Source organism: Myotis myotis, unplaced genomic scaffold (genome assembly GCF_014108235.1).
Source record: "Myotis myotis isolate mMyoMyo1 unplaced genomic scaffold, mMyoMyo1.p scaffold_m19_p_12, whole genome shotgun sequence".
Classification (NCBI taxonomy): domain Eukaryota; kingdom Metazoa; phylum Chordata; class Mammalia; order Chiroptera; family Vespertilionidae; genus Myotis; species Myotis myotis.
The window spans coordinates 39,701,325-39,975,227 of record NW_023416316.1 but is presented as its reverse complement, the minus strand read 5'-3'; the positions used below and the strand labels follow the sequence as shown (position 1 = coordinate 39,975,227).

General features: G+C 39.9%; 1 protein-coding gene and 1 long non-coding RNA gene across 2 annotated transcripts; one reads left to right on the top strand and one right to left on the bottom strand.

Annotated features, from left to right (window-relative positions):
* Positions 1 to 113,581: 113,581 nt before the first annotated feature.
* On the bottom strand, positions 113,582 to 146,920 carry LOC118666794. The gene is made up of 3 exons (XR_004971083.1): positions 146,715 to 146,920; positions 146,333 to 146,419; positions 113,582 to 115,823 (listed from the first exon to the last, which is right to left on the bottom strand). It is a non-coding gene; the product is annotated as an uncharacterized LOC118666794 (long non-coding RNA).
* Positions 146,921 to 149,456: 2,536 nt separating this feature from the next.
* On the top strand, positions 149,457 to 271,868 carry TMC1 (transmembrane channel like 1). Its single transcript, XM_036329113.1, has 20 exons — positions 149,457 to 149,598; positions 179,193 to 179,240; positions 182,898 to 183,069; positions 188,720 to 188,848; positions 205,916 to 206,006; positions 207,706 to 207,787; positions 218,236 to 218,342; positions 221,405 to 221,503; positions 232,523 to 232,665; positions 237,064 to 237,208; positions 238,005 to 238,199; positions 242,144 to 242,323; positions 242,442 to 242,603; positions 243,451 to 243,579; positions 251,838 to 251,905; positions 258,068 to 258,307; positions 263,105 to 263,230; positions 267,443 to 267,521; positions 267,626 to 267,677; positions 271,171 to 271,868. The coding sequence occupies exons 1-20, from the start codon at positions 149,487 to 149,489 to the stop codon at positions 271,191 to 271,193; spliced, it is 2,382 nt and encodes a 793-aa protein (XP_036185006.1). The 5' UTR covers positions 149,457 to 149,486; the 3' UTR covers positions 271,194 to 271,868.
* Positions 271,869 to 273,903: the final 2,035 nt, after the last annotated feature.

Sequence of the window (273,903 nt, the reverse complement as noted above, 5' to 3'; positions counted from 1 at the left end):
ATAGAACCTAGAAAATCTCCATTTTGCTTTGAAGTTGACTGAGCTCTAATCATATACCAAAGATATACACCATGCCCCAAATGTAACTGTCTTTCTCCTTTCTCAACTAAATTCAGAACAAAGATAATCTTTATGACTAATCCCTTTGTTTTCACATCTAAATAAGCCTCCAGAGAAGAGCAGCCAAACAAATTTATTATGGGTTGTAAATTAGCAATTTTAACACTGGTATTAAGCTGCTTTCTCTTAAAGTGTTGGGAGGGTGAGGTTCGGTGGGAGTCCTTTTTTTCCCAGTAGGGTTCTCAGTTAAAAGAGATGAAGTTATTAATAATTAACTTTATCAATGGTACTCATTTATGCAGCATCAGTCCTCCATCGCCAAACATATTTGGCTGAATATTGATTATGTGGCTCACCATTTTTAGACAAATGCTTTTGCTTTGGTGTATGATAACTTAAATTAAAACTGCCTGCTTGCCTCTTTTTCTAAAAATATATATATTTTTAGTGATTTCAGAGAAGAAGGGAGAGGGAGAGAGAGATAGAAACATCAATGATGAGAGAAAGTCATTGATTGGCTGCTCCCTGCACGCCCCCCACTGGGGATTGAGCACAGGCATATGCCCTTGACTGGAATCTAACCCGGGACCCTTCGGTCCGCAGGCCGACCCTCTAGTCACTGAGCCAAACCAGGTAGGGTCCTACTTGCCTCTTATAAAATGTCGCTTCCCACATGGTTTATATATAATTTGTTCAAGTGGTAACAAAATGCTGGCTGATCAAAGAAGGAGGTTTTAGTCCTGGCTCTACTATTTCCAATGTAGAAGACTTTTGCCTAATCTTCCCAGCTTCCCCAATGTTCTGACTTCCCATTTACAAAACTGAGTTGACCTCACTCATCCTGGTTGATTAATTAATAATGGTGATAAAACCTACTCATGTTGAAGTGAGGATAAAATGAGTTAATGATGAATAAATCCTGTTAGATCCCTTTAGTTTATAAAGTATTATATCAATATAAAGAAATACTATTTTAATATTTTTAAACACTATGTTAAAGTGAGACCTATTGGACTAAAAAATTTAGTGAGGGCAATATACTTTTATTTTTTAAAATATATTTTTAGTGTTGAAAGTATTACAAATATCTCCCATTTAGGACAATATACTTTTAAAAATTGGCAGGGACAAGGACTTCTGAATCCCTTCCCTCTTGAGTAGTTTATGGATTAGAAGCAACACACTGAGTAGATCTCTTGCACACCCCAGTTCTCCTTCTAATTAGTCTGGCTTAGCTTTTGCTCTTGACCGAAGAACAGGAATGGCTGAGATCTTGACCTAATGTAGGCTCCAATCTTTCAAAGCTCCCTGTATTTCACCTGGTTTCTCTCTTGACCCAAAGTTCAATGTTAGTCCCAAGAGCTCATTGCTCATCTCTGAAATTATTTCACAAACAGTAAGTAAACTTAAGTTGATGAGGTTTGTCTGTCTAAGCATTCAATGCGCTCAGTGGGGCCAGCATTTTTTTCTTACAGAATTCTCTATAATGTCAAGAGCTCTGTCATTTTAACCGTGCCATTCATTGCTTTTCAGGGGAAAACCCAACTCTGTCTTTTAATTGCCTGCTCTGGACTTGGATCCTGACATTGAAAAGGTTTAACACATACTATCAGTGACAGTCCATTGGAAGATAGACAGACACAAAGCCATTCTCAAGGATTTCTGCCTTTATTTCTAAAATACCTTTTGACCACTGAAAAGGGGGTTGATCCTTCCCTTTTGTTTCTTTTAGTATGTTCACAGTGACAGATAAAAGGAGAGAGAGCTCTGAACCCAGGGAGTTTTCTTTCCTTTTTTTTCTTCTACATGAAAGACTTCATTGTCCTACCTCCACAGTTGACTGCAGGCCCACGAGAAAGTAGCAAAAGATCAAGAAAGAGAGAAGGATTACTGACATATTTTCAGAGTGCAGGCTCTGGCTGAATAGAAATACATTGATATGCGAAAGGGGATCCTTGTTATATTCCAAAAGTCTGGGGGGCTTTATCATTAGTGCCTTTAGTTCGGCTTTACTTGATTTGATCGGGAATGAAGCCTTTAAACTGACTTTAGAAACCTCCAACACAATAGTTCGTTGTCAGCTGTGATAAGATTTAATTAGTGTAAATGGGAAATGTACCAGTATTTTTTCACCTCCTTTTCCTACTTGATCCTCTCGATACCTTTTTATTTTTGGAACTTTTTCCCAGGGAAGTATTTTTGCTTCCCCTTTCCCAATTCTTGGTTCTGGAGAACAAAAATGATAAATTTACATATGAAAAAAGAATATTTACCTAGCTACTCAGTAGTTTGTTTTCTGTATTCTTAAATAAAGCACATGCAATCTGAGGTGCTGGCTGCTTTTGTGTATATTGACAAGATTACCCAAATTAGGAATTTTCAGAGAATGATTATGACAATGAGTCTGAAAAGAGCCTTAGTAGGGGGAAAAAACAACAAAGTATGAGAGAGCCAGAGATGGTGGTGGTTGTGTAGTGCCTAGGAAAAGCTATTCGGTAGATTAATTCATTAGTGTCCTTTTGGTTGTACTATTGTGAAGTATAATAATTTATTAATTTAAATAAGACTAGCATCATTTTAAGATTCTAATTATCACATAGTAAAAATCCAAATTCAATGGTCAAAATCCAATTGAAGAATTATTGCTGAATATTTTCTCAGGAGTTTCTGGATTGGGTAATTGGCTGTTCTAGGTGAGAGAAAAAACACGCGAAGCAGAGCAGGTTTGGAAGGAAAGGAGATCAGTTGTTCAGTTTTGGATAAAATGTATCTGACGCATCCAAGGGCCATTGGATAGAGTTATTCCATGGGATTTGACCTGGCTGTCATTTGCTGGTGACTGGATTCATCTGGGAGACCCTAATACGTGATGGTCAAGACTCGGAGAGAGCCCAGCCAGTGTTGCTTAGTGGTTGAGCACTGACCCATGAACCAAGCGGTCACGGTTTGATTCCTGGTCAGGACATATGCTGGGGTTGCGGGCTCGATCCACAGTGTGGGGCGTGCAGGAGGCAGCCAATCAATGATCCTCTTTCATCATTATGTTTCTATCTCTCTCTCCCTCTCTGAAATCAATAAAAAATATGTTTTAAAAAAAGACTCAGAGAGAGAATGAATCATGAAGAGTAGGTGACTAAGAAGAACCATGGGCCAAGGTGAAACCCTGAGGAATCCCAATATTTAATGATAAAATAAAGGAAAAACATCTGTGAAGAAACAGAAAAAAATCAGAGAGGTTGGCAAAGAACCAGTAGACTGCAGCATCATGGACGCTTTGGAATAAATATTTTAAAAGTTCACTTAAAACAATTACCGACATGACCCTGAAGATAGTGCCAGTCTGATCCTTGCCAGGTGGGCGAGGTTTCCAGCAGGAAGGGAGCAGCAGTGCTCCCTGACATGTGACCGTAAGCACCACCGTTTCTCTTCCAGGAAAGTAATCATGAGACAGGTCATTATTACCAGAAAGTTGGGGCCCAACTTAAAGGTGGAGTTAATAAGCATACACATTAATTTATGCCAAATACATTTTTAGTAGACATTTTTCTAGCAGAAAGAAAACAAATAGGAGAATATGGAATCTGGTTCTAATCCCTCAGTTCCTTTTTGACTTTTATTACATTATAAGTTTGACCCATTTTTATAAATATATATGAGCACACATCGCACAAGCCTTGTACTTTTTGCAAAGTAAATATGACAGTTTCTGATCTATTTCTGTGGTAGATATTTTTGATAGTATTACATGAGAACTGAGTATTTACAAATGTCCTTAGGACTTCTTGGCAAAATGCATGGAAAAGCCAAGCCAGCTGCAAGGTTGGTTTCTTGTTTCTTTGTTCAGTCTTTCTAGTGTCTTGGTCGCTTATTTTTTTCTCTCAAGCTGTTTTCTAGTTCTTGACCAATGAACAAATGTGAGTCCTTGTAAATTCAGTGGGTTTTATATATAAAGAAAAAAACTGATCCTGAGTTTCCATGTTCTGGAAGAGACAAATACTAATTTTATGTAATTGACACTGAAATTTTAAAAAAGAAGTCTATTTTTTAATTTAAAACTTCAAGGTAAAACATCTCTAATTTTTCAGATAATAACACTGTTGGTCTCAGTTGAGAGAATTCCTTCTTTCACTTTGTTTAAAAACAAAATGATTAGAGAAAAAAAGGATATTTAATCTCAGTAACTTTATCAAGTAGTGACAAAATGGAACCCTCTAGTGTGGGAAGAGACACTGAACAGTAACATCCAATCTGTTTCTTTCTTACCAATTAATGCATATGCTTATTAACTCTGACTCTCAAGGTCTGGATTTTCTCATCTGTTAAATAATTGGATTTTTTTTTGTTTGTTTTTGTTCCTTCCAGTTCCTATGTTCTTCATTTCCCAATAAGATTTCATTACTTGGCATCAATAATCTATACCATAGATGTACATTAATCAAAGTCCATTTCACTAGAGTAACAATGATGTTCATTCCCTTAGTGAAAACCTGCCAGACCATCACAGAAGAATATGGGCAGCCAGAGACTATTCTAGTACATCCATGCATTTCTGGCTCCATTGCTTGACCTTTATGTTTATCAAGAGTCAGCTAATTTTGTTCCCAAATCTGTTTATGCCAATTGCATTTGTTATTGAAATTTCATAATTTATTAAATAGTAGGAAAAATAAAGAGATATGAGTGTGAAAAGAGAGAATTATTTCCACAAAATCAAAACTAAATTTTGAATAGAGTCTGTGCAGAGGGGAGTTGTGTAATAAATTAAGACATTATAAAATACTAGAGGCCTGGTACACGAAATTTGTGCACTGTGGGGCGGGGGTGGGGGGGGTTGTCCCTTAGCCCAGCCTGCACCCTCTCCAATCTAGGACCCCTCGGGGGATGTCCGACTGCTGGTTTAGGCTGCTGGACATCCCTCTCACAATCTGGGACTGCTAGTTTTCAACTGCTTGCCTGCCTGCCTGCCTGATTGCCTCTAACCGCTTCTGCCTGCCAGTCTGATCACCCCCTAACCGGTCCCCTGCCAGCCTGATTGACACCTAACTGCTCCCCTGCCAGCCCGATTGCCCCCAACTGCCCTCCCCTGCCAGCCTGGTAGCCCCTAACTGCCCTCCCCTGCTGGCCATCTTGTGGCAGCCATCTTTGACCACATAGGGATGGCCATCTTGTGCAAGGGTGTGATTTCTTTGAGAGAGAGAGAGAGAGAGAGAGAGAGAGAGAGAGAGAGAGAGAGAAGGAGATAGAGAAACATCAATCAGTTGCCTCCTGCACACACCCCAGCTGAGATTAAACCCCAAACCTGGATATGTGACCTGTCTGGGAATTGAACCTGCCACTTTTTAGTGTATGGGATGATGCTCCAACCAACCTACACTGGCTAGAGCTACTTTCTTGATTTTATTGCCTTAATTTCAGGTTTATTCAGGCAAAGAGAGTCAGAAAACTGTGGCTAAGACCCCAGTGATCCAAATAATAAAAATTGTCTTTGCTTCAATTTTATGTCATATGGGCAAATAGCCATTAAGGCCTTTTCCCTCCTTTCCTTCATTACTTGTTTCTAGTTTGGTTTAATGATTACCAAATGATTCAGGTAATTGTTCATTTATGACCTTTCTTTTTAACTCTTGCAGTTTCTGACTCTCTCATATTGTATCCATTTTTGATGTCTTTCTTCCCTTTTCAGCTAATTGCAGTTTAAATACTTTCAGTTTTCAGAGCTCTTTTTATGTATAAAATAATAAGTTTACCATAATAATAATGATAAAAATGATTTAGCTCTATTGAACATGTATTATCTGCCAAGTTCTGACTTGGGAACTTCAGATATATTTTCACTAATCTTCACACCAGATGGGGGATTTTGAACTCACCAAATTTACTTTGTGTTTTTGGTATGTATGTTTTCTTCTGATTTTTTCTTACAAGTCACCAGAAGCTCTTGGTGACAGATTACTGGATGCTACTCCAGAAAACCTACAGTAATCAGTATTTTAACCAACTTCCAAGGTGAAACTGCTAGACGCTCAAGTTTGAGCACCTTTGGGTAGGCACTGAGGTAGGACCCATCTTAGAGTATGCTGAGAAGTGAGCTCTAATTTGCCAGTAACACACTGTATTAGTCATCACTAGGCAACTTTTTAGTTACTACAATGGAAGTTAACCCTCTTCCTGGCAAACCATCCTTTGCTTTCCTGCCACCTTAGCATTTGGCATATATGTTATCACACAAATGAAAACAAACAAGATCCATCTTGAAAGTTCCAGCCAGCAGATACTGCTCAAGGAGACCTTGGTTCTTTCATAGGCCAGATTGTGCCTTTTGACTCTTATGTCAAATTAATTCTACTTTGAAAGCCATAAGGGACCAACTCACTTGCATCTGGGAACAAGTAAAGCAGATATCTGAAAAAGTAAAGACAAGTATCTGAATATACATCAAGAAAATGACTAGCTTTCCCTAATTTTCTTACTTATTCAAGTAAAAGGAAAGAGCATCACTCAAAAGGTAGATATGTATAATTGTAGACTCATATCACTATAGTCAAAGCAGATACAGAGACTGAAGCAATTTTTTAGATGTGGATTTAGCATTCTATGATTCACAAGCCAAATCTTTCCTTCTACCTATTTTTGTTATTATCTTTTTAAAAAAACAATATATATTTCAGAGCGGAAGGGAGAGGGAGAGAGAGAGAAACATTAATGATAAGAGAGAATCATTGATTGGCTGCCTCCTGCACACCCCACACTGGGGATTGAGTCTGCAACCTGGGCATGTGCCCTTGACCAGCATTGAATCCAAAACTCTTCAGTCCGTGGGCTGATGCCCTATCCACTGGGCCAAACCGGCTAGGGAATCCTGCTACTTACTTTTATAAGTAAAGTTTTGTTGGATTACAGAAGAATCATGTACATTCTTCTGCTTATTTGTCTAGGGCTGCTTTCATGCTACAGTGGCAGAGTAATTGCAGAAACAGCTATCGGTATGGGCAATAAAACAAAAAAATATTTAGTATCTGGTCCTTCATAGAAAAAGCTTCTGCTGTCTGGTCTTGTGATTCATTAGAGATTATTCATTTTGGTTCTAAATTATTTAAGTTTTTATATGGAATTTGAATGTGATAAGATAATAGAATTGCAATAAATCAATAAAAAATTGAATGGTAATATTTTTTGGTTAAACTCTCCACAAAAGAAGAAATAAACTCAGCCATCCAAAGTCACTAAAAGTGTTAGGCAATTGTTAACCTGTAACCCCACTACTCCATGGAGCATTACTCCATGGGTCATAACACACACTCTGTAGGAAGAGAGGAGATAAGTCTTTATTGGGAGACATTCATTTCAAGTGGAGGACATGCTCACCAGGGTGTGAACAAGACTATTCACTGGTGTGTGGGAAAAGATTACAACTTATGACTTTACATTAAAATGCAGAGAAAGGAAATTAAGATTTACTAATATTTAATATACAGATTGGAACTCGTCCCTGCACAAATGAACTATTAAACAGGCATTTGAGGTTTCTTAAGGAAAGAGTAGAAGTTACTCAAACCCAAGGACTGGCTGTGGGGTTCTCTCTTGTTTGATTTCAGTGGATTGACACAGAAAGAAGTTTGCATGTACCTGGTTAGATGGATTTGAGGATTTCATTATCTACTTCACAGAATGGTCAAATAGGTAAAAAGATTCCTGAAAAAATATCTGAGATCACTGCTTAATAGTGGGGAAAAAAATGGCAGAATTGACATTTCTCTTAATCCTATAGCAGCAGTTCTTCAGCAGCCAAAGAGATAAAAGATGAATCATGAATTCTGATGAATTTTGAAGTGATTAAAAGAATATATGAAATATGGATCTACTTCCCCTATCTGTATAGATCTAGTTGAATACTGTGTCAAATGTAAGCATTTTTTTTTTTTTGTATAATTGGTGGATTGGATTAAATAATGAGTAGCATGATTTAGTAGTCAAGATAATGAGGTCCTTTTTCTCTTCCCATTCATGTATCATTAGAAATTAACTTTTCAGCTATGATAATCATGAAAATCAGTTACAGAAATAATGAACATAAAGTTGAAGTCAATCATAATATTAAGTCAACATTTTAAAATATCAAATATATTAAATTATATCATTTACATACATTTCAATAATATTTAAAGAACAGAAAGACTTAATATAAATTAATAAATAAAATAAACCACTATGTCATCTTTTTCTCATACTTTTACAATTTCTATTTTGTATATGTTGCACTGCATATATAAAATGTTAGTACAATAGTACATGCATAGAATCTTTATAAACTTAAGCATACATCTTCAATGCATATATACACATATGTTTGTTTTATTTATAGATGTTGGGATTAAAAAGTTTAAAAGCCACTGATTTAGACAATGATGCATTGGCTTGGCCTGCCTAATGAAGTATTTCAGATTTTATCTGCCTGACATTTCCTTTGACTGAACTTCCTTCAACCTGCTGAAGTCTTGTGCAGTGACATGAATAGCAATAACTCCTCTGCATATGCCTTTGTGTAAATATTTACTGTCACATACTTGTTTGTATATTTTATATCTGTCCACAGTGGTATTGTTTATCATTAATCCTGGATATTTAAATACTACAGATAGTACTGATTACATTTGCTTTTTGTTGTGCAGAATGCCCCTTACCTAAGGGGGATATGTTCCAAGATCCCCAGTGGATGCCTGAAATACCAGATAGTACTGAACCCTATACATATGATATTCTTTCCTATATATACATACTTAGATAAAACTCAATTTATAAATAGGCACAGTAAGAGATTAATAAGACTACTAATAAAATAGAACAGTTACAACAGTATACTGTAATGAAGATTATGTGAGTATGGTGTCTCCCACTGTCTCTCAAAATATCTTATTGTACTCTACCCAGTCTTCTTGTAATGGTGTGAGATAATAAAATGCCTATGTGAAGAGATGAAGTGAGGTGAATGACATAGGCCAGTGGTCAGCAAACTGCGGCTCGCGAGTCACATGCGGCTCTTTGGCCCTTGAGTGTGGCTCTTCCACAAAATACCACATGTGGGTGTGCATGTACAGTGCGATTGAAACTTCGTGGCCCATGTGCAGAAGTTGGTATTTTGTGGAAGAGCCACACTCAAGGGGCCAAAGAGCCACATGTGGCTCGCGAGCCGCAGTTTGCCGACCACTGGCATAGGCATTGTGATGCAGTGTTAGGCTACTACTGACCTTCTGGCAAGATACAAAGAGAATCATTTGGCCCTAGCCAGTTTGGCTCAGTGGATAGAGCATTTGGCCTGTGGACTGAAGGGTCCTGGGATCAATTCTGATCTGGGTTGTAGGCTCGATCCCCAGTGGAAGGCATGCAGGAGGCAGCGATCAATAATTTTCTTTCATCATTGATGTTTCAATCTCTCTCTTCCTCTTTGAAATCAATCTATATATATATATATATATATATATATATAAAGCCCATGGCCCTAATGCCGTAAGGACCAAAGACTGGCGCGGGTGGGCAGGGCTGCGAGCATGGTGAGGCCGCATGTGTAGGCGGGACCGTGCGATTTCATGTGCTGGGCTTCTAGTAAAAATATATTTAAAGAAAAAAGAGAATCATTTGCTTTGGGTGATTCTGGATTATCGAACTATGACAGTGTTGGTGGTTGGATGTGAAGAGAAAATGATGTGGAAGGTTGGGAAATTTTTTATTTGTGTACCTCTATTGACCATGAGTAATTGGAAACGTGGAAAGCAAAACCACAGATAGGGGGTGACTACTGTATCTTTTATAGGCAGTTAGCTGGCACCCTTGTTACTGTTTGCTTTTGTTCCTGAAGAAATTATTGTATGATCATATATTTCATTGATTCTTATTTATTTTTTTAAATGTTTTTATTGATTTATTTTATTTTTTAAATTTATCTTTATTGTTAAAAGTATTACAGATGTCACCTTTCCCTGCTATTGACCCTCTTCACCCCACTTCTGCCCCCTCCCCACACCTCTGAGGAGGCCTCATTATTATCTGTGTCCTCCCACATTATTATCTGTGTCCATGGGTTATGCATATATGCATATAAGTTCTTTGGTTAATTCCTGCCCCCCCCCCCCCCCGCCTTCCCTCTGAGAGTTGTCAGTCTGTTCCATGCTTCTATGTCTCTGGATCTATTTTGTTCATCAGTTTATTTTGTTCATTGAATTTCATATATGTGTGAGATCATGTGATACTTTTCTTTCTTTTATTTTGCTTAGCATAATAGTCTCCAGGTCCCTCCAAGCTGTCTCAAAGGGTAAGAGATCCTTCTTTTTTATAGTTGCATAGTATTCCATGGCGTAAATGTATCACAGCTTTTTTATCCACTCATCTACTAATGTCACTGAATCTTATTGATTCTCATATAATTAATGGGAACCCTTTTAGATTTATGGGTATGTTTGGAGATGACAATTTTCCTGGGGTCAAGCAGCTTTCTATGATATTGACTTTGTTTACATTTTGTCAAAACAATAAATCACTTTCCTTAGGAAAAAACTCTGCCCCAATGACTTAATTTTATTTGGTATTTGTTGAGATACAAAGAGCCCACTTTCATACCACAAATCGTGCTAAATGAGATACCCCCTTTATGTTTTTTCTGGCCAACACAGAGGTATAATTTCACATCTCAGTGTCATCTTCATTCAGACTTTTCCCCATTTGGAAACAATCATGGTCTCCAACAGTACCATTGACATTGGCCAAAGTTCTCCTTAATTCTTCTTTATTAAATGGAAGTACTTCTCCTATTGAGCAAGTTAGTATGTTGACTCCAGTAATTCTCTTATTCTTCTTTCAATTTTAGCCTAACTGCACAAGTCCTGCCTTTTGTATTTGGCCATGGAGAAAACCTCAGAACTTGATGTCTGCTATTAGACTGGCCAGAAAGTCTGGTTCCTCATTTGCTTCTTCCTACATTCTGGAAGCCAGTCTCCAGTGCAAATGTCATAGCTTTTATGGAGTCTGACAGATATCAAAATCCCCTCCATTACTTCCCACTCCAAGTCTTTTTCCCAACAACTCTGTGGTGCTAATTATAATGGAAATTCATGAAAACAGGCTGGCATTTTAGACATGGATGGAAACAATTTGTGGGGGAGGCATAAAATAGCAGGGCTATACTTCTCATGTTTACAGTCTCTGATCCTCTAAGGATTTCATTTTTTAGTGAAACCAGTTTGAATTCCATATATGCTCAGTTTGAATATTTTAGGGAGGAATTCACAGTAACTACCTTTGATGTGGATTGAGCTCTAGTCTCATGGCTGAAGAAGTTTATTTCTTCTCTAAGCAAATGGCTAATCATGGCAGGTTCATATTGAAAATTAAAGCTTGGGGGAATTTAGAATAAAAATAGAGAAAAAGTACATTTTTAAAATGTAGTTTAAGAAATGAGAAATGATTAATTGGTATTTTAGTAAATTTTTAAAAAATATATTTTTATTGATTTCAGAGAAGAAGGGAGAGGGAGAGAGATAGAAACATCAATGATAAGGGAATCATTGATTGGCTGCCTCCTGCATGCCCCCCACTGGGGGAGCCTGCAACCCAGGCATGTGCCCATGACTGGAATTGAACCTGGGACCCTTCAGTCTGCAGGCTGATGCTCCACTAAGCCAGACCAGCTAGGGCTCAGTTTATAGGTGTTTTTGTTATAGCAGCGTGAGCAGACTAAGCACCTCCCAACCCCTTCTATCAGAATTCCACTTGCAAGTGACATGGGGCCCTGATGAATCTCTGTCCACTGCTACTTTCACTGTTTAGATTCTGCTGTGACCACCAATTTTCCATGGACCTCTGGCCCTGCTGCTTTAGGCATTAGCAATGCATCAGTGTATACAGTTTTCTTTTGTTCAGCATGGGCCTTTGAAGAAGGGTAGTACCAAAGAATAACACAGCGTGCTTTCTGATCATTTAGGACCCCTTGCTCAGGCCCCAAGACTACTAATGAATGCTCATCTTTCTCAGGAGCCTGCACAGCCATCTCCTACAAGGCTCTTCACCCCACCCAACCATGCCTAGGTATCTCCCTGTCTCAGAAATGACAATTACTATCCCTTATTTGAATTCTGGAATCCTCTCAGGTGAAGGCTTCTTTCTTTCTTCATCTTCCTAAAATTTAAATGGTACTTTCCCCTCTTTCTTTCCATAAAGAAGTTTAAAGGACCCCGAAGAAGGACTTGGGCCCCAGTAACACAAGAATCCGTCCTCGTGCCCTTTCTTGGAGAATGGGAGGTGGAATATTTTTTTTTCTTCTGGACAAATTTTCCATTCCATGGATATAGAATAAAAATTTCAGTACACCTACATTATCACGTGTAGGTCATTCTGCTATATCAGAGATGTTTAGGACAAGAATGTGTGCTTTTGGTAATTCCTCTCTTATATAATAAAACATGTTTTCTCTTTAGTTATGACCTAAACATAAAAATCTATGTCATGCCCTAGCCGGTTTAGCTCAGTGGATAGAGCATCTGCCTGCAGACTGAAGGGTCCCAGGTTCGATTCCAGTCAAGGTCACCTACCTTGGTTGCAGGTTTGATCCCTGGCCCTAGTTGGGGTGCATACAAGAGGCAACCAATCGATGTGTCTCTCTCACGTTGATATTTCTCTCTCTCTCTCTCTCTCTCTCTCTCTCTCTCTCTCTCTCTCTCTCTCTCTCTCTCTCTCTCTTTCTCTGTCTCCTCCACATCTCTTCCACGCTTCCTAAAAAAATCAATGGAAAAATATCCTTGGGTGAGGATTAACAACAAAAAGTTATGTCATAATGTTTTGACCTTTGTTTAGTTTTTAGCTATTGCAGAAGTTTATCCTGGTAGATAATCTAGGAACCGCTGCCGAGCTTGCTGCCATGGGCCTCACAGAAAGGGAACCGAAGAAGTCAATCTCACAGGGCTCTGCTGAAAACAGGCAGCCTTTTATGGTCACCCTATAGCCTCACTGTGATGGTTTGGCAGTAACTTCTCAGGACCAGCGGGCAGGCCGGAGGTAGAGAAGTCTCCCTGCAGTGTTATACTTGGCTATGATTGTGTCATTTTATGCCTGGTAACCCAATGGGATTGCTTACCACTATATTAATAGGCAAAGCTACTCATAAAAAGCATACCCATAGTACAGGAGGATCTAGGCCAGGAGAGATGATCTCAGTTGTACACTGTGTCCAGAACTCTCCTGAGAGTTATTTAGGAAATGGTATTGAGACCAGACCACTGGCCCATTGTTCCCTGTCTTAGGGCGAGTTCCTAATTTTCCTCCTTTGGGAGAATATACTTGGGGCCTTCTCTGCCCATTGATCTCAGGATGGTTGAATAATGGTGAAACTCATTAGTGTTTGGGATTTGACTATTTTCTTTCCCTGGAGACTCCTTGGCCTCTAGATAAATGCATTTATTTTCTACTTAGCATTCTTTGAGTTTGAATATACAAAGATGATAGGGTTGTGGGATACCTGGTCAAGCCACAAACATAACCTGCTTTATAATAATACCCTTCCACATTGTTATCTTGCTTTGATACAGTATATGGTTCAAGTCCTAATCCTATTCCCATAATACTAAAAGTGGTTTCACTCTGTTGAAGTAATTTGAAACCCATTAAAGCATCTGCATGTCACATGGACTAGCCCAACGCAAAGCTCCTAATCTGAAGTTGATCTTTTTAAAAAACACAGCTCAGAATTTGACCTGATCACTTCAGGAAATTGGGCTTAATATCTCTCTCTACAGTGTGTCATTGTGTGTGTGTTTTCACTCCAAGCTCTTTTGAATTTTCCTTGGATGTCAAAGATGTTATTCACTTACCCAAACAATCCAAAACATCTCTCTCTCTCTCATATATATATATATATATATATATATATATATATATATATATATATATACACACACACATTCATATACATATATATCTCCTGTTCTTTCTTCCTCATTATTGTTTTATTGTTTTTATTAAACACTTGTTTTGGAAGGAGCTCAATGTGAGTAATAACATGGGTATGGGCCTCCACATACCAAGGCCCCAAAGAATTCACTTACAGCATGTTTAAGTCTCAGCTGAGGCCTCTGAATTCCACCCAGTACAGGTGGTAATGTGTACAGAGCACATGTGATTGGTACTGAGCAGTAAGAGGTTCAGTCTTGGGTTAAGAAGGAAGGAAGAAAGAGAGAATATAAACAACCTAGAAACCTGTTTGATCATGACAGGTGGCTGTTGATTAGGACAGGCATATAACCTACCTGGGTGCCTTAGTGGAAATGTCATCTCTTATTTTAGAAGGAAATTAGACTGAGTGATAGGAGATACACTCTAGGGCAGTGGTTCTCAACCTTCTGGCCCTTTAAATACAGTTCCTCATGTTGTGACCCACCATAAAATTATTTTCGTTGCTACTTCCTAACTGTAATGTTGCTACTGTTATGAATCATAATGTAAATATCTGATATGCAGGATAGTCTCAGGCGACCCTTGTGAAAGGGTCGTTTGACCACCGAAGGGGTCGCGACCCACAAGTTGAGAACCGCTGCTCTAGGGACTAAATAAAATTCTAATAACATATTTTAAGTGTGCCACTTACCAACAAGATTGGTTTTTCAAATTTGCTTTTTTCCCTTTTAATTTATTTATTTATTTATATTATTGAATTTATTGGGGTGACATTGATTAATAAAATTATATAGATTTTAGGTGTACAGTTCTATAACACATCATCTATACATTGTATTGTGTGTTCACTACCCCAAGTCAAGTCTCCTTCCATCACCCTTTATCCCCTATACTGAAATTTGCTTTTGACATTTAAAATTAAAATAAAATGATAGCAAAAAGGTAAATCATTGAAGAGAAATTTATAAAAAAACATAGAGAGTGTGATGAAGGATAATGTGAGATACTTCCCCCCCTGCCCAATTTCTATGAAATGCTAGTTTTTAAAAAGATTATGTGAAAATAACTTTGAAAATTTAGTTAGGTACAAGCAAATATATAGAGACAGAAAGCAAATCAGTGGTTGTCTGGGGCTAGGATTAGGCATTGACTGTAAACTGGCACAAAGGATGTTTTTGCAGTAATGAATCATTTCAAAACTGGATTGTGGTGATGGTTGCACAACTGTGTAAATTTAATAAAGATCATTGAACTGCACAGTTAGGATGAGTGAATTTTATGGTATATAAATTATACCTTATAAACTTAAAAACAATTGATGAGGTGCAGCTTTATGACCTTGGATTTGGCAATGATTTCTTGGATATGACACCAAAAGCACAGGCAACAACAGAAAGATAAATTGGATTACATCAAAATTAAACTTACATCCAGACCATTCATAGTTAATCCTATCCCATCTACTCAAAGTAATCTCTATTACCAAGGTTAATTCTCTACTTCTCCTAGGGTGATCTACTTAATGCCCTCATTTTTATTTCAATGTGTTTTTATACTCTTCCTTCCTCTATACAATGACCTTCTCCTTCTTTCCACTTAATGATCTCTTCCCATCCATCTCCTCTCAACCAGGAACCTTTCCTGATTACTGCATTCTGTGCTTATCCCCACTTTCTCTGAATGGCTGCCTTGATGCTTAGTATCTCCTCTGGGTCACACAGTGGAGTGTGGGCTCTAGGAGCTGTCAGCACCAAACAAGAATAACAAAAGCAAACCGGGATTGGCCCGGAGTCAGATGACAGGAGAGTGTTGACAGGAGGCCATGAGTTGAAATGGGCTTGTGGTCTGGGTCAGATAGTGAATTAGCCCAATAGAAGATACAAAGGTGAATCAAAGGAGCATGAGAGTCGAAGTCTTTGGAAGAGACTGAGGAACTGTGGGACAAAGAATTGAAGTAAATTCCAAATATGTTCCAACTTCTAATAAGTGCACAAGCAGCAGGACAATGCAGGGGAAATGGTTCCTGACAGACATGGATCCTAATCTCAGTCCCCTATTTACTATCTGTGTGATCTTGGGCAGTTACTTAACTTCCCTAGCCTTGTTGTGCTAACCTCTGAGACAGGAATAATCACATCAAAATTATAGGGCTGTTGTGATGATTAGTAAAATTAAATAATGTAGATAAAGCTCCTGGTAGATGCTCAGTGATAGTAGCTATTAAACCTGTTATTCTGGCTGAAGTCAATTTATCTATAGGTATTGATTGAAAACTATCACTATGCAAATAAAGTGTAGTGTTGATAAATGTCAGCCAACATCTTAAGTATATAAGAAATATTGCTCTCCTTTCTTCCTTTCTTTTTTTCCTTTCTTTTAATTTTGACTCTTACATAGACTGGTGAAAAATTCAATCTCAGTGATTTTTGGGATTCCCCACCTTCAGTTTTGGGCTAAGAGTTTAGAGGAGCGGTTCTCAACCTGTGGATCGCGACCCCTTTGGCGGTCGAATGACCCTTTCACAGGGGTCGCCTAAGACCATCCTGCATATCAGATATTTACATTACGATTCATAACAGCAGCAACATTACAGTTATGAAGTAGCAACGAAAATGACTTTATGGTTGGGTCACAACATGAGGAACTGTATTTAAAGGGCCAGAAGGTTGAGAACCACTGGTTTAGAGTCTTTCACTAACATTAGGAGAGTCTTGCTACGGATTGGTCTCTGTCTATCCTGAGTACTGTTATGATGTTCACCATGCCCAGGACTCCTTCAGATCTTTGGCATACGTGGATTCCAGCGTCAATCTAAGAACACTGGGTCAAAGTCCAGTGTCATAAGAGGCCAGGTGGAAAGAAAGAAGGGAGGAAGGAAGAAAGAAAACATTAGCTTAGGAATACCTGGGATTGCTTGTCAGACAATAAATCATCAGAAGAAAGTCCTGTATTCTCATCAAAAATCAAAATGTCTGTAGAAGAAAGAATAGTAGAAAAGAAGGACTAAGGCCAAAGAAAAGCCTAAGGTCCAAAGTATTGTAGAGATTTTTCATTTGCAGTTTAAATGTTCTCTTCCTTTCTTAGAAGAGACATGCAATGTTCAGAGAGTATTTCCGGTTGACTCAGACAAAGAGAACTTACCTGTTGTGTGAGGCAGGAGAAACACAATAGGTGACTTCTTGTTTTGATCCTACTCAAACTTGGTTACTTGGCTTCATCTTTGGGGACCCAAGTTTCTTCATCTATAAAATAGAGATGTAACTACAACTCTTAAAAATATAGTTGAATATTAAAATTCTCTAGAATAATCTGACTGAGCAAGATGATTTTAGAGGGTGGGTGGGCTTTGTGGTAGGTTGTGTTTTTTTTTAAATATATTTTTATTCATTTCAGAGAGGAAGGGAGAGGGAGAGAGAGAGAAACATCAATGATGAGAGAGAATCATTGAGCGGCTGCCTCCTGCATGCCCCACACTGGGGATCAAGCTGGCAACCTGGGCATGTGCCCTGACCAGGAATTGAACGTGATCTGGTTCATAGGTCGACGCTCAACCACTGAGCTATGCTGGCCGGGCTGTGGTAGGTTTTAAAAGCTATAAAAGAAAACAATGCAGACGCAAACTAACTTCTCCCAAACTGATATTCCTGTTTAGGTCACCTCTAATACAGCCTGGATGACTTTCTTTTTCTTTTTAAATATATTTTTATTGATTTTAGAGAGGAAGGGAGATGGAGAGATAGAAATATCAATAATGAGAAAGAATCATTGGTCGGCTGCCTCCTGCACGCCCCCTACTGGGGATTGAGCCCGCAACCCGGGCATGTGCCCTTGATCGGAATCGAACCCAGGACTCTTCAGTCCACAGGCTGATGGTCGCCTGCATATCCATGGAGCCAAACCAGTTAGAGCCAGTCAGGATGACTTTCTGATTTGACTTATAGTCATTTGCTGGCAAGTCTTATCTCCTTGTTTACGACCAGAATTAAAATTCTTGCCCAGCCCGTGTTGTTCAGTGGTTTGATTCCCAGTAGGTGACGTACAGGAGGCAGCCAATCAATGTTTCTATCTCCCTCTCCTTCTTTCTCTAAAAACGAATAAAAACATATTTAAAAAATTATGTAAGGAACTGGTTCAGCTATCCAGACCCTTTCTTTTGTTCTCCCTTTACTTGAACACAGTAAGCCCTAACAAGTATTATTTACAAGTGAATGAAAATAACCAACTTTAAAGAACTCAAGAATTTCCTCTGAAGGTTATTTATTGACCTCTTTAAATGTTTCTGTCACTCACATTCTAACAACTTAAAACTTCTTTTGTCTTAAAATATTTATTTTTTGCTATTGTAGTAACTCTTTACAAGCATGCTCTCTTTAATCTCCCAACAAACTTGAAAAGTACATATTAATATCATTTTTCAGGTGGGTGGAGGGATTGAGCCAAAAAGGGGAAAAAAAATAGAAAGAACTCATGGACACAAACAACAGTGTGGTGATTGTGAGCGCGGGTGGAGGGGGTGTGGGCTGAGGGGGATGAGGGAAGGTGGAAGGGGGATGAGGGGAGGTGGAAGAGGCTATGGGGGGATAAATGGTGATGGAACAAAAGAATAAAGAAAAAATATATATCAGTTTCCAGATAGAGAAACAAAGGTTCATGGGGGTTAAGGGGTTTGCCCAAGAGCACTGGCTACTAAGGGCAAAAGCAGGACTGGATTCCAAATCTTTTCAGATTCCAAAGCCCACCTTCATGAAGAAGATACTTAGATACTTAGAATCTAAATTCTTTAAACAGAGGTAGTAATTGCCTCACAATTGAGGCAAACTGGTTTATCGTATCCACTGAAGAACAGCAACAATGGTGTATTTGTAAACAAACTTCCTCCTCCCAGTTCAGTCCAAACAGTCTCTAGTTTTAAGCAACTATTTCATGACATGCAGCATTGAAGTCTAGCCTTGAGTTTGTAATCATGCCACTCACACAGGTCCACCAGGAGTTTGCAAACGTAATCACTCTGCTCTTAAGCAACAGACATTTTAGTGAGAGAAAAGGAAAACATTTTTAATAAAGATCTAGGAAAGAAACTGACCCAATCCCATTAGGACAATTTAGACTGGAAATAATAGCCCTTTGCTTTTAGCTTAATCTGAGTAAGCAACTGCGTTTTTTCAGTAAGCATCTCATAATGACTCCCAATTCTCAGAACATTGAAAACCCTTTCAACAATCTCTACAGGAAAATGAAGTCTGCTATTTGTGAGAGGAGAGAGAAAATAGCAGCATTGCATACTGACTGTGCAAGTCTATAATAAACACTCCATGGAATGTGTCTTGTGTGTATGTTACACTTAATCCAATGAATACATTAGACTAATCTTTTTTTCCGAAGAACAATTTTCTGTAGATATTTGTGTCTCATTAAAAATCAAAACAGAACTTACTTGTCTGTCTTTGAAAGTCATTTTGCCTTAAGAATGCCTTCTTTATATTCTGGATCTGTAAGGGCTTTATTGATTATTGAAGCCTTCTTTTAGCTTGACAGTTTTAATATAACATAATAGGGAAGTTTTAATATGACATACAATACGAAAGTCAACTCATCCACTCTTCCCCCACTTATACCTTTAAAAAAATCATTGTGGAATAACACACGTTAGAAGTTTGTCATAGACACACCTAGCAATTTTCTGCTGCTGACTAACTGCTTACCTCACACAGGTGAGGACACTGACCTCTCACACAGCTGAGGACACTGACCTCTCTCAGTGTTATTTTGGGCTCTCTGATTCAAATTCAATGGGTCTAGTAATTATGGAGAATAAACAAAATTTTGGATGAGAGACATTAATATTTTTTGTTGAATTTATGCAACTTATCTGTACATATATAATTTTATTTACTTATAGATAAATGTATATATAATGTATAATTTTATTTTCATACCAAGTATTTAACTAGAATTTTCTTATTGGAGTTTATAGTTTAACTAGAGGCCCAATGCACGAAATTTATGCAAGAGTAGGCCTTCCTTCCCCTGGCTGCCCTCTGGCACCCGGGACCCAGGCTTCCCTGGCAGCCCTGGCTTCATCCGGAAGGTTGTCTGGTCTAATTAGCATATTATGCTTTTATTATTATAGATAAAAGAATGAAAACCTCATTTAAAAATCTATGTCCTGCTCTAGCTGGTTTGGCTCGTTGGTTGGCGCTTCTGCCTTCAGACTGAAGGGTCCCGGGTTTGATTCCAGTCAAGGGCACCTACCTCAATTTCAGGCTCCATCCCTGGGCTGGTGGGGGCGCGTGTGAGAGGCCTGTCTCACATCACTGTTTCTCTCTGTTTCTCCCCCTCCCTTCCGCTCTGTCTAGAAATCAATGGGAAAAATATCCTCGGGTGAGTATTAACAACAACAAAAATCTATGTCCTTATTGTATCTATGTTGAGTGGATTTTCAGAAATTATAATAAAATCTTTTTACTGGCAAATACCTACAAAATAATAAATTGATAAATATATTAAGGAATATTACACAATTTCAAGCTGTGTCCAAGCATGATTAAAGTTTGACAAATTTAACTCCCAGGATCCATCACTTTTGCGGCTGAGGGCTGTTTGTGGATGGTTGGGTCTGCACACATGTGCCCAGGTATGCAAAAGATGACCCTATAAACCACAGATCACAACCTGGTGATTCTATCACAAATGTATTTTGAAAGATGAATTTGTTGCAAATATTTATAAATCAGCAAATATCAGTGACAGCAGGTTACCTCTGGGAGGGAATTTTCTGGCTGTAAATTTAGCCTTAGAAAACGCATGTTTATTAATACAGGGGTATATGTATGTATAGTGCATGTAAACCATTACATGAAATGGCACAAAATTAAGGGGGAGGTTTGGCAATTATCCTGGTGATTAGCTTGATAAAAACAGCAGATCTATTTCTGTTCCATGATGGATATTTTGGTTTTAAATTAATTCTATTACTACAAGACCTGAATTAATTAACCAGGTAATTTTGCAAACTGGCAAAATCTCCTTCAAACTGAAATAGGTATTTCCTGCTTATGCCTCTGTTGCTATGTAGCTTTTAGATGGATTAATTTTAAAAAGTTGAGCTTTCAAGGTTCCTTACTGACAGTCCTATAAACTTGACTTTAGATCTGAAAGGGATGTTACTATTTCCAAAAACTGTAATCCACTTTGAGCCACTCTTCTCACCCCCAGGAGAGTGTATGTGTGTGAGAGAAAGGAAGCCAGGCACTGTGAGTTCAAAGAGCAATAAATGATACAAATAAAGCTGTCTCTTCTTTTTAAAAAATAATTGAGGTAACATTGGTTGATTACATTATATAACTGTCAGGTGTACATTATAATTCAATATCTGTATACACTATAGTGTGTTCATCACCAAAGTCTAGTTTCCATCCACCACTATATATTTGATGCCCTTTACTCATTCATTTCATCCTCCTCCCTTTCTTTCCCCTCTGATAACCACCAATCTGTTGTTTGTATCTGTGAGTCTGTTTTTGTTTTATTGTTTGTTTCTTTTTGTTGGTATTCCACTTATGAGTGAAATCATACAGAGCTGTGTTTCTTTAATGACCCTCCTCGGCTCCCCTACAGCCTTCTGCCTAGGTTTGGGTTCTAGGTTTCTTGGATGGAGAGGAAGGCCTTATAGGAGGTGCAAGTCCCACTTGCAGATATTGTTGCTCTAATTCTGTCTAAGTTGTAGTTTCTGGCCTTGGGTCATGACCCCAAACAGGAAGTGCCTCTGAATTCCTCCAAACATGGTATGTGGAGGAGGAGGCAGAGTTTAGTACATAAATACCCAGCTACTAGCTTTTCATATTTGCAAGAGATCAAGAATGGGCCACTTAGGGTCAAGAATATATCCTTTCTTCTCCCTTCAAAGGAACAAATAGTGTTGTCTCACACTCTAGGTGAAATACAGACTTCAACTCCAGAGCTATATTTGGCTTGGAGTGTTTCTTTGATGCTACCCATGTTCACTCTACCTTAAAGAATTGCATGAATAAAGTAACTTAAACTTAATTTGTATTGATGTCTGATCAGTTTCCTGGGGGAAAGTTTAAAGCCAAAACATTGAGGAATGGGGAGGAGGAGTGAGGACATATTGATTGTTTTAGAGGTGCAATTAATATTTCAATATAAAATAGAGTTTTGGTAGAATGGCAGAAAAACACAAAACAGGGTTGAAAGGTGTCTAGAGGTCATACCCACCCTCTTCCTGAGGATGCATGAATCACTGCCTATTCTGATTCCTTCTCTCTGAACTGCTCTATTTTTTTTTTCTTTCAAGTTTTTGCTACTTCAGGAAACCACAGTTTTTGGCTGATAGAAAATTTGCAGCAGCAGTATACAACGAGAGAGCTATTTCTGCCCCGTTGTCAGTGAAGTATTGACATTATCTAGTATGTAATAGACTTTGCCCTCTAAGAAAATGCTGTTCTTAGCTGGCTATTGAGAAATGTTTCAGAAAGACCCGTGTCTGTGGTTTTTGAACTTTCAGCTATCAGGTTTTCTGTATATATCGGAATAGCAATAATGTTCCTCTGGTGAATAGGCTTGGGAACACAGTAATATACTTTCTTTACAACGTTATCATTTCCATTATTTTGAGCAAGTGTGGATCAGTATAAATTATTTAGGTGAGCATGGAGGGCCATCTCGCTAGATGCAAGGCAATCTGTTAAAGATTTGCTATCATGCCAGAGAATGAGGTGGGTGGGTGGAGAAATACATTTTATGAGTCATATGGCTTTAGAAACATGCTTGCATTTGGAAAGGAACTCTTGGTGAAATGCACTGTAAAACGACAACAACAATAACACCATGGAAACCCAAATTCACTAACAGCATATATCAAAAGAATGAAGAAGAAAAAGAGCACACCAAGCCCTGTTAATATGCCAAGGATGATGATCAAACAGGAGTTTAGAAATGGTTCTTAAGGCAGAGAAAGCAAACGGTAGAATCGGCTGGCTCCGGACTTAATCTGATTTCTAACAAACATGTTTATTTGCCACAGCTTCTCTGAGGGGCAAGGGAAAGTGAGGAAAGAAAAGAGGGTGGACGGAGAACTAGCACTTAATGTCTTCTTCCTATACTTATTGGTATCACTGAATCATGCTGAGTTTTACAGCGTGGCCTGAAATTCACCTGCATCAGACTTTCCTAAGGTGCTCCTTAAGTTTCAGAATCTCTGGGACTTGGGCCTATGAATTTGTGTTTAAGAACTCTTTTGCACACTAAAGTTTGAGCATCATTGATCTGGGGAGTGGGGAAGGGAGAGGGGAAAGGAGAGGGAGAACAATTCCTTTTGGTCTTTGGGGCCCAGAAGGACACATTATTAAACTCTCCAGATTTTGTATGTAAGAATGTGTCATCTGCAAATAGAGAGAGTTTTCCTTCTTCCTTTCCAATCTGGATGCCTTTTACTTCTTTTTCTTACCTAATAGCTCTGGCAAAAACCTCCAGCACAATGCAGAATAGAAGTAGTGAGCATAAACATCTTTATCTTGTACCCAGCTCTCCATATTTTGAAGGGAAGAATTGGCGGACTAATGGCAATATATTAGAAATACACTTTTGAAGGTTGTAGTTTGGTATCTTCCATTTAAGACCTGGATTCCATCAGGAGAAGCTTACACAGTGGAAATATCTAATGGATTCTAATTCATTCCTAGAATGGGAGTGTGGTCTTCCTCTCAGGTCCTCAGGCAGCAGAGCTGGGTACGTAGAGATTCTTAGGGAACTCCTAATGAGAATGGGTGAATGTCTTCAGCTATTGCTCTCTAAACTGAGGGTGGGGGACTTGGTATACCAGTGGTCCCTTCTTGTGGAGATTTGTTGAAGTTAAATAAGGAACATTGCCAAGTTACATATAAGTAAGTCCCATATCCTCTGGTCAGCATGTGTGGTATAGAACTTGGATTATGCATTTTTAAAATAAAGCTCCTAGACCATTTTCATCTACCTCCTGGTTAAGAAAAACTCCAGTGTAGAAGCCAAGCTTTAGAGATAATCTAATATCCCCCAGATTCCTGTGACGATCCCCACGAATAGTGCAGTCAGAGAGATAAAGAAATAAAAGGCCTGTTCTACTTACTATGGCTACATAAATTACCTCTTAAGTGGTATAAGCCAAACAGTAATGATGCTCATAGATTCTGTGGAATTCAAACAAGGCTTGAGTGGATTACTTACTCTGAACCATGATGTCTGGGACCTTGAGTGGAAGACTTGAAAGTTGAATACTTGGATTAGCTGAGGTTTATTTACTAATATATCTGGTGGTTATTCTGGTTGTTGACTGAGACCTCAGCTCAGGCTGTCTGCTGGAATATCTCTGCGAGGCCTTTCCATGGGTCCTGGGATTCCTCACAGCAAGATGGCTGAGTTCTGAGGGCAGGAATCCCAACAAAGCAGAGACTCTTATTGCCTTCCCCCACCTAGCCTGGAGATCATGCAGCATCACTTTTGTTGCATTCTACCTATTAGAAGCAAGTCACTTAGGTGGACCATATTTAAAGGAGAAGAATTAGACTCCATCCTTTGTGGGAAAAGTGTCAAAGAATTCGATTTTGTTTTAAAAAACAATTACAGGTGCTATGGAAAAATATGACAATAATCACAATATCTAAATTATTGAACACTTACTAGTGCATGTCAGAGTCTCTTCTAAGCATTCTATGCAAATTACCCCAGTCCTCCCACAAGACAGGTGATATTATGCTCTTGATGTTAAAAATAGGGAATCTGAGGTTGCCTAACTTTCCTTAAGCATAACGGGCTAGAAAGTAAGAGTAAGGGGATTAAGTCCCAGATAGCCTGACTCCAGAAATAGTTTCCTATTCACCACTGGATACTACGATAGAACTGAGGAGACGCTGGATCTAGTCCAAAGTACTAATTGGGGAGGAACCTATTATGCTTTAAGTGTTTTCCATGCCTAAAGCCCCATTCTGAGGAAAGATGACCGTTGAACTTTGTCTCTCTCTATCCCAACCTGATTGACCAGAGAAGGACATCTTCCTATTGTCATCTTCTGTAATAGCCCTGAGGCCTGGTGGGAGAGCTCTGCGGAACTATGGCAGAGTTCCTAATTGAGCCCATTGGATCCTCCTCCGTGGAGCTTGAATGTAAGTCTATTTGAGGGTAGTGAACTGCAGAGAGGAGCAGAAGGCAGGAGACACACAATAATAAGTCAGAAAGGTCCCACAGGAAGTAGAAACCCTGGGAAGCAGGAATTAAGCACAGAGGAGAATAGAGATATGTGTCCCTATGAACAAAAGCAGTAAAAAGCAAAGGCAAGCAAAGGCCAAGAGTAGTTATTGTCCATAATAGAAGACTGAGCATATACAGTTGACCCTTGAACCAAGTGCGTGGTTAGGGGGCCATGGGCTGGTATATCGCGTGTAACTTTTGACTCCTCCAAAATCTAAGGTTGGCCCCTTGCATTGGTGGATTCAATCAACAGCTATGGAAAACAATCTGTGGGTTTGACCTGTAGTTGGGAATGCTAAAATACTGTTTCTGATCGTGCTTAGTTGAATCTGCAAATGCAGAATCTGCGGATGCGAAACCTCAGGATAAATAGAGCCGGCCCCATTTTTGAAAGAAATCCGTGTGTAAGTGGAGCCGCGCAACCCATTTACTAGAGCTACCCTTTTGCACCCGCAGTGTTCAGTGCTCAGCTGGCTATGCTGCCATGGAAAGTGCTCACCCTGTGCATCCTAAAGCAAGTCTTCACGATCTGAGGTAACATGAGCTTCTCTCTTTCTGTTCCTATACCTTGAAATGCCCTCACCCGCTGACTGCCACTCATGAGTCCTGTGGCCTTTGACAGGTCACTTCCCTGTTTGCCTGTTTAAAAACATCGCTAAGGTGTGAGTTGAGCAAGATGATATATAAATTCATACCCGGCTCCATAGTTTATTTATTATTCTGAACGTTGGTGTGGAGGGGTTGGCTACTGGGCTGATTGCAAAATCACGGCAATTCCTCCACCTTCTTTATTCCCGGCCCCCTCTCCAAGTACCACGTTATTTAAACTTGAGACTTCGGTCGCATAAGAAATCCAATGGGCGGTATCTGCTTGCAAATTAGCTGTGAGGCCTCTGGGTACCGGGTACCGCTCCCCACACGCCCGCCCCTTTGCAGGCGTCCCGGGTTTGTGCAGTGTTTCCTTTCTAGGCAGCAGGTGAGTGAGTGTACTGACCCTGTCTTCTCTCATTTCACAAGAGGCCTTGTTTGCGAGGGAGAGATGAAAATAAACTGTGGGAAGTTGCAAGCCTGCTGCTGGGAACTGAGATAAAATGTGGAAAGGCTGCTTCTGGGTTTGGTGTGGTCAGAGGTGACTGTAACTACTGTCCAGGGAGGAAATTTGGAAGGGATGGTTTTACAGATTCTATTAAAAATTCTGTTTAACCTCAAGCAGGGTTTACAGTGGAACAGGTCAGCATTTGCACTTCAGAGAAATGGAAGGGGTGGGTGGTGGAGGGGGTGAGAGACATAGAATTTTGGACCTGGAAGGGCCCATGGGACTCTTATGTTAACCTCTGCCCTCTCACACACTTTCATCTGCCCCTTCCCTACATGAGTTGGAATTTAGAGGAAACCATAGGCGGAGCTCCAGATGGAACATTGGGAGACCTGGAAACAGTTTTGGCTCTGAAACCAGTTCATTGCGTGACTGTGGGCAAAACCTTCTTGGGCTTCTTAGTTTTTCTGTTTGTATACGAAAGATACTATTATCTGTTTTTGCTTATGTCACCATAATTTTGTGCCAGTTAATGTGATATTGGGCTCTATTCTCTCCAGTAAATTCCTAGCATTAAGCCAAATGTTGGGCGAGTAATATGGGGTTAACTCTTTCAAGACTTCTGTGTTATATATCACTAGTGTACTGAACTAAATAGCATTGTATAGTCTACTTATAGAATAGAGTGCCAAAAGTGCACTAAGTGATGTGAATGGTACCCTAGAGGCCTAAAAGAGTTCATGCGCTTGCCTCTGGTAGGGTCGATTGGATACCAAGACATGACATAAGACATAGTAGAAAGAGATGGCTAAAAAGTCTCTCAATGGGGCAAAAGTTAGCAATCCCCTAAAAATAATGGAATTGTACTTCCTTTTCACTCCCTTTCCCCCTGCCCAATCACACACACACACACACACACACACACACACACACACACACATCTTGATATTACACTACTTACTGGAAATCAAATTGAGCTGTGCTTAAAAGGTGCTTTGCATTCTTGGTGAAAGAAATAAATATACATCATCTTCAACTGCCCATTTATATTCTAAAATGGGGTAATTTTTTCCCTTTTTCTTTTCTCTACCTACTCACAGAAGCCGGGTTACTCACCTGAGGGGTAATGGTTGATTTATTTCAGCCCTGGAATCCAATGAAAAGACAGGTTTCTGTGATTATACTAACACACCTAGAATAACAGGCCACAGAACTCTAGTGATTGCCCTGCTATAATAAACAATGTGGAAAAAGTCTTAGCTCCAAGGAAACTTCCATTCTATTGGTAGCAAACATATTGGAAGCAGACCAAGAAGTTCCTTGAATTTCAACCTCCAGAATTTGGCGTTATCCTCCTACTAAGGGTAATGGGCAATCACTGGAGTTTTTCATTTTGTACTTAGTTGACTCCTTTACTCTTTTAGTATGAAGATAAACTTACTGAATTAAGTAAATTAACTGATGTGAGGTAGTATAATGGTTAAGGGTTTTGGCGGGCGAGGGGGGGGGGTAGTGAGGGGGGCGCCAGAATGCTTGCATTTAAATCCCTGGGCTGCTGAGGTCATTGGCTTCTGGACTTGAAAATTGGGCATGATAACACACATGTATATATATAAATAATTATATAAATACTAGAGGCCCGATGTATGAAATTTGTGCAAGAGTAGGCCTTCCTTCCCTCCAGCCGCCGGCACCCAGGACCCGGGCTTCCCTCACAGCCCTGGCTTCGTCTGGAAGGTCGTCCGGTCTAATTAGCCTATTACACTTTTATTATAGATTACTAATATAATATATTAATGACATTAATAATTAATCATGTTTTATATATTTATAAAATGTCAGAAGGATTACTATAAATAAATAAAGCCTTATACTCGTGTCTGGCAAACGAAGTGCACTATGTAAATGTTAGTAATTTTTATTGTTTAGCTGGACAGAAGAAAAAGTTGGCATTTTTGTTTTGTCTGCCCCTCCCATTTTTTTTTCCCCTCCGGAAAAGTTATTGGCCCCTGAAATTCAAAAGACTCAAACACATTCAGTTAGGTTGTGTGGTCTGGGAGGGCATGATCCATGCCTTATATTTCTCTTAACCATATAATATATGAGTATAGTAAAAGTTCCTCTTTATAGTTGCAATTTCTTCTAAACCTGTTGGTGTGCCTCTATGATAAAAATGCAATAACATATATTTCTGTATACATATTTACTTAATACTATTAGTAAATGTTAATTATCATTCTCAAAATCTAAAATGTTTACTGTAAATTTTGCCTTCTATTTAAGATACTTCCTTCAACAAATGACCATGAGTAATGCTCTAAGAATAACAGCAAAAATGCAAACTGAGGAATAATCCCCCCTGAGGTTCAGACAATCTGCTATCTTTTGGTATAATTAACTTTGGGATAAGGAGAGCTTAGAAAAACACACAATGAACAGACACCAAACACTCAGCAAATACTCTGATTGACTTTAATTAGCAGTGATCTTCATGACACTAAAGTGATTGTTTTTTAAACATAGCTGTCACTGATAATTGGCTGGATGAAGGAGGCCACAGTAATTGTTTAAAAGATAAGCATTATAGATTCAAGGCAACAACACAGTGGACACTAACTTTTATCCCAGTGTTTTATCAATGTTGAAACTGTCCTAGATAAAATTTGGAGACTAGGAGTGAGCAGGAGGGAACTGAAAGAAGAAATCAAGGTTGTAAGTCTAGAAGGGTACATTTGGAGAGAAGGAAATTTCCTCTCTCTTTTCCATCCTTATAATTCTTAATTTAAAAAAGAAGTGCCTGCTTTCTATACACAATTTATACCTAAGTCTCCCTGGGGCTATATTTTTTCAAGGCTAATGGAAAGGAGTAAACCTAATTTATTTAGACAGATTTCTATTTAAGCCACTATATTAATCACAGGATGACTTATTGGCAGATTAGAAATTTTTTAGGAATACTCCAAATGGCAGACTCTTGAGTGTGTAATCCTTGCTCGAGTCACAAAGCTTTTTTAAAAAAATTTCCTTTATAAGAAATTAAATTTTCCTGAGTAGGATGGTGGGGAAAATGGGGGCTGTCTTTTGGAAATTTTATTAGGGTGGCATAGAGGCACAGGTGCATAACATAATGATTCCATTTACACTCAATTTCATTGCCAAGTGGGGCCAGTTGGTGCTTCTAAGGATTCCACCTGAGTGACAGATCACAGAAACTTGAGCACTGAGGCATGAGGCATAATTACAGCGACTGCTCATACTTCCAAAATTTGAAGAAAGCCTTAAATTTCAAGGGAGGGGTGTGTTACTGAATTAACATTACTAGGGAGGTGCACAACCCCCTAATAAAATCGTTGTCAAGGCTCTTCCATTGACTCTCAACCTCAGATCTGTGCCATAACCTATAACCATTATCATTCTATCAATAGGCTTTATTCATACTTCGTCTTAAGAAGAAGAAAGTAGAAAAAGCCAATTATGGCAACTTCAGCATGAGTTCACTATTAAAAGCTGCTTTTCAAGAAGAGGAAATAACACTGCTGCCTATCAGAATTATTTTGGTTATATGGTGCTTATGTGTGGTGCACAACATGTGGGTTTTGATCAAATGCATCTCTATGTTTCCTACTTTCCCTTTATTTTTATTCGTGGGGGCAGGGTAATCTTCATCTGACCCTAGGTAAAGGTCTGGGCTCCTCCCACGTCTTTTTTGTTCAGTCAGGTAAACAATAGTCCTGTGGTCATTTTAAATCATAAGTATAGCTTTAATTTAGTCTTGACAATATCCAGGGCCATGCAAAGTCAAAACTCCAAATATCAAAGCTCTCCAGCCTGAAGCCTACAGTAGGAGAGGGACCAAGCTTGTTTCCTCTTCCTCCTTCATGCTCCCTGCTCACCTCCTTTCTAGGGTCAAATGTGTGTGGGAGGGCAGAGAGATAAAAGGATAAGAGCATGGTTTCCTGGCCAGGTGGCTTTCGCTCTCTGACTTGGCAGATGGTTAAAGCTGGCCTCCCTTGGAAATTCTAGCTAGCATGGGCTTGGAACAGAAATAGACTCTTTCTCTTTGCGTCAATCTCATGGACTTGTCCCTTGCTGAGTGCCTCTCTCCCATAGTTCATTTTACCTCCATGGATGCAACTGTAACCCAGGGATTCAGTAGCAATGCCTTGCTCAGTCCTTGGGTATCTGAGGCATGCCTTCCTCGGTAGGACTTGAGGTGAGAAGGAGATGGGGAAGATTGGCATGTGGAGGCGGGACATTTAGATCATGCCAGCACTTCTCTCTTCTTGCCTCTTAGATTCCTTTTTTGTATCGTCCATCTGCTTGAAGAGACCGATTGACATGCCCAGGCTCTTCTAGTATATTTTACTCCTGTTGCATAGTTTGAAAAGTGTGCAATCTAATTGATTCAGCTGTTTCTCACTTTTGCTGGTGAAAAAGAGTTTGGAAAAGTTAAAATGACATGCGCACATGGCTTTTACTGAAACTATTATTTGAATCCTCCCTGGTTGGACTCCTTAAAGGATATTGTATTCATGTATCCCTAGCACTTAGCACACAGTAGGCAATACAGAGGTATTTATTTATGGAACCAATATAGCCAGGACTTCTAATGCCTAGTGAAGAGGTTCAGAATATGCCAACTCAAAACATAACACTTTGGCATGTTGATGGAGGTGCTTGAGAAACAGCAGATTCAGGAAGGGCTCTTTGACCTCCCCCTTTCTACCTAAAAGCAAGCCATAAAATGTCCTGTGATAAAGGTGCCCTCCCTGTACCACGAAGAGATGAACATTCTTATCGCCAGACATTGGGAGTCAGCACTGAAATGGACCTGTACAAACAAACCTACTAAAATAAACCCTTATCTCCCATTAGCTTCTCCCACCTATTTCCTGATCTCTGTCCCACAATTTACTGTCCTTAACCCAGGCCCCTTTGTCTTGTCACATCCTCACAATTCTTTGTTTTAAAAGGTATATAAGCTTTTGGGCTTATGGCTTCTTCAATGTTTTATTTTCCTTTTAATGACTCCCATGTGCACAGAAAATTATTAAATACAATTTGTATGTTTCTCTTCTTCTGTTAGTTTAATTCTTAGGCCCAGCCCAGAACCTAGGAGGGTAGAGGGAAGTTACCCCCTCTGCACCAGGCAAGTCCTTTTTCCTACACCCATTTACCCCCCATTGTGCAGGTTGTCTGGTTTCTGGCCTTCATGTCAACACAGCCCCTGTGATCCCCTGTCAATCCAGGACTATTTCAATTTAAGGCTAACACGGGATCCATGGGTTTAGATTTGAGTAAACTGAATATGTTCAAAGCTCTGTGAAGGTTATTATGATGCATTTACTGAGTGAGAGGAAGGGAGAGAGAGAGCGAGAGAGAGAGAGAGCGAGAAACATCAATGATAAGAGAGAATCATCGATTGGCTGCCTTCTGTACACCCCCTACTAGGGATTGAGCCCAAAACTCAGGCAGGTGCCCTTACTGGGAATCAAACCGTGACTTCCTGGTTCATAGGTCCACGCTCAACCACTGAGCCATGCAGGCCAGGCCTGAGTGCCTTTTATATGATAGGTACTATGTGGACTATGAGAGAGCCAAATATAAATAAGGCAAGGTTCCATGCCTGGCAGCCAACCCTAAAGCAGACCTGAAACTCAGAAGAGCTCTGGAACTTATAGAATCTTTTATGAATGCATAAAATTCCAGACAGTTTTGTCTGGAGCTTTTAGGAGATATATGAATACAGTGTGGTACATCCTTATGCCCAGAGGGACCAGCAGGTAACACACACAAATAAAGTGGCTCTGGTGACAGACGATAGGGAGAGATAAGGATTGTGGTAAACTAGAGAACACCTGCCCCATCTAAAGGTAGCAAGAACTACTCAGCTAGCTGCAGTGAGCATATGAACTCAGAGATCCCAGACTTTCTGTTTTTTCCAAAAATGCTGGAAATCTGGATTTATTTTAAATGTAAATTTTCTCCATTTGAAAACACAGTGTTTGCTAAACAACATATCTATCTATAGGTTGCCAGGATCAACCTGCCTCAGGTTGATTCTGGAGCCATTCTCCTTTTCTTTTTTTTTCCCAGCTTCCTTGGGACATGGCATGGGGCTGAAATGGACTCAAGATTAGAATTTGAGGTGAGGACTGCTGCTCAGCCTTAGTTCCTTCCTTCACTCTACCAAAAGAAGAGAGATGCGCCCCATTTTCAGGTTTCCTCCTCAGAGAATAGGAGAACTGGTATTTAGAACTATGTGTATTGCTTATTTAATTGAAGGGTGAAATTCTTCCTTTAAGTGAAACTGCCAAGGGTCCCCACCACAGTCTTACCTTTATTATATATACATATCCACGCATTATTATTGTTCATGCAAATCTGAGAGGTACTCATTTTCTGAGCCAGCAGTACTAGCTGGTTGCTATGATAATGGCCATTAAATGAGAACATGCTAGAAGCCCTGGTGATAAGCAATTCACAACACAGATTCCTATTTCCACGCTGATCTTATAGGTGTCAGGGGCTCTCGACATGAATTTATCTGCTGCAGATTGTGTGATCCTCCCACTTACCCAGTTGCTTGTTGTAGAGCTGTCATGAGTCTCGATGCAAATGCTCAGTAACTTTAACCTACATTTAATCTCAGCCTGCACTGGGGAAGGAATAGATTTCCCAGAGCACTGAGGAGTGAACAGTTTTTTGTTTGATTTTTAATTATTAGGGCTATAGCTTTGAGACTCCAGGAACTTTTGATGTCAGATATTAACAATTAACAAACACCAGACTCTGTGTGTGTGTGTGTGTGTGTGTGTGTGTGTGTGTGTGTGTGTGTGTGTGTGTGTGTGTGTGGCATTGTTATTATTACAGGCTTAAATTAATTTGGTAAATATGTCAGTGTATATTACTTATGTGGCATGAATACACATATATCTTTTTATTATAAATAAAAGACACAGCAGTTTAAAGGATCAACATTAACTGGCTAATGTATTCCAGAGATTGTAAAGAAATAAAGCTTTCATTAACTGCTTGCATTTACGATTCAGTTGGTGTGGAGTGGTTTTAATTTCTGACCTAGATACTTCAAGTAGCTTGCTTCTGGGAAAAATTATAGGTAGTTAGACGCCAACAACAAAAACCCAGGTCCTAATTAAAATCCCTAAGATGTTTCATTTTCATATCCACTGTCTTGAAATTATATCACTAGGTTAAGAAAATAGTTTTCTGGGTTCAATTAGAGTTTAATCGCTAGTTAGGAAATGTCTGGTACACATGTATTGCATTTCACCTTAACCAAAATATTTTATGTCCTATTGAAAATCTAATAAATTAGGGACCCCCAGGGTTTCAGTCTCTGAAGAGTGTAGCATTTAAGAAGCACAGTTCAATAGGCAATCTGGTCTCTTCCCCCAAATTAAAAAGGAAATCTGTTCTTTCCTTGTACCTCTCAGAGGTCATGATGGAGATCCAAATGATAACCATCATATCTTTTCCATTTCTTTCACATTTTCCCATTTCTTTCACATTTTCTTTTTCACAACTAACTGCCCCCTTTCCCATTCTCATCCACCGCCACTGAAACTCTCTCTTCTCAGACTCTACAGGTTTTACTCTTTATCCCCCCTCTCTCACAGCTCTTTTTTGTGAGTCCTCTTTCACTGATTCTTTTCCCTCCTTCTTTCATGTCAGTTCAAGAGATGAAGGGGAACAAGGTGGGGTGAATCGGTCTTGTAATTACCAAATAGCGGCCTGGGGGGTTATGTATATATTCCCCTGTAATATTTTTTTTCTTCTTGCATATGGCATTAAAAATTTTTAAACCATACTTGCTTTAGTAATATTGATTAAAATACAAAGAAATTGGCATATAACTGTTCATAACCAAACCCTCTGGAGAGGCTGAGATTGTGCTTTTTATCATTGAAATGGTGTTATTCCCTGAAGTGTGGTAGTGCTGTCAGACGACTCCATTCGGTGCCTATTAGGGTAATAAGGCTGTCTAGGCTTCGTGTCTCCATATCTTTTCAACCTTTAGGAATGGCAACAGTAGAATTTATCAGGGGTGATTAGGGTAGTGCTCAGCCTTCAAACTGCTCCATAATCTAACACCCATTTCAGTTCCTGCTGGTCCCAGTCCTGGTCCCCAGGCCCAGTACATGATTTATATCTCTCATAGAGCAAATTGCTTTGAATTATGTATATTCATGTGCACACATTCTGCCTTAATGGATGGTAAGCTCTGTAGTATCTGACACATAGAAAAGGCTGAATAATGACTGTTGGGCTGACTTGAACTGTTTATTGTGTTACGGACTCAAATTTCAGGGTAAGCCTACATTGTGGCCTTGATTTGTTTGATCGCTAGCAGGGTGGCTAAACATGGTAGATATTTTTGAATGAGAGAGATCCACAGTAGACCTACCATCGTCAGAATTTTAAGTCTTCTTTTAACTAAACTCAGCAAATGTTTTTGAACAAAGATGATGTAAACGACACTGAATGAGGCACAAGGGGAGACACAAACTTAAGCATGACTCGGTGTTCATCTTTGGGAATCTTATTATCTTTGTGTGCACAATTTAGCTCATATGGAATATAAGATGAAACAGAGAAAACCTGTTCTTTTCCTTGTCTGCTAAAACATCTGTGAGGTATGAATGTACATGTGTTTTTGGAGTATTTTCCACTTGGATTCACCACCTACTCCTTCATTGACAATAATTCTCAATTATTTCTTAGGGATTACATTGAATTGATAAATACAATTATATTATTAATACATTTAAGAAAAATAAAGGGAAAACATTCCTTCAGTTCTTACTACTGAGAAAACTGGATCAGCCATTCAAGTGATAAACCCCATGGCCTCTACCAAACAAACAATCGCCATGGAGTCATTAGTGCCAGATGTTTGGGCTCCCCCAGCAGGGTCACTCTCCTGTTGAGGAGCACTAACAGGTCCAAGCTTCCCTGGGATGGGCTATCTTGGATTTTCCCATATTCTTAGACTAACTTCCTTAGACTTTGGCCAAAATTTTTGTATCCTTAAATATTTTCCAATAATTTTTGTATCAGATATTTTCCAATAGCCATCTAAAGTGTGTCCCATGAACTGATTCTGGCTGGACTAGTACGCAGTCTTGGTAGAAGCTCTGGTAGAGAGTTTCATGGTGCCATGTGTATATAATCTGCTTTATAGAAATGCAGGACATTGAAACTGGAGTAGTCTTTATGGAAGGGCTAATAATCGGAAGGAAGAGCAGTGCAGTGGTGGTAGTGGTGAGAGTGTAGTCAAGGGTAGCAGTAATCACAGTGTTATGGGCTGAATGAGTGCCCCTGTTCCATCCCCACCTGCAAATTCATTGGTCAAAGCCCTCTGAGGTACTGGAGAGTACCTCCGAATGTGACGGGTATTTGGAAATAAGGCCTTTAAAGAGGTGATTAAGTTAAAATAAGGCTGTTAGGGTGGGTCCTAATCCAATCTGACTGGTTTTATATGAAGAAATTTGGACACAGGGAGTCACTAGGGATGTAAACACAGAGGAAAGACCTCTGTGGTGATTAATCATGTGTATCAACCTGATTAGAACACGAAGTGCCCAGATATTTGATCAACATTATTCTGGATCCTTCTGTGAGAGTGTTTTTGGATGAGATTTATATTTAAATCTTTGAGTAAAGCAGATTGCTCTTTATAATATGGGTGGGCCTCATCTAATCAGGTGAAGGCCTGAATAGAACAAAAGACTGATGTCCCCCACGCCAGAGGGATTTCTGCCAGCAGACTTCCTTAAGATTTTATCTGTAACATTGGCACTTCCTAGTTCTTCAGAAGACTGCCTTTGGACTCAAACTGTAACTCTTTTCCTGGGTCTCCAGCCTGCTCACCTTCCCCATCAGATTTTAGACTTGCCAAGCCTCCACAATCGAGCCAAGTCCTTAAAATAAATATCTATCTTAAAATTTCATATATATATAATATACATGTTGCACATAACCTATTATAAATATATCTTAAAATCAATAGCATGCATTTCTTTTTTATCTTAAGTTAAAACAAACATTTGGCTCAGAATTGTTGTTTTATAGTAAAATGAAATGAGGGGATGCCATGCTAGGGAATAATACAGAAATGCCCACACAGTTGTAAAATCCAAGCTTATTGCAAATTTTCTTCCCCCCTTCACAGACACACACACACACATACACAAGAGCGCACGCACACACACAGAGGTTTATTACCAACTTATAATGATTGATAAATTAGAGACTTAGTTTAATCAACAAATGTTATGGTTGGAAATAAGATTGTGAACATAATAACTTTTGTTAGTGAATCTATTAAAAATAAACTGTAGAGAAACTAAGATGGCGGCATAGGTAAACACCGGGAAATTGTCGCCTCACACAACAATTGAAAATTACCGCAAAGGACTGAGCAAACATCATCCAGAACAACAGAAAGGCTGGCTGAGTGTAAATTCTACAACTAGAAGGAAAGAAAAGCACGCTGAGAGCCAGAGGCGCTGCGGAGGTGAAGTGCAGAGGTATGGCGGCTCGCGCGCGTGAGGAAAGGGGGTGGCACCTGAGGACGCGGCTGTCTTTTTGAATCACAAGCTCCCGACTGCTCTGAACTCCGGTTCCGGGAAGTCTCTGGGGACCCAGGACTCATACAGGGAGAAGCTGGTCTGTCCGGCAGTGGGCGAACTTGAAGGCGGCTTTCCCTCAGAGGTGCTTGCAGCAATTAGCGGGTCACTGAGACCCGCGACTCCGGGCGGAGAATCAGCCATAGCTCCTTGATCCGCCCTTGGATTCCCTGAGACCCCGCCCCACCCAGGCTGCGGCAGAGGCTTTTGCATGTGAATGTACCTAACTGCAGCCTAGCCAGGCAGACCCGGAACTTCCAAGAGAAGGCCCAAGGCCCCGCAGCGGCTTGCATTGCTTCACAGCTGAGCCTCTTCGTGGCTCCTGCTGTGTGGCCTCAGGCAGAGGCTGAATTAGCACCTCCTTAGATCCAGGAGCCACTGTACCCAGTGGTCAGAGGGGGACCATCCAGACTGCAACTCCTCAGATCCATAAGGGACACACTCAGGGAGCAGACTCAGTGAGCACCAAAGCCCCACTGAAGCAAGTCTTGCCCCAGAAGGGTGTCTTCAGCACAGAAGTTCTCCCACTTTAGACACAGCTGATTCTCACAACCAATTGGCCTGGAGGTCAATTCCTCCCAGTGATTCTACAACAACCAAGGCACCAAGAGTGCAACAAGAGTGTCCACCCCAGGTAACTGGGGAGGCTGAGCTACTGGGCCCTACAGGACACCTGGCGCGCAGGGCCACTCTATCAACACAGGGAAGCTGCCAAAATGCGGAGACAAAGAAACAGGTCACAAATGGCAGAAATGGAGGAAAGCAAACGATTGGATATAGAGTTCAAGGCCACGTTTATAAGGTTTTTCAAGAATTTTATGGAAACCGCCGATAAATTTAATGAATCCCTCAATAAGTATAGTGAGACCATGGAGGACATGAAAAAGGACCAACTAGAAATTAAGCATACACTGACTGAAATAAAGAATAATTTACAGAGATCCAGCAGCAGACAAGAGGATCCCAAGAATCAAGGCAAAGATTTGAAATACAAAGAAACAAAAAATACCCAACTGAAAAAGAAAAAAGAAAAGAGATTCCAAAAATATGAAGATAGTGTAAGGAACCTCTGGGACAACTTCAAGCGTACCAACATCAGAATTATAGGGGTACCAGAAGGAGAGAGAGGGCAAGATATTGAAAACCTTTTTGAAGAAATAATGACAGAAAACTTCCCCTACCTGGTGAAAGAAATGGACTTACAAGTCCAGGAAGCGCAGAGAACCCCAAACAAAAGGAATCCAAAGAGGACCACACCAAGACACATCATAATTAAAATGCCAAGAGCAAAAGATAAAGAGAGAATCTTAAAAGCAGCAAGAGAAAGACAGTCAGTTACCTACAAGGGAGTACCCATACGACTGTCAGCTGATTTCTCAACAGAAACCATGCAGGCCAGAAGAGAGTGGCAAGAAATATTCAAAGTGATGAATAGCAAGAACCTGCAACCAAGATTACTTTATCCAGCAAAGCTATCATTCAGAATAGAAGGTCAGATAAAGAGCTTCACGGATAAGAAAAAGCTAAAGGAGTTCATCACCACCAAACCAGCATTATATGAAATGCTAAAAGGTATTCTTTAAGAAGAGGAAGAAGAAAAAGGAACTCTTACCATTTGCCACAGCATGGATGGAACTGGAGAGCAGATAAATACCACATGATCTCACTCATTTGTGGAATATAATGAACAACATAAGCTGATGAACAAGGACTGATCCAGAGACGGAGAGGCATTGATTGGACTGTCGGGACTTGGAGGGAAGGTAGGGGAGGGTGGGGGTAAGGGGGAAAGATCAACCAAAGGACTTATATGCAAGCATATAGGCCTAATCAATGGACATGGACAACGGGGGGGGTGAGGGCATGAGCGGGGGGTGGGGGGGTGGGGGGGTAGAGGGTAACGTGGGGACAAGGACACATATGTAATATCTTAATAAAAAATATATTAAAAAAATAAATAAACTGTATCTATGTACCTATCAGAAACTACAGTGAAGTTTTGTTTAGTGTTCTGTTGAGACATGATTACTAGCCACTTTAAACCAGAACCTATGGTGGCTTTTAGGTACCTGTCAAGTGTTTTAACAACAAAACCAAATATTTACAGAATTATTATATTCAAGGCACTGTGCTTATCTGCAACAATACAAAGGCAAAAAAAGACCTGGGCTGAGACTCATGAAATGCAAAAACGTACAATCTAAACATACCTGCGGAAATACAAGCATATTTTCAATTAATCTTCAGCACCAATACCATCAATAAAAGTAAGAGTTTTATTGGCAGAGGTTCACCATAGAATCTAAGAAAAATTCCTTGGGCTACTCATTTTCCCTGCTCTAAACATTAATTGATACTTGAGTTTTTGGCTGCAAGATATACATGGTATTTCTTGTAAAGGCTACATGCAATCTTCATACAGATTTAAATGCTACTTATATTCAGAGCAACCTACCTATTTTGCTTATTGCTGTCTGACTTATGTTCAATGAGAAAAATACAAATGCCAAATATGCTGGAAACATGGTAGGTGGAAGGCCGCATTAGAGTTGGAAAGAGGCAAAATAGCGTAGTAAAAACCACACAGCCTTGGGAGTCAGGCACGCCAGCACTCCCACTTACTCGCTAGCTGGCTTTAGACATCTCTTGGCCTCTGAGAGGCGCAATTTTCTCCATGGTGTAATGGGAGTCATAACAGTTTCTCTTCTATCTACCTCACTGGGTTGTATCAGGCTCAAAGGAGAAAATATTGTAAGTCCTGAAGTACTACCCCAAAATGGGTCACAACAGTTAAATGATGTAACAGGTTAGATTCGTTTTACCACAAGGTTTTCAAAGTTGTTGTTAATACTCTACAAGTCTGAGTAGACAAAGAGAGCATTCATATATTTTTATCTTTCAGATGGGTGTGAGAGTAAAATGGAACAGAGGAGCTAGAGGAGCGTTCCAGGATGAGTATGTGAAATTTATAATACAAAATAAAATGCAGTGACTGAAGGATTTTGAAGGGACTGACTGCATTTTTTAAAATCCCATACTTCATGACCTGCTTGCAATAGATTTCCCCAAATTATCTCCAAAGCAAGAGAAGATGCTGAACGATCCAGGTGGATTTGAAAAATAATTTATAAAAAATGCTTTAATGGCTGGTCCCTGGAAATGAAATTCAATAATAAATAGACAACCACAGTATATCTTCTGTTGTTTAAAACAGAGATCTCAACCATACCATAACTTCCACTTTTATAGTAATCTTAGCTGAGAAGTAGGTTTAGAGAAAAACAAATAAACCAAGATGTATTGCTCTCCTGCCACTCTCCTAACAAGAACAGAAAGTCTGACTCATATAATAGAGGCCTTAGCTACCAGTTAGAATTTAAGATGTCATTTCTATGGAGTCAGTTCTTAACCATGACGTATAAAAAAAAATTTCTAGACATGTGATGCCCGATGTTTTAGAGGAGTGTGTGTGTGTGGTTACATGCGCCTGAGGCTGGGTTTTTTGTGGTTCCCAATCTTGAAACATTTTGGTCTTAACCAAAGTCACCCACTCACTCTACTATTTTCTGGCCTTGTTAAGAGAGGTAAAGCTAAAAGAAGTTATTTAGTTATTTAGTTGTTTTTGTGTCCTGTCCCAGTTCCTGTGTTTTCTACTTTATTAGCTAGTGGCTGGATTCTATTTACATGGCAAGGGCAGGTCAAAGATTATAAAAGTTTAATTAAAAGTTATTGGAGCAGATATTTACATTCTGAATTATAATGTAAATGTGGCCCTTTAACTAACGATGGGCATCTGAAGTACTTGACCTTATGTGTGAAACACTTGAGCTTTTGTATGAGTAACTCCCATAGAACTGATTAGTAAGATTTCTAATATTTATTTTAGTGACTCCCCTTCCCCAAATAGTATAAGCATCCCAGTTCAAAGTTGGTGATGGCGATGGCTATGCTGTTGTTAGGTCTGACCATATTGCTATTGCTTCTTGCTGCTACTTAATATCATGGGTGTAGATTGGCTCCACATAGTCTGATGGATGCTGCACTGTTGCTGGGATGGTCTGGTTGGTCTTGGTGTTTGACCAGGGCTCATGTTGGGTCCCAGAGTAAAAAGGTTCATTCCAATGTGTGTGTGTGTGTGTGTGTGTGTGTGTGTGTGTGTGTGTGTGTGTGTGTTTGGGGGGGTCCCTACATCACCAAGCAATTCTCTGACAACAATTGGGAGGTCTTATAATTCAGTTTGATTCTGATTCTACCTGGAAATAGCATAAGATTACACAAGGTAAGGGCTCAGTCCCACAAGACTGCCCCACCCTGCTTCAGATGCCAGTTACAAGTTCAAGTTGTCACCTGTGCTTCTGACCAACTAGCTATAGATCAGAGGTGCCCATGACCCCCTCCTTGGGTTCAATTAATTCGCTAGAGCGACTCACAGAACTCAGAGAAATGTACTTACTAGATGGTTTATTATAAAAGGACATAGCTTAGGGATATGCAGATGGAAGAGATTCATAGGAAAAGATATGAATGTTACCAGTATTAGGGTTCTTGGGTTCCCCAAGATAGAAATTAAGAGGAAACTCCAGAGAAATTTCCAGGCAGAGTTTATTAAGCTTATGCTCAAGCACAAGGGAGACAGCACAAAGGAAAGGAAGGCCCTCTGAACTGGTTTGGGGGGCTGGCCATGGGCTGCTGTTATAAGCTGAGAGCAAAGTGGGCTTAAAAGAAAAGGTGGGATTGTGAAGGGTTCAGGGAGTGGAATTTTCCATGGGTGGGGTTACTTCTTCCTTCTGTCAGGTTGCTTGGCAACTATCTTTTACTTGTGCTATGGGACAAGACTGTTATAGTCTCACTAGGCCATAGGAATTTTTCAGTTCCATTATAATCTTATGGGACCACTGTTATATATGTGGCTGGTCTGTTGTTGACCGAAATGCTGCACAGGATTATAAAGGGTTTGTTCTCCTGGCAACCAGTCACCAACCAGTCACCATCCTTTGGGCTATTCCCAAAGTCACATCATTCTCACCACTTAGGAAATGCCAAGGATTTTAGAAGTTCTATACTAGAAAAGCAGACAGAGACCAAATATCAATTTCTTATTATAAGTCACCATATCACCCAGGGAACCACACATTTTAATGCTCAGTGACTGTCTGCTGTGCTTGGGTGCCTAGATTGGAGGAACTTCCAACAGTAGCCATACGGCTCCAACTGCCCTCTCTCATAAGCGTTTAGACACTAATGTTGGCTCTGCGTCACCAGTCTCCACAGACATCTCCAAATCTCTGTTTTCTATAATTAGATATTTTCACTTTAAGTATTGGCTAGGGTTCAGGGCTGGGCTTCAGATACAGATTGGGCCACCTCCATCCCAAGTAAAACCTCTTCTTATCAGGATGCGGGCAGAATTACTCAGCTGCTGGAACAAAACCAAAGACCTCATACTCTTCTCCCAGGACACATGGATGGCTGCTTGTTGTATATCCTTATATTTTATTTATTGGTTTGTTTGTTTTACCCGAGAGGTTTACTTAAGTGATTCCATGCAGGTCAAAAAAGACCAAACAAACAACAAACTTCAACCAGCTCTCCCCCATTTGACTGTAACATCTGGAAGCATTTAAAGTGGAAAGATGAACACACATGCACCTAGGGCAACTGGCCTTCTGCTCTTATGTGTCATTTTGATCTGATCTATAATGTCAAAGTGTAGCCAATACAAAAATAAATGATTTTGTAAGTTCCATCATTGTATATACCCAGACAACATAATGAATAATACTTTAGATCCATTCACTAGGAAATTACTTTAGTGCTTTTTCCCATTCTGTAATCTGAAAGAGCTGACCTTTATCCAATGCTTTTTTCAAAGAGGAGCTACTGTTACATAGCAAGATCAAGAATTCAAAGCACAGTGGTAAATAGGCTCTTTCTAATTTGGGAATTGCACATACGTACTCTACTATTTCTTACCTATTGAGTTATACAAATCCATCAAACTATTTTTATCTTCAATGAAATCGCATTGATGTAAACCACATCAAAATTAGCTCTTGAATCTAAAACCTTAATTTATGGAGTATGTTGCATCTCTGTCAATATTTACGCATGGCACAGTGGCAGAAGGCAATTGTGCAAACGAATGCCATCCATCAAAAAAAGGGAGGTACCTGCAATTATATTATATCAATAAGATTTGCCAAGTAAAAGAAGAGAATGTGTTTTAGTATATGGAGAAAAACAAATGCATTTGGTTTCATTACTTTCCTATCACTTAATTTTTCAATGACTGTCTAATTCAAATTCCAGCCATTTATGGGCATCCTTTTCAGCAGTTTTTGCTCTATCAGTTTGAACTGAGTGAGGCTAGAAATGTCAGTAATGACATTTCTTATGTTGATAGTTGTTGCCTTGGAGGGAGTCATCTCAGAATCAAGGCTGAGTTTTGTATGCTTTGGTTGCATGGAATTAGATGATACTCCTCTTCCTGGAAGTATAATCTTTCTAACTGCTGATTCCAAGAGGGTGTTGAGAAACTTTCCTGAGAGAAAAAATAAACAACCGAAGTGAAGTTCACACTTGGGGGTCAGATGTCTGGTAAGCCTGGTAAATTTGAGGTTGGAGTGTGCATGTGTTGGAGGTAGGAGTACAAGGTGACAAATTATGTGAAGCCAGGTGGAGTCCCTCAAACCGAACTCAACTTAAGGAAAAGGTTAGTGGAACAAGTCAGGTTCAGGTATAGGCCAAAGGTCAGAAGAATGGTGAGGATGAAGGGGTGTTCAAGTGTGGTGGCTGATACTAAAAATCTATCCTAATAAAATCACCTTGTGTGTCAGTTCAGGGAGAAAGAAAACAACACTGTCTCACTATCTTTACAACCCTCGGTCCCAGGAATTTACTGTTGTTTACCTTCCCCTCCTGCTGCTCAATATTCCCGAGAGTCCTCAAGGAGGGCATAACAGGCGGGTGTTTTCTACCTGCCATTCTCTATGCATTACTGGCTGGGAAGAAACTTGGATCGATGAAAAACAGTGAGAGGAGTGTGGTCTGCAGAGTTCTGGCATGGCTAACAGTGCCACCAATGTTGGGGTCAGTGTGAAATGACCAGAAATAACTTGTAAGACCTTCCTGAGTGATTCTGACGTACTGGGCAATGGGGAGGGAGAAACACTCTGCAAGGGCCAGAATTCCTTCCGGAACAAGTCTGAATGTAACCAATGATTTGTACTCACAGTTGAAAAAGTGTAGCTGATAATTTGTACCCACAGGTAAAAACGTCAAGAGTCATTGGGTGATATTATCTATATATAAAAGGCTAATATGCAAAGTGTCCCCTCGGGAGTTCGACTGGCAGACTGGGAGTTCGATCGCTTGCTATGACGTGTGCTGATTACCAGGGGGTGGCGCGGAATGAAGGACAGCCCTGGCCGGCAGCTGGAAGACCCCGATTGGCCCTGATTGCCGGCCAGGCCTAGGGACCCTACCCGTGTATGAATTTCATGCACTGGGCCTCTAGTTTATTATAATTTTATTAGTAGTTTCCTGATAACCTTTGTAAGCTAGCTCTTGATAAACAAACAAATAAAATGATTGAAATGGAACTTCAGCTGGTGCCTCCATCCCAAATTATGTAATAGCAATTGTATCTCCCCCCCCCCCCCACACACATACACACACACACACACACACACACACACACACACACACACACACACTGGTTTTATAACTTTGGACAGCTTTAGTTCTTAAGAGGTGTGATGTTTCCATGGATTGTGTTCTTTTGCTAGCCATCATGTTGCTATACAATGAAGCCAGTTGAATACTTATAAAATAGGAGATAGACTATACCCAGTAGAAAAGCAAGGAGTTTTGATGTGAGGCAAAACATAATAGAAGGAAAATATACATAGGCTAGTGGCCCAGTGCACAAAATTCATGCACTGGGGGGGAGGGGGCGCCCAGCCTGGCCTGTGCCGTCACAGTGCGGGAGCCCCATGATCCATCGCCCAAAGAGGTAGGCCCCATCCACCCATCTGGGGCTCCTTGATGGATTGCCCCAAAGAGGTAGGCTGGAGCCGGCGGAGGCCTGTGGACCCCCGGTGCAGGCACACAGAGAGGCCTTTGCTGTGCCCCACCCCAGTCCTTGACACTGCAAGTCCCTGCCCACCCGTGCTTGCTATGCATGTAGTCTCCAGCTGATCGATCGTTACATGTGAGGGCGTCCTGACCATTTGCATATTAACTTTTTATTAGTATAGATATTGTTAGAAGGTCAGTTTTAATAAAACTTATATAGCTATTAAAATACAGGGATGATTTTCAAGTGTACATCATGAATCTACTTAGGATTCAACAATATCAATATAACATTTAACATTTATCAAACATCACTATATGCCTGAAACTGTCAGGGCCTGAGATACAAAGATAATTAAGACACAAACTGCCATGAAGGAATTCCCACTTAAAAGGGAACAAATAGTTGCAATAAATAGTATAATAGCAATGCTATGTGACAAAGGGGAAAGAGTGAGTAACTTGTGGGAAAGTGGTTTGGGATGGCTTCTCAGAGGAAGGCTCTCTTAGCCTGGGTTGGGCAGATGAGTCAGGTAAGGAATGCCATTTCAGTTAGGGGAAACTCTATGTGAAAAAACAAGGATTCATCAAACAGAATTTTATTCGCTGGATGGAAGTTTCTGCAGCTTTTCCTGTGGGTTATTCACAGAGCCACAAGAAAGCTAGTATAACAAGCATTTTGGGAGCATTTAGAGAGATGAGGGACAACACTGGAGAAGTGAGCTTTAACCCGGTTTTTGAAAGCTGTGGTAAGGGAGTTAGATTTTATACTGTGGGCAATGGGAAACAGTTGAGGTGTTTAAGTAGAGTGACATATTCAGATTCATGAATTAAAAATTAAAAAAACCAACACTACTTGGCACCCTTGTAAATGACTCCCTTTCCCACCTCAGTCCTATTTCTTTGTGGAACTCTTTCTCATAGGCTCATTTGCTTGGTATATGATAATTTTTTTTCTGAACTATGTGATCAACTTAGCCCTTTGATATGATAAATGTTGATTGTCGAAAAAATAGATTTCATTTCATGAGTCCATATTGTTATAATGATTTTTGCAAGATAATAATGTTTCAAAGTTGAGAAGTTATGCATAGATTCTAATTTCTAAGATCATTTATGAAACAGTGGAAATGTGGTTTGTTGGTAGAATCAAGTGTCTTAACATGTGTGGCAATAAATGTGATCTCATTGTTTTTCAGATGCAGTGAGGACTCTTTGAATGGGAGAAGGATTTTAGAGCTTTCCATTATGGAAGGAAGATTCTAGATCTTGGTGAGTTTACTGTGACATGGGAATCCATAGCCCATTTTGGTTTTAGTTATTTTTAAACACACTAAATTCAGGAAACCATGGTAAAGACTATGAAGAAGACATAGCTTGCTTTATATTTAAAATACGAAGTAGCAGAAATAAATAGGTACTTGATATAAATTAGCCTAGAATCACAAACTCCTATCCCAATTCAGAATGTTTCTAATTTAGAGAAAAGTAAGCTTATAAAATGTGGTTACACTCATTACCATTTTTATACTGACCACAATTTTGAATAGTTATGTAGGGATTTTTGCCAGTATTGTGAATAAATTAAGACTTTTAAATATCAATTGTGCAGTTTCTGCCTGTTAAGGGCACTCAATAAACATTTAGTTGAATTATGGCAGTTCTCACTGTAATAAATTGCTGTCTTCAGCTGGATACTTTTATTTAATATTCACAATATTTAGAAGACCATTGGAACTTTTTGATGATGGGGAAGTCCTGTGGGGAGTTACTGTTTACTATCATAAAGAAGTTATCCATATTTTCTTATAAACTCATTTTGCATCTAACACTGTTCATACCCATAATCAGATCCTCTTAATGCTTCTAGGACTCATTTGGCTCCACAGTTATTTCAACAAGCACCTACTGTTTGCAAAGCAATGAGACATATGTGAAGAACACATTTATTGGTACTGGTTTTAGTGTTTCTACATATAGGTTTCAGTTGTTTAATATGTAAGTCCAGAGTCTTACATTATCTGAGAACAGGGCTCACTTTTTTTTCTTCTTCCTTTTTGCCCCTGCTTCATTTAAAATAGAGTGTACCCCAATAAATTTTTAAAAATTCCAGTATATTGAATTCCAGTTTCATATAAAAAAATTGTAAGTTGCCTAGCTGGCATGGCTCAGTGGTTGAGCGTTGACCTATGAACTAGGAGGTCACAGTTTGATTCCTGGTTAGGGACATGCCTGGGTTGCGGTCCGAACTCCAGTGTGAGGCATGCAGGAGGCAGCCAATCAATGATTCTCTCTCATATTTATCTTTCTCTCTCTCAATTATATAGTATACAGTATTCAGTCATTAATTTAAGAGGTCAATTGGCATCAGCAGTTTATTTCTTGTGCTGTCTTTGTTTTCATAATGGTTGAACAATGTCTGTGAGAGTTTTCTTAGAGTTACCCATTAGCTCATGTTCTCAATAGAAATATTTCTTCAGTAAGGTCTCAATTTGCTTTGCTTTAATATATCCTTTTGTGAAGGAAGTTAATTATTATTCTTGGATGTGGGAGAAGGGACTAATATGCTTTCTGTAGGAGGAACTATTTTGTGTGTTTAAATACATTTCCCAAACATTTGGTAGGAATGACTAGCTCCACCAACAGACATACATATATGTCCAGTGATTATTTGAAACCACACCTATGAGCTTATAAGTGTTGACAGTAACAAGCCACAGACACAGAGAGGCTGTGTACACATAAATGCATGCACTTCCATGTGTTTTATTTAATCTCAAAATTAAGCTTAGCATATCTATAATATACAACATGAAACATACTATTTTGAACTTAATATTGTATATAATATATTCATAAGCATTATATTTTTTAGCATTTAGTTTCAGATGAAAGGTTAAAAGCTTTAAGATACACAAAAATGAAGTATGCAGTATGCAAAATGATTAAAGACATGCCCATGAGAGGCTGGAGGAGAAAGCAAATAGCCTAGGAGTCCAAACCAGAATTATAAGATGACAAAGAAATGAGAAAAAGGATAGATGGAATGTGCCCCCGGGGACAAAATCTCCTCCAGTTGAGAACCACTGGGATAGAGGAAGAAACAGACACAATACAGAAGTTTCTCACACACCGTGATAAGTGCCGTGACACCGGAGAGCTGATAGGAGTGCAGTGAAGGGGTGGCTCACAAAGACTGGGGGTGGCAGGGAATTCCAAAGACTTTGGGCAGGAAATACAGTGGAGTGGAATCTTCAAAAATGAGCAGCAGCCTGTGGGAGAAGTGAAGGAGAAGGGAGGAGGACCAAGGAGGGAGGAAGAGCGAGGAGTGATGGGGAATTACTTATTCCGGGCTGAGGGCACAGAATGAGAAAATGCACAGAGGTTTGAACCAGCATGCTATATAAAGGGATCTAGAAGCTGGTAAGAGCCATGCTACCCAAGCGTAAAGTGCAAAGTGGGGGATAGTGGGCTTTGCAGACCCAAGGCCACAGACACATTTTTCATAGCCCAAGGTCAGTCTTTTATTACCCTTTACAGTGAGGTTATAATTATCCATTTTTCTCTTGTCATTGCTGGGGAGTCCATTAAAAACTTGCCACTATCCTTGGTCCCAACAGTTAATAGATGGTAGCACCTTTTATTTCTTTGCCAAGCACTGAAATCAATTGAGCTTTTGCCAAATCTCAGGTATGTTTTTCTTCAGGTTTGAGGAAGGGACATTTAAAAATATGTGTAATACTTGAAAATAGAGAAGAAAATAGCTTTAGCAATTTTATCCTTTATTCAACTTCAAGCTTTTCATAAAGGTAAAAAAATATTTTTTAAAGGATATTGTTATCATTTTAACAGAGTTCCTTTGACTCCTTGTGAGCCCTGGGAAAACAGGATAGTGTCTTCTTAATGCCTGATATATAGAAGATGCTTGACCAACGTTTATTGGATAAAATGTATTTACATTTGTTATTAGTAATAGTAACAACATCTTATCTTAATCCATTTAAACTACTATAACAAAATATCACAGACTGAATGACTTATTTTCACAGTTCTGGAGGCTGGTGTTGGCGGATTTAGTGTCTTGTGATATCCCACTTTCTGGTTCACAGACAGCTGCCTTTTCACTGTAACTTCACATGGCACAGGGGGCTAGGAGTCTCAGGGTCTCTTCTTTAAGGACCCTAATCCCATTCATTAAGACCTGCCCTCATGACCTAAGCACCTTCTAAAGGCCCCATCTTCTAATATCATCACATTGGGGATTAGGTTTCAACATAAAATTTTGAAGAGACACAATCAGTCTATAGCATGTTTCTATAGAGCACAATTAATGATAAATTTCTCAAGGATGTGATCTCATATGATGATTACAACAGCCTAATGAGGTAAGTAAGGAATTGTTTTTAACTCAATTACAAGTTGTGTCTTATCCTTGACCCAGTATTACCCAACCCATACTCTTCTACCTCTTACACTGAAAGAAAACTGGTACGTGCTTACTCTTATGGCAGATAGCTAATAGAGAGGGTAGGCGCTATAGGTTTTTATTTTTAACACTGTAGAATCATAAAACAATAAAGGAGGTAGAAGCCTTTAGAGTCAAACCTTTTGATTTCACAGGTGAGGAAACTGAGGTCACAGCTACTCAGTAGAGCCAGGTTTATAACCTGAGTCTCTGGATGCCTATATTTGGGTGGACACATCAGGATTTATTAGTAGGTGTGCTTATCTGAAATCCCCATGTCTTTCAAGCAGCAGACCACCACACATCTGCACAGCAGGAGCCTGGGTTGCGGAGGTTTCTATTGTACAATGTGTCTTCTATAGACACATATGTTCCAGGAGAAGGCTGGTTTCAAAGACATAAGAAATAGCACATTAAAAATGATGTGAATGCCTATTCTTTTATACCAGTACCAAACAATACTATGTAGGTGTCTAAATATAATAAGCTGTTTTATTTTTCCCAGAAGAGGAAGTGAGGGTCCAGAAAAGTTAAATTTTGCAAAGGATTTTATTGGCCAAGTCAACATCTGTGTGCTTCCTAACAGTGAGTCATCTCTGTTCGTAATAAGTAGGGCAGGAGGGCAGCTGGAATTTCCCAGATCACTCCTAGGCCACTGCTTCCTCTCTGTGCTGCTCTTTATCCTCATGGCACAACTTCATTGGCAAAAAAAGGGAAACAGTTGTCCATACTGACTCAGATGCCTTCGGTTTTTGGTATGATACATTTAGGGCAAAACAAATGTCTAACTTTAATAACAGTATGAATAATTGGATCTCTTCCCAAGTTTTGTTGCTCAATATTGCACCCAGAAAGGAACACTGACTATTATCAACGACCAGCTGTGACTGACAAATGAAAAGCTTGTCATAGGTGATGAAGCTCAGTAGCTAGAGTATCACTGAAAGAAAGAAAAACCCCTTGAGCTGTTGTTCTCTCTCCTTGCTGACATGAAACAAACAAACAAACAATCCTGAAAACCAAAAACTAAGTAAATGTTGATGCACCAATTGTCACCCACTAGTCTTGCTTGTTCTTGAACCTTGAAAGCACTAGGCCTTTGTTTGGGAGGGGGTGTGAGTGTGTGCATTCTCTAGAAGGTGAAACCCTGAGAATAGAAGAAAAGGATCTTGTTGAAAATTCGTTAAATTCCTATTACAGTTAGTACATTTGAGGCACCCACTTTAGCTCTTAGAATAACATACTCCCTTGCACAGCTGTTATTTTTTCATTCCATGTGTATAACTTGAATTATCCAATGGCCTTGCTTTGAGGAGATTAATCCTATATTATTGATTCTCTCACTGGCAGGGACAATGGGAGCACAGGAAAAATGTGCAACAGGATACTACTGAAACTAAATGAATTCAAAGTTTTAGGGTGCCACTTAATCATGCAAGCTTTGTTTTTCAAGACTTCACCTGCCAAGGAAAAATCAAGAACTTGGAGAGTCACAGCAGGATTAAATTCTAGCATTCGTTCATTTTATAATTGGCATTTTTGACGCTAAGAGCTTTCTTTCCTTCTCTGTTTCTTAAAAACAAATTAAAACAAGACCAAAGAAAACCCAAACTAAATTAAATAAAACCCCTGTGACAAAAAAACCCCCCTCAAAAAACAGAGAAAAAAAATAACGAGTCTCTAGGCTAGGCTAGTATATCTGTGGGCCCATGGTGCCAGTGCAGATGGAAAGAGAGAAGGGGGAGGGTTTAATTGTTTTCCTACTCCTATTCTTGCCCTACTGTGAGCAGCGTGGAGAGCACAGTGATCAGCCCACCAGGCAAGTCTAGCCCCATGCTCACCGAGCCCCCTTGGAAAATACTTGGTTTTAGTCTATTCTCCCACTTGGTCCACCTGTGGGAAAATAGACTGAGAGAAGAGATCTATCTGGCCCCTGGAATTGGTCTTTTATGTCATTTGGACAGATAATCCAGGGTCTTGGGTACTAGGAGCATGGTCTGGGTGGGGAGGGCTTATGTATTAGGTGGGCATGAGGTCCTGTTGGGCATGTTCTCTTGACCCCTAGGACACTTTGCCCTGTGAGGACCATGGCTAGAAGAAGTTTCTCTAAAACTTAGGATCCGGGGCAAGATTCCCAGCTGCTCAGATCTATGGGCAGTACTGCTAAAAAAGGAAAATCACCCTAAAAACTTGTTTGAGTGTCAGATTCCTAGATCCTTCTTCCAGATACTCTGATGTAGCAATTCTGTAGGAACTGGCTGTGCAACCAGAGGTAGCTATGCTGGTGTTTCCTGGTTTGGCTCTGGTCCTGGTGGGGATGTTTACCATCAGGAGAGAGGCCTCTTTCCTCTGCCCTCCCCCAGGCCCTGAGTGACTCACCCTCCTCCTGTTGCTGGACTCTCTTTGTTGTGGTTGCCAGCACCCCTGCTGTGCCTTTTGCAGACCTCACCTGCTCCCTGTGTGCCCGCATTGGTTCTGTTTCCCTGCTGCCACAGCTGTGGTGGTTCTGCCCCTTGCGTTGTACGAGGACTTGTTATTGTTCTCACTGCCACTGTTATCAGCTGCAATCACTGGGCTGTTTCTGTTGCAAGAAGAAAGGGCTTCCACTTCTCAGATAGTCTCAGGAGCTCTTTCACTAAATGACAATAGTACTGAGGGACCCGCACCCCGTTCCCCCCACCCCCCCAATGGCCTCTTGGTTTCTACCCCTCTAGATAGTACTTGTACCTGTTCTCTGAGACCTGAGAGTGGGCTCATGTCCTTCAGTATTCCAATTTTCTTAGGACCTTTTCCCCCCAGAACTTAGGGCGGCCCTTCTATTCTCCTAAAGGTTCTGAATCTGAGGACCCAGATCTGGCTCTCCTTCTCTGTTACTTCAGGGAGTCTGTGTTATTAGCTAAATTTCCCGGATTCCTGAGGCAGGTAGGCCTGTAAACTGAACTTCACTATGACCTTTGTCACATTTACATGATAGATTTCTTAACAGAATTAGATGAATAATTGCAAAATCATTTCTTATTATTTTTATGTACTTGTAAAAGGTGTGAGAAGCATGAAGATAGGGCAAGGCCAAACATTATATAATTATGCATCTATTTAAAAGTATGATAAAACATGGGCCCAGAATATTAAAAAGTTAGTTAGGAGAAATTTAGGTATTGAGCAAAAATTCCTGTGACTTTGCAAATAATAAATTCTGCTTTGGTAGATCTATGCACATAAAATAATGTCTGTGCATTGTCTTTAGTACATGGATACATAAGTATAATATAATATAAAATATAATATAATATAATATAATATAATATAATATAATATAATATAATATATAATTGCATTTGTCAAAAATTTTGGCTTCATATATTCTAAAATAATATTTTGAGATGTTTTCAATGGCATTCATTGCTTCTGGGATGGAGTGACGCAGAACATTTAACAGAGAATCTAGTGTTTGTCCTTTCATTAATAAATCCACTGGTCTGGGCATCAGAGAGAAAAGTTATAATAAAACTATCATATTAAACCAGTTTTCCCCACCTGCAATTACATAAATATTTACAGAAGAAAGGAGAAAATCAGGAGAGAGTAAAGACTTGGATCTCTGATAAGGGCTTTGCCCAGTTCTGAGGAAAGAGGATAAAGCTACTCCTCTACCCCTCCCCACAATAGGTTTTGGGAATGAAGGTCAGAAAGTCTCATAATATAGGTTCTAGGGAACAAGGCAGAACTCAGAATTTCTCCATGATTTTCATGAATTAGGAATAAAGAACATATCATTGAGGTGTATTTGGACAGGGGTGTATGAGATAACTTCTTGGGTTTTTTCCCAAGCCCAGAGAAGTAGGAGAGCGGCAGAATATTTTATGTGGCTGCAAGCTGAATAGTCATAGAAAAGAGCTCCACAGCTAAATGATCTTGCAGTGAAAGAAAGGATACAGCAGGGACAGTTGATCTTGTGTGGACCAACACCTGAAGACCAGTTGGCAGAAGTAAGTTTTGATTAAGATGCTTAAAACCAAGTCATCTTGAGGCTATGGCCATGACTCGGGGGGGGGGGGGGTGGGGGGAAGGTGAGGCGAGATGAAGCCAACTCTCAGAAGCCATTCTGATTTTGGTGAAACCTTCAAAAGAGTACTGTAATGTGTTTTAATTTTCTTGGACAGATTCAAGTTAATCTTCAGAAAGACAAAATGCAAATGTAGTCTTGTAAGAGCTTGCTGATGAGACTAACTTTTCTGAGTGCCTGTGGGATGCCTAAGAAGGAAAAGGCATAGTAATCTATTTTTAATGACCCTATGGCTCACAATTCTTAAATGGAAGTCAGTCTACTAGTCTGGGCTTGGGCTTACTTGGCACAGAGGATCCTGTCATTGTGACAGACTGATTCACCCCTTAATCTGCATACATGCAGGAGTGCTGGTGGGGGTGAGGGGAAGGGGATGCTTTGTAGGAGGAAGTGACATTCTATAGTAAGGTCTGATTCTTCCCTCGCCTTGGAGAGGGATGCTTATGATATAGCTGCTCAAGTGCCCCTCTTCCTGCTTTGCCCATTGAAAGCTGAGCACTTTGTTGTGAAGTGTACTTATAAAGAGAATTCCCACAACTCATAATGCGTAACTTGAAACAGGCTTGTGAGATATGGAGGAACCCAAGAGAAATCCTTGGCTCTAGAAGGGCCTCTGGGCAGCCAGAATGATTTATTTTTTTTCCCCAAGCAGATAACTCTGCTCCAGAGATTGGGTGATAAATTAAAGGAAGGGACATGGCTTGGCAATCTAGGGGTGTGAGCTGCTGTTTTAAGCAGATTGCTTCTCCCCCTCTTTATTTCCTCCGGAACATACTCTACCAGCGATGTCTCCCAGCAACCACCAGAACTGTGGCTGAGAGCACCCGGGCAATGTGATGAGCCTGGGGAGATGCCAGCCACACTGCTCGTCATGTGCATGTTCTTGTTCTGGAGAGACAAATGACACACTCAGAGCAGAGACCCGTTTGAGGTAGCTTATGCAAACAACGAGAATTTATGAGATAGGACACTGGCAAAATTTAAGACGGAGAAATAAACTGACCAGAGACTTGAACACCTCTTTGTCTGTGTCTAACTTCATGCTTTTTTTTCTCTCTCTCTTTGTGGACTAGCTTTTTTTACTTTGTATGCATCAATGGAAAATACAGTTTCTGAAAGTTACCAGTGTTGTATGTTCCACCTCCAACTATCTGGAAGGAGACAGCTATCTCTCTTCTCTTTTCCAATTCCAGATTGTGGGCATGGGGTAGGGCCGTGAGACAGAAATGTGACATTAGGATTCATCCCTTTAACCTTTGAATGGACAGTAGTTCACAGGAAAGGTGGTGGAGATGTGGAGGGAGGTGCTGACAGATGTAAAAGGGCCCCATCAAAGAAAGCTTTTTGAGACGATCCAATTTTTTATATTTATAAACATTCTGGAAAAATTCTTCACTCATACAATCAAAAACTGGCAAACAGTTAATTAAGAGGTTGTATCCATGAAGAAATGATAAATAATTGGTTAATAGCTAATATAGCTGTGGATTATATAATTTTTTATAAGTACCGCGCGCTAACCGATTGCGCCACTGGAGCTCCGGCTATATAATTTTTTTAATTTGTAGTTAATATTTGAGTTTATATATATTTTTTGACATACAGAATATAAAAAATCCAAGCTATTTTGAAAAAAACATCATCAGAAAAACTTTTATGAAAACATTAATGGAATCACATATATTTCATTCCTATGACAATGTACAGTTCATCTTCCTTACTTTATTGATGAGAAGCAGAGCTCAGTTCACAAGATTGTAAATTGTTTTTTCTGCAGAAAGCTTTATTGTTTCCATGTGGTCTAATGCATGAAAGAGGGCTCCAGGGTGGCTAAAAGGATGCCTCGTGTTTTCTGGGAAAGGCTCAGGCAAAAGCCAGACACTGGGGCCGTGGTCGGCAAGCTGTGGCTCGGGAGCCACATGCGGCTCTTTGGCCCCTTGAGTGTGGCTCTTCCTAAGCCTTAGGAGTACCCTAATTAAGTTAATAACAATGTACCTACCTATATAGTTTAAGTTTAAAAAATTTGGCTCTCAAAAGAAATTTCAATCATTGTACTGTTGATATTTGGCTCTGTTGACTAATGAGTTTGCCGACCACTGATCTAGACGAGTCTTAACTGGGCTGACTGGGCACTTCAAGTCTCTGCCATGTATCTGTTCCATGCCAGTAGCTACCTCAGGACTGTCCTCATGGAGGTGACAGAAACACAAGAAAGAGCAAGGCCTCTCGAGTTGTAGACTTAGAAGCACCATACTTGCACTTCTGCTTCCCTCTATTACCCAAAGCCAGGCACATGGTCAAGTCCAGAGACAGAGGCAGAGGACACTTCAAAGTTAAATGCCCAAGGGGGTGGATGCAGATAGGGTAAAAGATCATTCAACGCATCAGCAAGACCTATCAATTCTACCTTAGAAATACTTTCCACACCTGTCCAATACTCCTTCTATCTTATTGCTACCACCCCTTCAGTTCACCATGATCTCTCTTACCTATCACCACCTGACTGCTCTTTCCAAATCTTTCTTGTCCATTCCTTCTCAGACCATTCTCAATGCAGCAGCAAGAATAAACTTAAAAGAAAACCTGCTCTGACCACTCATTTAATTAAGTCTGCCAAATAGTTTCCTATTGTTCTCAGGATAAAGGTGAAAATCCTGAGTAAGGCCTGAATTGTTTTCAATTTTCAATTGAGGGGTTATTTTAAAGCAAATAGGCGAACCTGGTAAAAGGGAGAAAGAGAGTGAAGAGGGAGTGTGGGAAAGAGAGGCTTTGTAATGACTTCCACGTGAGGACAGCCTGGGACCCCCCCTTTTTCCAACCTCATCTCCTTCTATCCTTTCTTTCACTTTATAGTTGAAACACATCATAATTCCCCAAGTTGTACCCTATTTCAAGCCTCTGGGGTCTTACTTGGGCTGCTCTGTGCCCATGTAGAGTTCTTTTTCCCTCCTTTTGGTACGGATTCAAAACCCTCTGCCTTTCTCCTTTCCTTCTTCTAGGAAAAAAAAAGAGGAGAAGAGCCCTGAGTGGTTTGGCTCAGTGGATAGGGCGTCAGCCTGCGGACTCAAGGGTCCCAGGTTCGATTCTGGTCAAGGGCATGTACTCCAGGAGAGTCTTTCTAATTGCCTTTTCCTGTCTGTGCCAGGTCCTCTCCCCCGGGGCCCAGTGCTAGCCTGTGCTTATCTCTGTCCTGGTTCTAGCCATATTGGATGGAAATAGTCACTCTGATCCTCTTTTCTAATTACAGTGCTTCTCAACCTGCCTAATGCCGTCGCCCTTTAATGCGGCTGCTCAGGCAATAACAGTTATTGTTATTGATCCGGGCCTGCCATCTGCGACCAGGGGAGACAGGGTAGACACTGCGGGATTGGGCGTGCCATCTGCCACCAGGGGAGTGGGCCTAAGCCAGCAGATGGTTATCTCCCGAGGGGTCCCAGACTGTGAGAGGGCACAGGTTGGGCTGAGGGATCCCCCCCTGCCAGTGCACAAATTTTTGTGCACTGGGCTTCTAGTTCCATTATAAAAGTCAAGAAGACAGGGTCAAGAAAGAGAATGGCTGCTTCCAGACAAATCACATGACTGCATTTTTGCTCTATGTGTAGGTGTGAGGGGAAGGTGGGGGAAAGAAAAAGGATTCCCCAGAGAAAGGGGCGAGTTATTAAGGGTATTTTCAACGAGAAGTTTACTGGGAACCAACAATCCACCTACTTATGTCCAGCAAAAAAGATTAATAAAATCAACATATATAATTCAACTTAGAACCTTTCTTTCCAAACTGTTCATCCACCCTGTTTCTGTTAAGAGAACCCCATATTCTCAGAATCTAAGGGCTGACTTTTTCACAAGAAGGACATAATGTCACCTTCCTCTCCCTTTCAACATGATTTCCCTCCCCTAATGGCAGGTCTAAGCAGTCTTCTCCCTCCCACCCCACCATCAGTGTTTCATAAAGTCTTAGTAGATTTCAGAAGGGAAGCTCGTTCTTACAGGTGAGAGAAGATCCCAGTTCCTTCTAATTCAACCAGTCACACTGGAGTTGCAACAGGTGGGTCATTCCAAAAAGAAAAAGGGAAAAGAACAAGAGAAAGAACCATTCTTTTAAGGTTTTGTTTCTCCAATTGCTACCCATTCCCACTGAACCTCCACCATCCATCTACCCTGTTGTTTGTCTTTGACCATCAGTGAGAGACTCCATCTAGAAGGAGTACCTTAGGGGAGGGGGCATTGCACTCTTTATTTCTATTAGTTACACTGTGCTTTTAACACATTACAGTCCCTGTAGAGTGGGTGCAGTCAATGGTGAAGTAAAGTGGCAGGGAAAACTTCAGAGAAAAGCACAGCAAAATACTAGTGTTCTGGAAGAACTGCAATAATAAATTAGAGATTAGGATGAGATAATAAGTAGTAAATATACCCATCTCTCTCCCAATATTCTCTCTTGATGTTCTCACCATCTTTTAATGTAAATAAACATGTACACATGGTTATGCTAGGGTGAGGTGAGAGTAGGATACAGGTGTGAGAACTCATCCGAGAGGTTTTTGAGCCTGAGTCTGAGATATAACTGTTAAATTGGCTTTGCGGAGAAGAAATCCAAGAGGATGAGGTCAGAGGAATGGGATGGAAAACATACACATGGTGCAACTTCTTCACTAAGTTAGGCAACCTGCTCTCTGGAAAAGGACTATTAAGCCAAGACTTTCTTCAAGACTGAGGCTAACCAGAGATGCCTTTTAGTCCACAGGGAGTTATCCTGTTATTCTTTCATAGTTTGAAAACGCTTATCAGGAGCTAGGCACACATAACCTTATTCCCTGTCTCTTCTCCCCAATTTTCTCTGGGGAATATTTCTGAATATTAGAGACATGGAAAAAAATGACATATTCTCCTTTTCTCTCTCCCCATGTAGGGATTTCACTATTTAACTACAGGGGCCCTGTAGACTTCTTTCTCTCTCAGTGATCAACAAGAGGCAAATATGAGGGCTTTAACCTCAACAAGTGGTCTTAGTTGAATCTACCAGAAAAAAAGGTGATTGAAAACCCTCTGCTTTAGGCCCTAAAAAAAAAGGGAGGAGATGAGCACAGATTGGTTTGGCTCAGTGGGTAGAGCATTGGCCTAGGGATTGAAGGGCCTGAGGTTCAAATCCAGTGAAGGATGAAGGAGAGAGGGGGACTTTTTTGGCGAGGAAGAGCGGCTCCTCAAAGGCCTCTTTGAAGAGATACTCGCTCAGCCCAGCCTGGAGGCCGACCAACCTGTGGAGGTGAGTCAGGTGTCGCCCATCTTCTTGATGAGTTTTGCCTCCTCATCAAGGAAGTGGTTCTTCAGGAAGCCACAGAGCTGAGGGTCTGTGCGCATAGAACAGAGGGCATGCAGATCCAAAAGGGCCTGGTTCAGGGTCCTCTTCAAGGCCATGGCAGCTTTCATGGCTGCCTGAGTTTTGCCCCCACTCACCTTGGGGAGGCTTCAGCATGACTTGGAAATGAATGTGACCACTGCACTGGTTTTGCATCTTTAAGAGACTCTCGGGCCCTTGCACTTCTCCTCGGCCAACTCAGGGAAGAAATGGCCCACGTCCTCCAGAGCCACATTGTCATGATCCAAATAGAAGCCCAGAGACAGGTAGGTGTAGGGATCCCATAGTTGCAGGTTGACCAGGTGGTTGACAGCAGTCTCCACCTTGATGGAATAATTCTGATGAATTTGGGAGCTCATGGTTGTTTGACAGTAAGGAGTTAAGATTTAAAAATGGTGTTGGAGCCTGAGGATGGCTGGGGTGTTCTGAAGGTGGCGGCTGGAAAAGGGGTTGAAGGGTGGTTGAAGCTGGAAGAAGGGGCATCTCTGGATCTGTTCTGTCCAAACGCTGTTGATGCAAGAGACAGATCCTGGGGACCATTGAGGATGACTGCTGATTGTAAAAATTTTTAAAGCTACTTTTAGGTTTTCATTCTGAATGCTTTTAAGTAAAATTCCCTGAAAATAGTGGTTAAGAAATAAAAAAAGACTGAAGACCAATAATATAGCTGACAGCCTGTGATAAAGATTTAGAGTACACAAAGATGTGGTGAAAGAAAAGGATTATTATTAATTTTTTTATACCAAGGTAGAAATGGTTTATTTTCAGTATTAGTACTCTTGCTTCAGGTATATATCAATTATTTGTTAAACCAATACTTGCGAATTGCCCCAATTCTTAAAGACAGATTCGTGAATCTTTTAGAAAAACTAGTTGAGTGTGTTACAGCCACATGAATCATGTGGGATATTGCTTAAGGCTGTATTTGTCATGAATGAAAGAATGTTTTCAAAGGAAACTATATGTCTACCTAAAATTACACGGTTCGCCTCTGTTCCAAGGAACTCATCTTTTCAGTATGTTGTCGAATGTGCTACAAAAGTGCCCTTGTCAACTGTTAGCGCTGCAGGAAGAAACCCTTCCAGACTTGCAAAACCTCATCCCTGAGAGTTTGTATTTCTCCTGGAAGCTCATATTTCCATCATTGTTTTAACTTACTTCTCAAATCTTCTTGATAACAAATAGCACGTCTTCTCACCTTGGCTGCATTTATACTTTGCTGCTTATCACCTTTCTTTTGCCTCTAATCCAACTATATAAACCACAGTCAAGTGAGGGTACTTGATGTGCTAAGTATGTCCTTTTACTTTCTGCTTCAAGATCCTTCAGTGGATCCATATTACCTCCGAAATTTAATTCTAGCCACTCATCCTGAATTTCAGAGTTCTACAATCCACCATATCTAGTTGACTTTGTTTCTTCATACATTTTAATATTTGTCCTTTACCTCATGAAGGAGATAGGGAGATGGGGTTCAGTGTGTGTCCTAAGCATCTCATGCTCAGTTTCCACTATCAGATTTTATTTCATTTATTTTCCTTTCAGAGGCTGACATGATTCTTCCTTAAGATACAAGGACAGAGGTAGTGAAGTCAGGGGTAGTCAGACTGGCTTTCTGCCAGGGATCTGCCTCAGCGAGGCATGCTTATCTTTGGCTGTGCTTGCCCTTGACTTTTTTACTTTTTTCTTTTAAATCCCACCCCTCTCCAAACCAGGAGCTATGTCTTTCTAGAACTTAACATTTATCTTCATCCTTACTATTTGGAAGCTAACACTTAGGCCTGCTTCTGTCCTTGCAATCTGACCATGTCTCTGCATGAACTAGTAGTCATTTCTTTTTGTCCGTAATCATTATTCCCAGACTTCATCATGGTCATTTTGATGCCTCTCCCTTTGTTGTTACAAACCACTAGTGCTCATGTGGGAGGCCATCTGCTGTAATGGTTAAAGCACAGTCTCTTAAGAAAATATCTGGGCTTGGAACCCAACACTGTGTGACTGAGGCAAGTTATAGAACCACTCCATGCGTCAGTTTTCTTATTGGTGAAATGAAACTAAATAGTACCTCCTCATAGAGTAGTTATAAGGCTTACCGGAGTTAAAACAAGCATAATGGTTAGTTATTCTTTTCAACTTAGTTGTTCTGCCTCTGTTATATACAATCACCAACATTACTGTTCTTTTTTTTTATATATATATAAACATATGTTTTTATTTATTTCAGAGAGGAATGGAGAGGGAGAGAGAGATAGAAACATTGATGATGAGAGAGAATCATTGGCTGGCTGCCTCCTGCATGCCCCACACTGGGGATCGAGCCCACAACCCAGGCATGTGGTTCATAGGTTGATGCTCAACCACTGAGCAACGCTGGCTGGGCAACACGACTGTTCTTTATTAAAACTCCTGACTCTTTTGGGAGCTTGGCCAGACCCTGAGCTGGATTGGTTTCTTTGAGTTAAAGTTTGCATCTTTCCTTCTTTTTAAAGCCAGATTGTTCTTTTTTCATCCATAGCCTCATAATCTTTGATTTCTCTCACCTTTTCTGAAATGTCATGGCCCTCACTGGGCTAGCCACCTATTTTGATGCTAAGTTTTACATTAGCCAACATTGTTCCTTAACCAGTTCTTACCTCTTTATCTTAATCTGTCCAACCAAATTTAAAACTTCCAGCTGGGAAGGATCAAAGACCATCCCTTTGAATCACTCATAGCCTATAGAACAGTGGATACTGAATAAGTATTTGTCTGAAAGAAGTGTGTGAGTAACCATACTTTCTTAAAGAGCCTAGTAGCCTTCCAGGATGGTTTTGAGGGTATTAACTTTAGAAGACAAAGCTTGATGAGTGAAAATGTCCTGATTGCCAGTGTTCCATGTGATCCTCTTGAATGCGGTATGGCTAGCCTGAGGGATCTGAAGGCAGGAAGAACCTTCTTGGCATCACCGTTTGTGACTTTAGGAAGAGATGAGTTCATAGGCTCTGTTAGCTGTCATAGCCTGAAACTGATAGAGGGGATAAAGGAAAAAGGTTTATAAAACAAACAAAACGTGAGTGAAGGATTTGGAGTGCGAGAGTCAAAGAATCTGACCTAGGACATGGCTTCTCTGGCTCATAGACAGGTCATCTTTTACCATTAGAACTCAGCTTTTTAATTTGTAAAATGAAAATCCAGGCTAGATCTCATCTTGGTGTTCACTAGATGATGATTTTTTTTTTTTTTTTAAATGAGGGTATCATGCTTTGGCCGGATGGCTCAGTTAGTTGGAGCATTGTCCCATACACCAAAAGGTTGTAGGTTTGCCCTGGCCTGGTAGCTCAGTTGGTTAGAGCATCATCCCAATATGCCAAGGTTCTGGGTTTGATCACCTGTCAGCGCACATACAAATATACAAGATTGAAACATGAATGCATAAATGAGAGGAACAACAAATCGATGCTTCATTCCCTCTCTCTCTCTCCCTCTCTTCCTCTTTTCCTCTCCCTCCCTCCCTTCCTCTCTCTCTACAGTTAATTTTTAGAAAAGGTGTGGATTTGATCCCCAGTTAGAGCACATCACATACCTAGGTTCTGGGTCTGAGGCAACTGATCTATGTTTCTCTTTCACATTGATGCTTCTCTCTCTCTCTCTCTCTCTCTCTCTCTCTCTCTCTCTCTCTCCCCTCTTTCCCTCTCAAAACCAATAAAAATATCCTCAGGTGAAGATTTAAAAAATGAGGGTATGGCTTTATATTTTATCTTTACTATTATGCTTGTTTTTGTGTGTGAGGTTGCCTTTGAGCCGTGGGAAAGGATTTTCCCCACTAAACCAGTTTCTCCCTCATTTCAACCAATGACCACCAACCACTAATTGTTTAAACCAAAAATGTGGGACTTCTTGATTCCACCTTTTGTTCACTTTTGCCATCTGTATCATGAACAAATTTGATCAGTTCTGCTTCAAATATAGATTCCAAATTTATCTGCTGGGCCTCAGGCCTATCCACTGCTTTTCATCTCCCCCGCCATCAACTTAATCCAATCCATAACAACTTTTCATTTAAATTGTCAAAATAATCTTCTTATTGGTCTCTACATTTTCACTCTTGCTTTCCTCCCATCTATTTTCAGCACTGCAGCCAGAGTTATCTTGTAAAAAAAAAAAAAAAAAAAAAAAAAAAAAAAAAAAATTGATCACAGTATTTTCCTGCTTAAAATACTTCAATATTTTCTTTTTGTGCTTAAAAAAAAATTTAAATTCATTTCCATAACCAATAGGGTTGATTTGGCTCCTGCTTACTTCTCCAAGGCATTCTCTATTTTACCTACTGTCTTCCAGCCACATTTATTTTCTTTTAATTCCTCAAACACACCCTGTTTTTGTTTTTGTTTTAAATATATCTTTATTGATTTCAGAGAGGAAGGGAGAGGGAAAGAGCGATAGAAACATCAATGATGAGAGAGAACCACCGATTGGCCGCCTCCTGCACGTCCCCTACAGAGGATCAAGCCCGCAACCCGGGCACGTGCCCTTGACCAGAACCGAACCCAGGACCCTTCAGTCCACAGGCCAACGCTCCATCCACTGAGCCAAACCAGCCAGGGCCGCATCCTGTTTTTTTAAATAATCCACAGTGTTTGCTCAGGTTGTTCCATCTACATGAAATGATCTTAGCCCTGCCCTTTGAATGGCCTGTTCCTTCTCATTCTTCAGTTTTAGTACTTTGTAAATACATTGATGTGTTTTTTATTTGTTTTTAATCCTCACCCAAGGATATTTTTCCATTGATTTTTAGAAATGAGAGATGGAAAGAAAAAGAGAAATATTGATGTGAGAGAAACACATCAATTGGTTGCCTCCTGCATGATCCCCGGCCAGGGCCTGGACCAGGGAATAGCCTGCAACTTGACTAGAATCGAACCTGGGACCCTTTGGTCTGCAGTACGTGCCCTTGACTAGAGTCGAACCTGGGACCCTTTGGTTTGCAGGCCAATGCTCTATCCACTGAGCCAAACCAGCTGGGGCTTGATGTTTTCTTTGAGAAAGAACGCCCCCCAAACCCTTATACCTATATATTGGTCTGTCAAAATAATGTATAATAAGTTTACAGTTTCTCTTTGTAAGCCTTAACATGGAAAATTTGCCAGTGACTTTATTAAAATTGATCTTGGGCTATTCAGGTTCAATAGGCAATATAACTAGACTTGTCAAACTGTCTTTACTCATAGTTAATCAAAGAAAATTTTTATCAAGTTTAATTCTGAAAGGTCTCTTTTACATAAAGCAACAGAAAATCTTCAAAGAATACTTTTGGCAGAATCATAACGATCCTATTGCACAATAATTTCCATAAATTTAAAATTGGCCATGTTACTGCTTCTTTGAGGTAGATTCTAGGGGCTTTCAAATGTCTCTTCACTCAAAAATGTGTCACTAAAGTATCTTCACTAAAAAATTTATCATAAATTTGTCATATTTGCTAAAAACCTCTGAAGTTCTCCTGCAAAAAATTAGAGAAAAATCACTAAATGATAGCAAACATTGACATTATAATTCATTGCTGTAGAACAAGTGCCCATTCCTGGTAAAAATCATCAATGTGCTCACACATCCTTTTGGTTTTATTGTTGCTGCTGGTCTTTTTCTTTAGAATTTAATTTTTCTCCATGTAAATGTCCATTTTCTTACATTTGTTGTTGTATATTTATTGACTTTTTCCACAGTTCTATGCACTGATCTTCAAGGAAAAATGTTAAAGCCTGGTGTTTCACACACATTGTCTAAAACTGATTCTGTCTCAGCAAATTTACTTGTCTGATTAACCTCAACTAAAACTTCACTCCAGAAAAAAGTTATCTCAGAAAAAAAAAATTAGCCTATACAAAGAGAAAAATCTGACCGATCTTGTGTACACATTTTTTCAGTATCTTATGGTACTTCACAGGCTGGGCTTAACTTCTTGAAATTTGTCCTTATTCTATGTACAGCTTCAGAATGAACACTCCATTGTGTCTGGGAAAGCCTTTTCACTCAAACCTACAATCTGTAGCACTTTCCACCAATTAATCTTTTCAAAATTGATAAAAAGGAGGACTATATTTTTTTAAAGTTTTCAAAAAACATCATACATGAAGAAAAACTTCCAAAATTGTGAACTCTTCAAAGATTTGAAGGATGATTTGTACAAGGCACAGATAACAATTTGGGATTAACCTCTTTGAATTTTTACCCAAACCCCACAGTGAGTAATGGCTGAAGCTGCAGCATTGTCATATACATACATATATTTTTACCACGTTAGAGTTTTATGTCCAGCCTTTTACTCTCTTATTGTGTTATGACTTTTATGTGAATTCAGTCTCAGTTATTCGAGATATAGAAAAGAAACCCAATAATGAGTCCTTTGTTTCAAATTTGCCATTCACAGTATGGACATAACTGAGCACTTCACGTGTGCTCAGGTTGTAAAACACAGAGAGGACTAAGAGCCAGTGTTCCCACTTCTAGGAATATATCCTAAGAAACCAGAAAGAATGTATGTACCCCTAAGTTCATAGCAGCACAATTTACAATAGTTAAGATTTGGACACAAATTAAGTGCCCACCAGCAGATGAGTAGATAAAAAATCTGTGGTACATTTACACCATGGAATAGTATGGCAGCTGTAAAAAACAAAGTACTCTTACCATTTGCAACAGCATGGATGGACCTGGAGAGCATTATGCTAAGCGAAATAAGCCAGTTGGAGAAAGACAAATATCACATGATCTCACTCATATGTGGAATCTAATGAACAAAATAAGTTAATGAACAAAAATAGATCCAGAGACATAGAAGCATGGAAAAGACTGTTGAACGTCAGGGGGAAGTCAGCAGAGAGTGGGTGGGTAGGAAGAGATCCACTAATGAACTTGTATGCATATATGCATAATCCAAGGACAAAGACAATAGGATGGTGCAGGCCTGGGGCAGGCTAGAAGAGGTCAATGGGGGAGGGGAGAAGGGGACATATGTAATTGATCAATGTTTCTCTCCCATCGATGTTTCTTAACTCTCTATCTCTCTCCCTTCCTCTCTGTGGAAAATCAATAAAATATATATTAAAAAAAAAAATAAAAAAAAAATAAAAATAAAAATAAAAAGAGCTATGAAAAAGAACCAGAGATTTGGAGACAGGAACAGAGGCCAAAGCTAACTCAAATTATTCTGCACCTCCTTCGACCTAAGGTAGGAATAAATGCATGTAGTTGAGTGTCTTAGTTCATGCTACTGTATACTGTAGAATACCATAGACTGGGTGGTTTAAATGACAAACATTTAGTTCTCATAGTCCGGAGCCTGGGAAGTCCAAGATTAAGGTGCAGCAGATCTGGTGTCCGGTGAAGCCCATTTCCTGGTTTGTAGATGGCCATTTTCTTCTTGTTTACTCACATGATGGAGAGCAGAGTGGAGAACAGATCATCTCTTTAATGTCTTTTCTTATAAGACACTAGAGGCCTGGCTGGCGATCAGGGCCAATCAGGGCCTTCCAGCTGCCAGCCACAGCCTTCCTTCGTGCCGCACCGCCTCCTGGTGGTCAGCGCACATCATAGCAAGCAATCGAACTCCCGGTCTCCCAGTCAAACTCCTGAGGGGACACTTTGCATATTAGCCTTTTATATATATAGCTAGATTATAAGAGTACTAATCCCATTATGAGGGCTCAACTCTCATGACCTGATTACCTCCCAAAGGCCCCACTTTCTAAATACCACCAAATTAGGGATTTCGGCATCGGCATATGAATTTGGCAGGAAGACACAAACGTTCAATTCATAGTATTGAGTTCATGTGTATTGGGGACTGACTGTATAAATGGGAGTTCTTCAAATTAACTCCCATTTGGAATTCAGTGTGCCTTAAAGGATAAGTAATAGAGAAGTGTTAATTTTTAGTTTACATTATTAAAACTCACTAGTAACTACAGTAACTGTTTAGAACTTAGATCAACAAAAGATTGTTTTCCCCCAGGAGAAGTGTTTTATCATTGACATTGTTTAGAATTGCAAGTGCATGGTGACAACAAAAAAGCAGACTGATTTTAGTCAGTTTTATCACTACTTCTAAGCTTTCTAAAGACATTGCGCTGTTCCAGTCCTGGGTACACACGCGCTTCTGATAGCAATTTCCCTAGATTGCCCTCTATTTAATCTTTTTTTTTTTTTGTCAGTACTTTCTTTTTCTATTTAATCTTAATCTCCAAATTCTCTTTACCTTCCATATAATGTTTATAACACTTTGAAGCTATATATTTATTTGTTTATGTGAGGTATCTGTTTCCTCCACTAGACTGTAGTTTGTATTCTCCATAAAGAAAGAAACTACATCCCTCATACCCACCTTTTAACTTATGCCTTCCATAGTGCCTTGCACACAGCGAGCAGGCAATAAGTATTTGCAGAATAAATGAATGAAGGAATATCTTAAAGTAGTTTATAAGAAGCAATAAGTGCCCAGAGTCTAATGTTTCAAAGAAACATTGTAGTTTTACTCACAAACATTGTCTCTGGGTTTTATTATTCACTAGAAGCATGTTGCAAGGCCTTATACACTCTATAGTCCCATCAACTAGACCTCTAAAATTCCTGTTATTGCTTAAATATTGGGTGAGGGGTGCTAGGATTATATTTGGGGGATGTATCACAATTCTTATTTGTATCCTGAACTGTGACCAGACACGGTTATACTACAACTTTGTTAACATGGAGCATAAGGCACCTGGAAAAGTAGTCTTTGTTAATCAGATTAAAATTAGCTAACTTTTACAGAATCAGAGAATACTTCACAAACAAAGAAATGACAGTTTCCTGGCCAGTGTGCTCAGTGGTTGAGCATCAACCTATGAAGCAAGAAAGAACTCACAGTTCGATTCCTAGTCAGGGCGCATGACCTGGTCAGAGGGCATGCAGAAAGCAGCTGATAAATGATTCTCTCTCATCATTGATATTTCTCTCTCTCCCTCTCCATTCCCCTCCCTGAAATCAATGAAAACATATTAAAAAAATAAAAGAAATGATGGTTATATTGAATTATTTGCTATTTGAAAAAACAGACAACTAACTATGTTGTTTATAGCAAGATAGGATAATTAGATTTTAGTATATTATGACTATTTCTGTTCTGATTTATATTGTTCTTCTATTTATTATATTAAAAAGGGGATGGTATCAGTGTCTCAATATTCTCCTTTTTCTATGTGATGATTTATTTTAAAATTTAAATATATGTGTAAATAACATATGTGTACATTTCCACATATATACATATACTTACATAATTCTTAACATTGTGTAAAATGTGGCTTTTAGGGTTCAATTCTGCATATTTTAAAATCTAAGTACAATGTTCCAAGATATAAAGCATAGTCACATACCAGTCGTCATACTATTATTATTATTTATTTGGGTATTTTGTTTTGTTTTTGGAATTTTAATCACCCCAGGATGAAGAAAACTGAATGTAGAGTTAAACATGCCACATAATCTTGACTCTATACTAAAAGAAATCCACTTATTTATGAAATAAATCAGTTACGATTCTCTAATCTTCTTTATTGCTAGATTTTGGAGGGACAAAAAAGGAATAAATTGAAGCATGAAATAGAGTAGAAAGTAGAATTTATATCATAATAGTGTGCTCATATTTTTATCAGAGCTTGCCTATACTTCTACTGATACATTTTCCTACCAGCTTGACATTTTAAAGGCTTATTTTAAATTGATCTCTCCTGTATTAACAGGTGAGGAATGGCTGATTCAATGTATAGAAATGACCATGGTTACTTTCATTTTGTATTTTCTTTTAAAGGTAGTTGAAATTCTGGTGCCCTAGATACCTAGTGATTAGAAATTATGTTGCCAGTTCTATATGGAGCCATCTCAATTTATCTTTTCAATACGTGTGTGTGTGTGTGTGTGTGTGTGTGTGTGTGTGTGTCTAAATACTGGTGTAGCTCTACAGCTATATGAAAACAAATTCAGTTTTTAAGCTAACTGAATTTTATGCTTGAATATTCCTGTTAACTTTTACAAATGGAAGTCCTTTAAAAAATTCGTTTACTATTGCTCCACATTCTTAAAAAGGGCAGAAAGCACCTAACTTAATACTTCTTCATGATGCAAAGCACACAGATTCTTGACTTTTGATTCTTTAAAGTCTTGATATTTTAAAAGCATGTAAGGAATGATACTACTGTATTGGATGTTGTCTTTTGGACTTTGGCTTTTCTTTGCCATGCTCATTTTTTGCTGAATAATTAAGGACAGTTCTTTCCTACCAAAAATACTTTTTAAATTAAAATATTTTTCTTAACTTTGGCCTCAGGCTACTTACTTCTGGATCCAGTGTTACTCCAGCCTGCTGAGCATTCCAGAGGGCTGCTGTCCAAGTTAGCCAGGGCTTGGAAATGTTGACCGTGTTGACCTGAATTCTTTCCAGATGCTTATTTGCATACTTTCAACAGGAGTGGTTATTTCTCGTCAAGAGACAAAACCTGGAAATATTATAACAAAACTATGCATTGTTTCTTGGTGAGATCTTGACCTTAGCATTTTACTCTCCCCTCTTGGTTTGAGCTTGACCTTTGAAAGTTAGAGAGTAATAGAGTAATGGTGCCTGAGGAGCAATAGGATATGACAGAACAATCCCTGGGGTGAAAGTGGGAGAAGCTGGCATTAGGCTGGCATCTCCTACTAACAAGCTTCAAGGACTTTGATATAGGACTTTGTGGCTGTGGCTTTCTCAGCATACTTAAAGAAAATCTCATTATAAAATAGGAGTTTGATCAGGTGATTTGATAAGGGGCCTTCTTGCTCTCTGACATTCTGTGGTCTGTGACAACAGTTAAATGCTTCAGAGTAAAGGAGGTAGAAGATTCCTGACATTTACTCAGCCTTTTTATTCCTAAACATTCTCAAATTCTGAGCTGGAATCTCTCAGGTAAATGTCTTAAACAATTAGATTTCCCTTAACTTATGAGAAATGCACAAAAGTTGACATACCTTCATATAATTATTCACAAAAGGCATATAAATGACACATTGAGTGTCAGAAAAATCAATAGCCTTATTTTTCATGTGTATGAATGTCTCATTAAGATTTAAGTGCTCCACAGATATTATCTCATATGTTCTCACAACATCCGGATGAGGTAGTGGTAGTAGTAATCCCATGCAAATATGCAGAATCCTCTTAGTAACTCTTAGTTCTTTTTGGTTTGGGGCCTACCTATTGGATGATGTTACCCAGGTAAATGAATTCATGACTAAGGTTAAAATAAAAAGCAGGACTGTTAGCGACATCTTATGTAATGGGGAAATTTTATAAAATCCAAGTGACTCATTCAGAGTCAGATAGGGCATGGGTTATTAAATCAGTGTCACCAAATGAACACTTCAATGCTGTGAGTATGACTGTTTGCTATATACTAGTATTGTGTAGCACAATGACGATGGAGCAGGAAGTGGAGAGTCGGTTTGAATAGGAGGGGTGGTGGTCATTAGAGAAGGATGCCAAGGATCCTAAATTCTGTTTGCATAAGTGTTCTGAAGTTTGTCATTCATTCATTCACTCATTCAAAAATGTTTATTTAGCCCTTTCGGTGTGGCTTAGTGTGAGCTTTGACCCATGCACCAAGAGGTCCCCGGGTTCAATTCCCAGTCAGAGCACATGCTGAGGTTGTGGGGCCCAATCCCCGGTGGGGGCTGTGTGGGAGGCAGTTGATCCATGATGATGCTTCTCTCTCATCAATGTTTCTATCTGTCTCCCTCTCCCTCCCTCTTTCTCCAAAATCAGTAAAAACATATTTTAGAAAACAAATGTTTATTGAGCACCTATGCACTATCTGCTGGGTTTTGTGGGAAATAGAGATGCAGTGGGGGAAAAAAGACATTCTGGTGAGGGATTGGGGAAATAAAGGTAATAAAAAGTAAATTAGTAAATATTATTATTTGGATTCCAATATAAAAATAAATATTATGAAGGCCATAAAACTGGGTAATATGCTCCAGAGTGATGGAGGTGCAGGCAGAGGTAGCTATGCTAATAAAGTGGAACCCTCTCTGAAGAACTGACTTTGGTGATGAAACCTAAATGATGAACAGGAGCCAGGCACAGGAACATGGAGGAAGCGCATTCCAGGCAGAGGAGAGGGCAAATGCAACGACCCTGAGGTGGGCCGAGTTTGGAATGTCTGAGAACAACCACAAGGCCAGTGATTGAAGCAGAGGGGGTGGGGGGCTGGCAAGACATAAGGCCTTGTAGGCCAGGGCAAGGAATTTGTGTTTGAAAGCGTAATGGGAAGCCATGGGAAGCGTTTAAGCAGAGGAATGGCTCGGTCTGATTTGCATGTTTGAAAGACAAGGCTGTGTGAGGAATGGATTGTGTATCGTAGAGGCACAAGAGCAGAAGCAAGGAGTGATTGCCCTTAGTCCAGATGGAGGATGTTGGGGGTTTGGGTCTGAAGAGAAGCAGGGGCTTTCCAGGAGAGAAATGTAGAGCTGATGTTTAGATTAATGGATCAGAACAAAGAAGGCAGAAATGTACCCTTGATCACTGGATTGTTGCCCTGTGAAGATAAAAAACTAACAAGGAGCAGGAAATAAAACGGCACTAGGTTCTGAAACATAAGAACTTCTGGGAATTTCTTGAGTGCCCCTTAGCAGAAGGACTGCACTGTTTAAAAAGCCAGATTTCCCTTCAGTAAAATAGACTCTGTTATCACCCGTGCAACTGGGATGAGTGTGAAGAGCAGGGAAGACTCACACCTGTTGAAATTCAAGAGCAGCAGCCGAAGACACTTCTGATTGTTTCCACATATGTGACTATCAAGTAAGAACATAAGAATTACACAAAGAGGAAAGTAAGATCAGTAGATCAGAAGCTAAGTGGATCTGACCACTGATCCACTGGGTGACGGCAGAAGTCACTTCTCTGTGGGCCTTCTCCCTTGTGAAATGAAAGCTTGGATTGAGTTCTCCCCAAGGAATTTCCTAAAACTTTCCCATATATAAATCTCTAATCGACATTTGCTTTCCAAAAATATACCGTCTAAAGCAGTTGTTCTTAATTGGGGCCCTTTTGCCCCCCTAGGTGACATTTGACCATGTCTGGGGACATGTTCGATCATCATAATTGGAGGTGGGGGATGGAATGCTACTGTCATCTAGGAGTAGAGGCCAGGGATGCTGCTGAACATCCCACAATGCACAGGAGAGACCCTCCCCGCTCCTCCCCCCCCGCCCCCCCCCCCCAACAATTTAAACAGTCTAACATGTCAACAGTGTTGAGGCTGAGAAACCCTGCTGTAAAAGAATGACAGAGTATGAACAGGTTGCTTCTGGAAGAGATTAAGGATGATGATTTTCCTGCTGTTTTAAAAAATGTTCTCTCCTTTCCAAATGTTTAATATTGAGCACTTTCTGGTTTTGTTCAATGTTGAACACTTTGTGTTTTTGTTCATTTGATACCTTACAAACATTCCAATGAACAAACACACACACACAAAACTTAAGAACTGTAAAGTGAAAAAATGCCACCACCAAACAAATGTCTCCCCAGACCTGGGCCCTGAGTCTCCTGAGCAGACCTCATTGGCAGCTTGCCTAATGGCGGGGGAGGAGGGGCCTGCGCTGTTTGATCTGGGATGCCATGCTGCAGAAGACCTTACTTAGCAAACATTCAAGATTTCCAATGAGTCATTTGCCTGTGGCCTTGCCCTGCTCACTCAGGTCCTCCTGTGTTTTGGCTCGAGAGAGGCCGGAGAGGACAAACAAGCTGTGTTGTTTCTTTCGCTTTAATTTGCACCGTCATTGAGCAATACCTAGAACTCTGGCTGGGCTTCTTGTTCCCTGGGCCTCCACAGCTGGGCCAGCGTGGAGTGTGTCAGAGCCCGGAAGAGGAGTCACTAGGAGTGATTATTTTAATACTAAATGTAATGTTAAAGTTCAAATATTAAATTATTTAAAAGCTAAACATTAAATAACATTTTCAGAGAGAGTATATTTAACTTAAGGAAGCCAGAAGTTAAATAAGAATGCTTCGTGAGGAGAATTGTCCAAACAGAAGGCATAGGAAAGAGAACTTGTGTGTCCTTTCTCTCTCTCTCTCTCTCTCTCTCTCTCTCTCTCTCTCTCTCATTCCTCTCTCTATCTCTCTCTCTCTCCTCCACACCCCCAACCCCCTCCTTCAGCAAAATTCCCATTCACTCTCATTACATCAGCCCAATCTAATGAGAATTAAATCTCTTCCCTTTCCTGTGGATCACTAGCGTGTTGGTGGCGCTCAGTAAAGCTAAACGTGAAGTCATACGTTTGTTAAATAACTCAGGTTACATTGTTTTTGAGATTCCGGGGACAAGGGAAATTCTGACCCGAATGATCTGGTAAACTGTCACAGTTGTGCACTGCTTTGTCTGTTCAAGTTTTCAAACGCTGAGAAGCACTCATCCAACCGGGAGACCTGGAGTCCAGCTCACACAGCAGAATAGGTTCAGGCTCCGTGATTCCTCATCTGTCAGCACCTGCCATTTTTCTATTGGAAGAAGGCAGATTGCCTCACTGATCTCTATTTCGATTTCATCTTTTGAAAATCAGGATGATAAAGGTGATCTGGCTTACATGCTTGTCAGGATGGGCTGTTTTAAAGCATGTTATAAATGTAAAAATGCTTGGCAAAGTCGCCGAGTCATCCAGATGCTGCACCACTTGTCTGCCTCCTTTGGGGAAATTCCTGAAAGTCCACACCTCCCAAACGGACTCTCCTGGTTCTCACATCTGATCTGTCTTTTGTCAAATGATATTTATTTATTTATTTTTATTTTTATTTTTTAATTTAAAATCTTTATTGTTTAAGGTATTACATAAGTCTCCTTTTTCCCCCATTGAACTCTCCCCGGCCACCCCCACCCCCAGCACATGCCCTCCTCTCCCCTCCCCCCTGTCTGTGTCCATTGGCTATGCTCATATGCGTGCATACAAGTCCTTTGGTTGATCTTTAGATCTCCATCTAAAATGTTTACTGTTTGTGTGTGATGCAAAAGAATTCTGTTAAAATATTAATATCTTGAAAATCGTGTTTATAAGTTAAACTTCTTACTATAAAAAGTTGTGTAGCCCCAGCAGGTTTGGCTCAGTGAATAGAGCATTGGCCTGCAGACTGAAGGTTCCCGGGTTCGAGTCTGGTCAAGGGCAGGTACCTCCGTTGCAGGCTCCTCCCTGGCCCGGATCCTGGTCGGGGTGCGTGCAGGAGGCAACCAGTCGATATCAATGTGTTCCTCTCAAATTGATGTTTCTCTCTGTCTTTCCCTTTCTCTTCCACTCTCTCTAAAAATAAATGGAAAAATATCCTCAGGTGAGGATTAAAAAAAAAAGGTGTGTAATTTTTGGTTTCAACATTTTTTTTTTAATATGAGAAGTACAAATAAAGTGCACTTTTCTCTCCAAATGGAAGAATCTACTCTGCAATCATAAGAATTTTTCTTTGAAAAAACTTATGGTCTAAGGAAGTCACATAACTTTTCAATTTGATGCCTTATTGACTTCAGATAAACACATTTTAATGCAAGGAATAAGTTGAGCATCTTTTTCTTTAAAATGAACTTCATTTAGATTTGAGATACTAGAATGAAAACTAACAAACTTCCTTCAGAGGAAATCATTTCTTTTATAAAGAGTAAGCTGGAATAGACCATAGGATAAGAGATATAATTTACACAAACACAACTTCAGTGTTATACTAGAAACTTCATAGGGTCCTCTTTTACCATATTTTTAAGGAAGCAACTCAAATACCACCTATCCCATAGTACCCCCTTTATAATGACTAGGTCCTATTTGAGCTCCTTTAGCCGTCTGTGGTTCTCATATGAAATCACATAATGTGTGATACTGCTCAGCAGCAGGGAGTCTAGAAAGCAAAGCACAGGGCCTAGGTGAGAAAACAAACAAAAACTATGGCATGGATGAACAAAAGAGAACCTCCAAAACAGCACCAAACCCATAAAAATATGATATGGCGGTCACCTAAAAAGAATCATTAAATTTTGGAAACTTGAGATGAAGAAAAAGAATTCATTTGTAATGCTTTCATGTAAATAACATATTTTTAAAAAGATTGGCTAAAGAAAGAGAGTAGTGGTCAACCATGTCAAATGCTGTGAGGATTAAGAAGTATTTAGATGGATTTAGCAACAAGAATGTTATTGATAATGGTGCAAAAACCAGACCTCAATGTGTTTAGGAGGCATGAATTATTTTGGAACATATTGATTTTAGATTGAATTTAGGGAAGAATTCCATTGTCTGGAAACTTTTATTTGGCTGAGGAATATCAAGGTATTCTTTTTTTTAAATTGTTTTATTGCTTAAAGTATTACAAAGGGTTTTACATATGTGTCCTTTTCCCCCCCGCCCTTGACAATCCCCTGGCCTCCCCTACCCGCCAGTGTCTTATGTCCATTGGTTATGCTTGTATGCATGCATACAAGTCCTTTGGTTGATCTCTTACCCCCCTCCCTCCTGCTCCCCAACCCTCCCTGACCTTCCCGCTGCAGTTTGACAATCAGTTTGAGGCAGCTCTGCCTCTGTATCTGTTATTGTTCATAAGTTTATAATGGTCTTTATTATCCATGAATGAGTGAGCTCACTCAAGGTATTCTTAAATAGGTACGTTAAAAGGAGCCACTGGGACTAGATGACCTTGATTACAAGAAAAATAAATAATAGTTGTTCTGTTAATCATGACACATCACCCTACAGTTGTTTCTTGCTTTCTACAGTTCAAAACATTGTTGAAAGCACTAATTATCACAATGTCCCCAAGAGGCAGGTGTTAATACCTACTATATGCAACTGTCAAACTCTGATGTTTGGATGAAAGCAATTATGTTATGAGTCATAAGTTACTGCTATTTACTTCCCAGGAGTCAAATTACATAAGTATCTGATTGTCAAAGCAAAGCATGGATGTACCACAGAATTCACATGCATATAACACTAGAGGTCTGGTGCATAAAATTTGTGCATGGGTGCAGTCCCTAGGCCTGGCTGGCAATTGAAGCACAACCTTCTGGCGTGGAAGGGCAGGTCCCAGCTGACCTCTGGGCCCTGGGCAGCACCTGAGCCCCCAGGTCCCCTTGCGCTCCCCTCCGCCTGAGTCATCAGGCCCCACCCAGCTCTCTTAGTGCCTGGGAGCCGGGTGGTGCCCCGCCCGTCCCCCCTCCCCCCCAAACCGCCACTGGTTGCCATCTGCAGGGTGATCGGCTGGCCCCGCTCACACCTGCCTTGGCCTGGCACCACCTGCTCACCTATTCTACCATCCCACTGCGGTCCCACTCTTATCCGGGCCCATCGGGGCTGGCAGCGCCTCCACTGTTGCCCGCTGCCAGCGCAGTGTCGCCAATGCCTGCCATGTTCTGCACTGCCCCCTGGTGGTCAGCACATGTCATAGAGAGCAGTCGAACTCCCCATCCAGGGGACAATTTGCATATTAGGCTTTTATTATATAGGATTTCCGGCCATTGATCTTTTTTAAAAAATATATTTTTATTGATTTCAGAGAGAAAGGGAGAGGGAGAGAAATAGAAATATCAATGATGAGAGAGAATCTTTGATTGGCTGCCTCCTGCATGCCCCCTACTGGGGATTGAGCCTGCAACCCGGGCATGTGCCCTAGACTAGAATTGAACCCTGGACCCTTTAGTCTGCAGGCTGACACTCTATACATTGAGCCAAATCAGCTAGGGCTTGGCCTTGATCTTTATTTAACTTTGGTCAGATAAATTAATGCTCTCATGTGTCCTTATATATCCTGTCAGCCTCATGCACCTAAACTTAGACCTAATCTATTCAACTTGTAGGTATCTTTGATAGAGTTGTCATTTTCTTCCCCTGTGTTTTTCTCCTGTCTGCTTCCCCAGGTAGTGTTTTGCAAGTTTCACCAGATGTCCTCAACTAAACTCTACTTTACCACTCAAACAAACATCATGATTATCACTTGATTTTTCTGTTTGCATCAGGCTTCTGTAGGGACACCTATTAGCCATAGATATTTAGATTTGATTTTTCCAGCAAATGTGTATTTTCAATCACATATAGGAGAATGACAATAGCAAGGCTGTGTTTTTTGGACTTTTGGAGAGAGAAGAAAAATGAACTCAGCTGAGTTTAGGTTTCTGTTCTTTTTCTCTGAACCATATAGAGGATTTTCATGGAAGTGGAGGAACCAAGAACTAGGTAAGTTAAACTATCAGTTTTAGGAGATCACAGCAGTGACAGGGACAGCTGACAAAATGAAGTTAGCTCATTAGTCTCACTATGGGCCATAATAATACAATAATGTCAACAAATAACAGCAGGTAACATTTAATAGGGGCTTACTCCAAGCCAGGCACTTTCAGCTTGATTAACTATTGCGATCTTCTGAAGTAGGTCCTGTCCTATCTTAGAGCAAAGGTTAAAGGGACTTGCCAAAGGTTAACAGAGGTAGTGAGTTCAGAGCTGGGATTTAAATCCAGGCTGTCAATTTCAAAATGACTTTCTGCAATTCTTCCTCAATTACTTCTCTACCTTTTAGGCATACTTTCAAATAGTGGCTGTTTTGGGAGCTTTTAACATCTCCAGATGGCTGCAGATATTAAAAGGCTCCAAACAAGATAGCGATAATTACAACATCTACTGTCTAACGCTATCTCACAGTGCTATAAAACACCCATGGTTACCATTCTATCCACTTGGTTGCCCTGGAACATTGACTCTTTCTTTGAGTTGAACTGTGTCCTTCCCTGACTATGTCCTCTTATATACTCCAAGGCAAAGATCTTGCAGGTTCTCATTTTTAAAAAAGCACTTTTGCTTTCTTTGGTCATTGGCTTTACATTACAGCGTTCTTTTTTAAGCTCTTGTATTTACCAAGTTTACTTTGTCCTGTGGTTATTACATGATCTGCTCAACCTACTGCCTGACAGATACATGGAAACAGTGATCTTATGTAATTTACATTTTATATATTTAGCAGTCATGGTATATTGCTTGATAACCAATCTGTTTTCTTATAGCTGGAAGTTTAAGTGAGATTATACATGAAAATTACTCATAATTATTATCACTACAGGAGGGATAATTAGTTTGAATCACAAACACTATTGTGTCGGACATTGTATTAGAAACTGGAGGTACAAGGAAGGTACAATCTAATGTATCAGAGTTTCTTAGTAAGAAAATAATCATAATATACTGGGATATTGGTATAACTACAGTTTATTAACTGTGGTATGGAAATACAAAGACTCAACTAGGTTGTTGGGGAATATCAATGGAAACTTGACTGAGATGTGGCATTTGAATTTGTCCTTCAGATTAAGGAGAAAGTTACCCAGGGGACAATGATGGGGTTCAAAGGTAGGACTTATGAGGAGAAGGTACAGTATAACAAGAAGTTTTGTTTTTTTTGGGTTTTTTTTGAGAACCTGAGTACTTTGGGGACAGTTGACACTTCAACTACATGGTCATAGTGATGAGGGAGGTTGGAAAGTGGATTGAGATTATACTGAGAAAAATCTTCCAGACCAGATGAAAAATTTGGCTTTATTTAGGCAACAGGGAGCTATAGAAAGATTTAAACCATCATTAGCTTTTTATATTACAATAGTAATTTGGCTTGCCATAACAAATATGGATTGGAGGTTTATAGGAGCAGATTCCAAGGGTACAATTCATCAAATCCAAGTGCCAAATAGTTTAAGAGACAATGACAATCAGAATGAACACAGTGGCAGTGGATTCCAGACTCACTTCAGGGATTTAAAAAATGGATTTAAGACATCGTTTGGGATGGGAAGAAGGTAGAAGATGGGGGAAAGAATAAGTTTATGTCTTCAGTGATTGGTGGTGCTTTTGCTGAGACTGGGAATACTGGAGGGAGAATAAGTTGTGGGAGGAGAGAAAGATATTGAATTTTAATTTGAATGTATTGAATTTGAGGTGGTGGTGAGACATCCAAGAGCCTAGGCCCTTTTTGGTTGTCATTTCCTAGGTGAGCATATCAAAGTCCTGGTGATAATCTCAATCCATGAATCAGCTGTGGATAAGGAAGAAACTTTGAGTCTTGCGTACCAATTCCTTGTTTACTCTGCTACTTAGAAAAACTGTACGTTTACCAATGCCAGGTGTTGTTTTGTGTGTTTTTTTGTTATTTGATGAGACCAGCTTAAAACTTTCCCTCCATTTTCCTAATTATAGTAAGCTAGGGAAAGCATTGAATTGTGTTGATAAAATCGCTGGCTACAGTCTGGCTCTAATGATAATAGCTTAGAATCATGAAGCAGCAATATTTTAGCCCAAGAGAAAACAAACTTTATCCTGAACACATGTGTACTTTTGCCTTTTTCATCTGCTGTTGCTTGAAATTTTTATTTTTCCACTTTGAATAGTGGATTCTGCCAACTGTTTTAAAAGCTTTTCTCCTTTTAGGGGAGGAGGGGGACAGCTTTCCCTCCCTTTTGTCTGGTAGCTGAGGAGTGAAGATTTAATCGGTGAGAAAAAATATACACACGACAAACCTCAGAATGTTCCCACTGCTTTTAATGTTTGATGTCCCTGACAGATTACTCTTTCAAAACAGAATAATAGGATAGGTGGTGCTGGAAAAAATCTTTTCCATCCAAGGCAAAGCCACACGGACATTGAAAAGAACTGGCATTAGCCTAGACATTTGGGGAAGGGGAACACGTCCTTGGGGCACAGATTCTGCAGTGAAAGGCTTCCACGCTTTAATCACACACTCCAGTCTCACCCCAGGAGGTGTAATGGAAAGAACATTGAGCAAGAATCAGGAGACTTGGCGTCTATTTCTGACTCTGCCACTTTGTGGGACTGGGTGAACCTTACACCTCTCTGTGCTTCAGCATTTTATTTACAAAAACTAATGGTTGTATCAGATGATTTCTAACTTTAACCAAGAATTAAAGATAGTATGTTTTGAACACTCACTCTATGTCAGCTACTTTCATATACTGTATATGCACTCAATATAAATTGTGAAAACAAACAAACAAACAAACAAACCCATGTTACCCATCAGTTACTGATAAGGAAACTGAGGTTCAGAGAAATGAAAAGACATACTCAGCATCAGGCAGTTAATGAACATTTTTAAAATGTTATTTTTTTTAATTTTTTTAATGAGCATTTTTGAGGCACAGTCTTTAATCAGTGTCCTTTCCACAATATTGCATTGTTACTAAACAGTTTCTATTAGTCAGCTAGAAGAATGCTACAGACAGATAGATATATCTGAAACAATAAAACTACCTACTATTCTTTCCCCTAGGCCAGTGGTCGGCAAACTCATTAGTCAACAGAGCCAAATATCAACAGTACAACGATTGAAATTTCTTTTGAGAGCCAAATTTTTTAAACTTAAACTATGTAGGTAGGTACATTGTTATTAACTTAATTAGGGTACTCCTAAGGCTTAGGAAGAACCACACTCAAGGGGCCAAAGAGACCCATGTGGCTCGTGAGCCGCAGTTTGCCGACCATGGCGTAGGCAAATGAATGTTTATTAAGAATTTCATGAACTCTTTCGTTCAAGTAACCTCACAGCTTTGAATGGGTGCTTGGATATCTAGAAAGTGGCCATGAAGAAGTGTTGCAACTCAGCAACAAGCCCTTTCTTATTCCTGCCAAGACAGAAGAAGGATAATTCGAAAATTGAGGAAGAAATAAAACACTGAATCTATTGTATAAGAGAGGTGCCCTGCAAATTATGAGGTAGTTAAGAAAATGTTTAGCTTTTTTTCTTATCATTTTATATACTATATATCTTTGAGAATTAATTAATCTTTGGGGAGGGTGTGTGTGTGTGTGTGTGTGTGTGTGTGTGTGTGTGTGTTTAAACATTTTATGTGTGTGTATATCCACACATGTGATTATTTCAGCAGTGACTGATGGACCATCTGTAGAATAAATCAAGAGAAGGTGAGAGACGTGAGATTTTAAAAGTGACCAGTTGCTTGGAAGTCCCTCCTCCATTCCCTCATCTGCCATCAGTTCTTCCAAAGGCCCTGGGAAGTCTAGGGCTATCATTGCCTTTCTAATGGAAGCCCTCAGGAAGCCACTCCATAAGGAATGTCTTAGGCTTTGGGCCATGTATAGGATTGAGGTAGGTAGGAAGGAGATAGGAGAGATCAGTCCTCCAGGATGTATGGGAAGATGGGGAGTGGACCTCAGTTGTTAAAAGAGCAGAGGAGACTCAACAATGATAGATGTGAAGGCAAAAGAACAGGCTAGAAATAGGAAGAACCCATAAGGAGACTCCACAGTGAACAGCTGAGTCTTGGATTCATGAAAACATTTTAGAGTCTTGGATTCATGAAAAGCTTGTTTAATATGCAGCTTTAGGTTCTTTCCCCTAATCTTGTTGATCTGCCACAGACATATCTTTCAAATGGATTCCAGTCACTTCTTTCTAATCTACCCCTACTATTTTAGTCTGGGGTCACTCCCCTCTTTTCCGAGGTTACTGCCCAGACTCCTACCTGAGCTCCCAACACAAGCTGCTCAGTCATTTTCATCTCTTCATACATTCCACATAATATAACCAGAGAGATCTTTCAAAAATGAGAATCAGACTCTGCAGCATCCTACTATCAACTGTGTCATCACCCTCCACTTTGCCCTCATGGTCAAGTTCAGCTCTCTGATGTGGGGCATAAGTCCCTTTCTGATTTGTCTACCCAGCACCCTCCACTTCACAAATGATGTCCAACCATAATACATTCCTAGGAGGACTTCGTAACTCTTTCTTCTCTGTCATCAAGGCCGTTCTCTCTGCTGCATGATTCTCTTTTCTTTTCCCATGAAGACTTCCTGTGAACTTTTCCCTGAATAATTTGTATTAATTCTTCAGATTTCAGAGAACATGTCACTTCCCTTAGGAACACTTTCCTAACCCCTCACTAAAAACATGTTCCAATTTATGTTCCCATAGCACCTGTGATCATCCCATAATAAGATTTATCGTGCCTTCTTGTAGATGGCTGTTAACTTGTCTGTATTCCCCACTAATCTTTAAACTTCTCAAGTATGGACAAGTTTATTCATCATTGTAACTACTTTGCCCCAGAACAGTTTCAGATATTTGACACTAAAAACCCCCCAAAACTAGTCCTTCTGTGGAAGGAATAAGTGCCTATTTAGCACCATTTACAATGTAGTTCTCCAGCTAAAGAGTGCTAAGGTACTAATGTCATCTTATTTTGTCTCAAACAAACAATTCTGCCTCTTGCATCTTTCTTTATTAATTAAGAGTTTATCCTGGAGCTCTAAAACTTTGTTGTAATCAGAGTCTTAGATCCTGTTTTATTCCATACATTAAATTTACACTTTCGTCCAATTTCCATTTCTGTGGTCCATGTATGTAATTTGTGAGAATTGAAGACCTGAAAGTATGTGGAAGTGTGGGAAGGGAAGAAGAGGGCATGGGGGTCATACTGATTACTTCTTTGGGAAATTCTGGTGGAAAGGAAGAAAGATAAAAACGATTTAGATTTTGTGGTCAGCTCCTTATTTTCAAATTTATTGCCTCCTTCTCCACCTTTTCTCAAACCCTCTAAGCTGAACCTCAATAGGTTTCCCTCTCCCCCACAATCAGTTGCAAAGCTCTACCTGAGGAGAAAATGTTTTACTTGACACAACAGAAGTAGGAACCCCTAATCTAAACTTGTTTCTTTTACTTTTATTTCATCTAATTTCTCTATTTTCCAACTAAAATGGAAACTAAATAAGAACCATATTCTAGCATGAATATGATCAGAATAAAATAAAGCAAGAGGATTGCTTCAAGAACTCCTGTTAACGTTGCATTTATTCAGCAACTACTTATTGAGCCATGCTATGAGATAAGCACTGCGTTAGGCACTATGGGTTCAAAGATGTAGAGGACATAGGGTGTTTCTCAAAGAAGCTTACACTGCAAGCTTCAGTAATCCTATATAATAAAAGGCTAATATGCAAACTGACCAAACAGCAGAATGACAGTCATTATGACGCACACTGACCACCAGGGGGCAGATGCTAAACGCAGCAGCTGCCCTCTAGTGGTCAGTGTGCTCCCACAGGGGGAGCACTGCTCAGCCAGAAGCCGGGCTCACCAGTGGGCTCACAGCTGGTGAGTGCAGCAGTGGTGGCGGGAGCCTCTCCCACCTCTGCAGCAGCGCTAAGGACCCCCGAGGGGAACTGTACTGTGAGAGGGCACAGGCCAGGCTGAGGGACCCACCCCCTAGTGCACCAATATCATGCACCGGGCCTCTAGTTATATAAATAAATATTGCTTAACTACAATACTCTTGACTTACAGTCTTAAATATTTTGGGTCTTGAGAAATGTATTTGTTTTCTCATAATTATGAAATGTCTGTTAACTCAGTGGGCTCTAAAATGTTTGGTTAGCTCTCTGATCCAAGATAATAGACTGAACATTTGTACTTACTCATTGTGCTTCCCCATACCTCTCTGAAATAAAACTGTAAATGTTCAAAATGAAATAAACCTATACAGCAAAGGAAAAGGAAGGATGTATTATTCCCAGATAAGAGATCTAAAAAATTTTTAGAAAATGAAAGGTAAATTGAATAATAGGATATACATAGAATTATCAGTCACATTTGGAAAACCAATAGCATGAACAAGACAATCCAAGAAATACAAACTGACCCCTGTCGAAATGGAAGTAATTTGAGAAATACAGACATGAACTAAAAAGCAAATAATTAAAAACAAAAGTTTATATTTCATCTACTCAGAGAATTGGTAAATTATTAAATCCATAAAATAAGAGTAGGGCACAGTGAAAAAACCTTAAGTCTGTGACCAAATGATGTGTAAGTGTGTGTGTGTGTGTGTGTGTGTGTGTGTGTGTGTGTGTGTTTGAGTATAAGTAGGTAAGAACCAAGAAAATCTTTATAAAGGAAGTAGTAGGCTGGGCTTATTGGTAAAGTAGATGAGAGCCAGGCATTTTATGCAAAGGAAGCAACATAAACAAAACACAGAGTGAAGTCCAGGAAACTATAGACAGATAATAGGACTGAAGTGTGCATGGAAAGAGGTCAGCCTGGTGAGAGAGACAGGAGCTAGCTCCTAATAGACTCCAGACTTTTAAAGCCATTCTAAAGAGTTGGCAGTTTATCTTTTTAGTAATGAGAAACAAGGACACGTTTTGTGGAGATGATTAATTGAGGAAGAGATTTATATGATCAAATGTGCTTCAGGTTGATTGCCCTGACCACCATTTGCTACATGGATTTGAAGGAGTAAGGCCTCAGACAGGACGAAGAACTAATCAATGAGATGGCTTGAATGAAGGTGGTGGCACTGGGATGGGGGTTGGGGGACACCAAAGTAGTTAAGGTGGTACAATTGATTGGACTTAGTGAGTCTAGTGGCAACATTCATCTAGACATAGAATGCAGGATAAAGAACAGATTTCAGAGGACATAATGAGCTCTTTTTTAGCTCTTTGTGAATGTTCAGAAATGGCAGCTGGTGTTGCATAATTGCAAAATTGGGGCTTAGCTAGTTATTGGCTTCTAAGAACATAAATGAATTCCTTTTTTCCTTTGGCCTACTCTTTGAAAAATGACTCCACCAGGTGGGGCTCAAAGGGTTTTTTGTTTTGTTTTTGTTTTTTAAGTAAAGACCTAAATGTAAGTTTCTTTATATTTTCCTTTACATCCTCTGTCCCTTTTCAACATTTTGGCTGGTTGTTCTACCTCCAAAGGTAATCCAAAATCATGGCAAAAATTCAAACAAACAACAAAAAAATGTAGAAAGCAGTATCTCAAGTATCTTTCCCAGAGACAACTATTACTAACAATTTGGCCTACAGTCTTTTCAGTATTTTTTAGTGTATATTCTTTTACTTAACCGCTCATTATATAGGGTATCCCTCAAAATGTATACACACTTTGAATAATTATTAATTCCAGTTTTTTCTCTTCAGATTTAACTCATTGGAATTAATAATTATTCAAAGTGTATATACATTTTCTGGGACACTCTGTATTTATGGGATCTTACGATAATAGTGCTTTTTAATTCATTTATTCCCTTTTTAATAAAATAAAACAGCAACAGAAAAATAGGAAGAATAATGTAACACCTGCATAGAGAGCATTTAGATTAAAAAAAAAATCAACATGTTGCCAAATCTCCTTTTATGTAAATAAAATTTTAGTTAGAGCTAAACCACCCAAGTGCTATCACTTCTTTTCTTCTCTCTCCCTTTCTGTATCCCAGAAATTTATTCACTATTCTGAAGTTGGTGTGAATCAGCTTAATGCATGTTTGTTTTTTTAAAATAACTTTCTACATAGGTCTCTATCCAGAAAAAAATATATAGTAATATTTTCTATTACTTTATTATTTACATTAAATGTTTATACTCATGGTATATTGTATATCCTTTCCCAATTTGCTTTCTTTAAATGTAATGTTATATTTTTGAGAGTTATTAGGTTGCTTCATATAGATGACTTTTACTTCTTAAAGTCTACTCTATGATACACAATTTCATTTTTCTTGGTATTATTAACAATGCTATAAAATGTATTCTTGAACAGCTTGTGGTAATATAAATGACTATAGAAGTGGGACTATGGGAGGTACCCATATTCAGCTTTACTAGAGATTGACAAACGACTTTCCACAGGGTGTGATGACAGATTCCCACTAGCAATTTGTGCACTTTTTGGATTTCTTTCATTCCTTGCCAACACTTGCTTTTTTTAGATTTAGAATTTTTGTAAATCTTGTTGATTATGAAATGGTATCTGTGATGGTTAATTTTAAAAAAAATATATTTTATTGATTTTTTACAGAGAGAGGAAGAGAGAGGGATAAAGAGTTAGAAACATCGATGAGAGAGAATCATTGATCAGCTGCCTCCTGCACACCTGCTACTGGGGATGTGCCCACAACCAAGATACATGCCCTTGACTGGAATCGAACCTGGGACCCTTCAGTCCGCAGGCTGACGCTTTATCCACTGAGCCAAACCAGTTAGGGCTGTGGTGGTTAATTTTATGTGTCAACTTGACTGGGCCATGAGATATTTGGTTGAACATGATTCTGAATGTGTCTGTGAAGGTGTTTCCGGATGTGATTAATATTGGAATTGTCCTTTACATGGCCCCCCCAGCCCCCAGTGTGGAATGTGGGTGAGCCTCTTCCAATTCATGGAAGGCCTGAATAGAACAAAAAGGAAGAGGAAGGGAGAATTCTCTCTCAGTGCCCGTCTGTCTTCAAGTGGGGTCTTGGGTCCTCTGCTCCCACAATGGGACTTGGACTAGAACTTACACCATTGGCTCTCCTGGTTCTCAGGTCTTCTGACTCAGACTGGAACTATACCATCAGCTTTCCTGGGTCTCCAGCTTACTGCAGAGCTTGGGGCTTCTCAGTCTGCATAGCTGCATGAGCCAATTTCTTTTTAAAATATATCTATATCTATATCTATATCTATATCTATATCTATATCTATATCTATACCTATATCTATACCTATATCTATATCTACACCTGTAGTTATGTCTATGTCTCTATCTATAGCTATACCTATATTTATATCTAGATATCTCGTATTGGTTTTGTATCTCTGGAAGCCACAGACTAATACAGTATTTCAGTATTGCTTAAATAGGCATTTCCCTTAATATCTAGTAAGGTTGAGCTTTTTATTTCATGTTTATTAACCATTTAGATTTTCTCCCCTATGAATTTTCAGTTCATATACTTTGCTTAGTTCATATGTGTCCAGTCATAGCCCATCCAACTGTTCGCTCTCTCAGATAATTTAGGGACATCCTTTTTGCCCTCATCCCCCTATACCCAGAAATTTAATGTCCTATCTGTTTGGATATGAATTGAACAAAATGAAGGCTAAATCAGAATAAAGAAGGGTGATATAGGCAGATGGGTCGTGTGTCCTTCTGTAAATAGGAGGTGGAATGAATGTGCAACTACAAAATGCACCACCTGCAAATGGCCTCATAGGACATAATGACATTGGCTTGCTGTGCCAGCATTTCTACCCACTGCAATGACTCAGAATGAGGGAAAAAGGCGGCATTACTGCTAAGCTCTGTGTGGACCTTGGAAGAGAACATACCTCACTTTAAGCCATTAGGAAGGAGATAATACTTTTCAAAGTGGTCTTGCTTTCCTTTATAATGATCTTAAATCAGTCTCGGGGGGGGGGGGGGAATCTTGCTTATTTCATCCTTTTCAATTAGGATTTCTGTTTTGGTGACATTTAAGTGGTATTTATGTCACATGTTTACTTTTTAGAACATCTCCCCTTTTCTTCTTTCTCTCTTCTGTTTTGATGAGACTGTAACACTGCTGTGCGATCCGCATGGGTGTACTTGGAAACCAAGAATTTTTGACATGGCTGGGTTGGGACCAGGACAAAGGAAGAGGAAGAACTGCAAACAGGGCCTCCTCCAGTGGATATTGTTGCAGAACTTAGGGGAATGTGTTGAGTGATCTTCATTTAATGGGGTGCTCAACCCATTTGCTGTTCCAACATGGGTGGCCATCCCCACTAGGCCCTGGGCTCAAGAACTGCTATCTCGACCTCTGGGACACAGAACAAATATGTGATCATTGCTGCAGGGACTTCTTCCACTACAGAGGTGGTACTCCTCCAGACTGCTCTCCAGTTGAAATTTTCCATTTGCCAGAGTGCCAATCAACCTAGATAAGCTGATAATCCAATTTCAAAGACTGTTTCCTTTTACAAAAGGCATTTCACATAACTCTTTCCTCCAATAACACGGAATCAGTTTTGAAACTTAATTGGAAACTTTATCCATTCATAAGGAGATTGTAAAAGGCCACCTGCTAACCAGAGGAAGTCTGGACTGTTACAGGGTGCCAAGTTAACTTAAGGTGGATAATAGTTATTCCTTTGTCACTTTCTATGCCTATTCTGCAATAGGAGGCATGGGAAGTATGACACATGCCAACGGTGAACCTTTACAAGTCAACTATCTGAGAATATTTTTTGGCCATTCACCCCGTCTACAGGGCTCACATGCGCTCCGAATCTCCTTATATGATAATCAGGGCTTATATGATAAACAGTACCAATTGGATATATTGAGGATATATTGAGATATAGATGGGAGATTTATTATAAGAATTGGCTCATGCAGTTATGGAGGCCAAGAAGTCTCACAATCTGTTGTGTGCAAGCTGGAGAACAAGAAAAGCTGGTGATATAATTCACTCAGAGTCCAAAGACTTGAGAACCAGGGGAGCCAATCAATGAGGGTAGGAGAAGATGGATGTCCCAGCTCAAGCAAAGAGAGCTAATTCACATTTCCTCTGCCTTTTTGTTCTATTGAGGGCCTCAACAGGTTGGATGATTATCCGCCTGCTTTAGTGAGAGCCGAGTTCTTTCCTTATCTGCCAATTTCAGATGCTAATCTTTCACTCACACACACACACACACACACACACACACACACACACACCCCAGAGATAATGTTTTACTAGCTATCTGTGTATTCCTCAGCCCAGGCAAGTTCACACATACAATTAACTATCAAACTGAGCTCACCCCCATTGTTGGATTACTCACTGTAACAGTTCACTTCTCTGTCTCCAACATAAAACGTAGACTTCAGTGCTGACTGTTGGATTCAGTGCTAGAGTTGGGTGTGGGGAGAGGAGCCAGCTGCCAACTGTCATGAGGCGGTTGCACTTTTTTTGGCCAGGCTTTCTCTCTCAGCCCCTACCCTGATTTTTCTTTCATCTCTATCTTGCTACTTAAAAGCAGATAGAATAATACACTTGCATAATGGATTTACATGTATTGTTTCATTTGCATTATTATTCCACAATAGTAAAGGAGGTTTAAAAATTAAATTTGCAAATCTCTGGAATGAGAATTGGGAACAATGACAACATTCTGAGCTCCCAGAAGGTAACTACTATGGGGAATTTTGTAGACAACTGAGAGAAGTACATGCACAGATGGTTTGCCTTTTATTGGTTCATTCCTGCCCAGAAGGCAACTAACTGAAACAAAGGAGCCTTTACCAGAGGGTGTGGGGTCATAGCAGCTTTCAGGGTGGCCCAAGGTCCTTGCTCTGGTCTCGGTCTCTCTCTCTCTCTCTCTCTTTCTCTGTCTCTCTCCTCTCCCTCCCCTCGGTCCTTTGACTCAGGGCTGGGACCCAGAAGTCTCCACTCCTAAATGGCACTCCCTCTCACCTCCCTTCTGTATTGCTCATCTTGTTACTTTACAATCCAGGGCTTGCGATATTTTCTCTTCCCCTCTTGAGTGGAAATGACAGAGCTATAAAGCATTAGCTTCTGATTGGTATCTCTGAATCAGGCGAGAGGGCTGGGGTGGTTAAAACTGGGCTCACCCATATCTTCCCATCTGCTAAACAAGTCTTTGGAAATACAGGAAACACTTGTTAGGAGAAGGTCCCCAGGAAAATGTTTTCGGTGGCAAACCTGTGGAAATAAGTCAGGCTTCCTTTGTGCCCACAGAGAGGCACCACTTGGGCAGAGCCCTGTGGCAGAATCTCCCTCAAGATAACAAAGTACACTGCATGAATCACTTCTAAAAAGTAGCTCAGATGCAGAGAGAGGGAAAAAAAGGTCCAATTTCATAGAACAAGAACTGTGATTATGTTGAGCTCCGACAACTATAGCAGTTGGCCAAGAAGTTAAAAATATATTTGAACTCTAAAGAGCCCCATAAATATCTCGGATAGTCCCAGTTTATGTGCAAAATGTGTTGGGATCTTTCTCCTTTTTTTCTACCTCTCCTCTCCTTTCTCTTTCTCTTTCTTGTCTGAACTCTTTCTCTAGACCTTCTTCTTTCTGTTCTTTTGCCTTCCTCCTCTCTCTCAAATGCTCACTGCCCCTTTGCATCAACAAACATGTGCTAACTATGTGCTAAGAGCTGGGTTGTGTCAAGATAAATCAGTTCTGTTTCCTGCCCAGCACCAAGGGATGATTTGATGGGCTGTGTCAGGCTCCTCACTGCACTCCAAACTCCTACCTCCTAGAATATCCTTGGCATTCTTATTCTGCAATATTGGCAGTCTGGATTTTCTTAATTTTATTATAATCATCCTCAGAAAAACCTGCTACTTTTTTTCCCCTCTTAATTTTTTTAAATGACAGTTGACATTTAATATCATTTTATACTAGTTTTAGGTGCCCAGAAAACTTGCTGTTTTTTATTGACGGAGAGCATATAATCTAAGGATAATTAATGTGCTTACTGTGCAACCATCATTTTCAAGTCAGGTCCCCTGGGCACAGCCTCCAACTGCTCCTTTTCCAGTGATATTTCTGCCCCTTGCCCCTCCTCTTAGAAACGCTGGCTCTGCCACCACAGTGTTCCTGCCCTCAGGCGGCTCACCACTTAGGAGAGTCATTTTTAAGTTAATTGTTTTATAATTCTTTAACCACTCCAGGAATTGATATGACAGCCTGGCACAACCAATTTAGAAGCTCCCACTTTGGCAGACAGTTATGCCGGGGCCATGGGCAGAACAAAGGAAAAGAAGCCTCAAAGTCTCAGGGCACTGCCCAGCCGATGTGGCTCAATGGTTGAGTGTCGACCTATGAACCAGGGAAAAGGTCACGGTTCTATTCCTGGTCAGGGCACATGCCCAGGTTTCGGGCTCAATCCCCCGTCAGGCATGCTAGAGGCAGCCAATGATCAATGATTCTCTCTCATCATTGATGTTTCTATCTCTCTTTCTCTCCCTTCCTCTGAAATCAATAAAAAAAAATATGTGTGTGTGTGTGTGTGTGTGTGTGTGTATATATATATACACACACACACATATATATATATATAGTCTCAGCGCACTCACTGTGATTATATAAAAGAAGCAGCACTTGGCACAGGTACTGGCCAGGCCTTCATTTCTAGTCCAATAAAAAACAGTTCGCCCAGTAAATAAATAAGATCTTAGTTTCTGTAGCGGCCTGATTGCAATCAGCTAACCTGTGGGCAAAGAGCAGGATTCTTCCTGCTAAAGCTTTTGGCAAACTGTTCTGCTTTATGCAAGGGGTCAGGTTAACTCTTGCAAAACTGGTTCACCAGGAACAATAAAATGACGAAGTGGATTATTTTCGTATCCGGCACATTGTGCCTGAGTAGCTATAAATATATTTACAAGCTGGGATTTCAAGGGAGGGGAGCATGAGCTTGCTGGAAAACCAGCCAACTGAGTTATGGGCCTTCACCCAGCCAGCACACTGTGTTTTCATCTTTACCTCTCGCAATTTTATTTCCCTTCTTGAGGGACTTTTGACCCTGTCATTTTTTTTTTTCATTCACATGAATAATTTCTCTCCACCCTGCTGTGTGTGTGTGTGTGTGTGTGTGTGTGTGTGTGTGTGTGTCTATTCGATCTCCCTACAGGGGGTGGAGAATCCCACGCAGGTATGCCCATGTTATTCACAGTACTATCTGCTTATTAACCACGCCAGTGACGAAAGCCAGCTGACAACCAGCCACACTCTTATCCCTCCCTGGCAGGCGGTGAATCTGAAAGCTGAGAGAAGTTTGCTTTCAACAGGAAGTGTTTTAGAGTCTGAAGGACTCTACGTTTAGACAGTGCAGCTTTCAGTTCCTGATCTGGCAATGGAACGGGCAGAGGGTGTGGCCAACACAGACTTGATCAGTGTTTCCGAGGGTGAGCTCCCAGGAATTAGCGACAGGAGGGATGATGCTACAAAAGCCTTTAGTGAAATAAGGATTTCCAATAGGGGAGCCATCTTATAGTATTCAGTATGCTAATGTGCCTTGGGCATAGTCAAGGATGAGTAATAATACATGTCATTTTTATATTTATCATTGAAACCACATCACCAGTGGCCTTTCTCAAGTCTAGCATTTTGAGAAACACTTTAGAAGTGCCCGAGGGCCTTGGGAAAAAACAGAGTGACTGAGGCCTCCCAGAATAAAAAACTCCCTGCCTTAGTTCCTGTTGATGCTGGACAGTGGATCACTTTTCATTTATTTATTTATTTATTTATTTATTTATTTATTAAAATCTTTATTTTTCAGATTATTACAGTTGTTCCTCTTTTTCCCCCCCATAGCTTCCCTCCACCTGTTTCCCACCCCACCCTCTGCCCTTACACAAGCCCCCCCCCCCCCCGACCACTGTCCTCATCCATAGGTGTACGATTTTTGTCCAGTCTCTTCCTGCACCCCCCACACCCCTTTCTCCCCGAGAATTGTCAGTCCACCCTTTCTATGCCCCTGATTCTATTATATTCACCAGTTTATTCTGTTCATCAGATTATTTATTCACTTGATTTTTAGATTAACTTGTTGATAGGCATGTATTTGTTGTTCATAATTTGTATCTTTACCTTTTTCTTCTTCCTCTTCTTAAAGGATACATTTCAGCATTTCATATAATACTGGTTTGGTGGTGATGAACTCCTTTAGCTTTTCCTTATCTGTGAAGCTCTTTATCTGACCTTCAATTCTGAATGATAGCTTTGCTGGGTAAAGTAATCTTGGTTGTAGGTTCTTGCTATTCATCACTTTGAATATTTCTTGCCAGTCCCTTCTGGCCTGCATAGTTTCTGTTGAGAAATCAGTTGACAATCGTATGGGTACTCCCTTGTAGGTAAATGACTTTTTTTCTCTTGCTGCTTTTAAGATTCTCTCTTTATCTTTTGCTCTTAGCTTTTTAATTATGATGTGTCTTGGTGTGGTCCTCTTTGGATTCCTTTTGTTTGGGGTTCTCTGTGCTTCCTGGACTTGTAAGTCTATTTCTTTCACCAGGTAGAGGAAGTTTTCTGTCATTATTCCTTCAAATAGGTTTTTAATATCTTGCTCTCTTTCTTCTTCTGGCACCCCTATAATTCAGATGTTGGTGTGCTTGAAGCTGTCCCAGAGGCTCCTTACACTATCTTCGTATTTTTGGATTCTTTTTTCATTTTGCTTTTCTGGTTGGGTGTTTTTTACTTGTTTGTATTTCAAATCTTTGACTTGATTCTTGCGATCCTCTAGTCTGCTGTTGGATCTCTGTATAAAATTCTTTATTTCAGTCAGTGTATGCTTAATTTCTAGTTGGTCCTTTTTCATATCCTCGAGGGTCTCACTAGATTTCTTGAGGGTCTCACTAAATTTATTGGCAGTTTCTAGAAAATTCTTGAAAAACCTTATAACCGTGGTTTTGAACTCTATATCCAGTAGTTTGCTTTCCTCCATTTCTGTCATTTGTGACCTGTTTCTTTGTCTCCGCATTTGGCTGCTTCCCTGTGTTGATAGAGTGGCTTTCTGTGCTAGGTGTCCTATAGGGCCCAGTGGCTCAGCCTCCCCAGTTACCTGAGGTGGACACTCTTGGTGCACCCCTTTGTGGGCTTGGTGCACAGTCTTGTTGTAGTTAAGCCTTGATTGTTATAGGTTTCACTGGGAGGAATTGACCTCCAGGCCAATTGGCTGTGAGAATCAGCTGTGTCTACAGTGGGAGAACTTCTGTGCTGGAGACACCCTTCTTGGGCAAGACTTGCTTCAGTGGGGCTTTGGTGCTCACTGAGTCTGTCCCCTGAGTGTGTCCCTTATGGATCTAAGGAGTTGTAATCTAGATGGTCCCACTCTGACCACTGGGTACACTGGCTCTTGGATCTCTAAGGAGGTGCTAATTTAGCCTCTACCTGAGGCTGCCCAGCAGGAGCTATGGAGAGATCTACAGATTCCTCTTCTTTGTTTGGGGTTTGGAGGTGCCCAGATGAGGCCCAGCTGTGAAGCAATGCAAGCTGCTGTGGGGCCTTGGGCCTTCTTTTGGAAGTTCTGGGTCTCTCTGACCCAGCTGCAGTTTGTTAGGCAATTTTAGATTGCAAAGGGCCAGGTCCTTCATATGCAAAAGCCTCTGTGCACAGCTTGGGTGTGGCAGGGTCTCAGGGAATCAACAGGGCGGAGCAAACAGCTATGGCTGATCCTCAGCTCTGCCCTAGGATGCCCTGGGTCTCAGTGTCCCGAGGTAATCGCTGCAAGCACCTCTGAGAGAAAGCCGCCCTCGAGTTCCGATCAATGCCAGACAGTCCAGTTTCTCCCCCTATGAGTCTGGGTCCCCAGAGACTCGCCTGGAACTGGAGTCCAGGGCCATCGGGAGCTTGTGTCTCCCTCCCGATTGAAAAAAGATAACCGAGTCCTCAGTTGCCAGCCCTTTCCATGTATGCCTCCATACCTCTCCACTGTACTTTCGCACCTCCTCTGAGTCTCAGTGAGCTTTTCTCTTTCCTTCTAGTTGTAGAATTTCCACTCAGCCAGCATTCCTGTGGTTCTGGATGATGTCCGTTTTGTCTTTTGTCTTTTTTTTTTTTTTTAATATATTTTATTGATTTTTTACAGAGAGGAAGGGAGAGAGATAGAGAGCTAGAAACATCGATCAGCTGCCTCCTGCACATCTCCTACTGGGGATGTGCCCGCAACCCAGGTACATGCCCTTGACCAGAATCGAACCTGGGAACTTTCAGTCCGCAGGCCGACGTTCTATCCACTGAGCCAAACCGGTTTCGGCTGTATTTTTTAAGTGGTTGTGCAAGGCAGCAATTTCAGGTGTTTACCTGTGCTGCCATCTTGGTTTCTCTCTCCAGTGGATAACTTTTCACGTTCCAGCATTGGAATCCATCTGAGCAGAGTAGTCCCAAATTGAGGATGGCTGTTTGAGGATCTGAGGCTTCTGGCATTTTCCCAGTTCCTTTTGACTTCTTTGTCCTACCTTGTCCACTTTTAAAAATCAACATAATCCATTTGACGACAGAGCTGAGTCTTTCTCCAGAGCGAGGGGGTGATAATCATGTGCATTTAGACATTATTTATAATCTGTTCATCTGCCTCTTTTGTTGTTTATTTATTTATTTTTGTTAATTCTCACCTGAGGATATTTTTCCATTGATTTTTAGAGAGAGTAGAAGGGATGGGGAGAGACAGAGAGAAACATCAATGTAAGAGAGACACAACAATTAGTCGCCTCCTGCACATGCTGAGCCTGCAACCGAGGTACATGCCCTTGACCAGAATCGAACCCAGACCCTTCAGTCCATGGGCCGATGCTCTATCCACTGAGCAAAACCAGCTAGGGTTCATCTGCCTCTTTTAAAGTATAGGTCAAAGTTTGGTAACCTAAACACATATCCACACTGCTCCTTCTGTCACTCCTCTTCTCTGCTGCTTTCTCTGGTTTCTCCTAATTTCATTACTGTCTCTGAATCTACAACTTTTGTCTTCCTAGTTCCCTGTGTCGCCTGTCTGGTCTCTGCTGTCCAAGGCTCTGCCTTAGAAATCATACACTCACGTTTCTATATGTCACTGGGCTCACCTTGGGCTGGCCTCAGAGTCGCCCAGTCTCCGTGCTAGTGCCACTGACTCCACTTGGTCCTTGGACTCAAGGCTGGGGCCCAGAAGTCTCCACTCCTAATGTCACTCCAGTTGATTCCGATACCTGCCCAGGATTGATCACACCGTTTTCCATTCTGATCACACAGCCTCTGGCCCTTTTCCTGGAGCTGCTCCTGGGCATGCTTCCATTTCCCTTCGTCTGCCCTCAGAGGGGTGGGCATGAGAGTATTTGTCTACTATGTCCCAGCTGTTTAAATCTTTTAATTGTGTTACTTCCTTTAATCTTCACAACACTCATATGAAGTATGTATATCATCATCTTTAAGGACAGAGAAACCAAGAGTCAGGGAGTCTAGGAAATTTCCCTAAAGGCACAACATTAGGCGATGGCAGAGTAGGGCTTCAGACTCAGATCTGTCAGCACCTACAGTCTCGCTACTTAAAAGGTGTGGTCCCGGAACAGCAGAAAGGCGTGACCTGGGATCTTATTAGCAATGCAAATACCCAGGTGCCACCTCAGACCTACTAAGTCCGTTTCTGTGGGAGTGGAGTCCAGAAGTCTGCATTTATTCCAGTCCCCAAGGGATTCTGATATACCCTAATGTTTAAGAAGCACCAACCTAGAGTATCTGTTTCCCCCCACTACATTCTTCCGTCTCCTTTTCCTTATTTCTTTGCTTGGAAGAATTTCCTTGTTTCTTTCCTAGTAACAACTCCCTGTAACTATTTGCTCACTGTGCAGCCTCACTCATATCTTTCTCAACCAGCAGTTTTATTGCACACACCCTTTCATTTCCTTTACACCATTCACAGTATCTGACTGAGCAAGCACGGGACCCAGCCTGGATTCAGTTGTTCCCTATCTTGCCTCACTCTCTTAATATCTCCCCTTCATATTCTAAGGCATTGAAGACACTGATGCTAGGGGGTGCACATTTGCATGTAGGTGTGCGCGCGTGCGCACGCACGCGTGCGCACACACACACACACACACACACACACACACACACATACGAGTGAAGGTTGGTCACACCAACTAGCTGCTTGAGTAATTTATGTATACCACACAGCTGGCAAATCCCCACTTGTGGTCTACTTCAAGCCTGGATTCCCAGGCAAAGAAATGCAAACAACCAGTAGCCTTGGAAAATTTTATTTAGCCTTGAACTGTATTCCTTCAAAGAGAAGCAAGGGTGGGGAGATTTTTGAACACGGATCTACTGATAATGTGGCACCTTCTCAAAACTTAGTCTCATTCAGTGTTGGATGATGTCCCAGTCAAAGCAGAAATGCTCCCATGCAACTCTGCCGTTAGTCAGAAGTTTCATGGTGGCCAATGCTGCTTGCTGACTCTGCCTCTTTCTGTAAGTAAGCGCAGAATGTCCAGGTTGCTCAGCAAAAGTCTGTGCACACTATACGACAGTTTGATCCTAACTTCAAAAGAATTTTTATGTTTTGGACTACATTTGAAGAATGCATTTATTTCAATATCTTCAGCCTTATAAATAATGCATAGTGATTGGCTAAGAATTAGCATTTTGGAGTTCAAAATACCAAGTTTCCTTGGTTGGCTGAGGCATCATTGTTCAATAGAATAAGGGGCAATAGAAGGTTGATAAGGAAAAATTAGTTTAGGGGTCCTTATTTATTTTTCTTCAGTTACATTTAGCTCCCCAGATTGTTTCTTCAATGTCATCTTTAAATATTAGGTTATATCCCTGGCTGTCTGTAGTGGTCAGTGCTTGCTCATGAGATTGTAACCTAACTTAAATTGCAGTCGGTATATTGAGATGCACTGGATCATTTATATCTTTCATTCTCCTTTCTAAGTGGATTGTCACTGGGTTAGAGGTGCTAACCATGAGTACTCTTGTATCAGCTTCCCTACTAAAAGAAGATTACATTTTCATCATGCAGTGACCTTGCAAGAAGTATCAGTGCAGCTCAATTTCAAATTCTGCTCAAGTTTCAAGTATATTCTTGATATATTTTGCTTAGCAGTTAATTTGACCTCTCATCTCCACTGTTTTTCCAGACCAACAGTACAGAACTCTATAAATAAAACCCAATAATGAGGAGTGACTCAAAAGTCTGGTTATTTTTATTAGTAAACTATTTTGGGAGTGAACACTTCCCATTTTACAGTCTCATGCTCCAGAGCACTGTAAATAAGTCTGATCCTCCCCGCCCCCCCCCCCCCCCCCACCTTGGGTTCAAGAGATATTTTGGAGATTATTGGAGAGTTAATAAAACAGTGCTATAAATTTTCCTGTTGGATAACTTTAGAAGGAATGATGGGCATCTTCTACTTAACAATAAGCATATAAGGATTTAGAAAAGTTGGCCAACTGTAAGAGAAACACATTTAGAAAATTGTGCTATGATTTAGTGTTCTAGCTATACAGCTTATTTACTTGTGGTTTTAAAAACATGTTTAAAATGAAATTTAAAGGCACAGTTGATTTTGGCTTGCATAGAATTTAGTTACTATCTGATGGCTGATTTACTTCTGACAGTGAGACCCAAATAGCCCTCCTGGAAGTTTCCAAAGAGGTTGACTAATCTTTTTAAATCCCCCAAACCACTCTTCTTGTTGGCCTCTGTCTTTTCTAGTTGTGTGCTAATTTATTACATGGAATCTTTATATTTCTGGAATTGCTACTTCATTGTATGGGGAAAACAAAATTCAATGAAATTCTTGATTTTGAAAATCTTGTTTGTTTTTTTAAATATTATATTTCCTCAGAGAAAATCATTTTAATTTATTTCTATTTTAATAATATCCCTGGTTCAATGATTAAATGTAAAACTCTGTAAAAATATATTGGTTTTCAAACAATTAACTCATTGGTTTATTGATAATCCTACTTTATTCCATAATAATTTCAGGAAGACTATAGGCTTTTGTACCATTTTTAAATATACTACTTGTTGAACCCATGCTAAACCTCAGAAATATTAAGTCAATTATCTACAAATTCCCATTCAAAATTTCTACAAAGCAGAAATATACATGTCTTCATTGTTATTACAAACAAATAAAACCAATGACAAAAACAAAACAATTTTACACCTATTTCTAAGATGCTATTTTAGGTGTGGCATGGGTTTAATTATTAGACATCTTCTAATAATTTTTGTTATTTATGAGCAGATAAAATAATGTCACCACTTTAACCTCTCTGGTTCTGCCTCTTGCCATATGGCCCTTTATTAGCAGTCCCCAGAAGAAATTATTCACCAAAATCCAACTGAAGGTCATTGTTTGCCTACTCAATATCCCACTTAAAAATCATATACAGGAGTTTTTGTTTCAGAATTAATTTTGCTTCCCCCAAGCAATGGTATGTTTTCTCCTTCTGGCCAATGAGAAACATGGTGAACATATTTTCTTTTGTGCTTTGGCTGCTAGGAAGCTCAGAGCCAAACTTGTAGCCCAACTTTTATGACTATATAAGATTCTATGGCTCACATATCTGGGCTCTTCCTTTTTTCTTGTATTGATCTTCAGTTTACAAAATATGCTCCTATAAAAATAGGTAAACATCTACAGGCTTCCTGAAATTATTATGGAATAAAGTAGGATTATAAATAAACCAATTAGTCAATTGTTTGAAAACCAATGCATTTTTTCAGGGAGATAACTTTGTGAGTGGCCTTTAGGTTCCTAGCCCAACCCATAGAAGCCAGTTTCATTTCAGTATACGCTTCATGTTCATTTACCATGTGGCAGACAGATGTGCTCCCAGCAAAGAGGTTTACAAGTGTTAACAGGGCTCAGTCTCTCAAGGGCCTTGGAGGCTAAGGAGGAGAGACAAATACAAATAATTTGAGGCAAAGTGAAATAGGTGTTAAATAGCAACAAAAGCAATTTGATGGAGGGATACAGGAGAAGAAACAATTCATTCTTCAAAGCTTTCAAGGATGAAGAAGTTTGTCAAAGGCAAAAAATTAAGGGCAGGTCATTCTGAGCCAAGGAGGCTGCATGAAGAAAGCATAATGTCATTAAATTGCAGTGAGAAATGACAAAACACTGTCAATGTTGCTGCTGAGCATTATTAATAAGTAGTAGATTATCATTAATATGGCTTCTTGAGGAAGACAGGTGTATGAGGGGGTAGAATTTTTTAAAGGGCGCTTCTGGGAATGTCGCTACACTTGTCCTTATTACATGCATTTCACTTTAAAAATTGTAGTTTTTTCCTTTTTCTTGAGAGAGGATTATCACGGGGACTTCTCTAATGCCTATCAATCATGATTGGGGCTATTTCTGAGCTGCCAGTCATAATGAAGAGAGGAAGCAAAAGAGGAAAGGGGAAGACAATACAAGAAAAAAGTAAGCAAAAAGTGATGACAGAGATTAACTGTATCTTCCTAAAGTAGAGGGCGGGCATGAGGATTAAGAGCATATGGAAGTCTTCAAGGTAAGACTTTCTCTGGATTGGGATCAACTGAAATGAAAAAGGATGAAGTAAACATGGCACATGGCAACTTTTTGGGAAAGATGTCAGTGGAGAAGGTATTGAGTTAGAATCATGTACTGTCAGTGTAGATCGTGGTGCTGATTTGACAAAAACACAGTTTGATACACTTAGCCATTAGCATCATGATGTATGCCGTGCAGGGATGGGCATAGGTGGACCGGTCGGAGGAATCACCATGCACGCTGGGGCTTGCCCATATTGATGTTGGATTTCCATTGACCATGTCAGCAGCTTGAACTGTGTAACTTTGGTCACTAATTTATAATATCAAGAATTGCTGCTTGGGCAGAACCAGGAGGAAATTTCATAAACAGCAATTGAAGAGATTCATACTGGTTGTGTGCTTTTGGAAACAATTTACACAGGGGCTAATTTCGACATGCATTAATATATACTGTTTAGCTGGCACTTTATATGGAAACTTTAATAAATGGTTCTAATTGGTACTGACTTTGCATAGATTAGAGAGCCTCACAGGCCCACACATTAGGGCTTTGGCATTTGGGGTCCTTAATGGAAAGGCCAGTTTGATTCAGAGAAATAACCAGTTTTAGGGAATAATGGTAAAGTTTGCTGGATACAAACTAGACAGTCTTTTTTTTTAATATACCAAGTTATTTATTTAAGCAATGATAATAGCTTTATTAATAGCACAAGATTGGTGACCAACTTAAATGCCCATCAACATGAAAGAGATTTATTATGTCTACCCATAAAATTAAATATGCTTTTAAAATAAAGAGGCATGTGCCGGGGTCCAACCCCAGCAGGTCCAGGGGTTCCCAAAGGCGTAGACGGAGTCAGCGAAGAAGGAAGGACACGGAGACAGTGTTCAGTTGATCAGCAGCCTAGCCAGGATCTCCAGCCAAGTTCTGGTCTGGATCTCCAGAGAGGTTCTGCTTCGGATCTCCAGCCAGGTTCTGTGTCCATGTTCTCTTGCTAGGTTCTCCAGGTTCTCCAGCCAGGTTCTGTAGCCATGTTCCCTCACTAGGTTCTCCAGCCAGGTTCAGTCACCAGGTTCTAGTCAGGTTCTCTTGCCCATTTCTGTAGTCAGGTTCAGTCCAGGATCTTTTGCCATGTTCTTTCCAGCGAAGTTCTTCTGTCTCTAGTTCTGTGTAGGTTCTGTCTTCTTAGTTCTGTCTTCTTACATCTGTATTTATACTAGTTGATTCCAATCCTATCAATCTCTATTCCAAAGGTTAGGGTGTTTCTTATCTCCATTCCAGGGAGTAAAGATTATGTAGCTTAAGCATGATTGTTCCTAGTTAAAGTGATTAATTACCCGCCTGGCACTTAGTTAAGAGGTTTTATTCCCTCCCTAACTTCAGGGGAAAATCCCTACCTGGGGAAACAACCTTTCTCAGAGAGGAGACCTTGGTTAAAACACATACTGCCAAGAAGGTGAGGAAACATATTAAGAACAGTATGCCATATATGCCGTGTCCCTTGAAACAGCAAGGATGGACCGGCTCCCGGCAGGCATGTAATAAGGCACAATGCCTAAGATGTATGTTTAAGTTTAAAAGGAAGATGCAGAACAATGTATAAAGTAGGCTTACATTACATTTGTGTTTTAAAAAGAGAGGGAGTCCTAGCCCTGGTTGGTTTGGCTCAGTGGATAGAGCATCGGCCTCCAGACTGAAGGGTCCCAGGTTTGATTCTGGTCAAGGACACATACCTGGGTTGCAGGCTCAATCCCCAATAGGGGGCATGCAGGAGGCAGCCTATCAATGATTCTCTCTCGTCATTGATGTTTCTATCTTTCTCTCCCCCTCCCTTTCTCTCTGAAATCAATAAAAATATATTTAAAAAAAGAGAGGGAGTCCTATATATACATACTACATATTACTGTATCTCTTACTCTGTATACAGTGAATATATAATAGTATTTGTAGTGTATATATGTAGTATGTATAGTATATATTTATATGTATAGTATATATATAGTGTATATATAGTGTATATATACTATACATATATAGTGTATATAGTGTGTGTGTATATATATGCCCAGTGTTCCTCTGGAAGGCCTTGGGAGGGAATATTAATGATCAGGAGTAGGAAGGAGACTTAACTTTTCACTGCGTGTCTTTCAAACTAGACAGTCTTACCTTCAGTTTCTTTTATATTCTTGTCCAGTGGCTTGAACTAGCTTTCCATCTCTTTACAAGATTCAGGACAAAGGGAATTCTTTTTTTTTAAAAAATATATTTTATTGATTTTTTTACAGAGAGGAAGGGAGAGGAATAGAGAGTCAGAAACATCGACGAGAGAGAAACATTGATCAGCTGCCTCCTGCACGCCCCCTACCGGGGATGTGCCCGCAACCAAGGTACATGCCTTTGACCAGAATCTAACCTGGGACCCTTCAGTCTGCAGGTTGAAGCTCTATCCACTGAGCAAAACCAGCCAGGGCACAAAGGGAATTCTTGTGTGAACATCAGGCAAGACGGCTTTGATTTTCTAGTCCTGTTCTATGTGGATGTATCTGCAACCTGGGTCAGAGAAGCTGCTGGCCTCAGTGTGAAGTTTTTTAAAAGGCTCTTCTTCAGACAGATGACTGAGGTCACCCCCTTTCCCCCCATATGGAGGGACCATAGTAAGCAGAGTGGAATGGATCTCAGTCACCACTTACCCCTGGGTTTGGGTACCGTTGTGCAATCTGGGCACTGCACAAGCATTTGTGGTGGCCCTGTATTAGGTCACCTTGATGGGAGAGATTGTGAGTTGTAGCCACATCACTTGGTGCATCACTAAATGAAAACTCAAGCTCTAGGTTGTATTGCACCTGTCCTATTTTTTCCACCTGCCCTCACAGTCTTTGGGGGGCCAGAGTCCAAGGAACTAACTAATTCAATATTGTACATAATATGAGTGTCATAGAAAAGTGTCTATGAAGGCCTTTCCAAGTGTGAAGAGGAAACAATGTAATCTGAAAGATGATGGCTACATCAGTTGTCTAGGTCAGTGGTTCTCAACTGGGACCTCTTCTAACGGAGACATTTTTGGTTAACTCAGTTTGGGGTAGAGATGCTACTGGCATCTAGTGGATGGAGGCCAGGGATGCTCTCTGAACATCCTACATTGCACAGGACAATATGCCCCAACAAAGAATTATCTAGACCCAAATGTCAGTAGTGCTGCCATTAAGAAACCTGGTCATATGTGAGTAACAAATTACTTTAAAAAATCTCAGTGGCTTTGCATCCCAAACTTAGGAGGCTAAGGATAGCAACAATCATTTAATTTGCTCATGGAGCTGAAGTGGATAGAGCTCATTTGTACACCATGTGGCGTCAGCTGGGGCAGCTGGAAAACTGGGGGCCAGAGTCATCTGAGAGCTTGCTCACTCACATGTCTGGCAGCTGATGCTGACTGTAGACTGAGGCCTCAGCTGTGGCCGTCAGCTGGACCACCTACACATGGCCTCTACGTGTGGCTCTTTGGCCTCCTCACAGCATGGTGGCTGGGTTCCAAGGCAGAAAGTGAACGCTGCCAGTTTCTTAAAGCCTGGATCTGGAAGCTGGCAGAGCATCACTTCTATCATATTCTATTCATCAAGAAGTGTAGAGTGCAAATTTAAGGGGAGGGAACATAAGCTGTTTCAAAAGGAGGATGGTCAAAGAATCTGGGGGTGATGCTTTAAAAAATGCTTCCCAGGTTGCTGACAGGGTAGAAGAGATGGCAAGATTTGTTTAGGTGAAGCTCAGGGCAGGAGCATTCTAGACAAGTGAACAGCAGGAACCAAGGCACATCAGAGCAGAATTCATCTCAGTTTTTTTGTAGCTGGTCCTGCCTCATAGCTGCTCCCTCCTAGTGCTGACATAAAACTTATACAAATGTTTTGATCCAACCATGAAATATAGACTAAATACACTGTTTTTCATGAATGTGAACTATGATCTGGGTTTATTCTGATTTAATTGTCTAAAATTATACATAATTCATTTTAATGCAAACAAATGAAATTATTTTTAAAAACTACCATTTTTTTTTCTGTTAAATGAGTCTTTCTACAATAGTTTAGTTTTCCTGTTTGGGGATTTTTATAGATTAGTGGCATTCACTCTGTTCTGTATTCATTTTGCTTTGAACTTCATGGTTTGATTTAGACTTCAAAGCAGGCTGGACTTGACCTGAGGCGCTTTCTTCAGGGATGAGATGCAGTAGGCGTTGAGGAATAACATAAATGGGCCATCCTTTTTCTGATTTTGAGAAGGGTATTATTTCCAGTATCCATCTGTGTTCCTGTTTTTTTGGAGTCAATCCTAACAACATTGGCCATGGGTCATAGAACTGTTAATGGTGGAGATAGAACCTTGGTTCAGCAACCTCAGTTCTAGAGTTCAGCTAAGAAGAATTCAGATCCAAGAACTTAGGCACAAGTTTATTTAGAAAGTCACAGAGCTGAAAGAAGTGAGCCAGCTGGGCTATGTGGACTCAGGAAACAAGTCACAGAGGCAAAAGAAGGGCCCTTTAGGGCTTAGGAGAAAGCAAGCAAAGATAATGTCCCTCAGGGAAGAAGAGGAAAAAAGGTGGGGTGTGCTCTAGAGAGTGTGTGTGTGTGTGTGTGTGTGGGGAGAGAGAGAGAGAGAGAGAGAGAGAGAGAGAGAGAGAGAGAGAGAGAGAGGAGAGAGAGAGAGAAAGAGAGGACACACTGGGTTTTTTATCTTAAAGGTTTTTATATGTTCTCTAAAGGGGGTGATTTAAGGGGAGGGCTCTCAGGAGAAGATCTCAATAGAATATTCATCAGTCTTCCAGGTGTGTCTTTTCAGGGTCGTGGTCTCTACTGATTGGTTGGTACTGGGGTAGGGGGGTCATTAATCATAGCATCTGGTCCTTGATGTCAGTCATGGCATCGCTTCATCTGGTTTTGCTGCTTTTCTGGATTTTGAGCTAAAACACAACTGAGGCCTGATGCTATCTCTAGTTTGAGCAGAACTCTGTCTTTGTGGTCAATAGACCCAAAGCTTTGGTCTTAAGATTATTTGATGCAGGCGAGAACCTCATTGTTCTGAGGGCTTCATGATTAAGGGAGTGATCATGAAAGGGCTTACTTATGTGGGAGTCCTAGGAGGCTATCCTTTGGTCCCCTTGTTCTCTTCGAAGACGGTATAAAGGTGGTCTAAACTGCATGACTAGTTCCATGCTAGGGAGGAAAGGTCACCCTGGGAGCGAGGTCCTAGCCTGTAATAGTTGTTTTTCTAGTATTATTGTTGCTAGGCACTTGGGACTTTCCACCCTGGTGACATAATATACCTGGCCTATTGGTCGTGCTCTGCTCATGCCTGTCTAACTGCCATGTCTATCAGACCCATATCATTTCAGAGCTGAGAGCACCTTTCAAGGTCATCTAAATTGAACTTCCTCATTTTCCATATGAAGAAACTGAGAATCAAAGAGGCAAAATGACCTACTGGAGTTTTAACTTGGTCTCATGCAAGAATTGGAAGAGCATCTGGTACAAGTGGGAGGGATCCACTGATGAGCCACAGGGAATGGGGCGATTCCCCCCGTGTTTTGTGCTGAAGGAGAAGCACCCCCTTAGCTGCATTGGCTTCTCTGTGACCTGCCTCAGTCCTTGCCTACATCTACTCCACATCCCCAGGCCTGGACCATTCCATCTGGCTCCTGATTATGCACCAGCATCTGCCTTTCCCCTCACCCTTTGTTCTCACTCTTTCAAATTCAAGGGAGAGTTGCTCCACTGATAGCATTTGAATTCAGCTCATGAAAAATTCTGTAACAAGTATACTTGGCCATTGATCTCTGGCTTCCCCCACACATTTGCCCTTTATGCCCTGAGAGCCATAAGCTTCATTTCCTTGGAGCAGATTGCAATTTCAATGGAAAGGAAGTAGCTGAGTAGCCTTCAAGCTGAGATTAGTTTTAATAAGAACCAAGCGAAACTTCATTTGGTCTACTGTGGAAGCTCAGGCACCCGGTCGGGCTGTAGCCATCTCCCCTCTAGCACAGTTTGGTGGCTATGCTATTTGGTTGGAAAATTCCTGACTGAGGTTTGAATCCAGCCACACTATTTACTAGCTGTGTGATCTGGGCAAGTTGCTTAAATTCTCTAGACTCAGTTTCCCCCTAATGTGTGCTAATGAGTGCCCACCTCAAAAAGTTGAACAAAATCTGTTAATGTGACCTGTGTGTCAAATTCCTACAGTTTGTAATCCAGTGGGAAAGGTGGACAAGCATTAAATAATGACAAGTAAATATAAAACTACAACTAAGAAATCCATACACCGTAAGTCCATAAATCAGGACTTCCTGGGCAAACTAGGATATCTGGATCCTCCCCAGACTACCCCTGCCATGACAAAGAAGGTTGGGAAAGATTTCCCTGGGGAAGGGAAGATGGAATTGAGATCTACAGAAAGAGCGAATGAGGATTGGTAGGCACAAGGGGTTAGGCAGAGCAACTTAGGCCAAGGGTTGAGCAGCATGAGCAAAACTCTGAAAGAAGAGGAAGGAAGGAGCCTGCAAAGGTTGAAGACCAGTGTGGTAGAAGCTTGAGGGACCAGATCACTTGTCTGCCTTATAGATGTTAGGAATGTGGGTTTGATTCTGGCTAGTTTTACTTAGGGGAATTTCAAGACCAGATTTGCATTAAAATCAATCTGTGTACACATTAGAATGGATTAATGTTAAGTTCTCTGTCTTGGCCTTTAAAGTGCAGCTCCTTAAACAATACCAAAGCCTGGGCCACATCCCCAGAGATTCGGATTTAGCTGGTTTAGAGTGGGTCCCAGTAGATTATAATTTCTGCCAGGGTTGAGATTCACCCTAGAAGGAGGCTTTAGTGGATGTGGGGAAGAACAGTTGTGAAGTCATTATAGCAGCCCAGAAAAGAAATGATGGAGTAGTTTCATGGCAACAGCAGAGGCGCTGTGGGCATGGTTCTCAAACTGTGGTGGATTTCTAATCCCCGGGAGGGCTTGTTAAAATGCTCCGTGATTCAGTAGATCTGGAGCAGGGTCTGACAATCTGTGTTTTTCACAAGTTCCCTAGTGATGCTAATGATGCTAGTTTGTAGACAGCACTTGGAGAATCACTGATCTGGAGAAAAGCTTTCAGATTTGGTAGATGAAATCAACAGGATTTGGTGGTAGATTGTCTATGCAGCTACAGGTGAAGGAAGATTCAAAGACTCTTTTCCATTTTCTGAATTTTGCAACTGAATATATGGTTTGTGCCATCCATTGGTAACAATCAGACCAGAGAAGATCATGAATTCAGTGCTGCAAAGTATTGGAGGGTGCCTTTGAAACAACTAAGTGGATTGATCAAGTAGGGGATATATATATGACTTTGGAAGTGAAGATGATTAGAGAGATAAATTGGGGGCCATTCTGTTGGTCATTGAAGCCAGCAACTTTTTTGTTTAAATGTATTTCTTTATTGATTTCAGAGAGGGAGAGAGAGATAGAAACATCAATGATGAGAGAGAATCATTGATTGGCTGCTTCCTGTACGTCCCCCACTGGGGATCAAGCCTGCAACCCAGGCATGTGCCCTTGGCCCGAATCGAACCTGGGACCCTTCAATCCGCAGGCTGATGCTCTATCCACTGAGCCAAGCTGGCCAGGGCTAAAGCCAGCAACTTCTCAGTGGGATCAATCAATTCTTTTTCCTTTTGCTCTTATCTTCAGTTTTAAAGCTCTGGGTTCTCTTTTTCTTGACCTTTCCTAAGTGCCATACTCCTTCCAGCCTCGGTGCCTTCTTTCTTTCTGTTCTGTTAGGGAGAATGCTTCACTTCCCCTTCCATAATTTAACTCCTTTTGCACCTTTGGTTCCACTCTCCAGGCTTAGTCATATGTAGCGTTAGCAACCAGGTACCTTTGTTTCCTTCTGAACAACGAATCAGAGTCAGCGATTGTGTTTATTTGTGTGATCATTTGCCAAATGGCCATCTCCTCTACTAGATTCTCAGAGAACACCATTGCATCTGAGGGAGGGCCTTAGCTCAATACCAAATCCTCTGAGAGAGTTTTTGAGTGTCCAGATTAGTTACAGAGATGGTGGTTGTTAAGACAGAGGTAATTTCTTAAGAAGGGGGAGAAGCAATTATCTCTGTGAAGCAGTTATTGGTGTTTATTCGGTAATGAGGTTAAGTTTTGTAGGACGCAGGGTGTGTGAACCAGCAACAGCGCCATCTGGTGGGAACAAGTGATGCAACAGCTATGATTTCAGACCAGGCACAGAGTTGTTTAAACAAATGCTTTGGGAGAAGACTTTCTCTCTCTTAAAAAAAAAAAAAAAAAAAGAAAAGAAAAGAATATATATACTAAAAATGTGAGTAAAATGTGTCAAAGGGAAGATAGACTCTATTTTGAGAGAGATAGTTGGAAAAATTGGATATTTATTGAAAACAGTGTTGTGTTTTTAAAGAAGAGTGGTACTGTAATAAAGAGGGGTTTATTGGAAGGACATGTGGAAATAAGGAAGTTAGAGATCTCCACCCAGAGCCAGCATCACAGAAAAACAGGAACAGGCATAGAGCTGGGCTTCTGTTGATTTGCATTTTGGCAGTGACTGGTGAGTGAGGATCTAGCTCACCGAGGATACTAAGTTGGTGACAGCAGGGTCTGCACAGTCTGATGGAGTGGGGGTATGAGAGCGTGCTCATAATTTTTCTTTGTTTCTAATTTCTCTCATAATGGAGAAGAAATGTGACTTTTAAATTCTGTGATAGAAAACAAACACTCTGACTGTATGTCCCACAATGTATGTAATTGATTTCATGTGCTATCATATCTATTTCATATACTATCATATTTTTCTAACTAACCAGGGAAATTTTAAAATGGTAACAAACATACTTTACACACACACAGACACACACACACACACACACACACACACACACACACATCCTTCCATAAGTGCAGTTCTCCTCTGCTTCTAGTTAAACCATTTTTGTGGCTACCAGTAGACTTAATGAAGAACTTGAAACTAAAAGGGGTGATTCTGGTCAGTCACATCCCTGGATATGATATCCCTGTTGGACACAGCTTTTGTGTCTGGCTACCTCATAGACCACTGCCCAGCCTGTATATTATTTGCTCAAAGGTCAGGTGCCCTCTGTTACTCTATTCAGATATGACCATTGTAGGGGGTCACATAATACAGACCAGCATCCCTGTGCCAGCTAAGTGTTTTGATTCAAATAGGCTTAAATAATAAGGGAATTTATTTCTAATATAATTGGAAAGTCTACCATTAGAGTGGCCTTCAGATGAGGGTTGATCCAGTGGTTCAATGATGTCAAGAACTGTGTTTGTTTTGCCCTTTGCCACCCACAGTGTTGGCTTCATCCTAAGGTTGTTTTCTCTTATGGTAGGGTTTGTTTCCATGAGAATAAACTGGGCTATGCTGTAGCAATGTTATGGACTGAATGTTTGTGTGTGTCCCCCCCCACCCCCCGCGCCCCCTGACACACTTCATATGTTGAAGCCCTAAACCCAAATGTGAGGGTATTAGGAAATGGGGCCTTTGGGAGGTAACTAGGGTTAGATGAGGCCATGAAGGTAGAGCCCGTGATAGGATTAGTGCCCTTATATAAGAAGAGGGGGAGACACCAGTGCTTCCTCTCTCTGCTGTGTGAGGACACAGAGAGAAGCTGGCCATCTGCAGACCTCAAAGGCGGTTCTCACAAGACACTGAATCTGTCAGTACCTTGATCTTGGATTTTCCAGCCTCCAGAACTCATTTTCAAGCCACTCAGCCTATGGTATTTTGTTCTGGCAGCCTAAGTAGGACCATGAAGTGTGTGTTTGTGTGTGTGTGTGTGTGTGTGGAGGGGTGGGTGGGGGGGGCAGCTGAAACAAATACCTAAAAATGTGGGAGTAGCTTTGGAGCTGGATAATGGGCAGAAAGTTTTGAGGTGCATGCTAGAAAAGCCAAGATTACTAGGAAGGGACTGTTAAAGGTAATTCTGGTGAAAACTCAGAAAGAAAAGAGGAGAGCAGTAGAGAAAGCTTTCATCTTTTTTGATGAAATAATCATGAACAGAATGTTGGTAGAAATAGGGATGGTAAAGGCCATTCTAATGAAGTCTCAGACAGAAATGAGGAGCATGTTATTGGACAGCAGGGAAAAGGCAGTCTGTTACACCGTGGCAAAGAAATGGACTAAATCGTGTTCACATTCTAGTGTTTTGTGGAAGGTAGAAGTTGCAAGGGATGAAATTGGGTATTTAACTGAGGAGATTTCTCAGCAAAGTGTTGGTTCCTCCTGACTGCTTATCGCAAAATGCAAGCAGAGAGAAACAAATTGTAGAAGGAATTGTTAAGCAAAAATATTTGGGAAATTCTCAATGTATCTGTATTGCAGAGAGCACCAAGGGTGTGGCGAAACAATGTTTGTTAGGAGATTAGTATGATGTGAACCTGATCAGCCACTCAAGCAAAAACACTGGCAGTTTGAACTAAAGGGGAGGCTGTTGAACTTCTTAGATCCCACAGGACTGGGCCATAATGCTGTTCTGCTATGCAGTGCTCAAGTGTGAAAGACAAGGGAAGAATAACTCCAAAGGCTATTCAGAGATCATCAGGGTTGCCTGCCCCTTCAGTTCTCTTCCTTCTTTTGAGGCATCATCTTCCCTCCCCTGTACTATTCTCTACTGTACACATGGAAGGGATCAGGGTTAGTCATTACACATTACACTAAGGTCTGAGTACTCCATCTGTCTACCACTCTTCATTCTATGGTCTACATGGAAAGAACCTTGGATAGCTGCTCACTGGCTTACCCTTCTCTTCCTTTCTATTCCTATAGTTAAGAGCAGTATCCACAGCTGTTCTTCCAAGACTATTCCCAGGATCTTCTGGTGTGGGTGGGATTGTCTGTGTCTACACACTTTTTTTGAGCCACAGACCTGGGGGTCCACCTCCATGGAGTCACCGTCTGCTTACTAATGTCCTCCCTTCTGGCCCTTTCCCAAGCTGTTCTCCTTCTATTCCTTTGCCTTAGGACAGTAGTTTTTTTTCTTTTCTTTTTTAAAAAATATTGATTTTTTACAGAGAGGAAGGGAGAGGGATAGAGAGTTAGAAACATCGATGAGAGAGAAACATTGATCAGCTGCCTCCTGCCCACCCCCCACTGGGGATGTGCCCGCAACCAAGGCACATGCCCTTGACTGGAATTGAACCTGGGACCTTTCAGTCTGCAGACTGATGCTCTATGCACTGAGCCAAACCGGTTAGGGCTCTTTTTTTTAAAATATATTTTTATTGATTTCAGAGAGGAAGAGAGAGGGAAAGAGAGAGAGATAGAAACATCAATGATGAGAGAGAATCATTCAGCTGCCTCCTGCACACACCCCTATTGGGGATCGAGCCTGCAACACGGACATGTGCCCTGACCGGGAATTGAACTGTGACCTCCTGGTTCATAGGTTGATGCTCAACCACTGAACACACTGGCTGGATAGGACAGCAGTTCTTACTCCACTTCTTCTTCCCCAGGCTCTATGATGCTGATCACTAAGGCCAATGCTGATAATTGTCTCTTTTTCAAACCCTATCACCCCAGGAACTGGGTGGTAGCTTTTCCAGCCTCTAGAACACGGAGATAGTGTTCCCAGTGACTGAATGTCATTGCTTTTTGGCACATAGAAGACCAGTTAAAGAGTGGATACAGGCATTCTCAGGAATCTCTTACATGAAGGTGGCTGATGGGAGCAGGGAAGCAGATATGTATTGCATTTAATTACCCATGAAGATGTTTACTTAATTTAATATTGCTTCCTAAAAATGGAGACTGGTTTGTTTATTTTACCACAGCATAACTTAAATGCAATCAAGAGCATGCATTTTTTTGTGGATAGTTTGATGAGTTTTGCATATGTGCACATCTATGTAACTACCACAACTACCACCCAGATCAGATGGAATTTCTAGCTCTTAAAAGTTTCCTTTGTCCCTTCCTTGATAAAATGTCCTCTACAGTGTTTACTTTAGAAAAGAATTAATTATATATCAATGTTTCAAACAATCTATAGAGAACAATAAAATGTGCCCTCATACATATATCATCCTTACACATATCACCCAAAACCAGTGATTTAAAGATTTTGCCACACAAGATTCATCATTTCCTTTTCCTTTATGTGTGTGTGAAGTATTTTAAGCAAATCCCAAATATCACATTATTATATTCCAATATGCATGTCTAAAAACGTAGAGATTTTGTTACATACCCATAACAGCACTATTATTCATGACTAAACAACAAGTCCTTGGAGTCATTTAACACACAGTACACATTCCAACTTCCCCAATTGTCTTTGTATATTTTATTTGTTCAAATTGGAATCCAATCAAGGTTATGAGTAGTTCTCTCTCTCTCTCTCTCTCTCTCTCTGTTCGTGTCATTGACTTGTTGAAGATACTAGTAAGTTGACCCGTAAAATGTCCCGCATTCTGGATTTGCCTGTTTTCTTGAGGTGGTGTTTAACTTGTTCCTCCAGCTGCCATTTTCTTTTTCAACTGGAAGTCAGCTTTAAAGGCTTGGCTCAGTTCAAGTTTTGCAAGAATATGATGTGTACTTCACCTTGCATCACTTCTGGAGGCACATCAGATCTGGCTGCTCCACTTGAATGACATAGATACCAATTCTTGAATTCAAGTACTCACCCCCTAATCTCTTTATTTCCTTACAACCTTGCATGTAATGGTTACCACATTAGCTTTAAACATTTACTCTCCAAGTATTCATCAGAGCCTCTATCGAGTACCTTCATATGCAAGATCTTGGGTAACAAAGATGGGCAAGACAAACCAGCTGCCAAGTATGAAGGCTGTTCATGTATCCTCAGCCTATTAGCATACCCTCCGAAATTCAGGGTTTCTAATGCCTAATTCATCCTATTACCTTTCCTTCCTTTGCCTCTTCCTTATTCCCTCCCCTTCCCTCCCGTTTTCCATTTTCTAATTATTTTGCCCTCATAGTATGCCAATTATACTGAGGATTCGTGTCAGAGGTGTGGTGCCCTAAATTATTCTTGTTTGTATGCCATGGTGAATCATGATGGCACTAGCTAGACAACAGATCGTGCAACAACCTAATTCTGTGAAAGAGAAAACTGAGATATACAAAAACCTTGTTATTGATTCAAGTTCACACAATGACTGACCCCAATAACAAAGGACTTCTTTATAGAAGTGCCCAGGATCACACCTGCTCACCAGCAGCAGGGACTTTTCCAAGCAGAAAGGCAGTCACAGGCACATAGTGTAAATCTACACCGGAGCGGGGCTGGGAAGAAACTCTATACACGGTCTCCTCTGGAGACTGCTGTGCTATGTATTTAAGCTGTAGGCAGCTTAAGGTAATTAGAGTTGTATGTCCGCAGCCATCCTTTGTGGAATTCAAAGGTTAAAGACTTTCATCCCACCTAGAAGAAAATGCATAGTGACTAAAAAACTGAAAGTTTAAAAAGTAGGAAAAAAGAACAAAGAAAAGAACCCGCTAGAGTCTCTGGAAAAAAAAAAAATGTGTGCGAGCCTTGATTGTCAGGGGCTCCTCCATAAGCACCGTGAAAATCTCACGTTCCTACTTCATTTTAGGACAGCGAGGAAGGCACGTTGGCCACCAGGAACCTTGTCAATGTCTGCGGATTTGAATTTCACCAATTGAAATACAGCCCGCTGAGGGCTTCGCTGCTAATGTTACAGCAGAGCTGTGGCAACTATCGCGAAATCGCCACGTGGGAGACTTCTCAGATGATGAGATGCGGAACTCCTAATAAGAAAAGTGTACTAGAAAAGACGTTCTCATGCTGCCCCTTAGAGAAGTAAGTACATTTTACGTCTGTAATGGGCCAACGTTCTTTCCACTGAATTTGCTTCCTACACAGAGAAGCAGGCCACACAGCGCTGGTCCCATGGGGCAGGACAGGTTTTCTTGCCCAGTGGGTCAGCAGGACCCGGGGTCCGCATGCCCCACAATAGTGCACATTAGCTCAGATATTCTCAACTCTGTGGAGCCACCGTGCTCTGTGACCGATTTCAGTTTCTGGATGAGGAAGGGCCTTCTTGAGGGCACCTGCTGCTCCCCCTCTATTCGATTAAGATTGAAGAACCTTAGTAGCCACTTGTAGCAACTGGCATGGGGTGAGCCTGGCTACTCATATGTCAGCCCCAGGAAATAGCCTCATTGTCCAGGCTTTTCACCATGTGACCTTGAGTTTGAATAAAAGGAAGTGTTTGCTAGGGGCAGGTAGAGAGCTGGTAGTGATACCTGTCACGAGTGCCTGGCTCAGATATAGGGGCCATGGGGCTTTAATGCTATTGGGACCTGTGTCGTGTGTGTTCTCTTTGGCTCCCTTAATAGAGAATACCAAGAACAGCAACAGTATTTTATTTTTAATAATAAAACCCAGATGTCAATGCAGACCCTCTGTTCTCTGTCTTCTCCAAGATTTCTGCATCTTTCTGGGGATTAATGTCAGTTCAGGGCTGGCTCCTACTTCCTGGGAGAACTCGTTCCATAGTCCTAGCCTCTCATCCCCATGAAAGTTCCCTTCTCTCTACCCCATGCTGAACCAAATACCATGCTTATTCCCTTTTCTTTGAATTGTATGAAAAAAAACAAAACACCCCACCTCCTGGGGGCATTTCTGTGAAGCAGTCTTTACTGCGTATTTGAGAATACAGGTGGAGATCGTAGCAGAGCAAACATCGTAAATGGAAAGAAAATCAGCCACCATAGTGTTGCTTTTCTGTTATCGTTTTTTGCTCTCTTCTTTACTTCAGTAGCTTCCCCCGCAGAAACGGAAACAGACCCTATCCTCAGTCTCTGCTCTGGGGATCTTCCTACAGCTCCCAAGACAAACGAATGTACTCTTGTTCCGCTAAACCATTGCCTTTAGGTCTGTCCTCGTCGCCCACCAGTCTCTGCAATTGAAAGAGGGCAGCAGAGCGATGATTTCCCCAGTAACGTGAATTATTTCCTCTCCCTGTTCTTCCACCTTGGAAGGCAGATTTGACTATGGTCAGTTTTGATGAAGAAAAAAAAAAAGGTTATTTTTCCCTCCAATCTTAGAAAAATAATGCAACAGAGCATTATAAGGTGGCGATTGTGCCATTTCAAAATGTTGCCTGTTATTACTAGTATCTTTTTCCATCCCCAGAGGTTGACAAGTGTAGCAAATACAGTGGACATAGAACCTTGTTAATAAAATTACTAAATTCTCCAAGGCCAACAGCCTGGTTTTGGGCCATAAAATTTCTAATCCTTGCCTTCCTACTGTTAGAAGGACCAAACTGTTTCACAGTTTTTAAGTGTGAGCCACACTGAGAGGGGATCAGGAGAGAGGAAGAGGATGGCTTCTGGGAGAAAGCAGGATTCATATCGTGGAAACTATTCCTTCTGACTCTGCTCCACAGGCGAGAAGAACCTTGGATTTGTTTCTTTCCTTTTCCTGTACATTTGGGGATGTCAGAGCCATCTGTTTCTCCCTCTCAACTTGGTGAGGTGCTGACAATGATCTCTTGTCTTAAAATTGCTTCCTATTGGACCAGCAGAGTGTCTGATACTAACTGGGCAAAGGAGAAAGTTGCAGGAGAGACATGGCTTAAGGAGGAGAGGGAATAGCAGGGACATCTGAATTTCCCACCATTTTATTTGCAGAGATATTTAGATTTCCCTCCATTGTGTGGATGCCAGAAGAGATGATGGGGCAAAGGCCTTCTTGCAGATATCTCCAAAAAGGGCATGAAATCCCAATTTCAAAAAAGTCTGTTGGTTGAATTTGCCAAAGGAAAGGGCTGGTGAGATGAGTATGGGGGCCAAGTGGAAGCTGGATTTTTCAAACCAGAGGCTGTGCAGAGAAAGGCCTCCTCAGAACCCTCCACTGAATGAACTCGTGCCTGTCCAGGAGACCAGTGGCCTGCTGTGTTGGGTGGAGAAGCAGCAACAACTATCGGAGATATCAGAATTGCCATCAACAACTTGTAGTTTCTCAAAACAGTCAACGTTGCTCCCTCCCTCATCCTGTGCCTGAAGTTTTGGGGGTAGGCACACATTGGAAAACTGGAGAAGAGAAAGGGAGAAGGCAGTCATTAGCAAGTAGGTCAAGCCTTCAGTGACATCCTAGAAACAGTTCCTATGTGCTCACGAGACCAGGTTTACATTTCAGGAATTTTGCCAGTTGTTCATTGGTAGCTTGAGTCAGTCATGGTGGGAAAATTCAATATGTCACTCAATATACAGTAGAAATCAAGAAATGCTACACATTGGAGCATTTTAATTTTCTCTCCCTTGGAGAGCTGGTTTATCAGCATGCCCCTGCTCATGCCCCCACCCCCAAGCAGGTGCACTCTTGGGACAGCCAGAGCCAGAGGTGGTAACTTGTCTGATTGCTTTAATAACCAAAGGGCAGTGAAAATTTTAACACTAGACTGAAATATAATTAGAAATCCTGCTACCCAGCACGATAAGGGCGGTCAACAAAACAGATTGTGCCAGTTATTAAAAAAACAAAATGCCACTTTATATATGACTCTGTAGGGAAGGAAAAATAAATTCCCCTCCACCCCTCTGAGTTCTAGCTGAGACCCTCACAATAAGAGATAGATTAACCAGAGAAAAACAAACAAAAATTTGTTAGCATGCATTACAGGTACCCAGGGAAAAATAATTAAGTTCAGTAGATTAGAGTTCAATCTTAAATAGTATCTTAATAGGGAAAGGGAGGGAGGATGTAGACCTTTTAGGGGAGAGTACATGATTGTTAGGAAAGATGAATGGGTCCGTAGAAAAATGGGCCTTTAAATTAGAGGTTTAGTAGTTTGTGACAAAGTTTGTCTGGGTGTAGTATCAACTACCAGTCTTCTATCCGGGGATAAGAGTCAGTCTTGAGTTCTTTTTGGAGGATCTGTCTTTGGGCAGATAAAGGGAGTTCAGAGAACATCTCCTTGCATTTGCCATTTCTAAAGTACCTACATCACCAAAAAACCAACTTACTAAAGTAGCATATTTTGGGGTGAAATTTTCTGCTACCCTTTACTTCTGTTACAGGTTCAATTGTCTCCCTCTCCTCCAAAATATATGTTGAAATCCTAACCCCTAGTACTTCAGAATGTGACCTTATTTGGAAATACGATCTTTATAGAGGCAATGAAGTTAACATGAGATCATGAGGCCCTAATCCTATGACTGGCACCTTTATGAAAAGGGGGCATTTGGGAACAGAGGCAGATACACACAGAGGAAAGATGATATGGAGACACACAGGGAGAAGGTGGCCATATGACCAGAAAAATGCATCTACAAGCCAAGAAAGCAAGGGTTTCTGGCAAGCACCAGAAGCTGGAAGGAAGGAATCTCCCCTATAGCTATCAGAAAAAGGGAAAAATAATTAAGTTCAGTAGATTAGAGTTCAATCTTAAATAGTATCTTAATAGGGAAAGGGAGGGAGGATGTAGACCTTTTAGGGGAGAGTACATGATTGTTAGGAAAGATGAATGGGTCCGTAGAAAAATGGGCCTTTAAATTAGAGGTTTGGTAGTTTGGTCCACCTTGATTTTGGACTTTTAGCCTCCAGCACTGTGAGACATTAAACTTCTATTGTTTTAGGCCAGTTTTTGATACTTATTATAACAGCCCTAGGAAGCTAATACAGCCCCCAAATCCAATAGCAATAATTGCCATTTATTGGTTATTTACAATGTGTGTGGCGTGTGCCAGCATCTTTATTTATATGACATAAGTTAATTATTACAGAAGTCCAGCAAAGATGAGAAAAGTACGGCTTCCATTGATCATTGCAAAAGAGCATCACAGAAATTTCAGGGGAAGAAGGAACCTCAGCTATCTCAGAATCAACAGGACACCATCAATAGGTTTCTCAAGGCAGACTATGATGAGTTATTTTCATTCCATTCAGATCCCATCCACTGTTCCAATTCACTTAAAAACTGTAATGTCTCTTTTGACTTGATGGACATGGCAGTAGATAGGGAGGGACATGATCATGAGCAACCATACAAATAGGATATTCTCAGACAATTTGCAACTAATTCAAGCTGTTGTAATTTTTAAGCACTGAGTGCTCCAGGGAAGAAACAGGCTTATATATCTGGTTGGATATCTCAGCTACCCTGGGCTAAATGCTTCAGGCTCAATGATTTAGGAAGAATAAAATACCAGGGGCACAGAGCAGAGCCAAGTTGAAAGGGGAAGTATTCTCAAATGCCGGTCTGAGAAGCAGTGAAATGGTAGCAGGGCTGTGGTTGGTTGTTAATGCCCAAGTACCTACCAAGATTCTGGAATCAGGAGGATTACTCAAAAGGCCAACACATGTGGGGTCAGTTGCTTCTTCTTCTTCTTCTTTTTTTTTTTTTATTAAATCTTTATTGTTCAGATTATTACATTTGTTCTTCTTCCCCCCCCCCCATAACTCCCCTCCTTCCAGTTCCCACCCCACCCTCCGCCCTCACTCCCCACCCACTGTCCTCATCCATAGGTGCACGATTTTTGTCCAGTCTCTTCCCGCATCTCCCACACCCCTTTTCCCCTCAAGAATAGTCAGTCCATTCCCTTTCTATGTCCCTGATTCTATTATAATCAACAGTTCATTCTGTTCATGAGATTATTTATTCACTTGATTCTTAGATTCACTTGTCCATAGATGCATATTTGTTGTTCATAATTTGTATCTTTACCTTTTTCTTCTTCTTCCTCTTCTTAAAGGATACCTTTCAGCATTTCATATAATACTGGTTTGGTGGTGAGGAACTCCTTTAGCTTTTCCTTATCTGTGAAGCTCTTTATCTGGCCTTCACTTCTGAATGATAGCTTTGCTGGATAAAGTAATCTTGGTTGTAGGTTCTTGGTATTCATCACTTTGAATATTTCTTGCCACTCCCTTCTGGCCTACAAAGTTTCTGTTGAGAAATCAGCTGACAGTCCTATGGGTATTCCCTTGTAGGTAACTGAGTTTCTTTCTCTTGCTGCTTTTAAGATTCTCTCTTTGTCTTTTGCTCTTGGCATTTTAATTATGATGTGTCTTGGTGTGGTCCTCTTTGGATTCCTTTTGTTTGGGGTTCTCTGCGCTTCCTGGACTTGGAAGTCTATTTCTTTCACCAGGTAGGGGAAGTTTTCTGTCATTATTTCTTCAAATAGGTTTTCAATATCTTGCTCTCTCTCATCTTCTGGCACCCCTATAATTCTGATGTTGATACGCTTGAAGCTGTCCCAGAGGCTCCTTACACTATCTTCGTATTTTCGGATTCTTTTTTCATTTTGCTTTTCCAGTTGGGTGTTTTTTGCTTCTTCGCGTTTCAAATCTTTGCCTTGATTCTTGCTCTCCTCTAGTCTGCTGTTGGGGGTCTGTATAGTATTCTTTATTTCAGTCAGTGTATGCTTAATTTCTAGTTGGTTCTTTATCATAACATCAAGGGTCTCATTAGATTTCTTGTAGATCTCATTAAGTTTATTGGTGGCTTCTAGACAGTTCTTGAAAGACCTTAAAAGTGTGGTTCTGAACTCAATATCTTCCTTTGGCAATTTTGTCCTGTTTCTTTGTCTCCCCATTTTTTTTATGCTTTCTTGGGGCACCCCCTAGTGGTCTTTGTGCACAGTCTTGTTGTAGTTAAGCCTTGATTGTTGTAGTTAATACTGGGGGGATTTGACCTCCAGGCCAACTGGCTGTGAGAGTCAGCTGTGTCTGCAGTGGGAAAACTTCTGTCCTCTGGGGAGGTGCTAATTAGCCTTTGCCTGAGGCTATCCGGCAAATGGGCTCTGTGCAGGGCTTGGGAAGGTCTCACTGGATCAAACAGGGCGGGTGGAGGGAGCAGTTATGGCTGCTCTCAGTCCTGTCCCCAGAGGCTCTGCCTCTCAGATTCCCAGCAACCGCTGCAAACCTCGGAGAGAAAGCTGCCCTCGCGTTCCGACCAATGCCAGACAGTCCCTCTTCTCCTGTTTGAGTCTGGGTCCCTAGAGACTCGCCCAGAACTGGAGCTCAGGGCCTGAGCCTCCCTCCTGATTGAAAATGACAATGGCGCCCTCAGCCACCAGCCCGCTCTGCGCGCACCTCTGCACCTTTGTATTTTCCGCACTGTGCCTCCTCTGAGTCTCGGTATGCTGTTCTCTTTCCTTCTAGTTGAAGAATTTCTCCTCAGCCAGCTTTCCTGTGGTTCTGGGTGATGTCCATTCCGTCTTTTAGTGGTATTTTTGAAGTGGTTGTGCGAGGCAGCATTTTCCGGTGTTTACCTATGCCACCATCTTGGTTCTTCCTCAGTTGCTTCTAAACTATTACAGCCAGCTAATTTTGCAGCTTTGACTTAAGTTTTGAAACTCATGACTTAGGACCTGGGGGTTTCAATTGCCTGGCCAGCTTGGCTCAGTGTTTGAGCATTGACCTATGAACCAGGAGGTCACAGTTCGATTCCTGGTCAGGGCACATGCCTGGATTATGGGCTGGATCCTCAGTGGGGAGTGTGAAGGAAGCAGCTGATCAATGATTCTCTTTCATCTTTGATGTTTCTATCTCTTTTTCCCTCTCCCTTTCTCTCTGAAATCAATAAAAATATTTTTAAAAATGGTTTCGATCCAATATCAACTGACGTGGCAATTTTGGGGGGTCAGGATATCTTAAATGAAATGAACATTTCAGTGGCCATCAGAAGATGGTGGCAACAGATAGGATGTTCTGCCTTGGAGAGTGTGTCTACTAGAATGAGAAGGCCACTGGAACCTTGGAAATGGTGGAGCTTTTTCTTGAATTTAAAGATTTGGTCTTTTTGTGATTGGAAGAAGCCCCAGATGATCACTGCGTTTTCCTGGTTCATGCATAGATCTCACATTTTAGACCCATGAAAAGCCTTTACTTACTAAGCATCTCTTTTGTGCTGAGCTTTATGCCAAGCTACCAGGTACCCAAAAATGAAATGAGTTTCTTGCTGTCAGTAAAAGTTAAGTAAAACTCTTGTTGAGAGACAGACATTCCAGTACTTATATGCAATGTAAAAATTAGTACTAGAAGTCAGTATACAGTGTTCCCGAAGCTTTGAGTTAGGAGGGACCAACTCCCCAGTGATGGGGAGTGGGCTGTCAGAAGGCTCCAAGGAGGAAGTGTAATTATAGGATCAGGGTCCATGACCAGGTTGGCAGGTGCCAGATTACAAAGGCTCTCATGTGCCAGGCTTAAGGGAGGTATTTAAGTCTTTTAAGCTACCTGGTGACATGATTAAATGTGTACTGTAGACAAATCTCTATGGCAGCAGTGTGGAGGATGAAGTGATAAAAATATATACTTTAGTTTACTTTGTTCTAAATGGCAATTTTACCTTTAACTGTGTACACACCTTTTTGACTATACTCAAGTAACCAAATGCACAGGTATAGAAATCCTGTATTACATGCCTGTACTAGCTTTGTCACTGATTCAGCATATGCCTATGTTCCAACCTTATAATTGTATAAAATTGTTTATGAAAATGCTTAAGACTAAGGAATAATAGCCTTTGTTCAAATGTATAGTCTCACAATTACCACTGTAGGCTCTCTTTTAAATAAGTTTCTCTTTGTATCTCTGGCTTTATAAAATACATAAACAGAATTTGATAATAGATCTTTTGGAAGATGATCATGTGGTATGAAGTATTCTATCCTGCAAGTCAAAAGTACAATGGTAAGAGTTACCCTACAGAAATCCCACAGTTCTCAAGCCATCACTGGGATTCTTTCTCTAGTTATTTAGAAAAAAATAAAACCAAGCATTCGCATGCATGTAAATAGTCACAAAAAAACAGAAATCTTCAGTAATGCAGCCAATTTGAACTTGTTTTCTGTTTTACTCTTATGAACAAAATTAAAAAGAGTCTGCAAGCTTTGACTAGAAATAAATAAAGATTTATTCAAGGATCTTAGGGTTTGCAAAGCATAAGCACAACTAGGCAATACCCAGAGTGTTCTGAAGGAGAAAGAAAAGCTAAGAGTTCTTATAGTAAAAAGTACCTTCTTGACAGGAATCAGTCCTGCATTCTTAGTTTCTGGATTGGTCCAAGATGGCAATTTTTTAGATCCGTGGTTGGCAAACTGCGGCTCACGAGCCACATGGGGCTCTTTGGCCCCTTGAGTGTGGCTCTTCCACAAAATACCATGTGTGGGCCCATGTGGCTCGCGAGCCGCAGTTTTCCCAGCCGCAGTTAGCCGACCACTGCATCAAGCATATCAAACTCAAAGGCTCACATGGGCCAAATAAACGAGGCATGTGGCCTGTAGGCCGCGAATTTGACATGTTTGCTCTAAGTGGTCTGGATAATGGATGTCAGGTCATCTGGTAAAGTGGACATTCCTTAGTCCTTCAGAAAGTAATAGGAGGGTTATCTGGAGGTGTGTTGTATATCTGGGCATTAATGCAAGGCTGGAAAGTTCAAAAGTTTGAGTTCCTAGGGTATTTAAAACAAGAATAGACTCTTGTTCTCATACTTCAACCGACTTGATTTTAGTAATTTAGCAGCTTGACTACTGTGACTCCATTTTATTTTTTCAGCCTATTCTATACGCATGGTTCTCAAATTTCAGCGTGTATCAGAATACCTGCAGGGCTTGTTTACACAGAAGACGGGGTCCTGCCCCCAGAGTTTCTGATTTGTTGGTTTGGGATGAGGCCTGAGAATTGGTGACAGGTGATGCTGTGCCTGCTAGTCCAGGGACCACACATGGAGAACCTCTACTCTGAAATAACAATGGCTAACTTTTATTGGGCACTTTCTGTGTTCCAACTGTGTCCGGAATATCTTACTTGTATTAGTTTATTTAATTCTTATGGTAACCCTATGATGCAGGCATTTTTAGTATCACATAGAAGGGTAGCAGACCTTGTCACCCCAAATATTCCTCTTAAGGCATAGGGATTATTTTGAGCTATTTTGAGAAACAGCAGGCATAAGACAAGGTCTGAAAACAGAGTAGGAAACTTTACATTTACTAAGGCACTCTCCCGTATGTAAGGGTGTCCTCCTCCCAGTATCCAAAGAGAAGCTCCTATCACTGGAGCAGGCCCCAGACTCCAATCTGCGAAACAACCTTACCCTTGTTTTATCAAACTTTTCCTGGCAACCTCCCCATAACCGGCCGCCTCCCATTTTTCTTTCCTTTGTCTTTGGTTAAAGATGGTATTTAAGTGGGAGTTCTATGCCTCCCAGAGAGCCACCCATTTTCTGTTTATTTTTCTCTTATTAACCTGTTTTTTATTACAAGAGTCCCCTCTAAAACTCAGAAGGGTAGAGGGAAAATTATTTTGCCCTCCCTATGACATTATTTCAAATGAAAGCGAGATCTGAGAAAGTAAAGTAACACACTCCAGGGTCACTCAGCCAATAGGTAATGGTTTAAGATTGAATTCAGAATCATACATGCTAGTGAATTGCTGTGATTCTTATTTCAGGGAGTTCCTATGTCCCAAACATGCCACCAATCCAGAAACTTTGAAACCCTAGGAACATCTTGTTGGTGTGTTCCAGGACTAATATTGCCTTGTAGGATATAGACATAAACCTTTGTGAAAACACTAATATGTTGAGATAGAACTTTACTTCATCCCCAATGAACATTTCTCACCATAAAGAAATTGCCCAATCTGCTGAGTCATAATAAAAATAAAGAGCATCTACTCTTTAGTTCTGGCTTTTAGTTTTGGGAAGTGATGGGAGAAAGAATAAATTGCCACCCACTATAGATCATTTTATTTTCATTTTATTCAGTGGCATTTACAGTGCTGTGCATGGATGTGGTCTTGAGAACTTTGTGGAGATTATTTTTTCAGTAGTACAGATGGCTCTGCTAGGCATCTTGGGGAATAAGTGTATGATCCAGACTCAGGGGAATTTGCCATGTTCATTACTTTGTATAAGTGCTTTGGCCTCTGAACATCTAAAATGACACTGGCTTATTAACTCATTGGTGGAGTCACTGAAGGCTGAAGCTACAACTTCATGCCTGACCACACACCAGGGATTTTTTTATTGCTTATTTTACTGGCTCTTTGCCTGTTCCTCTCTTTTTAATCATAACCATCTATATATAAAGCCCAGCAAATTCTCTCTCTCTCTCTCTCTCTCTCTCTCTCTCTCTCTCTCTCTCTCTCTCTCTCTCACACACACACACACACACACACACACACACACATGCCATCTTTCATGGACATGTTAGGTCACAAAAATGTCTGCATTCTGAAGTGAAGCATAAAGCCTTTTCTCTGATTACGGCTATGCCCTGCTGAGGTTGAAAGCTGTTATCGTCTCAGCATATAATAAAGGGCCAACATCACTTGGTGATGAAGTTTCCTGTAGTTATAATCTCATTACAAAGGAGGAAACATTGATGCCCAATATGCCTCAGTTGAAATGTACAATCCTAGAGTATGTGATGCTGTGGAAGCCAGAGGAAGCAGTAAATCAAAAGATAAAGAAGATAAAGTTGCTGCAGAGAAGATAAAGTTGATGAGGTTGTGGGAATACTCTATCAGATTTGGTGATCAAAATATTCTGGGCACTTTTTAGTTAAGAGCTGAAACTCATGGAAGCTGAGCAAGCAGGTAGGCCCCTGCTGTCTGATATTATGACATTGTGATGGATTCAGCAATCAGGGGACTTTACATTCTTCCACCATGGTTTAGTGGCTTGAGGATGTGAGCAGAGAAGTAGAGGGCAGGGAGATTTGAGAAGCATGGCTGGTACCTGAATGTTTGAATAGTGGAAATAGGTTAAGGGTTGTGGTTTGTCAGAAAATGTAGCATTCACCTATCTGCCGATGGGATTTTGTTTTAGAAGAGAGACAAATGAGGGCAGAAGGCCAGAAGCAGATGTAGGACAAGATTTAAAAAATGATCCCTGTTTCAGTGTGGATCAGCGGGTCTGAGATCAAGGCCAATCTGTGCTGATCTCAAAACCTTCTCCCACTGAACATCACAGGAGCTTGCCTTTGATCAGTTTCAGATGTTAGTGCTCTAGGCTGGGGAAGTCCTGTTTGCTCCCCAAGTCCACTCTCTACCTTTTTACACTCTGCTCTGTGACTTGGGAGGATGACCTATAAGGGCAGCAGGTTATCTTGCCCTCTGGCTTTTTAAAAAATATATATTTTTATTTTAAAAATATATTTTTATTGATTTCAGAGAGAAAGTGAGAGGGAGAGAGAGATAGAACATTAATGATGAAAGAGAATCATTGATTGGCTGCCTCCTGCACACTCCACACTGGGGATCGAGTCCATAACCTGGGCAGGTGTCCTGACCAGGAATCAAACAGTGACCTCCTGATTTATAGGTCCATGCTCAACCAGTGAGCCACACTGGCTGGGCCCTCTGGCTTTAGTTTGAACTTGGCCATTGGGGAACTCTAGCATGGGGATGGATGGAGGGAGACTGTGAGGGAGCCATTCGTTCCTCTGCTTCCCTTACTACAGGGTCATCTTGGTCCTCTCCCCTTCAGACCTATAGATGGTAATAATGCTCACCTTTCTTGACCCTTTGATTTCTCTATGCTCTGCCTCACCTTTACAAATGCCTACCAAAACTATTCTGCATATGCTCCACTTCCTTAAGTTACTCAAGTGGAATGTTCCATCTGGACCCTGTCTGACACAAGTTTTATGTAAGATTTCATTATAAAAACTTGCCATCACTAAAAACATGTTTGAAACCAAAAGACTAGGACAGGGGTTGGCACACTAGTTTCCTAAAGAGCCAGATAGTAAATATTTTTGGTTTTACGGGTCATATAATCTCTGTCATCACTATTCGACTCTGCTGTTTGAGTGAGAAGGCAGCCACAGACAAGTAAATGAATGAGCGTGGCTGTGGTCCAGTAAAACTTTATTTACGAAGACAGGCCCATGGGTTGTGGTTTACTAGCCCCTAATCTAGGACAAGCACTCTTCTCTTTTATCTGTGAGAGTGGTTCTCAATGTGGGAACATTTTGTCCCCTGCTGGATGTTTGGTAACATCTGTAGATTTTTTGTTGTTGTTGTTTATCACAGCTGGAGGAGGGGTTGGCATCTAGTGGGTAGAAGCCAGGGATACCACTAAACATTCTGTGATGCACATGGTAGCCACCCTCCCCCCCTTCCCCCACAAGAATTATCCTGCCTAAAATATCAATAGTGCCGAAGTCAAGGAATTCTGTTCTTGAAGAGATTAAGGAGATTGTCAGTTTGTTCATCATGTCACTGTGACTTTAGTGAAGAAAATAAGAGGGTTAATTTTACAGCTATTAGGACTGCTAGAGTTGAGTTTTTTCTAGCTCTAATTTTAACATCATTTTACAGTACTCCTTAGAAAAGTGGGATAGGATGCATTTATTGTGAACTGTGATGGTTTCCTCAACAACTTTTTCATCCTTTAAATCATTAGTCATATTAATCTACTTTAATTTACTCTTTTTGTTCCCTCAGTATCTTTTGGATGGATAAAGAGAATGTCCATGCCTCTTTTAGCAAAGTTGTGTCTGTCTGGCACATTGAAGCTGTGTCTTCCTGGATTTTCTGAGCTTGCTCCTTAAGATAGATCACCTATGCCCAGCCTGCATGGCTCAGTGGTTGAGCATCAACCTATGAATCAGGAGGTCATGGTTCGATTCCCAGTCAGGGCACATGCCCTGGGTTGCAGGCTCAGTCCTCAGTAGGGGGCATACAGGAAGCAGCTGGTCCATGATTCTCTCTCATCATTGATGTTTCTATCGCTCTTTCCCTCTCCCTTCCTCTCTGAAATCAATAAAAATATATTAAACGTAGAAAAAGAAACTGTCTAGTTAAAGAATTACATGTGGTCAACTTAACAAAAAGAAGATAAACAATCCAATCAAAAAATGGGCAAAGGACTTAAATAGACACCTTTCAAAAGAGGACATTCAGAAAGCCAAGAGACATATGAAAACATGCTCAAAATCACTAATCATCCGAGAGATGCAAATCAAAACGACAATGAGGTACCATCTCACACCTGTCAGACTGGCTATCATCAACAAATCAACAAACGACAGGTGCTGGAGAGGATGTGGAGAAAAAGGAATACTTGTGCACTGCTGGTGGGAATGCAGACTGGTGCAGCCACTATGGAAGACAGTATGGAGTTTCCTCAAAAAACTGAAAATGGAACTCCCATTTGACCCTGTGATCCCTCTTCTAGGAATATATCCCAAGAAACCAGAAACACCAATCAGAAAGGATATATGCACCCCTATGTTCATAGCAGCACAATTCACCATAGCTAAGATCTGGAAACAGCCTAAGTGCCCATCAGTAGATGAATGGATTAGAAAACTGTGGTACATCTACACGATGGAATACTATGTTGCTCTAAAAAGGAAGGAACTCTTACCATTTGCAACGGCATGGATGGAACTGGAGAGCATTATGCTAAGTGAAATAAGCCAGTCAATGAAGGAAAAATACCACATTGATCTCACTCATTCATGGATAATAGAGACCATTATAAACTTTTGAACAATAATAGATACAGAGGCAGAGCTGCCTCAAACAGATTGTCAAACTGCAGCGGGAAGGCCGGGGAGGGTTGGGGGACAGGAGGTAGGGGGGTAAGAGATCAACCAAAGGACTTGTATGCATGCATATAAGCATAACCAATGGACATAAGACACTGGGGGATAGGGGAGGCTAGGGGACTGTCTAGGGCTGGGGGGAAAAAATGGACACATATATAATACCCTTTGTATTACTTTAAGCAATAAAAAAAATAATAATAAAAAAAGAATTACATGTGGTCCAGTGGAATAAATATGAATATGGTATAAGGGTGGGTGGTGGATGTTGCGGGGCTGGAGAATGAATAGCTGAACCTGAAACACATTAGACTACTGAAAGGGGAGTGTTTTATTTGTGCATGTGTTGGGGGGAGGATGGTGGGGCCTGGTGTAATCAATTGCGTTAATGATGTTTTCAGGAGTTGGGAGAGACTATGACACTTTATTAATGGCCAGAGGGAGGATGATGGAAAATGAATGGTTAGAAAAGAATGTTGGGCAATGTGCCCCTGAGCTAGTGCTTTTGATTTTAATCTTCAGGGACTCTGTGTTTAAGACTGGCTTAAAACTTCAGACGGGGAAACAGAGAAATGGATAGCTTCAACATAGGTTATTGTACTGTGAGTATTATCCTTGAACCAGAGGAGAACTGCAACATTTATATTCCGTGAATTAAACCGATATTTCTTTTGACTGAAGTTTTTGCTTAATGACAGAGGGCTATGTCTCATCTCCCCGCCTTTTCAGTATTCTAATGTTTCTCAGGCTCAGGTATTCATTCTCCAGCCCCCCAGCCCCACCCCTGCACACGTTAGTGGGCGAGTTGAAGAGCAAGGACACATGGAAGTCTGTGTCTGGATGACATCATATTTCGATCAATTGAACAGCCTGGCAGTGGCCTTGAAGAGATGCTTAACTTTTGTAAATCACTTCGCTATCGTAACCAATGCTATTAACTTTAAAGGTCCAAAAAGATAAGATAAGTAGTTACACAGGCCTTTTGAAACTTGTATGCAGTGTGTTAAATGGATTTAATCACTGTCAGTTAAATATAGTGATGTTAAAACAATGTCCATACACTGCCAAAACTCAAATGGACTGCTTAAGGGAGGACACAAATTTGGAGAACAGTGGATGAAATGTCACGTATATGTGATTTTACAGTTATTGTTGCAGGGCTCTAGGGAATTATTGACTTCAATGCACTGCAGTGGAAAATAGCTCTATACCTGGACTCATCTTCTTAAAATTAATATTAGAGTTTATTTTTTCAAGTGGCACTTTCATCACACTCTCACTTATAGATTGGCAATGCGTGACAGATCATTTTAGAGTAATTCTGATCCTGAATACTAGTGAAAAGAAGTGCAATTGAACCAAATGTAGCCAACATAGCAAATAGACAATGTAATCTTAAAGCTTAGCTAAGATTATTTTCTTTGTGCCAGGCAATATACTAAGCAGTTTACATGGTTTACTATTTTAATTCTGGTGAGAAACTGGAGGCATGTGCAATTATTGTCACCCTCATTTTGCAGATGGAAAAAACTCAGGTTTGAAGAGGTTACATAATTAGCTCAAAATCACACAGTACGCGGTGCTGTTAGAATTTGCACACAGGTAACTTAATTTCACAGCCTGCACTGACTGTCTCCTACTGCTCTCCTTTTCTGTGTTTTTGGTAGTGAAAAGAAGAAGGTAATTTTGAGAGCACTCTGGAATGTTAGATCTTAATAACCCAGCTCACAAGACCGTCTGTAATACAAGCAAAAGTGTGTGGTCTTGGGGAAATCATTAACTCGCATCAATCAAATGAGAGACGGGACTGAATGATTTCTAACAGGTCTTTTCTACTCTAACACAGTGATTCCAAGTTAGTGGATAGACTTTAAAAACCATCTCCTTCGACCAAATAGTCATCTTATTAAATTATTCGGAATAGATACTTCCTAAATTCATAAAATAATTTCTCAGTCCTTTTCTGACCTTATTGGTTGACACTTAGATGGAATCAGAAATTCCACAGTGAACAGGGAGAATATTGCTTAAGTCATTCATTTGTCATAAAAGGGATGTTTTGCTACTGTAGAGAGTTTACAGAATTTAGACCTGTCAGGGGCCCTAGCCACAGTCTAATTCAGCCCTCTAATGTGAGAGGCCTGGATTAGATCATGGCTAGATCCCTTTATAAGCTTCCTCATCTGAAATCCAGAGAGATTCAGAGACATGTCTAAATTCACAAAGCTCTAGTTCCAAGTGGAACTGGGCTACGATGATCTGGATTCAGATCCCAGGACTTTCCCAATGAGTCACAACCACTTCTGCCTTCACTTCCCCAATTCATGAAAGACAACTGCCCTATTTAAGTCTGGGTAGTGGAGTGGGACAGAAAGATCTGGGTTTGAATCTCAGCTCTATTCTTACTAGATGTGAAACACTGGGAAAAGTTAAAATGAAAATCTGTGTGCGTGTATAATGTTTATGATCATCAGACTGAACCTCAGAGCATAGTACTGACATGTCATGTTAGTGCTAAGTCATATGTCTGCAATCTACACTAATAAAAGAGAAACATGGTAATTGGCGTACGACCACTACCCTTTTCATTGGCTAATCAGCGAGATATGCAAATTAACCGTCAGCCAAGATGGCGGCCAGCAGCCAGGCAGCTTGAAACTAACATGAGGCATGCTTGCCTCAGTGATGGAGGATCGGAGGATCGTTGGAGACCAACGTTCCCGCCTGCAGCTGCAGGCCTCCGAGCGAGCAGTTTAAGAAACATTGTAACAGATACCACGGGACTTCAGCCAGCAGATTCGCAACATTGTATGCAAAGGCCAGAAACCTACTTGCAGCTGGATGCCTAAGAGCTGGAGCCAAGCCTCAAGGTAAAGCTGGCCCAGAATAAAAAAAAAAAAAAGAAAAAAAGGAGCGGTTGGGAACTTCAGTCACTCCCAGCCTGAAAACAGCCCTCAGCCCCTCACCCAGACTGGCCAGGCACCCCGGTGGGGACCCCCATCCTGATCCAGGATACCCTTCAGGGCAAACCAGCCGGCCCCACCCATGCACCAGGCCTCTACCCTATATAGTAAAAGGGTAATATGCCTCCCGGCACCGGGATCAGCGTGACAGGGGGCAGCGCCCAAACCCCCTGATCGCCCTGCTCTGTGCCTGATAGGGGGGAGCTCCCCAACCCCACCGCCCCCCCACGGGCCCTGCTGTGTGTGACAGGGTAGAGCCATAACCTCCCCATCGGCCCTGCCCTGAGTGTGAGAATGGCGGCGCCCCAACCCCCTGATCAGCCCTGCTCTGTGGGTGATAGAGGGTGGTGTCCCAACCCCCTGATGGGCCCTGCTCTGTGTGTGACAGGGGGCAGCGGCCCAACCCCCTGATTGGCCCTGCTCTGTGTGTGACAGGGGGCAGCGGCCCAACCCCCTGATTGGCCCTGCTCTGTGTGTGACAGGGGGCAGCGCCCCAACCCCCTGATTGGCCCTGCTCTGTGCGTGACAGGGGGCAGCGCCCCAACCCCTGGATTGGCCCTGCTCTGTGCGTAACAGGGGGTGGCGCCGCAGCCTCCCCATCGACCCTGCCTTGAGTGTGACAGGGGGCGGTGCCCCAACCCCCCAATCGGCCCTACCCTGAGCATGACTGAGGCATCACAACCTCCCAATCTGCCCTGCTCTGTGCATGAGGGGGCGGCGCCCCAACTCCCCAATCGGCCCTGCTCTGAGCCTGACCAGGGGCTGCACCTAGGGATTGGGCCTGCCCTCTGCCACCCAGGAGCAGGCCCAAGCCAGCAGGTCGTTATCTCCTGAGGGGTCCCAGACTGCGAGAGGGCACAGGCCGGGCTGAGGGACTCCCCCTCCCCCTGAGTGCACAAATTTTTGTGCACCGGGCCTCTAGTTGTTGAATAAGAACATATAGAAACAAAGGCCAACCAAATTTGTAATTGAGGCCAAATGACAGAATAGTCTGATGTGCTGAGTTTTCACAGTCATTTCAATGGAGTTAAGTGATGAGAAAGTCAAGCCATGAAAAGGGCATAGGAGAATGGGTGAACCCAATTCCAAAGGACCCATCCTCCTCTCTTCCCAAGTCAGTGCAATGTTTACAATGAAAGGAATGGCTCCACTTTCTAAAAGCCATTATCATCTGTCAAGTTGAATTAGAGTGGTTGAATTCAACGTTATTAGCATTGTAGGTCTGTTTTCTTCCAGTCGGTAAAGGTGCTTAGTGTTCTTCTTATATAAGAACTACAATCATAAGTAGTTTATATCTCATTTTGTATTACATATGTAAGCAACATTATTATAATATGCAAAACTAAGTAAAAAAATGAGAAAGAGAGGATTTTCTTTTCTTTAAGAATTATTCATACATTTTTTTCTGGGCATGAAAAATGCTTGATAATCCAGTACAAGGACTCTGTTTAAGTGTTAGAGATTTTCTTAGACCCAAACATGATGGCAGTTTCATGTTTCAAATATGTTAGCTGAGACAATACCCAATGGTAAAAGACCAGTGTGAATTCAGTAATGTTCCAAAATAATTTCATTCATCACACAGGCATTTATATGCACTTTACAAAATGATAGTACATGAACATAATTGCATGCAATGCTATTCACTACAGACTGATTTATAAGAGCAAACGAGTGGGAAAAAACTCCCCTACCTCCTTCTCTCTGGTAACCATCATATTGTTGTCTGTGTCTATAAGTTTCACTTTTATATCCCACATATGAGTGAAATTATGTGATTCTTAGCTTTTTCTGACTTATTTTGCTTAGCATGATATTCTCAAGGGACTTAAAAACCCAGTAATTTGACTGCACATCCCTAGCGAGATATAAATGAAGGTAAAAGAATAGCAACAGTCATAGTTTTCAACAATTACTGTTAATAATTATAATATTTAAGATGGTCAGTAGACATATGAAAAGGTATTTGATGTCACTAATCATCAGAAAAATGCATATTAAAACCACAAGGATATATCACCTCATACTTGTGAGAGTAGCTAGCATCAAAAAAATCAACAAACAAGTATTGAGGATGATGTGGAGACAAGGAAACCTTCATGCACTGTTAGTGGGATGATAAATTGGTAGTCACTGTGGAAAACAGTATGAAGGTTCTTTAAAAAATTAAAACTAGAACTACCATATGCCTCAGCGATTCCAATTCTGAGTACTTATCTAAAATAATCCAAAACATTAATTCAAATATATATATATCTCCCTATATTCATTGTAGCATTATTTATAACTAGAGGCCCTAGTGTCCCTAGTGGTTGCCGGCTCCTGGCCAGGGCCTCCCTTTGTTCCATGCTGCCCCCTGGTGGTCAGCACATGTCATAGCGAGTGATCGAACTCCTGGTCTGTTCAACTCCTGAGGGGACACTTTGCATATTAGGTTTTTATATATATATATATACTAGAGGCCCGGTGCACAAAAATTTGTGCACTCAGGGTGGAGGGAGGGTCCCTCAGCCTGGCCTATGCCCTTTTGCAGTCTGGGGATGACCACCTGCTGGCTTAGGCCCGCTCCCCGGGGGATTGGGCCTAAGCTGGCAATCAGACATCCCTCTGGCAGCCCGGCAACCCTCGAGGGATGTCCACTTGCCAGCGGGGAGCAGGCATAAACTGCAGTCGGACATCCTTAGCGCTGCTGAGGAGGCAGGAGAGGCTCCCACCACCATCGCTGTACTGGCAGCCATCAGCCTGGCTTGTGGCTGAGCAGAGCTCCTCCCATGTGAGAGTGCCGTGACCACCAGAGGGCAGCTTCTGCATTGAGCGTCTGCCCCCTGGTGATCAGTGTGTGTCATAGTGATCAGTCATTCCCAGTCTTTCTGCTGTTAGGGTCAGTTTGCATATTACCCATTTACTATATAGGATAGAGGCCTGGTGCATGGGTGGGGGCCAGCTGGTTTTCCCTAAAGGGTGTCCCGGATCAGGGTGGGGGTCCCGCTTGGGTACCTGGCCAGCCTGGATGAGGGGATGATGGCTGTTTTTAGCTGGTCACACCCCCTTCAGTGTGGGGGTCCCCACTGGGGTGCCTGGCCAGCCTGGATTACGGGATGATGGCTGTTTGCAGCTGGCCACACCCCCTTCAGGGTGGGGGTCCCCACTGGGGTTCCTGGCCAGCCTGGATGATGGGATGATGGCTGTTTGCAGCTGGTCACACCCCCTTCAGGTGGGGGTCCCCATTGGGGTGCTTGGCCAGTCTGGGTGAGGGGCTGAGGGCTGTTTTCAGGCTGGTGGGCAACTGCAGCTCCCAGCCTCTCCTTTTTTCTTTTTTCTTTTTTATCCTGGGATTTATTTACCTTCTATTGTTGTCACTGGAGCTGAGAGCCGGCTCCAGCTCTGAGGCCGTTGCCGACTGAAAGCAGGCATCTGGGTTTGTTTAGATTCTATAATTGAAACTCTGTTGCCATCACTGGCCGCTCTAAGCTCTGAGGCTGCGCTGGCTGAAAGCAGGTACCTGGGGTTTAGTTTCTATAATTGCAACATTGTTGCATCCAGAGCTCAGAGATAGGCTGCAGCAGGCGGGGAACCTTGGCTTCCTCCGTCACTGGAGCAAGCAAGCCTCATGTTCGCTTCAGCTGCCTGGCTTCTGGCCGCCATCTTGGCTGGCAGTTAATTTGCATATCTCGCTGATTAGCCAATGGGAAGGGTAGCGAAGTTACGGTTAATTACCATGTTTCTCTATTATTATATAGGATAGACTAGAGGCCCAGTGCACGAATTCATGCATGGGTGGGGTCCGGTGGGCCCACCCTGATGGGGGCCCATCGGGCAGGGCCGACTGGAAAATCTACTTTCCCCCAGCTGGATCTAATTACACTTTAAGGATGGCCAAAAGAAAACCCACAACAGAACTGTTTTGCATTTCATGTGCCATGAGGTGAAGTTGTTTATGTGTTGTTTGCAAATGTATATCAAGATGGATGATGGCTCTTTAATGATTTTTGGGTTCTTCCCAGGGCTCTGCCCGCAGTTTCCCAATATAATCTTCATGTCTGTTTGTTTAAAAGTTTTTCTATTTTTGAATGTGCCTACCCTTTGCTGTTGCTCCTGGCAGCCTGTGGGTCCTCTTCACTGCCCCTTTTAAAGAGAGATTGAAAGCTCACCAATCTGCAAGGCACCATGATTTCACAAAATCCCCACCCAGCCTCTCTACATTCCTCAGCAAAGGGCCACCATCCCGTTAATGCTTAGTTCGCCTTTTTGACTAATTTGAAAGGTCTCTTGGGGCTGTGGCCGTGGAGGGAGAATTCCACAACTTGGCTGCAGTATTAGCCTTCTGGAGACTCTGGTTGGGGACAGAAGGGACTGATAATTATTTCCTTGTGCTTTCATTAAATGTACATGCACCAGGGAGGTAGGCAGTGATTTAAGGGTGTTGGGGGCCGCTCAGGGGTGGGACTGGCTGGACCCAGGGGCCACGGTTGTTCCAGTAGTTCCAGTTGTTCCGGTAGTTCCAGTTGTTCCACTGTTTGGTCGCTGGGCTTTAATTATTTTGGATAGCCAAGATGTGAACCTAACTGTCCATTGATAGACAATTGGATAAAGGAGATGTGGTACATATAAAGTAATGGAATATTACTAGGCCATAAAAATGAAATCTTTTCATTTTCAATAATGTGGATGGACTTAGAGAGTAATTTGCTAAGTACAATAAGTCAGTCAGAGAGACAAATACTATATGATTTCATTTATATGGGTAATCAAAAGAACAAAATAAATTTAAAAAACAACAACCCAGAAACAAACAGATACGGAGAGAAAAACTGATGGTTGCCAGGTAGGAGAGGGGTAGGAGGCTGTATGAAAAAGGTGAAGGGATTACAAAGTACAAACTGGCAGTTTCAGAATAGTCACGAGGTTGTAAACTATAGCATAGGGAATATCGTCAATAATATTGCCATAACTATGTATGGTGTCAGATGGGTACTAGAATTATCAGGGGATCACTTCAGAAGTTATATAAATGCCTAACCACTATGCTTTATACCTGAAACTAGTATAATATTGAATTTCAACTGTAAATGAAAAAATAAAAACAAGAAACAATATTGATATTGTTACTCTAAAAGTATTTTATATATGCATATATTAATACTAGAGGCCCAGTATAGGACATTCGTGCACTCGGGGGAGGGGGGGGTCTCAGCCTGGCCTGAGCCCTTTCACAGTCCAGGAGCCCTTGGGGGATGTCCAACTGCTGGCTTAGGGAGCGGGCCTAAGCCGGCAGTTGGACATCCTTAGCACTGCCACAGAGGCTGGAGAGGGTCCCATCACCACTGCTGCATTCGCCAGCCGTCAGCCAGCTTCTGGCTAAGTGGCACTCCTCCTGTGGGAGCACACTGACCACCAGGGGGCAGCTTCTGCATTGAGCACCTGCCTCCTGGTGGTCAGTGCACATCATAGCAACCGTTCTTTCCACTGTTTGGTTGATTTGCATATTTCCCTTTTATTATATAGGATAATCATGTTTTACTTTTTCTTATTATGGATGTACAAATATTAGAATAAAAGCTAAACATGATTATGATAATATTATTAGAAACCAAATTTTTCAGAGTAAACAAAAACAGATAAAATATAAAATTAAAGAAGTTAGTAATAACCTTATTATCATAAGTTGGGATTTGAAACATCACTATAAACTTATAATTCGTTTCCTCTTAAAAATTAATTATTTCTAGTTTGGTTCCCTAAAAAAACTGAGCAACAATTACCAAGCCAGAGTAGCTTTAGCAACAAACTCCCCTCATGCCCAGATGGTGCTCTCGAAATACCATTTTCACTAAAAGGAAGAAGGGCTCCTTGGAGAATTGGTTAATTTCAGATATTGGACAGAACTCATACAAAAGTGCCTGTGCAACTGATCATACTGGAAAGAAGGAAGCTATAAAAGACTCTCTGGGTTGTATCAAAAGAACTCAGGGGCTTCCCACCATCCCAAGATGCAATAATTTGAACATTATTAGGAATAACAATTCTCAATTCACAATGATGTGAATATGCTTAATAATTCTATCATAGATGTTCATTGTTAATGAAACATTAGAAGCAACTTAAATATTTAAAACTAACAATATGAACTCATAAATAGGAATGTCATTTAAACCTTGTAGAAAAATAGTTTATGATTTAGGAAGATGTTTACAATATATTATTAAGTAAAAAAAATTATAAAATAGCATGCCTGTAGTAAATTTCCATTTGTTAAAAATAATATATGTATTAAAATATGCATAGAAAGAAAACTATATGAATACACAGTGAAATGTGAGTAATTATATCTATGTGGCAGGATGGATTACAGGCAGTTTTATTTTATCTTCTCTTTATTTTCCAATTTTATATAGCTAGCATGCATAGTTTTATATATACTTTTTAAAAATATATTTTATTGTTTGTTTGTTTTTTACAGAGAAGAAGGGATAGGGATAGTTAGAAACATTGATGAGAAAGAAACATCGATCAGCTCCCTCCTGCACACCCCTACTGGGGATATGCCCGCAACCAAGGTACATGCCCTTGACTAGAATCAAACCTAGGACCCTTCAGTCTGCAGGCCGACGCTCTAGCCACTGAACCAAACCGGTTAGGGCTATAGTTTTATATTTTTTAATAGAAAAGATGCTGTTTACCAAATATTCACTTAACCCCAAAGTGCAAGTATATTTTGAAGTAGAAGCATTTGAATGGATAGATACTAGTATATTATTTTTCAGACTATAGAAAATGCCTGCGTTCAGAGATTTGATACTCTGGCTAGGAAACTACTGATCTGGTTTGACTATTTTCATTTTAAAGATGAGCAAAGAAGACCTGCCTCCTCAAAGTGAGTTGACTAGGCCAAAGCTATCTTTATCAAGCAAAGAAAAGAAAAAAGTCAAAAACAGAAAATGTGTTTATAGTTTTAAAATTACATTTGCATCATTTTAAAGTTAACCTGGATCCTCCATCTGTGTGCAGAAGGCCTTGTGCTTCTCTTCCAAACCTAGAGAAAAATGGCTGTTTGGTACAGATGATTTTATCACGGACTGCTTTTTATGAAGCTTAAATCTGGTCAGTATAGATTTATAGTGATTATGTTGCACCTCAAGAGATTTTTTAAAAAACTTATTTTAGAGAGAGGAAGGGAGAGGGAGAGATAGACACATCAGTGATGAAAGAGAGTCATTGATTGGCTGCCTCCTGCGTGCCCCCTACTGGGGATGGTGCCTGCAACCCGGGCATATACCCTGACTGGGAATCAAACCGTAACCTATGGTTTATGGGTAGACACTCAACCACTGAGCCACACTGGCTGGGCAGGAGGTATTTTTTTTATGCATTGTTGTAACTAGCAGGCAATTCAGCATTTTAGAGAAATTTGGCCTAGGATCCTTCTCCAAGGTGTGCTACGTAATTCCCAAGGAGACGGACACCATCAATCCTGGATCCTGATGCAGCCAAGGAAAGTGCTTTGGCACAAGAGGGAGTGTGTGAGTGTTTACATCAGGCTTAGTAAGCTCGTTTTCAGCTGACTTGAAGCATAAAGCAAAATGTGTTTGCTGGGGCAACAGAGTATAATCAGCCACAGTTTAGGGCATAAAGAAGGGAAACACACCATGGAGAACAGAAAAGAAGCCTCTACAGGGAAATGATCTCAGTAGGCTTGTATTTTCAAATTTATTGTATTAAACATATTTGTTTCAAAAGGAATTAAACAAGAAAACTAGATCGATGCCCGGCCAGTGTGGCTCAGCGGTTGAGCGTCGACCCAGGAATCAGAAGGTCACTGGTTCAATTCCCGATAGGTCAGGGCACATGCCAGGTTGCAGCTGGATCCCCCATGGGGGGTGGGGGGGCGTGTGCAGGAGGCAGCTGATAGATGCTCTCATGGATGTTTCTATCTATCTCTCTCTTCCATCTCTCTAAAAATCAATAAAAACATTAAAAAAAAGAAAACTAGATAAAGTAAAATGTAGTTAAAAACAGAGAGACTAGGAGACCTGTCACATCTGTGGATTCTGGGGTGGGATGATGGGCTCTGTAGCCAGACTGAGCAAAGCGAAGGGGTTCAGCACTAGTTTTCCCCCTCCTACCCTAACTCTGAATCCGGTGAGCATGACAGAGAGCTTTATTCTGTTCTAACTCTGGCTGGTTTCCTACCTTATCAGAGTTGAGTTCTGCTCTGTTTTTTTTTGGATGTTGGCTGAACTGGGGTGCAAGGAAAAAACAAAAAATAAATATCTCACAGAAAGCAAACTAGTGGTTGCCAGGGGTGGGGGAGGGGTATAGAGAATGACTGCCTAATGGGTAGCGTCTTTTTGGGGGGTGATAAAAATGCTCTGAAACTAGAGTGTGGTGATGGTTGCAAATTTTGTGAATGTACTACATGCCACTGAATTCCATGTTCTAAAGTGGTTAAAAGGGTGGGTTTTGTGTTTGTGAATTTACCATAGTAAAAAAATAAAGGCCTCCAATGTAGTCCCTGGGGGATGAATGATGTGCTAGCATCCTGGAAGCCAAAGGAAGACAGAGAGAATGAGGGGCTGTGGAGACTGAGCTAGAATCAGAGTCCTTCTGAGTCCTGATTTTCTTTGGTTAACCCATATTTAGTTTTTTCTTAGCATTAATTCAGCTTCTAGTTCAGTTTACCCAAGATTTATACAGAAGCCATAAGCTAGCTGTCTTAGAGTCTAATGTAGTTTGTACATTTCCCCCCTAACCATGTGGTTTATTTTATCATTTCTGTTTATTGAGTATTTTACTTTATGTTATTATGTATAAATGTCTTCAGATGGGGTATGTTTGTTCCAATGTTGTATGTCCCCCATGGATCCCTGTTATTTTGAACTGTTCCTGCTTCATTCATTTATCATACATGTCTAACCCATGAAAGCATTTGTGTTGGCAGCCCCTGATTTTTAAGGAACTTATTCATGCAAAGCACAATGCTAGGTATAGTTTATTCTAAATGTGCTCTTGCTCACACAATCTTCTTAGGATGAAGACATAATGTAAATATCTTATTACAGCATGGGTAAGGTAAGTACCCAAATGGTAGTACAAATTAAGTAGATAGAGAATAAAGATGAATGCAAACATTATGTAATATCCCTGCTCTTTGCCTTGAGATTTTATTGCAGTGAAAGCAGTTAAAGAAGGCAAATGCTATGACTTAAGAATCTGGGAAGAAATACCATCTAATCTGTAACTAATAGTCATCAGAGCATAACACTTTATTGTAACACATTTTTTCTTGGGCATGAGGGGTGTATTGCATCCTTAATGAAAACAATTTTGGCAAAATGAAATGTTTATGAAAAACATATATACTTGGATTCTTAGCAATTTAACAACAATGCTCTCAGGAAATAAAGCTTCTATTTATTGATTCCTTCTGTGTGCTTTTCAGAGGTTATTACAGATAATAACAACAACCCTGTAAGTTAGGGTATCAGAGGACAACCTTGACATTAGCGGGGGGGACCGCTTGAATATTTTCTAAGTCCTTAATTCCAAAATGTGCGCATGACTTTTGGCTTTCCCGAATCGCATTTCCTTCGAGAATCAGGTATTAAACAAAATCAGATATTACTTGTGGATATTCTCATGTCTCATTAAAATGTTTTTCCAACTCTTAGAGCTTTAATTTTATCTCTGTTTTGATAGTCATTGTAATAAGCAAACAGACTAAAATCACCTTAGAGAAAGATTCCATAGGAAATGAGTAGAGAACAGGAGCTGGGCAGTCAGCTAAGATCACTCACTGTCTAAGGATTCGTTTGGTACATCCGCCTCCTAGAACTGCCAGCGTCTGCTTAATCTTATATCTGTGTTCTGCAGGAGCAAACAAGAATCTGCACAACTTTCTGGAGACCTTTTATTATTATACTAGTGTATCCAAAATTTTTAAAATGTTTAAATCTTTGCACAGGACATTTACTATTGAGTGAAAGCTAGTGTATATTTGAGGATCAGATCTTTTCTTCCATATGAAGTGGACAACCAAGTGTGTTGTTCATTGCTTTGCCACTAGGAAGATTTCCTTTTACTTTTCTTCTTTGAGGCTACCCTAAGTGGGGATGTAATGCAATAGTGGTCTATTTCTGGCTGGTGCTAATAAATTACACCAACCCAGTAATGAACCAAGACTGAGTTATTTCTTCACCATTGGTGGTTTGCAGGGAGCATTTGTGGCAGCTGCCTGTGGACCACAGGGAGCAGGCACATGCGGTGTTGCTGCTCAAATCTATTACTCACCTGCAGTGTGTTCTGGTAATAGTGCCTGTGTGTGGCTCAAGTGCATCTACCCTATAAGACCAACTTGGTGAGGCATGAGAAGACTGCACAATGGTGATGATGACCTGGAGAGGAGGGAAGAAGTTAAGTTCTGGGGACAGGTGGGTCTGAGCAGATGTTGGTGAGAGGCATGTAAACAGAATAGGTCATGAGTTTGATTTTGAAAATGAGGACTATTGAGTACCTGTGTGGCATCTGAATACAGATGTTGTGGTGTTTTTAAAACATGTTGCAGGTTCTTTGCATTTCTCTCTTTCCCTTAAATCTGGATGGGGCTTTGTGACGATCTTGATAAACAGAATGTGGCAGATACGGTGCTATGCACAAGGCTAGTTTAGAAAATGACATACTAGTTTCTTTGGAGACACTTGTTCTTGTATCTGTCAGTACCCTTCAGCAAAAACCCATCAGGAACACATTTGTAGTTAAACAACTTGGATTTATTACTTGTAGCAAGGGAGAACATACATCCTAGAGAACCATGGGGTATTTCAGTAAGAAGGTGTTAGAAAGAACCTATTTTAGGATTTGGGCTTTGGTTGGTTGATTTAGGCAAAGGTTTAAGAAAGCAAGGATTTGGTTTAGATTGAATGCTGTCAGAAAGTGGGAGTAATTCTATGGTTGGATTGTTTGTGGGTGCCATGGTGACCTTGGTTTTTTCTATGCTTAGGCCAAATTATGAAGTGGCCTTGTTTTATTTCATCTCATCATGGTCTCAGAGTAACCTTGTTTGAGGTTGGTATTTCATGAGATTGTTTATGTCCAATAAGAGAATAACATGACCTAGGTGTGAATGTTAGATCAATTCTGGACATAATAACATCAGTTCTGAAAGTGAGTTCTTTTTTAGAGCTTTCAGCTGTCATGTAAGAAGTCTGGCTACCTGGGGGCCACCATATAGAGTGATCCCATACATGCATATAGAGAAAGAGTTCAAGTCTCCAGCTATTCACCTGGGTGATAGATATTTGAATTAAAGAAGACTTTGAGATGATCTCATTTTCAGCCATTGTCTCACTACAACTGCCTGAGAGCTGTGTATGCATTAAGACTCTGCCTAGCTCCAGATTCATACATAAAATGAATAATTCTCATTGTTTAAGTCACTATTTTGGGGGTGGTTTGTTGTGTAATAATAGGTAACTGATACAGGTATCTGGTAGGCAGTTGTCTCTATAGGTCTGGAGCTCAAGAGAGAGCTCGGAGTTGGAGGTATAGATTAGGAAGTTCTTTAGCAAGGAGAAAGCCATTGAAGACATTTTAATGAATGAAATCACCAGAGAGATAATGTACATTGAGAAAGGAAAAAAAGAACCTGTAGTGGCACCTTTAGTAATAACACTGAAGGGATCAAGAAGAAAGAATCATTTGCAAGGAGACTGAAGGGGAGGGGTGGTTGGACAAGGTGATGAGAAGACAATTAAGAAAGATGATGTCAGGAAGTCAAGAATGAGAGCATGCAGAAAGAAGGATTATTTTCCAGTCAAATGCTGTGGAGGAGACCAAATAAGACAAATACTGAAAAATGTCCCTTGGTTTTAGCAACAATGAGTTTACATTGTTGGCAAAAGTAGTTTCAGGGAAATTGTGGGCTAGTCAATGATGGGGGCAGAAGCCACATTGCAGAGTTAACGAGGGATGAGAAGATGAGGAGGGTACCAATGCCTGTGTTGTTTTACTACATCGTGTTGGGTATCTCCATACCATTTGTCTATATATAATTATTTTTCTATAATTCAATAACCCATAATCATCACATCATGTCTTGAACCCTATAATTCCACAATAATATAAGTAGATAGTATCCTGATATAGATTTACCATTATACTTTAACCTGCAGTTTCCAGTTATAAATATATTACTGTGTGTGTATTATTGTAGTTACTTTAAATCTCTTATTGTTTCTCTTGCAATTAAAATACTTTACTATTTAAAATAGTACCCAGTGCTCAGTGTTCACTGGTGCCTTGTAATTACTTCAGAAAAACAATCTCAGTTTAAACATTATGAACTCTTGAGTCATCTCTGCAGGGGGAATATCTTACTTTTGCCAGAGAAGTCTGGGGAAAATTATCCTAGGCACAGCCTGCTAATTCATTGGCCTGCTTGTCAAGGCTCCCATTCCAGTTCACCCTCCTGGGAGGCTGGTGTGGGACTCTGCTTGTATAAGTGGGGGTCAAGGCCTCCTTGGCGCAATGAATGAGTTGCCAGAGGTTTGTGGAGAGGAATTCTTCTTAGTTCTACCTGTAAGTAGATCTTGCTGTAATGGCCTTTAAAGGCTTCTCCAAGCCTCTCTTTCCCACCTCTTTTCAAGGGAAAATTTTTTTAAAATGCATTTTTATTGAATTTTAGAGAGGAAGAGAGAAGAAGAGAGAAACATCAGTGTGAGAAAGAAACATGGATAGGCTGCCTCTTGCATTCCCCTTACTGGGGATTGAGCCCACAACTTGGGCATGTGCCCTGACCAGGTATCAAACTGGCAACCTTTTGGTGCATGATGCACAGGATGATACCCAACCAACTGAGCCACACCGGCCAGGGCTTCAGGGGGAAATCTTACCCCACCTCCTTCATTATTTGCTTCTTCATAGATGCATGGAGACAAACACTAAGATGAGCATGGGAGTAAGGCCTTCCTATGAAGTATTTACATTTCAAAGGACTTGAACTTTATATTTCAAATGTCACTTCCAAATGAGGGTTTATACACCGACAACTGATTTGCAAGGTAATGTGCAGCATATACTTTAAACTCCTGTTGCATTCCGCAGCTACACTGGCTGCAGCATCTTTTTACAAATCCTATGGAGTCCTCGTAAGTAAATATCACCACAGAATGTATTGTACTTAGAAACATTCTTTTGTTAGATGTAAAAGTTTAAAATGTACTCTTATTTTTGAAAATCTTTTTTGAGGCATTTCTTCATGTTTTTAGATGCCAGAAACGTCTAAAATGGAAAATTCTTGGGCATTTCTCAGTATCTGCGAAGTCGTGCCTGGGGAACAACTTTGATTCTCTGTGGAAGGAACTGTGGGGTGTGGGGCATGATCCAGTGAGTGTTCAGAGGGGCTTGGGAAAGGAAGAAACAAAATACTTCCGTATTGAGCACGTTTTTGTGCTCAGCACTGTACTTCGGGCTTCACCTTCTACATTTAATTAAGTAGAATTCATGGAGTGAGGCCTGAGAACACAAAAGTCCTGGGGAAGATGGTCTAAGTTGTCATCAGAAGGGACTTAAAAACACTTTAAGGTGGGGCTTGGGGTAAGGGTAGAGGGAAAAAGATCTTGCCAGATTATTCTGCACAAATACTTGTGTCATCCTCATTCGGGTAGTCTTGGTGACTTCTTGTCTGGGTTCATCTGGTTGGCAGATGGATGCAACTGCCTTTTGGCCTCAAGGAAGGCAGAGGGAAGGCACGTGGGAGTGGTGGCCCTGTGATGATAAGGCGGAGAAGCCGAGCCTCAGAGGGCTGCAGCTGTGTGAGCGGTCACGTCATAGGTGTGCTCGGGGTGCTCGCGTCCGTGCTGAAGGTACCACCGATTCAAATAGGATTTTCAACTGGGAAGACGTCACAGGCTTTTTAGTGTGGCCCAAGTGGATATATTTTTAGACATGAAAAGTAGAGCATGTTCCAAAAGTGCTTTTTATCTGCCATCAGGAATAGGAGGACTTTTATTTATGGTAATTTCAGGTCCCTAAATACGTCCAGCCATAGTACAGTGGGGCAAACAACCAAAAAATTAAGCAGTAGATGATTAGTTGTATGTTATTTTACAGAGAACCTATTTCTCTTGCCTTTGGAAAATATAGGCCTTCTTTTCTTTTCTTTTTTTAACTATGATTAAAATAGATTCTTTTCTAAGATTTACTTAAAATGAACATCTCACCTAGGCAGCAAGAATATGGACAGTACAATTGATCTTGTCTCTTGGCCTTGATGACTCAAAGGAAAATACACACACAGGAAACAAATCATTTGAATTTGCTAATATGTATTATAATGTAAATATACATGGAATAGACATGGACACAGAATGGAATATTCAGGAATAACTAGAAAAATATCTACTATTTATTGAGCTACTACTATATACCAGATTCTTTACTTATATTCACTACATCATTTAAATTAAAATCATCCTATGAGGTATGTTTCATGATCACCATTTGTCCCAGTGGTGTTTCAAAGATATTAGGTAATTATTCCAAGGACACTGAGCTGGTTAGTAACAGAGCTACAAATCTGAACCAGGTTTGTCTGACTCTGAAGCTTATATTTTTTCCAAACAATCTGCTTTTCAAAGTCATGACAACTACTGGGAATAGCACGGAGTTGTACTATACTGTCCATATTCAAAGAACTATTTGCTGAGCTTTCTTCCAGGCACAATGATAAATGATGTGGAATCTAGAGATCAAAGTTGAGGTGTTCTTGCCCTCATGGAACCCATAGGCTAGTGGGGAAGTCTAAAAAGAATATTAATGAATATGAACATATTGGGCATTGACATTCATCAAGGTCAAACTCTGCAAAACTCTATCAGTGAATTCTGCCTTTAAGTTAGAGTGATCAAACCAGTGCTGAGGCGAAATGCCAGCTGGAACCTCAGCAAATAGTGGTAACTCTCAAAACAATATAAATTGCTTGGGGGCACAAGGAAATAGGAGAAACTATCCAAGAACTTCACCAAATAGGCATTCTATACCCTACCCATGATGCTTTCAATAGCCTGGCACGGCTAGTAGAAAAGCCATGTGGCTCATGGTAGATGACCGACTTCTGCACATGGGCCATGAAGTTTCAATCGCACTGTACGTGTGTGCCCGCACGTGGTATTTTGTGGAAGAGCCACACTCAAGGGGCCAAAGAGCCGCATGTGGCTCGTGAGCCGTAGTTTGCCGACCACGGCCATAGACTATCGAGAATTAAATATCTATGCAGTATGCCCATCACTGCCACCATCTTGGATACCCTGGTCACAGTACTAGCAGTGTACCATGCTGTACGGGGCTTAGCACATGCTTTTTCCCATATACCCCAGCTGCTGAGTCACAAGATCGATATGCCCTCACCTGGGCAGGGCCACATGGAGTTTTCAAGTGCTTCCCCAAGGCCAGCTGCACAACCCTGCAATGTCTGGAGATCTGTCCCTGTTCTCCTTCCCCATGTCAGCAGAATGTACCATTACATGGATGATGTAATGTTGACATGTGGAGACTTGCCCCTGCTGCAGGACACCGCAGAAATGGTTAATGACAAGGTGCAAGCTCAACTCATCCAACCCCTAAGAATGTGAAAGGGGTGCAAGTTTTTGTAGGGATTTGGTGTCTGGGGAGGACTTTTATTCCCCACTGGGCACAGCACCTCCATCTTTATACCACCTAGAAAGGAAAGGACATGTGTGGGTCTGGGGATCAGGACAACAGCCACCTTTGAGAAGGCAAAAATAGTAGTGAAGCAGGTTTAAGCTCCAAGCCTCTTCCAGGCAGGGTTACCATTTGAGTGGAATGTCTCTGTGATTCTGGAAGATAAGGGTTACACTCTCTGGCAGAAACCACAGTAGAAGAGGACTTTGGTCCCAATCCTGGAAGGAACAGAAACCCGATATAACCCCCTAGAGCTACAGCTCCTACCAGTGTGCACAGCACTCCTCCAGGTAGAACCTCTCACGAAGGAGCAGCATATCCTGGTAAGAACCTCCCTTCCTACCACAGGGTGGACTGAGAATGTTTCCATCAACTCACCTCTGCCAGGGCTCAGGCTCCCACTTTGACGAAGTGGATGCCTATTTGCAGCAGAGCAGACCCCTGTCCACCAGCACTCAGGCACTCCTATGTTGGGAACAAAAACCACTGTAAACAGAACCAAGCCAATTGTACCAGGGATATAGGATGGATATCATGGAACTGTGCAGTCAGTCTGTCACGTTAAAGGATAGAGACCAGTTTGGTACTGGCAGACTGGCTGGACTGCCAAGGTATTTATTGGGTAGTGCCAAATGGGACCTAATATTTGTGTGGCACAAATCTTTGGCCATGGCTTTCATTTAGGTTGTTGAGTTGCTATACCCTGGGTTTTCCCCGGGTGTAGGAGGGAACCTGCCCCATAATAACAAAAGTTGCCTACCTCCCTCTTCTCAAGGCTAGAGGGGCACCTTCTGTTTTCCACTGGTCCATTCTGTTTTCCACTGGTCCGTTCTGTTTTCCACTGGTATGATTGAACATCTGCCACCATCCATTGACCTGGAGGACCCTATAGCACACAAATAAGCCCTTAGTACGTTCACCCAACAAGACTAAAATGATAGCTAGTAAGCCTGTCCTTGCTGAACACTGAAATGTCTCCAATGAGAAAAGCTGTCCTCCAAAATAGGATGACCTTGGAGGTTATTACTGGCTCACAAGGCGGCACCTGTGCCATTATCTAAGCAGAACATTGTGTGTTTATACCTGATGACTCAGCTAATGTATCATCTTTATTAAAGTACATGTAGATACAAGTGAACAACCTGAGTGATTCAACGCCCAGCCTAAGGAATTTAACAAATCAGTGGTATGGATTATGGGGCTTTGGTGGAAAAATGGTTACTTACTTTGGGACTCATTCTCTTAATCTGTGTTTTCTCTTGCATGCGCCTACATTGTTGCTATGGTTTCTGCCTCTAGTGCAGCCGGATAGCCGCCAATGAACCACTTCCATGCTGGTGAAACCCCTTGCGCAGGGCACATTGTGGAAAGGGGCAGCGTGGGTGCATGTAAGATTGTAAGAGCCAGTCAGGAGGAGTCTTGGAGGAGGTCATCAAGAGGACATGACCCTTGAGCAGGACCTGAGCAATCAAAGGCTCCTCATCCCCTCCCCTGTTCTTGGAATGTACGTTCCACTTGCCTTCCCCATATCAGAAGCTGTCTCAAGGACAGTCTTGACACAGTAAGGAGGTTGTTGAGACCATCTGGACGATATACATGACTGAACCTGTTAAGGTCTTTACATAAACTTTTAAAATTTTGGTGGGCAGGGGCAGAGATCTACTCCTATTGTGGCTGCCCAAGACAAAGCCTTGTAAGTTCCCTTGCTTGTTAACACAGCCACCTGCCAATCTGGAGTGGCCTGCTTCTTTTTTCCCTCTCTCATTGACCTCCTTGTACAGCGCCAGTTTCAGATTTCTCCAGGGAATACCCATGTTTTTGAACCAACATAAACATACTGCTAGTGTTCTTGATTTGAGCTTCTCTAGATGAGATTTGGTCTTTCTTTACATGTCTAGTGTCTCAAAATACAGCGAGATTCCTATTTTTGTCCATTGTTTTCTTGGGTTATAAATGATTTTATATATTCAAATCTTTGCCCTTTTTTTACTTTTGGGGTTCTCTTCTTCTTGTTGGCAGGTAGAAATTCTTTATTCTTATACTTCTATGAAGTGCTATAAATGTCTTCTACTTTGAAAAATTTCTTTGAAAGATCTTTGGATAAATAGAAATTTCTTATTTTAATGTACTTGAATTATGGTATAATATATAGGTATTGTAATATAGAAATCCACACCTGAAACCTATATTCATGTTGACCAATGTCACCCCAATCAATTTAATAAATAAATATTTTAAAAAAGAATGTAGTTGAATTTATCTATTCTTTCTTTTATGGCTTCTGTCGTTAATATTTTATTTAGTATTCCTATTATAATTTTCTGGCTATAAGGCTTCCAGAACATCATTTGTTAATTTACCCATATGTTTATTATGTTTTTTTTGTCATAAGAGTATTTAATTATTTTATATGTAAGTTAATATAAATAAAATTACATATTTTTCTCACTCTAGATTATAGCCCCAATGATTTGCAATAAAACTTCTTAATCTCTTTAAAAATTCCCAAGTTAAAGAACCACTCTGGGCATCTGTAAATATGAGTACTGGTATCAGTAATATCCTATTTTACCATTACAGTTAATCTAGTGTCCAGATAGGAAAAAACTCCATGAGCATCAGCCTTACAGAGCTTTAGTTTGAGTCATAATTCCGAGGATGCTACAAACTAGTTCGGCTAAAATCTATGTAACTAACCTTTATATTCTAGAAGGGTCAGATCTGTGCACAAATCCATTTGTGAAGCCAAAAGCTGCTCTGGTGTAAATGTGCCACCAGGATCCATTTCAGAACACTGCTCCTTCTTGCCAAGGTCAGCGGCTATCACCGAAGTAACCAGAGAATGCCGGTGTCCTCACTCTCAAAAAGACCGCCTGTTTTGCAACATTAAATTTCAGCCCTTCCTGTCCCTTTTTTTTTCTTTTAATGATGAAAATCTATTTTGTTTATCATTATAAGAAAAGATGACTACCTTTCTATGAGAGGTTTTGATAGAAAAAAAAGTCTTAAGATTTGGCCTAGGAAATAACAATTTCCTCTTATAGCAAGTTCTATTTTCGAAGAAGTTGAGAAAATGAATACATTGTCTCCAGGTTTCCCCACATTGGAGATTGCCCTGGAGCTTTATGGCTTAAGCCCAAACTCCAGGTGTCAGAGTCTCTTCTTTATTTACTCATTTAATTTACCTGGTATACTTAGCGGTCAGCATTTCTCACCTTTCTAAGAGTGCACTCACTTACACTGCCCTCAGTATATGTAATTAGGATAAAAACCCTGGAATGAAAGGCATTTAAAACGAGGCAGGCAAACATATACAGGGTGGGATGAAGCCAGATTTGCTTTGAATAGGATCAGTTTAGTTTTATTTCAAACATAAGTTCCAAATACAGCCCTTTTGACCTGCATACTCCATCCCTAAATGGCAAACTAAACATTCATGAAAATTTAATGGCGAGGAAATTAGTACCTTCTTATGTTTCAGACTGTGAAATGGCACCAGGGAGCGCTTTCAGCGACAGGCAGGCGTGTGTGGATGTGCTGGACCAAACCTGAAACATTTGTCTCTTCAACCTGTCATCCTTCACCAGGTCAGCCGGTGGCTGAGGCGTTCTGTCAGGACACCCCTAGGATGCCGCCCAAGAAAGGTATTTCAAATAAAGACCTGGTTGTAGAATATTCTACCTTTCTTAGAGATTGGACACTGAAAAGACTTTTCACAATTTTTTGTTCCCTCTTTGGGGCTTTTCCCTTTTGACGTGTGTGTGTGTGTGTGTGTGTGTGTGTGTGTGTGTGTGTGTGTGTTTAGAGTTTCTTAAGAAATTGGGAAGGGTTTAATATTTCTTCAACTTCTTTCCTTTAATGGACATATGGTTTCACCAACTGGTAATGCTCAGACTTACCTTTCTTTCATATAGGAAGACAATGGGGGAAAGCAAAATACACTGAGATTCCAGTGCAGCAACTCAAATTCGGGGTTCAGTCCATAACAGTGACCTACCCTGAGATTGGTGTGTGGGACAGCTTGGTGAAGGAGACCTGTTCTGCTTTAGTTCGTGGATTAAATACAGTCTGAATTCAGTAAAGTTGAAAAGGAGAGGAAAGAGGATTAAGGCAGGGCTAGTGAGGAAAAGAGACATAAAAACCTATTGTTTGCCTTTATTCTTTTTTCTTACCTTCTTTTGATTAAGTATGTTTAAATTCCATCCTGTCTCCACTATTGGTATATTAGGATATATTTTTTGTTGTTATTCCATTTTAGTGGGTTTATAATATACATCTTTAACTTATTGAACTCAACCTTCAAGTAATGATACACTACTTTACATATATTTTAAGAATGTCACAAGAGTATAATTTTATTTCTCCCTCCTGTACTTTGTGCTATTGCTTTTACATATTTTAATTCCTTATATATTTTAAAGTCTACAATTTATCATTATTATTTTTGCTTTAAATGTTCATATATCTTTAAAATAATTTTAAAATAAAGAAACAAAGCCTTTTTTATTTACCAATATATTATCTTTTCCAGTGATTTTTCTTCCATATTTTAGATCCAAATTTCTATCTAGTATCATTTTCCTTCTGCCTAAATAACGTTCTTTAATATTTCTAGTAATATAGGTTTGCTGGCAATGAATTTTTTCAAATTTTGTATTTAAGGAGAGTCTTTACCTTAATTTTGAAAGACATTTTTTGATGGAAATTATATATATATATTCCTTTCAGTGCTTTAGAGGTTTCTCTTTTTATAGTTTCTGATGAAAATAAATCTTTGTGTTGCTTTGCTCTGGCTGCTTTTAAGGTATTCTCAGAACTACTATGGGCTGTCTATTGCACAATGTCTGAAAAGAGATATTACGTGTATTTTTATCTGACTTTCTAGTTGCTTAAAGTAAGAGAATTAATGTATTCCTAGTTACTTCACTATGGCTAGAAGCTAAATTCCAATACTGTGTTTATAGTATGCTTGGGCTTAATTATCTGATTCCCTTAATTCATCATGACCTTTAGGTAATGTAAGCAGGTACATGAGGATATCTACAAACATGTTTTTCTACTTTGGAGTCGTTCTCACAGACCTGGCTTTTAGGCAGTGATATAGATTTTTAGTACCTGGGTTCCCCATGCCAATATTCATAAATATTGAGTATATCCATACGGAATATTATAATGGGAAAAGAAAGATAAAATACTATTCTTGTCTGATGTCTTCATAGATCTTGGAGGGACTTGAAGGAGGGTCATGAAGTCCCTAACTCTTTATTAAGTGAAACAACATTAAAAGGATTCAGACCAAAATTGTCCTAGACAATAAAAAGTACCCCAATGAAGAAGCCGAATCTCTACATTTTTTTTCCTCCTGTGACACATTCTATAACAATTGCTTCAATTTAGAAATTTATTTTAAGATGAATTCAAATATACTTCATAAGTATGTGAGAATTCTATGCCTCTTCTGGTTGTTGTATGGGGAAAAGTCAGTTTCCATCAATGTAGAGATTCATATTTACCACTACTGTTGTTAAATTATTCTTTTATCTCCCTGGGTTTGAACAAGCTATGTACCTTTGATGCATTTAACACAATACTTATTGATTATTGAATACGACAAAGTATTACAGACACTCCTTAACTTGAAGAAGCTCATAACCTATTGGGAAAATGAGACAAATACATGGAAAATGTTAAAAAGTAGTATAAGACCATAATGAGAAGGATGGTTGAGTGCAGGATATGAAGTGTGAATTGAATTATAGAGGCAATATACACTATGTACTTTTTTTCATTTCCAACTAGTTAATCTTTTTCTATGGCTCTCTAGTGAACATTCTTCAATTTATCCAGATCATTCCTTAGATGCAGAGCTGAAACATTTAGTGGATATAAATCTGAACAGCTATGAGTATGTTTGGATGATTACAACTTTCTGACTGCTATACTTCTGTTTTTGTATCCCAAACCTGTTCTTGCTCTTATCACTACACCATGTCATTATCTCTTGGCAGTGTGGAAAGTGGAACAAATGTTGGAATCATGCAGATCCAGGTTTGAATCCTTTCTTCATTTCTTGCAGGCATTAGCTCTTGAATGAGTATGTTAAGGACAATTTGGTAAAAGATAACATATTCCAGCTTAGCTAGCCTAAGCTAAAACACAGCGAGAGGTGGCATACACTCATAGAACCCAAAAGCAAGAATGAAGTTGAATCTCAAGCTCAGCTAGAACTGGAGACTAAAGCACTATAGAAAACCAAGAAAATTGTCTTTGTTTCTTACTTCTATAAATCTGCTTCATTCTTTCTGGCTCCCTGTGATTTTCTCTCTTTTATAGTAGTCATGACAGGTTAGGCAGAAGCTAAGAGTGGCTAAAGCTTTCATTTCTCAGCCATAAGGATGAATAAACTTGTATTTTTTTAATCAAGGCATAGTTCACAGAAAATATAGAGAAGCTGGTAGAAAAGTTCTCATAAAAGCATATTAATTGGGATAATAAAGTGATGGTTGTTCACTATAACTAATAATTTCATCTCTTTTAGGCTAATTTACTTATATGTACAAAATCCTCCCAAAATACTAATTCTCTTCTCCCTTTCTTCCTTTCCAGTCAACCTTTACTCTCTGTTATAGAAAATATTTTTGCTAAGTGTATATAATATGAATTACCTGAAAAGAGGAATATGTGTTGATTTGAAATATGATTGAATCATTGAAAACAGCTTATATTTTCATAACTTATCCATACATTCCTCCTGAGCCAAGTAGATGCAATGGAAAGTAACAGGGATTGAGTGATTTTGGTAATTGTTCACCAAAGAAGGTTGTTTGTGGAGGTGAGGATTGTACAGCTACAGAAGCTGCCTGTGGGGTGAACTATTGGGGCAGTACCTGAGGGAATTTAGCAAAAGGCCATCAGTGGGATGCATTAACCAAGTCAAAAACCCAAAGTGTGAGAGTATCCTCAGTGCAAAAGAGATGGTTCTGAAGAATGCACAAAATTTCCCCATGCAATAGCCATGAGGTGAACCACAACAAGGCACGGTGGTCACCCAATGTGAGCAAAAATGCGTAACTTTTTGCCCTTCCAATACTCTTTTACTATTCCATTCCATGCAAGAACTAGAAACCACACACTGAGTAGAGGAGGCATAAGTTAGGAGAAATGGTTGAAGAGATGACTCCATTCCCTCCCCTACTTCAGTCTCCATGACTAGGTTCTTGGCATGAGTAAATAGGAGATGCATTGAATAGGATATGAGATTGAAGTCTTAATTTATATTGGACTGGATATTTTAATACTTCAATTCCAGAAAATGAATTATCAAGGTGATGTGGTTCTTATAACTGTAAATGACCAGAAAGCTACAGGATCTGCCTAAAATGTTATCTAGGGCTGGGAAAGTGAAATCTGATGGAGCCTGATTAAAGATAGCATTTGTTTATCCTTTCCACAAAGGATCACTTATTGAAGTGAACTGTAATTATAGTTAGTAGGGCATATAATATATTTTGATATAAATATCCAGTTCTTCCTCTAAAGAGAACTAGTTAGAACCTTAAAGCAAGACAGCTAAGGAATTTCTTATGGGGTGGTATGGCTCATCCACTGTCTGTGTGTTCCATTCTGTTCCTGGTCTAACTTAGCTGGGATGTCTATTTGTGATTACAGGGCCTTAATTACCTATGACAGAGAGTTCACAATCTTGGCTTTCTAACTCTGAGAATGACTTCATGATGCTACACAAGTATTTTTCTACTCCTGAGATCTAATGGTCTCTTAATTCTCATGTTTGTTCTTTCCCCTTGAGGGGAGGGTTGTCTACAACCTTCCTGTCTAGTTTGAAGAGGTCTTTCTGCCCCCTTGATATTAATGCTAGTTTTTTTCTTAAAGTCAAAACTAAAAATTGGTTCCCCATTTATGTAACATCATAACATTTCCTGGGTAATAAATAATTAAACAGCCTTCCCAACAATAGTAGTTGAGTTTTTTTTCTTTTTCTGTTTCGCTTTTTTTCACCCCATGGCCAATATTATATGCAAATTAAGCTTGCAACTAGCCCAAGCCTTTACATACGGTGATTTTGTGAAATGGAATTCTCTATTTCAAATATATTTCCTTTTCATTGAACTTACTGAATTTCATTCCAGTCAATTTTGCAGTTCTTAAACATCTGGCTTTTGAGAGGCAATTACCAATATATGGCATCTTCTCCCACCCCCTTACTCTGTCTTTGAAAATATGTTTTTGATTCAAGCAAGAGAAGTTTCCCTGCTTTTGTGCTTTTGCTCCAACTCTCCAAATATACAAGTAGTTTTAGAATTCTAGAGTTTCTCTAGTGTATCTATAATAAAAAAGTTTTCTGATAGATACACTACGGGCCTGGTGCATGAATTTGTGCATGGGTGGGGTCCCTCGGGGTGGCCTGTAGGGATCGGGCCCCAGCTTGTGCCCACAGCCTCACAGCTCCGCAGCCCCATCTGGTACCCTGCCATGGCCTGGCGCCACCCCTCACCTGCTCCACCATCCCGCCGTGGTCTTGCTCTTGTCAGGGCCCATTGGGGCTGGCAGCACCTCCATTGCCACCTGCTGCCAGCACCGTGTCACTGACACCCACCATGTTCTGAGCCGCCCCCTGGTGGTCAAACTCCTGGTCAAACAATTTGCATATTAGGCTTTTATTATATAGGATATTGGTAATACTAAACTTCCATTGGATACTTAGAAAATAAATATATTCTAGTTTTTAATATCTTCATGGCGAGGTTCTTCCTGAAAAACGTCTCCTGGACCCTCCAGGAGATGCTTGCAAGTTCCATTAAAAATTATGAAGTAGCTCAATTTGTACTCTCCTGGAGCTTCCCATATTATAATAACACATACCATTATGATCTAGGATCTAGTAGTCTAAAGCTCTCTGTCTTCCACTTTTCATTTTAGCTTGCTTTCATCAGGTATCTTCATGGAAAATATTATTATGTGATTTTTATACTGGAATGTAAATTATGTGTAGTTGAAAGTGTGCTTTTCAGCCCAGCCTGCGTGGCTCAGTGGTTGAACATCAACCTATGAACCAGGAGGTCACGGTTTGATTTCTGGTCAGGGCACATGCACAGGTTGTGGGCTTGATCCCCAGTGTGGGGTATGCAGGAGTCAGCCAACCAATGATTCTGTCTCATCATTGATGTCTCTCTCTCTCTCTCTCTCTCTCTCTCTCTCTCTCTCTCTCTCTCTTCCTTTCTCTCTGAAATCAATAAAAATATATTTAAAAAAAAGAAAGTGTGCTTTTCAGTTTTCTAGACATGGCTCATATTTTTTTCAGATCTTGTCTAATTCGGAGTGTCATTCCATTGTGTCTCTTCTTTCATCAGTCAGTGGTTCTCAACCTTCCTAATGCCGTGACCCTTTAATACAGTTCCTCATGTTGTGGTGACTCCCAATTTCATTGTTACAAAGTGAACATAATTAATGCATAGTGATTAATCACAAAAACAATATGTAATTATATATGTGTTTTCCGAGGGTCTTAGGCGACCCCTATGAAAAGGTCGTTAGACCCCCAAAGGGGTAGCGACCCACAGGTTGAGAACTGCTGGCTTAGATGGTTTGCATTGCTGCCATGCAACATTTAGATTCTCCAAACTGGTCTGTCATGGTTTTCTGTCATTTGAATCTAGTCTTCCTTTGAATTCATATCTAATCTGTTTGATCTGCTTCATTTCCTGCACACTGAGCACATGCTCCAACCTCTGCATTTTCTTTTATTGAAGTAATCACCTTAGTCTCTCTCAATCTTTGATTGTCATCACTCTGCCCATCTTCAAGGCGCAGTTGATTACCACCTCCTCTTTGACGCTTTCCGGATTTCCTCAGCAAGATTCAATTTCTTCCTCTTTATACTTTCTGTGGCATTAAGTCTGCAACATTTACATGTCACTCTTCAAGTGCTTTGGAGTGAAGATGTTACTTATGTCCCTAGTACGGATAGTGACCAGTTTTTTCCAGGCCAAATATTGAGACACTTGGCCAAATCATTTTTTCCCAATTTGCGAGTTTCTTTACATAATTAAAAACTTTAAAATAAAATTTTGTTTTGTAACATTTTGTTTTCAAATTCACAAAAGTGGAAAGTCCACGGATTAGGTGAGCTTGTTGTAGTCAACTGGCTACTTGCTATGCTCGTGGATGGCTTGTGTCTGCTGGCTAGCACATTTTTGTCCTAGAGAAAATCTACCTGGGGAACCAGAGTACAATGCAAATGTTGTTGGCAGAGCTCATAATCAGAGCCGAAATAGGTTGATAGACTTGAAGGATGTTTCAGCCAGGTCTGATGGAGCAGTCCAGATTTGCCAACAGGAAGAAAACATGGGAATGACTTGTCTTATCCAAATCTGGATCTCTTTAACTGGATGGCATTTGTCCTGTCTCTTTTGGAAACCTTTGTAGGTGTCAGAGCTCATCTTTCATGTTTTGATGTTTAATAGCACTCAAAGGTTTTGTTTTAATGACATGAAAAAAAGTGTATTCACTTAATAAGCTATATATTCACCAATTGGCTACTTTTTAAATAAGGAAACAAAAAAATTTCTAATAGATCATAGCTAGCAAAATATTTTTAATCAGGACTCTTCTAGAAATTTCAGGATGTATCATTGTATCACTGATTATACTGGAAGATATGGGAAAGCAGGGATGTGGCTAGTTTTTAATAGCAAATATCCCCGCTAGAAGGATGGACTTAGGTTTTATAGGACACCTCCTGAGACCTGCTTTTTTGTGGATATAGGAAGACGCAGTTCTAGTCTAGGGTTTGAATCCTTGTTCTTAATTGCTGCTTAGGAGATGTTAGATGTGGAGGTTGGCCTCTGGTATTGTTTTCCTTGGTAGGTTACATGGCATCAAAGGCAGCACTTCAGGAAGTAAGTATGTTTTTAGACTTCATGACTTATTTACATAGATTGCTATGGAAAGTGGTACAAAGATATTTCAAGCATAGAATATCACATCCAGGGAGCTCTACACTGCATTCAGATAACCTGGGATGAGATGGGTGGAAGCATCTGCAAACTGAAATAAACCACTGCAAACTTCTCCTTTGGAATCCACAAGTCTGGCAACTGGTGGCTCAGGTAGTGGGTCAAAGAGACCTGACTGGCATCATGATGCCACCTTGGTTTAGAGACTTGGAGATTAACCTTCAATAGTTTGCTTCCTTTAAAAATCCCTTTAGCTTTTTGTTCCCCAATAAATATTTCTCCTGGTCCATGTCTAGATGTAGGTGAGAGTGTTCAATACATGTGAGCTATCAGTACGAACTGGTAGGAGGGAAAATTATCCCATTCAGGAGTGAGTGATATTTACTTTCTCTGTGAGGAAGAATGACCTGCGTAATGGGGCTCGGCTCCTGCCTTGATTATTTCTCGATCCCCTGCAGTCGCATCTCCACTGAATGGGTGATGTGATGTGCAGAGGTGCCAGGCTGCATGAATGCTCTAGTGAGAAGATGGCAAATTAAAATATCAGAAATTTCAGGAGGAAAGATTTACAATAGCTCCATTTAAACGTGCTTTGATATTGAGAGGAATGAGAGATGCAGTTAAGGAAAATATAGAATCTTCTCTAACAAAACTAGGGAAGAGCCCTGAAGAAGCAGCCCATTCTCTTTGGCCTTTGGCAAGTATCTATTCCCCGCTGTGCCTGCGTCCTTGTGACTTCGCTTATGATCTTTCTTCCTCTTGGAAAAGTTTTCTATAGCAGTCCAAAGGCCCCAAGGCTTGGGAAAGTAGCAAGTATGAGACTGGAAGGTATTGGTAATACCCTTATCGTTCGTTCGTTCATTCATTCACTCATTCATGCCACTAATATTTAGTGAATTCTTAATATTTGTCAGGCACTAAGGATAGAGTTGAAGAAGATCAACAAAGCTCTTTTCTTCCTGGAACTTGCTTGTGGGAAAAATAAACAGTGGATCAATTAACAAATAACTAGATAACCTGATGTCAAGTGGTGATGGTGCTATGAAGAAAATTAAAGCAGGGTAAGAAAACTAATGGTAATTGGTAGTTTGTTTTTTCCCCCCCAATCTGGCTGCTTTTGCATCCTCAGTGAGATGGGAGTGACAAAGGGAACTTCCAGGGTTGCTTTCAGGTTAGGGCACTTTTCTACCCCTAGTCCCACTCCTGCCCTTACAACCCTTAGATTCTGAAGTATAAATCAGATCATTCCTCTTCATTGCCACTACATTCACTATAAAAATGTACGTGCACTACTACACTCCTTTGCTTAGATAAACCGGACACCTCTTTTCTTTTTTCTTATGTTTGCGGTCTTGTAGACAGCTCTCATCTGCTGATGTTCCCTCTTTGCAGATGTATACGTTTTAAAATTCTTTTACTACCCTGTGTAGTTGGATCTTGGTAAGTACTAAAGACAAACACCTATATACAATTCACCATGTTTAAATGGATTTATTCACTTAATAACACAGCCATCACTGTTTTCTTCTGTGGACCCTGGGCATTTTTAATCCTTTGCAATTTTTAAATTGTTTATGAGTAACACGGTCATGTAACAGCATCTATTGTTATAAATTCCACCTCCACCCCCACTTTCCCCAATGGAGTTGTCCTTCCTCTCCATCAATTCTACTCTCTTGTTAGAGATTCAGTTTAATTCTCAGAGTTGTCCAGAGGAGCCTCCAGTAATTTGTCAATTACTAGTACAGTTGAGGTTTTCCTACCCAGGAACAGTTCACACAGAGGTTTCTGCTGTATCTTCCTGTCTCTCTCTCCAGTTTTGAGGGTTGCAGTTGCCCTGTGACCTCAGTTCTCTGACAGATCTAAGAAGAGCTGTTGATTTTCAGTTTGTTCAGCTTGATTCCTGTTGTTAGGATGAAATTGATGACTTCCAAGATCCTACATCTGGAGACTCAATTTAAGTCTGTCTCTTTCATGCTGCTTACTCTGATCATTTCTGCTCTGGGCAATCTCCTTTCTCTCAGCTCCTATGCTTGACATTAAATATCAGGGTAATCAAACATATTCCTCCTTACACCAAATGTTTGATATGTGCACAGCTTGTCTTCTAGCGAGACTGAGACCTTCTGGAATGACAAGGAAGTATCTTATTTGCTTTATGGCTCCGCAGGCTTCATTAGATCAATATAGATTTGAATGCCTTCTATGTATCAGAAACTGCCACACATATTTTACTGATTTAATTATAACAACATTCCTCTGAGATTATTTGTTTCCATGATTTATTGAAATGGGAGCTGATGCTCAGAGAGGTTAAAAAGGTGCCTGTGGTCACACCTTTTGAGTGGCACAGCTAGGATTTGAACTCAGATCTGATTGATTATTGATTATAAGAATAAGACAATGTTCCTTCAACTAAGCTATACAGTCCTTTTTAGTGCTTTGTTTATCTCCATAGACACTAAGTGTATTCTTATTTGAATGAATTAATGGATAAGCGATCATTACCACCTTTTACTACTAATCTCTTCCCTATAAAGTGAGGATCATGGCAGGAACTTGACCTAAGAATAAAATAGCCAACTGAGGTCTCTTAATTTGGCAACTAAGACAAAGTAGAGTTAATTGAATAACACCCTCTCTCATCACTTCTCTTTACTTCCAGAATGTTCCAGAAGCATTTTCCTGAGCTCTATTACAAGCTGGAACATTTTAGCCACTGCTAAAGAAAGCACCATTAACATTTTATGAGTTGGCTTCTTTCTTCCTACCACTGTGGGAATCAAATGTTTTTTGCTAAATACTGGCTGCTCTGTTCTTGTTTTTTTTCTCATGATGTTTTAGAATTCAGGCCTTCTTTGTAGAGACATGGGGATATGTTTTATAATTGCAAGGGTAAGCACAGAAGAGTTTGCATGAGATCTTATAAGACATAGCTAAGTAGTAACCTCTGACTTTTTGTAGCTTTTCCTCAAAATTTCTCCTCACTTTTTGTCTTTCTAAATCACATTCTTTTAAAACAAAACCAAAAACACAACTTTGTATTTTTAAAGATAATATATACTTACTATAATCATTTGGAAAAGCAGAAAAAGTCTAAAGAAGAAGGAAATAACTTATTACAACCTCATCATTTAGATGACTGTTAAAATTTTGGCACATTTCATTTTTTTGCTTAAGGCATTTATTTGCTTTAGGCATTTATTTCAGACATCTTATATCCTATAACACATCCTATATAATAAAAGCCTAATATGCTAAGTATCCAGTCAACCAATCAAAGCATAATATGCTAATGATATGCTAAGGCTGCTCAACCACTTGCTCTGACATGCACTGACCACCAGGGGGCTGATGCTCCCACTAGTAGGTTAGCTTGCTGCTGGGGTCCAGCTGATCAGGACTGAGTGATATGGGCCAGACACGGCCAGGAGCCCTTCCAAGGTCCCTCCCCGACTGGCCAGCCTCCTGCATTCCTCCCTGGTCTCGATTGTGCACTGGTGGGGTCCCTTGGCCTGGCCTGCACCCTTTCGCAATCCGGGATCCCTCAAGGGATGTTGTAGAACCGGTTTTGGCCCTATCCTGCTCAACGCAGGAGCTGCCCCCTGGTGGTCAGTACGCTCCTGCAGAGGGAGCACCACTCTGCCAGAAGCCAAGCTTACAGCTGGGAAGCACAGTGGTGGTGGCGGGAGCCTCTTCTGCCTCCGCAATAGCTCTAAGGATGTCTGACTGTGAGAGGGCACAGGCTGGGCTGAGGGACACCCCCCCAGAGTGCACAAATTTCATGCACCAGGCCTCTAGTAGTACAGTGGGGCCTTGACTTATGAGTTTAATTTGTTCCTTGATGGAGCTTGTAACTCAGATTACTCATATGTCAAATCTTAAAGTGAACGAGTGAGACACGTGATGCTGGGCTGATGTTATGACATTCACTGTAATGTTCGCTGTGCCAACTAGCGGTGGGGTATCTGAAACTGGCTCATAACCCGAATTTTAGCTCACTACTCAAAGCAAAAAATCGGCCGAGAGATGGCTTGTATCTCAAAAAACTCATTAGTTGGGACACTCGTAAGTCAAGGCCCCACTGTATATAAAATCATTGATTGAATAAGCATCATTGAGCACCTCTCATCCAACTCAAGAAAATTCTATATTTACCTAGTTTCTTGCCTTTTATGGGTCATTTTTAATGCATTTTTCATTGGGGTGACATCCTATATAATAAAGAGCTAATATGCTAATGGTCGTGATGGCCTCACACTGCAACGATCATTCAGCAGGAGGCTGCGTGCATGGTGGGGTGGAGCCGCCTCAGTGCTCAGGAGACAGGGCGGAAGCGGGGAGACGCCCGGGGGAGGCGGGACTATCCGTGGCAGGGAGGGCGGGGGTGAGAGCCCATAGTGCCCCCCTCACCAGTCCTTTGCCACCCACCACTCACACTCAGAGTGCCCTGCCACCCACCTGCCAGGGGAAGGAGTGCAGCATGCGCACCGCCAGGAAGTGGCACTCGCAACTCTGCAGCAGATGCGAGGCTTCCATGCCCTCCTCTGGCACCATGACGGGGCGGAGCCACTGTGTGGCTCTGGAGACAGGGCAGAAGCAGGGAGGCCCCCAGAGGGGGCGGGACCAGCCCAAGGCGACTTGTGGGACTGAGGGCGAGCTTGAAGTGGCCAGAGAAGGCTGGAGGGGTCAGGGGTAGGGCTAGGTATGCTCGAGCTCTGGATGGAGAGGTTAGGGTGTCAAGGCGGGGCAGTGGGCGGGTGGGCGGGGCACATGCGGGTGGGTGGGGGCTGCACAATTTCATGCTCCAGGTCACTAGTTTGTTAATAAAATTATATAGGTGTCAGGTGTACTGAAACCAAAGCATTTGTTATTTGTACAGAATGTTATATATAATACTTTAGGGAAAAAAACTCTTGATGCTCTACAATGAATGGCAATTTTGGAGATTCTTGAGAAACATTTTCTTGAGGATATAAAAGTTTTGCTGTGATTTTATTTTTTATTTTTTATGAAGTCATCTAAAGAGGATAAGATATATCCTAATGTCTGTTATTAAAAGGCAATTAGCTGCAGCCTTGAAAATTTGTAGTTTATATATTGCCAAACACACAAACACAATCTAATAAGTAAATGTCAAATTACATCCATGATTGCATACAATGGACTGCAGCATGGAAAATGAGTTGAATGGGCAAGAGAGACTAATTTAGTCTTCCTGGAAATAGGCAATGATAGCTTTTCTGTGATGCTGACAGTGGTGACTGAGAGCAACAGACAGATGCAAGGATGTAAAATCAATAAGGCTTTGTGATGGATTTGGGATGACTTCAAGCCAAAGCTCAGCTTGGTAAATCACTAGCTGTGCTAACTGAGGCTGTTTATCCACTTCTCCTCTCCAGTTCTCTGATTTCTTATCTGGAAAATGGGAATAACAATGCCCACTTCAAAGGGGTTTTGTCTGATAACAAAACTTTGCATTTAGTGCCAAAACAAAAGATCATTTCGGAGTCTTGGGCCTCTCATTCCAAAAGAAGATGATTATTGAGCCTAGTATATTCTCTGGCCCTCTGAAAACCAGGGTTCAGTCAATGTATACAGCCAATCAACATACCTAATCACACTTAATTTCACAAAGTTCACTTCTAATGAGCACTACTTCAATTAACAAACTATCTAGTATTAATCTGAGGTAAGATGGCTGAAGTGCTGCTGACTAGTCTTTCAGATGTTAACATTGTGGATTACCAGCTAGAATAGAAATGAGGATAGAAATGAGCACATACACTACATTCTATGTGAACTATTTTAATAAAATTCCTGACTATTTCCAAATTACAGGTTTGAATACAATAAATAGAGTGTGTGTGTGTGTTGGGGGGGGGGGGGACTGAAATGGGTGGATGGGTGGTCACAATGATTACAAACTCATGAGGACACCTAGAATTCAAAATTCCTTTTCATGAACTGATGACGATGTTAACTAATATTCCTAATTCAGTAGCAAATCCTACAAAGTGCAATTTCTCCCAAACAGCTAGAGTAGAAGAAATTTTTTTTTTAATGACTGATTTGTCTTTTTTCTTTCTTTTCTTTTTATCTAGAAAATAAAATGAAGTAAATTATTTTAGCCTTATGGGTGCTTTACTATTTTGTCAGGAAGACAAGTCTCTCAAATTTCAGAAAACTATAATTCCAAGTCCTAAACCACTCATGTTCTCTGTCCTCTGTTGCTGCCTTTTTCTCACCATTCAGCCTTCTTTCTGACTCTATGCTACCCCCACTGCCTTTTGTTCTTTTAAGACACTCATTAACATTTGCTAATGTATGCTAATGAGCAGTAATTAGCATCTTCTATGGGAACAAAAGCAGTGTTAGGAAGGCCTATAAGGACTATACAGAGTTCAGCCCTCCTTGCTTCCTGCTTCTTTATGCTCTAGGAACAATTGTCTGCTTTCAGTCATTTCATAATTCTGTTTTTTTGTTTCATTTTGTTTGCTTAACCATAAATCCTGACAACCATTCTTTATGACTTCAAATATTGCAGAAATGCTTTGGGGGACAAGAAACATTCTTGTTTGTTCTAAGCAATCCAAGGATATAAGCATAGCCACCAAGGTTTTATAACGAATAATTTTCATCTGGGTGTTATTTTGGTATCCTATTGCTATAAAAGATTCTAGCCACAAAAACCCACATAAGCGAATGTATTTTTATTTCAGCACACTTATTTACAGTGGTTGCCCTTTATGGTGGTAATTGTAATGTGAAAGCACACATTCTGAATATATATTATGACAGCATGGTTAAATAAGAAATGTCCCTTTCCCCCAAATAATCTAAATGCAAAGGAAAAGCAAGATTCACAACTACCTTTCTGTAACCACAGAGAGCTGTAAATGCCTTTGTAAATAGCTATTTATTTATTGACTATGTATAGTAAAGGAAGTCAGTCCTCCAAACCACATACAATAAAAAAGCCATTTTTTATTCTTTCTGTAGACCAATGGTATCATGAAATATCCAATTGCAGTTTCTCACAAATACTCCAATATATAACTTACTATTTGAAGAACTATGCTTCAGTATTTCATAGTTACTCTTCCAACTCAAAGGTGGTAGAATTTGGAAATATACCAGCTATCCGCTTCATGCAGTCTGTGTTTAATTTTAATTTCATGTACAATAAAAACAGAAGGAAAAAGTGCAGAAAAAACCAACCCTTCCTTTTTTATGCACGTAAAAAGATTTATTTTTGTTGTAAAAGGATAGAAGTGGGGATTTTATTTTGAGTGGTTCTTCTTTTTTCCCCCTCCCCTCTCTTTCTCTGTTCTTTTCAGGGTTAACCATTCTCTCTCTGGGACCTTATAGGGTAAAATGTGTTTCTCTACAGAATTCATCCTGTTCCATTTGGCAACTACAACATTTTATATTGTGTTTTTAATGAAGCAGGTATCAGCAGCTATTTATTCTCTACTTTTTAAGGGCCTCAGAGCCTAAAAAGATAAATTAACCTAGAAGGTAGAACAGCAGTTGTATTTCTTGCCTGCTCTCCTCTTTGGGGTGGGTGAGTTTTTCCCAAAGCCAAATTATTATTCTTTTTGTAATTTTATAACTACAGCCATTTTATTTTATTTTTTTTTTTTTTTTTTTTTTTTTATTGCTTAAAGTATTACAAAGGGTATTACATATGTGTCCATTTTATCCCCCCGCCCTAGACAGTCCCCTAGCCTCCCCTATCCCCCAATGTCTTATGTCCACTGGTTATGCTTCTATGCATGCATACAAGTCCTTTAGTTGATCTCTTACCCCCCTACCTCCTGCCCCGCAACCCTCCCCGGCCTTCCTGCTGCAGTTTGACAATCTGTTTGAGGCAGCTCTGCCTCTGTATCTATTATTGTTCAAAAGTTTATAATGGTCTCTATTATCCATGAATGAGTGAGATCATGTGGTATTTTTCCTTCATTGACTGGCTTATTTCACTTAGCATAATGCTCTCCAGTTCCATCCATGACGTTGCAAATGGTAAGAGTTCCTTCCTTTTTAGAGCAGCATAGTATTCCATCGTGTAGATGTACCACAGTTTTCTAATCCATTCATCTACTGATGGGCACTTAGGCTGTTTCCAGATCTTAGCTATGGTGAATTGTGCTGCTATGAACATAGGGGTGCATATATCCTTTCTGATTGGTGTTTCTGGTTTCTTGGGATATATTCCTAGAAGTGGGATCACAGGGTCAAATGGGAGTTCCATTTTCAGTTTTTTAAGGAAACTCCATACTGTCTTCCATAGTGGCTGCACCAGTCTGCATTCCCACCAGCAGTGCACAAGTGTTCCTTTTTCTCCACATCCTCTCCAGCACTTGTCGTTTGTTGATTTGTTGATGATAGCCAGTCTGACAGGTGTGAGATGGTACCTCATTGTTGTTTTGATTTGCATCTCTCGGATGATTAGTGACTTTGAGCATGTTTTCATATGTCTCTTGGCTTTCTGAATGTCCTCTTTTGAAAGGTGTCTATTTAGGTCCTTTGCCCATTTTTTGATTGGATTGTTTATCTTCCTTTTGTTAAGTTGTATGAGTTCCCTATAAATTTTGGAGATTAGGCCCTTATCGGATATGACATTGGCAAATATGTTTTCCCACACAGTGGGTTTTCTCGTTGTTTTGTTGATGGTTTCTTTTGCTGTGCAGAAGCTTTTTATTTTGATGTAGTCCCATTTGTTCATTTTCTCTTTAGTTTCAAGTGCCCTAGGAGCTGTATCAGTGAAGAAATTGCTTCGGCATATGTCTGAGATTTTGTTGCCTTTGGATTCTTCTAGAATTTTTATAGTTTCCTGTCGTACATTTAAGTCCTTTATCCATTTTGAGTTTATTTTTGTGTATGGTGTAAGTTGGTGGTCTAGTTTCATTTTCTTGCATATATCTGTCCAATTTTCCCAGCACCATTTATTGAAGAGACTATCTTGGCTCCATTGTATGTTCTTGCCTCCTTTGTCAAATATTAATTGAGCATATTGGTTCGGGCCGATTTCTGGGCTCTCTATTCTATTCCATTGATCTATATGCCTATTCTTGTGCCAGTACCAGGCAGTTTTGAGAACAGTGGCTTTGTAATACATCTTGATATCTGGTATTGAGATCCCACCTACTTTGGTCTTTTTCAGGATTGCTGCAGCTATTCGAGGTCTTTTTTTATTCCAGATGAATTTTTGGAGAGTTCGTTCTAGATCTCTGAAGTATGCCATTGGTATTTTAATGGGAAGTGCGTTGAATTTATAGATTGCTTTGGGTAGTATGGACATTTTAATGATGTTGATTCTACCAATCCATGAACACGGTATGTTCTTCCATCTGTTTATGTCTTCCTCTATATCTTTTTTCAACGTCCTGTAGTTTTCTGAGTAGAGGTCTTTTACCTCTTTAGTTAAGTTTATTCCTAGGTAGCTTAATTTTTTTGGTGCGATGGTAAACGGGATTGTTTTTATAATCTCTCTTTCTGAAAGTTCACTATTGGTGTATAGAAATGCCTCGGATTTCTTGGGGTTAATTTTGTATCCTGCTACATTGCCAAATTCATGTATTAAGTCCAGTAGCTTTTTGATGGAGTCTCTAGGGTTTTGTATGTATAATATCATGTCATCTGCAAATAAGGACAGTTTTACTTCCTCTTTTCCAATTTGGATGCCTTTTATTTCTTCTTCTTGCCGAATTGCAATGGCTAACACTTCCAGTACTATGTTGAACAGGAGTGGTGAGAGGGGGCATCCCTGTCTTGTTCCTGTTCTTAGGGGAAATGGTGTTAGTTTTTGTCCATTGAGTATGATGTTGGCTGTGGGCCTGTCATATATGGCTTTTATTATGTTGAGGTATGATCCTTCTACTCCCACCTTGCTGAGAGCTTTTATCAAAAATGGGTGTTGAATTTTGTCAAATGCTTTTTCTGCATCAATTGATATGACCATGTGGTTTTTTTCTTTCAATTTGTTTATGTGATGTATCACGTTTATTGATTTGCGGATATTGTACCATCCTTGCATCCCTGGGATAAATCCTACTTGGTCATGGTGTATGATCTTTCTGATGTACTGCTGGATCCGATTTGCTAAGATTTTGTTGAGGATTTTGGCATCTATGTTCATGAGGGATATTGGCCTGTAATTCTCTTTCATTGTGTTGTCTTTACCTGGTTTTGGTATTAGGGTGATGCTGGCTTCATAGAATGAGCTTGGAAGTGTTCCTTCCTCTTGAATTTTTTGTAGTAGTCTGAGGAGGATAGGTTTTAGTTCTTCCTTGAATGTTTGGTAAAACTCCCCTGTGAAGCCGTCTGGTCCTGGGCTTTTGTTTGCTGGAAGCTTTTTGATGACTGCTTCAATTTCTTCCATAGTTATTGGCCTGTTGAGATTTTTAGATTCTTCCTGATTGAGTTTTGGAATGTTGTATTTTTCTAGGAATTTGTCCATTTCCTCCAGGTTGTCTAGTTTGTTGGAGTAGAGCTGTCCATAGTATTTTTTAACAATCATTTGTATTTCTGTGGGGTCTGTTGTTATTTCGCCTCTATCGTTTCTGATTTTATTTATTTGGGTCCTCTCTCTTTGCTTCTTGGTGAGTCTGGCTAGAGGTTTGTCAATCTTGTTTATCCTTTCAAAGAACCAGCTCTTGGTTTCATTGATTTTCTGTATTGTTTTTTTGGTCTCTATGTCATTTATTTCTGCTCTAATCTTTATTATCTCCTTCCTTCTGCTCACTCTGGGGTTTTCTTGTTGCTCTCTTTCTAATTCTTTGAGTTGTAGAGTTAGCTGATTTACTACCATTTTGTCTTGTTTGTTGAGATAGGCCTGTAGAGCTATAAACTTCCCTCTCAGGACTGCTTTCATTGTGTCCCATAGGTTTTGGATTGTTGTGTTTTCATTGTCATTAGTTTCCAGGATGTTTCGAATTTCTTCTTTGATTTCATTGGTAACCCAATCAATATTTAATAGCATGCTATTCAGCTTCCAGGTGTTTGAGTATTTTGGGTTGTTTTTATTGTAGTTTATTTCTAATATTATGCCATCGTGGTCTGCGAAGACGCTTTTTATGATTTCAATTTTCTTGAATTTGGGGATACTTTGCTTGTGACCCAATATATGGTCTATTTTTGAATATGTCCTATGAGCATTTGAGTAGAATGTATATTCCCTGGCTTTCGGGTGAAGTGTTCTGAAGATGTCTATTAAGTCCATCTGATCTAGTGAGTCATTTAGGATTGCTGTATCTTTGCTGATTATTTGTCTAGAGGACTTATCCAGTGCTGTCAGTGGTGTATTAAAGTCCCCTACTATGATTGTATTGTTGTCGATGTCTCCTTTGATATCTTCCAGGAGTTTTTTTATGAATTTGGGTGCTCCTGAATTGGGTGCATATATGTTTACCAGGATTATATCTTCTTGTTGTATTGATCCCTTTAGTATTATGAAGTGGCCTTCCTTATCTCTTGTTATGGCCTTCACTTTGAGGTCTATTTTGTCCGATATAAGTATTGCTACCCCAGCTTTCTTTTCCTTTCCATTTGCCTGAAAGATATTTTTCCATCCTTTCACTTTCAGTCTGTGTGAGTCCCTTCTAATGAGGTGGGTTTCTTGTAGACAGCAGATGTATGGGTCATGTTTTTTTATCCATTCAGCCACTCGATGTCTTTTGTTTGGAGCATTTAGTCCGTTTACGTTTAAAGTTATTATTGAAAGGTAGTTGTTTGTAGGCATTTCTGTTTTTGTGTGGCTGTTTTCTTTCTGAGCTTTTTATTTCTTATTTTTATACCAGTCCCTTTAGCATTCCTTGCATTGCTGGCTTGGTGGTGATAAACTCCCTTAGCCTTTTTTTGTCTGTGAAGCTTCTTATTTCCCCTTCAAGTTTGAATGATAGCCTTGCTGGATAGAGTATTCTTGGATTCAGTCCTTTGCTTTGCATCACTTTGTAAATTTCCGTCCATTCTTTTCTGGCCTGATGTGTTTCTGTTGAGAAATCATTTGACAATCTAATGGGAGATCCCTTGTATGTAACTTTCCGTCTCTCTCTTGCAGCCTGTAAGATTCTCTCTTTGTCCTGAACATTTGCCATGGTAATTATGATGTGTCTTGGTGTGGGTCTTTTTGGGTTCACCTTGTTTGGGACTCTCTGGGCTTGTGTGACTTTTTTCTTCCCCACCTCAGGGAAGTTTTCTGATATTATTTCTTCTAATAGGTTTTCTAATCCTTGTTCATCCTTCTGTTGTTCTGGTACCCCTATTATTCGTATGTTGTTTCGTTTCATGTTGTCCCAAAGCTCCCTTAGGCTCTCCTCCTGTCTTTTCATTTTTTTCTCCAATTGCAGTACATTTTGGGTGTGTTTTGCTTCCTTGTCTTCTAAATCACTAATTCGGTCCTCCGCTTCTCCTAGTCTACTGTTGATACTTTCAATGGAGTTTTTCATTGCAGCTATATCACTCTTCATATCTTCTTGGGTCTTACTTAAGTTGTTGATTTTTTCATCTGTTTCTTCTAGCTTCTTCCATATGTTATCGATTTTTTCATCTGTTTCTTCTAGCTTCTTCCATATGTTATCGATTTTTTCATCTGTTTCTTCTTGCTTCTTGCTGAGGTTGTCGATTTTTTCCTCCATCCGGTTTATGCACTCTAGGACCCTTATTCTGAATTCTTTTTCTGTCATGTTGCATGCCTCTGTATTACTTAGCTGCTTTTCTGGAGAGTCCTCCTTCTCTTTCCTTTGGGGGTTTCTTTGTCTACCCATGTTTGATCTCACTGACATATCTAGACGTTGAGTCGTTCAGTGGCTGCTCCCTTGGTGGCAGTGACTCCTTGGTCTGCGGTTCCTCTTCGGGCGGTTGCGGTAGCAGCTGCTCTTCAGTTGGCAGCAACTCCTCTGGTGGGTGCTGTTCACAGCTGTGGTGGCTCTTCTGGCTGGTGGGGCGAGGTTTCACGTACAGCTGCTGTTCCTCAGCAGAGGGTGTGGTGCTCAGGAGGTTGCTGTTGCTTGGATCTGCTGTGTTGATTTAAAGGCACAAAATACAACACAACAAGGCACCACGTACCAGGCACTATACACAAATATATTCACGATATTAATAACCCCAAATAAAGGTGACCACCTGAATTAAGAGAATTAGGGGATAAGGAAGAACGAAGAGAAAAAGAGAAAAGAGAAAAAGAAAAGAAAATTAGGGACCAAAAAAAGGAGTGCAAAAATGAAAGTGGGAAAAAGGAGGGGGGAAAGTAAAAGCGAGAAAAGAAAGGAAAAGAAAAAAAAAGAGCGAAAAGAGAGAATGAAGTGGAAGAGGGGAAGAGACTTTTTATATGAGGAGAATGCTCCTATAGAACAGCCATTAATCCCAACAAATTCCAGCAACAGCTCCCTGGAGATAAATGCAAACTAGAAACAACCAATAATATAACGATGAAAATAGAATGGAGAACACTAATCCCAAAATAAAATAAAGAGAAAATAAAATGGCACTTTAAAAAAAATGGCAAAATGGTAGCAGTAATAATACTGGTTAAAAATAAGAAGGTAGTAATTAAAAGGGTAAAATCAGCTGATAGAAAAAAGAAGAAAAAAAAAAAGAAGAGGAAAACAAAAAAAAAGAAAAAAAAAAAAAAAAAAATTGGTTTCTTAGTTAAAAGGTGAAAAAAGAAAAAAAAAAAATATTGCAGTAGTGAAGGTCCTTCGGTTCTTCTTTTCTTCAGTGTGGCTCGCCTTAGACCTGCCAGGTATTCAGGAGAGTGTTGAGTTTCCCTGCGATACACTGTTCCTCTGTGTTGTAAACCACAGTCCTTATTTTAAAGCAAGCCGCATTTGTTTCCCAGACTGCCTTATTTTGTGTTTAGCAAAGAGTCAGTTTGTGGGTCAGCCTCTGGGTGGCAGTGTTCTGGGGTTGGCCTCTGAGGCTACAGGGCCTCTCTGTCCAGTGGAAGTTCACTGCCCAGAGCTGGCTGCGTAAGAGTTACCAGTGCTGTGTTGTTGCTGGGATTGAAAATCCCTCTATAGGCCAGACCCTGTTAACTCCCAGGGACTGATCAGGTTATTTTAATCCTTGATCTCCTACAGGGTGGAATCTGGGTGTGGCTGTGCTCCTTGCCTGGGGGCTAGGGGGAGGAGTCTCACTCTCCGGAGAGAATGGCTGCCTCAGACGTGCGCTCAGGGTTGTCTCAGCACTCAATTCGCTGCCACCTCTCCCTGTCCCCCTTCTCTCCTCAGTCTCTCCCCAGATTCCACTCCTCCGCACACTCTCCCTCTCTTCAGCACAGGTGAGTGTCTGTATCCGAAATGTCCCATGAACAGGGTTCAGTGAAAACAAACAAACAAACGCCGGCCGCGGAAACGGGGAAGGCTTGGTTTCTGTAAGCTTCTTCTCTTACCGGGACTGCATGGTCTGGTCAGCTCTTCAGGCTGCCCCCTTTAGGCTCAGTCCTCTGTGATCACAGACCGAGCTCTCAATTCCCCCGTCAGCGCCAGGAATCCCGCGGTTCTCCTTTCCCCTGTTAGGGGCTGTGCCTGTCCCAAGGGACGCGGCTGTCTGCCACGCGGTCTCCCTCCGACTCTCTGGGCTCAGAGGTCTGGCAAACTTTCCTGCCCAAATCCCTGGTTTTTTTACCTTTCCAGGGGAGTTCTGCTCTTCCCGGCTGTAAACTGTCTCGCCAGCTGAGGAATTTCGCCAATTCGGGGTGGATGTTACTAGTTTCAGCTGCTCACTCCATTTGCTCAGGGACACGACCTGGGACGCGTCTGCCTATACCGCCGCCATCTTCCATATGTCTCTATAACTACAGCCATTTTAAAGAGATAATTGGTATCTTCAGGATATTATAATATTTGAAAATATGACCAGCCTTTTGGCATTTATTATATTGGGGTGTTTTTTAATGTATGTGTCTCATTGTTTGTTTTCTCAATGGTCTTAAGGAAGATACTGGAATATCCAGAAAGGTTATCAGCCTAGATCTGTTGAATTAAATGTTTCCCCTTAGACACCTTGATAATGTTTAAGGGTAATGGCCTTAGTCTGTGTTTCCCACTCCTGTGTTTCCCACTCCTGAGGAAAATGTCCTGTAGTTTAGAGGTTTATTAAGACAATTGATTGATAGAAGAACTAAATAATTCTTCCCTTTATTCAATGGCATCCAAATATTATGCTTAATCCCTTCATTTGAAGGATTTGGGATTATTACAAACCAATATCATGGGCATCTTCTTGTCCTTAACTAAGTAGCTAAAGGAGACCAAAATGTCACCATCCTGAGGATGCCTTTTAGGATACTGGTTTTAAGCTGTTCATGAAGAAACAAAATACTCAGAAAGAACCTTTGAACCTCTCTCTTTTTATGCCCAAGGGATTCATAGAAAAACCTCTTTGGGAAGGCAATTTCAGGATGCTTTAGCCTAACTTGAATTAAGTATGGTAAATAAGAGGACTTCAGGCAGGGGCCTATAAGCTAGACACCCACTCTGTCCCATTGTTCCTGAGTTGCCTGGCAAGAATTTGCCTGCCAGGTATGTTCCTTCTGCACTTTCTGAGCTACCTGTAAAGCACTCATTCTCAATTCTGAAATCTAAGACCCTGTTATCCTTTGTCCAAATTGTCATATATACCTAATGTTGCCTCACTGTTTTTGGAATTTTCATGCTTATGTGAATTTCCCAGTGCACATATTAAAATTTAATTTTCTCCTATTAGCCTGTCTTTGTTAATTTGATTATCAGCCCAGCTAGAAGAATTTAGAAGGTGGGAGGAAAAGCATTACTATTTTTATCACTCACATAGCAAAACTAAAGGGAGCTGTTGAGTTGAACTGAATCAAGTTTTATGTCTTGGGTAGATATCCTTGAGGAAGAAAAACCACACCCCATCATTTTTATTCAATTTTGCAACAGAAGCTTCTTTCCCTTCTTCACACCCACCAATAATATTGTTACCATAAATGAATGAAAGCAGAATGCTGGGGTATTCTCTGCTGGGGAGATGATACCTAATTATGGTTTGGTGACTATATCTGCCATCCAAGTGGTTCATTCTTGGAAAATTCTTTGAGGCTAAATTTACTCAGACCTTTTAGAATTTGGATTGGCTTACCTTGTTTTTGGTTTTAGAAAGCAGAATATCTAAATATTGTTCTTGACTCTAGCTTATGCAGTTTATAAATCAATCAATCCATATATATAACACTAGAGGCCCAGTGCATGGATTTGTGCAATGGTGGGGTCCCTCGGCCTGGCCTGCGCCCTCTCGAAATCCAGGACCCCTCGGTGAATGTCGGACTGCTGGTTTCGGCCTGATCCCCACAGGCCAGTTCAAAGGACCCACCAATGCACAAATCCGTGTACTGGGCCTCTAGTATGTAGATAAGATCTTTGCTTAATCTCTTCCTGTCTTCCACTTTTCCCGCTTCCCTCTGAGATTCATCAGTCTGTTCCATGTTTCCATGCCTGTGCTTTGAGCTTCTGCCCCCTGGTGGTCAGTGCTCATCATAGCTACCAGTCAAATGGTCGAACGGCTGCTTAGGCATATATTTATATACATACATACATATATACATATATATATATGTATGTATGTATATATATAATTTCTCCATATCATAATCTGCATCATCATCATCATCAGTATCATTACTATAATAAAAAATTATCAATTTTAGCAGTTGCTGGTATCTATTCACAGTGACTATTCATAAGAATGCTATATTTGAAATAGACTTTTTAAAAAGTCATAGGTTATTTTTATTTACTTATTTTATTATTGTTATTTATTTATTTATTTATTTATCTTATCTCTCTCTTTCTTTTCCTTGAGGGGAGAGATTTAATGTTTTTGTTAAGGGCCTTATAACCTGCTTCCTTAAAAAGCAAGGCAAATTTTACTTTGGAATACTATCTTAAGAAAAAAGGTACCTTTATTTTATTCATATTTTCTAGCTCCTTAACCTTAAATTGTTAAAGAAAAGCATTTCTAGGGGGAGAAATGGCTGAAAATGGCCTAGTTTTTAACTAGGCATTTCTAAAATATGGAATACTATTTGGTATGTGAATTTATAATATTTTATGTTTATAACATTTATTTAAATAAAAATAAATATACAAATAAATAATATGTAGCAAAGACAAAATGCAATTTTTGGCTTCATATTTACCTTTATATTTATCTTTTTCTATCATTTACATTAATTCTCACCCCATTTTTATTCTTTTACCTCCCTTTTTCTGCTATATTCTTTCTTTCCTCTTACTTCTCCCCACCCTCTATTTTTCTCTCTATTTTTCTCCCTTCTCCATCCATTAGTTCCATACTTTTGAGTTGCTATATACTGGTGGACACTATATTTAAGCAAAGGGTATATTAGTGAGTTGTACCATCTCTTAACAAAGTCTTAGTCAAAAACCAAAAACATCAATAAAATAAAATAATTTATAATTTGTGTTGTTGAGTAACGTTGTGAGGGGGTTCATTTCATAACCTATATCATCAATTTCTCATTCTCATTGGATCTTTCCCAATAGCATGTAGGAACATTCTAGCTAGCATAACTATCAGATTCCTGTTCCTCACTGCCCTTTCTCTCTTAAAGCCAATCAAACTCAGGCTTTGGTCATATCACTTCACTAAATCTGTGCTTGCCAAAATTATCATTGACCCCCCCCACATTACAAAATCCAGTGGTCAATTTTCAGTTCTCCTAGTACTTGACTAACATGCCTCAGACATATCTCTTTGATACATATCACTTGCCTTCCACAATCTCCTATTTTCCTCCTACTTCACTGATTGTTCATTTTCAGTCTCTGGTTGTTTTTTTCTCCCTGTCCTCTCAACTTTGGAGTCTACTTTTCTGTTTTGTTTGTTTGTTTGTGTTTTTTTTTTACATTCATTTTCCTGGAGACCCCACCTAGTCTTTAAATACATTAAAATGCTAATAATTGCAAAATTTATATTTACAGCCAAGACTTTTCTTCTGAACTTTAGATACAAATACCCACTGCTTACTCACCATAAGCTTGGATGTCTAATGGGCATCTTAAATCCAATATGTCAAATTAAACTGATCTTCAACCTAATTTTCCCATTTATGATATTCTCCCTATAGCTTTCCCCTCTCCGTGTCTTGCAACTCTATCTTTCTCATTGCCCAGGCCAAAATCCTTGGGGTTGTCCTTGATTTTTTTCCCTTCCTCTCACATCCCACACCACACCCCATACTGATTTGGAAATGTCTTTGTTACAGCATAGTTTAATATCTCTCTCAGGTAGTTTAGTCTGAGGTGAAAGGTATCCCATTTATATGCAAGGGCCGGATATTGACATTTCCTCATACACAAAAAGGAACCTCAAAAAGAATTACCCCCCAAAGCCTAAAATACATAACTAAAACATTGCCACAAAACCCAAATAAGGTGGATAAGATACTCATAACTAATTGTAGACCTCACTTCTATAAGTAGTAAGACTCCTGAACCGCAGTGTTATTTTCTTCTACAGTCTGCAAACTCCCATCCCTGAGAATTTTGCTCTGTACTCTCTTGTGAGTGTACAGTAAATGCTAATGGAATGAATGAATTTCTAGTTTCCAAAGTAATAACCTGGTGCTCCAAACATCCCTTGAAGAGTTACAAATGTGAGTCAGAGGGACAGGAAATATCATTTAACTCTTTCAGCCACTTGGCCACTCTGATCTAGAGGCACCATAAACTACTTGCAGTGCTGTAGATGAAAAAGGAAAGCCTGGAACAATATCCGCTTTGCTGAACGATTCCAGTGCTTCTGCAATGTGACATTTTGCTGTTGTTTTCCTTTTACTGTTTTTAATTACTGGGTCTATTTGCATGAAACCAGGATCTGGGTTGCCTAGGAGTTCATCTGTTCCCATTGCATATTCCTGTCTTAAATAAGCTTACTTCAATGTAGTTTAGCTTGCTGCCTCCAGCATTTTGACAGGACCTCCCCTTCTTCTTATTCACTGTCCTCCAAGTCACTCTGCAGGAGAGAGTTTATTTTTAAAGTACATAATCAATAGGCGTTGGGAAGCAGCCAAAGCATGAAGAGGTCATATAGTTGGAAATAAACTACTAGGATTGCTGAGAGGAGGGATGGCAAGAGGCCATGCCACACATTGTCTGAGAAGGGAAAGACAGCCTGTAGCTCCCATTTCAGGGTTCTGAGTTTCTTTTGCACAGGCTTTTTGTCTTGGAGGGGTTTTTTAGCTTGGTTCTTTAGCATCAATTTGAGTCGCAGGAGATACAGAGCAGCATTACAGTTGCTTTTCAGGCCAAATAGCAGTCCATTAAAATCAAGTTTGGCCCTAGCTGGTTTGGCTCAGTGGATAGAGCATCAGCCTGTGAACTGAAGGGTCCCGGGTTCCCTTTTGGTCAAGGGCACATGCCCTGGTTGCAGACTTGATCCCCAGTAGGGGGCGTGCAGGAGGCAGCCCATTGGTGATTCTCTCTCCTCATTGATGTTTCTATCTCTCTCTACCTCTCCCTTCCTCTCTAAAATCAATCAAAATACATTTTAAAAAAATCTAGTGTGGTCTGAGGCTCACAATGGAGTCTTCAATAACCTGGTCATAGTGCTGCAGAAATAAATAAATAAATAAATAAATAAATAAATAAATAAATACATATATGTATGTATATGTATATATATATATATATATATATATAGAGAGAGAGAGAGAGAGAGAGAGAGAGAGAGAGAGAGACATCAGTGATGAGAAAGAATCATTGATAAGCTGCCTCATGCATGCCCCACACTGGGGATCAAGCCTGCAACCCAGGCATGTGCCCTGACCCGGAATCAAGACGTGACCTCCAGGTTCATAGATAAACGCGCAACCACTGAGCCAAGCCAGCTGGGCCATAGTGCTGCAGTTCAGTTCTCAATTCTGATGATGCCTTTGCTGATCCTTTTGTTGTTGTTGTTAATCCTTATCCGAGGATATTTTTCCATGGATTTTTGGAGAGAGTGGAAGGGAGAGGGAGAGACACACAGAGAGAAGCATCCATGGGAGAGAGACACATAAATTGGTTGCCTCACGCATGTGGCCCAACCAGAGCCTGGGATCGACCCTGCAACCAAGGCACCTACCCTTGACTGGAATCAAACCTAGGACTCTTCAGTGTTCAGGCTGATGCTCTATCCACTGAGCCAAACCAGCTAGGCTGCCTTTGCTGACCCTTTTCATTAAGAACAAACCAATTATGATCACAATAACTATTAAAAATGACTATTCATGGCCCCTGACTCAACTGCCAGACAACGGAGTGGATTGAGTAAAGAGGGCGTTTAAGGAGAATGTGCAGATGATCACGCACTGACTGAGGCCGTCTCTGTTAGAAAGTCAGTCAGAGGAGGGGAGGGCTATGTCTGCAATACTCCCCACTACATCGTTCGGAAGCCATAGCTCCGTTTTAGTTCTTTACTTGCAGCCACCAGGATGTCTCCTCTAACGGATTTTCAGGTTTCATTTAATGGTCGTTTATGACTAGCCTTCTTGTACCTGAAAAGGTGACCTATGTTCCAGCCCTGTTTTTTCTCTCTCCTGTTATCAGAGGAAATGGATTTGTTGCTCTTCTCTTTGGCTTGGGGCATTTCATGCTGCTGCATTTATTTAATATATGATCCTTCCTAAAGATTTTCTTACATTTTTGTTCATTTAGGTTTTTTTTTCCTATTTCATTTAATTAACTATATTTAATCATGTCTAGTGGGTTGATTATCATAAATCAGCATAATATTTAGCGTGAAGTTTTGCTTTAGCATGTTGTAGAATAGACTGTGTAGCAGCCTTTGCTCTGTGTCCTTAGCTGTTTCTGTATTATACACACACTGACCAGACTCTGCCCCAAGGCCTATCTTATCACATTACTATGCCTTCCTAGGGAAGTCTCCTTTGATTGAAGAAGCTTGGAGGAGGTGGCATTAATTGCAAATAAAAGACCATGGCCTATTGTTGAATATAGAATATCTTCTTAGCCGTGTTGGCCTTCACTGTTGCGAACTCTCAGTGGTGACTTAAAGATCTTTGTGCAGATGCAGTTACAGCCAGTGACAGAAGGCACATGTCCACCCTGAACAAAAGAACACTTATTTTCACACTGCATGGCTGACGTGGAGTGATAACATTTTTGCATATTCTAAAAATTTTTATGCAGATGCTTTTTAAAGGCAAAAAGTGCTTTTACAATAATCTTCTTTGTGAATGGAATTTAGGCTCTTGGCATGTGCTGCCTTTTCAATATGCCTGTTAAGTTCTGAATAGTAAGCTTTGACAGTCGTGTGAGCAGAAACAAAACCGGAGGTTATTTCCTAGGCTCACAGCAACATTGTCATCTTTGATTTTTTTTTAACTTATGCTCATCCACCTTAAATAAAAATATAAAATTAATATTTTATAAATAAATTACTAGACCAAGATTCTAAGGAAATAGTCTGCTGTAATGTTTACCATGCCAAGTCACAGAGCTTTGCTTGTCTCTGGTTGACTAAACCTGCAATGAATGAGCAATAGTTAACAAGGAAAAAAATCTGCCAGTTAATATATGTTCCAACATTACTTTATATTAAAATTTTTATAAAATCTTTATATGCCTTTATACAAGTGGAGAAAAGCTGAAAACAAGATACTGTTTCAGTATGGGATGAGAGATAAATAGAAGAAATATTCTTTGTCTTAGGAAGAACTGTAATATCACTTATCTGCCCATTGTCAAGGTAAATCATATATTAGAAAATGTAGGCTGTATCCATATAATACTAACAGAAACTATTGAAATAGGAAATATCAGTCTTTAGGCATTTTTTGAAAGGCTCTTTGACATTGGTTAGCTAGATAGAATGAAATATTATCTGTTTTAATAAGCTAATTTGGTTATAATAACCAAATTGTGCATGTGGATATAGCTTTAGTAAAAATTCAATTTTCATAGAATAAAATAATTGAACAAACCCCAAGTCTAATTATTGCAATGCAGAATTTATTTTGGTTGAAGCTATTTTAAATTGATCTGACAGGCTTATAATTGATGTTTTGCAAATGCTTGAAGGCGATGTAGCAGAAAAGTCTTTGTACAACACTGTATAAGGAGCTGTAGCTGCAGATTTTTAATATACAGTGCTCATTTGGACGATTTTACTGAAAGTGTTTTTATTAACTTTATTATGAAAGTAATATCAGTAAAATACAGTGACTGACAATTGTACCATCAATTAAAGACTCACTATGTTTTTTCTTTCTTCAACAGTACAAATCCAAGTGGAGGAAAATGAAGATGATACCGAGGAAAGTTCAAGTAAGTGGGACTGGGCACACTCGAGATAAGTTTCCTGTGGAAAAGCATCGAGTTCAGGGCATTCATCCTCTTATCATTTGGGATTATGCTACCACATGTAAGCACGGGAACATGTGTGGCTGACTTTTTTGATGATCTCACAAAAGAGGTCAAGTCCAGCAAGTGGAATCTCCACTCCATATTCCACTCAGGTGGCACACACACACATTCCACCCAGTTTATAAGTTACTAATGATCAAGTAAGTTGGTAGTCTAGAAAACTTGCTTTTTTATTTCTCTACTATTTTCCCTGTTAAAGTCTTTGTCCTGAAAGCTTTTCACTAAGGCTGACCCTATTACAATGAAACAGATTGGCCATGTTGATTGAACTGAGCAGGTGGTTCAAATAAAATGAATCAGCAAGTTCTTTTGTAATTTACCCAAATTGCTCTGTTGTTTTTACTTTGTGTAGGTTCAGGGCAAGAGCCAGGATTGAAACCCCTTTCCAGACATGCAGCTCTCTCGTGGCTAGAAAAATCATTATGTGAGCAAAAGCTTCAAATGTACCAAAACTGAAAGGAAAAGCTGCATCTTGAGAATAGTTCAATTAGATGATACATCAACACTATGAATTTAATAACCTGAGCTCAAGATGGCCACCAGCGAATGTTCACAATGCCATTTGTTTTTATTAATTTGGTGCATTCGTATGAAAACAGCCCAGAATCTCACGCAGATCCTGGATACCATGGCTTGAATACTGTAGGGGTGGGGAAATTCTTTTCCCTCTACCCTTCTAAATTTTTACTAGTAGCTGAGACCCCTGTAATATAAGACAGTTTAACAAGAGAAAATAAACACAGACAAGTTTCTTAACACTTATATCATATATAAGTGATAAGGAAAAACTAAGTAAACTATCTGAAGTGGCTTAGAATTATACGTAAATACTCTTAATAGGAAAAAGGAAGGGGGATATTGGCCTTTTAAGAGAGAATAAATGATTTTTAGGAAAGATGAATGGGCCCTTTGAAGAATACATGGGAAGTATGATAGTTTGCGACAAAGTTTGCCGAGATAATGGTGTCTGTTTCTAGTCTTCTGTCCTTGGATGTGTCAACCTTCCCTGGGGATGAAACTCCTGGGGAGAGGATTTATGATAATTGAATTCCGGTTGGAGGCTGTGTCCTTAGGCAGATAAGGGAGTTCAGAGAAAGCCTGTTTCTGAATTTGCTGTTTTAAAAGTGTCTACAGCTCAAAGTAATCACCGTAACAAGGTGGCATATTTTGGGGTAGTATATCTTGAAATCCAACAGTCATATTTTGAAGTGGCATATTCTGCTACCCTTTAATACTGAATTGAGACCATTCCAAAAGGTAACATTATATGCAAATGTGCATTTAGTAGGCAACTGCAAACATTAATATTTTTAGAATTTGAATATTTGGAAATTAGTTAAAGTACTAAAGACTGCCTTTTGTTCTTAAGTGGTAAAAGATAAATCTAATGATACACTTTCCATCCATGGTAAACAGTGCAAGTTTAATCATTTACCTTTAATACCTTAATATACTAAAATGTAGAGTATTAAGCGGCTGCTTGAATTCTTGAGTTATTTGTGGGTGAAATTGTTCCTCAATCCCTGTCAAGCTTTGTCCTTTCTATAATCAGAGACTAATGTGCCTAATAAAGGCTTGGTACATTTTCAGAATGGCAGAACATGCAGATAACATATGGCATTTGCCACAATATTTAACCAGTGGAAAGTCACTTTTGGTTTTGATAACAGAGTAGTTTTCAAAACCTAGTTTCCGTGCTAACCAAACTTTAGTAACGTAGGCAATGATTTGAAATATAAGTAAAAAAGTTTGGATAACAAATGTTAAAAGATCAAATGCATATGCAAAAATGAACATATTTAACTATTAAATGAGGAATGTGATGAGGCATGACAATCAGTTCAAAGGCAAATCCAAAGAACAGACACAATTTTAGATCAGGAATATTGAAATGATATGCAAATGAAGACATGACTGTTTTGTGGGTTGTTTTTTATTTCTTTCTTTTTTTGGTGGAGGATGATTATTTCTCAACTAAACAGTTTTTTGTGTGTCTGCATACAATAATTATTTTGCATTACTATCCAGTTATCTATAATTTACTGAATTACAAAGCAGCTCCCCAAAATCAGAATCAGATAACACAGAAGGCTATGTTGCAGACAATTTATAATTTTCCATTGAAGTATAAATTTTTTCCTACCGTAGCTTTAAAGTAAAGGGATAGTAATAAGTATGAGTAATATTTGATTTTTATAGTAGTTGATTCTAAATATCAGAAGAAGTTAAGAATATCAAAATTTCACAAAGATGAAAGTGAAGTAGGATTATATGTTACTAGAGGCCTGGTGCATGAAATTCATGCACAGAGGGTGGGTCTCTCAGCCTGACTTGCACCCTCTCCAATCTGTGAGCCCTCAAGGGAGCCCTCTCCAATACGGGAGCCCTGATGGCTTAGGCCCACTCCCCATGGTTCTCTGCTCTCTGCAGAGCCTGGCCGCTTCATGTCCGCTGCCCAGAGGCTCTCCATGGCCCAGAGGCCCTCTGCGGCTGGGGCAGGATGCTTGCCTCATTGCCGTGGCGAAAAACCAAGTGGCCCGCCCCAGCCGCTCTGCGCCTGCTGCCCAGAGGCCCTCTGCAGCTGGGGCTGAAGGCTTGCCTCATCGCCATAGCGATGAAGCAAGCATTCCACCAGGCCGCTCATGCTGCCCACTCTAAGCGGTTGCCCCCCAAGACTGGGGGACTCCAGCGGGGCTCAGGGAACTGGGCACCGCTATTTTGTGGCTACAGGCATCACCATATTTGTGATGGAGTGATGGGTAATTTGAATATTACCCTTTTATTAGATAAGATAAACTGTGAAGGAAGGAACTGAATTCTCTTTCTACTCTTTACCTGGAAGCTTCCTAAGAAATTATAGACAAATGAGGTATTGTTAATTGATAAAAAAAAAAACCAAAAACATCATTTCTTTCAGGTTTACATTGAATTTGTATTTATAAGTTATTCCCCTTCCTTCAGATCAAATGATCAAGCAAATTTATTTACTATCAATTTCATTTGAGAAAGGGATATTTAGGGAAAAGAAGAAAGAAATATTTGGAATCAGAAATGAGGATAATTTAAATTAGGAGAAGTCTCAAGGGCTGTTAATGTCTTCAAAATTATTCTAGTTTATAGCCTTTCCTTGTCATTGCTATGCTTTGTTCTAAGATAGAAGTAGTAGTAAACACATAGTGTTTAATCAGTCAGCCCTATGTGTTGGATTGGTAACCTCTACACTTGGTTTAAAGGTCATAATGTGATATTAAATTCCAAGTCATCTTGTTACCCAAGTAAATGAAGACTGGAATCCTAAAGATTATTAAAATTTGTAGCTCCACATTCACGTATTTGAGTAGATGAACCACAAAAGAAATGATAATTTAGGTAAATGTTATGTGTATGGCAGGCTATGAAATATATATAGCATAATAAGTACATCTTACCGTGATATGGAGAATTTCTGGATTGTGGTGTCAGATGTGTGACAGTATAATTAAAAAATAAGAATACATTTGGTAGCAGGAAAGAACACTTTCTGCTATTGCTTACTGAAGCATTAACTGGTATGTTTAGGTGAAGAGGAAGAGGAGGATGAAGATAAATTACCTCGAAGAGAGAGCATGAGACCTAAGAGGAAACGGACCAGAGATGTTATTAAAGAGGAAGACTTACCACCTGAACCAGAGGATGAAGAAACAAGGAAGGCCAGAGAAAAAGAGAGGAAGAAGAAGTTGAGGAGGGGAGCGTAAGTTAGTTCTGATCTTTAACTGAAATTGTTATTCATTCAAAAGCACCTGATGCTGAAAGAAGACCATGCCCTTTAGGCACTCTTTGGCTTTAAAATTGGTAATTAAAACTACTTTTAGAAAGACAGGCTTAATTTGATACTGCCATTTTACTCCATTTAGTTAAATGTATTTTAATATTAAAATAGAATTTATAAATCAATGTATATTAAAAAATGGCCTAAGAGGAATTCTCATATGAGAGATCTAAATTGTCATAGTTCATAACATATAATTAATTTAAAAGTTTTAAATAGATCCCACTGATTATATTCATTATTATTGAAGTAGAAAAGTCCTAAACAATGAGCCCCAATCATTTTATTTTATGGAGCAGGAATTGGAAAACTATGGCTAATTCTAGCCCAAGAGCTAACAATGGTTCTTATCATTTTAAAGGGTTATTAATTTAAAAAAAAGACAAATATGGAACAGAGCTGCATGTAGCACTCTAAACCTAAAATATTAACTATCTCTCCCTTCACAGAAAAAAAAAGTGTACGGCCTGCTGTTGCAGAGGATTGGGGTGGTCATTTCCTTTTAATGCACTGTTTATTTTTTAGTTCCACCAGGCCAACATTTTGCTGAGTGCTGACTTTGTGTAGAATAATATATCAAATGCTGTTTAGGGAAAATCCAAGAAAATAATTTTCTGGTCTTTGCTTTCCAGAAATTTGTAGATAGCAGACAGGTTGGAAAACTATGTATGTAAACAAATCTAATCATAGAAATCCTAGATCCCTTGGAAAGGGTTTAAGAGAATAGCCAACCCACTCTTGCCAATCCCAGGTGGTAGGACCATGGAATCACTACCAGGTGAGGAGATCTCCTCCCAAACACTCCTAGGACTAAATCAGGGGTCCTCAAACTTTTTAAACAGGGGGCCAGTTCACTGTCCCTCAGACCGTTGGAGGGCCGGACTATAGTTTTAAAAAAACAAAACTATGAACAAATTCCTATGCACACTGCACATATCTTATTTTGAAGTAAAAAAACAAAATGGAAACAAATACAATATTTGTATTTGCATGTGGCCCACGGGCCATAGTTTGAGGACCGCTGGACTAAATGATGAGGAACTTTCTAAGATGGCCTTTCAAGATGACGACACACTCTAGTGTTCAGTGATTAGCTATCACTTTCCTCCTATAAGTAATCACAATGAAAAACAACTGTATGAAAATTATGCCAGGTAGAGAAGCTTAGTATTAATAGAGTGTGGTTCCTTTTAAAATAAAAGAGTAACCTTTATTATATTTTTATTAATATATGTTTTTAAATGTCCCTCCTCTTTTTTTCTCCTCCTCTTCTTCCTTCTCTTTCTTTTCGTTCTCCTTCTTCCCAACCTTCTTCTCTTTCTTCTTTCTTTTATAACCCAGGCACCACCTGCTTTAAATTTTAACTCTGGCATTTAAAAAATGTATTTTTATTGGTTTTTAGAGAGAGAGGAAGGGAGAGTGAAATAGAAAGAGAAACATCAATATGAGAACGGCACATCGATCAGCTGCCTCCTGCACACCCCCTACCAGGGATCGAGTCCACAACTGAGGCATGTGCCCTGACTGAGAATTGAACCAGCAACCTCGTGCTACACGGGACAATGCCCAACCAACAGCCACAGCAGCCAGGACTGGCTGGCATTTTTTGTGTTTTCTTTTAAAATACCTGTATGCTTTGTTCCTTTTAAAAATAAAAGACAACATACTTTACGTTCTGTGTCTTAATACTTGTTTTTTAGTAATATTTTATATTAGCAAAGCTTATACATCTGACAGTAGTATTTCACCGAGAACACATCACCAATACATATGCACGACACAGGTTGTACTCTAGAATTTGCCTCTGCTCTCCACTGATAAGAGGTCCTTTTAAAAAAGTGAGTTGGGTGGGAATTTCTCTGCTTTCTCAGTTTGCTTAAGGCACTCATGCCAGCTGCTCAACCTCTAGGGATTGGACTATAAGAATCAGCCAGGTCTTGGCCCCTGTTGCTTGAGGGAATCTTGTTCCTTTGACAGTGTTCATCCTTAGCTGGTCCTCAGAAACCCACCCCTGCTTCCCTACCTCCCCACTCCTCCACAGAGCCAAACTCGGCTAAAATGAACTTCGTCTTCATGGGTTTTGCCAGTTATAATGCTGTTGTTAAAATTTGTGCAACTATTTTGAATAGTATCATACATTATTTGGGATGATCGATAGTTCTGATATCTGTTTAAAGGTCCATTTTCTATTGTTCATTTTGAAGACAAGTATCATTTAAAAAAGAATGTGTTAGCAGATATATTTTGAGAAAGATTAGTAGGCAAATCAGCGCACATTTATTTAGGTTAGTTAATTCATCGTCTTTTAAAATTTAAATGTTCAAGTGAAACACCTTAGGGAATTTCCCTTGTTGCTGACCAAACATTTGAAACCAACTAAAACCAAGGTTATAATGCTATCTTTGGAGATGGTTAAAAAAACACTGCCCTGTTAGACATTTTGGAATATTTCTAATAAGATTACAGGTTATTCTTGACCCAGTTTTAAGTGAATAAGTAATATGTTCATAGCAGTGAGAAATTCAGCATATTATGCCTCCTTTTTCCTAACATCTGTTGTTTAAAGAAATCAAACTTAAGATAGAAAGCCATGCTTGCATAAATTAGCCCTAAATTTTAGAAGATGAAGCATGTTTGTGCTATATTCTTTTAATATGATTAGCACTTTTTTTGAGTGGTTCCTAGAAAAGCAGTTTCCCTGTAATACTGGTGAAAATATTTTAATAATATGTGAAGGTAGCTCATCCAACAGCCCTACCTTATAGCACAGCATGATTCACCTGCAGCCATCAACCATTAACAACAAAAGCTTAAAAAATGTACCAGTCTGGGATCAATTAATGTAGGAATAAATGTCTTTACATACCATACTGGAAGACATTGTTATATTTCAGTAAACTTCAAGCACATGGGTTAATAATAACACATCATCCAAAAAAATTCTATATATAAACACATTCAATAAATATTTATCCAGCTCCACTTCTGTGGAAGATAATTTGCTCATGTCTTTGGAATACATGGATATGAACATGCAATTGCCTGCATTCTTCAGAAATTTATAATATAGATAAGGGAGAGGCCACATAGACACAAAATATTATGGAACAAGACAGTATAAATGTGCCACAGAAGAAGTACAAAGAGGTTAGAAGTGTTAGAGAAGAGAAAACTATTCTCATAGGGATAATCAGAAAAGGGGTTATTGAAAATATTTATTATGATTTTTGAAGGAATCATAGAATTTGGATAGGTTACACATATTAAGTATGTACTGGGTTTAAAATATCAGTAAAGCATGTAATTAGTGTTATTAGGTTTCTATTAAGTGGTTTCTAAAAATTGGTATTAAAGAAATAAGGTTTAGTTGCATGGTAAATCTATACTAGCATATTGAATAGATCATTCTTTCATTCTTTTATGATGCTGGATTAAATCAGGTACTGTTTTGTATGATTCTTAATGGACACTCAGTAATATTAAGCTCTAAAGTACTTAAGTGTAAATATTGTGAATTATTTTGGGAGGGTGGACAAGTTAAAGACTTAAAATATCAAGCAATTGAATTATTAATCTTAAATCCTTTTTGGTTTTCTAATTGAATACATTTTTGATAGTTTCTTGACACACATATATATTTTCTTTTTGATAGTTTCCATAAAGATTTCAGTAAAACAATTATCTATATAGTTTAGGTTTAGTCTCTGTCTACTTGGAAATAATATTTTGAGTAATTTTTACTAAAATGTATGTTTCCTCCCGGGACAAACCAACTCACATATTATTCTAATTTGGCAAATTAAAAAGCAAACTGGCTGTAGATGTACTAAAAATATCCTCAGGTATTTATGTCACCATAAGATTTTTGTATAGTAAACACCAAGTAATTACGACAGAAATAACCTAATGGCAATCAGAGTTGCATTTTAGTCGAGTGTCCTTTTATAGTTCTCTTGAGTCAGGATAACTATTCTAAGCAAAAATATCTGAATTGGCCAAAAACCCAACTGTCAACAGGAAGTGCTATTTGGGAAGGTTAATATGAAATTTTGTTTTAGCAATCATGATATGATTAAATATGGGTTGGTGAGTAAGAGAGGAGATTGCAAAGTCACTTTATAGGGTGACTTATAAAACTATGGGTATGTCCTTGTGTTTCTCAACTGGAAGTTTCAAAAACAGCTTTTGCCATATTCCTACTGTGTTTAGTCATAAAACTTAGTGAGCAGCAAAATATGTTTTTGACTAACTCTGAGTGAGATCCCAATGTCTTTGTGAGGGTCTAGTTAGTAGAAAAAAATTTCAACAGTTAATTAAACCAAGAGCACTTAACAGAGGGACTACTTAATAAATAATAAATAATTGTTAACTAGGTTACTGGAAAAGTGAAAAGAGAGCACTAACATATCATGGTGATAGCAACTTTAGGAAATAGCTACCACCCAAGGGCAAGGCTAGAAGATCAATGAAAAGAGATTGAAATTAAAACTGAGAAGCATCGAGAAGGGACCTACAGAGCTATCAACCACTGCAGAGGGGACGTGCTCAAGTGATAAAGCTCATCCTGCTAGTGTTGGAAACATTGGCCAACTAGAGTCCCATGCAGCTGTGGGAGCCCTGAAGCTCCTACAGGGGAGAAGCATTGATAAGGAGGGAGCATCACCCCAGAGGAGCAAGCAAAACTAAAGGAAAGACCAAGTTCCTTCTTAGTATCAACCTATTGGCAACCTAGTACTGAGCCAGCTGACAAAGCAGAAATGTGCCCTAGAATCCCAGACCCAGCATTGCAATATTAAGTACAAAAAGGTGAGTTTGAAGAAACAATATTACCAAAAAAATTGATCTCTACAATATGGCATGACATTCCTCCATTTAAAATTATGTTGCTCATGTTTTCATTTCATTTTCTTCGAGTTCTGGACCCTATAATATTTTAACAATACAAGGAACACAGAAAAGAAATAGCTCATTTGCTCAGTAAGAAACTAAATTCCCTTGAAAGCTTCTTCAAAGGACTTACTTCCACAAAATATAATTCAAATTGAATTTTATCAATTGAAGTTTTGAGCTTAATTACAAGGTTAAGTGAGCTTTGAGAAACGAATTTTTTATTTTTTCCCATTTCAATTTTTCTCTCTTTCTCTGGAGTCAAAGCTAACTTGAAAAATTTAAGGGCACTTCAAAGACATCTTCATCTCTTATTTACTATCCTTACTGAAAAATAAAGTTTAAAAATGAAATATGGAATTGGCAGGGGCAATGTATAAGGAACAAAGAGGAGAGAAAATAATCTGAATGATAGATCTGTAACTATTCTGAGAGTTTGAGTCTGTGGACTATTTATATCAGAACAGCTTAGTTTCAGGCCATCAGAATGTAAATGCTATTCTTTAAAGTTATGGGAATTCCAGAAATCCTGAATCTGTGTTCAGGGGCAAGCCCCAATGCTTATGGATATCAGTAGCCACTATGTACAGCCAAGTTGATAAATGACTGAGTTTCTGATCTCATTTTTCTTTAAGTTTGGAAGTCAAGTAAGACATAAATTTATTAAGTTTTTTTCCTTTTAAAGGGACGAAGATGATGAAATTGATGAAGAGGAATTGGAAAGATTGAAGGCAGAGTTAGATGAGCAAAGACAAATGATTGCTAATGTCAAATGCAAGCCTTGGAAAATGGAGAAGAAAATTGAAGTTCTCAAGTAGGATGCCACTTTTCATAATTAGAAATGCTTTATTTGATATTGGTTTTCTAAATCCTTTGTGTATTACCTATATTTAACATGTAATGCTATATATTATATGTCACATAAATAATACTTATACATATAATACTCATTGTATGTAATGATCATGGTCATACATACACGTATAATATGTCATATATATGTCATCACTAGAGAGGCTGGGCTAATAACTACAAACTTAAAACTATAAGCAAATTTATTGTTTGGAGTCTTATCATCCCTGTGGTCACCTTTGATCGTTTATTCCTTGAACTAAGAGTTTTCTTAGTTTAATACATTCATTACTATCCCTCTGAAAAAGATACATTTGAATTTTACAAGTTTGTGTAGATTGCACACTCTTATTTCTCTACAGAGTACCAGCCTCAAGTGATATTTTAGGTGATGGCTTTCTTTAAAATGCAGGGAGGATGCTAAGCCAACAGCACAGGAAATAAGATTCTAACTTAAGGGCTATGTTAATGACTAGTCCCTGGTTACATGACAGTGACCCGATTTTACTCTTATATTGAGTACTGATGAGGGGCAAATGTACTCAGAGACACACAGATTTATAATCTCCTGATATTAAAAGTCAAATGCTTATCCTTTTCTGGAGGATAGAAGTGGATCCCCCCTGCTCTCTTGCCATGGTGGTTGGGGGAGGCGGGGTGTAAAAAAGGGAATGTGTCTGTGATAACAGTCATGTTTGCGTAAATGTTCCTGCTACAGGTTGCATTTTTCACACAACCATTTTAAAAAATAGTGGTGCATTTCCAAAGCTATCCCTCCAAAAGCCTATTAAACTTACAATGTTAAATGTTATTTTATATATCTAGTGAAAGTGATAGTATTATTGTCCCTGGTGATGAAAAGAGAATGAAGTCAGGATAACTCACTTCTAGTCTTGGCTCTGAAAAAGCTTGTGTGTTATTTAAGGAAATTGCTTAACCTTCTAGGGCCTCACCTCATGTTCAAAATAAGATAGTCTAGATCTACCTTGTGAGGAAGGGAACCTAGTCACCATTTATAATGGTATTGTTTTGTGTTGTGGAGTAAGGTTTTCCAAGTTTCAAATAATGATTTTCCCAGCACACTGCATCACACGATTGTTGCTGGGAACTCCTGCGTGTCCGCATGTACACACCAGCCGCGAGAGAAGGCAAAGGCAAGCAACATTCCTAGTTCCATGGACTTACAAATGTGTGTGCATGTGCGCTTATGTGTGTTAAAAGTTTTCATTCACTGAAGTGTCAATGATGCTAAATGATAGGTTTAAAAATATCTTTACTTGGCAAAATAGAAGATTGGCAGCCTTATGTTGACTCCCAAAATATATTTTGAAATATTATTGGCCTTGAAATCCCCAAACCTGAGAACCATAGGTGACTGTAAATAGAAAGTCAAGTCACACAACTGGAAAGCGATAATATTGTGACCTTTCCAAGCCTGGTATGCAATTGTGCAAGAATGCCAAAGAGCATCTCTTCCCTTCCCACCTGTTGGAGTGCTAGAAATCCATCCCCCGCACCCCCTGGCCTGTTTCTCCCGTGTGCGGCAGTGGAGCATACATGGGCTTCAGACTTAAGCTTGAATTTCAGATCTTCCACTTAATAGCTGTGCAGTTTTAAATGAATTATGTAGTTCTTATGGTTCCTTATGAAATTACATGAATTTTGAGGATTATGGGAATCATCAAGTGAGATAATTCATGTAACACACTTAGCTTGGTGCCAGAATAGAGCATGTACTCGTAGCTGGGAAATACCCTAACCCTAACCCTCCTGTCCGCAGCTGGCACTGTAATCACTGAGCCAAACCAGCCAGGGCAGTAGAAGTCACTTAAAAAAATATTTATTTGGATAACAAAAATGTTTATTTATTTATTTTTTTAAAAATATATTTTTTATTAATTTCAGAGAGGAAGGGAGAAGGAGATAGAGACAGAAACATCAATGATGAGAGAGAATTATTGATTGGCTACCTCCTGCACGCCCCACACTGGGGATCCAGCCCGCAAAGCGGGCATGTGCCCTTGGTCAGAATTGAACCTGGGACCCTTCAGTCCACAGGCCAACTCTCTAACCACTGAGCCAAAAACTGGCTAGGGCCAAAAATGTTTATTTAGCCATGATACTGACTGCTTTAATTTTTGACCCAGTATTTCTGGAAGCTGCCCATTGGCTGACTAGGCCTGGTGATTTATTAATGAAACACACAGTGAGGCCAAGAAAGTTACTTTTAGGATTTCATTTCCATTCAAACGGGTGCTGGAAACTGTCAGCTAGTCATTCATATAACATTCTTCCTTACTTGACCTCCCTGCATCCTCCCATTCTTATTTTTTTTTTAATTTATCCTCTCTGAGCTTTGTTTTCTATATATGAAAGAATAATACCTACCTTGAAGGATAGTTGCAAGTGATAAATGAAATTATGATAGTTAATGAATAATAGCTAACATTTATAAAATAATTAGTATGTACCAGGCACCATTCTCAGTGCTTTAGGTCTATTAACTGATTTAATCCTTTCTATAACTCTGAGAAGTACTACTACTATTATCTCAACTTATGGGTCAGGAAAACTCATGGATGCCAAGGTTAAGAAACTTGTCCAAGGTTACAGCATAAGGCTTGATACCTAGTAGGCACTTGTCAAACAGTAGATAAATTGGATGCCCATGTTACATTTTGATCTACAAAATTCAAATACACTGATTGCCATCCTTATGGGTTTAACTCAGATGTTAGGTGACTAGATCTGTCCTGCCTATAAGAGGTGGCCACACTAACCAGGTAGCAGCCACCACAGGTGAAACGCAACACCTGGGTGGAAAATAACAGCTCTACTTATTACTCATCCTGAAACCTAAAACTTTTCACTATATCAGAACATTCTAGGTTGTAGATTAAAAGCCCTCATGACTAAACCTAAATAAGTAACCACTTTATTTTGTTTTAGTAGAATAGAATAGGATTTGGATTGAAAATTAAAGAGACATGGACTCTGATCTAAGCTCTATCTCTAATTTCACCTCTATGAGCCTGGGCTTATTTATTTATAGAATGAAGGGGTTGGACTGTGGCCTAAGGTTTTCAAACAGCTATCCTCAGAGTTCAAGTGGTTTGGTGAAATCCCTTCAACCCAAGGGAGGCGGAGGTAGGAGGGCTGCTCGGCCTCAATGCCAACTTCAAGCAGAGGAGACCTACGGTTTCTCTCTTCTACACAATGTACTTCCATATAAAGCATTCATTTAAAATAAAAATGCTTCTGTGCTTAGTCACATAAAAAACAGTTTTTTAAAAAAGCAACACTTAGCTAGATATTTAAAGAAGCTTATTTGGGGGAGGGAGCAGTTCTCACACTTTAGGAGTCTACATGTTAGGGTACGTTCCAAGTATACTATTGCATGGGACTGGCAGTTGTGTAGAAGCCATTTTATTTTATTTTTTTAATCCTCACCCCCAGGACACCTTGTCTATTGCTTTTCAGAGTGAAAGGGAAGAAGAAGGAGGGCGGGGAGGAGAGAAAGAAAAAAACATCGACCTGAGAGACACATTGATCGGTTGCCTCCCTCAAGCGCCTAACCCTAACCCTAACCCTACCAAAAATTCTCCTCCTTTATTTATGTCATGATTTACTTAATCTTTCTTACCTGTATGGCACCATTTTACCATAGTTACATGGAGATGTCCTATTCTTCACCTTAATTTGGCAGCCTTTTCAGGTGGCCCACAGGCCTCATCCCTTTTGAAGAGTTGTTAAGGAATTTATGATGCTTGCACCAACCTCAAAATCTCAAGCACACAGCCTCGTTAAATCAGCTTGACATTCTGCCCAGATAGTTGGTATAATGATACTGGGAAAATTGATCTAAAAATGCTAATATTGAAAGATACTTCACAAGAATCTTGGCAATCAATTGTATTCACTACTTTCTACAAACATCTATTCATCCAGAATTCAAATACCCTCAAATTAAAACAAACAGGGGTTTTTCTACAGTATACTGTAAGATAATAATAATTATAATTAAGACAATATTAGACATAGGAAAGTTCTAAAGTTTTTTTTTTCCGAATAGATAAAGTGTGGTTACTATTATCTTAATTTCATTTCATTGTACTTTATTTCCTAGAGTCTTATCATTCAATGTGTTATATATGGTAACACACACTGCATCAGTTTTTTGTTTTGTTTTGTTTTGTTTTGCAGCGTGCTAGGGTACTCTACCCTCCAATTTTTGATAGCAATTTACCTTGCACTCTTTAGAATTTCAGCTGTCTATAAATATATTATTCTTGAAGGGTGATTAAACAGAGAAATTCATTAATTATTAGTTAAAATTATTTAGGAAGAAATCCTTTCAAATATATTTGACATAATACAATAACAATGAAAGAATAGCAAATGTGTATCGATAAGTACAAATTAAGATTAATTTGAGAAATGTTCCCTGGTTGTTTTGGGGGAATGTCATCCAGTTCTCAGATAGGTACTAATTGTGAAGATACTAATTGTGAAGATAACCCTTTACTTGATTAGGTTTATTTTAAGAGAACAATCAAGGCATTTTTGAGGATGTCTTTCGGTATATGACCAAGGAATGGCAAATGGAATACGATTTTGGAGGGACTTAAATAAGCTTGTTGCTATGGAATAAAAGTGGTTAAGTCTCACTAAAATACATATACTGAAAGTAAGTATTTGAAAGACATTATATTAGAATATCATAAATTATATGAAAGAAAGAAAAGAAAAGAATTTATACATCAAATATAATTTGTCTAAGTTTCCCTTTTGCAGTGCTGAAAATTTAATTAACACTTCTTTTTAAATAGTCATGTTAATTATGTTTTCACAATATATATGTATGAGTTTACATATACACATGTATACAAATGTGTATATGTATATACTATTGCACAGACTACTACACATACACACAGGTATCTACATAAAGATATGTGACTTCTTGGATGATTAATTTTTATATTTATGTATACACTATTATAGTTCTTTTTGACCAGTGATTGGTCACAGGGATCAGGAAAAGTTAGAAGGGAAGCTATGGGAGCAAACTGTGGAATATTAAGACTGCAAGTCAACACAGTATAGGAGCAGGGTGTGGCTCTGTGGGTGTTGTGTTGCCAAGTGCTGAGGACAGAACTTCAGATCTAAGTTCGTCATGGGGCAGCAATCAAATTTACCAGGTAGTCGGTTATTTTCAGAGCTCACTGAACTGCCATCATTTTAAATTTCTTGCCCACTCATGGATCAAAAGGCAGAACACCCAGTTTTAACAGAACACTAAGGCTTTTTAGCACTCCTAAATATTACCACACAAAATGTGAAAAAATATTTCAGAATACTTAGACATGCATATCAAAGTATAAATATGAACACATAAGTCATGTACAGGAATATTTACCCATACTTTTAATGCAGAATGGCTCCTCTCACTCTGAGGCAGCACCCTGTGCATCCTCCTGTTTCACAGTATTCAGATGTGATTAGATGCATTTGATTAAAATGCACATGAACCACCAGAATTAGCACAGTCTGTCTATCAAAGCCCTGTAAATGGCCTTGTGAAAAGCTGAATGTCAGTGTATCTAAGAATATAAGATTGAATATGTGATTCATGGTGGAAATATCGCCTTTGTTGGGGAAATTCTGGCAAACCGATGCCTAGAATGCCCTTCTCTGCCTACTCAGATTCTACCAGCCCTTTAATGTCCAGCTTAGTTCTTACCTCATCTACAATATCTTCAATGAGAAGCCTCCCCTATCTATTCCCTTTTCACTTCAAGGCTGCACAGCACTGTTATATAACAATTTTATGGGCTTATAACTCATTTTTCTTAATAGAGTTTAAGCTTTATGAAGGAATCTACATGTTTCTTTTATTTCTTTTAAAGCACTGAACACATTCCTAAGAACATAAAACATACTGAATAAATACATAGAGAAAAAAAATGGTCAACTAAAAGGAGGAATGAAAGTATAATAAAAATGAAACAAATTTGCTTATTGACTAGAATTTTGGATGGGTTCCTCTTACAGCTATGTACAGCAATTTATATTTTCAGGGCTATTTTTATCTATTTCTGAGAATAGTTTTCCTACAGTATAGGCGAGTGGGGGACCTAGGGGTGGGAGGAACACTGCCATTTTCCAAGTCTTCAGTGATGAGAGTAGTTGAGGTAAGTTTTAGATTTAGCTTATCTTATTCCTCTTGGACTCCTGATCTTAAGATTCATTTGTGACTTTATGGTCACATTCTTCCCAAGTCTCATTTCTGCTAAAAGACAAAACAAAACAGTAATGTAGGCTGGAATATACCTAGATGTCTAGGGATATGGCCTAATTGTTCACAGTCCACATAATACCACCCCTGCTAATTGCATGCTGGATTGATTCATTAAAACAAAGACAAAAATGAAGCAAAAATCCTTACTATAGAGATTAATAAGACTATCTGGAGAGATATTTATAAAGTTACTATAATTCTTTCCTCTGAGAAAGAGTTCATTATGTAACTTTGTTGTACATTATCTCTGCTGACAAACTTAGAATTTTTTGATGTCCTTCTGTGGCGGAAAATGAGTTTGTGCTGTGACAAATATCTTAAAGTCAGCAAAAGCTTTAGCTCCTCAGGAAATCTATATGGTCCTCTCTCCCACTCCATTGCTATTATAATACAAAGGAATATATTTTATTTTATTTTTTTAATTAAATCTTTATTGTTCAGATTATTACATTTGTTCCTCTTTTTTCCTTCCATAACTCCCCTCCTCCCAGTTCCCGCCCCAACATCTGCCCTCACTCCCCACCCACTGTCCTCATCCATAGGTGCACGATTTTTGTCCAGTCTCTTCCCGCATCTCCCACACCCCTTTCCCCGCCAAGAATAGTCCATTCCCTTTCTATGTCCCTGATTCTATTATGATCACCAGATTATTTATTCACTTGATTCTTAGATTCACTTGTTGATAGATGCATGTTTGTGGTTCATAATTTACCTTTTTCTTCTTCTTCCTCTTCTTAAAGGATACCTTTCAGCATTTCATATAATACTGGTTTGGTGGTGAGGAACTCCTTTAGCTTTTCCTTATCTGTGAAGCTCTTTATCTGACCTTCAGTTCTGAATGATAGCTTTGCTGGATAAAGTAATCTTGGTTGTAGGTTCTTGGTATTCATCACTTTGAATATTTCTTGCCATTCCCTTCTGGCCTGCAAAGTTTCTGTTGAGAAATCAGCTGACAGTCGTATGGGTACTCCCTTGTAGGTAACTGAGTTTCTTTCTCTTGCTGCTCTTAAGAGTCTCTCTTTGTCTTTTGCTCTTGGCATTTTAATTATGATGTGTCTTGGTGTGGTCCTCTTTGGATTCCTTTTGTTTGGGGTTCTTCGTGCTTCCTGGACTTGTAAGTCTATTTCTTTCATCAGGTAGGGGAAGTTTTCTGTCATTATTTCTTCAAATAGGTTTTCAATATCTTGCTCTCTCTCATCTTCTGGCACCCCTATAATTCTGATGTTGGTACGCTTGAAGCTGTCCCAGAGGCTCCTTACACTATCTTCGTATTTTCGGATTCTTTTTTCATTTTGCTTTTCCGGTTGGGTGTTTTTAGCTTCTTCGCATTTCAAATCTTTGCCTTGATTCTTGCGGTCCTCTGGTCTGCTGTTGGGAGTCTGTATAATATTCGTTATTTCAGTCCATGTATGTTTAATTTCTAGTTGGTTCTTTATCATAACATCGAGGGTCTCATTAGATTTGTTGAGGATCTCAATAACTTTATCGGTGGCTTCTAGACAATTCTTGAGAGACCTTAAAAATGTGGTTCTGAACTGAATATCCTCCATTGACAGTTTTGTCCTGTTTCTTTGTCTCCACATTTTTTATGCTTTCTTGGTGCACCCCTAGTGGTCTTTGTGTACAGTCCTCCTATAGTTAAGCCTTGATTGTTGTAGTTAATACTAGGGGGATTTGACCTCCAGGCCAGCTGGCTGTGAGAATCAGCTGTGTCTGCAGTGGGAAAACTTCTGTCCTCTAGGGAGGTGCTAATCTAGCCTTTGCCTGAGGCTATCCGGCAAATGGCTCTGTGCAGGTCTTGGGCGGGGCGGGTGGGTCGCTCGGGCTCGGGATCAACAGGGTGGGCAGGAGAGAGCAGTTATGGTGGCTCTCAGTTCCGTCCCTAGGGGCTCTGCCTCACAGAGTCCCAGCAACCACTGCAAACCTCGGAGAGAAAGCTGCCTTCGAGTTCCGACTGAAGCCAGACAGTCCCGCTTCTCCTGTTTGAGTCTGGGTCCCTAGAGACTCGCCTGGATCTGGAGCTCAGAATCTGAGACTCCTTCCCGATTGAAAGCACCAACCGTGCCCTCCGCCGCCAGCCTGCTCCGAGCGCACTCTGTACCTGAGTATTTCACTTCAGCACTGCGCCTCCTCTGAGTCTGGGTATGATATTCTCTTTCCTCCTAGTTGTAGAATTTCCACTCAGCCAGCCTTCCTGTGGTTCTGGATGATGTCCATTCCGTCTTTTAGGTGTATTTTGATTTGGTTTTTCAAGGCAGCAATCTCCGGCGTTAACCTATGCCGCCATCTTGGTTCTCTCCATTTTCATGATTTTTAATCAAAGGAATATATTTTAAATCATAGGTTGCATCTTAAATTAACCATGTACAGAGCAGAATTAGAATAAAACTTAGTGAGTTGAAGAGGATCTAGTGTGCTTTCTTTTTTTAATTAAACCACTGAAGCCCATCTATGTCATTTCACCTTTGATTCATCTAAAATTACTCTGAGATGCTTGACTGATCTCTAGCGTATAATCAAAATTGTGTTGGAATCTTTATTTGACATTTAAGGCAATCATGAAAATGAACATTGTTTCATAGCTTCAAGGAGCAAAGAAGCCCTCCTAGGTCTGAAGAATTTCCATGGGTAGTAACTTTGAACTTAATATAAATTTGACCTATCCAAGCATTGTTTTATTTACTCACCAACACTAACATCTAGCTTTCACACATTTCCATGAGTATCATCAGAGCTAGTAAAAAATATTGCCTGAAGAACTCTTTGTGCACAGATCATTTTAAAGTTTATTGCTAATAAAAGCTTTAGAAGTCTTGGTTCTCTCTATCTGTCTCTTCTCTCTCTGTATATGATACATGATATATGGTGTATGGTATGTGATATGTGCTGTGTGATATGTGCTATGTAATATGTAATAACATATAATATATATATATATATATATATATATATATATATATATATAAAATCTGTGAGTGGTGCTATACAAATAGAAGCATAAGCTAGACATATAGACTATTCATAGAGGCAATATAAATGAAGAGGCAAATTTTTGCTTGTTCTTTATTTATTTGTTATTTGTTTTCAGATTATTTCTGATATTTTTATTTACCAAGGGCAATTTATCAAGTTAACAAATATATAGAGTACTATTTATAATGCCCTTACTGTTTGCCATGAATACATTATGTTCATTCTTACATGCATGCATTATTTTCTATAAAGTATGAGAAAACCCAGTGGAATCGCTGTTATTATTTCTACTTGATAGAGAAAGCAACTGAGCATCTTAATCATTACAACTATTGCCGCTAGCATACTCTTTATAAAAACATGTTTTGAACAATCACTTCCCATTTTAGAATGACTTTGAATAATTCTACCAGTTTAACCATGGAATTCTATTACTAGGCCTATAGTCCTTATTTTAGTTTCTGCACATTAGACTAGTTTTCACCTCTGCAATTTTCTTTCAATTACCCAATGATATTTTAGGGATATCAGAGTTCTAATTTTTTGTTAACTTAAATGGTCAAATTTTTCAAATGTGCTTATTTTTTTATTATTTTATTTTTGTGGTTAGACAATCATATATTTTACAGAATGGTCCCACTGATATTTCAAGTACCCCTTCTCCCCCCCAGGCCCATACATAGCTATTACAATATTATTTTTTTTCTTCCTTTGACCTCTCCCTGGCCACTACTCCCACCCCCCAGGACAAACACCCACATCCCCAGTGTCTTGTGTCCATTGACTATGCTACTATGCATGCATACAAGTCCTTCGGTTGATCTCTAACCGCCCTCCTCCCCCACCTTCTCTCTGAGGTTGAATGGTCTGTTCAGTGTTACCTTGTCTCTGAATCTATTTTTGTTCATCAGTTTATGTTGTTCATTATATCTACATATGAGTGAGATCATGTGATATTTATCTTTTCTCTGACTGGCTTATTTCACTTAGCATAATGCTCTCCAGTTCCACCCATGCTGTTGCAAGTGGTAAAAGTTCATTCTTTTTTATAGCAGCATAGTATTACATTGTGTAGGTACCACTGTTTTTTTTAAACCACTCATCTGCTGATGGGCACTTAGGCTGTTTCCAAATCTTAGCTATTGTAAATTGTGCTGCTATGAACATAGGGTGCATATATCCTTTCTGACTGATGTTTCTGATTTCTGGATATATCCCTAGGAGTGGGATTGCTGGGTCAAATGGGAGTTCCATTTTTAAGTTTTTGAGGAAACTCGGTACTGTTATCCACAGTGGCTGCACAAGTCTGCATTCCCACCAGCAGTGCATGAGGATTCCTTTTTCTTTGCATCCTCACCAGCACTTGGCATTTGTTGATTTGTTGATGATAGCCATTCTGACAGGTGTGAGATGGTACCACATTGTCATTTTGATTTGCATCTCTAGGATAATTAGTGACAGTGACTTTGAGAATGTTTTCATATGTCTGTTGGCCTTCTGTATGTCCTCTTTTGGAGAGTGTCTATTTAGGTCCTTTGCCCATTCTTTGATTGGGTTGTTTACCTTCCTTTTGTTAAGTTGTCATTATTTGTAGATGACATGATATTGTACATAGAAAACCCTAAAGACTATTAGATTTAATAAATGAATTCAGCAATGTAGCAGGATACAAAATTAACACCCAGAAATCTATGTTTTTTTTATACACCAATAATGAACTTACAGAAAGAGAAATATAAAAAAAAAACAAAACCATTTACCATTGCAACAAAAAAATCAAGATACCTAGGAATAAACTTAACTAAGGAGGTAAAAGATCTGTATTTGGAAAACTACAGGACATTAGAAAAAGAAATAGAGGAAGACATAAACAAATTGAAGAATATACCATGTTCATGGATTGGTAGAATCGACATCATTAAAATGTCCATACTACCCAAAGCAATCTATAGATTCAATGCAATCCCCATTAAAAAACCAACGGCATATTTCACAGAACTAGAACAAACTCTCCCAAAATTCATATGGAATAAAAAAGACCCTGAATAGCCACAGCAATCCTGAGAAAGAAGAACAAAGATGAAGAACAATGGAGTCAAGATAGTTTCTTCAATAAATGGTGTTGGGAAAATTGGACAGATACATGCAAAAAAATGAAACTTTACCACCAACTTACACCATACACAAAAATAAACTCAAAATGGATAAAGGACTTAAACATAAGATGGGAAACAATAAAAATCTTAGAGGAAACCACAGGCAGCAAAATATCAGACATATGTTGTAGCAATATCTTTATAGATACAGCTCGTAGGGCAATGGAAATTAAGGAGAAAATAGACAAATGGGACTATATCAAAATAAAAATCTATTAAGCAAAAGAAACCATCAACAAAACAACAAGAAAACCCACTGCATGGGAGAATATACTTGCCAATGTTATCTCTGATAAGGGTTTAATCTCCAAAATTTACAGGGAACTCATAAAACTTAACAAATGTGCTTATTAAGAAAAGACTTCTCACCCTAACGGGTTTGGCTCAGTGGATAGAGTGTCAGCCTGCAGACTCAAGGGTCCCAGGTTTGATTCCGGTCAAGGGCATGTACCTTGGTTGCGGGCACATCCCCAGTAGGGAGTGTGCAGGAGACAGCTGATCGATGTTTCTCTCTCATCGGTGTTTCTAACTCTCTATCCCTCTCCCTTCCTCTCTGTAAAAAATCAATAAAATACATTTTTTTTTTTTAAAAAAAAGAAAAGACTTCTTATCCCTTTGCTGGGAAGTGTTCAAGAATACAAGTTTTTATTATAGTTGCTTTAAAGATAAGTTTTGAAATGTCTCTCATTTACTCAGCAATAAATCAGTTGCTCAATCATACTGTCAAACTGAAAACAAGAGGAAAGAAAAGTCAACTTAATGGAACCCAAACAGGGAACATGTTTCCTGGGATGAGAATGTATCAAAGGCAATTTAGCAAGCCCTAACTCCCCTGGGCAGTCAGGGTTGTATCATGTGTTATGGGTAAATTATCTATTTTGTAAGTTAGGCCAAAGTGTGCTCCTTCACCTAACTGTGAAAGTATTCTTGAAAGCCCATGAAACCTTATTATTCTAATTACCAAGAGGAGGAGCTGATAAATGAATTATGAGGCCAGGTATCATTGTCATTAAATAGACCTCACTCAATTATTTATCCCTGGGTGTGGGGTTACAGCTCAGAGAGCTGTGCATATTATACCAGCGCTTGCTTGAGCTCTGAGACCTGGAGACCAGCTCATAGTCTTGGCAGGTGGCTTTTGTTGAATGCAGTTCAAGAGGATGACACACATTTTTCAGTCAGAAATTTGGATGGTGTGAGGCCAACAGGTATTCAAAGTTTATCCACAAAAGTCTACTTCAATTTTAGCCACGTGGAAAAATCATTTTAGGTTATCCAGATAAATATAAAATGGTAGGAAAATGGATTAACTGTAAGAAAAATTTGAAGAACTGTTCTTGCTTTTCAATTTTCAAAGACACTGCTCTTTCTTTTCTTGCATTCTGATGTGTCATGGGCACATCAGTCAGTGTTTATCTTTGTTTTGGATAGTTTCTTTTTGCATTTTGCTTCTAAAAGCACAATGAAAGATTGTCTTCTGGTGAAGAAATCCTTTATCAGGGAGGAGGGATTGGGTGATGCTGGTTTTATTCATCCTGACATCCTGCCAGCTCACTGCAAAGGTCAGTAGTGGAAACAGTGTTCTCTCCTTGAGTCACTGACCACATGCAGTCCAGTGTTCTTTCTTCTAGGCCTTTGAGCAGCAAGAGTGCTTCCTTACATCCCAAGAGCATCAAATTAGGGGAATCAAGAGTCTGTTCTCACTAAACACTTACCCTCTACCCACCCATGGCTGCTGACTTTGTTTTAAAGTCATTACCCAGATTCCTGATGAATTGAGACTAGTAGTTATATTGGCCAGGATGAGCAGTGGGGAGCAGGAGGAGGTAGAAAGGCTGTTCAGGGATCCCTTTTGAATTAAATTTGGGGGCAGATCTCTTGGAGAATGGAGGAGGAGTTAGGATATCAAGGAAGAGAATAAATTCATATCTGAGATTATGTGTGGTAGAGTGAAGTCCAGACTTTTATATTGAGGGCAGTGTCGGGTAGTCATTAGGAATTTGAAACTATGCCTAACATCAGGACAACTTGGTAATTGGAGACAGTCAATAAAATCTCATTTAGATTGTTCAAAGGAAAGTTATGTTCATAATAAATGACAAAAACCTATGACTGCCATGTAAATAAGTTTCTATATTGTTAAATGAATTTGTAAGAAATTTTCTGGTGATTTTAATTTGGTTATAACCCTGACTTTCCTCTTTCTCTCTTAAATCATGATAGTTGTTTCTGTATCATAATCATGAGCTCACAATTAAAAATCTTGTCAGAAATATAGAGTAGAATAGCTATTTTTTTTTTTTACAGTTCTGACTGTTTAGAGAAGTCTAGTTTTCTAACCAGCCACTCATCTAGTAAGTAATAGAATTCTAATAGGCCAAACTGAGTATCATTTCAATTATCTGCTAAGTATCTAGAGTAGTGAATACACCCATAAAATAGGGACTTGACACATATGAAAAGCAAATTTTACTATGAAGATTTTTGACTTGCTACTTATGTGTTAATTATAATAGAGAATGATGTGACAATTCCTATGTTTAACTGGTTTTATGAATTTAAAAATTCTTGATGCCAAGTAATTGAATTATAGTCAGTTCCGCTATATAACATGGTGTATGGATTCCTAAAAATCACTACGATATGCAAAATCGGGCAATGAAAACCATAGGATTTATAGTAAAAATGGGAAGAGGGGTACAGTACTCAGAAATGTCTTCAGTGACACACAGAAAGACAGATATAAAATGACAGCAACATTTTACAAATGCTCAGTGGTTAAGAAATACATAAATTCTACAATAAATGTGGCAGCTTACTTTGAAAAAGACCCACAGTTTGCTGTGGAAGTGCTTTAGCAGGGTTGCAATTTGTGTTACTGTAAAGTGTGGAAGGAGGGTCAGTGTAGCACCAGCTGTGAATGGATGTGGTTTTGCTAAATTAGATGGTACAGTCAGAGAGCTGGTAGATGAGGTGTGTGCATTTTGTTTATTCTTACACTGCTAGGTTTAGCTGGATGCAATTTTCAGCATTCTCTCAGTGGGGTTTTTTTTTTTGGTAGATAAAATCACATATAAGCAAACAAAATTTTGTGTTACCCTCAAATTGTTCCGTAATCTATCCATCATACTAGAACAAATTTGCAGTTTCAAAATAAACATTACTGTAGGATTGACTGTGTAATAAACCCTTCAAAACGTTCACATCTGTGATCTTACCTTATTCTTGCCACCATCCTGGCAAGCAGGGAGGGAAGCAGTTGCCTGATTTTTACCTGTTTGTTGGGGAATTCTGACCTGTTAGAGGCCACACAGTAACTAAAGGGACCGGTGCTAGAACTTGCTCAGGTCTCTGTGAGCCTTGGGCAAGTGTGCTTTCTTGTGAGAAGCAGGACTGATGAATGTGTGCACAGAGAGCATCAAAAATGTGGCCAAGGTGACAGAGACAAATCTCAGAGGCTGAGTTAGAATCGTTACCTGATTTTGAGTTTAGATCCGTTCAACATTTTATAAATGTCTGCTAGGTGCCACACTCCTGTCTTATCATCTCTATGATAAATAGGTAATGCTTAAATGTGATGTGTTTTCTTGATTGCATAAATCTAAAACCCAGCCATGAGAACTTAGTTTATTCTTTTTGATGTGGCTCTATTGGATGTTTTAGAACGTGTAGAATGTTTTAGAAACCAATTTCAATGACTCTTCACATCCCAGAGGTCATGTCAAATGTCAGGGTGTTTGACAACAAGGCTAGTCTAGTAACTTTTCTCCATTCCTAGGAGGCTCCCCTATGAAGTTTTGGAGAAGACTAATGAAGAAGGGTATAATCCCACAGCCTAGAATGACTTTGTTTTCAAGCATTAATTGATGTTGAAAAATACGATTATTACATACTTCCCTGTCTATATATAGATATCTACCCCGAGTTATGCTATTTAGCTCTATTTGCAGGAGGTTTAGGTTTATTGAGAACCTCCTATAGTCAAAGTGGCGGTCAACACTGTGGGAGCTACAGAAGAAGATATTGTCCATGCCATCAAGGAATTGGTCTGGGGCTGGGGGTGGGAGGGTGATGGCTGCAGACAATCTTCTCGTTGTGCTTGTGTGTTTAATGGCAGAATGTGGGTGGTGCAAAGGCATACGTGAGCAGTAAGGCACCACTGTCTAGTTATTGACTGTGTCAGTGGCTATGTGTTGTGTTTTGATCACTGGGTATCATAAAATCATGAGTTCAGCGCTAAGAACACCTTACAAATAATCCTTCACCGACTTTTCCTATTTTTCAAGATTTATTTTGTTTGTTAATAAGTTTATTTATAGTCATGTGTTGAATGGTCTTATCTGTAAAACTGCATATTCCAGGGGCCATCCAGCTGACAACAGCACTACACCTATATGATCACAGTCCAGGTCTGGCTTATCTCTTGGGTTCTCTATGGCCCCTGTGATGTCAAAACAAGCCTGGCCCACCTCTACTTTATAAAGATTTTTCATATATCAAATAAACAACAATAACAAAATTGACCAAAGTTACAAATAGTGTACATTTTTAATACTATATAATAAAAGCCTAAAATGCTAAGTGTCCGACTGTTTGTTCAACTGTTTGACCAGTTGCTATGATGCACAATGACCTCCAGGGGGCAGAAAATCCAACTAGTAGGTTAGCTTGCTGCTGGGGTCTGGTGGATCAGGACTGGGCGAGATGGACTAGACATTCCCTGGAGACCTCCCGTGGTCCCTCCCCGGCCCCGATCATTCACCAGTGGGGTTCCTCGGCCTGGCCTGCACCCTCTTGCAATCCGGGACCTCTTGGGGGATGTTGGAGAGCTGGTTTCAGCCTACTCCCCTCAGGCCAGACTGAGGGACCTCACCAGTACATGAATCTGTGCACCAGCCTCTAGCATGTTTATATTACCCATTTTGATGTTTTTTTAAACAAATACACTAATATAACTACTGTAAATAAATATTTGGAAATTATGGTAAAATATGAATTTGAAGCCCTTTCTAAATGCAGGGCTAAGTCATTTGTTGAGGATTCCTTTCTATTTTCCTCTTCCCTCAATCACATTGCTTTACATAATGTGATTTTTCTGTTTTAACTCATAATTTCTTTTACAAGATTAAATACCAGGTCAATAAGTATGTTGCATGTCAGTTTGTCCTAAACTCTCTGCCCTATTTTTTTTTTTTTAAATAATCCTTAGAAAAGAAGGAAAGAAAGTATTTTAAAATAAACATTCTGACTGCCAAAATCTGAAATAAAGTTCAGATTCAATTTTATATGTGGTAGAAATGAGAAGAGCTTGGGTTCTTTATTTTGACATTCAGTATAAATTCCTTACTTTTCAATGACTTCAGTTGATAAATAAGCTAGACTAAAATATCTTATTCTTACTGGCCAAAATTTAAAAATCTTAAATATCCATTACAAGTTCCTAGGTCATGAAATACAGCTTAGATTCACTTGTTAAGGGTTTGGAAGAAAAAAGATTGAAAAATTAATAAAATTAAATGTTCACTACCTCTATATTCTATTAATCTCCATCCACCCCCACCCACCCCTTATTTTGTTTTGTTTTGTTTTCTTTTCTTAGGGAAGCAAAAAAATTTGTGAGTGAGAATGAAGGAGCTCTTGGGAAAGGAAAAGGAAAGCGGTGGTTTGCATTTAAGATGATGATGGCCAAGGTAAGTATTTCCATAACTCAGTTTGGTTGATGCCATATATTCGTAATGGAGGCCATATTGACTTGTAAAGGGGAGAAAATTGATTATATTCTGAGAAAGAGGGAAAAAAGTACACTTTATATGTTTAAATCACATATACATACACAGTACATATACACTATATCTGTGATATTAGAACTTGGAGGGGTGATTCAGAAAAAAATCCCAAAAGGCCCCTTAGAGGAGTTTAATTGAAAACTAAGTTCAGAAACATTGATTCATGGCAAAAGATTTACTTGTGTAATTTTATCACTCCCCAAAGTAAAAGACTGCCCCTTTGATTTTCATTACCTGATAGTAAAGAGGTTCAGGGTCAACATTTCTTTCTCCAAATGTCTACAAGTAACAGAACCATATATATAGGTCTTCCCTACCATGAGCATAATCTGTGAATTGGATAGTAAATAAGACAATACAAATGATATACCAATGAAATATGGAATTTTGGAAAATATAGGAGAGAAGCTAACATTTATTTAGTATTTACTATATGCCAAGCACTGAATTAAATCCTTCTATAAAGTTATATTTAAATGTAATTATCACAGCAAGTTTGGTACATGGTACTATTATCCCCTCTTTAAAAATAAGGTAAATATGTTTCCATAAAGATGTTTTGTGAATAAAGTTCATATATCTTAAATATAATATATAATATATTTTTTGATATATATATATATATAATCTCATAGGTTAGTTTTGTTGTTTTTACAGTGTAAGTAAATGAAATCATATAGTATTTATGCTTTTGTTTCTGGCTTTTTTGATGCAATATTATGTTCATGAGATACATCCATGTTATGGGAGTTATAGTTCATTTTTATTGACATGTAATATTCCATTGTATGAAGAGACCGCAATTTATCCATTCTATTATAGATGGACATTTGGGATGTTTTTCATTTAGGTAATCTTAGAACTTCAGACTTGCCTCATACTGTTATGTAGGCTTTATGTGCCTGTGCAACTCACACATTATCCAGCTTAATGTACGCACATGCAAAGTTATCTGTCCCCATTCTTCCAAGCGATCCTCTGGATGGCCCAACATTATGGAGTACAGTGGAAGGAAGTTATTTTATTAAAACAAATTTGTGGCTTTTTTTCTTCTTCCCTTTCCTATGACACCATAGCTTTCCATTTAGCTGACTGCTCTACCTCTACCAAAGTGAAGTGTCCCATGTCACAGTACTTATCATCTTGTATTGAAATATACAGTATATTCTAATAGACCCAGAAGACCTTCAAGACAGGATCTATGTCTTACTCACATTTCATTGATTTCTTCATGTGATGAATATTTATTTGATTAATCAATACCATTTGCCCATCACCTTATTAGATGCAAAATCAGTCCCTGCTCTCTTATGTCTGGCAGAATAAACAGGTATTTTTAAGCAAATATTCTGTAAACAAGGATCTGTGAACATTTTTGAAGTAAATTGGTCTGGAGAAGAGTGGAGAACAGGAAGGCAAGTACTGTTTCCCCTGTTTATTTATTTATTTATTTATTTATTTATTTATTTACAAACAGCAACATATTGTGCCAGAGAGCTCTTTCCAAGCTCAGTGTTTTGTGAGATTTGGGGCTGGGGCTGGGGATGAACATCTTGACAAACAAGAGGTTGGGCTTTCTTAATGTTCTTCGCTTCCTTTTCAGAAATGGGTCAAATTTCTCCGTGATTTTGAGAACTTCAAAGCTGCTTGTGTCCCATGGGAAAATAAAATCAAAGCAATTGAAAGTAAGTGCTCAACAGATCTCAGATGGGAGGTTGGCCTAGTTAAATGTCTCATAAGCTTATCAGATGCCTTTCTTAGTGGGAAAGATTAAAAATAATGAGAAAACAAACAAATAAACCTGTGTTTTACATCTTTTTTGCTCACTGTGAAGACTTACTAGTACTTACCCATCACAGCACTGGAGATCCCACTCTCCCTTCCCACCAAAATATTCCCCTTCTGATCTTGTTCTTTCTCCTACACAGGAAAGTCAGTGTTGTGCACAAGGACATTGAGTCATATCATGGGAAGGCAGAGATTTTACTTGGGCAATGAACCTGACATTGAAAAATATATATACTCTCATGTTAGACAATAATCAAAATGAATGTCTAAAATGAATGAAGAAATCTTAGAGCCCATTTTCAAACCTCTGAAGTAAAATAAGCAATAATCATCCAAGAACTTGCTGTCTGAATATCATATTATGCCTTCATTTTTATATAATATTCACAGTGTACAGGAAGACAGGAGAATATACTTAAAGAAAAACCTATTTAGAACAATGCTCTAAGCTTATAATAAGGCAAATAAAAAATTTAAAATATTGTAAATATAATAGTAAGTTATTTTTAAAAACAAAGAATATAAAGAAAAAGGGATACCATTTTTTCAAAATATATTTTTATTGATTTCAGAGAGGAAGGGAGAGGGGGAGAGAGATAGAAACATCAGTGATGAGAGAGAACCATTGATTGGCTGCCTCCTGCATGCCCCCTTACTGGGGATGGAGCCCACAACCCAGGCATGTGCCCTTGACTGGAATTGAACCCAGGATTCCTCAGTTCCCAGGGTGATTCTCTATCCACTGAGCCAATCCAGCCAGGGCAGGGATACTATTTTTAAAACCAGTTTTGAGCACAATCTTGCCATATTCTGGTTTCTAAAGGTGTGGACTAGGACCCGATTTTCTCCTGGGCCTGGGTTTTCCTGCTGGGTAAATGTGGCATTGCATTATTAAAATGGGGCCTCCACAGGGAGATAGCACAGTTGCTGGATGCCTCACTGACATGATTGTGCACACTTTCGGAGTTACTATTCCCTGCCCTCAATCTTGCATTATCACATGGCAATGAATTAAAACATATCAGCTTATTAATTGCACTCCCTCCAACATATTTCTGTACCATCCCTTTCTTGCTTTATTTTCCTCAACATTTATGCACAATAATCTAAAATACTGTCTTTTGATTGAATGTTTAATATAATTTTGTTTTATTTTACTTGTGTTCATTTCTTCTGCAAGACAGGAAAGTAGAGATTTTGTTTTATTCACTCCTGGATCACCAGGCCTAGAACATGTTTGACCTTAATAAATATGTGTTGAGTAAAATCTTACCTAATAATAGACAAACATGCAAATTGACCATCCCTTTGCTTCACCCACCAGCCAATTGGATGAGTTTGCAAATTAACCCAACAAAGATGGTGGTTAATTTGCATACGTAGGCGCCCAGCAGTGATCGGAGCCTGCAATTGGAGCTGAGGGGCCCCCTGCCCAGGCATAACACCTTGGCCACAGGCGTTAGGCCTGGGCAGGGGCAGAGCCGGCGATGGCAGAAGGTAGGGAGGGAGCTCACGATGGTGGGTAGCAGGGGCGGAGCCGGCGATTCTGAGAGCTGGGGGTCCCCTGCTCAGGCCTAATGACTCAGCCACAGGTGTTAGGCCTGGGCAGGGGCCGAGCCAGCAATTGGTGTGAACTACATAGGAAACACCTTTTCTGACTGCTCATACAGCTCCCTGTATGCCACTGGTAATATTCTTAGTAACTTGGATAGTAAGAATCCAATAAGGTGGTCTAGGGTTTTTCACCACACTCCTAGTGAAAAAAACGAAGGTCTGCTGTTGGAGGGCTAAGAAATGTCATATCCTGCCCTAGCTGGTTTGGCTCAGTGGATAATGCCTCGGCCTGCCCACCGCAGGGTCTGGGTTCAATTCTGACCAAGGGCATGTGCCTAGGTTGCAGGCTCCTCCCTGGCCGGGGCCCAGGTCAGGGCTCATGCAGGAGGCAACCAATCAAAGTGTTCCTCTCACTTTGATGTTTCTCTCTGTCTTTCTCTTTCTCTTCCACATTCTCTAAAAATCAATGGAAACATATCCTCATGTGAGGATAAAAAAAAAAGAAATGTCATATCCTATGAAAGACACATCTTGAAAATGCCTAAAGAAAATTGTCATTTTTTCATGGTGAAGGGACTGGAGTCCGTGTTGATGAAAACACCTTGGTGGCTGCTGTGACTGGCAGTGGCTGCAGCAGCGGGGTGATGGGGCTGGTGCCTTCCCCTGATCAGCCCGGTCGCCTCCCACAAAGGGAGGCCAGACTGTGGCTTAGGCCCCCTCCCCAAGGGAAGCAGGGAGTAGGCTTAGCCATCAGTAGAACATCCCCTGAGGGCTCCCAGTATGTGAGAGGGGACAGACTGAGCTGAGGGGCCCCCCCACCCCAGTGTACAAATTTTTGTGAACCGGACCTCTAGTTATATATAAACAAATTCTCCAAATATCTACCATTCAATGAAGTTGAAGGAATTAAGACACATCAAAAAACAAATTCAGACATTGTGGAATCATTAGGTTTTAACTGTGCAGCTGAAATATGGTACTTTAAGATCCTGATACAATTTTGTTCTTGCTTTGCCATAGATTAGCTGTTGGCACTGACTGAGCCAGTCATTTAATCCCTCTGGGCCACAGTCTACTACTCATTTCTGAAAATGATAGGGTTGAATCTTGATCAGTTATGAGATGTATCCCAAGATATTTATAATTAATGATAGGGCAGGTTCCAGCCCATCTAAATAAAAATGTCATGCTCACTAGTGTTGCAGTAGCCTGCCTCGAGTGTGATAGAAACAGATGGAATTATTTTTATTGCCGGAAGTTGCATGGAAAAATGAGTTACACCTATGATCACCATCTATCATGTACATTACAGTGGAAAAATCAAATTGAGAGCTACCCTATACTACTTTCAGTTATCTTTTCTTTTCCTCTCTTCCCCCAGAAAATTTGAAACAGTCAGACTGGACAATTTGAGCAAATGTGGATTATTTTCCCTTCAATATGTAATTTATTATTTTATTAGGTGGTCCTATTTTCTTCACCTTTAATGGTGCTTTGCCTCACTGTGGCGAATTGACCTTAATTTTCTGTTCTATCATCATCACAATGATCATTTATTGAGTGCCATCGTGAGTCAGTCACTCTACAAACACTATTTCATTTAATCTTTAATGTGCCTGCAATGTGCACATAAGCCTTCCTATTTTAGAGTTGTGGCTCGCTGTCTCAGAATTTGTTAGTAGAGGAGTTGAGATAAAGGTGAAGTCTGTCTGGGCCCAAAGCTTGTGCTTTTCCCAGTGGGTTATGCTGATTTTTACTTTGAGGAAGATATAAATTTCTTCTTTTGCATCAGGTCCTAGGGAGGGTTCTACCAGGTCTATAGTAAGATGAGTAGTTGTAGATATCTTTAATAGTTATTCTACTTGGGGCATTATTTTCCATAATAAATATTATCAGGTATTTATTTTTAAGTCAGTTATTTATTTACTTATATGTTCCACATTTTATAAGATTCCTAAAGTACTATGATTTTTAACGATAGTTGAAAAGTCTGAAACCTTTCTAGGAGTATACTAGCAGAGTCATTGGGTTGGACTCACCATCTCACAAAAAATAGCCTACCAAAGACAGGGAAAGCATGTGTCTGTGATGGTGTTGGAAGCTGACCTGCATGAGGAAGTGGGGCGTGGAATTGTTTTTCTGAAGGTTGGAGTCTTTTGCCCTATTGACTCTGTTGTTTGGGCAATCCTTTTATATCTCTGGTTGTCTGTTCTCCCATTTGGAGTTTTCACAAAATTTAGAGTTTATCTAGTTATTACCCAAGGCCATGTTCAACTCAAGATTCTATAATTTCATAAATTACTATCAGTTTTAGATATATATATCTGTAAGCACATGACATTCTTTATACTTTTGAATGTAAATGATTGAAATTGTTAAATGGAAAACAGATTTATATTGAGAGACTTGCATAATTTACTTTCTCTGGGAGTTCTTTTCAGAAAAATGTAGGTTTAATGAGTATCCTATTTTTAAATTATATATCTTACATTATAAAACCAATAAAAATTAATTTCCTCTAAAGAAATGACCATTTACACTTACAAAAGGATCAGAAATATATTAATTTCCTTTGAAATAAGAATTATCTAAATATAATAATACCTCATTTAATCTACAGAATAAGCTTGACTTGACTGATTAGTTAATGGAGCAAATACTCACTTAGCACCTCCCATTATCAGGCATGTTTCTAGGCACTAGCAGTGCTGTGCTGACCAACACACGTCAAGACTCTTGATTGATTTTACATTCAAATGACCTAGTGTGTGCGTGTGAAGAGGGGAACTGAAGTTAAGTCTAAAACTTATGCTGCTTCCCTCGTGATTCCACTAAGACCTGGATCCCGTTGACCAGTGTGGACCAGGTACTCACCTGATGACTCCCAACTTTTTTAATACACAAAATAGATTTGATAACTCCTACCACAAAGGCGTGCTGTGAAATTCTACATCACAAGGGGGTGCCATGGAGTTTCACTGTCCTGCCAGCCTTGTAAAGAGGCCAGCCTAAACCCCCAGGGTTGCCCGAAGTAATTCACATCATTAGCTACCTTGTATTGCTCATTACTGAAGAAGTTGTATATTTGTACTCCTGGGAAATATAATCTATACCCATTGTGACACTAACATTACCATTCAAGTCATGAATTAAGTCGTTGAATGTCTTTCAAGCTGGAGATTATAAGTCTTTCCCAGAATCAAAATCGACTTCTTTTTAATAGAATTCAGCATCAAAATTAAGGTCTGATTGGCCTGTTTTTCAGACTGGAAAGATCTTCAGATAGGCAACCATAAGCACAGATTTTAAATGCTCATTCAAGTTTCTTTGTTAGCTTAAGGGCTCCAGAGAATACAAACTTGCCGCATTAACTCCCCATCCCTAGACCAGTTGGAAAGAAACTACTTTGTATCCTAGCCGAAGGAGATGGCATTTATATTGTACTCATGCAGCAGGTGATTTAATTGGTATTTTCCAGTTTTGAAATGCTCACATTTATCTGCTTGTCTTGTTACCCATCTGTTCAAGAGGAAATTATACATGATGACAGACTACAAATTACTTTGCCTGAGTAATAAATAACCAGAGGGAGGGTGAAACTTTAACCTTAATTTAAAAGAAACACAAGAAAATTCAGGAAGAAGAATACACATAAGCCTAAGGCCTTACATTAATACATACCAAAGACTCTGTTTTACTATATTAATAATACATTATAGAAACAGCATTTATTAGTTATAGTAAATAGAAAAAGAATTGATCATTTATGGGCACCATCCAAATGGGTGAATTTGACTGGCCTTAGCAGATCAATGGATATTATCTATATCGTTTTAAACACAAATTTATTGCATATTCTATATAGCATAGTTTTTTTAAATTGAGCTATGATTCTACTTGAGGAGTAATATAGTACTGTGTCTAAGAGAGATCTAGATTTGAAGTCAGACACGTATAGATCAACACTACCAGGCACTATCATTCACTACCTGTGTAACCCCGGCTGCATCATTTATTAGCTATGTAGCCTATAATCCCAAGTCTCTGTAAAATGAGAGTACAATATTTTTCTTTTTACAGGGATTTGATGATGGTTAAATGAATTAACATGCAGAGGTCTCATAGCTGTTTGAAACAAAGATTCAGTAAATGGTAGCTATTATTATTATTAATGAAGTCTTGGTTCAGTTTAATGTCTGTGTTTAAGTCATGTTTTTTTCCTAGGTTTAAATCTTTAAAGCCTTACATATGTCTACTCCCCCGCCCCCGCCCCCCCCCCCCCCCCCCCGCCTCCTTTGCCTCTATTGTGTGTTTGTTTTTAATTCCCCATCCTCACAACGGGACTAATAATACTTAACCTTACCAGGTTCTAGAGGCAGTAAAACGAGTTGATGCTGATCAAGTTCTTAGTACACCATACTGACTATCAACATTCAGGGTAGGGCAAAAGTAGGTTTACAGTTGTTTGTATGGAAAATAATGCAATAATGAATAAATAATAATTAGATAATACACTCTGTGTTTCATGTACTCACAACTGTAAACCTACTTTTGCCCTACCCTGTATATTAGTGGTTACTACTACTACTACTCCTCATTCTTATTCTTTACAAGAATAAGTAAGTTTTATCTGAGAGACTAAGTACATGGAAATGGCTGTTGTGTTCATCATGCTCTTTTAGCCACACTATATTAAGGCTTCTGTTTTTAGTGAATGCCAATTTTTGTCAACAACCTCCAGTAGGAGAGAACTGCTAGGATAAATGGACATAAAGAAGGAAATTTTCTTTTTCATTTTTATGTTGAGACAGGGAAAGGTCCTATAGAGACTTAATATCAGCCAGTTGATTTGTTTTCTCTCCTTTAAGCTTTTTTTTTTTCTTTTTGGTTATTCTTGCCCCTCTGCCATGGGTAGGTGTCATGTGGAAGGAACATTGTTTTCTGGATTCTGGGGTCTTTTTGACCTGTGTCTGGGTTTTTTCTTCAGTCACTCTGGCTTTAATGAAATTGATTTCCCTGTAATTTATTTTCTCTACACTTTGGATTCAGTAAAGAAAACAGATAGATATGGCTTCTATTCCCAAATAAAATCATTATGAAGCCACTTTCAAGCCTGAGAACTGGAGTTTGGAAGCTTTGGAGTTTAAAGTATATATATATATATATATATATATATATATATATATATATATATATATATATATATATATATTTTATTGATTTTTTACAGAGAGGAAGGGAGAGGGATAGAGAGATAGAAACATCAATGAGAAACATCGATCAGCTGCCTCCTGCACACCCCCTACTGGGGATGTGCCCGCAACCAAGGTACATGCCCTTGACCAAAATCGAACCTGGGACCCTTCAGTCCGCAGGCCGACACTCTATCCACTGAGCCAAACAAGCCAGGGCAGTTTAAAGTATATTTTATCTATAATAGATATGGGTTATAGGGAAAGGGGATACTTTCTGAGACATTTAATATGCTTTTCTTTCTTTCTTTCTTTCTTTCTTTTTTTTTTTTTTTTTTTTTTTTTTTTTTTTTACCTTTAGATATACTAGTATTTATACTGATTTGCCAGGGGTTATATGTTAGGGGCTGGGAGAGAGTGTGGTATTAATTAGAAGACCAAAACTGTTAAAGGAAGGAAGAAAGGAGGAAAGGAGGGAAGGAAGGAAGGAAGGAAGGAAGGAAGGAAGGAAGGAAGGAAGGAAGGAAGGAAGGAAGGAAAGAGGGGAGGGAGGAAGGGAGGGAGGGAGGGAGGGAGACTGGAAGGCCTCTATCCTGTGCTTGGGACTCTACACCAGAGGATGTCAAGTGTGATTCCAAGGGAAAGCTTACCCCAGATACCTAGAGACCTAGGTTCTTCTCCAGTTAGTGAGTAACTGTAACGATTACCAAGCTAGAAGTCCACTGCTTTCAATAAGACATGACAAGTGAACCTGGCTGAGGCAGTCCTCAGGTATAGTTACCAGAGAACATAGATAAGAGCCATGAAACGGTATGAAATCACTGGGAGCCAGGCGATGATCAGGTGTCCTGAGAGGGGCGGATCTGCTTCAGCCTTTCTGCACTTGGGCCAGTGCATCTGGTTGCAGAGCTGGGGGGCAGAAGCGGGGGTGGGGGGGTGGAGGGGTGGGGAGGTGGGTGGGGGGAGAGGTGGAGCAAGCTTATGAAAATAACACACCTTTGGAACTCTATACCCCTCTACAAAGTGAAAGGAATCCAAATATTCAGACTTCAAATGAATTGATGTCTTTTAAAACATCTACACAGATATTACCTTCCTTTTAAATTTCTATATAAACTGCCTCTGGTTTAAGGGAAAAAGTAAGATGGTACCTAAAGAATAGACTAAGTTCCAAAAATAGAGGTACGACTCTCACGTGAGCTCAATCTCATCTTAGTCAGCAGAGGCTGCAGTTTGCTCCACACGAACCTTCTTCCTCCTGTAATGTTTCAGAGACAGAGGGCCCAGGGGAAGCCTTGGTCACTGCAGGTGTTTTGTGAATGAGACAGGACAAAGGGGTTGATGCAGCAGGTGACTGAAGATGTTCATTATTCTTTTGGGGCAACTAAAAATGAGAATTGGGAAGACTGGGAAAACGAGCCTCTTGATGCTGAACCTTAAGTGATAATCAAATAATCTTTGGCTTTTGTAACTCTATAACATCTCAGCCTGAGACTTCAAGTTTCTGTTTTTTTCTCCCTTTTCTATTCTCTAATTTAAGAGAATGCGTATATATTTTTTCCTCATTCAAAAGCATCGAACAGATTACTTTATGCTGTTTGTGTCAGGTGCAAGTTGACAACACATTCTTGCCTACCCCTTCCCAACTTATTTTCCAGAGCTGAAGTGATTTCTGAAATGTCATAACTGCCCCCTCCCTCCATTGCTTAACACCTGTCAGTGACTTCTTATCTCATTTGAAATAAAATCTTCACTTTCTCTCTTGCCTTAGGAGGCCCTTCGTGATGTGGTCTGTCTTCCTGTTCCTAGTGCTCCTATGACAGGCTTTAGGTTTGTTCCTCGGTTGTCTGAGCTCTTACCTCCCTCGTGATATTTGTTCTCACCCATTCCTCTGCTTGAGGAACGATTACCCCCCAGCTGGGGGCGTTCCTGCCTCTTCCTCCAGCTTCAGATCTCTGCTCAGATGTTACCGTCTCTGATTTACCTTCCTGACCAGCTGTCTAAAGCAACCCTTTTCAATACTTCATCCTCCTCTCTGTACTATAGAACCTATCTGGCTATAATGTTTATAGTAATATAATTATGTCATATTATGTATAATATATATGCTACCTATGTGATACATCCATATATATCATTCATTATCATATGCATATATAAGATGTGAAATATATATAATACACATACATATAATATATGGTGTATAATAGGATATGATATATAATATATATTATGATAAATATATATTTTTTATTTTTAAATTCCCACATATTTGTTGTTTTCATACCTCACTAAAATATAAGTTGTATTAAGAAGTAACCCTGTCTGTGACATTGTGCTTCACATCTAAGATAATTCCTGACGGGAAATGTGTGAAGTGGATAACCTTCAGCTTTTGCATTGCACTTGTAAAATGCTGCTATTCTGGGAAAACAGCACAAGATGGCCCGTCAGACAACCATTTCTAAGGGATGTGGTAAACTGTTTGAGAGAGTATTGTTTGCCTGGAAAAAAGGAGGATGAAGTGCAGCGAATATGTATAATTTTAATGATAACTAACTACTGGCCAGGCACTGTAGTAAACACTTTACATTTCTATTTGCTCACTTAACTGTGTTAACTCAAGGAATACAATAAGCTCTTCAGATGGCAATCCTAGCTGCTAAACAAAAGCAGCGTTTCCTTGGATGGAGTATAAGGTGTAGATCATGATCATTTTAGACAACTACAGCTACTTAAGAGACAGCACTTTCATCATGAACATCTTCTCTTTCAAATAGAAAAAGAAGAATGCTAGAGACTGTAAATGTGAATGGAACCAGTATATTGCAATGAGCAGATTTGTTTTGGAAGGTTATCAAGACATAGCTTTTGTTCTGTCCTTTCAACTTTTTAATTTTTCCCTCTCTTTTTTTTTTTCTTAAGAGCACGCACACAACACCATTCTAGCCTCAGGTGTACACCCAGTGAACAGACATGATATAACTTACTAAGTGATCATCTCAACACCCATCCGACACCACACAGCTGTTAGAACACGATGGGCCATACTCCCTGTGCTGCACTCACATCCCCAGGACCATTCCAGCTCTTGCCCTGTTTCCTTTCAAGCTGCTGCCCCAGTGCTGGAGCTCAGAGGGAGAGGGAGTGAGTCTGAGTAAGTCCATCTGTGGCCCTTTTAAGAGACACTGCCTAGGACTCCAGAAGCCTGATCTCACTCAAAATCCCTGCTGATTTTTACAGCCAGAAGTTATGGGGACTTCTCTTCCCAGCACTGGAACCCTGGGCCTGGAAGCCTGGTAGGGGCCAGGACACTTTGCTCCTCAGGGGGGACCACTGCAGTTGATTTTTATCCATCACATGTGGGTGTGGGACTCCTGTTCTGTGCCTCTGCCCCTCCTACCAATCTCCATGTATCTTCTCTTTAAATCCTAGTTGAAGGACTTTCATTCAGCTAGATTTCAGGTGGTTCTGCATGATGGTTGTTCTCTAGTGTAGTTGTAATTCTGATGTGGTTGTGTGAGGGTTTGAGTACTGCATGTACCTGTACCACCATCTTACCCAGAAGTTCTTCAGCTTTTTAATTTTCTTTGTAATAGGTCAGTTTGGCTCATCGGTGGCTTCATATTTCCTCTTCATGAGATGGATGTATGGAGTAAATATGGTTCTCTTCATTCTGACATTTAGCCTCATCATGTTGCCGGAGGTAAGGCTCTGACTTCCAGTTTCCATAGCACACTGCAACGGGATCCCCATGTGATCACCTCTTAGAAAAGCTCCTTTTTCTGTAAGAGTAGAATGCTTATGTATGGTAAGCATCCAAAGAGGTCTGGTTAGTCCACCCTTAGAATCATAGTATTTGTGGCAAAATTAATCTTCAAAATGGTGCCCATGGGCCATTGGGCCAAACGTCCTAATCCTTGCTCTAAAGCAGTGGTTCTCAACCTTCTGGCCCTTTAAATACAGTTCCTCATGTTGTGACCCAACGATAAAATTATTTTCATTGCTACTTCATAACTGCCAAAGGGGTCGTGACCCACAGGTTGAGAACCACTGCTCTAAAGGGTGTGTGAGCCTCCTGAAGTCATTCATATAAAATGTCATGTGTATGTTTACATGTACATTTTTTGTGGGAAAAGGTCCATGGCTTCGTCACATTCCCAAGGTGGTCCTTGGGCCCAAAAGGAAGAAAGAGGGAGGCTTTGTTGCCAAGTTTGCTTGGAAAGAAATGCTTCTTAATGCAACTCAAGGCATCCAGCTTTTCCATACTAAAGAAACACAAAGTGAGCAAATTTTTTCCAAAGTAAGGTAACCCAGACACACACACACACACACACACACACACACACACACACACACACACGCACACGCATGCACGCACACATGGGGGTGGGGTCCCTTTGGACCAAGGTCAGAGAGGAGAATAAAACAGATTGAAGAAGAAGGAAAAGCCCCGAGCTGATGTGGGGAGAATTAGCTAAGGCCAAGAAGCAAGAGTGAGGTTGGGGCCTTTCACCCACGTGAAGTTAAATAACTCAAAGATCTCTTTGGATGTTTACCATACATAAATTGCGTTGGGCTTTATTTAATCTGCAAAGGGTCTTTTTAGGTACCAATATTTCAAAACCAATTTGTTCAGTACAGCATGGAAAACAGCCAAAACTTGGTGTTGAAAGTTTTTATCCCCATGGTTTCAAATCAGGGCCCATTTCTGTATCCAGCCTCCATTAGCATAATCATACTCATAGTGCCTTACATTCATTGAGTTCTTTGCTTTTTATAAGTGTAAAACACTTTCATTTCTTATACTTAATGAGCCTCACAACAAATTTATGAGTTTAAAAGAATTTTTAAGCTATAAAAGAATTTTTGTCCCCCCATTTAAAAAATGTGAAAATTGAGTCCATAATGCTTATTGGATTTAGCTAGCATCCCAGAGTGATTTTTTTTTCAGATTTTGCACCCTAATCTATTAGTCGTATAGTCCTTCAGGTAATTCTGGGGGTTCTATAGCTACTTGGCTTGTAGAAGACAGTGGACATAGATCAGAATTCCTGTATAGTTCATCTCCAAGGAGAAAACTTTCAAGGAATGAAGCAGAATGTGTTTGTATTTTTCTATTTCAAATTAATCCCAGCTTTATTTTTGCTCATCTCTCTAAGGAAACTTGAAACTTTAACACAGCCTACTATGATACACCTTAGTGTCAGACTCAGGTTATATATATCCATGAAGAGTGATCAGCAGAATTTACTGTTTCTCCCACCCCATGCTGCCTCCATGTGGAGGAAATGAAAGATTGTAGCTAACTTGTTCCAACTATATGAAATTGCAGAATCCCTAATAGTATGCAGTGGAGGGAGCTAATATGTGTTTGATTGGGTGTAGTCCTAGAACTCGGAAGCATATTGGCTCTGGATGGTTTTTATTAAAAAACTGATTTTAGAGAGACAGAAAGGGAGAGGGAGAGAGAAAGAAAATTGTCAAAGAGAAAGAGAAACATCTATCAGCTGCCTCCTGCACGCCACTTACTGGGGATCAAGCCCACAACCCTGACTGGGAATCAACTGGCAACTTCTTGGTGCATAGGATGGTGCTCAACCAGCTGAGCCACACTGGCCAGGGCAAGCTTGGGATGCTTTTGTACAGGTTGTGTTAGATGCTGAGGGGCATCCTGTTTTTTGGGGGGTAATGATTACCGACTCCAGCGAAGGAACAAAAGAGGATGGGTATCCTTCATGCCACTTTACAGAACCACAGAGGCCAGGGCTGGTCACCTCCTGGTAACAAGGCTCCATTTCTCAGATGCCTCAGCAACCCCACTCAGTATTCCTCTGATGCATATGCCCTTTTGCCCAAAGTTCCTGTGCCCCTGGGCAAACCCTAATCTCTTCGATCCTCTGTGGCCCCAACTTTGGGGTGAGATAGAACAGGTGGAACTCACCCTCTGTTCTGATTAGTGCCAGGAAGTCAGAGGATCTGCCGGGTTGCCATGGAAACAGAGCAGCTTGTGTGGTTAAAGGGAGTAGGGGCTGATTTCCAGCCCTTACCCAGTCACCCAGATTTCCATCCATATTCAAACTCTACCCCCAGCCCAAGGGAAGGGGAGCTTTCATCTCAAAGAAGCAGTAGCATCTGCTTGGCAAGCCCTGTGGTACCCCGGGGCAAGAGGGGTGCTTTTCCCAGTTCTCACCAAAGCTCCTGATAGGATACTACTCTTGCTCCCTGACTGGCTGTGTCTGCCCCTAGCAACCTGTTCTACTCTGATAGCACTGATCAGGGCAGTAATCCTGAATTAGTGGTGAAGCAGGTTCATAATCAGTCTTCCCTCTTATCACCCTCAAATTCTGAGTGCTACTTGTGAGAACCCTCTTCCCTGGCATGAGGGAGAGATTCTTCTCCCACCCGACCCGCATGAAGATGTGGGTAGTCTTGTTTTCTAGAACACTACAGTCCTCAAATGAGACTGTCCTTCCCAGACCTCCCCAAATGAGACCAGTTTGAAGGGGGTGGTGGGTAGCCTTCTGGGCACTGTGGTTGGCCCAACTGTTGGTGGTCCACTAAACTCAAAGCACAGGGCCCTTAGCACTCTCATTGTTGGGAATTCTGAATTTAATAGGAGATTCCCAGAAGAGGGGACCCCACATGGAGATCCACAGTTCTCATGAAAAGGCTCAGAATTGCTTTTAAACAAAACGGTTTGTGATCACATGTGCAGTTCAGACTTTGTTTCCAGTTGTTAACTGCTTTCTTTGCTTCTCCATATAGTACCTCTGGGGTTTGCCCTATGGCAGTTTACCTAGAAAGACAGTTCCCAGAGCTGAAGAGGCAACAGCAGCGAACTTTGGTGTGTTATACGACTTCAACGTAAGTGTCTCCACACAGCTGTGTTGGTAGATGAAGTTTTCCTTGTTCTGAAACTCTATGGCCTCCTCTAGTGGGGCTGGGTAAAAGTCTTAAACATTCCCCCTGTTGAGAGAGAGAGAGAGAGAGAGAGAGAGAAGAGAGGGAGGGAGGGAGAGAGAGAAGGGAGGGAGGGAGGGAGGGAGGGAGGGAGGGAGGGAGGGAGGGAGGGAGGGAGGAAGGAAGGAAGGAAGAGTAAATAGAGTAAATAGGGTTTGGGAAGATGATAATATGATTAAATGGCAACAGATTCTGAATGAAGGTGAGCTCAGAGTTCAAAGACTGCAAGCAATGTTCTTATCTCTGTCTTTGGAGAACAACAAAGGAAGAGTTTGCAAAAGTGCTTTTTGAGTTCTTAGGAAATTAGAGCTTTTACATTACATATTAACCTCTTAACTTCCTAAACAAGTCTATTTAGTGTTACTATTCAGTCAATACCAAATAAAGCTAAATATTAAATACCAAGCAAAGCTAAATTCTAACTACTAAACAATACCCAAATGAGGATTACTCCACTGTAGCACTAAAATGAGTATTCCTCTTTCAGGTCCCCTGCATGGGGTTTATTGCTATGGCAGAGACTCATCCCTGCCCATTGAAAAATCATTTTGGAGTGTGATTCAAGTCTGTGGCACATGTCCTTCTTAAAATGGTGACCAGGTTGGAGATGTTTGAAAGTGTAGAGGACAGAAAAGTAGCCAGGTGGAGATTGGCGAACTGAAGATTCAAGGAATTTTTGAAAAATAGCAAATGAGAATAAATTTTTATGTAGACTGGGAATGGAAGTAAGGAGCGAAAAACAATAAGCAGCCTTCACGTTTGTAGTGTTACAATAAATGTCTATTTCATAGATGTTTTGAATTTGATCCTTAAGATTCTAAATTGTGAGCTTCCTAAAGAGGCTACACATGTGCTGCATCTTCTTTGACCCCCTTATGTTCTCAACCAATGGAGGATTTCATGAATCCTGTTGACTGGCAATCTGAGTAACAGGGAGGGGGCAGGCATTTGTAGAGCCTTGAGATAAGAACCATAGATATTAATGTATGTGAGCTGTACCAGAAAATGTAAACCTTACAAAAGTTCCTAGTCTGTGAACAAATAGGCAAAATATAGAATAAAGCCCTCACTCTGTAGCATTTGGGATCTAAAATCACCCCTGTCTGTTGGCATTTTTGTTTCAATTCAGTATTTATTTATGGAATATAATATATACTGGTTTTACAAAGATGACTGGAACATGACTCTCTTCATCTCCAGGTACTCATGAGAACTTAATAAAAATACATAGGCACCAAAAAAAAATAAAAAAAATAAAATAAAATAAAATACATAGGCACCCAGTATACAATATGTTATGTGCTAAGTTAGCAAAATGAAGAGAAAGATAGTGGGGAGCCCTGAGGAAGCAGCTAATATTTTGCTTGGAAAGGTTTGTTTAGAGTAGATGGCCTCTAAGTTAGCTTTTATTTCTTCAATTTTATGTTCCCTTTCTATTATTTCTTACTTCTTCCATCCCTCTTCCTCCCCAACCCCCTTTCATATGTAAATTTCAAAAAAATTTATTACTATGCCCCCCTGAAATAATTTTGATTTCTGTTTCTCATCTTCTGACTAGCAAGATAATAAACGTCAAGTCCAGTTAATAATAATAAAAACTAATAATATGATTGACATTTTCAGATATTTGGTCATATCAGAGAAAGGAAGAACTAAAAATATGAACTGGTTTGGCTCAATGGATAGAGTGTCGGCCTGCGGACTGAAGGGTCCCAGGTTCGATTCTGGTCAAGGGCATGTACCTTGGTTGCGGGCACATCCCCAGTGGGGAGTGTGCAGGAGGCAGCTGATCGATGTTTCTCTCTCACCGACATTTCTAACTCCCTATCCCTCTCCCTTCCTCTCTGTAAAAATCAATAATTATATATATATATATATATATATCCCCAAAACAAATTGTTTAAAAAAAAAGAGAGAGAAGAAGGAAATATTTATAGAACACGGTTAATAGATGCAGGCATGACCTCTTGTGGTAGAGGAAGCTATAAAATGGGAAGGTCAGAAACCCTTTAGGATGGAGGTGGGGGAGGTTGTAGGGAGCTGCTTCTCTGCTGAACTTCATGCTAGAAGCTGCAGACTTCCCCTTAAACTCTCTTCCCTGACAGAATAACTTCTTGGAAGCTCAGAGGTCTGTGACTTATAAGCATGTATCACAACTCATCCAAATTCCCTTTAATTGATAGTAGACAAGTACCATTAGATATATGCTAAGCCAGTCAATCTTACAGCTTCTCAAAGCACCATAATTTTAATCCTTTTATTGAGTACCTAGTGATTGATCTTACTGATCAGGGGGAAATACATTTTATTAAAGTAGTAAGAAATTGGGAGATTATCTAATTGGTATGCTATGAATCAAATTGGCAGAAATAGCTTTATTTGAAGCTGTAGAATCAGGAGAAAGAGTTTAAGTCAGTAAGAAGAAGATGCATGTGTTGGCACAAGGATGATACAGGAATGATAAAGAGGAAGAGACTGTATAGTTTAGATATGGAGAGAGAGCGAGGAACTGAGGTGGAGTTTGGAATAGCTTGAGCTAACATCAGACTGTGAGATCATATGGGTAAAGATCTGAGCTGTGATAACGGGGAACGCACTTCGCTTTCCATCTTGAGGGCATCTTGTACAGTGCATATGAATAAATGGTACATCACCTTCTCCTTCTCTGCTCTGCTGGTCTTCATAGATGCGGGAGGTGGGGGAAGCTCTGTTGTGCAGGAGGGGAAAATTAACAACTACTATGTGTTAATCAGACCCAGACATTACATTTTATAACAACCCTTCAAGATGAAGCTCAATAATCATTGCATAATTGAGGGGATTAGGACTCAGAGAAGTTACTTTGCCAAAGACAGCACTTCTAATTAGAGGAGACACTGAAATTCAAGCTAAAATGTGGCTGACTTTCATGTCAAATTCAAAGCCTATTCCTCTGCGCTGCCCACTTTCTCCACATCTCCTCCTTAGGTCTGTCCTCGAGGGAGACTGTCACAGACTTTCTGAATGTTAACAAATAGCAGTTTAGTTCCTTATTTTATCAGTGTCAACAGCTCTTTTAAGTAATGATCTTCAAAGTGAGAGCATCTCCTCACAGACATATCTCAGTTGTCTTAAGCTCTTTCTTCCCTTATTATACTGACCACATTTAGGAGAGATATTTTTTATGATTCATACATGGAATAACACACCTTTGCCTTTAGGAATATTGAAGCAGTTCAAATGCATCTTTATTTTCAGGGGGTCCTTTGAAAGGATAAATCATTTCAGGTTTCCTGAGAAAGAGACGCCCAAAACAATATTAGTTGCAGGAGAAACGGGGCAGGGGGACGACTATAGGTGAGAAAGGGGAAAATGAGCCTGCTGGGGTTGGGGTGAGGGGAGAGTCTTCAGATGGCAAAGCAGGTCTGACAACCAGGGAAGGAGAGAGGGAAGGAAGATTGGGTAGAAGAGTCTCAGACTGTAGCGCCATTCTGAAAAAAGTCTTGGCTGGGCTAATGGTTAGACTCCTAGCAAGAAATGGCCATTGGAGGATTCCCATGTCACTGAAGAATAACCTGGCTCTAGTATTCCTCACCATGCTCGGTCATTGGCTGGAGACATCCTGGTGTGTGTGTGTGTGTGCGTGTGTTCGTGTGTGTTCCCCGGATGAACACATCAGGATCTTTCTGGGTCAATCCAAAGTGGTGGCAGCTGGAGACTGTCTTCTGAAGGGGATCTGAGCAGCACACCCACAGGGCTGCCACAGGGCCTCTTGGCTCTGAAAATGTGACTAGATCAAAACTGTTGCTGTTGTTGGTGGTATTTAGTTTCAACAAGCTTTAAACACACTAACATAACCTCCCTGCCACAGCCATTGTTTCAACCTAGCCAAGTGCTGACTCAGCGGAGAGATCATAAATTATCCATTGGTGAGGGCAAAATAATGACCCCAAGCCAGACTGCTAGGCTTCTTGGGGACAAATATGGGCTTGTAGATTCCCAAGTGCACTCTGAGACATACTCATCCCTGGCCTGGCGGTCATAGATTGAAAGGGGTGAGGATCCTCTAATCTGTACCCATAGTAAAACTCTTTTGAAGACTTCACTGAGCAGAGGGGGGCCCTGCTCAGGCACATGGACTGGGATTGGAAGGATCTAAGGGCTGTCCATCTTGGGTCCTGTATTTGCTTTACTTCCTCAGTGTCCAGCGCTGGTCCCTCTGGTTCAAAGGCTCATGAGGTTGATTAAAAGGAGAGGTGTCTTATTTTCTGTTCTAGGTCCTAGGTTCTTTCTCTTGTTTCATAACTTTCTTGACCTGCTGCTCCTGGACTTCTGTATGACATGTCTATAATGTGATGGGAGAGATAGCTGGGTTTTATTTTAGCTTTCTTGGTTTCCTTCTGGTCTCTTCAACTTGAAAAACGAATTCCTTGGGGTCTGTAGTCAGGGGCAAATGGCAGTGGAGAGATAGAAGGTTATCAAACCATGTGAGGCTGTCTACAATCTAGGCCATGATAATTTTTTTCCTTCAAGCAATTAAAAATAATTTAAGTGGGTGGTGGGTGGATAGTGGCATTATCACACTTGGATTTTGAAAAACTCAACAGATTGGATGAAGAAAAAATGAATGTGAGACCAAAGGACAATCTATCGTTATGATCAAGTGAGGGACTAAGATTGTTTGGAAGAGCTCAATTTACCTGGTAGGAATTTGCTGACATCTAAATACTGGCTGTCCACCTAATAGATTAAATGCTGAGCCATTGAGTTAGATTAGAACTTTGTAAACTATTAAATTATATTGCATAATACAAATAACACCGAAATCATGAGTCAAGTACATCGACTGTAACAAATATTTAAATTTATAAACATTTAAAAGCAATTCAGTAAAATCTTTATCCTAAGTTCTAGCATCATATATCTCTAATAGACATTATTTGCTTATAAACTGTACTTGAAATTAATTATGTTTGTTAATCTTAAATATTTGAAATAAAATGTGGGCTACTAATATGGGATTGAAAATTTCTGAATTAATTCATTTTTTTCTAAGTAGTCTCAATATTTTCTCTACTTCTAAAAAATATTTTTATTTTTTCAAAAAACTCATTCTTTTTTTTTTTTTTTTTTAAATATATTTTATTGATTTTTTACAGAGAGGAAGGGAGAGAGATAGAGAGTCAGAAACATCGATGAGAGAGAAACATCGATCAGCTGCCTCCTGCACATCTCCCACTGGGGATATGCCCGCAACCCAGGTATATGCCCTTGACCGGAATCGAACCTGGGACCTTTCAGTCCGCAGGCCGACGCTCTATCCACTGAGCCAAACCGGTTTCGGCAAAAAACTCATTCTTAAATAAATAATACTACGGTCCCAGTATGGCCTGTGTCCCAGTGACCACATCTATTGCTTTTCATATCTGAATTCACAATGCTTCATTTTGCATGACTTCAAAGAATTAATGGGTAGATTTACAAGTCCAGAAATCAAAGAACAACAAACACCCATAATATAATGCTTTTAATGTCTACCTTGTGAAATAAGACCAGTTTTCCTATGTGGGAAGAAATCACGCATAGCAGCTCATTTTATAGCACTGAGATGTCTCATTTTGTAAGAGTTTTAGGCAGTTAGTAGAAAAAATTAAAGCATTTTGCCAGCTTTAGTGTCTCTCAGACATTTTTTTGGTGTTTTGATTTATTATATTCTCACATGAGATTGTTATTCTCAGTCATGCTACTGTCTTGAATGATTTACTCTGTTTTATTAAAATGGGTAGTAGAGAGCAGAAAATTAGAAAAGAGTGGTTTAGATGAAAATTTAAAGGAACTTAATCTAACTGAGGATTGCTAATGACCACCAGAAGCAATTTCTTTTTTTCATTCAGTCATTCCGCAAGCATAAGTTGAATGTCAGATGCTGGGAATAAAAAGATAACTAACATATAATCCCTGCCCACAGGGACCTTATGGTCTAATTGGATGTGCTATCCAATGTGACAGCCCCAAACTAACAGATATATATCAAAGTACTTGGAGGCCCATGGAGGAAGGATTCAGTGTTGAAGTTTAGTGGAGTCCTGAGAGGATCCAGTAAATTAACTCTATTTCCCATGCAAAAATGGCTTATATGAGGAGAGGCAGGAAGAGGGAGCCCTGATTGTGAGAGCAAGGCATCCACAAGCCAGCAGGGGAAAGGTGTCAGCAGCAGTGCCACCTGTCTAGGAGGGAGGAAGAGGTTTGAGGGCATCAACACATATGCCCTCTCGAAGAGCCACATGGCATTTGTTTCATAACTCTGGGTCTGGGTTGTGGCAAAAGGAAAGTACGCTCAGAGGTGAGCAGAGCATTAGGTGGAAGCTTGCTGAGCCTGATTGGAGAGAAGGAGTGGCCCTGGGCTAGATATCAGCATGTAGCCCCTAAGGCTAGGCTGGCTGCTGTTCTTGTGAAGTTAGCTAACCTTGGTTTGGGGTGTTGTTAGCCTTTCATGTCTTGCTTCTCTCCTGTGTCCCACTCTCTCAGATATTGTGACATCATCTCTGTTTCATCCATGCTTGAAACTTTTCACACTAAGGTATAAATTGACTGTTAACAACTCAGAGAAATAGAACTGTACCCCAACTTGTGTGGTACTCTCTCATGTCTTGGCACACATGGAAGTTACATCTTCCTTTCTTATCAGTTTTGACTTCATGATTTTTTTTCTTCTTCAAAATAGTGGTCTGATAATAGCGAAAACTTACACAGAATTGCTAAGGATATTGAAACTCATTTACCACCCTGGGGATAGAATGTTTCTTTCACTCTATTTGTAGTCATGAGAAACACCACAGGGGTGGAGTTCTAATATAATTTCAGGTGATAAGCACTTATGAAGAAAATACTTTTTGTGCAGAACTCTTTTGAGGGCCTCTATAATCCAGTCTCTACTTCACCTATGTATAGTATTTGGCAAATAAAAGTTACTTAGATAAATAATTACATGGGTTGTTTCCTAGCAACTACATCATCAAAGCATTCTCTTTCTTATCAAAGGGTGTTAGCGGCTATAGACTAGACCAGCTGCAGCATTGAAACAGAAATTAGAGTCTTAATAGACGATGCAGATGCATGGAGCCCAGAGTTGGACAGGACTTCTCTGTGCTCATTTGAAACTTGGCTCATACTGTGGTTTCTCTGTCACAGATTTTGGGGTGGGAGAGAGCTCCCACACAGAAAGCCATGCATGCTGATATGGAAACCGAGTCAAACCTTGGCTGGGCTAGGAGTCACTGCTATTTTAGTCACTTCCAGATGTCTGCTGTTGGAGTTTTAAGGAAAGGAGAAAAATGTGAGGAGTGTGGTGGGTCGTCTGGGTGGAAGGGGAGGGTGTTCCTCTCGTAAGCTTTTCAACTCCTGTTTAAAGCCACCCCTCAAGATGGATTGGATAAAGCTTTTAAAAATTATGCTCATCAATATTACCTCTTTCATTTATACTTGACTGCATATGAAGTAACAGGCAAACTGAAGAAGCCTTTGTCAAATTATCAGGATTCCAAAAAGCGCAGGGCCCTTGCAACTTTGGATGTGATCTAACATTTATGAAGTGCCAGTCACTGAACATATGTTGATGGTGCATACACCAGATGAGCCAGCTGCCCCAGTGGCTATTGTGCTAACCTAACAAGCTCACCAGCTGCTTGCTGGATAGCTCCTTCCTCCTTTCATGTTATTTTGGAGGCATCATTATGAATTAGAAAAAGATGTAAAGGTTGTAATGTTTATGAACAGAGAGATGAGGTCCTCTGAAAGCTTTTCAAAAGGAGCACTGGGGCCTTTTTCAAGAGATCCTGGCACCTCCAGGGACCAATCCTGGGATATAGGTCACAAGTTCCTGCTGAGTTGGTAGGGTTTCCTTGTATTTTTGTTTAACTGGGAATGTATGGCACTGGCATGATACAAGGCCTGGTAGGCAAAGAAAGCACAGGAGAAGGAGTATAGCACAGTGGTTAAGTATATAGGATTTGTATTAGACAGACCCAGTTCAAGTTCACACTCTGTCACTTACTAGCTATGGGAACTTGGACAAGTTACTGAGATGGGCAGGGAGGTGTGTATGTGTGTGTGTGTGTTGTTATAAATAACACTCCTCCCTATCCAACCAGGTTGTGTGCTAACCAGAGATAAGCTAAAGGTGGAGGTCAACATGCCGCCTTTATTCTTGTTAAAGCAGATATTAAAGAACGTGGTCCCTTTTTATGGGCAAGTGGGCATCCCAGTCTAGGCCAGGCCAGGCCTCCCTCTACAGGGACAGAGCACAGCCTGTGCTCTCGCAGGAGGAGGAGGAGCAGTGGCCCACATCATGCCCATTTGCTCCTGCATGCCCTTCTCTCAGATGGTTTCTCCTCCCTGGGGCTAGCATGAGGCAATGGAGAGGGGCTGGAAGCATTACATTTCTGGGTTTCTGCACATGGAAGAACTCATCAAGAGTTGAGGAAAACTATTTTCCCTGACAGTAGTGACTTCCTTGGGTTCTTGTGAGGATTCTGTGAGATGAAGTCAGGGTTTAAGCACATGCAAAGTGCTCAACAAAATGTATTGATTGATGTTATTACTGCAACCATTATCACCATTGTCAGGACTGTAGCATGGAAATGAGGTAAGAGTCAGTTGCAGGAAATAATTATAAAATGAATGCCTTATAGTTATGGAAAAAACGAAACAGTTCAGGATATCTTTAAACTACACAAGGGGCCAAGTGCCAGTACTTACCAGGGTCTGTTATTCCCTGGGGACAAGAGGGCCAGTTTGAAGGTTCTGGACAGGGCATTGGATTTAAAATAGCTGAGAGGAAGCAGAGACCTCACCTAGATGAATGTGAAAGAAGATGTCATGGCCCAGCCGGTGTGGCTCATTGGTTGACATCGGCTCATGAAACAGGAGGTCATGGTTCGATTCCCGGTCAGGGCACATGCCCAGGTTGCAGGCTTGATCCCCAGTGGGGGGAGAGGGGGTAGGAGGCAGCTAATTAATGATTCTCTCTCATTATTGATGTTTCTATCTCTCTCTCCCTCTCCCTTTCTTTCTCTGAAATCAATAAAAACATATATATGGCATGGAACCAGATGCAGGGAACTCTTCCCGATGATTATTCTCCTGAGATTTCTGGGTCTTGGACAGTTGGCCAGTTCAGGTCTATTTGGTATTCTTTCCTATCTTAGACATGAGATTAGCTCACTTGCTTTCTCTACTTGGGGTTTCTACTAGTTGTTTAGCCTCACATTTTCTCTGGGGTTTGGAATTATCTTTTCTTGAGCTGAAAAATGCAGATACAGGCAGATATGGTGCAGGGAACCACTTTGGTTTTGAGCTATACCCCTCCCATCCCATCCTGATCCTACTTAAATTCGGGAGCTCTTCTGAGATTTTTCTGAAATTCCCCCCCCCCCCCCCCCCTGCTAATTCTCACAGAGTATTAAAAAATAAATTTGCTGCAGATTTTGGGAGCAATAGTTGTTTTTTTTTGTTTGTTTTTTTTTCAGATTTCAGGTGGCTTCTGATTTGAACTAGGCATAATCTTTTTTTAAGGCAATTTTCTAAATTATTTCTCTTAATTCTTCTCTTGAAAATTAGCATCTAGGACATTTCCTCTTCTTCCTCCTTCTCTTCCCCCTCCCCCTCCCATTTCCTCTCCTCCTTTCTTCAACAGTGGGCTTCAAAGTGCCTGGCTTGGTATAAATGATGTTAAAGTCCCAGCCAATTTAATTTTTTCAGATTCAAGGGTGACTCACTTGACCTCAGGAGGAAGCCCCACATTGGCAAGTTGCTGTCTCCTCACTTTATATAGCACAGTCATTTTAAGTTATTGCCTGAGAGATAAACGCAGACAGAAGCTCAGGAAGTGGATATATAGTAACACAGAAAAAATGCTTCCATGCAGAGAGTGAGAAAACACTGAGTAAGAGAAGGAGAGAAAGATGGAAGGACTATAAAGGAAGCAGCCTCAGAATATGCCCATGTTCTGTGTATGTCCCCCTCAGTTGACTTGGGGAAATGGTGATTCTAACCCCACTGGGTAATTTTTGGAAGAGATAAACATGCTGGTTATGGGAGGTTATGGGATGTAATAGTCTTGATGAATAGAAGGTTGTGCAGATCACTTCACCTGTTCCTCACGCAAGCTAAGACACAGCTCTGGGGGGTAGGAGAACCAGTCTGACTGTGGCTCAGGTGACTGGAAGTGGAACCTGCCATCACAATTGTTTCACACCCTCCCCCAAATATCAAGCAAGTTCTTACAATTATAAATCGGATGACACCATAAACTTTTTATTGAATTTATTGGGGTGACGTTGGTTAATAAACTTACATAGGTTTCAGGTGTATACTTCTATAATGCATCATCTGTATAGTATATTGTGTGTTCACCACCTCAAGTCAAGTCTCTTTCCATCACCATTTATCCCCCTTTACCTTCTTCTACCTCCCCCCATCCCCTTCCCTCTGGTAATCAGCATGTTGTTGTCTGTCTCCATGAGGTTTTTTTGTTTTGTGTTGTTGTTGCTTAAATCCCTTCATCTTTATCACCCAGCCCTGCAATGCCCCTCCCTTCTGACAGCTGTCAATCTGTTATCTCTCTGTGAGTCTCTTTCCTTTTGTTTTGATGTTCTAATCAATGGGCATTTCATGGTAATGGCTCCACAGCTGAGCAAACCTGTACTTGATTAAAAATTGGGTCTATTTAGAAGTCCCTGAATTTCAAGTAAACCAAGTAACTGCCAATCAATGTGGCAGCTGAAACATTCACTCTCTGAAGCAAAACAATGGGGCTCATGTCAGAGACATCTCCCAAGTTTGAAAATTAATGTCATTTTGTCATTCCTTTTAAAAATCCATCTTTCTTTTCTTTTGAGTTTCTCTTCATGGCATCTGCTAAGTGGCTTTGTTGTTGGATTTTAGGGCCTGGCGCAGTATTCTGTGCTCTTTTATGGCTATTACGACAATCAGCGAACAATTGGATGGATGAATTTTAGGATGCCGCTCTCCTATTTCCTGGTGGGGATCAGCTGCATTGGATACAGCTTTGTAGTTGTCCTTAAAGCGTAAGTTTCATTGGGCTCTTGGGAAGCAGGCAATGATTTCTGGAATTAAACTGGAGAATGGATGTAATTTTTTTTTCTGTTTTACATTTGCAGTGGTTCTCAACCTTCCTAATGCCGTGACCCTTTAATACAGTTCCTCATGTTGTGGTGACCCCCAACCATAAAACTATTTTTGTTGCTACTTCATAACTGTAATTTTGCTACTGTTATGAATCATAATGTAAATATCTGATATGCAGGGTGTATTTTCATTGTTCACGACCCACAGGTTGAGAACCACTGAAGAGGATGCAATCTATGAGATAAAATGTCATTCTAGTACCGATGCTAATGTTAGATTATTATAACCTCCAAACAAAAGGATTGAACATGACTGCGGTCTTTGGGTCATCTCACTGCATACCCGTCCTGTGTTTAAGCGTATTTTTAAAATGTGCCTTTTTGTACTTTGACGTGTGAATCAGTGTTGCAAACAAGACAGGGAAACAGCTGCTGACCCCTCGTTTTGTGTAAAGAGGTTTGTGACTTGCAGAACCAGTTCAATAGGCAGAAACGGTTGTTCTCTGTTCTTTTTTAAAAGCTAGTATAATCACTCATCCAAAAAATTGCAGCTGCATAAGGCGGCAAAAACAAATGGCCCCCACGAGACCATCATGATCAACAGTATCATCATGGTTTGTCTTAGAAAAGGATTTATTAGAGCAAGAGGAAGAATTTTATAGGGAACTGATGAAACAATTTTTTCCTCTGCCTGAAATGCATAGGGTGGGGGTAAAGTAGGTTTACAGTTGTATGTATGGAAAATAATGCAATGATAAATAATAATACAAGGATAAACATGGTGTATCATGTACTCACAACTGTGAACCTACTCCCCGTCCGCCCCCCGTATTTGTAATACTCTGCGGAAACCTAGCACGGTTGTTTGGGGCTATGAGCAACCTGCCCTTCAGCCAGTTCTCTGCTCTAGCTTAGGGGAAAAAGAGAGACACCTCAATTAATGTCCCAACTCTTTTAGTTGACCCTGCACAGGGAGAACTGACCATTTGCTTCACTTCAGGGAAGGGCCTTGTCTGAGGGTCCAAGTCTGTGGCACACTTTGGGTCTTGTCCCTGTCACAATGACTGGTTCCACCAAAGAACACTGTCATACTTAGTTTTTAAGCCTCTTCATGACATGATGAAAGCCTTCATGGAGACCACACATCCAAAATATTTATCTACTGCCCAAGCTCTACCATGGACTAAAAGACCTTTGACAATTTACACAAATGTTCTGTTCTCTAGTTTCCCTCTTAATAGAGTTGTAATAACACCTTGGTCTTAGGAGGGCCATGAGGACTAAATGAGTTAATACATGAAATGAGTTAATACTGAGAACATGTCTGGCTGGTGGTAAATAATTAATAACTGTCGATAATTTTGTTAAGATTATAACCCACTGGATTATTGAAGAATCAAATGTAACCCCAATGACAGAGCAGTCGCATAGGTTTATGCGGTTGCACATTAATGGATTTGTGTATTCATTACAATAATTTTCTAGTTGGTGAATTTTAAGATTATAGAACAGCATTGTGCAAAGAAATACAAGATGAACCACACATCTCACGTAAAATTTTCTAGGAGCCGTATTAATTTACACAGGTAAATTAATTTAATTTAGAAATACCTTTATTGATTTTTTTGAGAGAGAGGAGGGAAGAGAGAGAAACATCGAATTAATGAATTTTAATAATACATTTTATTCAATATAGCAAATGCATTAACATATAAAAAATAATATTATTATTGAGGATTTTTTTGGTACTGTCTTTGAAGTCTTGTGTGTATTTTATATTATCACATTTCAAGCATTCAGTGACCACATGTTGCTGGTGGTGACCATATTGGATAATGCCAGCCTAGAGGAAATGACAGTTTTTCCTAACTAGCTTAAAGATGCCATTTAGCATAGTTGCAGGGCACAAAATCCACATTTTTCTCTCTTAAAGTCATTCATATTATGTCGATGAAACCAACCTGGTTTTGGTCCCTCCCTCTAGCATGGACCTTTGGTTGTTTGTTACCTGATTGGCCAGTGGTTTAAACTCGTTATTATGTATTGCAAAACAGTTACAAAGCAATTCATAACTCCCACCCACTCCTAGCTTTGGGAACAAGGCTTGGTAGAAAGAGAATTAATGAGATATAAGTGATTGTACAAAATCATTTATCATTGCCTCCCCTCATCCCTACCCCGATAGGATATATTATTGGAATAAAAATCAGTGGCTTTATGAGTTACATTATTCAAATCAAATAGAAGGGAATCTAGGTTTTAAAATCAATTAATCTATGGATGGACTTCAACATCTTGCCCATACTGTTTGTCTAGGCATCCTCATCTATAAAATGGTGGCCAATATCTAATTTTAATTATTTAATAGGGAAATTGGAAGGTAATATGATATGGAAATCCAAGAAAGTTTTTTGAGGTTTTAAGACAGTGTGACTAACTTTATTGACTCAGGACTCTCCCTCTTTTAGCACTGAAGTCCTGTGACCTGGAAACCCATTCAGTCCTTGGCAAACCAAGATGGTTGATCACTATAGTCTTAGTTCCTTCCTTCCTTCCTTTCTTCCTTCCTTCCTTCCTTCCTTCCTTCCTTCCTTCCTTCCTTCCTTCCTTCCTTCTTTCCTTTCTTCCTTCCTTCTTTTCTTCCTTCCTTCTGAGGCAGTATACATTACTAACCACTTACTAAGCTTAGAAATATTCATAATCAAAAGTTACATATGTATTAGAAGCAAATTAATACAGCATAATGTAAAGTTGCATAACATGGAGACCATTAGCCCCTTCATATGTTGTCTTCATCTCTTTGAAGTTTTGTATCACAAAGTAAAGGTGCTGTAATTTCAATATCTAATTGTTCCTATTAAAACAGTTCTTTGAGCTAAAAATTTTGGCATATCCAGAGCAGCAAACTACTGGAAATAACTGAGTCATTCAGGGCAAGCATGCCTTACTGAGATGGCTCTTGCTGTCTGTTTTATCCCAACAGGCGTTCCCAAGACTTTCACCTGTTGTAGGGTTCATTGAGATTAGATATACCTCTTTTTCTGTTTATGAGACTGGCCATAATAGACTAAGCTAACAAGCAGAGCATTGAATACCTAAATAATGTACACATATAAGCCTCAAATAGTGTTAAAAATTTTGTCCACATAGACTATCCTCTATATATTAAAAACCTATATATATCATAAACCAGCTTCAATACATGCATATAAATATTTTTAAATTAGGAAAAGAGAGAATATATTTATCTATTAACCCTTAAACATTACAAAGTAGGTAATAGTTTAATTATTTTACAGATGATAAAATAATATTAGACATACCCAGTGACCTGCCTACAACCATTTGACTGTAAGATCTATTTGAACCAAATATATTTGTTTTTTTTTTCATAACACATTAGCCCATTTAAAATAGATAAACTTTCATAAGGGGTGGGGACATTGGGGGAATTTAGATGACCTTAGAGATGCCTGTCAACCTATGATGTCACATTTATATCATATTGCTTCTTTCATTTTGGGTTCCATAATCACTGTCATATTTAAAAAACCAAAGCCTTATAGGACCATTTTATAATATGTATCATATGAAATTTCAGTTTTGCTATTTTTAGTGATTAGGGGGAAAAGGAAGTGGAATATGTATAATACAGTTCTCTAACTACTGAAATAAATGTTCAAGTAAGTGATTTTAAACTTTCCAATCCAAAAAAATATTTTTTAAGTCACTGAGTAGAATATGTGCAACTACTATCTTGATTTTTGATCAAGAGTTGCAGAGTAATGGAGAAATGTCATGCATTTGGTGCAATCACTTTTTTGGAGGACATTCTAGGGAGAATTGAAATATATGCAGTGATTTCCTGACCTGACCTGGCTTCGTCCATCTCGAGGCTTCAGGGGGTCTGGGAACCATTGAAGTTATGTAGAACAGTGTCAGAGCCTACCCATATTTTCTTTTCCTGGGAGGGACCCGATGGTTTCCTTCAGATTTCTAAAGAGAGCCTTATCCCACAAAAGGTTAAGAGCCAAGTATATGAGCTAAGAAAACAGTTTAGGAAAACAAATAAAAATATGTATTTTTATATAACCTGTTTAATTTTTAAAATCATCAAGTCTTTTAATCTTGAAAGCCTGACAAATGCACAGTGTAAAAATTTAAAACAAAATTTAAAAATAAACTTCTATTTTCTGGTTATTTAAAAAAAGTGTTTGAAAATATGTCTTTTAGCTATTGCTTCTCCAATTAACCTATACTTATGATGTTTTAACATTCCCTTTATTCTCCCCCTTTTTATGTATTCTGGTTGCTGGATTAAACTTCCTATTTTTATAGAATGACCCAAAATATTGGTGACGATGGGGGTGGTGATGACAACACCTTCAACTTCAGCTGGAAGGTGTTCACCAGCTGGGACTACCTGATCGGCAATCCGGAAACAGCAGACAACAAATTCAATTCTATCACAATGAACTTTAAGGTAAAGGTGGCCACCTTCCAGAGTCTTTTCTTTGTATTTCTAATATATGTATTTTTTATTGATTTCAGAGAGGAAGAGAGAGGGAGAGAGAGATAGAAACATCAATGATGAGAGAAACTCATTGATTGGCTGTTTCCTGCATGCCCACTACTGGGACCGAGTCTGCAACCCAGGAATATGCCCTTGACCAGAATAGAACCTGGGACTCTTCAGTCCGCTGGCCGACGCTCTATCCACTGAGCAAAACTGCCTAGGGCTTTTCTTTATATTTGTCAGAGTAAAATGGGAGCAATCCCATATGTTCCAGCTCACAAAGTATCTTGACAATTTAAAGAAAGATTAACTCATCATTTCTGCCTACTGGGACTTGGGCAGAGTTCTGATTCTGACTGGAAAATATCTGATGACCCACAACAGCACTATCTCTTCAATACATTTGGTATTAAAATAATGCCATTGGCTTAAAATAGAGGACCATTAGTAATCAGAATCAGATATTTTATATAACAGAACAATGCTCAATATTTAAGATGACTTTGAAGTATTATTTTGTAGCTTTTAGAAAACTATACTGGAAGAGAATTGAGAATGAAGACTATCTTATTAGAGTGGCTAGAGATGGTTTGTAAGAATTCCTCCTTTCTCTCACTTGTTCTCACTTACTGGCAATATTCACTGGTTTGTGAAATCCCAGATTTAGTTTATTTTCACATTTTACATTCGGATGTTAGAAAAATTAATTCCTGAGTTCATGATTCTTGTGTAGCTCAGATATTTCTCCTTTTCCTGGTTTTAGGAAGCCATAATCGAAGAAAGAGCGGCCCAAGTAGAAGAAAACATCCATTTGATCAGATTCCTGAGGTTTCTCGCTAACTTCTTCGTGTTTCTAACGCTTGCCGGGAGTGGATACCTCATCTTTTGGGCTGTGAAGAGATCCCAGGAATTTGCGCAGCAAGATCCTGACACCCTTGGGTGGTGGGAAAAAAATGAAGTTCGTCTCTGCATGCTTTTTATGTGCTTAGAACCTGACATTTGAGATTTTGTGGGTTATGCTTCTATGGCAGAACATTAAATAAGGCCACTCTCTACCTCTTTCCTCCATCTGCCCTATGAGTTAGCCAATCCTGTCCTACATTTTCCAGTCTATCCCAGCCTTATTTGCAAAGCTGTCTACTGGTTGTCCTTCATTTTGGGACATTCTGGAACATTACAGTTGGGAGAGATGTTAGCACACATGTATTCCAACCAGTATAGTTTACAAGAGGATGAGGACTCTCAGGAGATTAGGTGATGTGTTCGTGGTCACAGAACTATGGAGAAAAGTGAGTTAAAACCTAGGATTCTTGGTTTCAAGCCCCACACTCTTTTCATGCTGATTTCTCTGTAGATCCTGCATCTGTAACTGAAAGATCCACTTGTTGCCTGAATTCTCTGAAGCAGCGATGATAGAGCCTTGGTTCCTGTGTTTATCTCGTGGACACATTCAGATTGCCTCCCCCACTTTGGGCAAGTCTGGGCTTCTCGCTCTTTTTCACTAGCAGCCTAACTCCCTATCTCCCTTTTCTCCTCCTAGCCTGCCTTCCTCCCCCTCTGAATGCTATTCAAATTAGGAAGGTTAACTCTTTGCCAGGCATTAAATAAGATTGTCATTTTTCCCCCAGCATATCTGCCCATTCAGCAGGTCAGAGAAGGGAGGTCAGAGGTTGATATTTAAAATCAGGAAATCATTGATCATATATTGTTGCTAAGGCCTATTCTCTTTAATAAAATGTTCCAGCATGCAATGTGGCACCATTTAGAACTTAGGCATTTTCAAAGTTTGGGTAGACTTAGTCTGTGGGAAGTATAGACTTCCCACACTGAAATTTCTGCAGAGCCTCATAGACCAAAAAGGTTAAGTCTTCACAGTGTAGAATCTCCTTAAACATGTTGGGATAGAAAATGGTATTAGTTACAACAAAAACTAACAAACAAAAGCATTCTATATTTAGCAATGGTAACATTGGAGATAGAAGGCCATTCATTTAAGAGACTATAAAAACACAGACATTTCATGGAAACCTGTGAAACTGTCATTTGGTGGAGATATTTCATTTACTTAAAACAAATAAACTTCAAAGCCTTTACTAAATTTGCTGTCAACATTCTTTCTTATAGTTGTGATAATATTTATAGGCACAATTATCATGCCACTTTAATCTATGGTTCATATTGACTATATTTTTGTATAAATGAACCACAGTAAAGGATGGGTAGTTGATTGTCAATCATGAAAAGGGCCACTCTTTGTAAGAACCAGTTTAATACCCATTTTAGGAGATCCCTGAGTCCTAGGAGCCAACAAAGGTAATAATGGGGAATTATGCATAACTATAAATTTGATAAAACAGAATTAAATTTACCTTATATAAGATTGTATAAGATCTGCCAAGTTTTTACTTTAGGCTGAAATGATATCATGCTGATTTTATGTTATGCTGATTTTTAGCTCCTGTTGGTCATGCATATATAATGTTCTTAATAAAAATGGAAAAAGCATATTGACAATTATTTTCTAAATACTAGGGGCCCGGTGCATGAAATTCGTGCACTGAGTGTGTGTGTGGGGGGGGAGTGTCCCTCAGCCCAGCCTGCCCCCTCTCACATACTGGGAGCCCTCAGGCGTTGACCCCCATCACCCTCCAATCGCAGGATCGGCCCCTTGCCCAGGCCTGACGCCTCTGACAGAGGCGTCAGGCCTGGGCAGGGGACCCTCATTTCCCCCCATCACTGGTTCTGCCCCCAGCCCAGGCCTGATGCCTCTGGCCCAGGTGTCAGGCCTGGGCAGGGGACCCCCAGACCCCTCTGATTGCTGGCTCTGCCCCTTGCCCAGGCCTGATGCCTCAGCCAGAGGTGTAGACCCCCATCACCCTCCGATCGCCTGATCGGCCCCTTGCCCAGGCCTGACGCCTCTGCCAGAGGTGTCAGGCTTGGACACGGGACCCCCATCTCCCCCCGAATCACTGGCTCTGACCCCCGCCCAGGCCTGAGGCCTCTGGCCCAGGAATCATGCCTGGGCAGGGGACCCCCATCTCCCTCTGATCGCTTGTTCCACCCCCCGCCCAAGCCTGACGCCTCTGATCCAGGCTTCAGGCCTGGGCAAGGGGACTATCATATCCCCCCAATCCCTGGCTCCGCCCCCCCAGCTCCCCGCGGTTGCAGGCTCCGCCCCTGCCCAGCCTAACGCCTCTGGCTGAGGCGTCCCGCTCAGGCAGCGGGGACCCGAAGCTGCAGCGGCCCCGCGATGGTGGGCTCCGCTTTAGGCCCAGGCAAGGGACCCCTAGCTCCTGGGACTGCCAGCTTCGACTGTGCCCAGCTCCCATCGCTGGCTCCACCCCTACTTCCTGCTATCACTGGCCAGGGCGGCAAAGGCGCCTTGCCACCCAATTCTCCGATCATGGCTGGGGGGCAGGGCAAAGGTGGCCCTAGGGCCGCCTTTGCCCTGACCCCCAGCTCTTAGCTCCCCCCTGGGTTTCCGATCACTGTCAGTGGCAGGGGGCTTCTTCCTGCTTTCCCTTTCGCCTCCCTGCATTGTGCCTACATATGCAAATTAACCGCCACCTTGTTGGCAGTTAATTTGCATATAGCCCTGATTAGCCAATGAAAACGGTAGCGCTGTACACCAATTACCATTTTTCTCTTTTATTAGTGTAGATAGTCTAGTACTTCTAATCAAAATATGGAATCCAGGATGTGAGGGCGATCTGGCTGCGACATCTGTCACCCCATTGATCGCCAGGGTTGATTCGGCTGATCTGGCTGGCTAGGCGGGTGTCCCCCTCCTCTCTCACCGATCCATGTGCGTCCCTCCCGAAGCTGCGCGCTCGGTCGAAGAGGACGACCTTCCCCCCCCGAGGAGAGGACCGGTCTTCGGTCAAGGGTATACGAGTAGCTGCGCTCCCCTGCTAGAACCTCCAAAATATGGAATCCACAAGGGGAAATAGGAAATGTTTAATGGTGGCAGTTCGAGCCAGGTATTTATGAAGGACAGTTGCTAATGTTACCTGAAACATTACCATAAATCCTTTTTTTTTAATTTTTTTTTTTTTTTTAGTTTAAGGAAGGCTTTTCCTCCACCATAAAAGTAGTACCTGCTCTGGATTTTTTTTCCTTTGACTTAATTTAGCCAAATAATATAATTGTAAGGATGCCAGTCAGTCAGGAGGGAAGGACCACACATTTCCTACTTGCCCTATTTCTCTCCCCCACCCCCAACCCCTCTCTCTCTCATCATCCTCTTGCTTTTGGCATCATGAACCAGTCATCCTTTTGAAACTGTCTTGCCTTGGCTTCAGTGGCTTCAATAACATCATACTATATGTTCTTCTTTTGTTTCCCTGAATGTCCTCTGTGGGTTTTTTTTGATAATGTGCTTTTTCTTTTGCTCCTAACAGTTTGCATGTCCCTGAATTCAATGTTTAGTTCTGAGCCCATCTCAAGGAAGTCATTCATTCTAACTAATTAAACTAACTCATATGCTGATGATTGTCAAGTTATTATTTCTAATTTGGATCTCATTCTTCAAGCAGATCATTTTCCATTGCCTTTGGAAATATGTTGTGTAGTGTGTATCATCATATCAGAATCAGTTAGCATAAAGAACAATACGGGTTCTTTGGGTAGTGAGTGATGTAAATTGCATCCCTCATTATACCAGGAAACACTGTTATTACTGGCACATATACAAGCTCATATACATCCAGATCTTGAGACTGTGAGTTGATATTGACTTTGATGTTTTTTATTAAGATTAAATTTTTAAAATGCACGAGATAATCTTCTTTAGTCTAATAAAAGATCAAAGGTATCTAGCTGGAACTTTGCAAAAGTCTGGAGGAAAGCAATAATAATTTCTAAATACTATTAACCCAATTTATCCCTTGTGTCTCCTTGTAGATGAACATGGTCATGTCCCTCCTGGGGATGTTCTGTCCAACATTGTTTGACTTGTTTGCTGAATTGGAAGACTACCATCCCCTCATTGCTCTAAAATGGCTACTGATACGCATTTTTGCTCTTCTTTTGGGCAACTTGTATGTATTTATTCTTGCCTTGTTGGATGAGATCAACAACAAGGTAAATCGTGTGTCTGGATTGCCATCAGCATGTTGTTACATTCCCAGTCTCAAGACTGCCAGACATGCATTTGATATCTGTGTTATGTTCACCTTTGTTGCTATTTCTTGCTTTCTAGATTGAAGAGGAAAAGCTAGTAAGGGTCAATATTACCTTGTGGGAAGCCAACTTGATCAAGGCCTACAATGCAACACTCACTGGAAATAGCACCGGGGCACCCTTCTACGTGCACCCTGCAGATGTACCTCGAGGACCCTGCTGGGAAACAATGGTGGGGCAGGTAATATCACAAACAGAAGTGCATGACAGTTAATGGATTAAAAAAGAGCAGAGTCAATAGTTCTTCCATAAGTGTGGCCTAATTTTTTATTGCTTAAACTAATAAAATACAGCTAAGATTTATTGAATGCTTACCATGTGCTGGCTGTGAATTTCATATACATTATCTCATGCATGCCTCACATCCATTCATTGAGGAAAGTTCTCCTTTTATACCCCTTTTACAGTTGCACGTAACAGAAGGATTGTTTTCAAGCAGTGAGTTGTTTACTACTTATTGGTGTTCTAATAAAGCAGATTGTTGTTTTAATTTATAATACTGTGGGGCTTAAGTATTTTCCAGTGTTTTAATTGACTGTGTATTTTCTCCTGAGGATTTCTTGTTCACAACATTTGCCAATTCTTTTCCTAATTGGATCACCCATCTATTGTCATACTGATTTGTAAAAGTTTTCATGTGTTAGAAAAATGAATCTTCTATCATCTATGCTGCAGGTGCTTTTTACAAGTTTGTCTTTAAAATTTATAAATATTGCTGTTTGCCAGATTAAATTTTATACTTCCACATGGCAAATATTTTCCTATTTTGGGATATTGTGTGATGCTTATAAAAGTTTCTCAGTAATAAGTCTTTTAATACAGTGATTTTGGAACAGGAAATAATTATTTTTAGACAAATAAAATAAGAGTGAAACATTTTTCATTTGCTAGACATGCCCAACTAGTTTCTTTACCATTAATTGCAGTTTTCATGCTCATACTGTTTAGAAACATGACAAATTCGCTGTCAACACTAGGACCATTTAAAGACAAAAATGCAAATTGTAATGCAGATAATATCTCCACAGGAATTTGTGCGGCTGACTGTTTCTGATGTTTTGACCACTTACGTCACAATCCTTATTGGGGACTTTCTCCGGGCATGTTTTGTAAGATTTTGCAATTACTGCTGGTGCTGGGATTTAGAATATGGATATGTAAGTATGATACTCATGTTCTCTTATCAGATTATTCTTTTGTGGCTCATGGTGTACACACACTATGCAAGAAGAAGATATCTCAGGATTTAGAGGGTGGGATCTACTTTTTATTATTTATTTTATTTTTTAAATATATTTTTATTGATTTCAGAGAGGAAGAGAAAGGGAGAGAGAAATAGAAATATCAATGATGAGAGAGAATCATTGATCAGCTGCCTCCTACACGATCCCTATGGGGATCGAGCCAGTAACCCCGGACATGTGCCCTTCACTGGAATTGAACCTGGGATCCTTCAGTCCGCAGGTGGATGCTCTATCCACTGAGCCAAACCAGCCAGGGGGAATCTACTTTTTAGATGTCAATACAGTAGTTCCCCCTTATTTGCAGAGAATACATTCCAAGACCTCCAGTGGATGCCTGAAACCACAGATAGTACCGAACCTATATACACTATTCTTCCCTACATAGACATGCCTTTTTACTTAAAGGAAGCACTTTATGGTATGGCTTCCTTTTGGCATATCTTACTTGCCAGCATCACTAATCTTGTGTTTTGGAGCCATTATTAAGTAAAAATGTTATTTAAACACAAGCACTGCAATGCCAGGACAATTGATGTGTTGACTGAGATGGCTACCAAGTGACTAACAGGCAGGGGGCATCTGCATATGGATGCACTGGACAAAGTGATGACTCACATCCCAAGCAGGCTGGAGCAGGGGGATGCAAGGTTTCATCGCACCACTTAGAACAGCGGGCGACTTAAAACATACAAATTGTTCATTTCTGGAATTTTCCATTTAGTATTTTTGAACAACAGTTGACCATGGATATCTGAAACTGTGGGAAGCGAAACTGTGGATAAGGAGGGAACTACTATAAATGAAGTCCAATGAATATGGTTTTAATTTGGGCGGGGGGGGGGTCAGACTTGAATATCATGGCTCACAATATTCTCATCAATTAGCACAGGATGGCTGAAGCAATGGATGGTGAACTCAGTAAGTCTTGGACCCAGAGTTAGCTCCCTCCCCACGAAGCTTGCTGGCATTTCCAGAAACAGGGCAGGATGGATAGTGTCAACCTCTTATTCTATTAATGCCTTGGAATGCTACTAAATAAACTCCTAGACATGGATCCTGGCTAGTCCCTGTGCAGTACAGTGGGAAATAGAAGAATTTATTGACTATAGTGCTTACTTCATAAAGCTCACAATCTAACAAGAGCTCAGCAGAGACAAGCAGGGGGCTTTTGAGGAGGTTTCGAGGAAGGCCCAGGGTACTGACAGGGCTCTGGCAAGTGGTGGAGCTGAATTCCAGCAAGCTGACTTTCTTCCATGCTGTTGTCATGGAAGTCAGGTTTCTTTGACTTCATCACCAGCTCACTGTCTACGCTCAACCCCGGATCACCACACAAAGTTCGAAGGCGGCAGCAAGCACATATCACTACTCTGTGGTCTAAGACACTCCAGCGGCCCACCGTCCCTCTTTTGCAAATGAAACAGTCATCTTGGGAAATATGACCTGGGGGTTGGTTGTACTCATTTGCTTAAAATCCTCCAGTAGCTTAGTTAGAAGGAATTCCAAATCCATGTTTAGTCCTGTTAATTCCTTATATGATCTGTTTCTTTTCTTTTTCTCTGAGCTCACCTCTTACTGCTTTTGCTCTTTCATTGGAAAGTCCACAAACTTGGGATTCTTTCTTATGCTCCAATACAAGATGGTCCTTTCATTGTCACTAGCTGTTCCTCCCTCCAGGGATGCACATTCCCAGAATTTGGCATGGCTCATTTTTTTTTGTCATTAAAGACTCAGATTATATCACCTCTTTAAAGCTCTTCTCTGGCCGCCCATTCTAATGTAGCCTACCAGACACTCTCAGCACACTGTTTTATTTTCTTCATGTGACGTATAACCACGTGACATTTCCCTTTTTAAAAGTGCTTATGATGTGTCTCCCTCTGTTAGAATGAAAGCTCTATGACACAGAGGCCTTGACCTCTATGCTTAGAACTACTAGTATGCCTGTCACATGGCAAGCATTAGGTGTTGACTGCTGGTTCAGTGTTGAACCTCCTCATTCTAACATCATCAAGGCAACACCATGCATCTATTGACAGATTTCTGTTTGCTTCCAGGCATGGAATCAGCTCTGGCTTAATGTTTTTGAGCCCATGATGTTTCTCTTCTCACTAGTGAAGTGATATCCTTTACTGCGGATCTCCCTTCTGTCTCATGCCCCGAGTCTCAGGACAAGTCCTACATTCAGAACTCCGGGCTAGCTTCTCGGCCTGGCTATCTGACTTTGAAATCATGACCTTCTCTTAGGTCATCTCTATCACTCTCACTGAAAGTGGCTCTCAGACGAGCCAAAAGCAGTTAGGTAATGCTCTTTGGTGAACGATAGTGAGGTAATGCTATAGATCCAGGATGCTGTTGCATTGCTTTCCCGTTCCCTGCTATGAGGTATTCAGCTGGCTTGGTTTCATTTCTGTTTTCCTTGCCTGATTCAGCTCTTCTGATGCAGACATAAAAATTGCCCTTTTTTTGTTAGACTATTGCTTAGCTTATGCTTGCTTTTTAGCACTTTCTTCTTAAGTGCTAGAAAATTTTGCTTTAAATATGAAGTCAATACAACATGACCTGGATGCATAAATGCTGTAATTAAATGATTGATTTATTATCCATTGAGTGCTGACAGTGCTCTTGAATTAGTACAAAGTACAGAAAAAAACAAGTTTCTGTCTTAGGTCATAGAGAAAGAATTTTCTTCCATGTTACCTTTGGAGAGTGCTTCAGAGAGAAGCTCAACATTAAAACAATTTTTCAAGCATTGAAGTTGGATGATGGATCTCTGATATGGATTTGATTATCATTGATCCACCAAGTGAACAGCTTACACAAATTGAACGCCTACTAGGCACGAAACATTATGGGCAAACTCTGGTGCTGGGTGATAAAGGGATACAGAAATAGAAAAGATGTAAGTCTTAGGAGAGGTTGCACACTTGGGTTTGCAAGCTAGATTCAACTTACAGATGGTTTTTTCCTTTGGTTCACAGAGTGATTTGTTTGTTTTTAATGAGCTAACATGTTAGAACTGGAAGATTTACATTTTAAAAATATGAATTTATTGCTTTGCTAATGTAGTTGAAGGACTGGAAACTTTAGACTCATATTCCCACTCCAGAGAAATTGGCTGGAGCTGAATAACCACTGCCCTCTTCAGTTTTATTCATTCGCCAGTTTCTTACATTCTTTACTACTCTTTAATCTTGCAAGCTTCCATTGTCAGTGCCTAGCAGAAAATGCAAATGCCATGGGAGAAATCTACTGTGGTTGGACTTCCAGAGGGGAAGGGGAGAGGTCAATAGAAATGCAGACATTGCAGAGGAGGAGGCATTTGAGCCAAGTCTTAAAGGATGATCAGAATTTCAAAGGCTTGAGATGGAAGGAAGCATTCTCAGTGAGGGACATTATACCTTGTCCAGCAGCTGGAAAACATGGGCAGTGCAGGCAGAGAACAGAAAATCTGTAAAATCCACTCTGAGTTAAATATGAAAATAAAAATCACAGGTAATCTCACCACTATGGCATTGCTTATTTGGATTATTTGAATCACATAGTATTAACATTTAGTTTTATGTTAATAAAGGAATACTGTAGATTCATTATAGATTTTTATAAACATATTTAAAATGTATATATGTAAATGTATTTTATATATTATTCAAATGTATAAAATACATTTTTATTAAAACATATATTTAATGACTAGTTGCCTGCTTTTTTCACCTAACAGTGACCATTTTCCTATGCTGTTAACTCTTCTTTTATGACATAGTTTTTAAATAGTTGTGTGATATTCTATATATGAATATACCTTCATTATACATTAAGCTGATCAGGGGTGGAACTAATAGGTATGCTCTAGAACCCATGTCTGATCAACTTCAAAGCCATCAACTAGATTTCCATCATGTTGGTTTTCACTGTAATTCATAACCTTAGACATTTAAGGGAATCTGCCACATGATGACTAATTCATGGCATATGCAATTTAAGGTACTCCCAGGCTTAGACAGGTCACTTGCAGTAGAATAAAGTTAGCAGAAGAGGTTTGGATATAGAATTAGATGATAAACTGATGTTCTCTAGCTGATAAGAGATATTATTTAGCCATCCAGGAAGATGGCATGAAAAGAATCAGTAAGAAGTCATGGGTATCCCATGAAGGGGTGAGAACATGGGAAAAGGGACAGCACAGGCTGGATTTGAAGCTCCACTTGAATACTGGACAGTATCTGTCTACAGGCAACTAGGATTGAAGTGCTAACCTCAAGGCGTTGAGTTGTCCTAGTAGATGAGGCTAGGATTTGTCCTCAGTCAGTGGTTCTCATCTATGAGGGTACATTAGAATCCCGTAAAGGCAGGATAGGATTTCTGATTCAGGAGATCTGGGTTGGGCCTGAGAATTTACTCTCAAGCTCCCAGGTAAAGCTGCTTGCTGGTCTGGGGACCACACTTGAGAAGCATTGCCTTAGAGACACAGGCAGGCCAGCCTGCAGTTCTAAAAGGAGTGGTTCCAACCATGGGAAATGAGATTTGAGAGAAGAAAGTCAGGCAGGTCATAGCAATAACAGAATTCTATCTGAGATCCTGAATTACACTTCACAATATTCAGAGGTGGATCGATCTGCCCCAGGTAGCTAAACTTGCAGAGAGAGTGGGTTTTCCCAGGCTCTTTAGTCCAATGAGCATCATACGTCTTCCCTCTGTGTAGATGACTGACTAGCCCATCACAAACAAAGATCCCAATATAAAACAAGGTAATTGTTAATCCCTTGACTATTATGGACCTTAGCCCAAAACCAAATGGGCTCCTTGGTTGCTGACCCTTAAAAATCTTATTAGTGAGTTTATTATTCGTATCCCATTTGAAACATTCATTAACTCAGATTTCAAGAAAACCTTTTTATTCCTCAAGCTTCATTTACCTTTAAACTTTTTAGATTTTAGAGGCAATTAAACACATTGCAAATTGATTTACACTGACGTTATTAAAATATTGATTTAAAATTTAAACTGTAATATAATCTTATATGTTTAAAAAATCCACCTGTAAAAGAATGAGCATTAAATTTTATGTATGTGTATATGTGTGTGTGTGTGTGTGTGTGTGTGTGTGTGTGTGTGTCTATACGTGTAGGGTTGCCTTCTCGCATTTGTTTTATCTTTAGAGTGGAAGTTTCTGAGCTTAATGTCTACAGAATGAAATTAATTTCTAAGCTATTTACAGAAAAGCAATTCTTTAATAATTGGGTCTAATGTTCAACCGACTACATATTTTAAATTAGATAGGGATTTTAGAAATTATTTAGTTTAGAAGTTAGCAAACTTTCTCTAGAAATGGCTGGGTAGTGTTTTTGCTTCTGCAGGTGTGATATAATGAGAAATGCTTATTTTGGTCTTCATTCCAAGCTCCTGGCACATAACTCCTAATATATTTGTAATTTCATAAACAATAAAAGTGCTAGGAATATCTTTGACTCTGGTACCTGACACAGAGCTCCTAAATTCCTTGAAATTTCTTGGGTGATAGGAACATTTTTTGTTCTCATGAAGTAAGTCTTGGTGGACTTGGAAAGCTTCAGGATGTGGTCTGGTCATCGGAAAGTCCAAGCCATGATTAGGAGCTTCAGATTTTAAGCCTCTTCCCCCATCCTCCAGATATGGCTCATGGACCATAGTGTGCCTAATCTAATTTGTTTCATAAATTTATCTATGAGGAAACCGAAGCCAGAAGAGATTAGTGACCAGCTCAGTTCACCCAACTAGGAAATGGTTGGGCAGAGTCTTACTCTCAGGTCTGCATGCCTGTCAAGTATCTGTATCACCAAGCCACCTGGGTTGGTAGGACTGCTCTATACCCTTTGTCAATTTATGCATCAAAGCTTCTATTCCTCCAGCTGTCCTTGCTGCATACAGGTACTCTGTGTGTCCTTTGAGTTTTTCTAGTCACCTGGTAAAAATATCTTATCTCAAATGACCTTTAAGCGGTTTGAGTGCTTGTGAGACTAAAGGGAATGCAGTTCTGAAAGGTTGCATTTTTCACTGTCTGTGGTTTATTGGGCTAAATCATGACACTATTCTAAGAGGCCAACTTTGAAGGTTTGATTTTGGAACTGACACAGAACAGAGCTGCACTAAGTCTACAGATGTCATAGGCCACCCAGCTGAGCGTTTGTCAAATGTGTTATGTGATCTCTCAGGGCTCCAGGAGAGGAGAATATATGATCCCGAGCAAAGTTCTCCTAGGGAAGGAGAAATACTCAGAATTGATGTTTCTCATGATTGGAAGCATTTTTTTTCTCCATGAGGGCCACGTTTTTTTTTTTCATTGTTGATTTTATACCAAAGATTGTCAACAAAGTCTCTTTTGTAGCACCTTATAAATGTTATAGATCTAGATAATTAACAAACACTCTGTATATAATTTTGCAATATCTTGAGTGAATTTGTGCTGAAATCATCCAGGTCATCTTTGTTCTGCCTAGTATAATAGTGCTATCTATTGTTTCATTCTGTATCATTTTACCTTGTTATTTAATCATTCTTGTTATGCCATTTGCTGTTTATCCCCTGAATCTATTAACAAGGCACATTGCTTGTATCTTTCAGTTGACTAGGAGAGTACCACTGCCTTTGGGAATGTGATAAAGTTGACCTAGATTCAAGAAGTCTTTAGCAAAGCATTTAGCAAAGAATTCAAGAATTCTTTAGCAAATCTACCTTCTTACAAATATATGTTTGGGTTCTTGGGTTTGGGAATAACAGAGACACTTTCAGGTCATGTGTGTATGTTTGTGTGTGTGTATTGGGGAGGGAGTTATTATAAGGATATAAATGGCCTGAAGTTACATGTGCAGATGTCAACATCTGGGGCGGTGATAGGGACCTACCACACTCATGGTCTCTTGGCCCTTTCACTTCCTATATTTTTCCTGTTCTCTTTTGCTCTTGTAACCCATTCCTCAGTCTCCTTCCTGACTATTCTCTATTTTAAATTAAATAGAGGTAGTCCTGCTGTCATGGCTCAGTGGTTGACCATCAACCTATGAATCAGGAGGTCACAGTTTGATTCACGGTCAGGGCACATGCCTGGGTTGTGGGCTTGGTACCCAATGTGGGGGCATATATTGATATTTCTATCTCTCTCTCCCTTTCTGAAATCAATAAATATGTATTTTTAAAAATTAAATAGAAGCAAACTTTATTACCTTTGCTAATTAGCATTAATCCCATTGGTAGAAGCTTTCCTTATAGAATGCCTAATATGTCACCAGGAAGCCTTTGGATGGGCCACCCTAGGAAGATACCTACCTCAGTTCCTATCAGTGGCACCTCTGCACAAAGAACTGCCTGGTCCTGCCACCCTATGCAGGGTCGTATCATCCCAGAGACAAACACTGGACATCCAGTTCAATAAATTCTTTAACTTTTGTTGTGTTTCTTTATAATTATTTTATTGTAAAAGAAATTCACATATTTTTATTGAAAAATATTTTACAAGATACAAAACTTGAAGAAAATAAAAGCTATAACCCATCCCCACATGAAATAACTATTAATTTTGTTGAATACTTCCAAGTCTTTTCTTTACACATAGTTTCATAAAGAGTTCATAAAATAATGAATGTATAATTTTGTATATTTTTCATTTAATGTTAAAATATAGTTTTCTCTTGTGTATGCAAATACTCTTCCAACATGATGTAATTAGCTGTGATATATGTCATCTTATAGATAAACTTTAGTTACTGAACCAATATCAGACATTTAGATGGCTTCATCTCTGCTTGTTTACATTTTTCAACACTTAAGATAGCTTTAAGACAAATTCCGAGAAGTAGACTTAACAAGAGTGAGGTGTTTAAAGCTTTAAATATGTATCCTCAAATTGTTTTTCTAAAAGGCTGCTCCAATATTTACTCTCCCCAGTGGTGTATGAAAGCCTATCTCACCACGCTTTCACAGCACTGCATGACAGCATTTTAAAATGAGTTTTACAATGTTAAAAGGGTGCTTTATTGCTTAACTTATTGCTAATTATTTGTCATATTGATCATCCCGCTATTGTTGCTGTAAGAAAATAGTTGAGAGCTTAGCCATACCTATGTAGAAGTATAAACCACTTGCCTTTCAATATTCACCCCATGAGATACTAATCCAGTGAATGTCTGTGTCTCTTCTAGCCTTCATATACTGAATTTGACATCAGTGGCAACGTCCTTGCTCTGATCTTCAACCAAGGCATGATCTGGTAGGCCAGCTGCTGGGTAATCTAGCACTTTTTGAAAAGCCTCCAAGATCAATATTGCATAAAACACTGTGGCCCGGTGCCAAAGGAGATCACAATCTGTGTCTAAGTCAACATCTGCGTTTGTAGAATGGGTGGCTGTGAATAGTTTACTTTTTTCTTCTTCAAATCTTTAGTTTTGGTCTTCAAATGCATCTGCCTGTTTTTCCCAGCACTCCTTCATCAAGTGATGGGCACCTGTGTTCTAGTTGGTAGATTATTGGAAAGCGTTTTATATTTTCTGTCCTGTGACACTAGGATCTAACAATGAAACATTAATGATCACATTACTACATGTTAAGAATGGGATAAATTGTGAGATCTTTCTGAGAAACTGATTTTATCTTGTCATCACTATTGAATACATTTAAAATACAACTTATAGCTACTGTTAAAAATAGTATCTTACAAAAAAAAATAGTATCTTACCAAATCCAATAATGTATAGAGATAAAAACACATGTTTTAGGAAGGTCAAGTTAAAAATATGATCGTTATTTTGGAACTTGTTTCACAGGGCCATTTGCACATCAGAATTATTCCTTTTGATGTACAAAGGATTGTCATATCTTTTATCAAATGAAAGCATTCTCTCGGAAAACCTTGACAGGTTAAGATGAATTGATATAGTCAAAGCCATTTTTTAGTTTAAAAATTGAATCACAGCATCCAATTCATCTGGGGACCATGTGTCTTGTAAATCTGTCACTCAACTAAGAGCACGCCAACCCACAAGCAGTTACAATTGAGCTTCTTTATCCCGTTGATACGTGTCTACTATAATATTGTGCCACTGATCACACCATTGTCCTATGTACAACTACTAATGACTAGCTCAGTTTTTGCACAAGCATCTTATGTTACTCAAATCTTTCAACCATGGCTGGCCTGAATTATTAAACCTTTGTGAGACTGGACCTCGTGCAAATGTTAAAATTGTTTTACTTTAGTAATATAAAGACCATAGCCAAAGACCCATTCGTGCTGCCATGGGGCCTGTCAAATTCCTGGGCCTCATTAGATCAATCACTGCAAAGAAAAGATTATGTTCTCTATTATCAGGTGTATTTTAAATGTACTTTTTGGTTAAATTCGCAAGTTATGGCTTATGCGTCCAAGGAGTGAAATGCATCCTTTATTCTCCACGCAGAGGAAAGTCAAGGTGGTCCAACGTATGACTAACAGAGAGTCAAGGTAACAGCCTCTGTGGGTCCTGGATCTCTCCTTTCCTGGAGAGGATTCTGTTGTCTATAAGCCTAATGTGGCTGATTGAGGGCTGCAACATTGCTACTGCAGGAATGAGGAAGCACTGTGTTATATCAGTTTTAAAACTCCCTGGCTCTTGCCCCGACTGGTTTGGCTCAGTGGATAGAGCATCAGCCTGCAGACTGAAAGGTCCCAGGTTCGATTCCGGTCAAGGGCATGTACCTTGGTTGCAGGCACATCCCCAGTAGGGGGTGTGCAGGAGGCAGCTGGTCGATGTTTCTCTCTCATTGATGTTTCTGACTCTCTATTTCTCTCCCTTCCTCTCTGTAAGAAATCAATAAAATATATTAAAAAAAACAAAACAAAAAAACTCCCTGGCTCTTGCAGAGTGCCATAAATCCCTCAGGCCTGGGGGGTGCCATTTGTACACACATGTGCTGCATGTCTCTTTCTTATTCTTTCAGAATTTAGACAACACATTTGCCTAGAAATTCCTTTTCATTATTAGAAAAGCTGTTGTAATGGCTGCCTGATTGTTTTCACTTGCAATTTCACAACTGTTTCTATATATTGCTATTGTTCATATTAACATTCTGAAATATCAAAAAACCTTGTTCTCTCATGGGTAGATCCATTATCAAAATCTCTGCAATATCATTGCACTTTTGCTTTCTATGTATTCATCCTTGAGCTGTTGAGCAAGCCTTGCTTCTGATGAGTCTGAGGAGGACTTTAGAAAGTGAATGTGCTTTTTGAGTAGACAAAGATAGCCACACACCAGAGTTCCAGAAGCAAAAGAACTGTTACTCACCTTCAGGTCAACCCTTTGTACAAATTCTCTTTTTCTAACTCCCAGGAAGTTGGTGAGGGAGGTGTGTGGAGTGTGCAGCCTACCTTTCACAGGCTCTCTTGCAAAAGGGCACTCACTCATGGTAATCTATTTCATGAGGCATTAGGATCTGATAACTGGGTTTGACCACTTGTTACAGAAACAATCAAGAGAGCATGGGGATTTTGAATCTAATTTCTTTCGTTTGTGACATGGTATATGTCAGGCGCTTTAGGAGTTTCTAAATAGTGGACATTACTTACTCTGATGTTATTAAAGTCAACCATTTATAGATAAAAGTCCGTTTGTTATGAATTGACTGAAATGATCAGTAAATCTTTATATTACACATTTATTTTGTAAATTTATCTTTATTATTGAAAGTATTACAGATGTCCCCTTTATTCCCCTCACTGACTTCCCCCTTCCCGCCTCACCCCCCAGATATTCATAGCACTATTGTCTGTGTCCATGGGTTATGCAAATATGCATATAAGTTCTTTGGTTAATCTCCTCCCACACCACCCCCTTTATGTCTGAGATTCCTCATTATTTTTGAAATAGGCAGCATAGGCTTTTGTAATCACATTTTTTTAAGTGACAAAAGCACAAGTTATCTGTATTGTAGCAGGATATAGAGGTAGCAAAGAACACACAGTGAGAGAGAAGATAGGTTTGGACATTGCTCCAACATTGCCTTATGGTATACCCTCCTGCCAATCTTTCATCTTTCACTACCTCATTTTCTCAGTTGATCACACGTGAATAATTTGCCTGACATATACCATGTCACTGGAGTAATAAGAAGAGCTAAATAAAAGAAGCTTTCATCTACTTTGATCTTCTTGGAAAAAAAGCATTTTATTAGGCTAAGGTATTACTGTGATCTTTGCTTGACAGATGATGGGATCAAGTCTGGGTAAGGGACTTAGTGAGCCAAGCTGATTAGTGGTGAGTCATGAACAATGACAGAGTGAGCATTAAGGTTCTGATATCAGTGTGCCAGGACCTGTTTTTCTAGGTTATGGCTCTGTGTCATTTGTTCAAAAGGCCTATGTGATATTCATTTGGAAAATTTTAAATTTATTTGTCTATAGATGTACATTCATATAATAAGTGTGTACATATATATGCATAGAGACAAATGATGCATGTGGGGGGGGGGAGTAAGAGATCAACCAAAGGACTTGTATGCATGCTTATGAGCATAACCAATGGACACAGACAGTAGAGAGGTGAGGGCATGTGCTGGGGGGGTGGGAGCAGCCAGGGAGAGGTCGATGGGGGAAAAAGGAGACTTATGTAATACTTTTAAACAATAAAGAATTCAAATTAAAAAAATGATGCATGTATATATGCAAATATATGTGACTTTAGACAAGTCTTGTTCTTGAATTACATACAAAATTGTACCTAAGGAGAGACTAGGTTGATCAGCAATGAAACATAGACCCAAAAAATTAGACTCTATAAGTCTGATGTGGGCTGACCAAGGGTTCCACTCTGTAACTTCCCCTTTCTTGGAGTCCTACGCAGGCATCATGAGGACCCACCTGGAATGGCTGGTCAGAGTAGTGAAGAGAGCGAAAAACACACAGGGCTGTTAGTGTTTTCACCCAGCAGTGAGACACCTCTTTTTTTTTCCTTCTCTTTTTTTCTTATCCCACCCATTGCCCCCTGCCCCCCACTCATGCCCTCATGCCCCTGCTGTCTGTGTCCATTGGTTGGGCTTATATGCATGCATACAAGTCCTTTGGTTGATCTCTCTCCCTACCCCCATCCTCCCCTACCTTTCCTGAGAGGTTTGATGGTCTGATTGATGCTTCTCTGTGTCTGGATCTGTTTTTGTTCATCAGTTTATGTTCATTATATTCCACAAATGAGTGACATCATGTGCTATTTATCTTTCTCTGACTGGTGAGACACATCTGTTTTATTCCTATTTTATTAACCAGAAAAAAATCACATAGCCAACCCTGACTTTTAGAAGGGTTAGATTAGTGATTTTCAACCTTTTTCATCTCATGGCACACATAAATATTACTAAAATTCTGCAGCACACCAAAATACATGTCATATATATATATATATTGCCAATCTAACAACAACAAATGGTATATTTTGATCAATTCACACTAGATGGCTATTGTTGTGTTGGCTGTTGTCATATTTTTTTTTTATTTGACAATCTAAGGGAAAAGAGGTCAGAGGCCTTAACTAACTAGTCAGGTATTGCATGTTTTAAAAACTCTTGCAGGACACTGGTTGAAAATCTCTGGGCTAGAGCATCATCCAAAACCACATGACATTATGAATATTAGCATTTGGGAATATTATCTAGTGCTTTGGAAGACCTGTACTCATTCACTTGTTCATGCTTTTGTGGTTCTAGGTTCTTTCTTGCTAATCTGTAACCAAGGTACACTATGCTTTTCCAAAGTTTATTTTCTCTTTTTTAAAAAATTAATGGAGTTTATACTTTAGAGACATTTTAGATTCACAGCAAAAGTGAATAGAAAGTGCAAAGTCCTTATATCCCCCTTGCCCTTACACATGCACAGCCTCCCCCATTATCGAATCCACACCTGAGTGGTACATTTGTTACAACTGATGAACCTACCTGGACGTGTCATTATCACCCAAAGTCTGTACCATTTAAAAAAATTAGTTTAACTTCCTACAAAGTCTCTTGTCAATTCAATGCAGGATGTTAAAATATCATTCAGATCTGTTGTGTGGAATCCTAGCAAGACAATATGAATTGTGTCAAGATTCCACTTTTCAATGAAATTGTTTAATGTTGGGTTTCATAAGTTCAGTTATAGCAGAAACTAATTTCTTCATCTAACTCAGTTCCAATCCCCAAATAATATACCAAATTTACATTGAATGGATTAAAATGATAATCCTAACCTGAAATGTTCAGGTTTTTATTATAGTTTGGACAGTTTTAAAAATAGGACTCTGTTTAAACTTCTAAAATAAGTAACATCTAAAACCTCTTTTTGGTTTTGAGCTAATTTCTATTAACATGGTTTTATGGTGCTAATGAATTTTCTCATCAAATAAGATTAAAATTTATTTCGTTGCAATAACCAATGATATCATAAAGTAAGAATGACCTTAGAGAAGTTTCCTAATTAGTTTTTGTTTAAAATACTTCTAAAATATCTTATATACAAAGCAGTGATTTCCAGGACAAGCTAATGTAAAAATGTAGACAGATAAAGTAAACTGAGATGTGTTGAATTTCATCTCAAAAACACATAAAGCTTTGCTATGGGATATCAACAAAACATAGCATATTAGACACAAATACATCGTTCCCATCAGCTCAAATAAAACTATTCAGTGGAGATGTACGCACACACACACATAACCCCCCACACACCCTCAAGCACTTTTTATCCCATTCTTGGTTCCAGAAAAGCTGGGGGATCAGCACAATGGAGCACCACTGAAAGGCACACCTGATTTGCAAAGAGGCCATGTGATATGCTTATATTTTGTGTACACAGTCAAATAACCTACATCTTCTCATCCATGGCTAACATCAGAAGGTTCCCAGCACTAGTATTTCCTTGCCTACATGATTTAATAATTTCTCTTTCATTAAATGAGAATTTATTAGCCACGACAAAAATACTTAATCCAAATGTGCAGTTTATTTGAGTTGAATGAGTGCTTTTTTAAGAGTCAGTTATTAAAAAGTTCATTTTTTGGCTATGTCAATTAATTATATGCATATTAACGGAAATGAAGTTTTTTTTAGAAGTAGGAGACAGAAAGAAAACTAATGTCATACATATATATACTTACTCTGTTGTAATTTAAACTTACTAATAGTAGATATGATTAGTAATCTATATAGTTTCTATGAAGGAAGTATGTATACAATACCTATAATAATGGGGGAGATGGTAAAATGTGTGTAAAAGATGGAAATGCATTATTTATACAAAGGGCTTGTGTGGTTGAGAGTGGCATTTTCTGCCTTTGGCAAGTAAGCATGATGTGACACAAACAGGTGCTGTGTGGCCTTGTTCCGGAGGGAAGACCTGAATTGACCCAAGTTCTGTTTTCCTTTCTAGGATGGGCTCTTTCTTTGCTCCCAGCCTCCCAGGCATCAATATCCTTCGGCTCCACACATCCATGTACTTCCAGGGCTGGGCCGTGATGTGTTGCAACGTCCCTGAGGCCAGAGTCTTCAAAGCTTCCAGATCGAATAATTTCTACCTGGGCATGCTCTTGCTCATCCTCTTCCTGTCCACCATGCCTGTCCTCTACATGATCGTCTCCCTCCCGCCATCTTTTGACTGTGGCCCCTTCAGGTGCTTGTCTTTGAAATTCCATTTGGGCATAGTTTTCTTTCAGGCTTGGGGATAGGAACGGTCAATCATTGTACGAGTTATTTTAGTTGTTTTCAAATGATGGCATTTTGGTATGTGGCAATGAGATCCTTTGGGTATTCTGGCTCATTCTGTGTCATGGAGATTCTTAGGCAAGGTCCATCTATTTTCTCATGTGGGAATCATAGAAGGGAAAATGATTTAACTGCTCCAGGCTCTGCCTGGGTAAAATAGGGACAATCAATCTGAGCTATTTCCATACAAGGAGATAGCAAAGAGCTAGTCTATAGGTGAAGGTTTTCCTGATGCTGTGCCTTCACATCCAGACAATTGAAGCTATTGCTATGTCTCATGTCAACCACCACATTGAAAAAATAAAATATAACATAAATAAATATAGCAGACTACGCACATGCCACCTATGAGATGGAATCATTATCCTATATAATAAAAGTGTAATATGCAAATCGACTGAATGGTGGAACAATGGAACAATAGATTGCTATGATGTGCACTGACCACCAGGGGGCAGGTGCTCAACACAGGAGCTGCCCCCTGGTGCCAGTGCACTCCCACAGGGGGAGCATCGCTCAGCCAGAAGCCAGGCTCATGGCTGGTGAGTGCAGCGGCGGTGGCAGGAGCCTTTCCTGCCACCGCTGCAGGAGGGCAGTAAAAAGCGAGGGGTCCCAGACTGCAAGAGGGCGCAGGCTGGGCTGAGGGATCCCCACCCCCAGTGCACGAATTTCGTGCACCGGGCCTCTAGTCAGATAATAACATAAAGAAGGTCTTACAATTTATAATCCATGCTACATGCCAGTAAAATATTAAAGCTGTTGCTCACATACATTCTCCCTAAATAACAAGGATAAATCACTTGAGTAGTAATAAAGAGTCAAGAAGGCTTTTTCATCCAATTTGGAAATGTACCTTCTACAGTTTTCTAACATCCTTTGCTCTCTAAACACTTATCAAGACAGCAAAGTTCCCAGGATCTGGAAAATTGGACTTCATCCCATAAAGGGATACATCTCCCACAAATCCCCCCCAGAGATCTGCATGTTGAGTCACCGGGCAGCATACATTTGAGCTGTTCCTCCTTTTCTGTGAAGAAAATATGAATGTGAAAAGCCATGTGAATGTCAACCGTGATGCCATAATGGCCACATATAATTTCCCTGTCATGCCGTCAAACCCAAGTTACTAAATTAAAGTCAAAGGCTTTGTTGCCCATCTGCTTAAGTATAAAGGAGGCATTTCACTCTAATAATAGTTTGAGTTATTATTGCTTTACTGGAAAAGAAAGAAAGAAAATGTTAAGCCAGTGGATTGGGCAAAAACAGCTGGAGGTCTGTCAATTCAGGAAGCTGATGTTGACAAGTCCTGGTCACTCCCCCCCCCTCCCCCCCCCCAGTGGGCTGAAATAAATAATGCAGAGAGTGACATCTGGAGACTAAATATGAAATTGCAGTCTTGAAGGAGAGATTGGTCTCAATAAATCCTGGATAAAATTCAGAGTACAAAGTTCAAGAGGTAAGCCATACAAATATTTGTTAACTGCAAATTACCCGACAACTAAATATTCAGGATAAGTTTTAGGTGTGCTTTTAACTTTTTAATTGGACATTGATCCTTAGGAAAGCATATCAAAGGAACTTAACTGTCTATAAGGGAAACCCCACACTGTCAACACATAGCCGGGTGGTGGTTATCCAGGCACATTCATATTAAAAATATCATTGCACTAGACACCTAGAGTGACTGGACAGTTTTATATTTTTGAGCTCTAACTCCTCTGCCTCTCTTTATATCATGAGTTACTATGGTTGTAATGAAAAAAAAATCAGTCTGTGTTTAAGGCATAATATATGATTTTGAACAAGTATTTTCTAATTGGAAAACTTGGGCAAAATTACTAAATATATATCACTACTTTGAGATCAAGAAAATTTAAATATTTTCAACAGAGTATTGGGAAGGGGTTATCTCTATCCTATTTAGAGAGTCTATTTTTCCTGCCAGTTTTCTCACTTGGGGGAAAAAGAATATATACTTTGAAACATTTGTTCGGACTTAAAAGTTTAAAAGGGTTGTTCAGCCTTAGAAATTAGGTGAAAATGAAGGAGCCTCATGACTTACCATCCTTAGGGACCCTGAGTTTGAGGCGATTTGCCCAGCCTGTTGAGTAAAGGGTGTCTGACGCTTCCTGGTTCCTGGGCTGGCAGCCAGTTGGCAAATATGCATTTGAAGTAAGCTAATGGAGACACCATCTAGTTGCTCCTAGATGCAGGTATATTTTCAGGTATGGTGGCTACAATACCTGAGAAGATCCATTCTGCAAAGCCATTTGATGAGATAGTTTAGCTTGTTTTGGTTTCACAAGACCTGGATAGGGAGGGTGAATTTCCCAGAAAAATCATTCCAATAGACTATTAAGTGGATTTACCTTAAACAGTTCAATAATTTAAAAACTATTTCTTTGGTGTTCGGATGAAGAACCTTCTAATTGCTCCACCATATTTCCTGACACTTGATATTTCTCCTCCAGCCCCCTCATTAATAATCTTGAAAAATTTCTACTTCTCTAAGTTCTCATATCCCTCCCTGCAAACATTATGGCAATTATGTATTTATATATTTTCATCTTACTGCAAAGGTGATATGTGTTTGTACTAAAAAACCTGGAAATTGTAGAAACATTTTCACATGAAAAAAAAAACCCAACCCAAAATACAAAACTATCCATAACCCACAAAGTCCTGACATACCAACTTTGGTATTTTGTATTCTGTTTTTCTTTTAATGCAGATTTTAAAAAATAAGTGAGATCATACAATATGTTTAGGTTTATATTGTATTGTGACACTACTATTACATCACCCATTTGCAATCCTACTATTCTGTGTGCCTCTTTTTCTTAATAGTGTAGCTGACTCCCAGAAGGGGGAATGTTTTCATCTTTCTGAGTCCATAACACAGTAGAGTGTTAGCTAATAGCTTGAATTAATGAATTGTGCACTAAACACGAAGCCAGAAGTAGGATTAACGTGGGCATAGATTTTCATTCTGCAGAGCTTTCAGTCTGGCTGGAAAGACAGGTGTGCTCTTAGACTGTACCGATGTAGGGCAGATGGAGCTATGTTCATGGGAAAACTATAGGGTAAGTGCGCTAGCATTTCACTTGACTTTATGGTCACAGCAGACTGGAAAGGATTTCTGGGAATATTGTGAAGTGACATATGTTGGCTTACCTGTCAGAAAAAAGGATTGCCAAGAATTTATATATGCTTCTCTAGTTGGTATAAAATTAATAGATCTCTATTCTTAGTAAGAGACCTGACCTAGAAAAGTTATCCGTGAATCCCCAGAGTTGCCAATAACTTTGCACTTGGGACACACTAGGATGCAAAGCAGACCTTTGTAGGTATGGAATATTTTGTATGATTCCAATCCCTGCTTTCCATTCTAACCACATTCATTAGCACAGCCAGACAAGCTGGAGAAGGGAGAGTAGATTGTCTTATCTTCTCTCCCCCTTGCTTACCTTTTTACAGCGGCTGTATTCTCTATGGCTGGGATACAGATATTTGAAGATAATAAACTTTAGTGGAATAAGTTGTTATCATCTTAACTTGTCTATAAGCTTCATTCTCCTTTATGTACCTTAGGCTTTTGTAGTTAGTGTGGAGCTCTATAATTTGTGAAGCAAAATTTATACCTCAGTAGTCCAGCCAAACCTGAGAACATAATTGGAGTCATTCTCAGGCTGTTGGAAAATATTATTAGATCAGGAGAAAGAAATTGATCTGCACCTTGTGAGTCATGTTCTTTTAGTAATTGAGAATGTTTAAAGATAAAAAAATAGTGAAGCCAAAATATTATATTGTGTTATACCAACCATTATTCTGAGGATACATAAAACACGGTGCTAAAAACACCTAGGATCTTTTCTGAAAATTACATCTTTTCATAGTAAAATCAATATGCATAACCAAAAATAAGTTAGCAGGATGGATATTACTTTATAATTTTAATATTACGTACTAAGTTAAGACAGACATCTGTTCTCATTTTTTCTGGTTTATAGGGTTTTGGTCTCATTTTAATGGGTTGAGAACCAGCCCATTTAGGACCTTTGCTTTTAAAGCTCATTTTTCCTTCTCTTCCCATTTTATGTGCTTGGCAGTGGAACTGGGTTGGTACTTTTTAAGACCTGTCCAGAAGAAATACAGAGAGAGAAAGGACTCATCACTCAGTGTGGTTACCTATTAATAGCTCTCATGAAGGAGGTTTGGTGGAAAATGAGATAGAAGCTATTGCATGGAAAGATGTATTGGGTTATTTTTAGATTTGATTCCATTAAGCTATTCCTTATGCTCATCTCCACAGCAAATTAAAAAACTGAGTGCACTGTTTATTCAGCCCAAAGAGAGTGTTCTTTTACAAGGAAAGCTGGCTGAGGGGGTAGACTGATAAGCTATTTATAAAACACATTTCAATCAAAATCTTAGACATACAGCTTTTAAAATTTGTCTCCTGATTCTGTGGTGAATTTCCTACAGGCTTTGATTATGTGTTTATGTTGGGATCAAATTGATCACATCTTCTCCATATGTTGACAATATGAGGTCAAAGTATCAGGAGTTATAGCAAAACATCAGATTCCTAACCTTAAAGAGTATGTAGGCCGTGTTTGCGAAAGATTTCTAGTTTTCTTCTTTTTTTCTGTAACCATGGTTCCCATATGTTTTAAATAAACTTATCTCCTTTTTTTTTCTCCAGTGGCAAAAATAGGATGTTCGAAGTCATCGGCGAAACACTGGAGCATGATTTCCCGAGCTGGATGGCGAAGATCTTGCGACAGCTTTCTAACCCGGGACTGGTCATTGCTGTGGTTTTGGTTATGGTGTAAGTGCTCCCTCTCCTCATGGAAAGAGCCTTTGTCATGTGCTTCCTGGCTTCCTTTCAGTTTCAGCTTTCTCTGCTCTCTCCCTCTCTCCAAGGGTTGTGCTACAGCCTAACCAGATTCAGTGCTGATTCACATGGTCGTGAGAGGCTAACGTTTATGAGCCATATTCAGATCCTCTTGGACATAATACACAGCCATCTGCATCTGCCTTTGCCTGCCTAGGATTATAAGATTTGTTCCCAAGTAACCAAAATAATTATCGATAAACAGCTAAAAGCAAGGGAAACATAAAGGCTAAATGCTAGATCTAATCAGCACATTGAGCTTCCCTCCCCCCACCCTTGTTCCATAAAGCAGATGGCTGTGAACACACAGAAGTGATGAGTCTCTAAGCTAATATTCCCCTTGGGAATATATTTCAGGGATCAGGGCTTATGGGGTCTTAAAAAATCACCGTGTCCTGGTACCTAGGAAGCCATCAGTAACTGTGTGTCCATAGTAATAGAACCAGAGGACCAGAGGGTCTTGGGTAGGTCACCCAGTCGGTCCCTTTAAAGTCAGAGGTGATACTTAGAAGAGAACTTGAGAGGGATATTTTGTTTCCATATTCCTTTCACTGGCTTCTGACTCTTGGCCACCACAGATAAACTTAGATTCTAAGTAAAAATATATGCTTGCTATGGAAGAGCTACCGTTATTCCCCAAGACCTTCCTAATAGAACGTTTGGAACTGCCACTGCTCTCAGTCAAGGAGGGCACGTATGAAATCATCCTCAGGGACACTGGAAACAAAACTGACATACGGGTTAGATTTGTTTCAATAAAAGGAAAAGTAGGAAATCTTAGTGAGACACGTCCCAATGGTTTGAGGTAAATGAGCTGGGTCTGACGCACCTTGTTCCCATCGTCTTAGTGATGGTCATGGTCATGGGCCACATCAGCGAAGGCAGGTGCTATGTTCTTCAATTGTATAAATTAAGAAACTGACTTAGAGGGGGAAGTGATTTTCCCTAGATGAGACCAGAGCAAAATACTAATCGTAGGACTTGGACCGTAAATCCAACATTCACCCCTTCACACCATGACGCCTTCTTTGAGTGAGAGGTGCTAGCCTGTGGGGATAACTAAACAGGAAAAGAGATGACTATTTTTTTAGAGACTAATATTTCAGTTAAACGAAATTGGGCTCAACTTGTTTCATTTCAATTGGATACCTGAAACTTTTCTGCAAAATCCCATTCTAATTTTTAAGAAAGGAAGGGGATACTATAGCTTAGATATTTTTTTATTCTTATCAGACAGATTCCTATTATACACTAGAACCTGGGTCATGGGGTGGCGTTTAGGACCTGATAGTAAACCTCTGGGGCAGATGTGTTGGAAAATGACAAGCTGGAGGCAGCGTGTGTCCCCAGATGGCCTTGAAGCGAGTTTTCCTGCTCCATGTTTTCACAACAGAGCGGCTTCTGAGAACATGTTATGTATCCTGCAGCTTTTAAAAGTCAAAGCCCTTTGATGGTATAAATGAGATTTCATTTAACCACACACACACACACACACACACACACACAATGTCAGATTTATGACTATATTCTTAACTAGTTGATGGATTTATTTTTAAGCAAAGGAGCAATATTGTTTCAGTGCCACTAACTAAGTCTTTAATAAACTGTCTTGGGGTGTGGAAGAGGAGCTAAAACGGCCTTTGCTACAGGTGCTTACCCACATATTAACTCATTTAATTTGTACAAGAATTATTATCGATCACGGATCGTATTATCAATAGCACATGAAGATCTCCCCCAAATCTAATGGCTAATAAGTGGATTCAAACCCATGTCTATTTCCCACCTCTTATTCCCCCCACTCATAAGTACCAAGCACTGAGTTTAGGATGAATGGGCATGTTCAGGAGGACTGGAAGCCACTTGTCAGGGATACTCTATTCCCAGGGTGAGCAGATTTGTCCCTAAAGGGCTGGAGAGTAGATATTTTAGGCTTTGTGGACCAAGAAGTAAAATTGAGGATATTATATAAATTCTTACAAAAACCATTCTTAGCTCATGGGCCATATGACACAGGCCAAGAATCAGATTTGCCCTGGAGGCCACCATTTGCCCACCTATTTTAGTGTGACTAGGTCTAGAGCAGTGGTTCTCAACCTTCCTAATGCCATGACCCTTTAATACAGTTCCTCATGTTGTGGTGACCCCCAATTTCATTGTTACAAATTGAACATAATTAAAGCATAGTGATTAATCACAAAAACAATATGTAATTATATATGTGTTTTCCAATGGTCTTAGGCGACCCCTGTGAAAGGGTCATTCGACCCCCAAAGGGGTCGCGACCCACAGGTTGAGAACCGCTGGTCTAGAGGAAAGCAGGCAGGATAGAAGAAGGTCAAACAGAGAGACTGCAAGGTTAATTTCAGTTCTCAGGTTCTCATTTAAAAGCCAAATTTCAGTTTTGTTGGTGATTTTATTTTTCAAATCCTGAGGTCTCTTGTTCCACTTTATGGGGTACAAACAATTGGCTTGGCTTTTTATTACCTTTAATTAGAGAATGTTACAAGCATTTTGAATTTCCCCAGTGGGTCATATTAAATCATCTTAGGTGGTTTTGGGTAACTGAGTAGAGTTTAGATTAGTTCTCTGCAGGAAATTTTATTCCTTTGGAGACTAGAAAAGGATTTATAAAGAATACACATTTAAGGTACATCACAAGATGGGGAAAAAAGTGGAGAGTAAACAGAGAAATCCAGAACTGCAAATGCCTTGTGAAGTCTCTGAGTTTCCCCTCCTACTCTGGGTGCTATTCTAAGAAAAGCTTTATACTACTACTAGAGGCCCAATGCACAAAATTCATGCAAGAGTAGGCCTTTGCAGCCCCGGCTACCTTGGCCCTCGAAGCTTCGGCTTCATCCAGAAGGTCATCCAGAAGGTCGTCCAGAAGGGCGTCTGGATGGTTGTTCCACTATTGGCCATTCATTCTATTTGCATATTACGCTTTTACTATTATAGACAACACACATACTCACGCACCCCCCCCCACCCCCCGACACACACACACACTTGTTGAGCACCTACTTTATGCCAGACACTGTACCTAATGCTTTCATGTATGTAATTTCATTCAAACTCCTGCCACTCACATAAGAGGTAAACAAACTCAGCTAAACCATATCATTAATTGTGTTGCCAGCACCAGATGGCTCACAAAGGGTATAATCTGGCACATTGGTGAGCAGAGGAAATGTGTTCAGTATCCAGTTATTTGCAACAAAGAGAAATGCCAGTTACTTGTTTTTATTGCATTGTTTCTTTCTTTTTATTTATTTGTTTTGCTTTAAGTAAAGATGAGCATATTGATTTTTGCTGCAATGTTTGGCTGGAATTTGCTCTTTCTAGAAACATAAATGTCACTTTAAAGGCAAGAATATTCCTTTATAAAGCATCTTCTTTTCGAAGGAGGGAGAAATGCAAACAATACATTCTATGGAAAAAAAATCATGTTAGTTAACTATGCCTATGAGGATTATATTCTTAGTTATAAAAGCCAAAGGAAGGCATTTAAGGCAAAAAGTCAGTTTCCTTTTTATTTGACACATTCCCTAAGCATCAGTAGATAGTCCATTGTCTTGGAGGCCGTTGACGTCCATTTAAAATGTTACTTTCAATTATAATTTAAACTGATGTTAATACATTTCCAAAAAGAGGCTAAAATTAGGTAGTGAGACACAGTGAGCAGAGCCCCTGGCTGTGGAGAACAGGACTTGAGGGTCAACTTCCCAGGTGCACTCCTTCCCAGTCCCCATGTAACTGAGTGCATTTCTTTAACCTCTCTGTACCTCACCCAGTCTTTGTTGTTGTTGTTGTTGTTAATCCTTGCCCGAAGATATTTTTCCATTGATATTTAGAGAGTGGAAGGGAGGGAGAGATACAGAGAGAGAGAAACATTGATGACACCAAGATACATGCTCTTGACTGGAATTGAACCCATGACCCTTCAGTCCCAAGGCTGACACTCTATCCACTCAGCCAAAGGGGCTAGGGCTCACCCAGTCTTTTATCTACAAAATAAGAGGTTTAGAGTAGAAAATACCTTAAAGTCTACTCCAGTGCCAACATTCTATGACTGACTGTAAATTTAAGAGGAATATTGAGAAACGGAAAAAAATGCCATACATGTTATCTTTTTTAAAAATATAGTTTGACCATCTATTATCTGAATGCTACCGCAAAGGGCCAGAAGCAAGCCAACCTGGATCTACAAAAGAAGATGAAACAGGTAGGTTACAATGTATTTCACAGAATCATCGCCTTTGCCTTTACGGAAGTAGTGGAAAACACCCGCAAATTTCATGTTTTTCTTCCACCATTTCCTTTGTGTAGCAAGCTCTGGAGAACAAACTGCGAAACAAGAAAATGGCAGCGGCTCGAGCAGGTTGGAGATGTGTTTCTGTTTGCAGTTTTCTTTTATGCCTACAAACAGTATGATCTTTTTTCTTTCTTTAAATGGGGACTTTGCCGCCGAGTGGCATAATTACCCTTACTAAGCAAATCATCCCCCACTCCTGCTGCCCGCTCTCCTAGCCCTTCTCAGGCATCTTCTCCTGGGGGTTTGCTTGTTGTCCCAGCGGGAGAAAGAAACATTCAGGATGTAAACTCAGCAGTAGTGACAGAAAAGTGATCTTGCAAAACGACTGAAAATAAAAAAAAACCAACCCACTATATAGTCATATACAAGTAGATACACATGCAGACTCTCCTGCCCATGTGGACCAGTTTTGTACCTAGAAAGACACACTGGGAGTATCCCATGAGGGTCCTCTGAGCTCACCACCATTGATTGTCAAAGGCTTTTCTGATTCATTAACCTTCCTTTTTAATCTCGTTAATTTTTAAAATATTAGAGTCAAGCATATTTCTATTTGTCAAAATTACTCTACTTTGTGTTCCACATGGAAAAGTGATGCCTAAGAAGGTCAGTGAACATTTTTTCAATGTTTCCCTCCTAACCCCTTTCCCTCCTACCTACTTCCTACACTGGTTTAAGCAGAACAAAAGAGAAATGTATTGGTGCACAGAGATGGACAGGAGAGTGGTTATATGGCTTCAGGCCACATTGTGCCCTAAGTTTAGAAGCGATCAGGGCTGAGCTGCATTTTCCTATGGTTCTTTCAACATGGTTCTCCTTTCATGTTGGCTGAGCTTCTGGGCCAGGACTGAATGCAGCTGTATCCTTAGTTAGGTTTTCCTTCGATTTTTTTTTTGTCACTAAGCCACTTTTTTCTTAAATGCATTAAATTTTTTCAGCTTTATTGCGGTATAATAAACAAATAAAATTGTAATACATTTAAAGTGTGCATGTAATGATTTGATGAGCACATACATTATGAAAGGATTCTCACCTTCGAGTGAATTAACACATCCATCATCTCACATATTTACCTTTTGATTTCTTTTGATGAGAACGCTTAAGTTCTGTTCTTTTAGAAAATTTCAATTATACAATACAGTATTATTATATACAGTTACCATGTTGTACATTATAGCCTCAGACCTTATTCATCTTATAACTAAAAATTCATACCCTTTCACCACCCTTTCCCTCTTCCCCCATCCTCCATGCTACTGACAACCACCATTCTTCTCTCCTTTTCTCTGAGATCAAGTTTGTTGTTGTTGTTAGAGTACACATATAAAAGATACCATGCAGTGTTTGTCTTTCTCTGTCTGGCTTATGTCACTTAGCATAATGTCCCCTCGTTTCATCTATATTGTCACAAATGTCAAAATTGCCTTCTTTTATAAGGCTGAATATTATTCCATTGGGACATTGGGATACACACACGCATACACACATACACACACAGGGTGGGCAAAAGTCAGTTTATAGTTATCAGTACACAAAACAGTTAATTATTTATTATTTATTAGTTAACTAGAGGCCCGATGCACGAAATTCGTGCGAGAGTAGGCCTTCCTTCCCCCGGCTGCTGGCACCGGCTTCCCTCCAGCATCCGGGACCCGGGCTTCTCTCACAGCCCCGGCTTCATCCAGAAGGTTGTCCAGAAGGATATCTGGTCTAATTAGCTTATTACGTGTTTATTATTATAGATTATTGTATTATGTATTTGTATTTCAACTATATATATATGTATGTATATATTAGTATATATATATCACATTTTTGATTCATTCGTCCATAGATGGACACTTAGGTAGTTTGCATACCCTGGCTATTGTGAGTAATACAATAGCAAATGTGGGAATACTGATTAATGATTTCATTTTCTTTGGCTATATATCCAGAAGTGAGATTGCTGGATCATATGATAGTCCTATTTTTAATTTCTTGAGGAATCTCTATACTGTTTTCTACAGTAACTGCACCAGTTTACATTCCCACCAGCAGTGCACAAAGGGTTCTCTTTTCTTGGCATCCTCATCAGTATTTCTCTTTCCTTTTGGGTAACGGACATTTTAACAAGTATTAAGTGGTATCTCATTGCAGTTTTAATTTTCATTTCTGCGATGATTAAACGATGTTGAGCACCTTTTTATGTACCTCTTGGCCATTTGTATGCATCTTTGGAAAAATGTCTATTCAGGTTCTTTGCCCATTTTTATTTATTTATGTTATTTATTTATTTTTTAAAATCCTCACCTGAGGATGTTTTTTTATTAACTTTTTGGAGAGAGAGGAAGGGATAGAAAAAGAAACATATTGCAGCCACTGTGGAAAACAGTGTGAAGTTTCTTCAAAAAATTAAAAATGGAACTCCCATTTGACCCTGTGATCTCACTTCTAGGAATATATCCTAAGAAACCTGTCAGAAATACCAGTCAGAAAAATATATGCATCCCTATGTTCATAGCAGCATTATTTATAATAGTTCAGATCTGGAAACAGCCCAAGTGTCCCTCAGTAGATGAATGGATAAAATAGTTGTGGTACATTTATACAATGGAATACTATGCAGCTATAAAAAGAACTTATTTCCCTTTGAGACAGCATGGAGGGATCTGGAGATTATTATGTTAAGTGAAATAAGCCAGTCAGAAAAAGACAAATATCATATGATCTCGCTTATATGTAGAATCTAATGAACAAAATAAACTGATGAATAAAATAGAACCAGAGGCATGGAAACATGGAACAGATTGACAAATCTCAGAGGTAAAGGAGGATGAGGGGGGAGAGATTAACCAAAGAACTTATATGTATACTAGAGGCCCGGTGCACGAAATTTGTGCAAGGGGCTTGGCCCCCGCCTGCCGTGGTGGCCGCCTGCCTCTGCCTCAGCCCCCACTGCGGCTTGGTCCGAAAGGTTGTCCAGAAGGATGTCCAGAAGGATGTTTGATCTAATTAGCATATTATACTTCTACTATTATAGATATGTATTACTTATAGACATAGACAATAGGATGGTGAAGGCTTGGGGTGGGGCAGGAACTGGGTGGAGGGAGGAAATGGGGGGAAAAAAGGAGAACAACTGTAATACTCTCAACAATAAAGATTTAAAAAATAACCTTAATAAAGGAAACTGGCCCAGCTGGTGTGGCTCAGTGGTTGAGCATCAACCTATGAACCAGGAGGTCAGGGTTCGATTCCTGGACAGGGCACATGCCTGGGTTGTAGGCTCAATCCCCAGTAGGGGGGGTGCAGAAAGCAACCCACCAATGATTCTCTCTTCATCATTGATGTTTCTCTCTCGCTTCCTCTCCCTTCCTCTCTGAAATCAATAAAAGTAAATTTTTAAAAAACTTTGATTAATTAAAAAAAAAACCCTCAATGTGCAGCACATTTGGAAAATATGGATTTCAGGATACCTCATTCAGAATCAATAAGCACATTGAAAGCAATGTCTTTATGTGCTTCCTCCTCATCTTCTCTCTCTTTTATTATTAATTAATTAATTTACTTTTAACAGCTGCAGCTGCTGGTGGCCAGTAACTTTCACAGATATGTTGTGGACCCAGAAGTACTCTTCTCCTCGCTGTTTAAGGGCAGTGACTTATGTGAAGGCACAGAGAACAAGCATTGTGGAGTTGCTATGCTCCTGTTTTAACCCTGAAGGATTATCAAGGCCAGACTGGTCAATAAGTCATCACCAGGCCTCCTGAGACAAGAAGGATCTCCACCTTAATCCACATTAAGGATTTGTTCCTGCACTGCCATTTTCTCCCCTGACCCGTTTCCTTGACATCCTTTTCTCTAACAAATTGAATTTAAAGGAGGATGTGGTTCAGCAATATAGGTTAATTTAGAGACCTTACGCTCATTTCACTTTGTACATTTCTTCTGCCTTAGTGCCCTTGGCCTGGGAGCAGGGCTACTTTAGCTTCTTTCTCCAAGTTTAGAAACATCTTCATTAAGTACTCACGTTAAGCGTTCCTAAACTCACTGTTTGAAACCAACCCCCTGTTTTCTCTTTTATTTTCTGCCTGTCTCCCCACCCATGACCCACACATATATGCACCCAAGGCCTTTTTATTTGCTGCTGGATTTAATATGAAATAAAATGGCTGTTGTAGAAGAAATATCTAAGTGAATTAGGGACCAGATCAGCACAGGGCTGAGGAAGTACATGGGTCTTAGACAACCCAACTTTTATGAGTAAAAAAAAAAGACACCACAAATGATTGCTATTGTATCGCAGTCTGATCGTTGGACCTCCAATGATCCTATCTCCTGAGTTTAGATTCTCATATTGCATAGTTTTGCTTTGCTTTTTGTTAAGGTTAGGAAAACAAACACTTTCATAGGGGGGTGGAGCTTCAGTAAATATATTGCTTAAGCATTATTATTTACTTAAAGTTTAACTTGACTTTGAATGCTCTTAGCCGGCCTGTGTGACTTCAATTACACCTCCTAACTCTCGTCCTTTTCCAGAGGTGAGCCAATTTGCCTGCCATTCCCTGCAGTTGACTTGCTGGTTTGTGTTACCCTGTCTTTGAATATCTCCTTCTTTTCTATCTTTTACTGGCCGTAGAATGATCACCCTGTTCCTCTAGCAATCCATGTGCTCATTACTTCCATCATACCAAATTCAAGGCTTGCTTCCTCTGGTCAAATTATCCAGACTAGTCTTTATTCCCAACTGTTCCACTCCCTTGATCATCTGCATTTGGACTTGTGTTTTTAATTCAGATTTTATTAATGTATTGACTTTCCTGTGCATTGTAGTAGTTCTTTATTGTTTCTTGTATGTGTGGATCTTTCCTATCCAGATTGTAAGCTTCCAGTAAGCAGGGATCTTATCTTCTATCTCTTTTGTATGCCTAGTATAGTGCTGTGCACAGGTAGGCACTGAATAAATGCTTGCTAATTAAATTGAATCAATTTAACTTACAGCAGTTGCATTGTGAAACAAAAACTTCTGTTATCTGCATGAAAATATTACTATGATGTAAGAAATGAAATTATCTGTTGACATGCTGATTTTATTGTCTCATTAGATTATAATGAAGATGATTTAATAAAGCGAGTGCTTATTTTTACGTGGATCATTTGTGTACTGTGCAGTAATAAGATTAGGGAATTGGTTTATGTGTGTTGCCAAATTTACAATGAGAATTTTACTCCCTTATTCTTGAGCTAATTTGTAAGGAAGATGATGAGAGATGACAAACTGTCCCCCAAGGACTTCACCTCCTAAGAGCAATGCACTTTTTGAACAAATGCTTACGGTATACAATTTCCAACTTTCTATAAATTAAAAATAAGCTTGATTTTCATTGTACCTAAGTACCTACCTTATTTAAAGTTAAGCATTTTTAGAACATTTTACCCTTTCAATTTCCAGACAGCTGTTGAAAATATTTCCAGACTAGTACATGGACATAATCTGTGGATCTAGATACATCTCTTTAATAAGACCCCATTATTATAGTCCATTTTATTAACTGGATTTCTTTTGTAAACAAACATATTCTGCACCAGCTAGCACATTATGCTTAAGTTAAGTGATGAGAAAGAAATGGAAAGAGTAATTAAAGATTATGTAATACTTCAGATAGTAAAATATATTCACCAATATGCTGGATAATTATTAATTAGCAGCTATTTTGGATGGCTTGATCTTCAAAGGGAAAGCAAAGTCCTAACTTTATGATTTCCTTTGAGATAGAATATAATTGTGCTCCTTTTATATAGAAAAACAATAACAAACAACCACAAATTAGGTGACCTGCCCATTGCAGTAGGTAGAAACACTGGATCAGAATTTGCAGGGTTCTGGAAGTTGTTGGGGGAGGGTGAGACTGTACTCAACTAAGCATTGCACCAAAAAGAGGAGCCCCCCAGCTTTATTCTCTGTGCTGTCTGGTTTCTACTGAAAACAGGAATACAGTATTTGCAACGAAAAAAGAAAATTGGTTAATACGACTTCTGATATTTTTGCAAAACTTTGAAACTTTTGAAGGTAGATGCTGTATAAACATAGCTAGCTCATTCTAACTTGGCATTGGTTCATACTTATGTATCTGAATGGCTCAGCCGGGCTCAGGGCTCAGTGCTGGCTTGCAATATTAGTGAGAATCTTAGAGCTACAGAAGGTATCTTTTGCTTCCATACTGCAGGTTAGGAGGCACAAAATGTTATTCACATTGTTGCTCATAATTCAGCAATTACGCCTTGATGTTTTGTTTGTTGGTCAACCAAA

Bases quoted from the DNA above. Each gene is read 5' to 3' on its own strand.
- TMC1 (XM_036329113.1), top strand. From the start codon at position 149,487: ATGTGCTGGACCAAACCTGAAACATTTGTCTCTTCAACCTGTCATCCT. The intron at 179,241-182,897 runs GTAAGTGGGACT...TGGTATGTTTAG, and splicing joins TGATACCGAGGAAAGTTCAA to GTGAAGAGGAAGAGGAGGAT. The intron at 258,308-263,104 runs GTGCTTGTCTTT...TTTTTTCTCCAG, and splicing joins TTTGACTGTGGCCCCTTCAG to TGGCAAAAATAGGATGTTCG.